Source organism: Monodelphis domestica, chromosome 4 (assembly GCF_027887165.1).
Source record: "Monodelphis domestica isolate mMonDom1 chromosome 4, mMonDom1.pri, whole genome shotgun sequence".
In the NCBI taxonomy this organism is placed as follows: Eukaryota; Metazoa; Chordata; class Mammalia; order Didelphimorphia; family Didelphidae; genus Monodelphis; species Monodelphis domestica.
Window position 1 is genome coordinate 58,531,384 of NC_077230.1, and position 287,903 is coordinate 58,819,286.

Consider the following 287,903-nt stretch of genomic DNA (forward strand, 5'->3'; position numbering starts at 1 on the left):
AGAATTAGTAACATGAAGTATATATCAGATGTCAAAATGAGAGAGAAAATGAGTTTTTGAACTTGGGTTTATTATTCAATATATTAATAGGAGATCAAAGTAATTACCCAGTGTGTGCGATTCATTTTATACTATTCTGTTTCTGGCCTCAGATAGGTTGATAGTACATAATAGCACTTAATGGCCACCAGCAAAGAGTAGAATTTCTCAGAACAAGTTCTTTTTCTTCAATGGGTCTGACACTTATGTAATAATGAAGCTTTGAATTAGAAAAACCAAAGCATGTCATCCCCATTTGTCCTACATTTATAACCGAACACACCTAATCTGCTCATCTTTCACCTGCCCTGAATTAATGATGGATACTAGAAAGACATCTTATTTTTATATATTAAAAAACAATAAAAAGATCTCTCAAAACTTTTTTTTTTTCTCTAGTAGGTTGAGTAAGGTCTCCTTTTCCAGGACTTCTACTTAGAACACCTAAAAACTATCAATATCAGAACTAAAATATCAGGGCTGAATTGTCATCACAAACAGAAAATAGAAGTTAAAATATGTGAATTCAGCATGAATGTGACTAAGGAATTATTAAAGAAAAGCAAGAAGAAATACCTTTGATAAGATTGAAGGCAGTTCAAACAGATCAAATACCAAAGATAATAGCTCTACTGTATATGCTTATCATTTGTTGCAATTTTTTTTCATTTATCAGTTACTTAGTTGAAAGAGTTATACTTTAAAAATGATCTCATAATTATAGAAAAATGGCATTACCTGTTTGATGGCCCCCTTCAATCAAGACAAATATCAAAATACTCAATAAAGACGTTTTCCAGGAAAAAGAGAACATTTTTTTTCAGCTAAAAAAAATAAAAAATAAAACAACAGCAACAAAAAAACGCAGAAGAACTTGGAGGTAAAGACCTTAAGTAAGAGCTAAAAGTCTTTAATCTATTGAAGAAAATTGTGCCTTTATAGGAAAAAAACTGACAGCAAAAACAAAATTTTTGTTCAAGATTGGATACCTACTGCAAAAGCAGTATAAATTAGCCTAAAGCAAAGTGTTTTCCATTCAACTTTCTTTTTCCTGAAAAAAGATATTCACTTCTTTCCTGTAATAAACTAGGTGTTGCTAACAAGATGGAAAACTCCTCTACTTAGCAGATGGGCAGAGACGATTTTCTTTGTTGTTTTAATCTGGCTGGATAAGCTCTTTACTGACACTCATCATACTAAACAAGGACAATATGCCTCCTGTGTAATTAACTTTTTGCCCTGCGTAGTGAGCAGGGAAGGTCTTTAAGATATTTTTTTTCCCTGCTTTTCAAGATCCATATTTTAAAATGTATAATCAACCTGCATCCTACTGGTTACAAATGACTAACAAAATTAAACCAGTTTGCTTCATGTTCTTCTCAGGACAATAAACAGATCTACCATTATGCAAGCTCCATTTGCCTGTTGAGAATTGAAAGCCTCTCAGTGTAACTTGCTCATTTGCTACCAAACTTGAGATCCAAGATGCTAATCAAGGTGTGACCCTCTCTTAAAACAGTTTAGCCTTCCTTTATCATTATGACATTACATTTGATGCACTTATTTAGGAACAATTATTTAGGAACAAAAAGTATCATTAGTCAGACCCTTGAGACTCAGGACTTATTTCCCAAATAATTAAGAACTTTCCATCAAATAATCATGATAGATTCTTGTTTTGTTTCATCCTGGGCAAGTTTCATAAAAACAGCAGGTAGTAACTATAATTCTGGAGGACTGATGACAAAACATGCTACCCACTTTCTGATGAAAGGTAACAGACTCAAGATACAGAATAAAACATACATTTACAGACCAAACCAGTTTGAGAATGTGCTTTACTTAACTACGCATATTCATTACAAGAACTCCATTTATTTTTTTTTTCCTTTTTCCAATGTAGGGATGCAAGTCCAAGGGAGAATTTGGATAGGGTAGCAAAAAAGAAAAGAAGAAAAGAGGGTCATTGAGGCATTTTTTCTAAAATGTAGGGAAAGGAAAGGGGCAGCAAAAAATTAGCACAAATAAGTAGGAGAAAAAGCTATAGGAAAGGTTTTTCAAAGGGTCATGTGAAAACTTTAATGAAGGCTGAAGGTTTAGCCCACTGAGCTGAAGACCATGGATTTCCAACAATTCTGTAAAGTACAATCTTAGCTTATGAAAAATAGATATCACATTTTATTGGGGGTTCAGAATATGGAAACTGGGAGATTCTAACACAATAGTCACATTTCAGGATTTCTGGGTTAAGATGGCCCCAGAGTAGAGGCAGGGCTCTTCCTCTCCTCTCCAACAATCAAGATAAGGTGCCTCATAAAGACAAAACCCAAGATTAGATGACCGAAGGGGCTCTACAATGAGGCACAGAATGGAAGGTGGGCAAAGTTTGGGCATTTCCCCTCTAAAGGGGGGGCAAAATTACTCTCACCAAGGAGCGAGCTCATCACCCCACCCCCATTCCACCTAAGGTGCCAAAGTTGGGAGCCAGCATGGGGAAACTTCTAGGTTGGGGGGGAATGGCTGGGGTCACCACAGACTTACCCCTAAGAGCAGCGAGACTAGGGACCCCAAGAGCCTGAAGAACCATATTGGTTCTGATTGGGGCACAGCGCATTGGGTAGAGAGAGGTGGTTCACAGCAGATGCCACAGAGACTCAAAAAATAGCCTCAGGGCAAAACCGTGCTAAAGCTCCAAACACAGAGAGCTGCCTATCCTCCTCACTCAGACTTCTGGCTGGGAAGAGAAGAAAAAAACTAACATTGCAATGGCCAACAACACCCAAGAAATACAATCTATAACTACCAAAAAAAAAAGAAAAAGAAAAAGCCTTTGTCTCTGAATAATTTCTACTTAGAGAAACATCAAACTACAGAGGAGACAGGAAAGAACGACAATCAAATACATCCAAACTTTCCCAAAAAAATGGAAATTGGTCACAAACTACCCAAGAAATCAGACTGGAATTTGAGAACCAAGTTAAAACGATGGGCGAAACTTGGCAAGAAAAGTGGGAAATAGTTCAAAAAGAAAATAACTGTTTAAAAAACAGAATCTCCCACTTGGACACAGAAGTCCAGAAATCAAATGAAATTATAAGTAAATTGAAGACCAGAAATGACTTGCTGGAAGCCATGAAAAGCAGCATAGAACCAACCAAAAAAAAAAAAAGACTAGAATTGGGCAAAAGTAGAAACTAATGATCTGACAAGACAGCAAGAATCAATAAAGTCAAAAGATTGACAAAATAGAAGGTAACGTGAAATATCTCATTGAGAAAACAAGATTTAGAAAACAGATCGAGAAGAGACAACTTGAGAATCATAGGTCTACCTAAAAACCCAGAAATGAACAGAAAACTTAACATCATATTATAAGAAATTATCTAAGAAAATTGCCCTGATGTTCTTGAACAAGAGGGCAAAATAAACATTGAAAGAGACCACAGATCACCCTCTACACTAAATCCTCAAAAGAAAACTCCCAGGAACATAATTACCAAATTCAAGAGCTTCCAAGCTAAGGAGAAAATATTGCAAGAAGCCAGAAAGAAACAATTCAGATACCAAGGAGCAACAATCAGGATTATACAGGATCTAGCAGCCTCCACATTAATGACCGCAAGGCTTGAAATATGATATTCAGAAAGGCAAGATAATTGGGCCTATACCCAAGGATCAACTACCCATCAAAATTGACTATATACTTCCAGGGAAAAGTATGGGCATTCAACAAAATAGAAGATTTCCAAATATTTGCAAAGACGCAAACTAAAAGGAAAATTTGATATCCAAATACAAAAACCAGGAGAAACATGAAAAGGTAAATAAGAAAAGGAGGGGAAATTTTTTTTCCTTAAGGGCTTTAACAAGGTCCAATCATTGATATTCCTATATGGAAAAATGCTAATTTTTTGTAACACTCAAAAATTGTATTCACTACTAGAGTAGTTAGAAGAATTATTCATAGGTAGTGATTGGGGTACTAAGTGGTTTAAGATGATATGCAAAAAAAAAAAGAAAAAAGAAAAGGTGGGGAATAGAAGATGGCACCAAGAGAAACTTGATTAAGAAAATTAGGATAATCTATACCAAACAAAGAGGCACATGGAAGAGGGAGGGGAAGAATACTATTATAAGAAGGAGAGGAAAAGATGCTAAAAGGTAATACTCAAGCCTTACTCTCAGTGGAATCAATTCTGAGAGGGAAGAGCATCTAGATCCATTGGGGTATCAAATACAATCTTATCCTATAGGAAATTTCAGAGGGAAATCTAAGGGGGAGAGTGGGTCAAGGAATACAAAAAGGGAGGAAAAGAGAACAGGGAGGAAATCTAATAGATCTTAAAAAAAATAAGAGGGGGAAAAAGAGGAGCGGGTGGAAAGGGAAGTAAATTAAGGTGGGGATTAAGGGGATTGGTTAAAAGCAAACCACTGATATAGAAAGAAATAGTAGAAGAAGAAAGGGCAGGACTAGGAGATGAAATCAAAATGTTGGGGAATACACAAGTGGTAGTCATAACTCTGAATGTGAATGGGATGAACTCACCCATAAAACAGAAAAAAATAGCAGAGTGGATTAGGAATCAAAATCCTAATATATGTTGTCTATAAGAAACACACATGAGGCAGATAGACACACACAAGGTAAAGGTAAAAGACTGGAGCAAAATCTATTGAGCCTCAACTGAGAAAAAGCAGAAAAAGCAACTGAGAAAAATCATGATATCTGACAAAGCCAAAGTAAAAATAGATCTGATTAAAACAGATAAGGAAGGTAATTCCATCCTGATAAAAGGCTACATAGACAATGAAGAACTAGCAGGACTCAAAATGTATATGCACCAAATGGTATAGCATTCTGATTTTTAAAGGAGAAACCAGTGAAGCATAAGTAGGAAATATATAGTAAACTAAACTAATGGGAGACCTGAACCTTCCTCTATCAGATCTAGATAAATCAAACCAAAAAATAAATAAGAAATAGGTAAGAGATGTGCATGAAATCTTATAGTTAATAGATATATGGAGAAAATAAATGGGGACAAAGAGGAATAAACCTTCTTTTCAGCAGCACATGGTACATTAACAAAGATTGACTGTTGTAAGGATTAAAATTTAGGGGAGACTGAGGCAGGTAGAAATTAGTTTCTCTCTGCAAGGAGTATTATATTTTTTAGAGGTTTATTTAAGGATTCAAGAAAAGACAGGATAAGAAACACATGCCTAGGCCAGAGTGGCCTAGACAAGATAATCTCACATCATGGAAGAGACGCCTCTGCTCCAAAACGGAAGTCCAAAAAGAGACCACAAAAGGCTTTGCAATCAGCTTAAATCCTTCCTTGATCTAGGCCCACCTCAGAATTGCGTGAGATTACAAAGCATTTTGGGGAAGTGGAGCAAGGGCTTGTGGGGATTGAAGTCCAGAGTTCTAGTCTATTTTTTACATTTTCCCTGTTTGATCGTTTGAAAAAAATTTTTCCCAAAGGACCATAAAAACAATTTAAAGATTATAATAATTTGAGGATAAGAGAAAAAAAAAGAATAAAACCAATAATTGCTGAACGCATTGACAAAAAGCCAGTTAGGGGGCAGTCCCCTTTGGCATGAAAGTATACATACAAATAAATGTTCAATCAACTACACCCAAAGTTCAATTTTGTGCAGCTGGCTGGTCTGGAGGCTTCTTCATGGTATCTTCTCCAACAGTTCAGTTCTGGATTCAGAGAGGTAGCATCTTCTTTACCTAAAATTCTTCTCAAAAGGAATTTAAACTTTGCAATTTAAATAATGATATTTTTACATTCCCCCCGTTAAGAGGGTGATTGAAAAGGATCACTTATGGATGCATGGCTGAGGTATGAGGTATATGAATCAATTGGTAAGAGAAATTAACAAAAACATTAGAAAAATCCAAAAGAAAAAAAAATTTCTGGATGAAAATATAGACTATCAAAGTCTTATGTGTAAAAATTCCAAGTAAAAGAAAAATAAATCTGTAACAGGTCCTTAAATCAGGGCCCAATCAAAATGATCTAAGCAATGATGCAGTTACCCAGTCAGTAGCCAGGACTACAGAAAGTTGCCACACTATGAGAGTCAGAAAAGGAGGGGACCAGATTATAGAAGCCAAGTAGGAGCCAAGTTTGGGGATACTCATCTGTGAGTATCTTCAGAGTGAGTGTGGACACAAGGAAGGCCTACATCTTAACATAAGTCAAGTGTCACAACCCCAAGTCTCACACTAGGTTCAAAACCTTTGTAGTATTAGCCTAGAAGTGCATCAGTCCATCCTAGATTGGATTTTCTTTGGCTCTGTGCAATGGCTCTTTTGTGTATATCTTGTCCTGGAATCAGACAGAATCATTAAGCAAAGTCCCATAATTTATTTAAATAATTAGTGGCATCATTTTTATAGTCACAAGATTTTTAGGGCATGCATTAGCAAATGTATCTTAAACTTGTAGTACTGAAAAATCAAAAGGTTAAAGAAAATCTTAATACTGGTGACATGTGCTTCAAATATAAAAAGGAGAGAAAAAATTAAATAAAAAACAAATAGTATATTGCACATGCAAGGAAAATATAATAAAAAAGAGCTTTAAAAAATTCAAAAGTATAGCTTATAATCATTGACACTCTGTGTCAGCTAAGAAAATATAGAATACAAGGCTTTCTTACCAAAAATGAGATCCATTTCCTCTTTGTATCTGGCCATGCTCACTGTGAGTAGAAGGCAAATGAATTGAACAAGGTAACAATTTTTTCATTTTTAAAAATACTGTAGTACAAATATGTAGATATCAATATCCCCAAAATTCTCATTAGCCCAATTAATTACAATAGCAAACAAACACACTATCATATTTCACACAAGTTGCTGCATGGCATTTTAAAAAACCTATGAATTGATGGACATTTGTCACAATTTTTACAAATGTAGCAATCTTTCAACCTTGGTATTTAAACATATTTTTAAACAAAGTAAAACTCATCTTGGGTTAAGAACATAATCAAGAAATCTATATATCATTTTGGTGCAAGTAAAGTAATGAGCTGAAGAGTATAAATAAAGGGTGCTCCTTTTTTTTGGAGGCTTTTTAGGGATACAAATGCCCTCAGATTAACTGCCCCAACTTCCATTCACATATTTAGAAATGCGGGAAGGTTGGGGGTTATAAATAAATTTCACTTCAGCTACTGTAATGGGCCTTACTTTGTGGTAGGGGCAGGCAAAATAACCAGAGATTTAAAAAAAAAAATCCAAAAATCATATGTAAAAAACCCTTAAAATCGTTTGAAATATTTAGCATATTAAATTTTCCAGGGTTGTAATAGCAATTGTAACCAGTTCTGAAATCCATCTATCCTCGGCAAAATAGAAAAAAGCTGTTTTTTTTTTCTTATATGGGCTTAATTATTACAATGATATTTTTTTTCAATAGATGGTTATAGGGGAAAAGCAACAGAATTTTAAAACTCAGTACATTCAAAATAAATTCAATCAACCTTCAGTGTAACAGAATATTGAATCCAGTAATATATGAACTTAAAATCACAAAGTTAAACCTTAAACAAAAAATGCAATAGAATACAGAGATTTTTATAAACCATTAGAGTCTGAAATGCCTTAAAATCACAACCTCCAGTCTTTAAAGTTCCTTAGGTGTGTGTGTTTTTTTTTTGTTTTTGTTTTCTTTTAATTAATTATCCATTTAAATGACTATTGTCCAAAGGCAGAGTGGTAAGGGCTAGGCAATGGGGGTTAAGGGACCTGTCCAGTGCCCCACAGCTGGGGAGTATCTGAGGCCAGATTTTAACCCATAGGGAATAAAAACATTGCAAACAAATGCAAAAAAGCAGAAATAATAAATGTAACCTTTTTGCATGATAATGCAATAAAAATAATTAGTAAGGATACATGGAGAGGCAAATAAAAAATTAATAGCAAATTAAATAATATGATTCTCAAAAATCAGTTAATCAAAGGTGAAATCATAGAAACAATTAATAATTTCATTGAAGAGAATGACATTAATGAGACATCTCATCAAAATCTATGGGATGCAGCCAAAGCAGTGTTCTGTGGGAAATTTCTATCCTTGAGTGCTTATATCAACAAATTAGGGAGAGGAAAGATCAATGACTTGGGCATGCAAATTAAAAAACTAGAAAGTGAACAAATTTAAAATCCCAGATAAAAAACTAAGTTAGAAATCCTAAAAATTAAAGGAGAAATTAATAAAATTGAAAGTGAAAGAACTATTGAATTAATAAATAAGACTAAAAGCTGGTTCTTTGAAAAAACAAATCAAATAGACAAAGCACTGGTTAATCTAACTAAAAAAAGGAAAGAAGAAAACCAAATTAACAGTATAAAAGATGAAAAGAGAGACCTCACCTCCAATGAAGAGGAAATTAAAGCAATCATTAAAAACAATTTTGCCCAATTACATGGCAATAAATGTCAATCTAAATGATATGGATGAATATGTACAAAAATATAAATTGCCTAGGTAAACAGAAGAAGAAATAGAATACTTAAATAATCCCATATCAGAAAAAGAAATTGAACAGGCCATCAAAGAACTCCATAAGAAAAAATCCCCAGGGTCTGATGGATTCACAAGTGAATTCTATCAAACATTTAAAGAACAACTAATCCCAATAATACACAAACTATTTGACAAAATAAGCAAAGAAGGAGTTCTACCAAATTCCTTTTATGACACAAATATGGTACTGATTCCAAAGCTAAGCAGATCAAAAACAGAGAAATAAAATTACAGACCAATCTCCCTAATGGACATACATGCATAAATCATAAATAGGATACTAGCAAAAAGACTCCAGCAATTGATCACAAGGATTATTCATTATAATAGGATTTATACCAGGAATGCAAGGATGGTTCAATATTAGAAAAACCATCTATATAATTGACCATATTAACCAGCAAACTAACAAAAATCACATGATTATCTCAATAGATGCAGAAATAGCCTTTGACAAAATATAACACCCATTCCTACTGGAAAACACTAGAAAATAAAGGAAAAGAAGAACCTTTCCTAAAAATAATAAACAGCATATATTTAAAACCATCAGCAAGCATCACCTGCAATGGGGATAAATTAGAAGCCTTCCCAAAAAGAGGAGTGAAACAAGGATGCCCATTATTACCTCTATTATTTAACATTGTACTAGAAACACTAGCAGTAGCAATTACAGAAGAAAAAGAAATTGAGGGTATTAAAATAGGCAGTGAGGAGGGAGGCGAAGCTATCACTCTTTGCAGATGATATGATGGTCTACTTAAAGAATCCTAGAGAATCAACTAAGAAGCTAGTGGAAATAATCAACAACTTTAACAAAGTTGCAGGTTACAAAATAAACCCACATAAATCATCAGAATTTCTATATATTTCCAACACATCTTGGCATCAAGAGTTAGAAAGAAAAATTCCATTTAAAAAATCACTCTAGCCATTATAAAATACTTAGGAATCTATCTGCCAAGACAAAGTTTGCTGAACACAACTAGAAAACACTTTCCACACAATTAAAACTAGATCCTAGGGGGGCAGCTGGGTAGCTCAGTGCATTGAGAGCCAGGCCTAGAGACAGGAGGTCCTAGGTTCAAATCTGGCCCCAGATACTTTCCAGCTGTGTGACCCTGGGCAAGTCACTTGACCCCCATTGCCTAGCCCTTACCATTCTTCTGCCTTGGATTCAATACACAGTATTGACTCCAAGACAGAAGGTAAGGGTTTAAAATTATTTTTAAAAAAACAAACAAAACAAAACTAGATCCTAACAATTGGAAAAACATTAATTGTTCCTAGATAATATAAGCTAATATAATGAAAATGACAATCCTACCCAAATAATCTACTTATTCAGTGCCATACCTATCAAACTACCAAGAAACTTTTTTACTGAGTTAGAAAAAAACTATAACAAAGTTCATTTGGAAGAGCAAAAGATCAAGAATATCAAGGGAAATAATGGGAAAAAAGTGAAGATCTCAAACTATACTATAAAGCAGTGGTCATCAAACAATATAGTACTGGCTAAGAGACAGAAGGGAGGATCAGTGGAATAGACTTGGGATAAATGACTTCAGCAAGACAGTGTATGATAAACCGGAAGATCCCAGCTTTTGGGACCAAAATTCACTATGTGATAAAAAACTGGAAAATTGGAAAACAGTGTTGGAGAGATTAGGTTTAGATCAATATCTCACACCCTACACCAAGATAAATTAAGAATGGGTGAATGAGTTCAATATAAAGAAGGAAACTATAAGCAAATTAATTGAACACAGAATAGCATACTTGTCAGGTCTTTGGGAAAGGAAAGATTTTAAGGCCAAGCAAGAGTTAGAAAAAAACTACAAAATGAAAAATAAATAATTTTGATTACATTAAATTAAAAAGGTTTCCTACAAACAAAATCAATATAACCAAAATTAGAAGGGAAGCAACAAATTGTGGGGGGGGGGGAGGGAGAGAATCTTTATAATAAAAACCTCTGACAAATATCTAATTACTCAACTATATAAGAGGCTAAATCAACTGTACAAAAAAATCAAGCCATTCCGCAATTGATAAATGAGCAAGGGACATGAATAGGCAATTTTCGGATCAAGAAATCAAAACTATCAATAAGCACATGAAAAAGTGTTCTAAATCTCTTATAATTAGAGAAATGCAAATCAAATCAGCACTGAGGTACCAACTTGCTAACATGACAGCAAAGGGAAGTAATAAATGTTGGAGGGGACATGGCAAAATTGGGAAATTAATGCACTGCTGGTGGAGTTGTGAATCGATCCAACCATTCTGGATGGCAATCTGGAACTATGCCCAAAGGGTGCTAAAAGACTGCCTGCACTTTGATTCAGCAATACCACTGCTGGGTTTATACCCCAAAGAGATCAAGAGGAAAAAAAGTTGTACAAATATATTCATAGCTGCACTCTTTGTGGTGGCAAAAAATTGGAAAATGAAAAGATGCCCTCCAATTGGGAAATGGCTGAACAAATTGTGGTATATGTTGGTGATGGAATTGTGCTATAAGAAATAATGAACTGGAGGAGTTCCATGTGAACTGAAATGGCCTCCAGGAATGGATGCAGAGTGAAAGGAGCAGAACCAGGAGAACAATGTACACAGAGACTGATACTCTGTGGCACAAATGTAATGGACTTCTCTACTAGCAGTGATCCAGGACAATTCTGAAGGACTTATGAGAAAGAACACTATCTACATTCAGAGGAAGAACTGTGGGAATAGAAACACAGAATAAAAAGAACTGTTTGATCACATGGGTTGATGGGGATATGATTGGGGATACAGATTCTAAATGATCACCCTAAAGCATATCAATAATATGAAAATAGGTACTGATCAACAACACATGTAAAACCCAGTGGAATTGCACATCAGCTATAGGATGGATTCGGGGTGGAAAGGGAAGGAAAAGAACATGAATCATGTAACCATGGAAAAATATTCTAAATTAATTAATTAAATTAAAAAATGTTAAATAATCACATTTCAAAGGTCTTAAAAAGCAATTCTATGTTTACAAAGTCCGAGGGGAAATGAACTGAAACAGATTACCTGAAAATGATTCTTATTTGTGTAGCCTAAGAAGTCAAAATAAAAGAGTCCAAGTTGATATTACTTGTTTGGGATTATAATTGCCCATAAAATCCTATAAAGTTTTAGCCTTTAAAGCTACTTTCTCTTTAAACTCCAACATAGAATATACCCTATCTAACCAAATTTTTTTACTTGACAAGAGGTTGTTTATGTAACAGTCTAAAAATACTACAAAGTTGAGGGCAGCTAGGTGGCTAAGCAGATTGAGAACCAGGCCTAGAAAAGGTAAGTTCTGGGTTCAAATCTGGCCCGAGACATTTCCTAGCTCTGTGACCCTGGATAAGTCACTTAACCCATATTGCCTACTGTGAATCTTAAAATTTCTCAGACTTGTGAATCTTAAAAAATTCTCAAACTCTACCTTAGAACATTTGGTTAAGGCTATTCCCCATTTTAAACAATGGAGGTACTTAGTCAGGAATGTATATGAGAACTTTACATTACTCCACCCATACTTGGGCATACTTTAGGGGAAAATAAAGTTGTGAACTCCTTACTGAACAATGGAAAGTTACCCAGCCCATACTTAAAGTAAAGCTAAAACCCTTAAGCTGGGTCTATTTTTAGATCTAATACAAAAAGGTGCTAAGTACCTATGAAGGTCAAATTAATCACTAAAAGTTCAAGCAAGCTTAGCAAGAGGTATGAGGTTTTAGTCTACCCAAAGAAGGTGATAACAAGGTGTGAATTAAGAATGGTCAGTCCTGTGAAAACATCTACTGTGATTGGTAGATGTGAAAACTTTCTCTCTCTCTCTCTCTCTCTCTCTCTCTCTCTCTCTCTCTCTCTCTCTCTCTCTCCCTTTCTTTAATTCCTTATTAAAATCTCCATCAAAACCCAGCTGTCTTGGGTATTTCATATTTGGTAATTTTCCCATGGCGACCCTATATTTTTGATTTGAAACCATATATCCGTGGTCACAATGTAAGGCAACCACTCTTTTAACTGTAACACTACCCTTTACTGATCTTCTGGCTTCGAACTGTATTGATTCCAAGACAGAAGGTAAGGGTTTGAATTAAAAACAAAAATACTATAAGTTGGTCCATAGTCATACAAAATATAATTTAGGAGGTTTTAGAAACCAAACTGTGAATTGTTATTGGTGGTAGTGGTAGTATCATATAGCTTTTATAACACTTTAATAATGGTTTGCAAAGTTTATATGCATAATCTCATTTGATCATTTGGACAATTAGACTTTAGTACTATATCACCTGATTCTGTATAGATTCATCATTGTACAAATTTATTTTTATTACACTTTGTGTGAAATTAGAGTTTTGTCAGTGTAACAAAATCTTGTTAGCTAGAATTAGTGGAAAGTAAGGGGGGGGGGTGCAGCTGGGTGGCTCAGTGGATTGAGAGCCAGGCCCAGAGATGGGAGGTCCTGGGTTCCAATCTGGCCTCAGACACTGCCCCTAATTGTGTGCCCCTAGACAAGTCCCCTAAGCCTCATTGCCTAGCCCTCATCACTCTTCTGCCTTAGAACCAAAACACAATATTTTGATTGTACAACAGAAGATAAGGGTTTAAAAAACAAAAAGTAACTAAAGACTACTTTTTCTTTCTGTGAAAGTAAACAGACTGCTATCATTGAGCTAATTCATGGCCTATTTTATCATAGCCAGTGTGTAAATCTTTGATGAAAACATATATCACCACAGCATAGTAATAAAACCATTAAACTTGGGAATAAGAACACCTAGGTTTGAATCCTGTTCCATCATTTATTTTCAGCATTATCATAGGCAAATCATTTAAATTCACTGAGCCTTAGTTTCTTCGGTTATAATAATGGTAGATAGAACATTGCTATCTACCTTATAGGGCTATGAAGGTCAAATAAACTAATGTATATGAAGATAATGTATACACTCACTGTTGAGCAACCTCATTATTATTATCAATAATGATGTTAAACATCTGAAAATAGTTAAGTCTTCTTTTAAAGAAATTCCTTTTCCAAAATGGCCTAAATATTTGTAAAACCTAGTGCATTTGCAGTGAGTTTTATACTCTGCTTTAACAAGATTCAACAGACATTAAATTCTTCTTTCTGCCTCTCAGTATCTAAGTAGGCTAAAAGACTTGGTTTTCTCATCTTACTTATCATTTATAAATAGTAGATCTAACTTGAATCTTATATTATAGACCCATAAAAACATTTTATTCAGAGTTATTAATTTTAAAAATCCTTTTAAAATATGCTATATGCTGGTTAATGCAGTCAATATTATTTTATTTATTAAGCATCAGCTATACAATTAAAAATTTACTCCATTCTGTGGTTCAACTTCCTTTAGAAAAAAACACACATTTATTTGATGAATTTAAAAATGTGTTTAATATCAAACACAATGTTAATCATTCTCAAAACACAATATTTCCATTATCAATTGGTAGGGAGAGGGTATTTTAACAAATCTTCAAAAATAATGACAATGGTATCTTTGAAAAATGTACAAATGAAAATGCTAAGAAAGCACAAGCAGATTTTCTGTACTTGCTATATCCAAAATAAGATATACAAAATAATTAAGTGACCTAGAAAAAGTGCCCCACAAATTGGGAATGACATATAATTATACCCATCTTCATATTAGATCTCCAAAAGACAAATATCTTTAACAATATAAAAATGGTGACAAAATTAAAAAAAGCCAAAGGTCACTGAGACATCACAACCTCAGCCATATTACTTGGAATAAGCTGTTTGGACTTTCAGCCTTACCTCTAATGGCCTTGGTTTTCCTTCCTTACATACAATCATGATAAAAATTCAAGAGAAATCTGAGTTGGGAGATTAAAATGATACTCTTACAAAAATTTTTATCTGAGAAAATGGAATATGATTATCTGTCTTCCTCAAGATATTTCTGATAACATCAGAGTGAATTATATTTAACAGATAGCCATGAAATCTAGTCAGATATAATCCCAACAGGATCACAAAAATTCAGTAAAATTTTGCCTGAATATGTACTGAATAATTAAGCTCTCCTAGGAAAGCCTCTGAAAAAAATTATGATAGTAAAAGGATGAAAGCAATTTTTGCTTTACTGGTAAAAAGTGGGTAGATAGATTTTTTTAAAAATGCAAATTGGTTTCTAATAAGCTAATGAATAAATCTGGTCAAATATGTATACTTGGCTTGTGAAAAGTTAAAAACACAGAAAGCAAATGTGACCAATTTTATCTTCATAACAATGAATTATCTGTTTCAATAGAGCAGTATGTATACTCATATAGTACGTTACTTTATAAGTATATCAATGAAGGTATTGTAAAAAAGTGTTCAGATTATTTTGAAATGTTGCTTTTTAAAGGCCAAACTACCTTTCCAATTTTAAAAAGTAAAATAAATTCACATTATTAAAAAGAAATTATAAATCTTAAGTTTCTTCCCAATTTCACCCTAAATAAATGCCTGTAATTCCCTAATCTCCTTAAATAATGTCAATGAAATTGGAGGAAAATATTGTTGTAACTAAAGGATGGTGGAGTTATCACCTAACTAGGAAGATTGACAAAGTATACATGATAGCTGAGTAGGTTTTTACCACCTCACATTAAGAGCCTTCTATTTTATATTATACAGAAACAATGCCATAAATGGCATCCAGCAATAATTATTTTAAAATACACAGTATTTGTACTGCATGCTTGAGTTGCAAAGAACAGTGACAATGAGAAGTGACTTGCCAAGCATTGGGTTTGGTACCAAAGGAGTAAGTGGTCCTATACCCAGAAACTTGTGCAGGTTAAAACCATATATTGTGTTTTTTAATCATCTATTAAAACATTCTCACATCACATATGTTGATTTGCATAGTCCAAGCATATTCACTGAAAAAAAAATATGAAATATTTATCAAACTTTAACTTCAATCTAAGTTTATCTACATTCTCCCCATTCCCACCCCTTTATATACCCACTTATCAGACCAAACAATATCAATAATTATCTTATACAATTTAAATAATTTTGAATAATTTACAAAATAACCACAAGGCGTTTTTCTCCTCTGCCAACAGGATAGCACAAACACTGGCAAACAACTGTCCAGAAATCCTTTAAAACACCAATGTTATGTCCATCGATGATGAATTAACTACTGCTGCCTTTCTGTTGCTGTAAATGAAGTTTCAAGATCAGCTCCCGGATATCATCTCTCTTGGCCCTTATCACCTGACGAGGAAACCATTTCTCCAAGTGCAGTGGTAATTCAAAATTAACAATGGGATCCTAAAGATAGGAAACATAAAACTAAATTACTTTGAGGAGACATTTCAACTTTTTAAGGAAAATTCACACTAACTCCACGCACTAAAATCATTATAAATGGTAAAAGACAGGGAATTCACTGAATTTAAATTATTATTATAAATAAGTATTGGTACTTCAGTATAGGATTACAGTCAAGGAATATAGATTTATAAGATGTTAGAGCCAGAGGAAGTTTTAAAGATTATCTAGTATGATAACTCACTCATTTTACAAATAAGTAAATTGATGCCTAGATTGTTCTGACTTGCTAAAGGCCATTCAGCTGATCAGTATCAGGGAATGAAGTAGATCGCAGGCCACCTGACTCCCAATTCATCATTCTTTCCAGAAAACAACACTGCCTCAGAATTGGGACTGTGTAGCAGCTTAATAAACTGGTATAACTTAGTACTTTTCATTTTCTAGTAACAAAATTACCTTGGATAGTCCAGGCAGATTCATATTGTACAAAATTATATGCTACCATGTATGATGTACAGTACGAGAAAGGAAAATCACAAAATTGCAAATATTTAATGAAATACACACACACACACACACACACACACACACACATATAGTCTTATACTATCAAATCCTCATCCTCAATGATTCAAAACATTGATTTTATTTTCAGAAAATTGTTTCATGCTTTTGAGGAACTTTTAAAGAGATGGTTCATGACCCAGTCACATAGTATAACATAAGAATTCTGAGCTGATTAAATTCATGATGGTTTTTGCTCAAGTTTCAGAGACCATAAATGGTGGCAGCAGTAGATGGCACTTAATTCAAAAAGTGGTTCTCAATCCCCACATAGGTAGCAGCAATAATTCCTTCCCCTTTTTGTTCCCTTTTCATTCTCCGATTACAATGCATGATTTGGGTTTCAGTAGGCAAGTCTGAAAGTGTAATTCTTCATACTGAAGACTTAAGACTAGTTTCCATGAAGATTTTAAATATGAACATTATATGTTACTTAATAAAGTATTTTATATATATATAAATATAAATATGTTATATATATAAGTATGTTATATATATAACAAAATTAAATATCCATTTTATTGCCAACTAACAAGTTAAATATCTATTTCAAATTCTAATATATCCATATTTGTATATATAGGAAAGATGTCCAGAAAAAATTCTTTTAAAACCACAACATATCAATTCTGAACAACCTCTACTTCTTAGAACCATAAAAATCCAAAAAGCTATTCATTCCATATACCTTGAAGAAGCTTTCCACATATTGTAGTAAATATACTCCACAATCACTGCTGTTGTCTTGCTTAGGAACTTTAGGGCACAGGTCTACCATATTTGTTTTGCTGAATTCACGATGCGTTTTTCGTCTAACTTCCCATTCTACTTCCAAGTACCTGGAACCAATGATGAGTAGAGTAATTAAAGTAGGAATTACCTTTGTCTTTATGCAACAGGTTCAAAGGATCAAGGAATGACATTTGTTGCTACATGTAATGTCTCAATTAAAATGTCTAAAGATAAACCTGACTGCACAAAATTACATTGTATCTCTCTTTTGTATGACTAATTTCAAAGAAAAACTGCTATACTTTAGACAAGGAGAATAAAACTCTGGGGAGGTGTGTTCCCTGATTAATACTGAGCACACACTTTTGTGTGATATATGTAAACATATTAATTTACATGTCAAAGTTTTAAAAAATAGTATGCAAGTAAATAAAATTTTAAAGCAGCATAACAATGTATTTCAATTCAAACCCAATGTTTGGTGCCTTTAGTGCTTCTTGTGGACCACTATGACAACTCATTTGCAAGTCCCTCAAATCCAGGGCAATATGGTCATAGGAATAAAGATGGAATCAGGAACTGTTCCTAAAAAACATATATCCAAAAGCCCTGGTATATTGCTAAATCAATCTATTATAAAGAAAATGTTACTCTTTCACACCAAATAGCTAACCTCAAAATTGAAGGTATAAACTTTTCTTCCTAATATTTGGGAAATATATACTTTAATTTCCCACCAGCAACTAGATATACATTTTTAAGATACTTTATTTCTTCGATCTCAGAATTGAAAGGGACTTCAGAAACCATCTAGTTCAACCCATACCTGAATATTCCCTACAAAATGATCTAAAGATCAGATAGCCTGAACAGTAGGTCTTTCTTAATGTAGCCCAAGACTAGAAGAACTCTTTTGGTATTAATAGCATACTGGTGACTCGTTTTAAGCTGGTACTTCACTAATAATCAAGATTTCTTTTTTCCAGATGAACTGATGTCTGGTTATGACTCCTTTGTATTCTATTCCTGACAATCGTTTTTGAAATCCAAGTATTAGCATTTATATTCATTATCTCATTAAATTTGTCCTTAGGAGATGCCACTCAACAATCTAGACAATCAAGATCTTTTATAATTCTAATTTTGCCTTCCAATGTATTAGCTGTCCTCGCCTTTATGAACTTCTTAAATTTAATAAGCAGGCCATCTATGTCTCTATCTAACTTACTGATATGGGACACTACTAGAAATCTTTAAAAATTAATGGTTAATTTAGAGGTCCAGCCATTTAGTCAGTTCCAAAGCTACTTAATTGTACTCTTATGTAGCTCATACGTCTCTGGCTTGATTGGAAGCTAGAATCTGTCAAATGCTCTAAAAAAAATATAGGCAAATTATATTTGCAGAATTTTCCTGGTCTATTATTCTCAGAACCCTGTCAAAAAAGGAAATGAATTAGTTTGACATGATCTATTCTTGATGAAGTTATGCTGGTTCTTTATGATCAGTTTCCTTTTTTATTCAATATTCAATAATCATTCCTTTAATAAACACTTATATAATTTTGCCAGACATACAAGCTCAGGGATTTCTAGTTTGAAGACTCCATTTGCTTCCATTTTTTTTAAAAAATCAAGACACCTGCCCTTGAAAAACTTGAAGTTCTCCCCTTATACATGTTATTTCAAAAGGACATAAGTTCACAAGTCTTATTACAAAATAAAGTGAAAATGCAATTTTTAAAAATTAAAAAAAAACTAAAAACAAGCTATTATGTTTACTGTGAAAAGTGCTAATTTGCAATGAGGAATTTTTTTTTTTACTTTGTGAAATTTAGCATCTTGAAAATATCTTTTTAAAAAGCTATTGTTTACCATAGGCCCGTAGTAGATAGATATTTGTTTTCAATTTTTTTTCATTTGTTAATACAAGTCAGTTTCTAATTCACTTTTGGCAAAAATCACTAGAGAAAATGCTTGACATTTAATACAATACTGAAATAGCAAACCTCACCTAAATGCATAATAAAATAAAAGACTGACATGTGATTAGTCTTCTTTTGGTTTGGAGTTACAAGTTTACCTGTTTAGAACTTGGAAGTTCTACCAAGTTTTAAAACATATATGTATAGAAATTATAATATTACTCACTCTCTCAAAATCTGAACTGTATTTTGTACAGAACCAGCTTTCAAAGAATCTAATATGAGAATGCATGGTCTGTGGAAAACAAAAGGAAAAAGATCCATTATAAGCATTTTGTCATGGCATCTTATCTCCCACCCAGAAGCCTTTGTAGAGACTTAAACGATCTCCATGACCACCTCCTTCTTTGCAGAATCCCTATCTTCCTTTGAAGCAAAACTTACGTATCGCTTTCTACAGATGGCCTTTACTGATTCCCTTGAGCTTTTTGTGCTCTCCCAATCAAAATTATTTTGTATTTACTTTATATTTTGTATATGCTCATTTATGTACATGTAAATTTGAGAGCAGGAACTGTTTCACTATTGCCTTAATGTCCCCAGTACCTAGCCAAGTGTCCAATACTCAAGAAAGGCTTGTTGAATAAATTAAGTGCATGAAATATATTGTGGATATTTTGAAACTGTATCTGTTTGTTGGTAAGAAAGGCCAGTTGGCCAATCTTTGTAACAAAGATGTTATAGGCTGGGAAGAACAGTGAGGGAAAGGGACTGAAAGAACTATGGAGGCAGTAGGTAAAAACGAAACCTCTACTTACTAAGTTTTATAAGGATTTAAAGGTTTAACAGAAAGGTAAAAGGAGGAAAGATCCCTAAATACTAATGGGGTACTACTTCCAACCACAACCAACTCAAGGCCCCTCATGGGATCCACTTCTGTCTGGTAAAAACCAGACCTGCTCTCACTCCTTATCAATACTTTAACCCAAATCCCAACTAAGCCTATTTCTAATAATTATAATTCTTATGTATTATAAAATTACTGCCTCCTTGTAGTTGTTCAGTTCAATAGTTCTAGTCAGTCAGGGGTTTAGGCCTTGTGGCTTCTGGCCTGGAATGGCCTGAAATGGCCAAGCCCAGTCTGGTCCACTCTGTAACCACAGAGGGACAAAAACCAGATTTTCTTCTTCTAACTGTTGGTCTTCCTTTCACAGCTCTTCCCCAAACTTTGAACTTTCTCTTCTTTCCACAACTGTCACTCTGGTTCAAAGAATTTCCAAGAGCCAAAGTTTTTGTCTCTTCTCTGGGCAGGGAACATCAGAAAGAGACAGTGACAATTGGGCTTAACAGAACTTCTCAACTCCTCGGGTCTCCCAGAATTCCTAAGTAAGATCTCAGCTCAAAGTTCCACCCAAGGCAGTCTGACAGTGACAGTTTTAACAAACTCTTAATTAAAACCCCAAATCTATTTTTCCCTTAATAATTCTATCTAAATGTCTGTAGGGTATACATACCGTTTACACATTTTCTTTGATTCTGATGTATTTTTCAGGGTACCCTGAAATAATATTACACATTTACTTTTTACCAATTTTCCTCCAAGTAAAGCTAGTTTAAACAAATGAATATTCACAGTAGAAGCATTAAATCTTTTTTAAAAAATAAGAGGTCTAAAATCTCTCTAGTTTGAAAAGTATTAAAGGCTTGATAATAAATTAATTTTTTTTTCAGATCAGTAGGATAATACTAGTAATTTTTACCAAAGCATAAGCATAGCATCTCAGGGTTAAAAAAGACTTCATAGATAACCTGGTTAAATACAGCTGACAAGCAATCATCTGGTTTCCAATCAAATATATCCAAAGAAGAAAAACCCATTATCTACTAACTTCATTATCTAAAGGGACAGCTCATTATACTTTTTGAAAACTCTAATCAGTAGGAAGTTTTCCCTTACATTGAATCTAAATCTTCAGTTTCATAAACTCATCCTACTTCTGACCTCCGAGACCAAGTAGAACAAGTTTAACTTCTCTTCCAAAAAGCCCTTCAAAAACCTTGAGATTGATAGAAAGACCCCCTGAAGTCATTTCTTCTTCGGGTACATAGTCAAGATGCTTTCTACCTCCACGATGTCCTAAAATGTGCTGCCCAGAACTGAAAACATTACTTCAGATGTGATCTGATTAGGTTAGGCAGCAAGACTATCATCTCCCTTGCTTTGTACATCATATTTTTCTATGATCACATTATATTTTTTTTGGTTGTCATGTCACAATGTCTTTTTTAAGTCATATACCACTGAAGTCCCCATATATCTTTTTCATATGAATTAGTCTACAAACATGCCTCCACATCCTTTATTTTTTTTAATCAGAGTGAAGGTCTTTACATATTTATCACAATTAAATTTTATTGCCCAAAGTGAGGAATGATTTGTTCCTGCTATCCACAGAATCAAAGAATTTGAAAGCTGAGAGTCAATTAATCCAACTTACACACCAAAGGAAATCCCACTATAACAGGGGTCCCCAAACTGCAGCCCCCTGAGGCCATTTATCCGGTCCCCACTGCACTTCCGGAAGGGGCACCTCTTTCATTGATGGTCAATGAGAGGAGCACCGTATGTGGCAGAGCTTCAAAGAGCGGCGTACAGTACTCACATACAATACTACTTCTGGTGACACAATCCTTTGCGTGGCACCTTGTTCTGAGATGAGAACGAGGCACCATGCAAAGGATTATGTGGCTGCAGAATGGAAGATGTCAGCATGGTGAGTGGCGATCTGGGGGAGGGGATTCTGCACTGTGTATAACTGTTGCCTGATATAATGGTGATGGTGATGCACCTGTGCAAGGTGTGACAGGCCCATCACAGCTAGCGCTGCAGCCTCCACTATCCCAGACAGTGGTATATGGATTTGTTCATAGTTTTTTTTTTTAATAGTCTGGCCCTCCAATGGTCTGAGGGACAGTGAACTGGCCCCCTGTGTAAAAAGTTTGGGGACCCCTGCACTATAACATAACAAAGGAGGTCTTCCAGCTGAAGAAGTCCCAGGGGGAGGGCGGGAAGACTCCATAACTCCTCAAGGCAGCACATTCTGTATTCAGACAGCTCTGCTTATTTCTAAGTTTTTCCAGACATCAAATCTATTTTACCTCTGCAACTTTCAAATACCACTTTCCAGATTTTGTCTTTGAGGGTCAAAAAGAACAAGTCCAAGCCCTCTTCAACATGACAATCCTTCAAATTTTTGCAGAGTTTTCATGTCTACCACCAACCCCTAATCTTCTCTTCTCTAAGCTAAATATGCCCCAATTCTTTCAACCAATTATCATATTATACACACTTTAGTTATAAAACCATCCTGGTTGCTGTCTTCTCTACAATCTTGAGCTTTTCAATATATTTCTTAGTGTTCAGAATTGAAAACAGTATTTCAGATGGGGACTGACAAGGGCACAGTACAATGGGACTACATATACCTCCTATTACTGGAAGTTATGCCTTTCCTAAAGTAGTCCAAGACATTTTTTTGGTTACCACATTGCACTGTTGAGGCATGTTATACTTGTATAAAATGCCCAGATCTTTTTCAAAGTGCTATCTAACCATGATTCCCCCTGCTACCTATGATTCCCCCATATTATGTTTGTGAAATGAATTATGTGAAAACAAATCTATTTTATATTTATGCCTTCTGAATTTCATCTTATTTTATTCTGCCCAGTGCTCTAAACTGTTAAGATCCTTTTAGATACTGACTCTGTCATATATGTTAGCTATTTCTCTCAACTTTGTGTCATCTGCAAAGGTCCCCAGGTATACTCTATTGAAGATCTCTGTTAATAATGATATTGAACCATTGATGCAACTATTCTTTGGGTCCAGTCATCCAACCTGTTTTGAATCCACATAATTGTGGATCATCCTACCCACATTTTTCTGTATTTTCCATGAGAAGTGTATGAAACACTCTACAAAAATTTTGCTAAGATCTAGGCAAATTATATCCTCTTGTCTACTAATTTAGTAGTCCTTTCCAAATGAGTTTAATCTGGACTGATTCATTCTTAATGAAAGGCATTCTGGCTATCTCTAACCACTACTTTCCTTTCTAGATGTCCTCTAGACACCAATAGTTGTGGTATCCTAATGCATGCCCCCCTCTAAATTATGCTGGTACTTCTTTAAAATATATTGAAATAGTCCAGTTGACTTGATTGCTTCAAGCTGTTGACATCACTTCCCATTTGCCTGAGTAGAAAATCACCATTAAGTCCTCCAGGCTCTCTCTTTGATACTCAAGAAAGGTAACTTCTTTCAGCTGAACAGATTCTAGCTGGGTGATCATCAGGGCAACACACTTGGCCTCTGTTTGCCTTGATCCACTGAAGAAGAAAATGTCAAATCGCTCCAGCATCTTTGCCAAGAAAATTCCATAAGGGTCATGAAGAATCAGACACAACTAATAACTGAACAACAATAACAATCTTTTTTTTTTAACTCCCAATTTTGTAAAAACCCTTTTTTTGGCCTTAGTTTCCCAAAGTTTCCTCCACAAGCTCTTGAAGAATTTAAATTGGAAATTATCAAAAAGATGGAAGCTTTCTGGCAGGAAAAATGGGAAATATTGCAAAAGGAACTCAGCAATCTGAGGGACCAAAATACGCAAATGCAGAAACAGCTCGAAGCCTCAAAAAACAGGTCAGAACAAACTGAAAAGGAAACCCAGTTTTTAAAGGTCAGAATCAGGCAACTGGAAGACAATGAACTTGAAAAAGAGCAAGAATTAATAAGGCAAAGTCAAAAGACTAAGGAATTAGAACATAAAATATCTCACTGACAAGATGACAGATCTGGAAAACAGAGGAAGGAGAGACAATCTAAGAATCATTGGCCTGCCAGAAAAGCCAGAAATAAACAGTAATCTTGACATTGTAATACAAGATATCACCAAAGAAAACTGCCTGGAGATTCTAGAACAAGGGGACAAAATATGCATTGAAAGAGTTCACAGACAGAACAACCTCTACACTAACTCCCCAAAAGACAACTCCCAGGAATGTAACTGCCAAATTCCAAAGCTTCCAAGCAAAAGAAAAAATCTTACAAGAAGCCAGAAAAAGACAATTTAGATATAGAGGAATACCAATCAGGGTCACACAGGACCTAGCAATTTCCACTCTGAATGACCTTAAGGCCTGGAACATGATATTGAGAAAGGCAAGAGAGCTGGGTCTTCAACCAAGAATCAGCTATCCATCAAAACTGACTATTGTAAAAAAAAGGGAGAGGAGAAGAAACAGATTTTTCAAGCAGGAACCTTAATAGCAATGGGCTGTTTAAAAGGATACCTTTTGACTCTTCTGGTAATTTCATTGATTTCACCTGCCTGTCAGGGAGCAGACTCAGCCCAAAGATTCAACTTTGGAGAGGCAGCTGGGTGGCTCAATGGACTGAGAGCCAGACTTGAGGACATGCGGTCCTGGGTTAAAATCTGGCCTCAGATACTTCCCAGCTGTGGGGCCCTGAGCAGACCCCTTAGACCCCATTGCCTAGCCCTTACCACTCTGCCTTCTGACAATAGACATTTAAATGGATAAACACACCTAAGGAACTTTAAAGACTAAAGGCTATGTTCTAAGGCATTTCAAACTCCAATGGTTTATAAAAATCTCTGTATTCTATTGCATTTTTTGTTATGGTTTAACTTTGTGATTTTAAGTTCATATATTACTGGATTCAATATTATTCTGCTTGAACTGAAGGTTGATTGAATTTATTTTGAATGTACTGAGTTTTGAAATTCTGTTGTTTTTCCCCTATAACTGTGCTGGACAAATATTATTGTGAATAAGCCCATATATGAAAAAACAGCTTTTTTCTATTTTGCCAAGGACAGATGGACTTCAGAACTGGTTACAATTGCTATAACAACCCTGGAAAATTTAATGTGCTAAATATCTCAATGATTTTAAGGGTTTTTAAAATATGATTTTTGGAATTTTTTTTTAACAATCTCTGGTTATTTTTACCTACCCCTACCGCGAGGTAAGGCCAATAGTAGCTGAAGTGAAATACATTTTATAACCCCCAACCTTCCCACAATTCTAAATATGTGAATGGAAGTTGGGCAATTAATCTCAGGGCATTTGTATCCCTAAAAGCCTCCAAAAGGAGCACCCCTTTACTTATACTCTTCAGCTCACTACTTTACTTGCACCAGAATTATATATAGATTTCTTGATTATGTTCTAAACCCAAGATGAGTTTTACTTTGTTTAAAAAATATGTTTTATTCACCAAGGTTGAAAGATTGTTATGTTTGTAAAAATTGTAACAAATGTCCATCAATTCATAGGTTTTAAAAATGCCATACAGCAACTTATGTGAAATGTGAAAGTGTGTTTGTTTGCTATTGTAATTGATTGGGCTATTGAGAATTTTGGGGATATTGATAACTACATATTTGTACTACTGTATTTTTAAAAATGAAAAATTGTTAACCTTGTTCAATTCATTTGCCTTCTACTCAAAGTGATCATGGCCAGATACAAAGAGGAAATGGATCTCATTTTTGGTAAGAAAGCCTTGCATTTTATATTTTCTTAGCTGACACAGAGTGTCAATGATTATAAGCTATATTTTTTAATTTTTTAAAGCTCTTTTTTATTATATTTTCCTTGCATGTGCAATATACTATTTGTTTTTTATTTAATTTTTCTCTCCTTTTTATATTTGAAGCACATGTCACCAGCATTAAGATTTTCTTTAACTTTTTGACTTTTCAGTGCTACAAGTTTGAAATACATTTGCTAATGCATGCCCTAAAAAGCTTGTGACTATAAAAATGATGCCACTAATTATTTAAATAAATTATGGGGCTTTCCTTAATGATTCTGTCTGATTCCAGGACAAGATATACACAAAAGAGCCATTGCACAGAGCCAAAGAAAGGCCAATCCAGGATGGATTGATGCACTTCTAGGCCAATACAAAGGTCTTGAACCTAGTGTGAAGACTCAAGGTTACTATGTTTATCATTGCTAGACATAGGCTTTCCTTGTGTCCACACTCTGAAGATACTCACAGACAAGTATCCCCAAACTTGGCTCCTACTTGGCTTCTATGATCTGGTCCCTTTCTTTTCTGCCTCTCATAGTGTGGTACCTTTCTGTAGTCCTGGCTACTGACTGGGTAACTGCATCATTGCTTAGATCATTTTAATTGGGCCCTGATTCAAGGACCTGTTATAGATTTATTTTTCTTTTACTTGGAATTTTTACACATAAGACTTTGATAGTCTATATTTTCATCCAGAAATTTTTCTTTTTTTATTTTGATTTTTCTGATGTCTTTTAATATCTCTTGCCAATTGATTCATATACCTCATACCTCAGCCATGCATTCCTAAGTGATCCTGTATTTGTCAATCACCCTCTTAACGGGGGGAATGTAAAAATATCATTATTTAAATTGCAAAGTTTAAATTCCTTTTGAGAAGAATTTTAGGTAAAGAAGATGCTACCTCTCTGAATCCAGAACTGAACTGTTGGAGAAGCCACCATGAAGAAGCCTCCAGACCACAAGCTGCACAAAAATGAACTTTGGCCGTAGTTGAATGAACATTTATTTGTATGTATACTTTCATGCCAAAGGGGACTGCCCCCTAACTGGCTTTTTGTCAATGCATTCAGCAATTATTGGTTTTATTCTTTTTTTTTCCTCTCTTATCCTCAAATTATTGTAATCTTTAAATTGATTATGTTTTCATGATCCTTTGGAAAAATTTTTTTTCAAACGATCAAACAGGGGTTTGTGAAAAATAGACTAGAATACAGGACTACAATCCCCACAAGCCTTTGCTCCACTTCCCCAGAATGCCTTGTAATCTCACCTGGGCCGAGATCGAGAAGGTATTTAAGCTGATTCAAAGGCTTTTGAGGGGTCTCTTGGACTTCCGTTTGGGGCAGATGTTCCTCTTTCCATAATGTAGGTGAGGTTGTGTCTAGGCCTCTCTGTGGCCTGGACACGTGTTTTCTTATCCTGTATTTTCTTTAATCCTTAACTTTTAATAAACCTCTAAAAAATATAATACTCCTTGCAGAGAGAAACTAATTTCTACCTGCCTCAGTCTCCCCATATTCCCTAATTTTAATCTTTACACTATATACTTCCAGGGGAACGTATGGGCATTGAACAAAATACAAGATTTCCAAGTATTTATAAAGAAAAGACCAGAGCTCTGTGGAAAGTTTGATATCCAAACACAATGCGCAAGAGAAACATGAAAAGGTAAATATGAAGGAAAGGGAAAAGGAGAAAAATGTTATCTGTTTCTTTTATTCAAACTCTCTTCTATAAGGACTACATTTATATCAAATTATATATATTAATATGTGGGGAAAATGTAATGTGTAACTCTCAAAAATTGTATGCATCATTAAAGTAGTAAGAAGAATCTCACATAGGGAAAGTTTGGGGCATCAAGACGATATGGAGAAAGTGGGGGGAAAGAAAGAAAAAGGGAGAGGGGGAATTGTCAATGGTACTAAGATATACTCCAAGAAATAGGAAAAAAAACTAAATAGAATAATCTTTCTCATGCAAAGATACACATGGAAAGGGGAGGGGAAGACTACTCCTATAAGAAGGAGAGGAAGAGAGTTTTTATTTAAACCTTACTCTCAGTGAAATCAACGCTGAGAGGAAAGAGCATCTAGATCCATTGGGATCTTGAATCCATCTTATCCAACAGGATAAGGGGGAAGGGAAAACCAAGGGGGGTAGAGCGGTAGGGAACACAAAAAGGGAGTGAAGGAGAGGGGGGAGGGGAAGGGAACAAAAAGGGAGAGGCTCAAAAGGGAAGCATATCAAGGGAGGGGACTAGGGGGACAGATTTAAAGTAAATCACTGGTTTAAAAGGTTATAGCTAAAGAAGAAAGGTCAGAATTAAGGGAGGATATCAAAATGCCAGGGAATCCACAAGTGACAATCATAACTTTGAACGTGAATGGGATGAACTCACCCATAAAACGTAGACGAATAGCAGAATGGATTAGAATCCAAAACCCTACCATATGCTGTCTTCAAGAAATACAAGAATGAGGCGGGTAGATACTCACAAGGTCAGAATTAAAGGATGGAGTAAGACCTTTTGGGCCTCAACTGATAGAAACAAGGCAGGAGTTGCAATCATGATATCTGACAAAGCCAAAGCACAAATAGACCTGATTAAAAGGGATAGGGAAGGTAAATATATGTTCTTAAAAGGGACTATAGACAATGAGGAAATATCACTAATCAACATGTATACACCAAATGGTATAGCACCCAAATTTCTAATGGAGAAACTAGGAGAATTGAAGGAGGAAATAGACAATAAAACCATATTAGTGGGAGATCTGAACCAACCACTATCAAATTTAGATAAATCAAATAAAAAAATAAATAAGAAAGAGGTAAAAGAAGTGAATGAAATCTTAGAAAAATTAGAGTTAATAGACATATGGAGAAAAATAAATAGGGACAAAAAGGAATATACCTTCTTCTCAGCACCACATGGCACATTCACAAAGATTGACCATACACTAGGTCACAGAAACATGGCATACAAATGCAGAAAAGCAGAAATAATAAATGCAGCCTTTTCAGATCATAAGGCAATAAAAATAATGATCAGTAAAGGTACATGGAGAGCCAAATCAAAAATTAATTGGAAATTAAATAATATGATACTCCAAAATCAGTTAGTTAGAGAAGAAATCATAGAAACAATTAATAATTCCATTGAGGAAAATGACAATGGTGAGACATCCTTTCAAACCTTATGGGATGCAGCCAAAGCAGTACTCAGAGGAAAATTCATATCCCTGAGTGCATATATTAACAAATTTGGGAGGGCAGAGATCAATGAATTGAAAATGCAAATAAAAAAACTTGAAAGCGAACTAATTAAAAACCCCCAGAAGAAAACCAAACTAGAGATCCTAAAAACTAAGGAAGAAATTAATAAAATCGAAAGTGATAGAACTATTGAACCAATAAACAAGACTAGAAGCTGGTACTTTGAGAAAACAAACAAAATAGACAAAGTAGTGGTCAATCTAATTAAAAAAAGGAAAGAAGAAAAGCCAATTAACACCATCAAAGATGAAAAGGGGGAATTCACCTCCAATGAAGAGGAAATTAAGGCAATCATTAAAAACTACTTTGACCAATTATATGGCAATAAACATACCAATCTAGGCGATATGGATGAATATTTAAAAAAATATAAATTGCCTAGACTAACAGAAGAAGAAATAGAATTCTTCAATAACCCCATATCAGAAAAAGAAATCCACAAGGCCATCAAAGAAGTCCCTAAGAAAAAATCCCCAGGGCCTGATGGATTCACAAGTGAATTCTATCAAACATTCAAAGAACAGCTAATCCCAATACTATACAAACTATTCGACATAATAAGTAAAAAGGGAGTTCTACCAAATTCCTTTTATGACACAAACATGGTACTGATTCCAAAGCCCGGCAGGTCAAAAATGGAGAAAGAAAACTATAGACCAATCTCCTTAATAAACATAGATGCAAAAATCTTAAATAGGATACTAGCAAAAAGACTCCAGAAAGTGATCAGGAGGGTCATTCACTATGATCAAGTAGGATTTATACCAGGAATGCAATGATGGTTCAATATTAAGAAAACCATCCACATAACTGACCATATCAATAAGCAAACCAACAAAAATCACATGATTATCTCAATAGACTGTGAATCTTAAAAATTCTCAGACCCTACTTCATAAGATTTGTTTAAGACCATTCCCCATTTTAAACAATGAAGGAACTTAGATAAGGAATGTGAGACCTCTACTCCACCCCTACTTAAGCATGCTTTAGGGGAAGAAACTCTTTGCTGAACAATGAAAATTACTTAAACCCATACTTATAGTAAGGCAAAAGTTCTTAAGCTGTGCCTATTTTTAGATCTAATACAAAAAGGTGCTAAGTACCTATAAAGGTCAGGCAACTTGTGAATTTACAAGGAGCAAAGAGGTGAGAACTTACTCATAGGTTTTTTCAGGTGTGAACTTAATCAAAAGTTTAGCCTACTTAAGTGTGAATTAAAATGGTCTATCCTTTGGAAACCGTCTACTGTGATTGGTAGATGTGAGAACTTAGGGGAGGTGACATAGGAGAAAATTACCTTTAAAAGGAGATGAAAAGCTGAGAGAAGGGACTGTCTCAGGGAACTCTCTCTGGAGATGGAGCTGGCCAAAGCTGAACTGGTTTCTCTCTGAACACTAGAATCTTGCTTGGGACAAATCTTTTGGTGAGTGGATAAAAGACTGACTGATCTCTCTCTTAGGGTTTTCAGCCTAGGCTGGCTCATGCTGGCCCTAGGCTGGTCTAGCCCTTTTCTCATTATTTCCTTTTTTCTCTCTCCCTCTCTCTCTTTCATTAATTCCTCATTTGTATTAATTAAAATCTCTATAAAACCCAAAGTGCCAAGCTGAACTGGTAAAGGGAGTTTGTTTATCTAGGAGTTCTATATAACAAAGAAATCACAAGTACAGTACCTCTTCCTATCCTGATTCTCTCAGAGATGTTATATAGCTGATAACTGTCAACCACTCTAATTTCTGAAGAAATCAAAATTGTAGGTGTATCAAAGGGTATTGGAAAGAGACACAGTAATTACTAGGAGGTAGCCACACATCACTATCAGTGAAGGGCAAATGAGAAGCAGAATAAAATAAATTTCCTGATATAGTATGAGCAAAAAAGGAAGTGCCCAGGCATGTGGAAGAAGTAACAGTCCCAGTATGGTACTAGTGAACATAAAACATAAAAGGTGTAACCTCCAAAGCTTTAGAAAGGTTGTGTCAAAGGATTTGTAGAAAGATATGATCAGAAATAATACACAAGAGATGAAGGAAAGTTCTAGCTAGAAGAGGAAACATTCATACCAACAAGCCTTTGGTCACAGTGGAATATCAAACATTACTGTTTCAAAAGAGATAGTTCATCTTTGTTTGGCCTGTGATCTCTTAATCCAATGCATTTGTTTCAATAAATATGTCTGTGTCTGAAGGTATGTTCATCCTATACAATTTCTGTACCATCTGTATGCTGCCCCAGGTTTCACAAGAAAATATCTTCTAGAGCCTCAATATAAATCAATTAATATTACAAATATTAAAAATGTTTCTAGTCTTATCCTAATAACTCTTCTCTACACAAATTCCCTAAATGCTCTCATTCTCTACATAGACCTTACAACCCAAATGGGACTATTGTCCTTTCTTCTGCATGCCTTTTGCTTTACCACCTCTCCAGGTCTGACAATGCAGCTCCTTCAGAGATCCCTCTACCTAGATTGTCCAGCTCCCCCTCTTACTTGTCATAGTTCTCCTTATCCTTCACAACCTAACTCAAATGCCATATCCTCCATAAAGTCTTCTTTTATTACCCCAACAGGAAATCCTCTCAGACTCCAAGCATTGATGCAATCTGTTTGTACTCCTCCCTTGCAACAGATGTTACACATCAACTGTTATTATAGTTATCTGTACACATCAATTCTGTACTAGACTGTAAGGTCCTTGAGGTCAGGAAATCTAGTTTACTCATTATCATGTACAACACAAAACCATGGACACAACAGCTGCTCAAGACAGATGTGCTGAATGCATGCAGGCATGTTCTGCTTTAGGTAAAGGCTTGTGTTCCTGAAAAGTTAAGTAAAAACCAATCTATATCTTATTTTAATGCACAAGAACTGCTATTTAAAAGAAGCCTATTATGAATCCTTTAATAAAACAAAAATTCACTCTACAACATTTTTTCTGTTAATGCAATTTTCATAAGCAGTGGAATTCTCAATATTTAAATGGATCTTATTTCAAAGGCTAATGTCAGTCAGTTCTTTAAAACTCTAACATATCTCCACCATAATGATATTATAAATGGTTTAGCTATTCACTTTAATCAACAAAAATCCCTATTTAACTATCAACATTGCAGAAAATTCTTCATTTACAAAAAACAATAGCAGGAAATGTGATAAATGTACAGTATTTTCATTATTATTTATAGTCTAAATGGGCTTTACAGACCACTAGTCAGAGAACACCAGAGTTGGAAGGGATATCAGAAGCCAATTGCCCAACTCATAAGTAAACAAGTAATCAATTTCCAGCCTTTGCTTGAAAATCTGGTAAAAGAGAAATAAATCACCACCACCTGAGGCAACGCATTTCACTTCTGGATAGCTCTAAGTGTTTCCACACATCCAGTTGAAATCCAGCTATATGCAAATATCATCCACTGCTCCAGCAGTCCTTTAGAACCAAACATAAACCTAATCCCTCCTTCCATATGACAGACCCTCAAAAACTATTCAATCTAAGTACTAAATCTTTTCTCCTGCAGGCTATGCATCTTTATACTTCCCTTCAGTCAATACTTTTATGGCATGTACTTGAGGCTATTCATTATCCTGATCATCTTCCTCTGGATTCTTTCTAAAATATGGGGACAGCTAAGTACCTCAGTGGATTGAGAAACAGGCCTAGAGACAGGAGGTCCTAGGTTCAAATCTGGCCTGAGATACTTCCCAACAGTGTGACCCTGGGCAAGTCACTTAACCACCATTGCCTTGCCCTTACCACTCTTCTGCCTTGGAATCAATACATATTGATTTCAAGATGGAAGGAAAGGGTTGTTTGTTTGTTCGTTTTAATAAATAAGTATAAAATAACAATATCCTTTTAAAGTATAGCGCTAAGAATTACAAAGAATATTTCCAATGTAATCTAACCACTTTTCTGTACAGTATCTTTCTTTCTTAAAGTTTAAGATTACATTACAACCATTAAAACCCTCAGATTATTTTTGGATAAACTTTTGTCTAGCCATGTCTCTCTCTACATTAAACTTGTAAATTTAGTTTTGATCCCAAGTTCAAACCCAAGTTGAAGACTTTATATGTATATATATATCCTCATTAAATTTCATCTTAGTAGATAGACCCCCGCATTAACTGGGAATAGTAAATCAACTTCTTTGTACCCAATAACAAAAGATGCCTCCAGGTTCCAGAATGTAGGCTTGCCCCAGCCATTGATAACAATGGAATCTGATCATCGGAGATAAGAAGTTATCAAAGAGCAAAGTTAATCCCACATGGAAAGACACAGATGAAAGACTACCATGACAAACTGCTATCCCCAACGGAACTGGTTAACTATAACTACAGTAACAAGCAACAATCTCCTAGTGCCAATGTTGATTGTCCCCACTGTAGAGACACATGTTTTTGATAGTGAGAAAGCCTATATGAATGTTCTATATGAACAGACTTGGAAAATTATTTTCATGGCACTCAAGTTCCTAACTCCACTGCTTTTCCAGTTTGAGTTGGCGAGTTTCCTACAAGCCTAAGCACTTCAGTATTGTTCCCAGAAAAAACGTCCCAGAATAACAAAATTCCTAGGAGGACGAGATTGCTTGCTACAAATATGGCAGGTCTGAGGGATTGGCCCAAAATGGTCAAACTTTTAGGAGTATTAGCTGCTTTTGAGAAATGGCCCCAGACAAAGCTTACCATAGCTTTTAAGTGCAACATTCTGAACTCCTTTCATGTCTTTACTATTAAGGAAGAACACTTAAGGAAGAGGTGATACCCTCACAGTTATGTTTCAAAAGGAAACAGTTCAAAGTTAAAATTTATAATTCAGAACAGCAAGAATATATCTTCCACACAAATTCTCAACAGTCACTGGGACTACTACTCCCATCCCTCTGAAACATCACAGAGAAGGGATTCCCTCCTTCTACCATGAGAGTAACTACCTCTTACCGTGTGTGTGTGTGTGTGTGTGTGTGTGTGTGTGCACATGCACATATGCAAACACAATTATAGGCAGATAGGTATACAAAGTGCACAATTTTTAGAAATGTAATATATGTTCTATTTACTAGGATTATGAAGAAATAAGAACAAGAAGAAAGCAAAAGCTATCCCTAAGACTTAAACTTTCAAACTTTTAAATATCAATTATCAATGAATTAGAATAATAAAACCTAACCATATCATGGCCACTTAGGGTTGATCATACTGTAGCTGACATTAATGATCTTTAATGAAATGTAGAACACAAGATATATATTAATAACTTCATGGATGACACCAAGTTGGGCAGTAATACCAATATATATTTTAAAGTTTTAAAATTTAGTAGTCAAGATGAATGAGGTTATCTATACATTTAGGGAGGAAGCTATGAAAATACAAAAGAAGAATTATTAGGTAAGAAGCATAAATCTTTATGCTTTCCCTTCCCCCCACAAAGTTTTAAAAAATTATAGTCTAAGGACCATAATATCTATCATAATGACAGTACTCTAACATGTCCAGATGCTCAAACTATAATATAGCACACTTCTAAATTTTCCTACCCTCACATCTAAAAAAGATTCACTTACCTGGGGATCTTCTGTTTCTAAGGAGAGGGAGGAAGTAATATGTAGATCATTATCTAGTTGGGAATAACAAAATAACAGTAAGTATGTGTAACCAATATTTATATATCTACCATTATTTCATCTCTATCCATTTAGTAAAAGAAAGACTATCTAGGACTTATTGGACTTTATGTGTTATTCAAAAACTTAAACAATAGAAAGAACTGATAATGGTTGGTTTTTAACAACAATGTCCAAATCTCAGTGGCCAAAAGCTGAAATATCAGATACCTGTGACAGTCTCCTAAAAGTTAGAAATACAACAAAAAGGCAATTAAATTAAGTCTAACAAATGTTTAATACATGAAAGATCATATGCTAAGCATTAGTGATACAAAGATTTAAAAAACAAGCAAAGTTCACAATTTTAGGAACTTACATTCTACCTTGTGTGTAGGGTATAGATATATGGCACATACACCTATAATAAAATGTATGTGTATATATGCATGTGCTTTATGCATGTGTGCCTGTGCACATATACATACATGATCTATCTGTATTATTTTTATGTGTGTGCATGTTTGCATACCTGTATGTGTATATACATAGATACTGAGCCTGAGCCTTTCAGGAATAGAAATATATGTTGTGTATGAACATATAAACAATAAATATAAAGAGACACCTGTGTACATGTATGTACTATATGTGCATATTTATATATGGATACACAATATATATATATATATATATATATAAAGTCTTTTAGGATGGAAATGTATGCACACATACATATTACACAATAAGTAGAATATAAAGAGGCAAGAAAAAGATCCAAATAAAGTACTTTAGGAAACTATATGGACAGAAAGAACACTTTTAGCTGAAATAATCAGGGAAAGTTTCACAGAGGAACAAGTGAAGATGAAAAAATGAGTAAATTCCAAGCCTTGAAGGCGGCTTGTGTAAATACACAGAGACAGGAGACTGAATGTAGCTTCGGGGACTATAAAATACGCCAGGGCTTTTAATGGAATATATAAAACTGGTATTGTGAAATAAGGCAGAAAAATGAGACTGGAGCCAGACTGTGGAGGGCTCTAAATCCAGGCTAGTAAGATTTTTCTGACTAGCAAAAGAGAACTACCATAATTTTTTTTTCCTTTTTGATGAGGGAACTGATATGTTCAGACTTGTGCCTTAGGACGATAATTTTAGCAAGTGTGTGAAAGATGGATTGAAGATGGGAGAGAATAGAGGCAGGATCACCAGTAAGGAAGCTACTGAAAAATCCAGGTGAGAAGACCTGATCTAAAGTGGTACCTGTATGGATAGAGAACAGGTAATGTTAAAATGCTATGCATGGAGATGAGTAGCACAAAATGGACGTCAGTTAAATTTACAAAATATTTCTATACAAAGACTTGTAATTTCAGAGCTGAATGTATCAAGATGACTAAAATTTTTACTATTGTAAAATATCAAACAATGCTTCCTTGCATGATAATTTCAGGTTTCTTGCTATTTACTTTTATATTATTTTTAGCTATTACTTTTAAACTTCAAATTGCTTTCTGTAACCATTTTTATTGTGTTGTACTTTTTTGCCATGATCATTAAAGGACTACCATCTATGTTGTGTATTACCCGGAGTTTGAAAGTCATCTTGGTGTTGTTGAGATTTGGATGGTTGAGGTAACTGATGTGGAAAATCTTCATACACAGGCCCTTCTAACCATGGAAAACAAATGACTGCAAGATACCAATGAGACCTGTTTTAAAAAAAAAAAGAAAAAGAACCATGTTAAGTATCAATCAAAAAAATCTCAAAGATATTTAATTACTTCCATAAAAATCCTCTGGTAAAATAGTCATGATACTTCTAATCTCAAACTAACAACAATCTATCCAATTATTTGTAATAAGGTACCAAAATTTAAAAGAAAGCTTTTATTTACACTGAGTTAAAATCTATTTCCCTTAAATTTTAATTCAACAAATTTAATATTGTCCTTTGTAGTAGTAGTGTCAAATTCAAATAGAAATAGGGGCCATTAATCTTTATATAAAAATACCTACACATCACACAATGACTTATTTTTAATAAATAAATTAATAATAATAAATAATATGTGCTTTTCTGCCTGTGACACTCCATTATCCCAAATCCAAACATTTCCACTTAATGCCTCCCGTACTTCAAACACTATATATTTACCTCCACCTCCTAGACTCTCTGGCTTTCTTTGAGTCTCAGCTCAAGTTTTACCTTCTGCAAGTAGTTTTCTCCAGTCCTCCTTAATCTTCATGCCTTCCTTCTCAAACTACCCCTCCCAATTTATCCTTATTTTATTTGTTCTTAGTTATTTGAATGTCATTTCCCTCATTAGGCTGTAAATTCTTTGAAAGCAGGTTTTGCCTTTCTTTGCATTTCTAGCACTTAGAACAGTGTCTGAAGCATATCAGGCACTTAATAAATGCTCAGTGACTATCTGAAAGCACTGTTCAGTTTCCCAAAAGCAATCCAGTCTATCCTTTAAATCCTATTCAATTATGGACCTAATTAACTATCTCTTTTCTGAGGACCAGTCCACTAAGTCTGGAGAGGCTCATCACCAACAGACTAGCTGCTAAGTATTGATATTATATATTACTTGGTTATGGTTGCCCTTGAAACAAAGAAAAATATAAAAACCCCATCGATCATATGTGGACATCTACTTTCTACTTCTCTAGAGACAGTAGGGGAAAAAAAATAAAGGTGCAAATAATTATCTAGTTTTAGCCCATTTCAAATACAGACTTATCTATGGGCACTCCCAAATGTGAGGTCATTATCCAATACCAATGTGTAGACATGCTATTAGAGCAGGTGTTGTCAATCTGGAGATCCATGAATTTAGTAGTCTGTTAACTATGTTTCAATGTAATTTATATCCTTTACAACCATATGAGCTTTATTTTGTGCATTATAACATTATTCTAATAAGGAGTCAGTCCACAGAGCTCACCATAATGCTAAAAGGTCCAAAAAATTATACAAGAAAAAGTTAAGACTCCTTTTAACTAGGGGCAGTTAGGTAGCTCAGTGGATTAAGAGCCAAGCTTGGAGATAGGTGATCATGAGTTTAAATATAATTTCAGAAACTTCCTCAGCTGTGTTACCCTGGGCATGTTACTTAACCCCAATTGCCTGTCCCTTAGAGCTCTTCTGTCTTGGAACTGATTCTTAATATTGATTCTATGGGAGATGGTAAAGGTTTAACAAAAAAATAAATTAAAATAATCCATTTAATAAAGAAACTAAAAAAAATACCAACATTGATATTTCTGTAAATTGAACCAAAAGCAAAAGGACATCTTGCTAACTAGGATGGTTTCACAGATCCCTCTTGAATAACTTGATTAACTTGAATAACTTAAATTAAAGGGGCTGGCAGAAATAGTTTTATCATGTCCGAAGACAAGATAGGTCATTTCATGGGGATACTTGGGCATCCTGTTTTTCAGTACTCATGATAAAAATTTGTTTAAAGAAAAGAACACCATGAAAATTAATCAACTCTGGTTGAGGGAATAAGGACACATTCTATTAAAAATTAAAAATGAGACCTCTGAAATTAATCTCATATATATGTTAATATTTAATGACTAAAACAGAGGTGGGCAAAAGAACGGCAAGCTCAAGAAATGTAACTTATGTAAGAAACAAGAGTTAAATGCTTCTAGATGACACAAAAGCTTTATGATTATATGTATATAAGCAAAATGAATCCTTTCTTTAAGAGATCAAGAGGCATTGGACATGGCAAGCACAAAAAGAATCATAAAAAAATGAAACTTCTTATCTTAAAAAATAGGAAATGACTATTTAGCCATGTAAAGGTCATTTCTAAATAAATTGTTTCCATAACATCAGGCCAGTGACTTGTTAAAGTGAAATTAAAAATCAAAACCAAATGAGAATAAAAATGAGAAGTTTGAGATAAATTAAAATAACTCCAACTTACCATACTTAAATAAGCTATTTATTACTCAAAATGCAAAACTCTTCATCTATAATTAAAAGAATCAACACAAACAATCACCATTTTCTTAGGAGGTTTAATCAGTGATAACCAACTACTATAAAAGTCTAAAAGTCTAGAAATCACCTTATTTAATAAAGAAATAAATCTCTTTGCTGAATTGAGAGGTATCTCAATCCAGGGCAACATCAGTTTAGAATATAAACTTATTTGTAGTATCTTAACAAGAATGATGGTGGAAGATTATGAATGGTGTCATTTCCTAATCTAAGAATACTAAACTATATCCCAAGAAGAGAGTGACTTGAGTGCCAAACTTCTAACAAATAAAAAGTTGCCATGCCTTGACAGGATGATATGAAAGGTTCAAGTGAAATTCAAAGGAGAGGTTGCTAAGCGAAGGTGTTATGGGAGATCCTGCAAGTAGCAGTGAACAGCAACACAATAATATTTGGCAAATATTATATATTTGGCAATATATATAGGCAAATATATATATACATATATATACTTATAACCCTCATGCCCTATAAAAATGGGAACAATATTATTATATTTTAAGATTTTTAAACATATTATTATGAGAAGTGCTTTGTAACCTTTGGACTCCCAATATGGGAACCATATTATTCTTTTTCTAAGATTTCTTTTTTTGCCTTTACCATCTTCCCTTCATGTTAACTCTATCTCCTGAAATGGCTATGCCTGTTGATAGGACCTTTGTTTTTCTTAGCTACCTAAGCTCAAAATCTCAGGCTTCTTCTCTTCTCGCCTTCCCCTTCACATATACTCTGTTGCTAAGTCCTAGAAATTTGAAACACATCACATCTAAGTCTGGACATTCATTACCTCCCACCTGAACTACAGCAAAAAACCACCTAATTGAGGCAGGGCTATTGATCTATCAGATTCCAGTCAAAGAATCATGTTATTTTCTTAAGAGCTGAAGAGAATCATGTTTGTAATCTAATCCAACCCCATCATTTTACAAATAAGGAACTTGAAACACAAAGAGGTTAAGTGAATGTTGAGTTGAGAATGGACCCTTGCTCTTCTGACTCCTAATGCCATTTTCTTTCCACTTTATTATCTTTCTATCCTAAACATCTGCCAGATTCATATTTCTAAAGCAAAAGTATTCAAATCACTCATATCCCTACTCAAAAATTTTCAAGGACTCCCTCTTCTGAATATGACCTAATTCTAAAGTGTTCAGTCTAACATTTCATATCCTTTCTAATATAGCCTCAATTCATAATCCAGAAGAAAGTAGTACATTCGGAATCAGAGGATCTAGATTCAAATCCTGACTTATAAATACAATATGTGGGAGCACTTAACTTCTCTGGGACTGTTATCTCACATGTAAAATGAAGAAGTTGGTCTGAACAGCTTCTGGGCTTCCCTACAGACCATTATAATTCTGACTCCTATCCCAAATTTCTTTATACTAAAGATAAACTATGAATTTTAATCTATGTACACAGACACCTCTGCACAAAATTTTTCCTCCACCACCAATGCCCTTTCCTCAATTCCACCAGTCAAAATTTATCCCACTATTTTAAGTCTATATTATTCACAACCTATTCCAACAACACTTCTCAGAAGTCCAGTTGAACAAGACAGAAATGTCTTCTAAAGCCCCCCTTCTTTTTATACCAACTGCTGTCACTTCTTTAGAAGCCCTGCCTTTGAGAGGGTTTACAAGATGACCTGTGATGACTTGACATGTGTATGTTAAAAAACTCTTAAGAGAGACCCTTCAGAAATCATATACTGTATATTCAGACTTAGATTGATATTTGCTTCTTCCTTTAAGCAAGAGGGTTTAGAGAAAAGTTCTTTTAAAATGTTCAATTCATTCCACATCACAGTGAGTTCTAGTACATTAACAAATTACATTGTAATGTTGTTTAGTCATTTCAGTCATGTCTGACTTTGTATAACCCAACTGGGTTTGTTTTTGCCAAAGACAATGAAGTATTTCCCATTTCCTTCATCAATTTATTTTACAGATGAGGAAACTGATCCTACAATATAGCATATGCAAAACAAAAATTAATGAACAGCTTTTATGAGGATATATTGAAAATAAAGGTTAAATTTTAAAAATTGATACCTTTCAGTGCTGATACAGTGATACATTTTTACATCTAAAAGAACAATATTGTCTAAATGATCCTTCCTATCATATTTTTTTTAATAGCCAAACTTACGCCTCATTTACAGGTACAAAGATGTAATCTTTATTAAAAATGTTTATATGTCGAGTCCATGTTCGTACTCTTTTATGTCTTCTTTGTGCCAATCTGCAAATGTAAAAAGACATTTATTTTGATATCCATAATCAATCAATCAATAAGCATTTGTTAAACTTACAATGTGGCAAGAATTTTCCCTTACAGTTCTAAAAGACCTCTAAGTTACTAGTTTTTAATCTGAAAATAATACTTGATACATCCCAGTATTAAAGCTAAAGAAGAAAAGAAGGAATGAGATGCATGTTCCCAATCTAATAAGGATAGACAACAGTGTCTCTAAGACATTTATGTTACATTTCACAAAAATCTACTTTATTAACATCTGGCTTAATTCTAATACCTTGTTTTCTATAAGGCAACTATTTTAGCAAAATCTCTTGGGTTAGTGATTTCTTTTTTAGTTTATTTCATTCAAATAAGCAAAATGCAGCAATTTTAGATTACCATAAAAAAATTCATAATTTATACCACACTAAAACAAATAAAACCTAACTGTCAAAGCAGGTATTATAATTTTATAATGGCAGTATATTAAATGGCATTGTGAATGAGAGATCTGGTCACATCATGATGCATATTCTCCACATATAAATTTGCTAAACTAAAAAATTACTCAATAGTTAAAGAAATCTCAAAGATGTGAGTTCATTGTGTATGTACAGAAAATCAAATGGCAATGGCAATTAACAGAGTATTTTTTTCAGGATATAACATTAAAACTATCAAAATACATTATTGCCTCAAGAAAATAAAAATAAAATTCTTTACAGGCTCAATTTTTATTTATACAAAGCAAATGTTTAGGGCACACTGTACTTATAAGCAATAACAAATTACATGGGCAAAGGATCCACAAGATATTTGTTGTACCAAAGATAGTACAACAAAGATAGTTAAGTTGTGAATGAATCCAATCATTCTGGCGAACAATTTGGAACAATATCCAAAAGCTATTAAACTGTACATACCCTTTAACCCAGAAATGCCACTAGTAGGTCTCTATCTCAAAGAGAGCAAAGAAATAAGAAAGAACCCCATATGCATAAAAATATTTATATCAACTCTTCTTGTGGTATCTAAATGGATGTCCATCAATCAGGCGATGACTAAACAAATTATGGTATATTAATGTGACAGAGTATTATTATGCTGTAAAAAATGATGAAGGGGATGATTTCAGAGAAATCTAGGAAGACTTGCATAAATGGATGCAAAGTGAAGTTAGCACAACCAACAGAACACTTTATACAGTAATAGTAACATTGCAAAGATATTCAACTCTGAAAGACTTAGTAACTCAGATCAATTCAATTGGTCAACCTCAATTCCAAAGGACTCATGATGAAATGTTATTCAACTCCAGATAGAAAATTGATGAACGCAAAGTAAAGACAATTACATTTCCTTCTATTTCTTTTTTTTACTTTTTTCTTGAAACATGGCTAATGTAATTTGTTTTGCATGTCAATATATATTTGTAATGAGTTTTTTTTTCTTGCCTTCTCAGCAGGTAGGGGAGGAAAAGGGAGGAGGGAGAGTATATGAGAACTGAAAATAAAACAAAACAGGGTTCATGAAAAAATAAACACTATGGTGCTTATATTTATCTATTTTGTTATAACTATTTAAAAAATAATATACTTTATTAGCAAAATATGTGAGAATTTCCAAAACACTGCATTGGTCATTTGGAATAGGGTGGCAATTTGGGGTAGAAACAGAAAAGAGGAAGAGTACTAATAGTAGAAATGGAAACTCTCTTCTCATAAACAATCACAGTAGGATTTGTTAAAGACTACTAAAGTAACAATGAAAATACATGGTCAGCGTTAGTAGAATGAAAGAAGTGAGGTGAAAAGAAATTGAATATGTCGTCTGTATAATGAGAGAGTTCTATGAGGTATATCAGAGAGGACAGAAAAAGGATGCATGCCCACTGGACCAGGGTAAAAACTGAAATTATGAAAGCAATAGAAACTTGATACTTATCAAAAGACTAATTAAGATCTAAACATATGTTCTTTGTCATAAGAAGTACTAGACCAGAGAACGTAGATAGATCAGTGCAAAATCATCATTCCTATTGGAAAACAATTTCAGAGTATCTGCCATATTGATGGTAGATCAATAGCACCATCTCTGTTAGTAAAAGATAATAGTACATACTTTGAGACTCAGAAATAGAAGCATAGTAACAATTATAGACAAAACAGTGACAGTTTCTTCCTGCAAAGACAAAGATCAACAAAGAAATTTTTGGTGATTATACTATGACTAATGTTAGAGATTAGCTAAATCACACTTAAGGTGACTAAAAAAGAACTGATAAAGAGTTCTAGTCAGGAAGATTAGTTTCAATTTTTGTTTTATTTTAACAAGAACCATAAAGTTCCTGTGCTTTTGTTTACTGGATCTTTAAGAAGCTTAAAGTATATCAGTTGTGAAATGCAAGCGCTTTCACAGGAATTTTTTTTTTTACTGCTTGCCAGTAACAGTAAAAAATAATAATACAGACATACAGCAAAAATAATAAGACAATGCTTTCTTTCTTTTTTTTTTAAACCCTTACCTTCCGTCTTGGAGCCAGTATTGGCTCCAAGGCAGAAGAGTGGTAAGGGCTTAGGCAGTGAGGGTCAAGTGACTTGCTCAGGGTCACACAGCTGGGAAGTGTCTGAGGCCAGATTTTAACCTAAGACCTCCCTTCTCTAGGCCTAGCTCTCAATCCACTGAGCTATCCAGCTGCCCCTGACAATGCTTTCTTATTTAGCTTAATGAAATTCAATACACAAAACCCAAAAGGATCTAACTCTAAAGGACTAATTTTGTAAAGCAGTATAAAAATTGAAATATTAACAAAGGAGAACAGTTATCTATACAAAGACTTTCATAGTAATATCATTAAATAATTTCGTGTCAAACAGCAGGGGAATGGATCAATAAATTATAATACTTTAATACAATGATACTATAAGGCATTCACATTTGTTTTTTTTTTTCAGCACTGATTAAAAGAAAAAGACTGTATAATTCATTACTTTTGAAGGAATATTTTATCACAGTGCTTTTTGGGTCCCAAGTTAGACTTTTTAAATAGCAAACTGATAATTACAAACATAATTACCAAAGGGAGAGGTTACTGATACTGCAAGAACCATCCTTTATATTGAAATTACTATTTTATAATAATAACAAATGTCAACTTTCAGATGCATAACAAACAAGAAGGTGCTCAGAAGATATTTCCCTGGCCACTGTTTTTTTGTTTCCTTTTCTAGAAGTATGATATTTCAGCTGTTCGCCAGCTGCTGGGACCAAAGGATTGTTGAGTAGCTTAACTGTGTTCTTCTCCCAACCAACAATACATAAATAAATTCACTGAATGCTTGTGTGTAAAAAAAAAAAAGACAAAGCAATATTAGTTCAGTATGTGAGGTTGTTTTTTGATGTCAAGTTTTGTGCTTTGGATAATCATCTTTTAAAAAAATTTTTTTAATTGTAAAATGTATGCAAGCATATAAAATTTGAAATTGTCAGGTTACAAAAATAACTTAGAAAAAATAACCTGAAAAAAAGATGTGATATACATATACAAATATGTAATATCTATAACTTTTAGGTTACAAAAATAACTTGAAAAAATCTATATGGAATAATGCAAAAACAAAAAATAGGACTAGAAAAATATAGTATACAGTATAATCACATAAAAAAGGTAAAAGTAAATGAGAATGAATATAAAAATAATTCTAATGATGGCTTACCTAAATAAATAAAATATGACACCTTAAGGATTTAAAATAATTTAAATTTAGTGACTTACTAAGCAAATTTTGTTGATATGTTTATGTTCAATATTAATCTTTTAACAAAATGTTTTAAAATACACACTCATATGTAGGCAGGCAATGTTAACTCAGGGTTCAAAATGAAATCACTAAGAAAAAGCAAAACAAAACATAATACTTTAAAAAGTCAACTTACGAAAGGTTTGGATTTTCTTCCATTGAGTTATTTTCTTTTCTAGTGAGGCATTTGTAAAAGAAGCTGCTAAAAATGTGGCTTCGCTCAACAAGATCGTCTGATGCTTTCTCCAATATAAGATATCTATGAAAAGTAGAGCAAAACCAAAAAAAAATCATTTGTGACTCAGAAATTTTGCCCTTAACTCAGTCACCCACAAAACATTTTATAACATATATTAAGAATCTAAGTTTTAGAGTTGATTAAATTAAATCCATCATTTCAAAAATATAATAGTTTGATTCTTATTTATTCAATATGAACATTAGAGGCATCAGCCTTCAATCATGATCAATTTAATAATAAATTGCTTAATATCATCCATTTCTTCCAAATAAGAGCCAAAACAGAATCACTCAAAGAAGCCTGGAATAAATTATAAAATTCTAATTAAACCTAATTAAACCAAAACATTTTCTTCAGTCAACAGAGTTATTTAATATGTTTGGTTTTTTTTGGGGGGGGGGTGTTGTGTTTGGTGTTTTTTTTCCATTTCAACCATCTGGTAACACATTTCTAAACCAGGGAATTTAGCACATTCGTTCATTGTTTTCAGCCATTTTACTAAAGAATAAAAATTAAATGCATATTCTAAAAAAAACCCTATAGCAATAAAAATATCAAGTTACACAAGTTCATTTAAGCAGTGAAATAAGTTAAATTCAGAATGAGTAACTCAGACAGAATAGTAAATTCAAAACCAAACTGAAAACTAACCAGTCTCCTTTTTAAATCTTCCCACAAAAGATCATATTTAAAAGAGAACTTTTTTTTACATTTTTTTTATATTTTATTTGATCCAAGCATTATTCATTAAAGACATAGATCATTTTCTTTCCTCCCCCCCACCCCCCCATAGCCGACGCATGAATCCACTGGGCATTCCATGTTTTCTTGATTTGAACCCATTGCTATGTTGATAATATTTGCATTAGAGTGTTCATTTAGAGTCTCTCCTCTGTCATGTCCCCTCAACCACTGTAGTCAGGCAGTTGCTTTTCCTCGGTGTTTGTACTCCCATAGTTTATCCTTTGCTTATGAATAGTGCTTTTTCCTCCTATATCTCTGCAGATTGTTCAGGGACATTGCATTGCCACTAATGGAGAAGTCCATTACGTTCGATTATACCACAGTGTATTAGTCTCTGTGTACAGTGTTCTCCTGGTTCTGCTCCTCTCGCTCTGCATCACTTCCTGGAGGTTGTTCCAGTCTCCATGGAATTCCTCCACTTTATTATTCCTTTTTGCACAATAATATTCCATCACCAACATATACCACAATTTGCTCAGCCATTCCCCAATTGATGGGCATCCCCTTGTTTTCCAGTTTCTGGCCACCATAAAGAGCGCAGCTATGATTATTTTTGTACAAGTCTTTGTGTCCATTATCTCTTTGGGGTACAGACCCAGCAGTGCTATGGCTGAATCAAAGGGTAGATATTCTTTTGTCGCCCTTTGGGCATAGTTCCAAATTGCCCTCCAGAATGGCTGGATCAATTCACAACTACACCAGCAATGAATTAATGTCCCTACTTTGCCACATCCCCTCCAGCATTCATTACTTTCCTTTGCTGTTATGTTAGCCAATCTGCTAGGTGTGAGGTGATACCTCAGAGTTGTTTTGATTTGCATCTCTCTGATTATAAGAGATGTAGAACACTTCTTCATGTGCTTATTAATAGTTTTGATTTCTTTATCTGAGAAATGCCTATCCATGTCCCTTGCCCATTTTTCAATTGGAGAATGGCTTGATTTTTTGTACAATTGATTTAGCTCTTTATAAATATGAGTAATTAAACCTTTGTCAGAGGTTTCTATGAAGATTTTTTCCCAATTTGTTGTTTCCCTTCTGATTTTAGTTACATTGGTTTTGTTTGTGCAAAAGTTTTTTAATTTGATGTAGACAAAATTATTTATTTTACATTTTGTGATTCTTTCTATGTCTTGCTTGGTTTTAAAGTCTTTCCCCTCCCAAAGGTCTGACATGTATACTATTCTGTGTTTACCCAATTTACTTATGGTTTCCTTCTTTATGTTTAAGTCAATCACCCATTTTGAATTTATCTTGGTGTAGGGTGTGAGGTGTTGATCTATTCCTAGTCTCTCCCACACTGTCTTCCAATTTTCCCAGCAGTTTTTATCGAATAGTGGATTTTTGTCCCAAAAGCTGGGATCTTTGGGTTTATTGTATACTGTCTTGCTGAGGTCGCTTTCCCCCAGTCTATTCCACTGATCTTCCTTTCTGTTTCTTAGCCAGTACCAAATTGTTTTGATGACTGCTGCTTTGTAATATAGTTTAAGGTCAGGGACTGCAAGGCCCCCATCATATGTGTTTTTTTTCATTATTTCCCTGGATATCCTTGATCTTTTGTTCTTCCAAATGAACTTTGTTATGGTTTCTTCTAAATCAGTGAAGAAGTATTTTGGTAGTTCAATGGGTATGGCACTAAATAGATAAATAAGTTTGGGTAGGATGGTCATTTTTATTATATTGGCTCGTCCTATCCATGAGCAGTTAATGTTTTTCCAATTGCTCAAGTCTAGTTTTATTTGTGTGGAGAGTGTTTTGTAGTTGTCTTCATATAGTTCCTGTGTTTGTCTCGGGAGGTAGATTCCTAGGTATTTTATTTTGTCTAAGGTGATTTTGAATGGGATTTCTCTTTCTAGTTCTTGCTGCTGAGCTGTATTGGAAATATATAGAAAAGCTGATGATTTATGTGGCTTTATTTTGTGTCCTGCAACTTTGCTAAAGTTGTTGATTATTTCAATTAGCTTTTTGGTTGAATCTCTAGGATTCTTTAAGTAGACCATCATGTCATCTGCAAAGAGTGTTAACTTGGTCTCCTCATTGCCAATTTTAATGCCTTCAATTTCTTTTTCTTCTCTAATTGCTACTGCTAACAATGTCAAATAGTAGAGGTGATAATGGGCATCCTTGTTTCACTCCTGATCTTATTGGGAATGCGTCTAGTTTATCCCCATTGCAGATGATATTAGCTGATGGTTTTAGATATATACTGTTTATTATTTTTAGGAATGGCCCTTCTATTCCTATGCTTTCTAGTGTTTTTAATAGGAATGGGTGTTGTATTTTATCAAATGCTTTTTCTGTGTCTATTGAGATAATCATGTGGTTCTTGCTGGTTTCCTTGTTGATGTGGTCAATTATGTGGATGGTTTAACTAATATTGAATCAGCCCTGCATCCCTGGTATAAATCCTACTTGATCATGGTGAATGATCCTTCTGATCACTTGCTGGAGTCTTTTTGCTAGTATCCTATTTAAGATTTTTGCATCTATATTCATTAGGGAGATTGGTCTATAGTTTTCTTTCTCTGTTTTTGACCTGCCTGGTTTTGGAATCAGTACCATGTTTGTGTCATAAAAGGAGTTTGGTAGAACTCCCTCTTTGCTTATTATGTCAAATAGTTTGTATAGTATTGGGATTAACTGTTCTTTGAATGTTTGATAGAATTCACTGGTGAATCCATCAGGCCCTGGGGATTTATTTTTAGGGAGTTCTTTGATGGCTTGTTGGATTTCATTTTCTGATATGGGATTATTTAATAATTTTATTTCCTCTTCTGTTAGTCTAGGCAGTTTGTATTTTTGTATATATTCATCCATATCCCCTAAATTGGTGTATTTATTGCCATATAATTGGGCAAAGTTATTTCTAATGATTGCCTTAATTTCCTCTTCATCGGAGGTGCTGTCCCCCTTTTCATCTTTGATGCTGTTAATTTGCTTTTCTTCCTTCCTTTTTTTAATTAGATTGACCAGTACTTTGTCTATTTTGTTTGTTTTTTCAAAGTACCAGCTTCTTGTCTTATTTATTAAATCAATAGTTCTATCACTTTCGATTTTATTAATTTCTCCCTTAATTTTTAGGATTTCTAGTTTGGTTTTCTGCTGGGGGGTTTTAATTTAATCGCTTTTGAGTTTTTTCATTTGCATTTCCAATTGATTGATCTCTGCTCTCCCTAGTTTGTTAATATAAGAATTCAGGGATATGAATTTACCTCTGATTACCGCTTTGGCTGCATCCCAAAAGGTTTGAGAGGATGTCTCGCCATTGTCATTTTCCTCGATGAAATTATTGTTTCTATGATTTCTTCTCTAATTAAACAATTTTGGAGTATCATATTGTTTAATTTCCAATTAGTTTTGGATTTGGTTTTCCATGTACCATTACTAATCACTATTTTTATTGCCTTGTGATCTGAGAAGGCTGCATTCATTATTTCTGCTTTTCTGCATTTGTGTGCTATGTTTCTGTGACCTAATGTATGGTCAATTTTTGTGAATGTGCCATGTGGTGCTGAGAAGAAGGTGTATTCCTTTTTGTAGCATCCCAAGCATATTCACATCTATGATATATAAATGACTGTATGGTTACTGCGTCTCCAAGCATAAGGTTATACCAATGAGGTTTGTGAATGTAACCTTGAACTGGCCATGCGGCCCTTGGCTAAGACAAACTCATTAACATGCTCAGACTCAATTCCCCGGGAAAGCGCGGTTTCCCATCTACATGCCCAAAGGTGTTCCCTCTACCTTGCCACCCAATCTTAATTGTCTATACTTTGTGATGTGGTTACTACGTCCTTGGGAGTACCGCCCAAGCAGGACAGGAATAAACTCAGAGGCAATCCCATGAACTTCCTCTTGGCCTTTCTCCCTTTCATGGAGCTCCACTGGGCTCCTCAATGACTATGTCTCTCTCTCCTCTTGACCTTCTCCTTCCCCGAGGCTGTAACCATCTCAGTCTGCATTCCCTACCTTAATCTCCTCCTCCACCTCGTGTTCCTTTGTACTCATACTCTCCTATCAAAGGGAGTATCATGGGGATTGCCTGCCCTATCCAACCACTGACTTGTCCGTGTCTTTCATTCTCCACCCTGGTTCTCGGTTCCTACCTCTCCTCGGGTCCCATCACAAAGGTGAGCCCCTTCCCTTGTGGGACCCTGCTGGTCAGGGAAGTCCATTAAGGAAAACCCCACACTTTTTAACCCTATTTATTTTTCTCCATATGTCTATTAATTCTAATTTTTCTAAGATGTCATTCACTTCTTTTACCTCTTTCTTATTTATTTTTTGATTTGATTTATCTAAATTTGATAATGGTTGGTTTAAGTCTCCCACTAATATGGTTTTACTATCTATTTCTTCCTTCAATTCTCCTATTTTCTCCATTAGAAATTTGGGTGCTATATTATTTGGTGCATACATGTTGATTAATGATATTTCCTCATTGTCTAGAGTCCCTTTTAACAAAATATAATTACCTTCCCTATCCCTTTTGATCAGGTCTATTTTTGCTTTGGCTTTATCAGATATCATGATTACCACTCCTGCCTTCTTTCTGTCAGTTGAGGCCCAGAAGGTCTTACTCCATCCTTTAATTCTGACCTTGTGGGTGTCAACCCACCTCATGTGTGTTTCTTGAAGACAACATATGGTAGGGTTTTGGATTCTAATCCATTCTGCTATTCGCCTACATTTTATGGGTGAGTTCATCCCATTCACGTTCAAAGTTATGATTGTCATTTGTGGACTCCTTGGCATTTTGATAGCCTTCCATAATTCTAACTTTTTCTTCTTCGGCTCTACCTTTTAGTCCAGTGATTTACTTTGAATCAGTCCCCCTTGTCCCCTCCCTTGATGTTTCCCTTTTTAGTCCCTCCCTTTTTGTTCCCTCCCCCTCCCCCCTCTCTTTCCCTCTCTTTTTGTTTTCCCTCTCTCCCTCCCCCCTTTGGTTTTCCCCTTCTCCCTACCCTTGTTGGGTAAGATAGAATTCAAGATCCCAATGGATCTGGATGTTTTTCCCTCTCAGAGTTGATTTCCCTGAGATTAAGGTTTAAGTAAAAAAACCCTTTCTTCCTCTCCTTCTTATAGGAGTTTTCTTCCCCTCCCCTTCCCATGTGAATCTTTGTGTGAGAAAGATTATTCTATTTGGTCTTTCTTTACCCCCTATTTATACATTACATTTTCCCCACATGTTACTATACATAGATTGATATAAATGTAGTCCTTATAGAAGAGAGTTTGAGTAAAAGAAGATAACATTTTTCTCCTTTCCCCTTTCTTTAATATTTACCTTTTCAGGTATTCCACGCTCTTTGTTTTTCGATATCGAACTTTCCACAGAGCTCTGGTCTTTTCTTTGCAAAAAGTTGGAAGTCCTCTATTTTGTTGAATGCCCATACTTTCCCTTGGAAGTATATAGTCAGTTTTGCTGGGTAGCTGATTCTTGCTTGAAGACCCAGCTCTCTTGCCTTTCTGAAGATCATGTTCCATGCCTTACGATCATTCAGATTAGAACTTGCAAGGTCTTGTGTGACCCTGATTGGCATTCCTTTATATCTAAATTGTCTTTTTCTGGCTTCCTGTAGGATTTTTTCTTTTGTTTGATAGCTTTGGAATTTGGCAATTACAGTCCTGGGAGTTGTCTTTTGGGGGTTTAGTGTAGAAGGTGTTCTGTGAGCTCTGTCAGTGGCTGTATTACCCCCTTGTTCTAGAATCTCTGGGCAATTTTCTTTGATTATATCTTGTATCATGATGTCGATTTTGGTGTTTATTTCTGACTTTTCTGGAAGTCCAATTATTCTTAAATTATCTCTTCTCCCTCTATTTTCCAGATCTGTCACCTTGTCGGTGAGATATTTTATGTTCTCTTCTAATTTCTTGGTATTTTGGCTTTGCTTTATTAATTCTTGCTCTTTTACTCGATCGTTGTCTTCCAGCTGCCTGATTCTGGCCTTTAAAGCCTGGTTTTCCTTTTAAGTTTGGTCACACCGGTTTTGTAGATGCGTGAATTTATTTTGCATTATTTCCCACTTTTCCTCCCAGAAGGCTTCCATCTTTTTGGTCATTTCTGATTCAAATTCTTCCTGGGTTTGTGGAGAGTTTCTATTTCCTTTGGAAGGTTTCGGAGCATTTTCTTGTATATCATCTTCTATCTCCTCTGTATTTTGTATTTTGGCTCCGTAGAATGTGTCCAAAGTCGCCCCTTTCTTCTTATTTTTCTTGGGATTTGGGGGCTTCTGTGCTTCTGTGGAGTTTGCCATCTCTGAATGGGGAGGATTAGCTTTTCTTATCTCTGTCTGGTGTTCAGAGGCTTTAGTCCTGGGCAGATTGTCGGTTCTATGAGCTTTCCCTGGGTTAAATTGAGTATGCCTTAAGGCAATTACTTTCACTGGAACTGGAATGGAAGGGTCAGACCAGGGGGCCACACTCTCCCCTGGATCTCTGGGTCGGGTTGCTTTCCGGAAGTTGCCTTCAGAATAGCTGGCCGTGAGGCTCTTTTGTCGGCCCTGAGGGTTGCTGTTGTTTCAGAGGACCCTGCTCTCTGCGGGGGAAGGGGCTGCAGAGCTCCGAGGGCAGTGACTTTCACTGAGACTTGGATAGCAGGATCCAGCCCATGAGGCTGTCTTGCCAACCCTGAGGGTTGCTGTTGTTTCAGACGACCCTGCTCTCTGAGTGGGGCGGGGCCGCGGCTTCCCGGAGCCTTGGACTCTGCGCTCCTACCCCTTAGGTCCGAGTGATCTCGGGTTCTGGCTTTTGAGGGGGGCCGTACCTTTTGATCCAGGTCCAGGTCCAGGAGGAGGATTCCCAGGGTCTGTGCTGTTGATCGTTTTGAATTTCGGCGCCTTAGGAGCTTATAGTTTGAGATCGGTCGGGAAGGGTTTTCCAGAGATCTGAACTTTAGCTTTCTCTAAGCCGCCATGTTGACCAGAAGTTCCTAAAAGAGAACTTTTAACCTTTTCCCCCCACTAAAATCTAAGAAGGACTACCACAAATCTGTGGCCACTGATTATGCCCAGAATAATAGTGTCATTGAATATAAGTGAAAACAGGGCTGTTTCTTCTAAAAGGAAAAGGCAGCAAAGCTAATACAAAATTATCTGAAAGAATAGTATTTACTGATCATTAAGCTATGACATTGTTTTGAAAAGACTATTTGAGGAGCTCCACTGAAGAGATAAAAGTTTTCTCCACAGCATCCTTTTACATTTCATCAAAGTATTTTTGGCATTTACTTCCCAAGCCAAGTATTAGTTTTGTTTTTTACTGTAGACTGGCCTGTCAGCTATAATTATCACATCTACATGTATTTCTCTCTACTTTCCTTCCAAAAAAAAAAAAGGAGGAAAATCGTTTCAACTGTCAACTATAATATTTTAATACTTCAAAGATCTGTGATTGTCGGGAAAGGTACTGCTTAACAAAGTTCATAATCTCTTTAAGAATTAATAAATGCTCTTAGAGAACTGCTATAACTAAAGAATTGATGATCTTAAGCTAACTTGATGATGAGCTTCTCTAGTCCTCAGATGACAGATAAGTCAGCCTAATAATCTCATAAGCACCAAAAGTCTCTCCATCTTGGGGGAACATGCCACAGCACGCAATCGACCAGCATAGACTTCAAGAACCTGGGGTTCCCAATCCACCAAAGAAAGCATAGATTGGGGTTGTATTATAAGTTTTTGTTATTATAGGAGGATATAATACTTGCAAAAAGGTTTATGATCATTACTTCATCTGACCTTTACAACTATATGAGACAAGTTACAAACAGCTTTCAGGCTGACAAATATCTTTATTGGCATGATCTCAAATTAGATCTTCACAAAAACCCTGTGAAATAAGTATTACTATCCACAAATGAGGAAACAAACTGAGAACAAAAGAAGTATATGTGACTTAACTAATCACAAAGCTAGTAAGTGAGGCACAGCTCAAATCTTGCTACTTCTAGTCTTTCCCTTACAATACTGCCTTCTCTTTATCAAATAGTTATAGTGCATTCACATTTACTGCTTAATGTATTTAATAAATTTGTGACCTTCACCTTCACTAAAGACCTGCTCTGCTGTTTTTTCATTGCACAGAGGAACTGGAGTTTGAAAAGCTATTTCAATAAAATGGAGTACAGAAAGCATGTCAGGTGCCAGTGGACCAGCCTAACTAAGTTCAAAGGAATTTTCAACAGATTAGACACTGGGGGTAGGGGGGTGCTATTTTGATCAAAGCAACTCTAAAGTGATTTCCTAAACTATCAGGGGCTACAACCTGTGTCAAAAGCATGATTTCTCTCTGTAAGAAATGATAATTGGGATAAAAACAGAAGAACATGTAAAAACTTACAAAACTGAAACAGAGTAGGGAAAAATATAAACAATGACTATAACAAGGTAAATAGAAACAACAACTAATATGAAACATTCAACAATGAATGTTGTAAAATTATGAAGTACAAACTTAGCCACAGAGAAGAGGTATCAGAATATGCCTCCACTAACTCCTTTGCAGAGGTAGAGGAGAGGGTGTCCAGATGCGTGGAACACTGCATATATCAGCTTTTTTTTTTCATTATACTGATGGGTTTTGGTGATGTTTTATCATCCTTCTTTTTCTTTTTTCTCTTTTTTTGCACCCTCCCCAGGGTGGGGGGGTCTGTTATAAAAGATGATGCTCTAGAAGGACCACAGAAGTAATCTAGGTAACATAAAAACAAACAAAAATCCTGCAAAATCTATTTTTTTGAAAGAAGAGCAACCAAACTAACAAAAAAACAGATCCTTGAAGTACTGAGGTATATTAATGTATGATCATCCCTTTAACATCAAAGAAAAGAGAACAAATGACAAGAAGCATAGTGGAAGAAATTAAACTAGAACTTAATAAGTAAACAAATATATTTTCTCAATTTCAAATGCACAGGCAAAGCTATGATGATGACACAATGAATTCAAAGGGTAACATCTAAGTTGCAGCCTTAGTAAAGGAAAAAAATCACAGATAAACCTCATTCTATTTAAAGTGAAAATTAGGGTTAGACCTACATTACCAAACAGGATACAGAGATATAATATATTAGATCAGTGATGGAGAACCTTTTAGAGACTCAGTGCCCAAACTACAACCCTCATAGGACATGTGAGCCCCCCCAGAGCCTTACCCCAGACAGGGGAGGAAGGAAGCACTACCATTGGGCTGCTGGGCAGAGGGGTGGGTCATGTGATAAATGTCCTCGGACACACATGGAGAGGGGGAAGAGAGCAGTCTTCTCTAGCATATGCTATAAGTTCACCAACATGATATTAGATCAATGATTAAAAAGATGAATATTTAAGAGATCATAAATTTACCAAAAAATGCAATGATGTATTTATTGCAATTGCGAAGACAAAACCAAAAGATAAATTATAGTAGAAAAAGTAAAATAATTACAGAAAAATTAAGAATTGTTAAGGGTTAATTTTGGTAGTTGGACAAAAGCGAAGAGAACAGTTTGATAAAAACACTAAGTTTAATTTGGAAGAAATACAGATAGAAAATGGAAAGGAAGAAAGTGAGATTATTACTCTAATACCATATGACTATACCTAAAATTCTAATACTATCTAAAATTTCTAAAAAACCCTACTCTGTCTTTGAGGACAAATTCTTCTGCCTGGCAGACCAGGCCTAACTTGTCTACACTACCTAGAAATATATGCACTACCTACCTAAACTAATGAATAAATATATAATCGCCTACAACCTCCTCAAATCTGTTTCTTTATCCAACTATCAGTAGTTGAAAAACTTCCAGTCTCTTGACTAAGAAAGAGACTGAGACAGACCTGCTCTCCACAGACCTACTCTCCTAGTGAATCCAGAGGCAAAAGTCCTCAACTCTCAATGTCTTTCTTATATATCTCATTTAATGGGTAATGGAATCTGCAGCTCGCTCGTGCTCTCTCTCTCTCTCTCTCTCTCTCTCTCTCTCTCTCTCTCTCTCTCTCTCTCTCTCAGAAGTCTGTCAGAACTTTTCTCAGCTTTGCTACTCTTACTTAGAAATCCTTCTGCTCTTAAAGAGACAGAGGGAGATTAAGAAAATCCCTTTAACAGAGTTTTATACAACAAAAGCAAATAAATGTATCTGAAATCTTTAAAAAAATAGGTTGGGAAAACTCTTTGCTATAAATATTTATGTAAATTTGAGGTCAAAAGGTAATTTTAACACAAAAGAAACTGGCATTCAAAGGAACTGCCATAAAGTTCATGAAAATTTATTTATGAAATAATTTTATGAAAAAAATTATTTTTTAAAAGTTATCTTAAATGCTAATAATCAGAGAAATGAAAATTAAAGCAACTTTAAATGCCATTTTTCACCCATTATGCTTTGTAAGAGAAAGAACATTTTGCAACAAACTGAGTGGTGCATAAGTCAGAGTGATTGACAGGAGCATGTGACTGAGAGTCACATGGGAACCTAAGGCTGGACATCTGGGGAAAGGTTCTAGTCCCAACTGTCTGGGCACTTGTCTCGTGGAAGGACCTTGATTGGAAAGGCTTGGAAAACAGGTTTCTGTTTCTCCTAATAACAACTGGGGAGAGAAAATATTTTAATCTGGCTGCTGATGGCTTAAGTAAAGAAGATTGAGGACATACTTCACCTCTGGACCTGTTTGGACATTTATCAACTGAAGATCCTGGCCCATTTGATTGGACTCCATTTGTGAGACTTGGTTATTGGGAAAATTACTGCTTAGCTTAATAAGATAGTTTTAGATAGATTTATAGAAATTAGAGTGTAAGATAAGTTGTAAAAATTCTCCTAACCCCTGTTCCTTCCTCCCCTTCCCAATCAATAAATCTGAATTTTTTATATGTTTCCCCCTTGTTCATTCCTCACCAAAATCCTATCATAACAGCTGGCACAGATACAAAGGAAAAAATCCATGTTTATGGATCACTGGGAAACAGGCACTGCTGATAAAACTTTGAACCAATTTAATCCTTTTTGAAAACAACATGGCAAAATGAAAAGTTATAAAACTAAGCCTACATTTGATCTACTAGTCCCAGTATCAGAAATATGACCAAAAGAGGTTTTTACAAGAAGAAGGATCTTTCAATACAAAGCTACATTTGTCACAATAACCAAAATAGTGGAAACAACTGACATATCCAGGGCCTATGGGATAATTTATAAATTGTTGCATATGAACAAAATGGAATATAATTACTACATAAAAATAAAAATATGAAAAACATAAGGTTTTTATATAAAATGAAGCAGGAAAGAAAGCACAACCAAAACAACAATATATCCAATGATATGAATATGTAATAATAAAAAAGTAATAGTAATAAATACCAAAAGGAATATATAGAAAGAAAAAGTATTCAGATGATGACATGAGAGCAAAGAGAATGTTTTTATTATTATCTTACTAATTTTTTTAAATTAGCAGACACTCAAAAGATAAATTTCAAGTAACAAAATTTGGGGGTTATGTTTAATTATTTTTATTTTCATTCATGACTTGCATATTTTCACTGAAAGTTACTAAGTTTAGATCAAAAAACTAATTCTGCTCAAAGATACAATAGACAAACTAAAAGAGATACTCAATTCCTATCATAACATTAAATTAACATTTAACTTTTTCAACATATTTACTCTGCATCTTCTTAGATTTGCATTTTTTCAAAATTTCTTTCATTTAAACTATAGTGGACAGAGAAAACAACTATACTGAACCATATTGTCTCCTGGAAATGAAGGCATAAAACTGAGCTATCAATTTAGAGAAACTATGGTAAACCAGAAAAAATGAATTTCACAGGATGATAATAGTAAATTGGAAGACTAAGGACTCAATGGAATAAATAGCATAGCAGTTGGGGGGGTGGCATTTATGAGGGTTGTCAATTTTGGCTATTAGCAGATATGTGCTTAGTATGATGAATGCTAATTGATTCATGTAAGGACTAGAAAAAAGTTGACAAAAGCTAAAATATGGCAAGTTTCTGCTAACATGTTCTGAAAGTGTGGTTGTACTTAACTTTTTCTTCCTAATTTTTGACAATAAAGGTAGGTGAGATATATTAATCATAGAAAGGCAGATTTGATATTCTACTTACTTAAGATAAAAATCAATGATTACATCATTAAGAAATTCTCCATCTTCTAAGCACTCTAGGTCTTCATTAGTAACTCCTAATCCTCCTTTTGTAGGTGGTGGAGGATATACAATCAACCTAAAAATAACAACAAAATTTAAGACAAATTGGGAGTAAAATTCTATTAACAAAATGGGATTCTCTCATAGAAAAAGAAATAAACTATATAATGAGAATCTATCTACAAGCAAAAAGTTAAGAATAAACAAAGTATTACGTTTTCCTTCTTTCTTCCTAATGGCATCAAATTTTACTCCTAGTTTCATTTCTCTCTATCCAGTCTTGCCCCATTTCCTTTCCACACTTGGTCATGAATAAGTTTACTTCCAGTTAAATAACATCTCTCTCTCTCTCTCTCTCTCTCGCTCTCTCTCTCTCTCTCGCTCTCTCTCTCACTCTCTCGCTCTCTCTCGCTCTCTCTCGCTCTCTCTCTCCATCTCTCTCTCTCTCTCTCCGTCCCTCTCTCTCTAACTTGCTCTCTCTCTCCATCTCTCTCTCTCTCTCTCTCCGTCCCTCTCTTTCTCTCTCTCTCCGTCTCTCTCTCTCTCACTTGCTCTCTCTCTCTCTTTTGCTCGCTCTCCTTCTCTCTCTTCCCCCATCTTTTCTCACTTTTTCCTCCTCTCCCTTCTCTATCTCTGTCTGTCTCAATCTGACTTCGTCTGGCTCTCCCTCCCTCTCCCCCTCTAACCATAACAAAGCAAAAGTTGTTACTAGAGGTTCTACATTTTTGTATATGTGTGCAGTTTGGGGAAGTCTATAAACTCTTCAGAGTATTAGCTTTCAATGTATAACACAGAAGATTACAAAACCAATTATCCTGAAATACAGTTATCAAAATAGTTTTATAAACAAGCTCAAAGATATCAGATTTAGAGCTCCTGGTATTAAAAAAAATTATTTCTTGTGCCTACTAGATAATAAGGCTAAAGTGAATGCTTAGTATCCATATATATTTATATAATGTTATATATTCTTTTAAACCCTCACCTTCTGTCTGAGAATTGATACTGTGTATTAGTTGCAAGGCAAAAGAGTGATAAGAGCTAAGTAAAGGGGGTTAAGTGACTTGCCCAGGGTCACACTGTTAGACATTATCTGAGGATAGATTTGAACCCAGGACCTCCTTCTCTAGGGCTGGTTCTCAATCCACTGAGTCACCTAGCTGTACCCCCTACACTCTTTCCTGATAAACTTCAGTGGTTCCCTATTACATTTAAGATGTAATATAAATTCAATAAGAATTTCAAGACCTTCACAACCTTTTCCTAACATGCCTTTTAGGAATTCTTATATATTTCTACTTTTAATAAACAATATAGTTGAACCAAAATGGTTTTCATACTGTTTTTCACTTATAATATTCTATTTCCTGTCCTATCTCCATACCTTTATACTGCCTGCCCCATGGCTCACATGTACTCCCTCCTCATCTTTGCCTCTAAGAATCCTTAGATTACCTCAAATTTAGCTTAAGTACCACTTCCTCCATTAAGTCTTTTTCAGTACCCTCAACTACTAGTGCCCTCTATCTCTAAGTACCTTCTATTTATTTAATATGTAATCATTCTCCATATACCTTCATGTGTACATATCATTTCTCTCAATAGAACTTAAGATCCCTGGGCGTATGGATTTTTTTTTGAAATTGTATATCCAGCATTAAGCACAATAGCTGGCATAAAATAGGTGCTTTATAATGCTCATCTGCTTTGCAACTAATTTAATTTTGACCCTAATGAGCACTGTCAAAAAAAAAATCTAAAACAGTATGTTTGATGCTATACTATGCTATACTTTCCTTTAACTTTAAGTAGTTCAATCCTTCATCTGTACACATAACAAAAAAAACTGAGAAAAGAAAAAAAGATCATTGAGGAGAGTAAGTGTTTAAATTGTCAATTCCTTGGGTATTCTCCCTATCATGCTGGCAAGAAAACCCACCTAAAGGCTTAAATGTAAATAAAACAGCAGTTCTAATACTATTTGGAAGGATTCAAAGTACCTTAAACTGGAGCACAATTAAGAGATAAATTATGTTTCTATCAGAGATTCAAATGTGGAACATTTAATCCAAAAAACTAAAAATCACAAAGCTACTTTCATTCAAAGTTAATTTGGTGCTTTTCCTAAAAGACTTTAACTTGCCAAATATGAAATTTATATTACCATTCCTTTTTGAGTTACCAAAAACTAAGCAGGGAAGCACCTTTTTTAAAAGTGTTTATTTCCACCTTCATAAATCAAGAGGACTGAAATTGCCAAAACATGATTTCACTTTAGAATGAGTATTTGTCTGAAAATTTTCAATTCAAAAGACAACATTTCCAAAATTGGCCAGCTGAAAAGCAGGCATGGGAATGGAAACTGCATTTCAACCTTAAGCACTGTGCCCACCTAATACAAACACTTAGTACATACTTTTTAATTGGTCCAGTGTTTTTTACTTCTTTCCACTCGTTATCATCAGGATTCGATGTAATAGAAAGTGAATAGCAACCACTACCCCTCTTCTGCAAGAGGGTATAGCTAGGTTTGGTTATATTGGAATTTGAGGCCTGACAAAAATAAAAGTCAAGAAAACAAATTATCTTAATGACAGGGCATGAGTAGAAATATGTTAAATCTCAAAAATACAAAATCAAAACAAAACCTAGAATAAAGAAAAGATGCCTACCAGAAATAGTACCACATTAACAACATAGTATTTATCTGCATCTACATATATTTGGCAAGTAAAGACAAACTATCACTTTCTAAGAAGATACAATTCAATGGCCAGAGCTTTTCTAAAGGGAGGCATTGTTTTGTTACATTTTGTTACAATGAAAGGAGTGCTAGAATTGAAGTCAAAAGACCTAAGTTCAAATGTCAACTATGCTACTTACCACTTGTTGACTAGGACCAGAGAGTGACTCATCCAGAGATAGCCCATATGCACAAGAGACTGAACTTGAATTCAAGACTTTTGGTCTCTAAGGCAGGCATTCTCTCTATACACTATAATACACTGTCTCTATTTTGTTGTTATATAGAAGAAAATAAATCACTCTGGCTGATTAGTTCAGCTAGAAAACACACAGCTTATCAGGGCAAGATCTGATTTTAAATCTTGAGTTATTTGACTTCAATCTGTCTAGCATCACAGACTAAGCCTCATACCTAAAAAACTAATGCCACAAAGATAAACCAGAATGTGAATGAATTAGCTCAGACTCCCTGCCTCTAAGGAATAAAAAACATAAAGGTATATGGGAGCAGCAAGGTAGCACAGTGGATAGAGAGCCAGGAATAGAATCAGAAGGTCCTGGGTTCAAATTTGCACTCAGATTATTTCCTAGCTATGTGACCCTGAGCAAGTCACCTAGCCCCAGTTGCCTAGCCCTTACTACTCAGAAATAATTCAAAGAAAGAAGGTAAGGATTTAAAAAAATTTTAAGAATATGGTAGGTGAATAGCATCTTTACTTGTAGGATAGGATTAAATTCTTCAGATGTATATAAATCAAACACTATTCTGAATGCACCAGTAGAGCTTACAATTTAAATTTTGTAGTAAAATATATTGCAAAGCAAACACACAGTTTTTAGCTTTTGCTGCTACTAAGCTGCCATCTTGGCTCCACCAAATACATTTTTAAATGGAAATTTCTTTCCCTTAATCTACCTGCTTTAAAGGTTCAAATTTAAACAGTAGGGATTTTTTGTATATAGGATTTTGATTTGATATAAGGAAGAATTTTCTACAACAGCACTGGGAAAATCTAGACTTAAGTTCTAGCAAAAGCTGTGAAATCTCATTCTACAGAGATTATTAGGTTTATTTTCATTTCTTCCTTAATTTCTTTATTTTTTTTCTTTCATTGGATGGAGAGGAAGGAGTGCAAGGGAGATGCTTATTAATTGAAAATAATAATAAAAATTAAGTTTTAGAAAGAAAACGACAAACTTCCCTCAAGTTCATTAAAATGAGGCTAAAATACTTTCTATGAAGATCCAAAGTGGCCTTAAAAAATAAGGGAAGAAATAGTCAGATAGCCAAGGAGCTTAAAGAATAAAAAGTAAAAGGACAACAAGGAATGGCATCTGAATGAACACGAAGTCACATTTTATCAGCTGCCAAATTTCTTTGTCTTCTGATTCTTGTACTTTAATTTTAGGCTACCATTTAGTTTCATAGGGTCATGCTATGCTAGAATTTGCGACAAAAAAAAAGTGGTCCTAAGCAACATAATGATCCAGAAAGTCCCCAAAAGGTTCAGATTTAGGGTCTTTGATATTCCAGATTATAAACTGAAGTCTTATTTCTCATCCTATTCAAGTAGACTCCCTACAGGTTTTCCAGACCAAACGAATCAGCCTACAGCTATAGCTGCCTACAATGTTAAGGATTTTCTTCTTGGGAGATAAATTGTATAAATAATTAACATTAACACATAATTGATATCTGCCAGGAGAAGCAGAAAAATGTTTATCTTCCAGGAGTATTTTTAAAAGTAGCCTAATTTTTCTTATCAAGTTCTCTTCATCCATAAAATTATCTTAGACATGCTCTGACCTGTGATGGAGATTCTGCCTTCATTTCAACAGCAGTCACAGGGAGATGGCAGTATTTTGATGAAGAACAATAGTAATCAATAAAAGAACTTTCTTTTGAAGATAAGCCCTGAAGCAAAGGGAGAGCCTGGTTCCAAGGCAGTGGATGACAAAGGTCTAATGATCTCGTTTTCCTGCTCACTTCTGCCATCACTTCATTCAGTTTATCCTCCTCCTCTTCTGAAGCTGGTTTGTTTAACTCAAGGAATATGAACTCATCAGATTTAGCTAGAAAAATAAAGAAGAACCCATTTTAATCCCCATTTTCATTTGTCTATCAATGAAATGCAACAAATATTAGAATACTAATAAAAATATTAAATGTGACTTCAGGTTTAGCTCAAGTTACAAGAAATCATTACTTAACTTACTAGAACTCATCTCACTTGGTCAAGTTCAGTGTTTTAACTGCACAATTTAAGAAATCACTAATGTAACTATAATATTGCCAAATTTCTCTTCCTTTCCCACTATCAATTAAGAAAGCATTCAAGCCAATGACCTCTTCTCTTTAGACAAAGTGTATCAACAGCAATCCTTCTTTTGACAGGAATTCTCCCTAAATTTTATCTTTCTCATTTGCTTTTTCAATTTTGAATCCTTTGAATGAATCTGTAGATGCTAAGGGCAATGGGGTAGGATTAATTTATTAAAAGATCATATTGGTCCCATGAAGAATAAAACTATGCCCAATACTAATAATTCAAAATTGAAGGAAGTGTTTCTAGTTCATTTTAACCAATTCTGACCAGGCCCGTAAGTGCTACAAACCAAACTCTAGGTAAAAACAAAACAATGTATTTTTGTCTCCATAAACCTATTTATCTGAACCTGCACTTTTTCACATTTTGGGAAGAAAAAAAATTTAAGAAAAAAGTTTCTACTTATAATCTATCCAAAGCATGTGAGTTTTTCAGATCTGAAATTGCAAAAATGGCCAGAAAAGGCTGTTCTAAATAGAATGTGCTTTGTAGTTGACAAAGCAAATATGAGTCAAATTAAAGAATCAGATAAGAACTGGCCACTAATGACAGTAAGGGAAAACAGAGTTGATAAGCAATCATTTCTCAAACTTCTTTACACTTCTCCCGGTAAACTCTGCTTTCATAGTATCATAGATTTACAGTGAGAATAGATCTTAAGATGATTTAAACCAAACACTTTATTTTACAAATAAGGAAACTAAAGCCTAAAGAAGTGAAGTATAAAAGCTGGTATCTGAATCCAAGTTTTCCAGATGACTAAACTGAATCAGAAAACCTGGGTTCAGATGAAAATCTCAATACTTGCTCACTACAAGACCACAGAAAAATCACTTAGTTTTCAGTTTCGAAATCTTTAAAATGGGTTAAAAAACATTATCTAGTATTTCCAGGTAAGCATGGCAGCAGTCTAGACACGGGACGCTTCCCCTCCTCATATCCACCAATATAGAAGACCTAAAAAGACCCCAAAAACCATTCTCATAAGAACAAAGGGACTCTACAGTAGGGCGCAGCATTGGAGGTACGTGGGTTTTGAGCATTTCCACACTATAAGGGAGTGAAAAAGCTCCCATCCAAACTTGAGCTGATCTACCCTCCCCCATCCCACCTATGGAGCCAGAGTTAAAGCCAGCACTTACCTGAATCAACAAGTGAGAGAGAGGCACCTCTAGAATGAGCAAGGGGCACCTCTAGGTCTTGGGAGCTGACTAAGACCACCAATGACCTACCCCTGAGAGCAGTTACACCCGAAAACCTGGCGGGCAGGGGAGCACAGAATTTGGGCGCCCCCTGGAAGGTAGCACAGCTATGGAGATTCAAGAGTTTGCCTCAGGCAAAAACCTTGCTCCTTAGCTCCATACAAAGAGAGCCTGCCCTCCTCACTCAGATTTCTGACTGTAAAAGGAAGGAAAAACAACCATAGAGATGGCAAACAGTGGCCAGAAATAACTCTCAACACCAAGAAAAACAAGAAGGGGTTGACCTTAGATAATTTTTAAGGAGGAAAAATACAGACTACAGAGGAAATAGCAGAAGAGGAAATCCAAATAAATGCTCCAAAACCTTCAAAAAGAAATGGAAATGTAGCATACCATGCATGTAAGCATCTTAGAAGTATGATTGATGTTGATATTGTATCTTAAGTATTCATATACCAAGACTCACGGTCAGTTCACTTAATGATCATTGTAGGGAAAGGGACAGTCCAAAGGACAAGCAAATTCCTGGGCTGGGCGTTGCCGGTCATAGTGCCCTGCCTAGGACTACATTCCTTTACAAAGTGCAGGTTGGATTAATCTCCTCCTCTTTGGTTCCGTCATTGTCAAATCATCCAATATCAAAATCTATATCATGTCATGTATCCATTAATCTCCTCCCACTTGACATTCCTAAAATCTCCAATAAAAGTTGGGGAACATGTGCGAGCCCTCTCTTACTTCTCTTGCTCTTACATCTCTTGCCTTGCCTCCCTTGCCCTTGCTCCCTCCCTTGCCTCTTACAATCTTGATCTTGCCTCATGTCTGACTGATTTACGCAGCTGCCCCACATATCTCCCATTAATCTCTTGGCCTATCTGGCCCATGGGGGATATCCCAGAGTTCTTGGCTCCACGCATATTCTCTTGCTTCTCATACTTATAATTTCTCCACTTCCTTTCTTTTTCTAGAGAGGTTTTTATGGAGTTCACTTCGCCCCAAGTATTTTAACTTGTTGTCTCTGAGTCTTTGTTCCTGCAGCTCTCTCTCTGACTGCATTACCTATTCATCCATATTCCTATAGCCTCCAATCTCCTTCTCAGGTCACCACCCACAGGTTCATTATATAGGAGCTGCTGGTGGTTCCTATAAGAAATTGTCTACAAGCTCTAGAAGAATTTAAATTGGAGCTTATCAAAAAGATGGAAGCATTTTGCCAAGATAAGTGGGAAATGGTTCAAAAAGAAAATCAAAAAATTATAGCTGAAAATCAAAAGGCTAAAGCAGAAAACCAGGCCTTAAGAACCAGAATTGAGCAACTGGAAACCAATGAACTTGCAAAATAGCAAGAATTAATAAAGCAAAGTAAAAAGACTGACAAAATAGAAGAAAACACAAAATGTCTCCCTGACAAGGTGACAGATCAGGAAAAGAGAGGAGAGACAATTTGAGAATCATTGATCTACACGAAAAACCAGAAATAAACAGAAATCTTGACATAATACTACAAGAAATCATCCAAGAAAACTGCCCTGATTTCTTGAACAAAGGGGAAAAATAGACATTGAAAGAGTTCATAGAACACCCCAAAAGACAACTCCCAGGAATGTAATTGCCAAATTCCAGAGCTTTCAAGCTAAGGAGAAAATTCTACAAGAAGCCAAAAGGAGAAAATTCATATATGAAGAAGCATCAATCAGGATCACGCAAGACCTGGTAGCTTCCACACTAAAGGACCACAATGCCTGAAACATGATATTCAGAAAGGCAAGAAGGTCCTAGGTTCAAATCTGGCCTCAGACACTTCCCAGCTGTGTGACCCTGGGCAAGTCACTTGACCCCCATTACCTAGCCCTTACCACTCTTTTGCCTTGGAGCCAATACACAGTATTGACTCCAAGACAGAAGGTAAGGGTTAAAAAAAAAAAGAAAGGCAAGAGAACTGGTTCTTCAACCAAGAATCACCTAACCATCAAAACTAACAATATACTTCCAGGGGAAAGTATGGGCTTTCAACAAAATAGAAGATTTCCAAGTATTTGTACATAAAAGACAAGAAATAAGTGGAAAGTTTAATATCCAAATACAAAGAGCAGGAGAAACATGAAAAGGTAAATAAAAAAAGAGAAAAAAGGAAAAAAATGTTTTTTCTTTATATTCAAACTATTCTTTAAGGGCTACAATTAGATCAAATTATATATATTAATATATGGGGAAAATGTTATTTGTAACTCTCAAAAACTGTATTCATTATAATAGTAATTAGAAGAATCACTCATAGAAAAAGATTGGGGCATTAAGGGACATAAAATGTTATGCAAAAAAAGAAAAAGGGTGGAGGGGAATCGAAGAGGGTACTAAGAGATACTTGAAGAAATAAAATAAATAGAATAATCTTTTTCACACAAAGATACACATGGGAAGGGGAGGGGAAGACTATTCCTATAAAAAGAAGAGGAAGAGAATGCTAATAGATAATATTTAAACCTTACTCTCAGTGAAATCAACTCTGAGAGGGAAGAGCATCTAAATCCATTGGGATATTGAATTCTAACTTATCCTACAGGGTAAGGGAGAAGGTAAAACAAAGAGAGGTAGGGGGGGAGTACAAAAAGGGAGGGAAAGATAGGGGGAGGGGATTTAAGAGACCCAAAAAAAAAGGGAACAAAAAGGGAGGGACCAGGAAGGGAAACATATCAATGGAGGAGATTAGGGGGATTGATTAGAAGTAAACCACTGGTTTAAAAGGATATAGTGAAAGAAAAATGGACAGAACTAGGAGAGGATATCAAAATGCTAGGGAATTCACAAGTGACAATCATAACTCTGAACATGAATGGGATGAACTTACCCATAAAACTTAGAAAAGGAGGGTAGATTAGAATCCAAACCCCTATCATATTTTCTCTACAAGAAACACACATGAGATGGGTAGATACTCACAAGGTCAGAATTAAAGGTTGGAGCAAGACCTATTGGGCCTCAACTGATATAAAGAAGGCAGGACTTCCAATCATGATATCTGACGAAGCCAAAGCAAAAATAGATCTGATTAAAAGGGATAGGGAAGGTAAATACATCCTGATAAAAGGGAGTATAGACAATGGGGAAATATCACTAATCAATATCTATGCACCAAATGGTATAGCACTCAAATTTCTAATGGAAAACCTAGTAGAATTGAAGGAGGATATAGACAGTAAAACTATACTAGTGGGAGACCTGAACATACCACTATCAAATTTAGATAAATCAAATCAAAAAATAAATAAGAATGAGGTAAAAGAGGTGAATGAAATCTTGGAAAAATTAGAGTTAATAGATATATGGAGAAAAATAAATAGGGACAAAAAAGGAATACACCTTCTTTTCAGCAGCGCATGGTACATTCTGACTGACCATACAAGACTGACCATATACTAGGTCATAAAAACATGGCATACAAATGCAAAAAAGCAGAAATAATAAATGCAACCTCTTCGGATCATAAGGCAATAAAAATAATGATCAGTAAGGGTACATGGAGAGCCAAATCAAAAATTAATTGGAAATTAAACAATATGATTCTCCAAAATCGGTTAGAGAACAAATCATAGAAACAATTCATAATTTCATTGAAGAAAATGACAATGTTGAGACATCTGTTCAAAATCTATGGGATGCAGCCAAAGCAGTACTCAGGGGAAAATTTTTATCTGTGAGTTCATATATTAACAAATTAGGGAGGGCAGAGGTCAATGATTTGGACATGCAAATCAAAAAACTTGAAAGCAAACAAATTAAAAATCCCCAGAAGAAAACTAAATTAGAGATCCTAAAAATTAAGGGAGAAAATAATAAAATCAAAAGTGACAGAACTATTAAACTAATAAATAAGACTAGAATCTGGTATTATAAAAAACCAACAAAATAGACAAAGTACTGGTCAATCTAATAAAAAAAGCAAAGAAGAAAAATCAAATTAACAGTATTATAGATAAAAGGGAGAACTCACCTCCAATGAAGAAGAAATTAAAGCAATCATTAAAAATATTTTGCCCAATTATATGGCAATAAAGATGCCAATCAATGTGATATGGATGAATATTTACAAAAATATAAATTGCCTAGATTAGCAGAAGAAGAAATAGAATTCTTAAATAATCCCATTATCAGAAAAAGAAATTGAACAGGCCATCAAAGAACTCCCTAAGAAAAAAATCCCCAGGGCCTGATGGACTCACAAGTGAATTCTATCCAACATTCAAAGAACAGCTAATCCCAATACTATACAAACTATTTGACATAATAAGCAAAGAGGGATATCTACCAAATTCCTTTTATGACACAAATATGGTACTGATTCCAAAGCCGAGCAGCTCAAAAAGGGAGAAAGAAAACTACAGATGAATCTCCTTAATGAATATAGATGCAAAAATCTTAAATAGGATACTAGCAAAAAGACTCCAGCAAGTGATCAGGAGGGTTATTCACTATGATTAGGTGAGATTTATACCAGGAATGCAATGATGGTTCAATATTAGGAAAACCATGCACATAATTTGACCATATCAACAAGCAAACCAACAAAAATCACACGATTACCTCAATAGACGCAGAAAAAGCCTTTGACAAAATGCAACACTCATTCCTATTAAAAACACTAGAAAGTATAGGAATAGAAGGGTCTTTTCTAAAAAATAATAAACAGTATCTATCTAAAACCATCAGCAAACATCATCTGCAATGGGGATAAACTAGAAGCCTTCCCAATAAGATCAGGAGTGAAACAAGGATGCCCATTATCACCTCTATTATTTAACATTGTACTAGAAACACTAGCAGTAGCAATTAGAGAAGAAAAAGAAATTGAAGGCATTAAAATTGGCAATGAGGAGACCAAACTATCACTCTTTGTGGATGATATGATGGTCTACATAAAGAATCCTAGAGAATCAACTCAAAAGCTAGTCGAAATAATCAACAACTTTAACAAAGTTGCAGGACACAAAATAAAGCCACATAAGTCATCAGCATTGCTATTTATCTCCAACACATCTCAGCAGCAGGAATTAGAAAGAGAAATTCTATTCAAAATCACCCTAAACAATATAAAATACTTAGAAATCTATCTGCCGAGACAAACACAGGAACTATATGAACACAACTACAAAACACTTTCCACACAACTAAAAGAGATCTGAGCAATTGGAAAAACATTAACTGCTCATGGGTAGGACAAGCTAACATAATAAAAATGACCATCTTATCCAAATTTATTTATTTATTTAGTGCCATATCAATCGAACTTCCAAAAAACTTTTTTACTGAATTAGAAAAAACTATAACAAAGTTCATTTGGAAGAACAAAAGATCAAAGATATCCAGGGAAATCATGAAAAAAAAATGCAAAGGAAGGTGGCCTTGCAGTCCCAGATCTCAAACTATACCATAAAGCAGTAGTCATCAAAACAATTTGGTACTGGCTAAGAGACAGAAAGGAGGATCAGTGGAATAGACTTGGGGTAAGTGACCTTAACAAGACAGCCTATGACAAGCCAAAAGATCCCAGAGCTTTTGGGACAAAAATCCACTATTTGATAAAAACTGCTGGGAAAATTGGAATACAGTGTGGGAGAGATTAGGCTTGGATCAACACCTCACATCCTACACCAAGATAAACTCAGAATGGGTGAATGACTTGAACATAAAGAAGGAAAATATAAGTAAATTATGTGAACACCGAATAGTATACACATCCAACCTTTGGGAAGGGAAAAATTTTAAAACCAAGCAAAATGTAAAATCAACCATTTTAATTACATCAAATTAAAAAGATTTTGTACAAACAAAACTAATGTAACCAAAATTAGAACGGAAATAAACTGGGAAACAATCTTCATAACAAAAACCTCTGACAAAGGTCTATTTACTCAAATTTACAAAGTGCTAAATCAACTGTACAAAAAATCAAGCCATTCTCCAATTGATAAATGGACAAGAGACATTAATAGGCAATTTTCAGTCAAAGAAATGAAAACCATTAATAAGCACATGAAAAAGTGCTCTAAATCTCCGATAATCAGAGAGATGCAAATCAAAACAACTCTGAGGTATCACCTCACACCTAGCAGATTGGCTAACATGACAGCTATGGAAAGTAATGAATGCTGGAGGGGACATGGCAAAGTTGGGACATTAATTCTTGCTGGTGGAGTTGTGAATTCATCCAACCATTCTGGAGGGCAATTTGGAACTATGCCCAAAGGGCGCTAAAAGTCAGTCTGCCCTTTGATCCAGCCATAGCATTGCTGGGTTTGTACACCAAAGAGACAATAAGGAAAAAGACATGTACAAGAATATTCATAGCTGTGCTCTTTGTGGTGGCAAAAAATTGGAAAATGAGAGGATGCCCTTCAATTGGGGAATGGCTGAACAAATTGTGGTATATATTGGTGATGGAATACTATTGTGCTAAAAGGAACAATAAATTGGAGGAATTCCAGAGTGAAAGGAGCACAGCAGGAGAACAATGTACACAGACAATGTGGTACAATGAAATGTAATGGACTTCTCCTTTAGTGGCAACGCAGTGATCCTGAACAACTCAGAGAGATGTATGAGAAAGAACACTATCCACATTCAGAGGAAAAACTGTGGGAGTAAAAACACCAAAGAAAAAACAACTGCTTGACTACAGGGGCTGAAGGGATATGATTGGGGATGTAGATTCTGAATGAACATTCTAATGCAAATACCAACAATATGGAAATGGATTCTGGTCAAGGACATATGTAATACCCAGTGGAATTGTGCATCAGCTGTGGGAGGGGAGGGGAGAGGAGAGGGGAGGGAAGAATAGAAAATGATTTTTGTAGCCAAGGAATAATGTTCGAAATTGACCAAATTGAAAAATAATAAATAAATAAACATTAAAAAAAAAAACATTATCTACTTCACAGAACAATGAAGAAAGAACTTCATGAGCTTTAACTCACAATAAAAATGCTAACTAAACCCTAAAAAGGAACTATGGAGCCTGCAGATCAAAGTAAACCATCTTTTACTTTATTCCTTTCATGAATTTTTTATTATATATGTGGTATGTATCTTTTGTCATGGCAAGAGGAATATGAAAATACATATTGCACAAAAACACTATTATAACCTGTATCAGACTATTTACCACCTTAGAGAGGGGAAGGGGGAAGGAGGGAAAGAATCTGAATCCAAAATGTATAACTGAAAGAAAGGGGGTAGGGGGAGCTTCAAAAAAAAAATAAGATAGTACCTGAAGTAGCTGATGGTCTTTCTTTTGCTGAAATTTTAAAGGTTCTTAAAGTCCAAATGTCAAAATAAAGTCATTCCAAATCAAGACCCTCTCTTAAATTCAGAGCTATAGACAAAATCTTGCTTTAATATTTGTTAGTGTTACCTTTCAGATACACCAAAAAAACAAAAAAAACCTGTTGAAAGAGTGGAGGAATGGAATTTAACGTTGATTAACTTCGTCATTATTTATTAGAAAATGGAAAGCATAATAAATAAAAATAATAAACAGTATATATCTAAAACCATCAGCAAACATCATCTGCAATGGGGATAAACTAGAAGCCTTCCCAATAAATCAGGAGTGAAACAAGGATGCCCATTATCACCTTTATTATTTAATATCGTACTAGAAACAGTAGCAGTAGCAATTAGAGAAGAAAAAAATTGAAGGGATTAAAGTAGGCAATGAGAAAACTAAACTATCACTCCTTGCAGATGATATGATGGTATACCTAAGGAACCACAGAAAATCAACTAAAAAGACTACTGGAAATAATTAACAACTTTAGCAAAGTTGCTGAGTACAAAATAAGCTCACATAAATCAGCAGCATTTCTATATATTTCAAACAAAACTCAGCAGCACTAATTAAAAAGAGAAACTCCATTTAAAATCATTGAGGATAATATAAGATATTTAGGAATCTATCTGCCAAGACAAACACAGGAATTTTATGAACACAACTACAAAACACTTTTCACACAATTAAAACTAGATCTAAACAATTGGAAAAACATTAATTGCTCCTGGGTAGGATGAGCTAATATAATGAAAATGACAATCCTAACCAAGTAATCTACTTATTCGGTGCCATACTTATCAAACTACCAAAAAGCTTATTTATATAGAATTAGAAAAAATTTTAACAAAGTTCATCTAGAAGAACAAAAGTTCAAGAATATCAAGGAAAATAATGAAAAAAATGTGAAGGTTGGGGGCCTAGCAGTACCAGATCTTAAACTGTACTATAAAGCAGTGGTCATCAAAATGATATGGTACTGGCTAAGAGATAGAAGGGTGGATCAATGAAATAGGCTAGGGGTAAATGACCTTAGCAAGCTAGTGTTCGATAAACCCAAAGACTCCAGCTTTTGGTACAAGAACTCACTATTCAACAAAAACTGCTGGGAAAATTGGAAAAAAGTATGGGAAAAATTAGGTTTACATCAACATCTTACACCAAGATAAATTCAAAATGAGTAAATGACTTAATATAGAGTGAAATCATAAATAAAATAGGTGGACATACAATATTATACCTGTCAGATCTGTGGGAAAGGAAGGAATTTAAGAACAAGCAAGAGATAGAGAGAATATTGCAAAATGAATGACTTTGATTATATCAAATTAAAAAAGTTTTGTACAAACAAAATCAATGCAACCAAAATTAGAAAGAAAGCAACAAACTGGGAGAATATTTTTATAACAAAACTCTCTGAAAAAGGTTTCATTTCCCAAATATATAAAGAACTAAGTCAAATTTACCAAAAAAATCAAGCCATTCCCCAATTGACTAATGGTCAAGGAACATGAATAAGCAGTTTTAACACAATGAAATCAAAACTATTAATAAGCACATGAAAAAGTGTTCTAAGTCCCTCCTGATTAGAGAAATGCAAATTAAAACAACTCTGAGGTAGCACCTCACACCTAGCAGACTGGCCAATATGGCAGCAAAGGAAAGTGATAAATGTTGGAGGAGATATGGCAAAATTGGGACACTAATATACTGCTGGTGGAGTTGTGAATTGGTCCAGCCATTCTGGAGAGTAATTTGGAAGTATGTGCAAAGGGCTTTAAAAGACTGTCTGCCCTTTGATCCAGCCATACCACTGCTGGGTTTTGTGATAGAGACATGAAGAGAGAGAGGTTTTGCAGGACTTGTGGACCAAGATGCAAGAACCAGGGTTCCAAGGGAATATTCCCAGTTGTTGGCAGTTTGAGCTGACGGGGGGGGGGGGGGGGGGGAAGGAAGTCACTCTCTCTCCCTGAAGGTTTGAACCTGGCTGAAAGACTTTTGTGAGGCAGACTTGGTTTTTGGGGTTTCTCTGGCTCTGAGCAGATGAAGTTGACACTGAGAAGAGAAACTTGGCTTTTGGACTTGGTCTCTGTCTCTCGGACTCTGAGTAGTTGAAGCTGACAAGAAGGAGAAACTTGGCTTTTGAGTTGCTGTTCTATTTGAGAGTTGAGCTGGCCAGGAGAAACTTAAAGACTTTGAACTTTGTTTTCTTTCTGAGGTTAAGCTGAGAGACCTTACTGATTTCTTGTGAAGAAGAAAGATTTGAACTGCCATTGTCCTCCATCTCCCTAACTGTCTAAGATTCACACTTGTGACTCCCCAAACCCTAAATTTAACTCATTTAGATTAGAGAAATCCTCATCCCTCTTACCTCAGTTTCCCATCTTGTTATCCCAATAAACCTCTTGACTTGAAAAAGGAAAAGAGAATCTTTATAGTTTATTCAAGTGGGGAGGGAAGGAGCCAAAGGCTTCAAGAAGAATTGGGTGGAGAGGGTTGGTTAAGGGAGGAAGTGAGGGAGGAAGGAGGTTTGGAAATAGATTGATCCATCAGCCATCAGTAGGGATCAATAGGCAGAACCCTAGAGCAAACCCCAGAGTATCCTCCAGAATCTATCTAGAGCAGTATCCACCGTGTACCAGCATCTCTGTGTGGCATCCCTCAGCATTTATCAGTTCTACCTCCATTACAAATAAGCAGGTTTAGGTTCCTATAGCTAGCTCTCTCTAATCAAAAGCCAGAGAACAGCAGTTCCCCTCAGTTTATCTTTTCTATTTCAATAAGTAATAGGTTTCCTTTCAGCTTACTTTCTCTATTTCAATAGGAAATAGTTTCCTGTCAGTTTACCTTCTCTATTTCAACAAGTAGTAGTTTCCTTCAGTTTACTCTTCTATTTCAGTCTGTATCCCAAAGAGATTATAAGGAAAAGACTTGTACAAAAATATTTATAACCACGCAATTTTTGGTGGCAAAAAATTGGAAAATGAGGGGATGCCCATCAATTGGGGAATGGTTGAACAAATTGTGGTATCTGATGGTGATGGAATACTATTGTGCTGAAAGGAATGATGAACTGGAGGAATTCCATGTGAACTGGAAAGACCTCCAGGAATTGATACAGAGTGAAAGGAACAGAACCAGGAGAACACTGTACCACAGAGACTAATACACTGTGGTACAATCTAATGTAATAGACTTTTCTACTAGCAGCAATGCAATGATTCAGGACAATACAGAGGAACTTAGGAGAAAGAACAGTATCCACATCCAGAGAAAGAACTGTGGAAACAGAAATGCATTAGAAAAATATATGATCAAACACGTAGTTTGATATGGATGTAATTATGGTTTTGATGTTAAAGGATCACTCTACTGTGAATATGAATAACATGGAAATAGGTTTTGAACAGTGATACTTGTATAACCCAGTTGGACTGCTTATCGGCCTTGGAAAAATATTCTAAATTTTAAAAAAGAAAGAAAATGGAAGTGTGATCTAAAGTTGCTTAGAATAGCAGTTAATCAACAGAATTCCAGATGTAGATACTCAGAAAATCCACCCACTGTAATGCGTGGAGAGATGGGGAAAAAGTCTGGAGCAAATGCTGGAAAAGCAAGGACTCCAGAACCTGTCAATCAAGATGGACATTCTATTTAGAATGAGGACAAGGAAGGACCATTGAAAAAGGGGGAGGCAAAATGAAAAAAATGGAGTCTCTTTGCCTCGGGACAGAAAGGAGGAAAGGACAAAAGTCCTGCTCTCTCAGTTTCTCTCTGCTGTACTACAGTGACTGAATCTTCAAGACCTGTTGACCATTTTCCCATATCTGAGCAATGTTCCACCATCCTCCAACTTAGGAATTGTTTAGTATTAGGGAAACCACAAACCCTCTTTCCCCTCAACTTCTTTTCCTTTCCCCTTCTCTTAAATAAACCTCTTACTTAATCTTAGAGAAGAGAAAGTGATTTATCTGATATACCAAAATACTCACTCTGAGGTCATTTCAATGAGACCAACAAAAGAATCAAATAGAGAGGGGAAGGGAGGAGGGACAAAGGGGGAGGGGAAGGGAGGAGGGAGGAGATTTGCAGATCTGATCTTAAAAATCATCATCTCTCACTTAAATAATCCCCTAATACACCACTTACCCCACATTCCAGTTTAAATCATAAATATCAGGAAGAATACTGTGATAAATACAGAAAGTTACATATAGCACTAAACCAAATAATTATGTGAATGCTTAAAAAAGAAATTAGAAAAGAAGACTGATCTCTTTATAAGATTTCTCTGGAACTGCAGAATTTAAAATCCACTTTACACTTACATAGTTGCCTTAAAACAGATTTCCCAAGTTGGTTTTCAATCATTTCTAGGTAATCTGAAGAGGTCCAGAGAAAAATGATGGAATTTCTCCTTTTGCAGTGATCATCATCTTTATGAGTCCAAAGACCAAACTTCTTTAAATGAATGGTATCCACTAACAATGAAATCTTATTGAGAGACACTAAAGAAAACAAACAAAGTTTTAAATTTTACATCAAAATTTTCAATTTAATAAATTAATCAATTTAAGAAGTTACATGTCTATTTCAAGATTCTCCCTAGACAGTTATTTATTCCTCAGTCTAGAATTTAAGACACTTCCCAATCTGGTTCTCAATGACCTTTTCAGCCCTATCCTAAATTACTATACTTCATGAATTTTATGTTAAAGATAAAATAGGATTATTATATAGCTATCCCCTGCATTCAGAATTCCACATCCCACTTCCATGAATTCATTTACAGAAGTCACTCTCCCATCCCTTTAATGGAATGTACTTCCCTATCATCCCCTTCATCCTTGCCTATCTGAACTTATCTTCCTAAAAGACTTCACAAAGGTACTATTAGTATTCTTTTCCTCCTCCAAAATTCCCTTATATTTACTTAAAAGTGAACAGATTATATCCTCTAGTAGAATGAAAGATGCTTAAGAAAAGGAACTATTTTAAAGTTTTTGTCTCTGTGTCCCCAGCACTTTGTATATAGTAGACATTTAATAAATATTAACTTAATTGAACTCCTGAGCTTTACCTCAAGGATGTGAAACTAATTACAAGAAGGAATGTCATATCAAAACCAAAAAGAAATATAGCAATTAAACTTTAATTGTACTTAAACATTAGAGGGTCTAGTTTCTTAAAGCTTATAATTTATTAAATTATTAAAAAGGGAGAAAAGTTTCCTTGTCTTAAAAACCTAGCCCATTTAAATCCCTCACTGTGAGCTGTGATTTGAAAAGTTTAAAAGAGTTGAATGTCATCATTAAGAACCCTGAAAACAGTATTTGTGATTGAGAAGCCAGAAGAAACTCAAATCAGACTTGGTGAATTACTGGTAAATATTAAAAGAGTGACATCTTTCTATAAAATCCCTATTTCTCCCCCAAAAACATTTGCATTCAACTGCACTATATATAACAAATTATGAGAAGCAATAAAAAGCAATAAATATCAGGTCAAATTTCCTGTCTAAATCTCCCAGGTAAAGAATATCCTATCAGTGTCTCTTCTTGAAATACTTTTAAAAATTCAACTGGTCTCCTCTTTCTAAACAATAATCTAAACAATAGTCAAAGAAACATGGAAATAAGAATTGAAAGATAACTTAAAATCATTCAAGAAACTTGATTAAGGGGGGGGGGGCAGCCGAGTATCTCAGTGGATTGAGAGTCAGGCCTAGAGATGGGAGGTCCTAGGTTCAAATCTGGCCTCAGACTTCCCAGATGTGTGACCCTGGGCAAGTCACTTGCCCATCCCTTACCACTCTTGTGGTAAGGAAAACAAAACAAAAGAAAGAAAAGAAAAGAGAGGAAGGAAGGAAGGAAGGAAGGAAGGAAGGAAGGAAGGAAGGAAGGAAGGAAGGAAGGAAGGAAGGAAGGAAGGAAGGAAGGAAGGAAGGAAGGAAGGAAGGAAGGAAGGAAGGAAGGAAGGAAGGAAGGAAGGAAGGAAGGAAGGAAGGAAGGAAGGAAGGAAGGAAGGAAGGAAGGAAGGAAGGAAGGAAGGAAGGAAGGAAGGAAGGAAGGAAGGAAGGAAGGAAGGAAGGAAGGAAGGAAGGAAGGAAGGAAGGAAGGAAGGAAGGAAGGAAGGAAGGAAGGAAGGAAGGAAGGAAGGAAGGAAGGAAGGAAGGAAGGAAGGAAGGAAGGAAGGAAGGAAGGAAGGAAGGAAGGAAGGAAGGAAGGAAGATGATTAAGGGATCAGAATCATGGAAACAAAGAGCTTGTGCTTTGCCTATTTCAGGAAAGCTTCCAAAGACCCTAAACATTTCCTTGCCTCCTATTCTAATTACTGATTAAACTATTCATCTCCAGTGGCAGCACTCCATAGAACCTTCTCTATAGGGCCCCAAAATGACAGCTCTTTGCTTAGATATGTCTCCCCCTTTAATGTGTCCCAAAGCACTCAGTACAATGCCAAGCACTTAATATTCTTGATTAGACTTGCCTCTACTTCTCAATTCTGATAAAGTACTGTTGGAGTCTCTCCCCTTTCCTGAAACTGAAAGTAAAAGTTAAGAGAAGCAACTGAACTAAATTAAGGAAAGATATGCTCTCAGATTTCAACTCCCCACCTCCCCTCCACCTCCAACATGAACCTGCCTTTTCTCACTTCTTTCCTTCTCTCCCAGGTGTGTCACAAAGGGTCCATTCTATGGAGCTCTCTCTGTCACACATTTATCCTACTAGCTCTTATAGCAATTCCAAAATGAAAAATCACTGACTGCTGTTGGATAAACACTCAAAATATTTATTTCATTCCTATATTCATTCACAGACATTAAGTAACTACTATAATTCAAATCACTGTGCTAAGTTCCATTAAAGAAATGAAAAGATGAATTAATGGAATAAATATCTTTATTTGTTGGTCTATGTCTTTACACTGCCACAAAATCAATTCTTTAAATTGTTCCTTAAAAATATGTCATATATACCCCGGGATATAACTTAACTATCAAATTTATACTGATATATAGTTTGTTCTGCTTATATGGCATTTTTTCCTATCATTAGCACTTCTAAATAATAGCATCATTATATTTCTTATTTTCACCCTACACTAATCTTTTTCAAGTGTGACTTCTTTGATAAAATAAATGCATTTTTGAAGTTAGCTAAAGAGAATTCTAGTAAATTGAATCATATTTCCCTATACACTTCTGACTTTTATTATGAAATTAAAGATAAAAACCTGGCTATAAAAGAACTTCATCCTCTCAATTAAAAGCAGAAATTATTTAAGAATATAGAAAATTCTAAAAAAATGAAATATGAAAAATACTTTACTCAAGAATTTAATACATCACCAATAATACCAATAATATACTGAAACTTTCTAATATTTGTTGATCAATTTTTATCTTCTAGACTACACTAAAATTGCAGTATCTCACAGTATTGTACTGCCCTAATTACAATTCTTAGTATGTTCACTTAACATCATACAATATTGTATGGGCTGACTTTCCAATCATCAACATCATTACCCTGATTAAATATTTCCAAATTTCTGTGAGTGAACCTCTACAGAAATATGTTTATACTTATAGCCTTTCCATACTCTTTTATAGCTCCTATTTAAAATAATCCTCACCTCATTTGCCTCCTAAGTTCCTTCAGCCTCAGGTGAAAGTATCACCTCTATCCTTTAATTTTTTTTTGTAATTTCAGTAGTTTTTTTTTTTAAGAAAAAAAATGCTCTAGAATTGCCTGAACATAAGGTTGAGATGAATTCCCCAGCTTATCTTTCCTTACTTAAATATCTCAAGGATCTCCAATTTTAACAGTCTACATACTCTCTAACAACAAAGATGCCAACCAATTTAGTAGTTGGTCAGCTCTGCCAAACTTAGCTTTCCCATCCTAGGAGCACAGACATGAATCACTGGAACTGGGCCCATTGCTTCAAAACCTTTTAAGATTGATAGAACTTGCAAAGACTTGTGTTCCACTGCTAAAACCCTGAAGAACCAAGATCTTCTAATAAAACTAGGAAGAATATAAAATTATACCTCATTTAATTTAGTCCACTATCGTCGATCTCCACAAATCCTACATGCCTTAAAATACTGTTTTTTAATGTTCATCCCTTTCTAATCTTTGATATACCTATTTTTGCATATTCCCAAATGATTCTAATACTGCACTATTTTGAGAATAGTTTTAGTAATTTAAAGACATTTTCAAAATCAATAATTTTCAAACTGCTGAAAACTACTAAACTGACTCTTGACTATTACTAAATTCTTTTGGTTTTATAAAGCGTCATAATGAAAAGCAATCAGGAACAAAAAGGTACTTAGAAGAAAGTAATTCAAAATATTTTCAAACTGGCAGAAACAACTTATTTTACATACAGAATTACAGTGAAAATAGATCATAAAGTAGTAATCACTTACCTTGAAATGGAATTTTTATGTACTTTGTTGTGAACTTAAAGAAAAATTAAAAAGTACAAGTTAGTTTTCAAACTTTTTCAAAGTATAACCTCATATCCTATAATCTATACTATTAAAAATTAGTATTCCTTTATCAGTCAACCAGTAAATGTTCCCATTTGATATTTTCACATCATGAATATATTTCTCAGGTGCTCAGTTCTGAAACTAATAATGATCATTAAATTACAATAATGTCTATAATGTCTACAATAACATCAATACTCAGACTAGAAAGAACATAATATTCCACATAATTTAAGTCACTATCACATCTAACACCCAAATTAAAAAGCATTGCTTTATCCTTCCCCCACACTTTGTCCTTACCTGTCCTTTTGAGATACTTGCTATTTTTAATCCACTTTCCTATGTCAAAACCATTTCTTTCCAAAAGTTCCCCACCAAAATTTTTCCATTATTCTCAAAATTGTAGAAATTTTGCTATGAATTTTGTGCAATTATAGATAATAAATTTAAGCATATCCATTAACATTATCTCATGATCAAATGTGTGAGATGGCTGGTTAAAATTCATGATGAATTCAGAATAGTACAAAGCAAAGTGGCTCCCACCTAAGGCTCAAATTCAGAACACTGGCTCCCCCAAATAAATGTCTTTTGACTAATCAAACTAATAAGAGATTTCAATAAAAATAGCAAAAAACTTCCAGTGAAGTACTGGGCTTCCTGCATTTATAAAATACACTACAAATCATTAATCATTATTGCATTTTAAATTGTATTTCTTTCAATATTCTATTATCTTTGTTTTCCTACTCTGGGTACCTCTAGTAAAGATGTATTTAATTAGATGATTCACAGCCCTTAATTAGAACATGTCAGATAGGATCTAGTATGGAGGTTCTTTTGCTCATTATTTAAATAGTAACACCTCCCTTCCCCTGCACAAAAGAAAAGGTGATATTTCTACATATTGACTATAGGTTTAGTCTAAAAAGATCCAGCTAAAGAAAGTCAAATAAGTTTTTTTTTTATTCTGATACTTTTAAACAACTGTTATTTACATTAAATCCAAAATGTGTTATTTCTTGCCAAAGTCTAAGAAGAAAGTGGATTTCTAAGATAAAATTCTTAAAATGACTGTACTTAGTGGTAAATAGAGCAGTCTAAAACTGTCACTAAAATGTTTTTAATGAGTCTATAGAATTAAAAATATTTTTTCATAACAAATATTTTCTTCATAAAAATATACTTTTTACTAAAGGTTTTATGTTGGAATTAATATAACACAAAAATATAAAGTTAATCCTAAACAAAATGTGTGAACTACAAACTTTTAAGCATTGTTATCCTTGATCTAGGACTACCATTATCAACCTCCTAAATATGCAAGATTTCCATTTTCATTCTAATTCATCCACAAAAAGTACTCTCATGTCCTTGATCCGACCATTACTTATAATTGTTCCACTTCCATGAACCAAAATTTTTAAATTCTTCTCTTTGACCAGAATCTCTTTAATTCTTTATTCTCTTCTATCGTTTTACCTCTACTGAATCTATTCTTCATTCGCATCATGACATTCTACCTCTAACTCTCCCCACCCATTATCTCCACTTCAATCTCCCCTCCCTCAAATTCAAAATTTTTACCTTAACCAGTTCATCATTAAAAAAAAAAAAAAGCTATTCCTGACTCCCTGCCTCTTTGTCCTCTCATGAGTCACACCTTGCCAAACCCCAATCAAAGGTTGCTATCACTTACTCCAATCCTATAAACATATAGATAAATGCTTCTTAGGAAAGTCAAATAATCATACTGCCTGGGTCAACTAAAAATTTTTTTATTTTCCAATCTCAACTTGACCCTCACTGCTACATGGTAATCCTTTTATTCTTCTCTAACTAACTCTATTACACAATAACTAATCCAAATTTCCAACCTCTTATAAAGCCTTCCCTCCTCTCCCCCAAACTATTAATCTACAGGTTCTATCATCATGCCTCAGTTTTGTTCTCTCTCCAACCCTGTGGTTCCCTTTCCCCATTTATGAGCTCCTCCCAGAACCTCCATTTTGAGAAGCCAATATCCTGCATTATTTAGACTAGCCCCCAAACGCCCACGAGGCTATCATCCCTTTACCCCTTCCCCATCTATTGTTTCCTTGGGTGTATCTTCTTTTAATAAGATGCTTAGAAACTCCTAAATAGCAGCAATTATCTTTCTTTCTGTTTGTATTTGTGCCCCCCTCCAAGTTTAACAGTGCATACATTAAGCATCTAATAAATGCCTGTTGACTTGATAAGTTTCTCCACTCCATACTTCAAAACTCATCATGCCCTATCCTCTTACTCTAGTTGTTAAAGAAGGGCGTGGGTCTTTTCTATACCAAGGCTAATCCCTCCACTTGGGTTCTGAATTCCAACCTCTCTATCATTCACTTCTTTTCTCTCAACTTCATCCCCCTTTATCCATTGGCTCCTTCACCACCACCTACAAAAATTCCCATCCTTAAAAAGACTGACTTTTTCTTGGATTTCCACATAAGGAGTTGATCTGATACATTTTCTAGATCAGTCTGGAACAGTTTGGGTGTGTTTCTTGCTTACTTCCTGCTATTCTACCATCCTGACTTCCCCATAATATTTCTTGAAGTCTAGTTGTTGTTCATTATGTGGCACCAACCTTTATGTATTTACTATTTTATATTACACTTAAACTACATGCCAAAAGAACCACCCTCATCCCACTCCACTAGATAATCACCCCCTTGAAAGACTGCATTCATATTCCTATTCATACTATAATAATAGGATTGTAAAATATATTATTAGGATGGAGACTGACTAGATATTCTGCCTTGTTTCCACAAAGTATCCCAATTCTCCTCCTTGAAGGAAAGTCCAAGAGTGAACCTTCCTTCACTAGGCTCAGTGCACAAACTGTCTTAGAGACTATAATATATATAAGAATATATATTTATTTGTATTATAAAGGTTAAATATAAGGATTATAAACTGAGGATTCCTTAATACTAAGGGAACTAAATACTACACCCACTATCCTTTCATCGCAAAACAAAATTCTTCTGGTCTTGGGAATTCACCCAAGCTACTCTATAAAATCTCCTTATCAATAAATAAAATCTCAAAATAATATCTGACTAAACTGACTAAATCCATATATATATATATATATATATATATATATATGTTCAAGTATCTCTATATTAAAATTGTCTCCAAGTAAGTAAAGACAGTGAGCCAAAATGGCAGAGGCTCACTCAGCTGAGTGTGTGGCTCTGAGGTGAGACTCAAGAGTCCAAACAAGCAGGACTTTCTGTGATTCTTCTTCAAAACAAAATGTTATCAAAACAGCAGATAGAAATTGGTTTCCTTCCTGGTCTTCCCAAAGTGGACAAAAGGAAAACTACGAAGATTGTTCAAGTTTTCTCTTCATTTCTCCTCAAAACCAAGGCTACCCTTAGAGAGAGGGGAAAAGCTGGCTAACCCCCCACAACAGTCCCTCTCACACCTCCCCCTTTCTCCGTTCATTCCAAGGCTTGCATGTGCCTCTTTGCATTCCTTACCTTATCAAACTATATCTTTTATAATCTCATTCTTATAATACTCATGCTTATTCATATCACTTCTCATTCTTTTCCTTCCTCCCTTTAACCTAGCACAGTATTTACATGAAGTGGGCATTCAACAAATACTAAGTATTGGTTGAATTAAGGAGATAAAATTGTACCTCTACACTTTTCCCCAATAATTTTCTCTATTATCTACTTCTTTTATATTGATTTGATAGTACAACTCCTTGGGTCTTTGCAAAAAGTTAATAATAGTCCATAAATTTATAGATATCTAATTTATGAATAATCCACATATACAAATGAACCACTACTAAAGATTTTGCCCGTCCAAAGTGCTTAAAGCCTTTAAAACAGAAGCCCAACTTGAATTCCTACAGAGAAGTTCTTAACCTGGGGTGCAAAAAACTTATCTTCTTTGTTTTGTTTTAGTATTTTAAGAACTGTTTTTCAGTATAATTGGTTTCTTTTGAAATCTTAATCTTTTTTGTGTTACAGAGCCCTCTGGGAGTCTGGTGAAGCCTATAGACCCCTTCTCTCAGAATAATTCTTGTTGAGTTGTTTCAGTCAGGTCTAATTGATATTTAGTACTGATTTTAAGAAAGAAGGTAAAGGTTTTTTAAAAAAGTAACTTCAACACAATATTTAGAAATGATCCCAAGAAGGCAATATGGTATGATAGAGGAAAAATAGCCTCTGAGTTGGAGGAAGAGGGCTGCAACTGCCAGTTATTAGCTCTGTGAATTTAAGTAAATCACCTATTTTTTCTGAATCTTTGTTTCTTACTCTGAAATCTAAAGCACTTTGTAAACCTTAAATTTCTGCATAAATATATGCAATTACAATTTGAGTAATTAGAAATTTTAAGAATTGGCAACAAGAAGACTGAAGATAGAGAATTTAATACAGAAATAATTACTTTAAAAATCCAAAACATTTGATAAAAATGAATCTCTAAATTCTTCATACTGGTATCTTACTCAAAAAAATTCACAAATGTTTTATCAGTGATCAGTTACAAAAGTATCTCAAGCTAAAAATACTTACAGTAACAAAACCACTAGAAATGCCTTTTATGCTGCCAATGTAAACAGAGGTAAATGTAATATCCAAGTGTAGATCCATCTCATTACTGGGTATAATACAAGAAAAATTATCCACAACAAGACTTTCTGGAAATACATTTGGTGAAACCTAGAAAGAAATAAAAAATAAGATGAACTGTGTAAGTATTGAGTGAATATAACTATTGAATTAGTGTACATTTTCATTTTTAAATGTCTTCTATTATATTCATATTTATTAATGAATTCTTATATAATCATCCTATATTCTCATCTAAAAAAATTAAGTTAAATTGAATCATTTCTAAGTTCTTTTCCAAATAGAACTATTCTGTGATTCACAATTCTGTGATATACCAATATCTGCAATTTACACTGAAAAACAGTAAGTGGCAAATCAAACAACCACTTTGGACACATCTTGCTCAGTAAAAACAATGAATTTACCTTGCAAAAAAAATTTTTGTTTAAATAACTATCTGTCCCAAAATTAATTCCATAAAGAAAAACAGTTCAAAAACCATATCTAGTCTGAATCCAAATCAATGTCATTGAAGTTAATGACTTAAGTTATTCAGAGAAAGATCTCCACTAAAAGGTTTAATTCATTTTTGGCATTCAGTTGTAATAGGGTAGTACCATAACAAACCAAGCTATAACTTCTAGTAAGCACACAAGTGGTGACTATGTGAATCTAAGACAGTATCCTTTGTCATGTCAATCCTATTTGCTTTACCATTATGAGATCTATATGCTTATTATTACCTATAGAGGCAAATGCTACTCATCACCACTTAAACTCACACAATACATTGCTCCTATTCAAAAACTGACTTTGTTCAAATTCTCTCTAGAGATATCATTTTTTAGACTCACCTTCTTTGTATTGCCATCTGTCCAGCCTGCACTCACATTCCCTTTCAGCATGTCAAATATATTAGGCAGAGCACAGCCATGTGTAGTACAGCTGCTGGCCCAATTCACATCATCAAAATAGAATATTTTTATTGTCATATCCTTTTACTACCTGTACTCACCAACTACGTGAAGAAAATAAAAGGTAGGAAACCCACCTCAGTCACAGATACTTACTATGATAGGTGCAATGTCCTAATCCCTCTTTCCCCATGCAAGTTAGGCTAATTTTTCCTTTAAAGGCATTGAATCTATCTTTGAGTCTTAATTGGTTCAAAGGACAAAAGGCTTCATTATGTACTGATCACCAAAGTACAAAACAGCTACAAAGAGCTCAAATAGTTCTCAGATGCTTGGTGGGTAAATCACAACATGCAATTCAAGTAGGGGAGATTCCCTGAGTTGAATCAATTCAAAGTATCCTCAATGCTTATCCTTGCTGAATATCCTCGTGCTATAGCTAAGTAAAGCTCTTTTTTGTTGTTGTTGTTAAATGCTGAATCATATGCAAGTATTTATTTCATTTTGTTCCAAAATATAATGTAAATTATCAATAGATTGGCCTAAATCAGGCCCAGTCAGAATATCTCCAATCAAATGGACAAAAAATTGAGTTTTTTAATAGAATAAGTAAAAGTTTCACTGGGCCTTCACAATTTGTAAGACACAATTAGAACCTTAAAATGACAAATTAAATTTTCTTATATCCACTGTTAATGAGGACCTCCAAGAGACTAACTTTGGAAGGAATATACTCTCAGGTTTCACTACTGGAGATTTTATTCTGCAAAATTTTGCTCAATGTAGTACATAAATGATGTTATTCAATCATTTTCAATCTTGTCCAACTCTTTATGACCTCATTTGGGGTACTCTTGGCAGAGTGATTTGCCATTTCCTTCTCTATCTCATTTTACAGATGAGGAAACTGAGGCAAATGGGGATAAATGACTTGACCAGAGTAACACAGCTATGAGTGTCTGAGGCTGGAATTGAACTCAGAAAGGCTCCAGGTCTGGAACTATCTATCCCCTGTGCCACCTAGGTGCTTCTAAATAGCATAAGTCAAATTTGTCTCATCACTATGAAGATCTTATTCCCTCTTAAAGATAACTGTGTTGCAAATTTTAGTATGTGTTTGGTGCTACCTGCTTCATTTTATTCATTCTCATATAGCAAGACTACTTAATTTCTTAACTTGATGTCATTTTATACATCAACTTGTATGCTACTAAGGTAGTAGTATTCATTTAAAGGTTTTTAACTCAGAATAGTCAACTGAATTTTTTAAATTTTAAATTGTTCCCATTTATTGAAATTTGTGTTAATTATTCAAAAACTGAATTCAAGAGATCTGAGATCTCACTGATTTGCATATTTATTCCAAAAATCCAGACTGCAACTCATCCACATCTGTCTCTCCTGTGGTTCTTATCTTGCCCGTATCCTCATATAAGCTCACTAGAGAGGATGCACCTAATGTGCTGGAAGCCTTTTCAGGTTCTCCTAATACTGCAACCATACTACTGAAGCACTAAATCTGTCTTCCCTCACTGGCTCACTACAGGACAAGTCCATATTCTTTTCTCATTACACATTTGCATGTCATTTTTTACTTTTGTTCCTTCAAGTTCCTCATTTAATCTATGTTGCAGCCTTCTCTCTCCTACAATACACCTTTTCATTGACCTGTGTGATACCCATTTTCAATTCTTCAAAGACTATTCTGGTCTGAGTCTCATAACCATATTACAATGGTAGAACACTGGTATTAAAATAATGGCCTCAGAAGCAGCTAGGTGGCTCACTAGACTGAGAACCAAGCCTAGGGATGAGAGGTCCTAAGTTCAAATTTGGCTTCAGGTACTTCCCAGCTGTATGAATCTGAGCAAGTCACTTAAACCCCAAAGCCTAGCCTTCACAACTCTTCTGCCTTGGAACCAATATGCAGTATTGATTCTAAGATAGAAAGTAAGGGGTTTTTTTTTTAAATAAAAAATGAAAACCTCCTATTTGGGATTGAAATTTGAGATCATTAAAGGAACTCTGAAATTTCCTAAAGGACCCACTTCTCCTCCTTAGATTTAATTATGAGTCTAAAATTGTCCTTTTTTTTTTTTTAACCCTTACCTTCTATCTTGGAATCAGTACCATGTATTGGTTTCAAGGCAGAAGAGTGGTAAGGGCTAGGCAATGGGGGGTAAGTGACTTGCCCAGGGTCACACAGCTGGGAAGTGTCTGAGGTCAAATTTGAACCTAGGACCTCCCATCTCTAGGCCTGGCTCTCAATACACTGAGCCACCTAGCTGTCCCCAATATTGTCCATTTTTAATGTTTCTCAAATATATAGATGAAAAAGCTCTCTAAGCTGTTCATCCAACTACATGTCAAATCTGAGTAATACACATTCTTCATTTGTTTGCTTTTTCTTGTGAGAGCACTCAGGTCAAATTCAATCTATCCAAAAAACTTAGTGAATCCAGATCCTAGTGAACAGGATAGTAATATCTAGAAGTAATAAATAGTAATCAATTTATTCCCAAATCATTCTTCCTCCTTTCTCAAGCAATTGAATATTGCTTTCCATCCCAAAACCTACCCTTATACTTGGGGATATACACACACATACTTGACAGCCAAAATACTTAAAGGAATATATACGAACATTTATAAATATATATATATATATATATGTATGTGTGTGTGTGTGTTGAAATATGTACAAGACAATGTCATATCTGTTTTTCATTTATCTACTTCTATATTGCACCTTCTGCCACCATAACAACAGAAAATAGAAGGGGTATTTTTTCATTGTTTCATAGTCAAGTCGCAATGATTTTGTTCTGAATTTTCAATAGTTGTGTTGTGCAAGAGGTTTTCAAATCAATGAAGTCAAAGTTACCTATCTTATCTTTTGCCCTGACTGAACAGTTTAACTCCACACTTTCCCTCTAAGCCAGCAATACCCACCACTATTAGGATTATTTTGCAGAGGAATCAAATAAAGATGTAAACAATTAATATGCACAAAATAGTAATATCAATTCTGTTTTTTTAGTAGCAAAGAACTGGACACTCAAGAGATACCCATCAACTGGAAAGTGACTAAAAAAATTATGATATATAAATGTAAAAATGGTATATAAATTAAAAAGTAATATTACTATGCCACTAAAAATAATGACTTTCAAAGAATCCTTGGAAGATTTATATGAAGTAACAGAGGCTGAAGTGAGCAGGACCAAGAGAAAACTTATACAATAAAAATATTGCATTATTCCTATCTTTTGTCATCTTTGCCAATTTTCTGGGAATGGATGCTATGTTTAGCATTTAAAGCCTTTTATAATCTAGCCTTCTCTTTCCCTTTTCTGATCTTCTTATACATTATCCTCTTTCCCAAATATTTTTCAATACAGTGACACTGACCTTCTCCTATTCCTTAAAGAAGAGTATCCTCCTACCTCTGGGTATTTTCATTGCCTGTCTCTCAGATACTAAATGCTCTCCCTCCTTCCCCTACTGGCTTTCCCTGGCTTCCTGCAAGTCCCAAGTAAAATCCCTCCTTCTACAAGAAGCCTCTCCCAGTCTTTCATAATTCTGGTGCCTTCCCTCTATTGATTATTTCCCATTTATTCTGTATATAGCTTGTTTGTACATGACTATTTTCATGTTGTCTCCCCAATTCAATTATGAGCTCCTTGAGGGCAAAGGCTATCTTTTACTTTGATTTATGTGCTCAGTGCTTAGGACAGTGCCTGGCATAAGGTAGGCACTCTAATAAATTTCACTGACTGACTGAGGTAAAATTCAAAGGGATATTTTGATTAGCATTTCTCTTCTTATTAGTAATTTGGAAATTCTGTCCAAAGTTTGGAATTCTTCTTTTGAGAACTACTTGTTCCTATCCTTTAACCATTTATCTATGGAGGGATGGCTTTTGGTTATATACAAAGATATATACATGGACACATAAAAATACATACCTATACTATATATACATATATGTATATAGAGAAAGAGACAGAGACAGAGAGATGGATAGATGGATGGATAGGTATATGGGGGGGGGGACAGACTCAGAGAAAGATGGATGTATATATCTAGGACTGTTTTTTGCCTTTCTTTGCATCTAGTACTTAGCACAGTACTTGACATAGAATAGGTGCTTAACAAATGCTTATTGGCTGACTTAATTTCTGTCTCAGTTTTCTCATCTGTAAATCAGAGATGATAATAGCATCTACATCTCAGTGTTGTGGTGAGGATAAAGATAATATATATAAAGTGTTTTGTAAACCATAAAACTCTATTTCAATGCTAGCTAGTCCTATTATAATTATACCAAACTCTTATCTAAGAAATATGATACAAAGGTATTTTTGTTTTATCTCTTGCAATTGCCTCTATCCCTTGTTTGGTTAAGAATACATCTCTCTATAGTTGTTTCTTTTCTAATGTTTTTGTAGTATGATCTTAAAATCATAAATCAATTTCAAGCATAAAATTACAATATCAAGCACAAAAGGTTTGATTATATCTTATTTCTACCAGACTAGTTTCCAGTTTTCTCAAAAGCTTTTATTTGTTTATTTGTTTTAATCAAAGAGGAATTTCTCCCTAAGTAATTTGTGTCTTCTAGTTTAGCAAAGACTGGGGTCTGGAGTTCCATTTTTTCTCTCTCTTTTTGTTTACTATGTATTGGTTCTAAGGCAGAAAAGCATTAAAGGCTAGGCAATGGGGATTAAATGACTTGCCCAAACAGCTAGGCAATGTCTGAGGCCAGATTTGAACCTAGAATCTCCCATCTCTAGGCCTGGCTCTCAATCCACTGAGTCACCCAGCTGCCCCCAATTCCACTGTTTCTTATCCTGCCAGTTTTTCATTTACCTACTTCTACCTGACACTTTATGCTACAGTCACTACAGAAGTAGAAGAGATCTGTTCAGACTGAAGGACATTTTTGTTTCATGGAATGTCATGTGAAAGAATTTATCACTAAGTGATCAGCTATTGGTGTCAAGCCTATACAGACGTCAGACTATTCCTCAAAAGTAAATTCAATCTTTTACTGGGATCATGATTAAAAAAGCTTTTTCTCTGTGACAAAATCTGCTATATTTTAAGCTTTCCTGGCATAGCCCTAAAGAACTCAGGATCAACTCCATGCCACAATAAGGTAAAAAAGGATTTTTTTTAAGATTATATTTTATATACTCTAATGTAATAGGTACTGTTATATCCTATCTGATTTCTACTTACTGTACTATTTACTAAATAGTGTTTGTGTTGAATCTTAGTGAAAATTCTGGTCTTATCTGGACATGGCTAGAACATCCACCACTCGAAGAGATACAAAAGAAACAAAAATGAAACCATTAAACTTTCTTCAATCATTTGACCAAAGTCTTTGGGATATTTTATAGCTTTAAGAACTTTTGTTAACTACTTTAAAAGGTACAATCAAGAGATGTCCATCTTCTCCCTAATGCATTGCTGGTGGAGTTGTAATTGATCTAACCATTCTGGAAGGCAATCTGAAACTATGTCCAAAGGCCTTTAAAAAACTGCCTGCCATTTGATCCAGCCATGCCACTGCTGGGTTTGTACCTCAAAGAAATAATAGGGGGAAATACCTGTACACAAATATTTATATCCATTCTCTCCATAGTGGCAAAAAACTGGAAAATGAAGGGGTGCCCATCGTTAGGTAATGGCTCAATAAATTGTGGTATCTGATGATGATGGAATATTATTGTGCTGAAAGGAATAAAGAACTTGAGGAATTCCATGTGAAGTGGAACAACCTCCAGGAATTGCTGCAGAGTGAGAGGAGCAGAACCAGAACATTGTACACAGAGACTGATACACTGTGGTACAATCGAATGTAATGGACTTCTCTACTAGCGGCAATGCAACTGATCACATAGTTCAATGAGTATATGATTGGGGATGTTGACTTTAAATGATCACTCAACTGCAAATATTAATAATATGGAGATAGGTTTTGAATAATGATACATGTAAAATCCAGTGGAATTGCTCATTGGCTCTGGGAGAGGAGAAAGAGGAGGTAAAGGAAAGAACATGAATCATATAACATGGAAAAATATTCTAAAGTAATTAATAAATAAAATTTTTTAAATAAAATTTTAAAAAGAGATGTCCATCTTCAATGTGAAATAGTTAGAGCTGTGTAGGATACAATTGGCTAATTGTATCTTGTTGACTTTTGTTATTTACCAAAAAAAAAAAACAATGAGAAGAGGGGCTATATATTTAGTCCTATGTGATTTAACCTTTATTAAATTGTTGTGATTAGTTAAGTAATAAAGTTTTCTGATATGAAGATTCACTTCTTTTTTTTTTAACTTTCCGTCTTGGAATCAATACTGTGTATTGGCTCCAAGACAGAAGAGTGGTAAGGGCTAGGTAAATGGGGCTTAAGTGACTTGCCCAAGGTCACACAGCTGGGAAGTGTCTGAGGCCAGATTTGAACCTAGGACCTCCCATCTCTAGGTCTGGCTCTCAATCCACTAAGCTACCCAGCTGCCCCCTGAAGATTCACTTCTTCACTGACAAGCTTTTGGAAAAAAATTCTGAGTTTTTGTATGTATGCTAAGAATTTTTATTTAGAAGTGGCATATATAATAATGGCATGACATTGGAAGACATACAAAGGATAACTTTCAAACTATAAGACTACAAGTTGGAAGTATATAACAGGTTATTTAACTCAATGTAAAAACTAATAAAAGAGTACTTCCAATGAATAGCCCTTACTTCAGTCAATGAAAAACAATATTTCATTACATATAATGCACCACTTACTATTTCCATACTCTTAATCAATAATTTTATAATTACAAAAATTTGAGTAGAGTACTATGGGCTTGTTGGTACTGCAGTTATTAGCCTTGGTATTATGTGAGTACTAAGTGAATGGTATTACTGGTTTTAGCAAATGCAAGGAAAACATACTTAAATGACCCATGGGAATCATGAGGAAAGGAGTAGTATATAAAAGCTTGCTTGCTTTCGGCTAAGAGTTAGAAATGATAAGGTGAAGCAGCAGCATCCTTTTACTTCAAAATGAGAAAGCGATTATATGTTTTTCTATAGATAACATAATTGTGTCACACATAGTTATAGATATACATATGTCTGTGTTCATATAGACATATGTATTTTATGTTATATATATATTAAAACTTTTAAAAAGTGTTTTTAATGGGAATTACTCCATCTGTTAATAAAAAACAAAGATTCTCAGCTAATCTTGATATTATCAGGGTTGTGTTACCTGTGCAGATTTCGATGCTGTTAGAAGTATATCCTCTGACAACTCCAACTCAGATACTCTTTCCTCATCTTTAATGATAAGCTCATAGCCTTGTTCAGGATGTAAATTAAGTGTGTCTGAATTGTTTTGTTCAATAGGCCCTTCTTCATCACTTGAAACAACAACTTAAAAAGGAAAAATTTATGCTTAAAGTGAATTGCAATTATTAATCATTACAAAAGCCTTGTAATTAATATTGAATATCATTGATTAAATTACCACTAGATGAAATCATAACAGGATAGAAAATTCAAAATTTGGCTTGTCACTCAAAACTTTATTTACCCTAGCTAGAACATATGATATTTACTAACAATCACAGGACTTTCTAAGTCTAGTAAAAAATCTTTTATTTTACAAATTAAGACACTGTACCTTCCACATTAACTTGGTTAAGGTCACATAAGTAGAAGAACTAAAATATAAACACAGATCTTCTGATCCCCAATCCAAATCATTGTTGTTCTGTAAATACAAACTATGTCCCAATTCTTGAGGGATTCAGACTAAGTATAAATGACTAAGACTAAGGACATTGCAGATTGGATTCTAACAATGAAATATTCTAATGTACCCAAGCTGTACCTTAACTTTCTGAATTTAAGGATACTGACTCTTACAGAGTTATTTTAAGGATTTTTTTATTTTAATAACAAATTTCCACATAAGTTTTCCAAAGTCATAGGATCCATATTGTCTCCCTCTCTTCTTCCCTCCCCACTCCTGGAGCTGACAAGCAATCCAATCTTACAGAGTTTTTTAATAAATGTACATCTAATAAAAAATGAAACTAAACACCTTCCCTATCACCAACTCATCCTATCACTCCACCAACCTGACAATTATAAGATCTGTGATATAAACCAAGAGGCCTTCAATCTCTAAGCAAGAGAACACATTCCACAATCATGACAAAGTTGTTTCCTTTGGTTAGGTGAAGGTGAAGAAAAGTAAGCAGGTAATGGGGGAAAAAGTACAAAAATGATTATAGTGCTCTTGTGGCTCAGCTACCAAATAACAGCTGATACTTACTTGGTTCAACAGAGACAAACAATTGTTTGTCATCATAATTTTTGCTTCGCAATTTTCTTAGAACAGGAACTTCTGCCTCTGTCACCAACATACTGACATTATCAACTATAGAAGTAATCTCCAGAGCATCACTGCAAACAGGATTCAGGTTCTGAAATGGGCTAGCAGCTGAAGAGTCAGAAAAGCTGTTCTGGGAGCAACTTACAACAACCTCCTGGCTCTCAAAGGAGGAAGGCTTCATAAAACCAATTTCCACAGACTCCAGAGTATTTCTTTGTAAGGCCTTAAGATCATGCAAATAATCAGTTTCACTTGGATCTCCACATTCAGAAGGCAATGAATCATGTTCTTGTTCTTTCTATACAACACAAATAATATACAGAATATACATTAGCATTATTCAAATTTATCTTACTAAACACCAATTTTCAACATATCAGCCTCAAAGAAAAAAGATGAGCTAAAAATTAAAAAAAAAACTTAGTATTGCTTGCTTAACTATAGTAAAAGGAAGATTTTTGAGGCTTTTAAAAACATTTTGATTTTTATAACAGGAGAAATGTTGCCAGTTGCTGAATAAAAGAATAGCTAATAGTACAAAATGCACCAAGCATTCTGAAAACCAAAACCTAATCAGAAGTTGTAGCTCTCTTTTACTTAAATGCTAATATTCATATCACTCCTAAATTGTCCCAATATTAATCTCAGACCTCTTTGTAAGGAAAACATATACATAGTGCTATAGTTATTTAGGGGTAGTTAGGTGACACAGTAGATAAAGTACTGGATCTAAAGTCAGAAAGACTCATCTTCAATGATGAGTTCAAATATGGCCTCAGACACTAACTAGCTGTGTGGCTCTGGGCAAGTCATCTCACCTAGTTTGCCTCAATTTCCTCTCCTATATAATGAGCTAGAGAAGAAATTTGAAATCCAGTATCTTTTCCAAGAAAATCCTAAATGAGTTTGAAAAGAATTAGACATGACTGAAAACATGACTGAACAAGGTCATTTATGGCTACACAGATAGAGTGCCAGACCAGTCAGGGAGACTTGAGTTCAAATATGAACTCAGTTACTTACTAGCTATGTGACCTTCAGCAAGTCATATAATCTATGCTTTTGCCTCACTTACCTCATTTGCAAAATGGGAACAACAACAGCACTTCCTTCTCAGGACTGTTGTAAAGATGACATCAAATAACTATCACAGTGTCTGGTATGTAGTAAGCACTATAATGTTAGCTATCATTATTATTATTACTAACCAATTATTAACCAACAATCAAAAACTTAGTTAACAGGCTGATTAATTGGGGGGGGGGCTCTAAAAACCAAGCCAAGGGGGCAGCTAGGGTTGCTCAGTGGATAGAGACACAGGCTTAGGGACATGAGGTCCTCTGTGACTTCAGGCAAGTTACTTAACCTCTGTTGTCCATCCCCTTCTGCTCTTCTGCCTTAGAACCAATAAATAGTATTGAGTCTAAAATGGAAGGCAAGGGTTTTTAATAAATACAAAAATAAAAGCAAGCCAAAAGATATAGAGATGGAAAGCACATAAGAGATCATCTAGTTCAACTCCCTCATTCTACATGTAAGAAAACGAAGGCCAGAAAAAGGTGAAGAAACTTTTCCAAATTCATATTAGTAGTAGACAGCATAGTCAGAATTTGAACCTAAGAATTTAGATTCTCAGTGCAGGATTCATTCCTATTTAGCTTATAACACACTGAATATAGGCATCCCCTAGAACAGAGAGTAGAGTAATAAAATTCTGATATTTCATTTTCTAAGAAATTGCTCTCTATGAATGTTAGACATTAATTTCATGTTTGTTCTAGTGCAGGAGGGAAAGGAGAAAACAACCAAAGGGGGGGGGGGGAGGATAAATTTGGGATGGAGGGCAAGGGGGGTGGGTGAGAAATAGGTCTTCCTAGATCTATTACAAATGCTATACACAATGCTTTAATAAATAAGCTAGCCATGTGTGTCTCTGAGTATGGGATGTTTCTTTTTTCCTTCTTTGACTCAATATCTAAGGAAAGAAGCAAGATATAAAATACTGTAAATAATAAATAAAATGATTTCTAGAATTGTATGACATAGGGATACTTGGCATTTTAACAAAACAACAAAAAAGAATTGTGATCAAGTCAACTAAAAGCAGCTCACTAAATTTTTTTTTAAATCTAGAGTAAAGTTCTGTTTTTCTGATACCAAACAATCAGAAAGGCCAAGTAGCTGGGGCAGGATTGGAAGAAGGTGTTGTATCAAATAAGAAACAAAAAAACGAGTAAACATGTTCATTCATAATGATCTCATAGGTACCACAAGACATCCAAGTAGCTTCTAAAATCATTAAAGAGGGTGCAGCTAGGTAGCTCAGTGGATTGAAAGCCGAGACAGGTGGTCCTAGGTTCAAATCTGGCCTCAGACACTTCCCAGCTGTGTGACCCTGGGCAAGTCACTTAACCCTCATTGCCTAGCCTTTACCACTCTTCTGCCTTGGAACCAATACATAATATTGATTCTAAGACAGAAGGTAAAGGTGTTTTTTTTTTTAAAATCATTAAAGAAAAATAAAATCTTTTCAGTATAGTTTGGGTGCTGTGTATTTTTATATGTGATTTCTTCATCTGTCACAAAAGTCAATTAAAAAATACATTCTACTATCTGAATATTATGGACATATGGAAATAAAAAATATAATTCCATATTGTTAAACACAGCACATGAATACCGAGCCAAGTGGAAAATAAGGCAAATAATAAAAGTACACAGAAAAATATGGCATGGAGGGCTGGATAGCAAGCTGGCCTCTAACCCACACACTAGTTAGCTATATGGCTATATGACTCTTGGGAAGTCTCTTAACTTCTCAGAGTCCCACAGAATTTCTAGGCCTATATAGTGTCAAGAAGATGCTGATCTGTAAGATCCCTAAACCAATGAAATCATAGGACCAATAAAGACAGATTGATACATCACAGAGTAGATAAACAACAGGATTTAAGGTCTTTCATTTTTTATAAATGTACCATCTATAATTTAACAATATCAATACTGCATATATTAGACCCACCTAAATTCTGTAAACTTACTGACTGCAATGTTGATTCCTCCAGAGAAGGAGCATTACTATATTCAAGGAAATGACTTCTTAATCTTTTCTTTGTTTTCTTAGTAGTTGGACAGTTGGACACTTTTGAATCAGAATATGTGTCATCCTGATTTCTGCTTCCCTCCTCTTGATGTTCACAATCACTGCTTCCAGTATTAAAGCCTTAAAAAACAAGAGGCATAAATGTGGCCAAAATAATTCAGGAAGAATCCTAATGCTATATAATATTCAAACTTCATTAAAACAGTAGCTTTTTACTTAGCAGTACAAAATGAGACAGTATGCTCTTTATTGCTTGTTATTTACAGAAATGAAATGTTTATTTTGCACTGTATTTTCAAAGAATAGCCATTTCTCAATTTAGTATATCCTATTTTCTCATGATCTCCCCACCACAGTGCTTCTGAACTTTGAACTGCCAATATATAAACATCATTCTCCACAATCCTGAATCCCCATTCTCATCTCCCTCAATCCTAACCCCAATTTAATATCCCACTCAGATCTACCCAGCCCTTACACTGTGCTTTCTGGAATACCATCTCCATAATTTTATCTCAAATATTTTCCTTTCTCACTTATTCCATCTTCTTACTTACTAAGGCATGGTTCCCTGCTCATGAAAATGAATCCCTAGATACCTTTTCCTTTCCCTTACTTGGTGTATTTTTGCTCATAACCCAATATTCACTGGTGAGAGTAGAAGTATCAAAATACTCCTTGCTCCCCACTTATACCGCTAAACTCTTCCCACTCCCACCATCTCTCAGCAACCTCTCTGTTTCTGAGGTCACTTTTTTCAAATTGATCATCCAATGCAAATCCATATGGACTCTGAAGACATTCCTTACCTTCCTCAATGAATTTAGTGGGGAGAACATCATATGAGGAACATATTTAAAAAAAAAAAAACTAATTCTAAACAAAATTAGTCAGGGCAAAGACTTTCTCTCAATCTCAACTCCTGCCTTCATACTAGGGAATATCAGTATAATGCTCTATCAAATACCCTATCTTCCTAATTCTTTAAATTATTAAATTCCCATGACCTACTGTCATACTCTATTTCAGTTACCCATAAGAAATGGTCATATTCTTGTTCTTGTCATCACCTATAAGTGTTGCACTTCATGTCCATGAACTCCATTTACCATTACCACATCATAATCTTTTATTATTCTATCTTTCCTCATATATTCCTGCAACCCCTAACCCTGTTTCTTTGTCCTGTGACTTTCTTCCATTCTTTCCCAGACCATGACCTCTGCACTAGTTAGACACTCCTCCTTTCCTTTCTAGATCCTTCAATGAATCAAATCAACCCTATCCTATCTTCTCTGCAATTCTTCTCCTACCACCAATCATATGCCTTGCTAAAATCCAACCTCGGTAACTCCAACCACCTTTAATCTAGTTTACATGTTGCTGAACAAAAAGGGAGGGGGGGGAGGTGTGATCACAAAACCATGCTGGCTGGACCCACTACAAATGTGTTACAAATTTTCAAGTTGGTCCTCCTTACAGCAAAGCAATCCTTTTACCCCTCCATCATCAGTATGCCTGCCCACATAGCACAGCAGCTACTCCAAACATATTCAGGTCTCCTCAAGAATCCAATGATACCCCACATTCAGATGTATTCCCCAACTATTTCCTTATTTACTCCTCCTTAACAAGAAAAATCATTTTTCAAAAATCTCTTGATCCCATCTCCTTCAATCTTCTCAAGCAAACTGCCCTCTCTACAATTCCCCCTTCTAATCTTCATATCTTCCTCAATAATGATTCCTTTCCTGAGGCCAAAACACATATTTATGTCTCCCGCATCCTTTAAAAATCGTCACTTGATCCTGCTATCTGCCAGCCATCAATCTCCTTCCATTCTCAGCTAACCTTCATGAGACAGACTCTGCTTCCTTCAGCAGCCTTCTTTTTTTCTACATCCTCTACCTCTCATTCAATTCTAAGCCCTCTGTGATCTGACTTCTGACCTCATTATCTAACTCTATCTGCTCTCTCCAGTTACCAATGTATTAAATGACAAATCTAATGACCTTTTCTTCAAACATTTGGACCTCTTTGCAACCTTTAACATTGCTGATCACTCTCTCCTCTCTATATTTTTGTATTTCTGCTCTCTCCTGGTACTCTCATTTCACTATTCCTTCTCTATCTCCTTTGCTGGATCTTTATTCAGATTGTACACTATTCCCAACCCCAACTTTACCCAGTTCCTCAAGGTTTAGTCCTAGGCTCTCTTTTCTTCTCCATCTATACAATTTTCCTCTTAGGGATCTCATTGGTTCCAATGGACTCAATTATCATTTCAATGTAGATATATTAAGCCTTAATCTATTTCTTAAATTCCAGTTCTGAATCATCTTTTCAAAAATCTCAAAGTAGATGTCATCTCAAACTTAAGTTCAAAACAGAACTCACTATCTTCCCAAAAAACCCTTCCTCTCTTCTAAAACTGTGAAAACTGTGATTACTATTATTTGTATCACAATCATCTAACCCATCCAGGTTTAAAATATCAGTTTTATCATCAACTTCTCACTCAAACTCACCTCATCTATGCAATCTGCAGTCAAATCTTGCTATTTCTACCTTCCTGTTTCCCCTAAACAGGGGAAACTCTCTCCTAAACAACCTCTTCCCTACACATATAACTTTCACACCATTTGAGGATCTTAACACCTCATGCCTAGACTAGTATAACTGACTTTTGGTTGGTCTACCCTATCTCAAATCTCTCCCCATTTAAAATCCTTCAATTTAGCAGCCTAAGTGATCTTCCTAATACATGGGTCTAATTATACTCTATTCCATAAACTCAAATGTCTCTCTATTACCTCCAGGATCAAATATAAAATGCTCTATTGAGCATTTTAAAGCCCTTAACAACCCAGATGCGACCTATCTTTCCAGTATTCTTACAAGTTATTCCTTAATAAGTATTTTACTCAGCTACACTTATCTCCTTGGAATATTTTCATATATATAATGCTCTTGTTTCCTGACTCAAGGTCATTTCACTGGCCATCCTCAATGCCAAGAATGTTCTCCCTCCTCACCTACAACTCCCAAATTCCCTGGATTCTTCTGAAAGGCCTTCCTCTGTTCCTGCCCTACTTCCCTTGAACCTAGTTGAGTGCTAGTGCCTCCTCTCTTAGATTAACCTTCATTTACATTCTCTCTCTATAATAGGCACAGAGTTGTTTACATGTTGTCTCCCCCTTAAAAGGTAAACTCTGTTTTAATGGTGACTTAAATACCATCAAAGAAAATAAATCATTTCCAACGTGGGAAATGAAAACTCTACTATACAGCAAGCATAAGACTTTTGAAGCTTTAATTCAGAATTATCATGTAGGTAGGTACCAAATTGCCACCTTAAAATAAAGATGTTTTAAGATCTGACTTCTTCGAAATCATTGTCTGAGAGACAAAGAGCAAAGACATTTTTAATACTCATTTCCCTGCTGTCTCTAAAATTTCACTATTCTTTTGATGTCACATAGTAGCACACAAATGAGCATAATCTGTATTTAAATAGCCCCTTCTTTCTCAGAAAGAAGCAGTATATAAGGGGTTTAAAAAACAAGTGGACAATTTTATAGGATTATACTTTTACTATATTTTTACATTCATTTTACTAATTATATTAAAATGTAACTATAAAAAAGTACACTGCATATACATCTTGTTTTCTAGGCATATGAAATCATGCAAAGTTTTGTCTCTAAAGCAGAGGTTCTTAACCTTAGATACATGAACTGTTAAAAAATATTTTAAGTACTTCCGGGTAAACATGGCTGCAATCTAGACGCCACACGCTTCCTCTCCCCGGCACCGAACGAAATAGACTAAATCAAAGGAGCATAAAAATCACCTTTGGAGGAATAGGACTCCCCAGTACTCCCCAGTACCCCACAGAGGCGAAGGTACGTGGGGTTTGAACATTTCCACACTATAATAAGGAGGAAAAGTTTGCACAGAAACGTGAACTGAGCCCCCCTTCCCACACACACACCTCCCCCACCAAACCAGAGTGAGCTACCTGAGCGCTCACTGGGGACAGCGAGTGAGTGGGGAAGGTCTCTGTCTGGGGGGGCACTCCAGGGTCCTTGGGATCTGGGGGCTGCCAGGAAACAACATCTCAAGGCGGTTTCACGGGAGAATCCTGCACTGAGCATAGGGGCCGCGGAGCTGTACTCTGAGTGGTTGCGCTGAGTATCTGGGCAGAGCTAAACACCAGGGGCGGACTACGTGCTGATTATCTGGGTGGAGCTGAACACCTGGGCAGTGTGGCTGTGATCAGGGCCTCAGCTCTCTAAGAAACCTCAGAGGCTGGGAAGAACTAGTCTGAAGCAACCTAAATTCACAGAAAACCCGCCCACATCACCCAGACCCCAGACCAAAAAGGAAAGGGGAATAAAACCACCAAAGGAATGGCTCACATGGCCCAAAATCAAGCCTCCAGGAAAAAAGGGAAAAAGGTGACTATTGAAAACTTTTATGGTGGAAGTACCCAAGGAAAAGAGGAGAATGAGGATGAAATCCAAAAAAAATCAGAACATGCCTCCCAAAATGGAAACTATCAACAAGCTCTGGAAGATCTCAAACTGCAGCTTACCCAAAAGATGGAAACCTTCTGGAAAGAAAAATGGGAGAAAGAGATCAGCAGTCTGATAGATAAGACTGCACAATTAGAGAAAGAGCGGGAAGCATCCAATAGAAGGGCAAACAAAGCTGAAAAGCAAAACCAGTCCCTAATGACCAGAATTAAGCAACTCGAAGAAAGTGAGATCATAAAACAGCAAGAATCAATAAAGTAAAGCCGAAAAATTAATGAATTAGAAGAAAACATAAAATATCTCACTGAAAAGGTCACAGACTTGGAAAACAGAGGAAGAAGAGACAACCTCCGAATTATCAGTCTCCCAGAAAAACCAGAGATAAACAATAACCTTTATATTATTCTACAGGAGATTATTGAAGAAAATTGCCCACACATTCTGGAGCAAGGGGGCAAAATAGAAATAGAAAGGGTTCATAGAACACCCTCTATACTAAATCCCCAAAAGATAACCCCCAGGAATTTAATTGCCAAATTAAAGAACTTCCAAGAAAAGAAGAAAATCCTACAAGAAGCCAAGAAGAGGAGCTTCAGATATAGGGGGGCTCCCATAAGGATCACACATGACTTAGCAGCTAACACACTAAGAGACCGCAAAGCATGGAACACGATATTTAGAGAGGCAAGAGAGCTGGGTTTCAAACCAAGAATCAACTACCCAGCAAAACTGACTATATACTTCCAGAGGAAAGTATGAGCATTCAACAAAATAGAAGATTTCCAAGCATTTGCTAAGAAAAGACCAGAACTTAGTGGAAAATTTGACATCCAATCACAGAAAGCAAGAGAAACATGAAAAGGTAAATATGAAAGAAAGGGAAAAAGAGATAAATCTTATCTTTTTCTTTAAGTCATACTCTCTTCTATAAAGACTACATTTATATCAAATTATATATGTTAATATGTGGGGAAAATGTATTGTGTAACTCTCAAAAATTGTATGCATCATAAGAGTAGTTAGAAGAATCATACATAGGGAAAGATTGAGGCATCAAGAAGATTTGGTGAAAGGGGGGGCAAAGAAAGAAAAAGTGAGGGGGGAATCGTTGATAATACTAAGATTTACTTCAAGAAATAGGGGGGACTTAATAGAATAATCTTTCCCATATAAAGATACACATGGGAAGGGGAGGGGAAGAACTCTCTGATGAGAAGGAGAGGAAGAGAGCATGAAGTAGAATTACTTAAACCTTACTCTCAGTGAAATCAAATCTGAGAGGGAAGAACATCTAGATCCAGTGGGATCCTGAATTCTATCTTATCCAACACGGCAAAAAAGAAAGGAAAATTAAGGAAGGGGTGGGGAGAGGGAGTATAAAAAGGGAGGGAAGGAGAGTGGGAGGGAAAGGGAGCATAAAAAGGGAGGGGCTAGAAAGGGAAGCATATCAAGGGAGGGGACTAGGGGGACTGACCTAAAGTAAATCACTGGTTCAAAAGGAAATAGCTAAAGAAGAAAGGTCAGAACTAGGGGAAGATATCAAAACTCCAGCGAATCCACAAGTGACAATCATAACTTTGAACGTGAATGGGATGAACTCACCCATAAAACGTAGACAAATAGCAGATTGGATTAGAACCCAAAATCCTACTATTTGTTGTCTTCAAGAAACACATATGAGGTGGGTCGATACTCACAAGGTTATAATTAAAGGTTGGAGTAAGACCTTTTGGGCCTCAACTGATAGAAAGAAGGCAGGAGTTGCAATCATGATATCTGACAAAGCCAAAGCAAAAATAGACCTGATCAAAAGGGATAGGGAAGGTAAATATATTCTGTTAAAAGGGAGTATAGACAATGAGGAAATATCACTAATCAACATGTATGCACCAAATGGTATAGCACCCAAATTTTTAATGGAGAAACTAGGAGAATTGAAGGAGGAAATAGACAGTAAAACCATATTAGTGGGAGACTTGAACCAACCACTATCAAATTTAGATAAATCAAACCAAAAAATAAACAAGAAAGAGGTAAAAGAGGTGAATGAAATCTTAGAAAAATTAGAGTTAATAGACATATGGAGAAAAATAAATAGGGACAAAAAGGAATACACCTTTTCAGCAGCACATGGCACATTCACAAAAATAGATCATACACTAGGTAACAGAAACATGGCACTCAAATGCAGAAAAGTAGAAATAATAAATGCAGCCTTTTCAGATCACAAGGCAATAAAAATATTGATAGGTAAGGGTACATGGAGAGCCAAATCAAAAATTAATTGGAAATTAAATAATATGATACTCCAAAATCGGTTAGCTAGAGAAGAAATCATAGAAACAATTAATAATTTTGTTGAAGAAAATGACAATGGCGAGACATCCTTTCAAACCTTATGGGATGCAGCCAAGGCAGTACTTAGAGGAAAATTCATATCCCTGAGTGCATATATTAACAAATTAGGGAGGACAGAGATCAAGGAATTGGAAATGCAAATCAAAAAACTTGAGAACAAACAAATTAAAAACCCCCAGAAGAAAACCAAACTAGAGATCCTAAAAATGAAGGGAGAAATTAATAAAATCGAAAGTGACAGAATTATTGAGCTAATAAACAAGACCAGAAGCTGGTACTTTGAAAAAACAGACAAAATAGACAAAGTATTGGTCAATCTAATAAAAAAAAGGAAAGAAGAAAATCAAATTAACAGCATCAAGGATGAAAAGGGGGACAGCACCTCCAATGAAGAGGAAATTAAGGCAATCATTAAAAACTACTTTGCCCAACTATATGGCAATAAATATACCAACCTAGGTGATACAGATGAATATTTACAAAAATATAAATTGCCTAGACTAACAGAAGAAGAAATAGATTTCTTAAATAATCCCATATCAGAAAAAGAAATCCAACAGGCCATCAAAGAACTTCCTAAGAAAAAATCCCAAAGGCCTGATGGATTCACCAGTGAATTCTATCAAACATTCAAAGAACAGCTAATTCCAATACTATAAAAACTATTTGACATAATAAGCAAAGAGGGAGTTCTACCAAATTCCTTTTATGACACAAACATGGTACTAATTCCAAAGTCAGGCAGGCCATAAACAGAGAAAGAAAATTATAGACCAATCTCCCTAATGAATATAGATGCAAAAATCTTAAATAGGATACTAGTAAAAAGACTCCAGCAAGTGATCAGAAGAATCATTCACCATGATCAAGTAGGATTCATACCAGGGATGCAGGGCTGGTTCAATATTAGGAAAACCATCCACATAATTGATCACATCAACAAGCAAGCCAACAAAAATCAGATGATTATTTCAATAGATGCAGAAAAAGCCTTTGATAAAATACAATACCCATTCCTATTAAAAACACTGGAAAGCATAGGAATAGAAGGGCCGTTCCTAAAAATAATAAACAGTATATATATCTAAAACCATCATCTACAATGGGGATAAACTAAATCCATTCCCATTAAGATCAGGAGTGAAACAAGGATGCCCATTATCACCTTTATTATTTGACATTGTATTAGAAACACTAGCAGTAGCAATTAGAGAAGAAAAGGAAATTGAAGGCATTAAAATAGGCAAGGAGGAGACCAAATTATCGCTCTTTGCAGATGACATGATGGTCTACTTAAAGAATCCTAGAGATTCAACCAAAAAGCTAATCGAAATAATCAACAACTTTAGCAAAGTTGCAGGATACAAAATAAACCCGTATAAGTCATCAGCATTTCTATATAATTCCAACACAGCTCAGCAGCAAGAACTAGAAAAAGAAATCTCATTCAAAATTACCTTAGACAAAAATAAAATATTTAGGAATCTATCTCCTGAGACAAACACAGGAACTATATGAACACAACTACAAAACATTCTCCACAAAACTAAGACTAGACTTGAACAATTGGAAAAACATTAGCTGCTCATGGGTAGGACAAGCCAATATAATAAAAATGACCATCCTACCGAAACTCATCTATCTATTTAGTGCCATACCCATGGAACTTCCAAAAAAATTTTTTACTGATTTAGAAAAAACCATAACAAAATTCATTTGGAAGAACAAAAGATCAAGGATATCCAGGGAAATAATGAAAAAAAAATACAAAAGAAGGGGGCCTTGCAGTCCCAGATCTCAGACTATATTATAAAGCAGTGGTCACCAAAACAATCTGGTACTGGCTAAGAGACAGAAAGGAGGATCAGTGGAATAGACTCGGGATAAGTGACCTCAGCAAGACAGTATACGACAAACCCATTTGCCTTTGGGACAAAAATCCACTATTTCATAAAAACTGCTGGGAAGGGACAGCCTCTCCATCCATGCTGTCCCCATGGGAGAACAGTCTTTCCTTTCATGCTGTCCTCCCAAGGAACTGCTACCCAACTTGCTGTTCCACCTTGCTATCCTCCTGGCCACTCTCAACATTACTTTCTAAATTAATAAATCTCTTTTTTGTTTTAAAGCTAAGTTTTGGAGTCTTGCATGCTTGCAAAAGGTATCCTTCCAGAACCCCAAGGGTATCCTTCCTACCCATAACAGAAACCCCAGGTTTTGACCTTGTCACAGGGGAGTTTTCCCCCTGGGGGAGGTCCCGCTTCACCAGATAGTGGACATCCACTTCAGCTTTGGGGAAGTAGGTAGGGAGTCAGTCTCACAAGCTGAAGGTCCCAAGTTCAATCCTCAGTAAGGAGGGTGTGATGTACAGGGAAAGGCTTCTGGAGACAAAAGAGCTACTTGACTTCAGATGGGGTCTGCCCCCCCACCTGAAGTGGGTGTTTATTGTCTGGTGAGGTGGGACCTTCCCTCAGGGGAAAACTCTCCTGTGACAGGGTCAAAACCTGGGGTTTATACCTTATACTGACATGGGCACTGTACCCCAGAAACCCAGGCCAACTATTATCAGGGAAACTCCTTTGTCCTTGCATCCTTGTGACTCTTAACCTAGAAACACCCAATGACTCCACCCAGGGTCCTGGGATGTTTACCCTCTTTTGACCTCTAGATTTAAGGTGGACAAAGAAATGAATCTTTATGCCTCCAGGCAGACCCCAGTCAGATGACCACCCCACTCCACCAAATGCCTGAGGGACTAACATTCTGGTCATGTCCACACCAGGACCTAGCATATAAAGTGTATATAATCCCCAGAACTGATGTCATCTGGGGGACAGCCTCTCCATCCATGCTGTCCCCATGGAGGAACAGCCTTTCCTTTCATGCTGTCCTCCCAGGGAACTGCTCCCCACCTTGCTGTTCCACCTTGCTAGCCTCCTGGCCACTCTCAACATTACTTTCTAAATTAATAAATTTCTTTTTGTTTTAAAAAAAACTGCTGGGAAAATTGGAGGACAATGTGGGAAACCTTTGGTTTAGATCAACACCTCACACCCTACACCAAGATAAACTCAGAATGGGTGAATGACTTGAACATAAAGAAGGAAACTATAAGAAAATTAGGCGAACACAGAATAGTACACGTCAGACCTTTGGGGAGGGAAAGACTTCAAAACCAAGCAAGACTTAGAAAGAGTTACAAAATGCAAAATAAATAATCTGGAATACATCAAATTAAAAAGGTTTTTTACAAACAAAACCAATGTAACTAAAATCAGAAGGGAAGCAACAAATTGGGAAACAATCTTCATAAAAACCTCTGACAAAGGTTTAATTACTCAAATATACAAAGAACTAAATCAATTGTACAAAAAATCAAGCCATTCTCCAATTGATAAATGGGCAAGGGACATGAACAGGCAGTTCTCAGTCAAAGAAATCAAAACTATTAATAAGCACATGAAGAAGTGTTCTACATCTCTTATAATCAGAGAGATGCAAATCAAAACAACTCTGAGGTATCACCTCACACCTAGCAGATTGGCTAACATGACAGCTATGGAAAGTAATGAATGCTGGAGGGGATGTGGCAAAGTAGGGACACTAATTCATTGCTGGTGGAGTTGTGAATTCATCCAACCATTCTGGAGGGCAATTTGGAACTATGCCCAAAGGGTGATAAAAGACTGTCTGCCCTTTGATCCAGCTATAGCACTGCTGGGTTTGTACCCCAAAGAGATAATAAGGAAAAAGACTTGTACAAGAATATTCATAGCTGCACTCTTTGTGGTGGCCAAAAATTGGAAAACGAGGGGATGCCCATCAATTGGGGAATGGCTGAACAAATTGTGGTATATGTTGGTAATGGAATACTAATGTGCTAAAAGGAATAATAAAGTAGAGGAATTCCATGGAGACTGGAACAACCTCCAGGAAGTGATGCAGAGTGAAAGGAGCAGAACCAGGAAATCATTATACACAGAAACTGATACACTGTGGTACAATCGAAGATAATGGACTTCTCCATTAGTGTCAATGCAATGTCCCTGAACAATCTGCAGGGATCTAAAAAATACTATCCACAAGCAGAGGATAAACTATGGGAGTACAAACACCAAGGAAAAGCAACTGCCTGACTACATGGGTGGAGGTGATAGGACTGAGGAGAGACTCTAAATGAACACTCTAATGCAAATACCAACAACATGGAAATGGGTTAGAAACAGGAACACATGTGATAACCAGTGGAATCGTGCATCGGCTATGGGAGAGGGAGGGGGGGGGGGTGGAAGAAAATGATCTTTGTTTCCAGTGAATAATGTTTGGAAATGACCAAATAAATAATGTTAAAAAATATTTTATTAATGGCATTGATTTCTTTTGTATAAGAAAAATAAAATGTTTGCTTTTAAAATAAAGTTGAAAAGCAGAGTTTTTGAGAAGAGATCCACAGACTTCCCAGGCTGCCAACAGGGTTAATGACCATAAAACTTTTTATACTGCTTTCCTTTTTAGCTTTTTTGACTAATTTCACTTATGGAAAAGTAGTTTCTATAGTTACTTTTGGTATTAAGAGGAAATATTTCTTTTTTTTTTTAAATTTAGTATCATATAACAGATGTGGTGTCTTTTATATATGGTAACTTGCAAAAAAATAGTCAGAAAATCATTTCCCATGGGTTTTGTCAGGTTATTGAAATTCTTAGGGCCAATTAAACATAGATTAACTTTTTACAAAAAAGTCTTAGACAAACTTTAATAGCCTAATTTAGTGAGAATTTTGTGGCAAATAAAGACGAAAAGAAAGGAAAACAGTTCATGATTTCTACCATTTACTACCTAAGAAAGAATTCCCTCTGGTTTGGACTGATTTTCACCTTTAAAATTGTTTTAAAACAGCCTTATATTAGTATTCTTAGTATTCATTGAGATGTAATAGTAGTTTCCATGAAAAGTATTTCACAGCTAGAAGTAAACTATGAGAATATTAAACTAGTTAACTGCCATTTACCTGAAAGAAACTGTTGCAGGTGCACAGTATAACCACGAGCTGACTGTCATAATTGAAATCATTCTTTAAACATTCCACAAACATTTATTAAGTGACTACTATGTGGCAGGCACTTTTTTGCTGGTTGCTAGGGATACCGACTATCCTATCAGTATAACTCCATAGGTATAATCCCTTAAAACCCCTAAAACATAAAATTCAAGTTTAACTTTGATAAGAAGTTCCTAAAAAAGATGCCTTTATTTTAAATAAATTCTATGATTCTAGCTAATATTTTTCATACTACAAGATAACATAATAACTCTTAAGATTAAGATTTTAATGTGCACTTTTAAGTATAAGAAAAAATAAAATGTTTCCTTTTAAAATAAAAATCAAGTTTCTGGAAATGCAATAAGCAAAAATTCAAATTCTAAAGTGCTTTGAATGGTTTACAAACCTTTAGGTTCAGTATCAGACCATCTTATAGGAGAATTGTCATCACTTCTTTCTTTTTCTTTAGTCAGTTCACCTTGCTTTGAGAAACTATCACCTGGATTCTTCTCCAACTGTGGACACCTGAAAAACAAAATTATGCTGATTCTAAATTCTCTTCAAGCCTGGATGAATGTGGAAGCAGTGTATTGTATAAGTGGAAATAATGCTAGATTTGGAGTCAGAAAATCTGGGTTCAGATCCTATTTCTGCACTCAGTGGGCAAGTTCTGTTAATCCCTTTTGGCATCAGTTTCTTCATTTGTAAATGACAGGGCTGAACCAAGTGATACATGAAGTACTTCCCAGTTCTAACTCTATAATCTTATGACAAAGTCATATTATGTAATTATTTGATTTATTATTATATATAATTATATATATATATAACATAATATATAATTAATTATTAATTCAATGGTCTTTGGTGGCACCTCCTTTAACCTCTCACAGAGGTTAAGGGTAAGCTAATAGGTATAATAGGTTAAGCGAAAGTAGGCAGGGAATTATCCAAAAAGGCAATGATACATATTCAGTCTTGAAAAATCTGCAGTCTCAGACAAAATCTTCAAATGGAAGTGAAAAATGCAAATAAAGTAGACAGTAAATAAATTTTTACCACAAACCTTAGTTGGTTTGATTGCTTTTGAAGTCAAGATCAATTGTATGCTATTAGAATTACTGGATAGAAGGACAGCTAGGTGGCTCATTGAATAGAGTCAGACATGGAAATGGTAGATTCTGGTTTCAAATTTGACTCACATTCTAACTGTGTGATCCTAGACAACTCACTTAACCCCAACAACCTAACTCTTGCTGTTCTTCTGCCTTAGAACTGGTGCTCAGTATTGATTCTAAGATAGAAGGCAAGCATTTTTTTAAATTTACTAAAGAGGCAACCAACAAAGATGAAGACATGACAGCTAAATCTCTGGTTTGAAGAAAATAATTGGAAAAAAGTGGACATACTCATCAACAAAATTTTAATGTGGATAAAACAGGCTTAGTTTGGAAAAGAATGCCTCCCAGAACTAACTTTTCTAAGAAAAAAAAAAAAACCTCAATGTAAATTTAAAGTGGCTAAGGTTGCCTAATACATTTATTAGAAAGTAATGCAGAAATACCAACAACATGGAAATAGGTTCTGATCAAGGACACAAGTAATACCCAATGAAATTGTATGTCAGCTATGGGAAAGGTGGGTGGAGGGGAGGGAGGGAAATAATGTGATTATTGTAACCAAGGAATAATGTTCTAAATTGACTAAATAAATTACTTAAATAAAAAAAAAGAAAGTAATGCAGGAGTAAGATTTTAAATTAAAATCCAAGCTTATTTGCCATTTCAGAATCTTCACATTCAGAGAGCATAACTAGTAGTTTCCAGAATTCTGGTGGTCAAATAAGAAAGCTTTGATGACTAAAGCTGGTTCTAAAGAACAGTTTTCAAGTTTAGCTAGCTCAGCTATTAAAAAATATTGTGACAACAAACTAACATTTAAAGCATTACTGATTTTAGATAATGCTCAAGGTCATCCAATTACACTGGTTCAATGTGTGAGAATGTGAGCATGAAAATTCGTTAAGATGTGTGCCTACCGGTATATGTTAGAGATTTACAGAAAGAGAAGAAAGTTCAGTCTACACTGCTAAAATATGTTAAATGACAATATCAGCATTTTCATCACATCATCAATACAGGTTTAGATTCTGGTTACAATCCATATACTTTATTAGCTTTTAACACTGTACTTTCTCTAACCACTCTTATTGCTTTGTAAAATATTTGAATCAGAAATTCATTTTATCTAAAGAACAACCACCACACCATAACAAGGCAGCATTTTGGCAGCTTATAAATATAATTTAATTAGTGTTGATTTTGCAATTTATTTGATTTTTAAATTTTGTCTATGTAATGTTGATGATCAAATTAAAAATTACTTTTAAAAACCAGTACACAACCACTTTAGCACAACAGAACAATAAGAACAGTACTCTAGAAATTGCCATAATGATGTGTCTTAAGCATATTTTACTTATCTTAATCTATTCTAGGACTCATATACATTTTTAACCTGAAAACTGTTATCTCCAAAAAAAATATATAAGTTCTATGAGGGGAGGGGTTGTTTCCTTTTTATCTCTGTATGCCAAATACCTAGCATAGTATCTGACACAGAAAGAAAATTCTCGTTGGGTGAGAATTAATAATGACTATAACTTACATAGCACTTTAAAGTTTAGAAAGTGTTTCACATTTATTATCTCTTTTGAGCTTCATAGTAATTCTATGAGATAGATGTTGCTGTTAATCTCATTATACAGACGAGGAAACTGTGGCTGAGAGAGCTAGAGACTTGCTCAGGGTCACATAGCTACTAAGTATCTGAGTCAGCATTTGAACCCAGCTCTTCCTGACTCCAAATTTAGTGCCATCTATATTTACAGTCACTCACAATAAAATAGTAGTCAGAATAACATTTCCTCAGATGGAAAAGTAAACAGTTATTTCAGGAGAAATTGAGATTGTTATTACTAAATCATAAATAGAATAGAAACACCAAAAAGTTGCAATTACATTTCATTTCATTTGGAACAAAAAGTTTTAAAATATGTAAATTCACAAACTAAACTGATAGTGGGCTAATGTCTAACAATACTGAATATTACTGCCCATATGTCTTTCCAAATGTTTCAACTGATTAGCTAGTTATTGCTAGCCTCATTAGAAAGTGACTACAAATAAATCAGAAGATCTAAAATTATAGTCTGCATTTGAAAATGTCAAACATTCTTGAAAATGAATGTGAATGAAATTTTATTTGGCAAAGTGTAAGTGTGTTATTTCAATGGCTGCTGACTGTACTAAAAACTGGTTGTCAGATTTTATGAAAATTACAAGTCTCCCTTAAGATACACCATCCTTAAAATAAATTCAACACATTTTTGGCAGCAGCCTGAAAACTCCTGAAAACCTAAAGAACTAAACTGTAACTACTTTATAATATGAATAAAATGGTAAACAAACCAACATTCCTCTACATCATTTCAAAAGACTTGTCAATCTGGTCCTACTCAAACCAATCTATAGCCTTAGTTGGAATTGACCAAAGATTATGCTAACAGAGCACAAGTTTTAACAGGCATGTAATGCTGGAAAGACTGAGTACTGACTCAGAAAAGGAGTATGTATATATTGCTTAATTTTTTAAGAGGTTTATCATGAGAAGTCTGGTCACCAGACTTTTTTTTTTTTGAAGAGGTAACAATGAAAACCATCTACAAACAAATACAGGAGTATCAAATGGCATAATTAGAGGCATTATCCACACTGATAAAATCATGGCTCTTCTGAAATATTAAGTAACCTTATTTTTTTTAATATTAAGAGCTTTATAAGATTAGTGTTTGTTTTATATGACCAGAAAAGCTCACAGATAAATATAACTGAGTCCAAAAGGAGAGGCAGCTGTCCAATACCATTTGATCTGCCTTCCAACTGGAGACTCATATCCTTTGATAATAAGAGCTATGCCTTGATCTTATAAAAAAAAAAATCAGGTGACTAGAGCTCTAAGAATGGTTACATCAGCATGTCCAAGAAAGATTTCATGCCAACTGACAGCTTCAATAAACATGATTTCTTGCTGTAGTTGGTCTTGGATGAAGCCAAACACAAAAAGAGAATTTGTGGAAAAACTGGATGGATCTGACTAATAATACATTCTGCTCAGTGCTACATAATACTATCTGGTTGGCACTGAGATGGGCTGGTTTGCATGACATGGCCATTAACATTATACAAAAAAATCTACCGGGGCAGCAAGAATCATATCTGCTAAAGAGGACTTTTCATTGAGTACTGACATCTATACAAAGTTAAGGTAGGACTGCATTCACAACACCACAATTTTTCATCTAACCCTGGAACTGGTCATCTGAGCCTTGATGAAGGCAGACCAGTGAAGGCAGGAAAACCAACAGCTATCACACCTCAGACTCTCTTTGATAAAATATTAAACAACATAAGCAGGATCACATTTTAATAGGGAATAAAGCCAAAGCTTACTAACAAAAATTGTAGGGAAAACTAGAAAGCAACGTCAAAGAAAACTAGGCAAAGTCCAACATCTTAAACCATAAGCCAAGAAAATGTCAAGATGGGTACACATATTAGACTTTTAAAATGATATCACAAATAAATTAGGGAAACCTGGAAAAAATTCTTCTCATATCTATGACAAGGGAAGAATTCATAACTAAACAAGAGACCAAAGAGGTATAAAAGATAATTTTTATTACATCAATATAAAAAGATTTTGCACAAATGAAACCAATGCAGCTAAGATTAGAAGGAAAGCAAGAAACTGGATGGATATTTACAGCAAGTTTCTTGATGAAGGCCTTATTCTCAAATATACAGGGAACTGAGCCAAATTTGTAAAATAAGGGCCATTCCCTAGTTGTACCAGATCTGAAACTATACTATAAAGTAGTAATCATCAAAACAATCTGGTATTGGTTAAAAGAGTTGTGGATCAGAGAAACAGGTTAGAAAATCAATACACAGTACTTAATAATCATAGTAACCCAAGTTCCACGCCATTAGGGGAAGAACTCACTATTTGACAAAATTCCTGGGAAAACTTGAAAACAATATGGCAGAAATTAGATATAGATCAAATATCTCACACCACACACCAAGAGTAAGTCAAAATGGATACCTGGATCTAGAAATAATAGGGAATATCATAAACAAATTAGAGGAATACACAGAAAAGTTTACCTTGTCAGGCTTATGGATATGGGAAGGATTTATCACCAAACAAGACATAGAGAAAATTACAAAAAATAAAATGGATACTTTTTATTCCATTAAATTTAAAAGTTTTGGGGGGAAGCTGGGTGGCTCAGTGGATTGAGAACCAGGCCTAGAGATGGGAGGTCCTAGGTTCAAATCTGGCCTCAGACACTTCCTTGCTGTGTGACCCTGGGCTTAACTTAACTTAACCCCCATTGCCTAGTCCTTACCACCTTCTGCCTTGGAACCAATACACAGTATTGACTCTAAGACAGAAGGTAAGGGTTTAAAATAATAACAACAACAACAATAATAATAAATTTAAAAGTTTCTGTACAAACAAAATCAATGCAACCAAGACTAGAATGGAAACAACAAATTGGGAGGGAAAATGTATACCAAGTGTCTCCTGATAAAGGCCTCATTTCTCAAATATATAGAGAACTGAGTCAAATTTATAAGAATACACAGTATTCCTCAATTGACAATTAGTCAAATGATATGAACAAGCAGTTCTCAGATGAAGAAATTAAAACTATCTTTAGTCATATGAAGGAATGCTCTAAAACAGTTCTGATTAGAGAAATACAAATTAAAACAACTCTGAGATACCACTTCACACCTAACTGTAAGAGAGTAAATGAAGTAACTGCCTGGATCTTCTTGCTCTTCTGTTCCCTTTCTGGAATCCTCTGTCCTTCTTGCCCTTCCCTCGCCTGAGTTGCACTTCTAGCATGTTGAATCTGATTTTTCCTCTTTTACCTAACATAGTAGCTAGTGTGGCAAAAAAAAAATGATAAATGTTGAAGGGGATGTGGAAAATTGGGACACTGATGCACTGTTGGTGGAACTGTAAACAAACAATTCTGCTTTGTTTTGTTTTTGGAAAACTGTAATTTAATTAGTTAATTTAGAATATTTTTCCACAGTTACAAAATTCATGTTCTTTCCCTCCCTCTCCCATACCCCCTCCTGTAGTGGACATGCAATTACACTGGGTTTTACATGTGTCATTGATCAAGACCTATTTCCGTATTATTGATATTTACACTAGGGTCATCATTTAGAGTCTTATAGAACCATGTGATCAAGAAGTTGAAACAACTCTGGAGAGCAATATGGAACCAGACTCAAAGGGTCATAAAACTATGCATATCCTTTGGCCCAGCAATACCACCACTGGGTCTATATTCCAAAAAGATCAGAAATAGGGGAAAAGGATCTACTTGTACAAAAATATTTTTAGCAGCTTTTTTCATAGTAACAAAGAAGTAGAAACCAAGGGAATGTCCATCAATTGGGGAATGGCTGAACAAGCTGTGTTGTATGATTATAGTGGAAAATTTGCACCTTAAGAAATGATGAATAGGATGAGTTCAGAAAAACCTAGAAAGACTTATATTAAGTGATTCAAAGTGAAGTGAGCAGAATTAGGAGAACACTGTATACAATAACCTAAATATTGTAGGGTAATCAACTGTGAAGGACTAAACTATTATTTTAAAAAAAGGGGGGTGGGGTGCAACTGTGGATTGAGAGCCAGGCCTAGAGACAGGAAGTCCTAGGTTTAAATATGACCTCAGACACTTCCAAGCTGTGTGATCCTGGGCAAGTCACTTAACCCCCATTTCTTAGCCCTTACCACTCTTTTGCCTTGGAACCAATACACAGAATTGATTCTAGATGGAAGGTAAGGGTTTAAAAAAAAAATAACGTTCCAAGACAACCCCAGAAGACTCATAATGAGGGAGAGAAAAAAATGCTATCCACAATCAAAGAAGGAACTGTTGGAATCTGATTGCAGATCAAAACACATCATCCTTCAGTTTATTTCCTTCATGAATTTTTTATTGTATATTTATGTGTCTTCAATCACAATATGGAAAATATGATTTCATGAAACCACTAATATAACTTATATAAGACTACCTCCTTAAAGAGGGAAGGGAGAGAGGAAGGGAAAAAATCTGAATCACAAACTGTCAGAAAACAATTGTCAAAAATTGTTTCTACATGTAATATAAAAAAATAAAATTTAATAAAGTAAAAAAAGTCATTTCCCCAACTGATAAATAGTCTGAAGAACTTTTCAGAAGAAGAAATCAAAGCGATCCAATACTCATACTTGAAAAATGTTCAAAATCACTAATAATTAGGGAAATGAACTTTAAAATAACTCTGAGATACCATATCACACATATCAGAGCATCTAACATGACAGAAAAGGAAAATAATAAATGTTGGAGAGGATATGGAAAAATGTACATTACTCACTGATGGTGGAGTAGTGTAACTGACCCAACCAATCTGGAGAACAATTTGGAACTATATCCAAAAGGCTATAAAATTGTGTATACCCTTGGACCCAGCAATACCACTACTAGGTCTATATTTTAATTCAAAGATATAGAATGAAAAGGGCTCATATGAACAAAATATTTCTAGCATCTCTTTTTGTGATTGCAAAGCAGGAGAAATTAAGTGAATGTCTATGTACTGGAGAATGGTTGAACAAGTTGAGGCATGTAATTGTGATGGAATGTTGTTATGCTATAAGAAATGATGAAGAAGATGTTTCAGAAAAACCTAGAAAGCCTTATATGAACAAGGCAAAGTAAAGAGAGAAAGATGATGACAATCAACTGTGAAGACTTAGCTACTCTGATAATATAATAATCTAAAACATTCAAAAGGACTCATAATGTAAAATGCTATCCACTTTCAGAGTGAATCCATTGAATGTAGATTAAAACATTTTTTCTTCATTTTTTTTCTCAACCTGGCTAATGCGGAAATGTTTTACAAAATTTCCTATGTATAACAAGTATTATATATCTTACCTTCTCAATGAGTGCAGGAAGGGGTAAAAAGAGGGAAAGAATTTGAAACTGAAAATAAGAATAAATCTTTTAAAACATTTTAATATGCACTCTTGTTGATTTGTGGCCCCAAAATGGGGTACTCACCATTCAATTTCAGATTCAAGGTCACAAAAAGAGATGCTAGAAATATTTTGTACATATGAGCTCTTTTCCTTTTTCTTTGCTCTCTTTGAATTGAAGTATAGATCTAGTAGTGATATTGCTGGGGATTTATGCTGGAAATTCTTCTAGGGATGGAAGAATCAATTTCAATATCAATCAATATGATCACTTATCTGGACCTTATATATAAATCAAAATTAACACACTGGCAGAAATCAGATGCAGTAAATACTTTTATTTTACACTATGTATTTTTTTTTTATTTTAAGAATTGTGTGGTATCCAAAAGTACCCTCAGTCTCTTGGACAGAACAATCAACAAGAATGGTAAGAGATGGCTGTACCTTTCTTCAAAATACCAGTATTGAACCCCTATATCTCCCTTATAAAATGAGAGGAGTGAATATACTGACCCTGCCCCTAATTGGGGAAGCAAATATTAGGCAGGTATATCAGGGAAAGCTATTGGCCTCAACTGATCTGAGTAGGCTTTTCTATCAATTCTTCAGTGTAAGAGTGAGAAACAGAATGACTAGAATGCTACCTCTACCCTACTCTACTACCTACTCCTAGTAGAAGACCTTATTATATACTTAAATGACTCTATGGAGGGAGAGTTTGGAAATAAGGGTACAATTCCATCAAACATTTGGTTCCCAACATGAGTAGACTCCCACTGGTTGTCTACAAAATTTCTTCCAAGTAAAAGTAACCAATGTCCTCTTATCCCTAGCAATAATTGCTCTTTGGCCTCCAGAAGAGGTGGAGAAGACTTTAAACCATGAACTTTGACATTTTTACAAAGATTAGTTTGCAATTTGTAATATATATTCCATTAACTTTATTGCACCAGCCTGCACCTTTTTTTATGAGAAAGATTCTTTGCTCGGTTCAGTGTTGCATTTTCACAGAGTCAAGTTAGAATGAGGTCTTGTTAAATGGGGCCAAGAAAATTGACTCTAGAAACAAGTGTTGTTATCATTGAGAGCATCAAAAGAAGCACTAGCACAAGTCCTCTGCCACTGTAGTACTCAATTGAGAGGGGCTATTATCCAACAGCCTGATCTCAATTTAAATAGTGAAGAATATCAGATTGCCAGGAAAAAAAAAGTTGGGTAAATTTGACTGTTCCAAGGTTGAAAAGGACATTTCAACTAAAGTTAGTAATTCTTGATCATAAAGTGCCATACTGTTGTTGTCATTGACCTTACTATGCCTTTTTAAAATAGGTATTATGCCTTTCAATTGACCAGAGCAGGCAAAGTTGAAAAATATCAAATAGTATGTCAGCATCTGGCTCAGCAATGCTACCAAATGTATGATAAGTATGATAAGCCAGAGCTCTGGGAGGTTGGTATCCAAATAACAACTCAGTATTATTCAAATTGAAAATCATCTATAGGTACACAAGTCTCATGAGGAAATCTGATAATTTGTGTAGGAATCCATTAGACAGAGTATGTTATGGAGATATATCCGTAACACCACCAAAGTGAGGTAATATACAAAATAAACATAAAGTATTTCTTCTTTTTAATCATTTTAGCAAAGGCAAAAACAATTTTATCTTTACTTAAATCAAGAAGCAATTATTAGTTTTACTTTAGAGAGAACTCTTTTACTTTTGTTTTGTTCTTTGTTCTTAAATAATAGTTGTTGTTTAGTTGTTTAGGTCACATCTGACTCTTCATGACCCCATTTGGGTCTCTTTTGGGGGGGGGGGGCAAAGATACTGGAGTGATTTGCTATTTCTTTCTACTGCTCATTTTACAGAAAAGGAAACTAAGATAAAGTGTCTGAAGCCATATCTGAACTCAGGTTTTCCCAACTCTGGTCCTGGGGCTTTATCCACTGTGTCGCCTAGCTGCACTAAATGATGTATAGACTTGTTTATATTTTAATGTATTTTAAACATGTTATTATTTTTATTATTAATGGAATTATGAACACATTTGTATATATGTATATATCAGAAAATTCTAAAATGAATCATTAAATAGTACCTGAAAAAGTGTATATTTCAGACATTATTTGAATAAAAGTAAAATTCATATTGCATAACCAGAAAGGATGGCTATTCTAATATTCGTTCCAATGCTTCATCCACATTTTAACTAGAGCTGGCATTTTTCTGATATTAGTAAAAATAACCAAAGCATGGAGGATATTAATGACTTTACACCTAAATCATTGATATGCTCTCCTGGGACACCTGTATGGCAAGTTAGTTTAGCTGTATTTGTATAGTTTCTAATAAATTTACATCCTAACTATTTAAGAAACAAAGCCCTGACAAATTTAATATTACTATTACACAATCTTCTTTCTGCTTATACTTCTTTCTTCTCTTCTGGGGCCAAAGGATAATAAATAATAAAGGAGATCCTTTCTCATGGCCACAAGGCTCTCAGGTTCCTCAAATCATATTTCCTCTGGCCCATGCCCATAATCAAGGGAGCTCCTAGATGCTCACATAGTACCTTGAAGGTTCATCCATCGATACTATGCCTGGACACATTTCCCTACAGTTAAGCATATTCCCAACTCCTTTTACTATCTCCATTATGGTAATACTAAAGCTTTAACAGAAGAACAGAACTTCCTATACAATCTCAGTTGTTTGCCTCCTCATCACTCAGTGCCATCCAGCAATGCCTCACTCCAGATATGCCTGCAACCCTTCCAGTATGTTCTCTGATGAAAAATCCTCTTATCTTAAACCTCTTCCTTTCTTCTTCCTTCCATCTTCTGGTTCCTAGCTCTCTTGATGATAATACAATTCTGGTCACTCTCTGGCTGCACTTTCTCTCATAACCCCTCCCTCTCCTGAATGATCTGGGGGAGGAGGAGGGAGAATACCCCTTGCTTGCTATTTTTATTTGTGAACTCCTTCTACCACCTTTCAACAATTTTCTCTCTTTTGAGATTCACTCACTGACTATATTGTTTTTTCCTGCTCAATAAATTCCAGGGGCTATAAGCATAAAGAATAAAACAATCTCTACTCTCAGGGATGATACATAATAACTGAGAAGATAAATATATTTATAGGTAAATATAGAAAAACATAAAAATTGATACACAAATATAAAAATAGTTAAATACAAGGTAGTTTGGAAATGAAGGTGAATCCTAGCAATCTAGGGAATCGGAAAAGGAATGAAGATGATCCATAAATTCATTTTCAAGGAAGCAAAGGATTCCATTAGGCAGATCAAGAAGGAAATGTAGGCCAGGCCATGTGAAATTGTGACAAGGAGAGGTAAGGAGACAGGAGAAACAGTGTTGTGAGAGATTTTTTTGGTCGAATTCAAAAATGCAAAGGGGAAAACAATGTCCAAACATGATAGAAAAACAAGTTTCCTGATGGTTCTGTGGCCTAGATATGATGATCTAATGACGAATATAACTTTGATACAAATAGTCCTCATTTTGTTTTTTGCCATGTATGAAAGGAATCCTCTTTTAGGATCATACATGAGATGTTGTCCTGCCAGTAACCCTGCATTCCTGGAGCTATGTCACTTATGTCACCTACATGACTGAACCTGATCCGAACATGGCTCTGAATTTGACCCAGAAGGGAAAGAGAGAATAAAAGGGGCAATCCAGGAGTGTTTGCACTCTCTATCTTTGGTGACCAGGCTAGGGGAACTACTACTGGGGTAAGGCTGAGACCACCCATGTGGTAGTTTATATTAGACTATTTTACTTTTATCCTTCTACCTATTTCTGATCTTTTACCTATCCAAGTGATTCTAATAAACTTTATAAAATTCTAAGGATAGTCTGAAATTTAATTCTTACAACCATAATTCCTATCATAAAGAGCTTAGTTTTTACCTACATACCTTGTAAAGTAGATCATCTTAAAGTAGATCACATTTTCTACCAAAATGGGGGTAAGTTCTTTACCAATGGCTCATTTTCAAAAAAATTACAATCAACAATGTCATTAAAGTGAACATACAATGACAAGTTTCTATCATATTTTTAAGTAATACTCCAAGTCATAGAATCATAGATGTTAGGACTAGAAGGATATTAGAAGTTATTTTCCTCTTTGGTTGAGTATAAATGGAGGTCAAAAGATAAAATAAGAAAGGTCATACTGCTAGAAACAGAATGAAAAGTAGAATACAAGTTTCTTCTAATTCCAATGGAAGCAATACTCTCTCCAACACACTATATCCCTCCCAAATTTTGTTCTACAAAATACGCTTAAGCATACATCATACAATGATTACGAAGATATCAGTGTTGCACAATGTTTTGTTGTTGCTGTTACTGTTTTTAACTGGATCTGTGATTTCACTGGTGGGAGGAATTCCAGGTAAAGAAATCCCCCTGGATCAATTCAGATCTACAACTCAGAATAGCAGAGCATTTTATCTCTCACACTTAAGAGGTTAAGTAATTTACTAGGGTTACACAGCCAGTATCAGAGGCAGGATCTTAAATCAGGGCATGTTGACTCCAGCTGGATCTCTATTCCCTAGCCTGCTCTGCTTTTCTAACAAAGTATATGACATATAGGGAAAAAAAATCTACCTAAAACTAATATATTAGCCATAAAAGGTAATGGGCGGAGGTATGATATCCAAAAAATCAAAATCGGCAAACACTGATTAAACGACAACTGTTATAGTATTATTATGCTATATACAATAGTTGCAAAGGCAAAAATGAAAGTCCCTCTTTTGTCTTCAAATGGTTTATATTCTAATAGAAATAGCATGCACTCATATAAGAATATATATACATATATGAAGTAAATACAAAGTAATAGGAAGAGGATAATTGCAAGGATGGAACTATCAGTTGAGTAGGGAAATTAGGAAAGTCTCTTTTGTATTTTGAAACTTGAACTGAGTTTTTAAGGTAGCTAAGGATTCTAAGGGGTAGAAGTACAGTACATTCCAGAAATAAGGAACAACCTATACAAAGACAAGTTGATAGAAGATGAGATGGTGTATGTAAAGAGCTGGCAATAAAATCAATTTGGCTGGACACAAAGTATATGAAGGGGTGTAATATATAAGCTTTAAAAGGTGGGTAAGCATTAAATTGTAAAGGGCATCAAATGCCAACATAGAGAAGTTTGTATTTTGTCCCAGGGTCAGTTGGGAGCCACCAGAGCTTTTTGGGCAAGGGAATGAATATAGTCAGACCTCTATTTTATGAACATCAGTCTGACAGCTGTGTGGTATGTGATAATAACAATAATAACTGTAATTAACATAGTGTTTTAACCTTCCCTGTGTTATCTCATCTAGTCCTAACAACAACCTAGCAAGCTAGGTGCTATTATTATCCTCAATTCATAGATGGGAAAATAGAGGCTGAGACAGGTTAAGTGATTCAACCAGAGCCACAATTTCTGATAAATGTCTGAGGCAGCATTTTGAATTCAGGTCTTGACTCTAAATATAGTGCTCTATCTACCATAACAGCACAGGAGAAAGTCTATAATAAAGGAAATTTATTATAATCTAGATCAGAGATGTTAAGGAATAGAATTGGAATAGGAATGGAAAGAATAGGATCTGATGCAACAGATGTTGTCAAAGTAAAATTAGTAAGACTTGGCAATTGATTGGATTAGGGTAGAACACATATGTGTCTATGACTACTGGAGACCAGATTTATGACCTTTTGGTTGAAACTGGAGCCAGTAAATCAGCTTTTCAAAGTTTTCCTAAGAATTGTAGAACTGTTGGTACAATGGAAGTAATAGGTGCTACTGGAAAACCACAGAGAGTAGCAAAATTACAACCAAAAATGATTACTTCACATCCATTATCCATTACCTATTTCAGGGAAGAGCAAAAGAGGGTGAAGAATCAAAGACTACAACTCTCAGGTAGCAAATGTGGTCTCTAGAAAGAAGGTGGTAGCCTCAAAAGATAAGGAACTTAGCAAGAAGCATGAGTTTGGGTGGAAAGATAATGAATTGTTTTAGATAAATTTGTTTTGAGATACCTATAAGATATAGTAATGGCCATGGCAGTTGGTGATATGCAACTGAAGTTTAAGAAAGAGACTAAGGTTCAATAAATAAATTTGCAAGGCATCTGCATAAAGATGATAATTGAACCCAAGGGAGCTGATAAAATCATTGTGAGATAGGGTACAGATAGAAAATAGAAGAAAGTCCAGGCTAGTTCCTTAGGGTACATTTGCACATAGAAGGCAGGAAATAGATGATGATCCAGCAAAGAAGCAGCCTTTGAAGAGCAGAGGCAAGAAGAGAACACAGGGAAAAGGGTGTCATGAAGAGGTTCAAGTATCTAGAAGGGAAGAGGAGTCAGAGGTGACAAGTAGTCCTGAAAAGTAAAGAAGGATGAGAATTGAGGAAAAGTTTTTCATGACTTTGAAAAAAGAAATTTTGTTTAAGTGATGAGTTCATATGCCAGACATTAGGGAATTTATGAAGAGGAAAGAATGTAACGTCAACAAGTGTAGACGACTTTTCCCCCTAAGTTTTTGGCTGTTAATGAGAGGAGAGCTATAGTGTGATGTTGAGAACAATGTTGTGACAGGGTCATGTGAAGGTTTTTAAATAATAGTTGACTGGTCAAGTTTGTAGGCAACACAGAATTAACCATTATATAGAGAGAAATTTAAAGGTAGGAGGAACAACTTGCAAGTAAACAATAAGAGAAGAAAAAAGGAATCAGCAACAAGGAAAAAGAGGGATTAATGTTGGCACAAAAAATGGTCACCTCATTGTCAGAAGAAGGAAAAAATGGTGAATGATTTCAATGGGTTTTGAGATGAAGAAGTGGGAAGAAAGAACTCAGAATGAACTGCCTCTTATTTTTTTCATTAAGGCATGAAACAAAAATTTTTGATGGGAGGGAGAGGGAAAAGAATGAGAAAAAGAGTCCCAGAGAAAGAGAAGGAAGGGTGGTGTAGAAGGTTTGGGGAGAAAAGGTTTAGAAAAGCTGCTAAAAAGGAATACAATAGATAATCAACTAAGGAAGAGTAAAAGGACTGCCTTGCAACAGTAAGAAATCACATAGGTTTGGAGTGGATCTCGTTATCAAGTCTCTATGGATTCTTCTAATGGTTCATGACTTCCAGCACCATTCAGTAGCAAGGAGCAGGAATGGAACAAGTAGATAATAAGGGTAACATGGAGTTGGAGTTTGGCAACATTTGAGTGGTAACAGAACAAAAGGGGAAAAGGGAATAAGAACAAAGACCAGAACAAAATTAAGCTGATTAACTATAAAATCAGACTAGAGAGGAAGGAAAGTTAATTTGCTGCAAGGCTTGGGAGAGGACTAAGAGATAAAAAGAATGGAAGCAATAATTAGGGCAAAGAATATATTTAGGAATGTAATATAGGGAGATAGGGGTTGATTGAAGATTGTCACACAACAGAATTTCTGAGTTTTTTAATGATGGAAGCAGAGCAAAAGAAATTGAAGAACTGAGAGTCCATAGTGTTTGACAGAATGTCAACACACATAAAGACTTCCTCTAGTAAGAGAGTGCTCCTTTCCTATTAGTCAGATGCTAAATGCCTTAAGGAAGGACCCAGGAGTGAAAAGAGAACTGCCACCAAGATCTAGATGGGATTATAAATCTGAATAGGGAGGGAACCTCAAAAGAGAACAAGTTGCTCAGTGATGATGGTCTGGAAGCATAAGAGGGAAGCAAAGAATGTGCCTACTCTTCTTCACCCAGCATGTCAGGCAGGGGTCATGAGGAAAGGTAAATTCAGAACTGAGGAGAATGGTCAAAGAAAGGAAATACCTTCAAGGGCAAGTCAGGTCTTCATGAGTGCTAGAAAATGGAAAGAATACAAGATGTCAAAGATGAAGGGAAGTTTATTAACAATAGAATGGATGTTGCCAAGTGTACAATGGAATGAATGGGCCAGAGCTGGACTGGGGTAGGGCTGAGATGTACAGGGGTGAGGAAAAAGGAAGTGGTAGAAGGGGGAGAAGCTAATTCTTGCTCAGTCAAAAGTTCTGCATTATCAGGATTGGGAAAGAAAGACATGGGAGTTTGCTAGTCACAGAATGGCACCTTTTAATAGGAGCTAGCATCTCAAGAATCTTCTGAATGACAAAGAACAACTTTGTTCTCTTCCAAGCACTAGGGAAGAAGAAAAATGGGGCCTGTTGTCAGTGGCCCTTCCTATAAATGCTGATTCTAATATCTAAGCATGTGGTCCTCATAAGAGGACCCAGATGCTTGAGGTATGTGAATATAGTAACTAAGGCTCTGTTAGCAAAAATACAGGGAATGATGTCTAAGGTTTACATCTAAAGGTTGGATCTAAGAAATAAGAGGTAAGGAATGTAAGAATCTGATCTCATACAAAAATTTGGTCTCAAAATTCTAGGAAAAATGGCTTTCTTATGACCGTAGTATGGTAAAAACAGAATACAGAAATGTAGGCTTAGGCTGTGAGATATGGCACAGTTACAGAATACATAAGGGGACCAGCACAATAGTTTAAGGGGCAGAAACCTGAGATGCCATTATGTATAAGAAGACATCAAGAGACATCAACCATGGTTCCCACAATGGCTGATTCCAGCCAATTGCTCTCTAGTCTTATCCTGGTTTTTAATGGGTTGACTGACCTTTCAACATTAAACACATGATCCTATGCAATTATCTGTCCATCTAAGAAGTATTTTTAATAGCAACTGACAGAACTAATACTTTAGAATCATTCCCCCAACTTCCATTAACAAATCATTGCCCACATGAAGTTCTCCTGGAGAACCAAGTAAAGGCATTGAGAAGTAAGGTACAAATATTAATTAAACCTCACTGAGTAAATAAAATAATATAATATAAAGCATAAAAATGTCTGCCTAATTATTAATTTTTATTGACTGCACAAATTTCCACTGCAAGAATTTTATTTTCAGAGTACAAATCCATTTCTTATATTTGTAACTTAAATGCTATGGAATTCTATGGAATTCCAGACTAACAGACCAAAAAACAAACCTAAACAATATCCTCAAGGGCTAGAATGTTCTCTTTTATGATATTTTAATAACATATTACCATTTTTTTGGTCTTTGAGAGTTAAGTATTACTTTTTCAAAATGAAATACTATAATTAATCCATTTGACTAAAAGTTACAATTAAAAACATACCAGTTAGAAATTATTTTAAATAAAAGTTAATAAATATTCTATTAAAAGTCAGAAACATTTTCCATGCTTCTACTAATGATCTATTTCAAAAGAATAAAAGGAAAATTAACCCACACAAAAATGGAAAACAATTACAAAGCTCACAGAGAAAATGAAATCTGGAAACCCTTCATTCTCTATTTTAAAGCTTTGGGCTCCCTCTGCTGAAAATCTCTAAAATTATATTAATGAAATTTAAAATAGCAATGTGAACTCCTTTCACCAAATAATACACTGCTTTCTTAGTTACTAAAAAATAATTCAAAAAGCTATCTTAAAGTAATATTTAAATCTTTATTGCTTTTACTATACACAAACATTTTTTAAAACAACTCTCTCATCCATATCTATATAGCTTAGGATGCAGTGAGAACTTGCTTTCTTGGGGAAAAGCTATTTTAAATGAATACATTATTTTTTTAACGAACTTGAGAAATATTAGAGACCATTGGTCAATCTAATGCTACATAAATGCTTCAAACAATAATTTACACCAATCTAAAAAGAAGTATCTGCATTTGCTATGTGTTCTCTACAACAAGCATTTCTCAGGGGGGTAGGGTCCAATGTGGTTATGAAATGAACAATACTCCATATAGGCATATAATGTAGACTGGGCCAGGAAGATTGGACTAACTTTTCCTTAAATGGAATTAAAACTGTCCTGGATATTTTATCAAGACCCAGGTCAAAGGCTAGATTCCTGGTACTGAGTAGAAAAGCCATTCATGGAAAGAGTCCCAGCAATTATTCTCCAAGGCTTCATACTGTCAGACCAGCTAAAGACCATAATGGGAGAAAAGAAAAAACTGGAAATTCGATTAAAATTTTTTTTAATTCTGAACTTAACAAACATTAACTAAAATGAATACTTCCAAACAGAAAACAAATGAGAGGGCTGTACATAATACTGCAGATATCTATCATAGATAGCTTGCTTTTCTTCTTAAATATATATATGTGTATATATATATACATACATATATATATATCCTAAATATGTGCTTATATCTTTTTATATAATATTTTACTTTACAAGCTGTCCTGAGTCAGTTATTCATTCTAGCCTTCCTTCTAAGAAACAAACACTAATGTAAGGGACAAGGTCTTCAAATGTAAAATTAACAGTGAACTTTCTATAGAATTTCAGGCTCAATTTAATTAGAAGACAACAAAAATGAAGAATTCACTTGTAGTGTCAAGCTTAAATAGAAATGTTCCCTGTGAGGGGCATATTGATTAAGAAAACCACAAATTAACATTAACTATGTCTTACTGATTGTTAAAGATTCTCCAATTACATTGTCATCTGGTTCAGCCACAAAGTCCATAGCACAAATCTGACACCTAAATTTTCTAGTATATCTTACATTCTATCTCATCTGTATAAAACCCCAAAAGATGTCTGTGAAAAATAAAAGGCTGACTTTGAAAACTTCTTGTTTATGTCCTTTGACCATTTATCAGAAAACAGTTCTCAGTCTTATAAATTTGAATCTCTCCTTTATGTATCTTGAAAATGGTTCCTTTAACAGAGAAAATTGTTGCAAAGATTTTTCCCAGTCACCTATTTTCATTCTAATTTTTACTACATTAGATTTGTCTGTGCAAAGCCTTTTTTAATTTTACATAATTAAAAATGCCAGTTTTATCTTGTGATCATATCACTTGTTTTGGCTATGAACTCTTCCCTTACCCATATGTCCAAAAGATAATTTCTTCCTTATTCCTCTGATTTATGATTTGACTTTTTATAACTGTTAGGCAATTTCAAAGGGAGAAATTCAGGATAATAATCATAAGAAAAAAGAAAGGTCTACATCACTAATAATTATAAAGAAGTAAATTAAAATGCATTTGAGGTTCCACTTCACACCTGAGACTGACAGTGATAACAGAAGTTCACTATTGATGGAGCTGTCAATTGTTTCTGCTATTCCAGGAAGTAATTTGGAACTATGCCTCTAAAAAAATCACTAAATTAATGCAAACTATTAAAACCAGCTATACCACAACCAAATCTTATAATTCAGGATGGGAAAGAAAAGGTTTGATATGTATAACGATATTTATAGCAGGTTTTTTTTCCTGGTAGACAAAAACTGGAAACTAAAGGGGATATCTTCCTATGGGCAATGGTTAAACTAACTATATGAATGTAATGGAACATTATTGTACACCCAGATCAGCTACCTCCACCCAAGCTACACTCAGGACTTTCTTTACCAATCCCCTTTTGAGCTCTCTTATGTATTGTATTCCAACAGAATATAAGTTTCTTGAAAGTCAGGCTTGTTTCTTTCTACTTGTTTTCATATTCCTGGGAACTAATATAGTGCTGGTCATACAGTGTTTACTAAATATTAGTTGAATGACTAACTGATTAATACTAAAACTATAGTGAGAGAACTAATAGTTATATAAAACCAGAACCATTTCCAAGTAGACAAGTAGGCAAATGATATAAACACATAATTTTCAAAAAGAACTGCAAATTATTATTTACCACATGAAAGATTATTCCAGATCACAAATAAGAGAAAAACAAACGAACGAAAATAACTGAGACTGCATCTCATAGTTATCAAATAGGTAAAAATTATAAAACATGGGAAAAGAACAATATTGGAGGGACTTTGGAAAGATAAGATACATTAACACCTTTGTTAGTGGTGGTGTCAATTAGTCCAACCACACTGGAAAGCAATTTGAAACACTAAAATGTTCTTATACTCTAACCACAAGATGTCATTGCTAGACTTATACCACAGGTAAGTAAAACATAAAGAAAAAGCATTTTTATTAATATTTGAAATGTAGTAAATGTCAGTTGATTGGAAAAAGACTAAACATTCTTATACATTATTCTAGGTTGGGCTAATTCAAGTCAACTCTCTAATAGCTAAAGTCTGATCCTGGAATGAAATGAGACATTTAAGTCATATAAAGCTTAATAGAAATTTCTGTGCTATAATAAATAATAATGAATACAAAAAATTCAGAGAAGCATGGAAAGACATGATAAAGAGAGAAGTAAGCAGAACCAATAAAAAAAACTACATTATGTCTACAACAATATAAATGGGGGAAAAATTTTTTAAAAATTAAGACTAAACAGATTGATTATAAATGCTTTCCTCAAAAGCCTTAATTAGCAATGTCCCCTAAGAAGGGATGAAAAAATAAACCTTCCTCTCCTTTCACTGGAGTGGTAGGTAACCAAGCATTCTTAGGTCCTGTCAACTTCAATTGATATATTGGTTAATTTTGCTATTACAACTCTGCATTTTTAAGAACCTAATTTAAACAATAAGAAGTCATCTTTCTTTGAACTCTTTCTGACATTGGCAAAGAATTTTCTCCCTCTTTTTGTAAGAAATTAAAATAAAATCTAAAAGTATTCATTGTACCTATACAAAGGGAAGGGAGGAAGGAAATAGTTAAAAGCCTGAATAACTTGACAAAGTAATTCAACATAAAACTTTTACAGGAAAAAGTGTTAATTAGCACTTGATAAACATTTCTGATATCCTCCAATACAAATATTCAACTTGGTAACTATGGTGGTACCACTGAAACCCAATATACTGTTCTTTTTTGCCCCAATACAATGTTCAACATACTTTGAAAGGGACTCAATTCTTTTTTTAAATTCAAATTTTCTATGAAAATTCAGCTAAAAACAAAAACAAAGTGAAAAAAAGTTTCCCCCAAACTTCAGATGGAAAGCAAAGAACGCCAAAAGTGAATTAGATGTAACAAAAAGGTTTTTTAGAAGTGTCAAAAGCCAAAAGTAAATCTGAAAAATAAGGAGGGAGTAAAATATTCACTAATGTAATTAGATTTAAAGAGGCACTAAGAGAAATGCAAATCAGAATTTTCTTCTGAAATCACTTAGCTAGCAATATAAATTTTTAAGATGAAAACTGCAGCCTCTGTAGTCTGAAAGCACAAAGGTATAATGAGAAGGCTTCAGAAATTCTTAAGAAAGGGCAGATAAATGGGTAAAAGTTCTAGCATTTGCTAACCAGTCCTTTCCCTCTGCTCCTCCCTTTCCCCATATTGGTTGTACTTAGTTATTACATTCCAAGGACCCTGTTTGAATTCAACTGTTTCCTTTCCTAGTTAATGATCTAGAGGAAGCTTCAGATTTATATTTCAAACACTACTTCTAAGCCTGATCATTCTATCAGGTCCTTTCTATTTATTACCCAATAGCAAATCGCCTTCTGAAATTTTAAATTGTCAGGGAATTTTTGCATTTGAAAGCCGTGAAAGCAAATGGGAAGAAAATTGTGCTCCCACCTGGGTAACATAACTAACTCATTTCCCCACTCTAAGTTCTCAACTGCCATTCAGAGGAGTTAAATATCTGTGGGAGAAAAAGGAGTTTTACGATTAAATACAATAACTGCGTTGAGTAAAATTAACCACTAAACATACCTTTCAGATAAAAAAGGGCTCTCCTGAGGCTCTAGCTTTTGACAAGATTCTAGGCTGTCAACAGGTGATGAAGGAAGTTGATTTGATTGCATGTTGTCAGTTTCACACAAATTAGCCTCAGTGAGAGGAAGGGTCTTTATGTACTTTCTTCCTAACTCCGTTCCCAGGACATTCATCAATATAACTTTGGGTTGCCTGTCACACAAAATAACACACACTGTACTGTACTGAAAGCTAGATGAACTTTTAATTGCATTTATGTACTTTTAAGAGATTGGATTCAGACACATTTTTTTCTCAGCTCAAATAAATAACAATTAATGGAAGTGACATGTCTTAGAAACCTCAATTGATAGAAAAAATTGTCTATATGTACATTAACTTCTAAGAAGCCTTTTGTCCCCGGATAAACAGTGTAACATGTTTACCCTGCAGATATAATTGGCCTCTTAAGGCAGCTACATAAATTATCCATTGGCCTGTGGTAGCATTTAGTAGAAAGCATCTTATAAAGAAAGTAAACCAAATTTCAATGTTTTCTTTTTTAGAAAATCCATCCTTTCTTCATTAGTAGTGCTTCATATTTTAAAAATCAATATTTAGAAATTGACTAGTACTGCTATCACTAGCATTTCAATCCTAATAGTTAATATAATTAAGCTTGAATATGTGGTGACTACAATTTTTGGAAGGGAAACAATAACCAAATTGTTGGTTTAACTACCACAAGTTTCTCCTCATTCCATTTCCATCCTCTACTCAGTTATGTAAGTAAACTTCCTAAAGTGCAAGACTATGCCCCTCCAACCTCCACTCAAAAAACTCCAGTGGCTCCCTATTACTTTCAAGATCAAATATAAAATCCTCTTCTGTTTTTCATTCAAACTTCTTCATAGCTAGTCCCATCCCTTCCCCTATCTTTCTAGGGTACCTTACACATGCCCCCCTTGAACTCTGCAACCTACTCTTGATGCACATCATTCTTGACCTCTCTGTAGCTTCTGACACAGTCAATCACCCTTTTCCTTCATACTCTCATTTCTCTAGGTTTTCATGACCTAACTCCCTCCTGGTTCTCCTCCTATCTATCTGACAATTCCTTCTCAGTCTTCTTTGCTGGATCTTATCCAAATCCTGCCCACAAACCATGGGGATTGCACAGGTCTCTGTCCTGAGCCCTCTTCTCTTCTTCCTCTATAGTATTTCACTTAGTGGACTCATCAGCTCTCCTGAATTAAGTTGTCTATGCAGATAATTCTCATATCAACCTATCCTGCCCCAACCTCCTTGCTGATGTCCAATTTCATATCTCCAACTTCCTTTAAGAATCTGGAACTGGATATTCTGTGGACTTTTTATTAAAAAGACATGCCCATAATGGAATTCATTATCCTTTCCTCTAAATCCTCCCCATTTCCTACCTTCCCTATTATTATAGAAAGCAACATAATCTTCCCAGATCCTCTGACTTAAAACCTAGAAGCTATCCTCAGTTGCTCATATCTTACCCCTAAGATCCAAAGCCTATAGATTTCAGCTTTGCAACATCTCTCAAGTGTGCCCCCTTCTCTCCTTCCACATTGCCATTACTCTGGTGCAGATCCTTATCATCTCCCCCTAGAAAATAGACTACTAATGAGTCTACCTACCCTAAGTCTCTCCCTACTCTAATTCATTCTCTATTCAGTCACCAAAAGGATCTTCCTACAGCACAGATCTGACCATGTCACCCCCAGCTCAATAAACCCCAATGACACCTTATTGTCCCCAGGACCAAATATAAAATTATATTTGGCACTCAAAGCCCTTCATGATCTTTCCTTTCCAGTCTTCTTACATCATATTCTCTGACTGATATTCTTTCACCCAATAGCAATGGGGGTTTAGTGACTTGCCTAGGGTCACAAAGCTAGAAAGTATCTGAGGTCACATTTGAATCCAGGACTTCCCGTCTTTAGGCCTGGCTCTCAAACCACTGAGTTTACCAAGCTTTTCCCTCCCGAATTAAGATTTTGAGCTTCTCAAGAAGGGACTATCTTTTGCCTCTTGTATACCCAGCTTTTATAGTAAGCACTTAATAAAATGTTTATTGATTGAATGATTGACCCAAAGGTTCACATTGCCTAAGGATATCTCAAACTATAATTCAAACTATAGCCCACAGACATCTTAAACTCAACATATCCAAAAGAGAACTCATTATACTTCCCTAAAATATCTCCCCACTTCCAAACTTCCCAATAATTATCAAGGATATCACTATCATCCCAATCACAGTTTCCCAACTTAGGTATCATTCTCCATTCTTCTGTCTCTCTCACCACCCATATCTAATCTGTTGCCAAGATCTATCATTCAGGGACAAAAAAGCAGCCCTCATTGGGGTGAAACTCCAGGCCTAGGCCTATTCACAGTGTAAGGTGGAAGAGGGGGTAGGAGTAGATCAGTCCTTCACCAACCACAGTTCCAACTGAACCAGAAGATAAATAATAAGTATGGCACTTTACAATGAAAATCCTCAAGTTTGCTAGAGGAGGTGGGTGTAGGGAGAATTGAAGCTTGTTAGTTTATTGTAAAGTTGAATTATACAACCTAGCAGAATAACACATGAGATGAACTGAGGTAGATGTCTGAGGGGGTGTGCCTTTTGTGCCCAGTTCAGCTGATAAAAGCATGCATAATTAAATGCAAAAGCTGTTGTCCTCAAATTGTTCCCTAATATATCAATTATATTGGAACAAATCTGAGTTTCAAAACAATCATTATAGCAAAACTGACTATAACAATAATAAATATAAATAAGGCCTTTAAATTTTTTCAAAATACCTTATATATATTTTTGAGCCTTATAATATAGGTACTACAGATATTATTCCCATGTTACAAATAAAGAAATTTTCCTAGGACCACACATCAAGTACATGTTAGGTGGGATTTAAATTAAACCTAAATATTTCTAAGACCAGCACTCTTTCTGCTATACCATCAGAAAGATAGGATTAGGGGGCAGCTAGGTGGCTCACTGGACTGAGAGGTAGGCTTAAAAAGAGGAGGTGTTGGACTCAAATATGGCCTCAGACATATCTTAGTAGTGTGATCTTGAGTAAGTCACTTTATTTCCATTGCCTAGTCCTTACTGTTCTTTTGCCTTGGGCCATACATAGTACTGATTATAAGATGGAAGGTAAGAATTTTTTTTAAAAGATAGGATTGATAGGACCTGCCAATTGATTGGATGTATAGAATTAGATGGAAGTATCAAAGATTCCTACAAGCTTGTGAACAGGTGTAACTAGGGGGAAAGTGGGAAATTAGACAAATTAGACAAAGGAAAATTAGAAAGAAGAGCAATTTAGGGAGAAGGATAACAAGATCGCTTTTAGACTTGTTGAGCTTGAGATTCAAAAACATCCAAGTGGAGATTTCCAGTGGGTAGTTAATAAAAGGCTTCTCAAGTCTAAGTCTGATAATGTCACTCTTCCACTCAAGAAACTTCAATGGCCCTTTATTGCTTCAGGGATAAAATGCAGCATCCTATTAAATACAAAATCCTATATTTAGCATTTTTTTTAAAAAGCCTTCACATTCTAGCTCCAACCTATCATTCTAGACCTTTTTCACACTGTACTCCCTCATACACTAAGTTCTGGCCAATATGACCCAATTGCTAGCTCATCATATATGATTACCATCTCCTGCTTCCATAACTTCATATGGGCTCTCTCACATGGCTGTAATATCTACTTCCTCACTTCTGCCTCTTAGAATCTCAACTTTCCTTTCTAGCTCACCTAAAGTTCCAACTTTAACAAGGAGACCTTCCTACTTTCCCTCCAGCTATTTGTATAGTATGTGTCAGAGAGGGGAATATATATATAGTTGGGAGAAAGAAAAAAAAGAGGTGGGATAATTAGCAAGAAAAGCAATTGGGAAGGCACCAGTAACTACTACTACTGATCATATGCCTACTTTCTCATCTCTATAAAAATCTTAATAAGAATTATACATGTATAAATTTATTAAGGCTACTCTTGATGGAAATACAAGAAAGGAAAAGGGAAGCTTTCACACACAAATTTCCTGCACTATCACAGCAACCTAACCTGTTAAAAGGTACAAAGAATATAAAACCCCACTGTTCCTATAGTTGATTACAGAATAGCATTTAACTGCAGGATAAAACACATACTTAAAGACTGCTCCAATATGATGTCTTCTCTGAATGTGTTAAGTTCAGATAACAGTAATGACAACTGCCACTACAGACATAACTTTGTTCTGTTAATCAAAAAGTAATACCTCACTTCTCAACCTCTTTGCAGCCATTTGCTCTGAAAACTGTAATGAAATCAACACTACAGTTGTCTGTTTAAAGAGCATGTCAATGAACTATTCTGTTATTCCATTCACTATTTTTTTTTCTTTCTAGACCAGAACTCCCCCCAACACCAGTCTGTCTCCACCATCAGAATTCAACTCCTTCAGTCAGGGACTATCTCACTCCTATATTTTTCAAAGCCCCCCCCCCCAATCCAGTTGTTAGTAATCTCTCCTTCTTCAAACTGCTATATACATATTTATCCATGTACATAGTGTACTCTGTCACTCCCAATAAATTCTATGTTTCATGAAGGAATGGACTACTTTTAAAAATAAATGCTTACTAAATTAAACTGAAACTCCAGAGTTCTGCGCAGAGCTGTCAAATTTTGCAGTCCACGGACCCCTTGGCCCACATCCCCTGCCCAAAACAGATTAAATATAATTGGAATATTTTAACATAATAAATAAAAGTAGGATATAGCATAATGTTGATCTGTGGTTTTCCAAGTCAATATGCACCTGCAGGGATCAGTTTCTATTTGAGTTTGATACCAATATTTTACAAGATCTCCTCAGTAATATCACATTGCTACTCAAAAGAGATCAACATAACAGCACACATGAAAAATCAAATGGAGTGAAAAGTATACTGAGTCCATAAATATACTGAAGTAATGATAGCTTAGTTCAAAATTTCAACAAAAGGAAAAATAGGCTAGATCAAAGATGAGAAAACTGAACAAGGTCTTCAATGATCTCAAGCTGATACTTGAAACAAAATTCTATCATCTTCTTAATATAGATTTTATCCCAATAACACTATATTGTCAATCACAAAATAATATAAAATCCAAGGAATCAAAATGGCAGGAAACATAAAGGGCAATGAAGAGATGCATGATGGTCATAGGCAATGGAGACTCAGGAAATGGTCTAAGCACACTGATGTGGTTGTAAATTGGTCCAGTCATTCTAAAAAGTAATTTGGAACTCTGCCTCAAAAGTCACAAAACTGTTCATATCTTTAGGCCTGGTTTCAGCTGGTAGGGTAGAGATAACCTCCAGCACACTGAGTAGATCTTAAAGAAGAGAGAGGTAAAACTCAAATAGAAATAGATCCCAGTGGGCTACATATTGATTTAGAAAATCACAAATGAATATTATCCATGTTGTACTGTATTTTTATATATTTTGTTAAACATATTCCTAATTAATTCCATTTTAATCTGGTTTGGACCTCAGGAGTTTTTTAGTTTTTATATTTGTTTGCTTGGGGGTGGAAGGAAGTAGGGCAGGGGTTGGCAACAGGCTGCATATTGACTTAGTTTTAAAATGTTATATATTTTATTATATTTTTATCTATTTCATTAAATATCTCTTAATTCCATCTTAATCAGGTTCCTATCACATTTGGGATTGTTGTAATAGTATGTTAATACTGTATTTGACACTTCTGCTATGGATTGACAGGATGACAAATGCAAGAATTGTCCAGAACGATAAGGAGTAGATATCTGATTTTTATCAACTAAGAGAGTACCCATATCAACAAATCAAAGGTCTTCTGACTTAATTATTTAAAGATGTTATGAAATGGAGTTTTGAAGAAGGTATTTCTTCAACATCTGAAATATGAGAACTTTCTTCCTGAGCAAGACAATAAGACAAAAATTCTGTAGACTTTAAGAATGTTTGACTCAGTTTCTGGCTTGGACTAAAAAAGAGATCCAATTCAGAAATAAGGTTCCCAATTCCCTAAAAATGACCCATTGTGACAAATTAATGGTCTATGGAACTTGGCTCAAAAAGAGCTCAATGCTGAACATTTCCAACATTCTTAAATTCTTCTACCTAATTCTACCTAACACATTTCCTACTCTTGTCTAGATGAATCTACTAAAAACAAGGGGAATCAATATAAGCCAAAAGTCAATATGATGAGGTCACAGAGTCATGGAATTTCAGTGTTAGAAAGGTCCTCAGAGGCAATCTAGTTCAACTCATACCTAAACAAGAATGGGACATAGATGTCAAGTTTATTGAAGGATGGTAAGTCAATTTAACTGTATTTCAAAATGCATTAAAGAGACTGATGAAATAAATTCAGAAAAGTAGATGGAAACATGATTGTAGATGTCTTTAAATGCCATGTTAAAAAAAATTTGAATTTTACCCTAGAATAGGTAGTGAGTCATTGAAGTTTTTTTAAGTATAAGATTGACATGGTCATACTTATGTCCCAGGAACATTAACTTGGAAGCCATACGAAGAATATATTATAAAGCAGAATAGGCTAGAAATAAGACGACTTGGGAGTGTCTTAAAATATTCTAAGGAAAAAAGTGATAAAGGCCTGAACTAAGGAATTGAGATATCACTGAGTCAATAAGAATTTATTAGGAGCAGTTACAAGAATAATTTTTCTTATGAAAGGATCTAATCATGTCACTCTGTTCAAAATTATCCATGGCTTTTGTTTACTTTCTGAACAAGGATCAAACTTCCTCCATTGCCACGCACAGACTTCTATAGCATCATGTTAACCTACATTTCTCTTCATAGTCCTTCACATGACTCCTCTCCCTCCCACATTTCTAGTCTTCTGACATCTTATTCCTTGTCAAACACCCTACAATTCAAAGACCCTGGCCAATTTGCTGTTCCTCAATCAAGATACTCCATGTTTCAGTTGCGATATTTCCAATGGTTGTTCCCCCATGCATCTATCTCCTTCTTCATCTCTACCTCCTGGCTTCCCTAGTTTCCTTCAAATCCAAAAATTCCACCTTCCCCCCAAAACCTTCTCAAATTTCCCTCTGTTAATTATTTCCCATTTCCTACTTTTTTTTCCTTCCAGTACCTAGCACTGCATAATGTAGGTATATAATAAATGGTGAATGAATTGTGCTTGCATGTGTGCCAGAAGTGGAAAAAGAACTTCTATCAAGATATATTTTTAAAATATTTCATCCCAAATGCAAAGATAAGTCCTTCTATTATATTTATGTGTCATCTAACAACTAAGCAGCCAGTGATTCCTTAAGGAGAATTTCTCTTTTTTTAAAGATAATAGAAATTTACTCCCAAATGGGAAAGAAAAAGTAAGATCATAAGGATATGTGCTATTATAGTGCTATTATATATATATATATAGTGCTATTATATACACTATAAGTGTAATATCTGCTCTTTGAAGGAGAAAAAACAAAAAAAAGCAGAGAGGCCAGAGAAAATTACAAGGCTCCTTCTTTAATCCATCCAAATGTGTCAGACTAATCAAGTTGTGCTAGCAGACAGAAAAGTAGTAAGAACCCAGGAGATTAAAAACAAACTAATAGAGAATATTTTGATCCACACTTGCTAAAAATCAATTTCTAGAGAAGCTTGATTCCAAATTCAAATGCAAATTAATTTAGAGAAAAATGCTCTACTCAAATTTAATGAGAAAAAGTAGGATTAGCTTGGATAATAATTGGTAACAGTTGAGGCACAGCAAGAAAGTTGCCTTACGAAAACTGTTTCTTTAAATGTTGCTCAAAACAAATATCTTCTTAAAATACATTATTTAATAATACTATTTATGTCCTGCTATTTTAAAAAAATGTTCAGTTTTTACAAAAATTGATAACTAAATGGAAAATTCAGTTCTAATCTGAATCTAGGTTAAAGAACAATGTTCTATACAGGATCCCATATCTAAAGCACCAGCACTTACCTGGTGGGAGAATATTCTAATTCCAAGAAAAATCACACAAGAGTAAATAATTAGCCTTAAGAATGTTGGATTTGTAAACCTAAATATATAAAATGAGGATCATAGCATCACAGATTGAAAATTCCCCATCTAAATTTCTAGTTTTCAGACCCAGAGCCCCCAGAAAATTTCTAACAAACCAACCATTCTGTTTTAATCATGTAGTGTTTTTTTTAAGTTAAAATAAATGTAACAGTTTTTTAAAATCTTCTTTTAACAAAGATTACAAACCCAAGAAAATAGAGAAAAGTCATCGATGATAATCAGATTAGGTATCATGCAGACTGTGAAGAGATGATGATAAGGTTATTGATTAGGCAGCATTTAAAACGTGGTTAAGTATTAGATGTTAAATAGCTTATTTTCTACATCACATAAAGCCTAGAAGCAGCTACAGATGTACCTTTCTTTATATACAAATGCACAAAAAATAAAGTATTTCTAAAGAGTTATAATAAACTGAATTTTGGTATACTGAATCATTTAAAATTCACTTGGGAAATGTGAGCTCTAAAGAATTCTGTGGTGAATCCTTTTTATAAGGTTAAAAATCACCCTCTAAGTCTTGTATTTAATAAATTCATTTCCATTTATCAGATTTGCTTAAAGAAAGTACATCTGTATAAGCAGACTATAAGAAGCAATTTTACTTAGGAGTAAAAAGCTAAGTTATTTCAAGCATGGGCAAGTTGAACAAAATTATTACTGGAAAACATACCTTTCAGATAAATAAAGGCTTTGGTGAAGAGGATTTAATTTTTTATGTATCTCTAGACCGTCAACAGATGTTGAAGGCAGTGAGTCTGATTGCAACTTCTTGGTATCACATAAATTAGCATCAGTTCTAGGTAGATTCTTAATGTATTTTCGTCCTGAATCCGTCAATAGGACATTCGTCAACATAACTTTGAGTTGCCTGTTGTACATATAAATACATAATAAATATAGCACTTATAATTGTATAATACATTAAATTCAACACAAAATGTGAGGAATTAGGAACTCCAAGATAGAAATCTCAGTTCATTTATTACTTGACTACTGCATCCAACTATTGCCAAGTTAAACACTTCCTCAATAACTCTTAGACTACCCCAAAACTGACATATACTGCACTTTAACTGAGGTTATTTTCAGATTTATGTCTGGTATTACACACTTAGTCAACCTAAGTATAGATCCATAGCTCATTTCAGTTCCTATTCAAACAGTTATTTAGAAAGGGAATTTTTTTACACAGAGTAATACTAAAAATGCGATTCAGAGAATATCATTAACAGGCACAATTTTTATTCTCCCTCAAGTTCCTTAAAATAAAATTTGGGGGGGCAGCTGGATAGCTCAGTGGATTGAGAACCAAGCCTGGAGACAGGAAGTCCTAGGTTCAAATTTGGCCTCAGACACTTCCTAGCTGTGTGACCCTGGGCAAGTCACTTGACCCCCATTGCCTAGCCCTTACCACTCTTCTGCCTTGGAGCCAATACTAAACTAAACTAAACAGTATTGACTCCAAGACGGAAGGTAAGGGTTAAAAAAAAAATTGGGGGGGCTTTATCATTTTTTTGTTTCAAAAGATTGTTAAAACAATGAGCATAGTGGCATATCATTTTAGTGTCTCTCAATATATGTAATCATAACAAACATTTATTTATAAATATTTCACATACTATGTACTGTACTGGGCACAAAGGAGATTCAAAATAAAGAGAAGAAATGGTCCTAGATTTCAAGGAGCTTATAATAAAAGAGAACACAGAGCCAACATAGATAATAGTTATGGTACACAATATTATACACAATACACAAAACTGTTCTAGGTAATTACTAAGGTGCTATTTGAGGTCTGAGGGAAGAGTATGTTACAAAAACAGAGATCAGGAAAGATTTCCAAGTGAAAGTCACATTTGATCTGAGCTTTCAAGCATGGATAGGAATTCAAAGAATTCATCATAAAAAGAAACTAAAGGAGGATATTCCATGCATTAAAAATGCATAAGCAAGGATATAAGAGCATGAAAGATTGGAATATATTCAGAAGATAGAAAGGTGTCCAATTGGATTAGAGAGTACAGTGCATAAAGGGTATCAATATGAAGAAATGGAAGATGATACAATGCTGCAGACAGCCTTGGATGCCAGCAAAAGGGTTTGGTCTTTACTCAGAAAGTAAACAGAAACCAGGGAAGATTTACAAACAAAAGAGTAACATGACCAGATTCTTGTATAAGAAAATTAATTTTTTTATTTTTGCAGTAGGGTCAGTGATTGGAAGGAGAGAGCATAGTCACAGGAAATATGAAAGGCTATCAGAATAATCTAAATGTTTCTTAACTAAGTCTAGTACTACATTGATTAAGGGTTTGCGGAGGGAAAAGAAAAAAGATAAAGATAGTCCAAAGGTTAAGAATAAATGGTAGTCAATGGAATTGCACGTCAGATGCGGGAGGGGGGTTAGGGAGGGGAGAGGGGAAAAAAGAATAAATGGTAGTGACACATTCAGAAACAATGTATGAAGCTAGAAGCAGCAAACTGAAGAACAATGATAATGAGCTCAATTTGAGGCATGTCTAGTTTGAGGTGGGGCATCCAAATGATCAAAATATGTAGCGAAACTAAACTTGAACTCAAGTCTTTCTGACTGCTCTTTCAGCATCCTTTCTAAAGTTTGCTCTTAAAAAATAGGTGAAATATTTACAGTTGTTTATATCCAAAGAATGGAAATGGTCACAGATGATATCACCACAAAAAAAAAAGTAACTGAGGTTAATCACCTACTATCAGCCTATACACCTACGTTCTTAGTATTTCATTTTGTCAACAAATTTATCTGTGTGGCTTTTCCCTCCATCAGTATAGACAGCAACCTATCCTAGTTTAATTCAACACAATTTCTTGCCCATGTTCTCCCACAGATTTTTCAAAGCAAAATGCAATAGAAATCCTAGTGAATCAAAGTCATACATCTATTGCCCATCATTCTTATCACCAGCCTATCTCCCTTTCCAATCATATATGCTCTTGGTGATATCCCTTATATCACTTCTTCTACAGGAGTCTAAACTAAAATACTTAAATGATCTGTGGTATCAATGGTGTATTTTCTCCAACAATATAAATTGTAACCTATCCATGCCTGTCCATCCAATTTGACTCTATATATGTTCATATGAACATTAGTTCACTACAGGCTACCCAACACAATGAAGGCCTTTTTCAGTTTCTCCTTATGTACCCAGGATGTCAACAGAGGTAGAAGCTGCCCACCTGTCATGCTTCACCTTCACTATATAACCAATCCATCTTCTTTGGGTACCACACATTTCCCTGATGGCATCCTTTACTCCTGAGGACCAGGGAAGTTCCTCACTTTTCCTACCTTGTAGAGTACTTACATATATAGACAACATGCCTCTCCACTGCCCTCTTCATGATACTCAATTTCAGTTCATTAGAGGTACTGTGTCTCATGTTTCACAACCACCTAAAATATTGGCTTTACTTCTTTGAGAATTTTGGGGTCATTAAAACAAACTATAATTTCCCAATAAAGCCTACTATCCTCTTCCATATTAATCATGGACCCAATCTATTATCTACTGATACTGTTCATCTCAGATACACCTGCTGAGGGACAAGCTCTCTGCATTGTCTATTCAACTACATGTCATCAGGTAGGACACTCTTCATCCACTTATTTTCCTGAATGAACAGAAACAAAAGCTTCTGCTATGTTGTGTAGTACAACTTCATCCTAACTAAGAACTTCTAGAGAACTTTACCTTCCACAGGATCATCTAATCAGTCATCATTCAAGAAGAATTTCATGTATGCTTACTTCCCTAAGTATCAGGAATATAAAAGAAAAAACACAGACCACGTTCTCAAGAACACATTTTAATGGAGAGAGCAAAACACGAGTAATTATATACATAAAGGGATATACATATATGGCATAAATGGAAGGTAGTCTTAGAGGGAAAAGGGGGGTATCAGAAAGCCTCAGGATGAGGAGTTTGGAGGAGTTTGGAAGAGCAGAAAAGTAATAACTGGTATGTGGACTCACACTGCTCAGACCAAGACAATATGAGCCCAAAGGTTCTGAGATCCCTAACACTGTCCTAAGATACCAAAGAACACTCTGATGATCCAGCCCTGAGACTCAAAAATCCAGGGAAGATTTAGCTAGGAAATGGAGATTAGCATAGGAACTCAGTCCCAGGGCAAGACCAAGCAGGGCTGACTGTTCTCCACTCAAAAGTACAGCAGAAGGCAGAACCAGCCTTCGTACCAAGTCATATCAGAATCTAAAGTTGGAAAGATCAATAAATCAAAGAAGAGTCAATATAAAAATTATCAAAAATCTAAAGATGTCCTCATGGAAGAAGTAGGTAACTCCACAAAAACTGCAAGAGGATGATCAAAGTAAAAAACAAAACAAAACAAAACAAAAACTGATTTTCTATAAAGACTATATGAGTATGTAGAATAAATAAAACCAATGGTAAAAAATGAAATAAAAGCTCTTAACAAAATAAATGGAAGGAGAATGACACTTTAAAAATAAAGTTATAAAGCTTACTCAAGAAATGGAATTTCTGAAAATGAAAACAGACCAAATATAAGTCAGCGACTCCAAGAAACAGCCAAAAATGTTAAAACAAAAATACAAGTTGGCAAGATAAATGTATTTTATATTCTGAGGTAATAAGAATGATTTTCTTTTGCACTACAGCTGTCTATATGTTAGTGGAACAAAAAGATACTCTTTGATGGGCTTTCTAGGTTTTTCCTGAATTAACTCTCGGGCTCTGGTACAAAGGCAGAATTGGAAAAAGAAGAAAGGAAAAAAAACAAGAAAACTCCAACCAAGTTCTAAATACTACTAAGACCTCAGAGTGCCAATAATCTATGCTTTTACATAAAAGTGTGGTACAGTAGTCAGAGGTGAAAAAAAGAGTATGCAGTAAAGGAGTTTTGGTTGCTTAGCAACTACAACCAATAGATTATAATGCTGAAACTTGACAAATTCCACATGAAACATCAATTCCATTTTCTGTTACAAGCTAAACAAATTATGACAAAACCACAAAATACACTGATTCATTCAACAAGGATTTATTGAGTGCCTATTCTATGTAAGGTACTATGCTAAATATTTACTACAGTGGATAAGCACTGATGCTAACAGACCTTCCACACCTCAGTATGAGTGTTAGATGCCCAAATGAAAAAGCTATCTCAAATACCAGAATAGAAAACCAGTCTCTCATCAGCATCAAAACACTAGTTAGTTTCATTTTCCTTTATCTCTAATATTGACAACAATGTTGTCAACATAATTTTCAAAAGATAAAGAACAAGAGAAAAAAGATCACATCATCAGAAAATCTTGGATCAGGAAGACACCAGAGGCCACTTACTGAAACCCTTATCTGAGTAAGAATCCCTTTTATAAGTTCTACAACTGATGGTCAAACCACTTTCACTTGAAAATCATTAATATGTAGGAAATAACTACCTCAATAATTAGCTGGTTCCATTTTTGGACAACTCTAAAAGTTCTATGGAAGCATGGCAAAATGAACAAAGAGTTGCCCTCAAAACCAGGAAGACTTGGGTTCAAGTCTCATATCTGATATATAATGGATGAGTGACCCAGACAAATCACAATCTCTTAGTTCTCTAGGCAATTCCCTAAAACTGTATATCTGGAAAGTGTCAATCTACAAACAAAATTGATAGGGGAATTTCCTCCCCTAGGAGTTCCCTATACCAATGAAATCACAAATCCAAGTCCTATTCCTATGTAGCAATTCTACTGCAGAGGATTGTTATTAGGATCAAAGAAGATAATATAAAATGCTTTGGAAATATTAAGGCAATTAAATATATGTCAGCTCTTTTGAATACTGGGAATACAATACTGGGAAGTTTTTCCTAAATACAAAAGCAAATTTGCTTCTCTGCAACTTCCACCTATCATGCCTTATTCTTCCCTATAGATCAAGCAGAACAGACAATCTCTCTTTCATATATATCAAAGAATATCAAAAGCCTTTAAAATATCTCATAAGATCAAGGGTTAGAAAGGACTTTAGAAAAAAACCTAAACCCATTCTTTTTTATAGATGAGAAGATGACAGTTTGGAGAAATTTCAGAGGTTTGCCCAGTGCCACACAAGATTCAAACCTGGATCCTCTGACTTCATTCAATGTACTTTCCACTATTAAAAACAATGTTAAAGCGACTTGAAGGCAATGACCATCTGCATTAACACTATCCTTTCACACATCTTTAAATAGAAATCATCCCATTCTCCTAAACATTCTGTTCAATTTTTTTCTGGATGAACTATAGCTTATCAATGTTCTTTCTCACAAAAATATGGTTTCCAGGGGTCAATCATTTAGCAAGCATTTATTAAGAGCCAGACATACACTGTGCTAAGCAAAAGAAAGGCTCCATTAAGCAGCTCTCAGGCTAATGGGGGAAACCTCTAGAAAACAGCTAAAGCTATATTCCAGGAGATATAAATACACACACACCCCACATAAGATGTATAAAGGATAAATTAAAAACAATTAACAGAAAAAAAAAAGGCATCAGATTTAAGAGGGAAAGGGGTTTGGAAGAGATTTCCTGTAGAATTTTAGCTGAGACTTGAAGGAAATCAAGGAAGCCAAGAGGCAAAGATGAGAAAAGAATGGTATAGCCAGGTATGGTAGAACGTCTTGTTCCAGAAACAAGGCCAGTATCACAAGAGGTAGAATGAAAGATGGAAAATAAGGTGTGAGAAAACTAGAAAGTTTGGAAGAGGCTGCATTATGAAGGATGGATTTTAAATATCGAAAAGGTTTTTTGTTTGATCCTGGAGCTGAAAGGAAGTCATTGGAGTTCATTGGTAAGATCGTAACAAGGTCAGACCTGCACTTTCGGAAAATCACTTTGGCAGTCTGAATGGAGGATGGACTGTAATGAAAAGAGACTTGTGGCAGGGAGTTGAACCACCAGTCTACTAAAATAATCCAGGCATGAGGGGACTGCACCACTGTGGTGGCAGTATCAGAGCAAAGAAGGGGGTGTATTTGAGAGATATTGCAACGGTGAAATTGGCAGGCCTTGGCAACACATTGGATTCTGAGTGAGGAGGGGATAAGAGATAATGAGGAATTATGAGATTGTGAGCCTAAGACTAGGAGGATGGCAGTGGCTTTCAATAGTAATTGGCAAATCTGGAATAAAAGAGGGTTTGGGGAGAAGGAAGATTATAAATTCCTATTTGGATATGTTGAGTTTAAGATGTCTACTGGACATCCTGTTTAAGATATCCAATAGACAGCTGTGGAGGAAAGACTGGAGATCAGCAAAGAGAATGGGTTAGAATAAGTAGAGTTGAAAATGAATAATTAGCATAGAGATAGTTATTAAATCCATAAGTGCTAATGAGATCACTAAATGAAGTAATATAGAGGGAAAAGAAAAAGGGGTCCTGGAAAGAAACCTACAGGACATCCATAGTTAAGTGTGGCCTGGATGAAATTGAATAAAGGACACTGCTAATGAGCAGTCAGTCTGATAGGCAGGAGGAGAACCAGGAAAGAGCACTAACTTTAAAACCTAAAGAAGGAAGTATTAGATGAAAATGATTCATCCAGAGAAAAAACTGTGGAAGTAGAAACACAGGAGAAAAACATATGATTGATCACATGGTTCGATGGGGATATGATTAGGGATCTTGACTTTAAATGATCACCCTAATACAAACAGTAATAATATGGAAACAGGTTTTTAACAATGATACATGTAAAACCCAGTGGAATTGCTCATTGGCTCCGGGAGGGGAGAGTGAAAAGGGGAGGAAAAGAACATGAATCATGTAACCATGGGAAAATATTCTAAATTAAATAATTGAATGATTTTTTTGATAACAGAAGAGTGACTTTCAAATTTGGCCTCAGACACTTCCTAGCTGTGTGACCCTGAGCAAGTCACTTAACCCCCATTGCCTAGCCCTTACCACTCAGTACTGATTCCAAGATGGAAGGTAAGAGTTTAAAAAAAAAAAAAGAAGAGAGTGACCATACCAAAATCTAGAGAGAGACCAAGAACAATGAGGACTGAGAAAAAAACCACTGGACTAAACATAAGACTTTTTCGCAAAGATGATTGTCCAGCTACATCCTGCCCCTTCTTCACATAAAAAAATAATTTTGAAACTAGACTTGGATTTTATTTTTATCCCTAGTAAATGCCATTCTATTAGGTTTTAGTCCATTATTTTAGTTTGCACAAGATCTTAAACACAAACTCTCATTTGGGTTAGCTATCCCTCTCAGGTTAGGATCACCTCCTATGTCATCCAAAGCCCTTCATAACCTAGCCATATCTTATCTTTCTAGTCTTCTTACATCTTACTCATCTTGTGATGAAAGGAGGGAGGGAGGAAGGAAGGGAAAGGAATGAAAAGAAGGAAGGGAAAGGAATGAAAAGAAGGAAGGAAGGAAGGAAGGAAGGAAGGAAGGAAGGAAGGAAGGAAGGAAGGAAGGAAGGAAGGAAGGAAGGAAGGAAGGAAGGAAGGAAGGAAGGAAGGAAGGAAGGAAGGAAGGAAGGAAGGAATTGTTAATAGCCTACAATGTGCAAGACACTATAAGTACTTTACAAATATAGATTTTCAAAAGAAAATGAGGTGGTATTATTCCCATTTTACAGTTGAAGAAAATGAAGTAGAGAGAAGTTAGGTGATGTATCCGGGGTCACACAGTGAGTTAGTGCTATTCCCCACAAAAGACACTATGTCTTCTGACTCTACATTTTCTCTGTCTTCCATGCTTGGAATGCTGTGCCTCTTCATCTCTACCTTTTGTCTTCTCTAGTTTTCTTCAAGACCTAGTTAGGATCTTGCCCTCTATAAAAAAAAAAGCCTTTCCTTATCCCCCTAGGAAAGCTAGCGCATTCCCTCTATTAATCATTTCCCATTTATCCTCTCTGTGGAGTAACTGAACCTAGCTGTTCATATGTTGCCTCTCCCATTAGACTGTGAGCTCCTTGAAAATAAGCACTCTCCTATCTTTCTTTGTATCATCTGCACCAGAAACTTTCATTCAATCATATCTTTGTGCCATAAGAAATTACTAAAGGGATCATGTCAGAGAAAACTGGGAAGACTTGTCTGAAATGATGCAGAATGAAGTTAGTGGAATTAGAATATAATAATAATAATAGTAGCAGCTAGAATTTATATAACAGTTCAAGAACTATAAAGCACTTTACAAATATGATCTCATTTGATCCTACAACCTTAGAAGACAGATGCTGATATTACCCTCTTTTTAAAGATGAGGAAACTAAGACAAACAGAGGTTTAGAGGCTTGGCCAAGGTCATACAGCTATTAATTATATGGGGCAGGATTTTAATTCAAGTCCAGTATTATACTTTGTTACCTCGCGTTTTATTTATATACAACAATGCCTTTAAACCAAATTTTGAATGACTTTAGAATTACAATCAATGCAATGGCCAACCACAAATGCAGAGTTCCAATGATGAAAATACTACTTACCTCTTGAAAGAGAAGTTATAGACTTGGGATTCAAAATAAAATTTAAAAAATTTGGGGAATGGCCATTACAGGAATTTTTTTTTGGTTATTTATGCACCATTATTACAAAGAATTGATTTTTTTTTTCAGTAAAAATTGGAGAGTCGTAGTAGAGGGGAGAGAAAAAGGTGCTATCAAAAATTTATTTTAAAAAATTTCATTACCAATTAATACACAGCTAGTATGCCTTTAAAAAAAAAAACATAGAAACAAATACTTGTCACTATTAGTCAAATAACTCTAGCAGATGAAATATGCTGCTCTAGCAGCAAAAGACTTAGAGAGAGATTTCTCAAGCAGGATTTATTCCTTTCTCTCTCTGCCTCTTAGAATCCCTAGTTTCCTTCAAGACTCAGCTTGATTGTCACATTCTATATGATGCCTTGCTGCCCCTACCAGGATAATTTCTATTTATTTTGTATATATTTACACAAATATATAAATAACCTTCTTCAACAAAATTTTCTCCACGGGCAAAGGGCTGTTTCAAGTTGCTGGGTGGCAGGGGTTTGGTCTATGTATTCCCAGAACCTAGTATGATTTCTAGTCCAAAAAAAAGATACTTAATAAAAGACTTATTGGTTGAATGAATGGTGGTCAATAGGCATGGTTTCTTATTTAAGCTCTATTACTAACTATCCATATGAGCATGAGCTTCAGCTATTTGGATAATCTTTAGTAAGGCCATCTTCACCTTACTGTATCTCATTTTTTTCACCTATAAAATGACTAGATTAAACTATCTGGTCTCAAAGATCCCAATATGTTTCATGATTCCATGTAAGAAACATTGGTCACAAAAACCTAGATCAAGGAGAAAAGAATGACAGTGTCAAAGGCTGCATAGATACCAAAGATGAGCACTGAGAAAAAGTCATTAGATTTGGTAATTAAGAGATCGTTAGTAACTTTGGAGAAAACAGTTTCAATTGAATGAAGAGGCTGAAAGCCAGGAAATGAAAAAGAAAGAGAGTAAAAGGAAGTAGGAGGAAAGGAAGTGAACGTAATGATTGTAGGTGGCCTTTTCAAAGAGTTTAGCCACATAATGGAGGAGAGACATGGGAGTGGTGATGGTTAGAGCAAACAGGGCAGAGGAGCCACAGAAATGCTTGTAGGCAGCCAGCAGACTGCCAGTAGAAAGTAATATTAGTGAGAAAGTAGGAATGATGTGAGAGATAAATCTGCTAGAGATGATAGGATGGAATAGGATCACTCATGCATGCAGAGAGCCTTGCCTGAGCAAAGAGAAAAGCCATTTCTTTATGTGAGATGGGGGTGAAGTAGGGTGAAGTAGTGGCAGAAGCTACATGGGCGATGTGAGATGAGAAATCCAGACTGATGGAGCACTCAATGAATGACCTCAATCATATTGGTAAAGGATAATATCTGGTACTCAGCTGAGAAAATGAGGGAAGTGAGAGCCATGGAGAGGTTTAAGGAAGTCACAGTGGAAAGTAGGATAGTGAATCAATTAAGGAGATGTAAAAGGACTGCCTTGCAGCAATTGAAGACACAGCTATAGTCATGCAGTGATCACTCAGCACCGTTTTGTGATTTTCTTAGGCTTTGTTCAGTAACACACAGGTAGAAGCAAAGGCAAGTGGGGAGAGTCATTAATGTGGATGTGGAATTCTTCTGGGTGATTTAAAAATCAAGGTTATGATCATCTTTGGATAGCTAAGTTGTAGTTGTGAGGTTGAGAAAGAGGATCTAAGAAATAAGTTTCAAAAGTGGGAGAGTAGGGTTTTTTGAGGAAGTACTAATATGTATGCTGAAGTCCCTTAGTATAAGGGTAGAAGTTAGGGAGGAGAGGAAGATTGCGAATTAAGCACTTGTATTCACTGTAGAAGGAAGGAGAATATCCAAGAGGTTGGTAGATAACAGCTATCAGAACCCTGAGTGTGTGATAAGTACTGAATGAACATCAAAGGAGAAGAGGAGATGATTATACATGAAGAGCACAGAAATGGCAACAGGAAACAAGGCATAATCCAACTCCATTACCATGATCAGTGAGTAGAAGGAAGGTGTGGAGGGAAGAGGAAGGCACAAGAGGAACAAGTGAGTAAAATGTGGCCAATGAGAGAAAGGGTAGCCAGGGAAGCTGTGTCATTGGGAGAGATCCACGTCTCAGTGAGTGCAAAATAAGATAGAGAAAGTGACAAAGGAAAAGATCTAAGATGAAATTCATTCTGTGATCTATGAATGAGACACTCCAGAGAGCACAGTGGAAGGTCTAGGTACCTTTATAGCGTGAGGTTGAAGTGACTACATTGAGGGAGATAGGAAGAAAGGAGTGGTCGGCAGACAATTGAAAATGAGGTTTGAGCAATGGTAAATGGGCATTGAGAATCATTGTTTGAGATGAGTAAGACAGTGTAGAAGCATGTTAATCACTAAGGAATGAGTTGGACAACTGTATGTGGCTGTAAGTGGGGATGCTGAGGAGGAAGGTTGCACAGAGATGACCAACTTCATGTTTTAGTCTAAAAATAATCATATTTCATCCATTTCTCACCTAGTTATCACTGATTTTGTTGAAAGGGTCCTGAAATGTTCTGCTTCTTGATGCTATCAATGAAATATCATCTACAAATAGGAACACCTGGAGACACTCACTATCTATAGGGAATGAATCCCTTTCCCACTTGAGCTCATGCAAGGACATCCTATATGACCATCGAGAATACTGAACAGTTATCTTTAATTTTGACATATGCATGAGAGCTTCTTGAAAGAGAGGATTTAAGGCTTTTTCTCCACTGAATCGATTTTTTAAAAAATAATCAACAAATTTTAAAAAGATATGTTCTGCTATAGAAAATCACTTACAAAAAGTCTGCCTATTCTCTTCTCAGATTTTCACCAATATAAATATAAATTATTCTCATAAAAACTTTATCAAGATAATAAAATGAACACATAGGTGAGGAGGCATTGCTCTTATGATCAACTTTTTATCATCTGAGATTTTGTTCTATTTTTCTGGTACATTCTCATACCTAAAACTTGCCAACAACCTCTCAATGCTTTTGTGATGTTAAATTCTGCATATTCCTTCAGTCTGTTCTTAGTCAAGCTAACCCACTTTTCCTTCCCTATCTTCTCAAGAGCCATTTCCAATTCCTAATATAGAAAATCAGATCTTGAGCTACCAGAATTCAAATGTGGCAGTTCCATTGTCACTGATGACAGAAATAGATTCCAGAAATACTGAAAAATCAATTCAACTTTCCTTCTATTCATTCTCCAACTTCCAGTTTCATCTATGAATACTCTTGGGACGATATAGTTTAACTGAGTTTCAAGGCAGTTAGGTAGCATAGTGAGTAGAGAGCCAGGCCTTGGATTGGGAATACCTGGTTCAAATCTGGCCTCAGATACTTCCTAGCTATGTGACCCTGAGTATGTCATTTAACCACAATTGCCTAGCTCTTACTGCTCTTCTGCCTTAGAATCAATACTTGCTATCAATTCTAAGACAGAATGTAAGGGTTAAAAAAATATGGTCCACACAAAGTTTTATTCAACCTCATTTTCCCTTCCACTGAAAATCTCTGGAAATGGTCCTCATAATTTTCTGTCACCTTCTTTTATACATTTTTACAAAAGTTTTATAAATATTTGTATTTTAAACTCATATTCTAATTCTAATTCCTAATAAATTTCAGAAAGTCATTAATACTAATAATTTTTGCTTACTGACAGTGTGGCAAAAATCCGCCTTTGATCCTTACTACCTGTGTGACCTTAAATTTTCCTCAACTGTAAAATGATGGAATTATCCCAGACAGTTTGAGGTCCCTTCCAATTTTATACTTGTGGTCCTGTAAATTTCTGGCTATTTCCACTATAAATTATTCTCTACCACACCTACTCTGCCCTAACAAATGCAGGGACTGTATGTAGTTGGTACCAGAGCTATTTCCTTCACAAAACCACCAAGAGCTAGCCATCCTTTAACTTAAGCTATATTAACTACCACTCAACTGACTGCGCTTTCCTCCTTATAAAAGTTTTCCTACACATAAAAGCTTCTAGATCATTCTGAAATGGTAAGGGAAAGTATGCTATCTGGGGTTATCAACTCTTTTATCTATGGCATTATTCTTTTACTAACAAGTAACAGATTTCAAAAGTACTACAGTTATGCCTCGTTTATGAAATGGATGAATTTCTTTTTAAAAAGTTTTGGAAAAAAGTAAATTCTATAAAAATAAAGATATCTATTTATCACCTCTTATAATACTGGAAAACCATTCCAAAAGAAAAAAATTGATACAAAGGCAATGTAAAAATCATTATTTTGCCATGGACTAAAGTGTACAAGTTTATGCACCAGTGAACAAAAAGGAAATTCGACCACTTTATTTTTTTTTAATTTGGTCAATTTCAAACATTATTCCTTGGTTACAAAAATCATATTCTATCCCTCCCTCCCCTTCCCCCACCCTTCCTGTAGACGACACACAATTCCGCTGGGAATTCAACCACTTTAACAGGTAAAGAAAGTAAGGTTTGGAGTCAGAGGGCCTTGAGTTCTAATGCTGGCATTTCTCTATATCACTAGTATGACCCTGAGACAGTCACTTTGTCTCTGAGTCTCAGTTTCCTAATACATACAATGAAGAGTTGGATGAAATGATCTTTTCCAACTTAAAATACATTTTTCTACTTAAAAACTATCACCCAAACAATAAGAAAAGCAAAAAAATTATATATATATATATATAAAACTAACAAAAAGAAAAGAATTATAGGATCTTTAAAGCTAAAAGGTACTATTAGAAAAATTTTATCCAATTTGTTGTAGGAAGATTCAGATTATGCAAGGTCTCTATGAGGCAGTAATTTGCCTATTTTCCCAATCATGTACAGTAGCAATCTTTTATTTTTAAAAAGATATCAGGAGCTAAAATATTAAAAAGTAAAAATATCTTATGTAAATATGTACACTTCATTATTTATTTCCCCTCATTTTAGATATGAGGGCCAGAAACTAATTAGAACAGTTTAAGGTTTATCAGGAACAGGTCATGCAAATATTATCCTATTTTGTAGATAAGGAAACTGAGAATCAGAGTTTAAATTCCCACAGTCACAAAACCAATAAACATTAAGGCCACAGTTTTCCCCTAGAGCTCCTCATTCCATGTCCAACATATTTTCCTTTTTTGCCAGATCATGGTGCACCTAACTTTCCAACTATATCCTAGCCAATGAATGAAAAAAAATTATAATCCAGGTCTCAACTCCCAAACCATTGCTCCACTATGCCTTTTGCTTAAAACAAACTAATAAAATTCCCCAGTAAAGCATTTCCTTAATTTTAAAATGTAGCTATCCTTGGCTTATTTGCAAAGTAATTACTCAAATCTATATCTCCAGATTAAAAACATGTTACAAAAAATAGAGGTCATCCTTAGAGTAAGGAAGTCCTAGATTCAAGTCTAACTTTTAACACATACTAGGTAAATTATACCACAGACTAAAATAAGCAATATTTGTATTACCCTATCCTCCATATTCATTATTTCATCATCATTGATGTTCCCTCAACTAAAAGACATTCACAATCCCTCCATGACTTGACAGTCTTCAAGAAATGATATGATGAAAGAAAAGTCAACATTCTATAACCAAATAGATGATGAACCTTTCTAAATTTAACTAGGCTGATCATGAGACAGATATTTATAATCTCTATACTTGAAGCCTTCCATCTTAGTAGGACTTGAAGTTTGTATTTCATTACTATAACCTTAAGTTCCAGTCACCTCCACAATGAGGCAACTGAGCTGTATTTTTAGTAAAAGAGCATTTTAATTAATCATCATAATTTAGCCTACTATAACAAAGATGTAATTTAATCCCTTGCATCAAGACTGGGATAATTTTATGAAATGCAAAGAAAGTCATTGCTCAGTTATTATAAATATGAGATGACGGCTATAAGCAGAGTATTGCTATAAGAATTAGGTAGTGGTGGCTGAACAAGTAATTCAGGAAGCCAACTACTAAAGCAAAAGAAAGTAATTAATGTTTAAGAAAATTCAAATGGTTCAAGTATAGCACTTAAGTAGGGTACCTTACATAAAGTAGATGATCAGTAAATATCTGATCTTCCAGTTAATCCACATAATCACAAAATACATCCGTTTAAGCAATATTGCCCCATGGAAAAATTAAGTAGTGTTTCCCTACCCCTTCCACATATACTCTTCCAACTACCTTTGAACATTTTAACCTTTAAGGACAAACTACAAATGTTAGTGTGATTTGCTCACTATTCTCTCCATAAATGAATAAAAACCACTGGATCAAAATCAAGGTCAACTGAAACACAAAATTCAACAGCAAGGCATGCTTTCATATCAGAATTGCAGGGATAGATTGAAGAGAAAAGATAATAAAATTATGTTTCTGTATCAATAAGCACATGGTATCAACCCTACATTAAGGCTAACAACAATCCAGAATTCAAGGTATGAGCTTCTGAAATTTATGTCTATCTAGAAATTCCAGTTCCATTTTTGACAAACTCAGGAAACAATAGGTAAATCCACATGACAAGTCAATGAATCTCAGGTTTAGACAGACTTTCAATTTTCCAGGTGGGGTTGACTATAGATCAATTTGCATAAGACAGAAATGTCAGATTTTCCCCATTATGCCCTCTTCCTCCCTCAAGATAAGAAATTTCGGTATGCAACTCACTGAAAAAAGGAATTTTCCTATGGATTCCACCTTTACTGCTGCTCTTAAAGAAACTGACATGCTTTCTTGTTACAGGGAACAGTTCCGAGAGTTCTGTTCTAACCTCGGCAAAAGTGGTTCTTAGTCTTACTGATGGCAGTGGAGGATCTGATAAAGTTTCCACTGAAACCTCACATCATCTCCCAAAACAATGGAAAGGTTCTATACACCAGTCTGAAGAATCTTTCCTTCTTCGCTTGGCACCTGAAGAGAGAGAAATATCTGGTCATGGTGTATCTGAGCAGTTATCTGGTTATCTGGGTGGGTCTATAAAGTTGACTACTAGATATTGGTCATTTAACAGAAAATTTTTCTATATAGTGTAGGCTAAATCAGGTCTAATGAATTTCTTTGTTCTATTTCTGATCTTCTCAATTACCAATCAGCTTACTATTGATTCAAATGGCCCCAATTTCAATTTTTTTAAAAAAACCTAAATAAAAATGGACACAGCCTCGATTTCGACATTTTTCTATGAGGCATGACTTGGTTGGCCTTTCCTCTCATTATCTCATGTTATGAAGGAATCTTTTAAAGTCAAAACCTACTTAAAGATTCACCTATGTTGAGAGCAAAAATGTGATGAAATAGCACATTCAAACCTAATGAATCATTGATGTTAGTTCAAATTGCTTTCTTGAAAAGTATTTTTCTAATTGTTGTCATACCCTCCTACTAAGTAGATTAAGTTACTCCCCAAGCAACCTTTCTACGTGACTATACCAATGTATTCATTCCTAAAATCCTTGTCTTTATACCCTATATCAGAAAATTATCCTGCCAATGTTCTTCCAAGTGCTTTCCTCAAAGAAGAAATGGTTACTTCACATGATCTGGACTTGACAATAAATATAGCCATGCAATATGGAAATATCAACAGACCTTAAATTGACAATATACTTGTGCCAAATGATTTGGTCTGTTATCTTGTTCAAGAATGTTCAAAAAGGCAGCCAAGATGCAAAGTGGATAGAACACTTTTCATAGGGTTCGAGAGACCTGAGTTCAAATCAAACTTCAGTAACTACTAACTAAGTGACCCTGGACAAGTCATTTAACCTTCCTATCTTAACCTGCCTTGTTTGACTATAAAATGGATATAATAACTATGCTTACCCCCACCATGATTGTTGTGAGAATAAAATGAAATATTTATAAAGTACTTAGCAGTCTTTAAGTGCTATATAAATGCAAGCTATTATTAAAAAAAGAAACTTTTCTAAATGGGTTTTCCAAATGCATGTATTATATTACCTAGACCTAACCCTCCTCACAGTGTATTCAGTAAGTGAATTGATCTACCAGTCATAGCTTCCCCTGGAAATATGGGATTTTAGAGTTTGGTTGAATATGTGCTAACACTTATATAAAGTAATATTGTAAAGTATTCAGTCTTTCTGCAGGAATTACGGTTTGGCTTCTCTATTCATTTTATTTGTTAGTCTCTATCTACCCAGAATGAATTTGAAGCAACAAGATGAAGATTTAAAGCAGCCTTAAGCACCACTGGAAAAAACCAACAATAGTTATTTATATACTCGGCTTTCTGGAGATACACTGGTTATGGCATCACCCCACTTTCCTTTCCACACCCTTTCTGAAAGTCAAAGTAAATGCCCAGTGAGTATAGAATTTATTTGTGCTATATATTAAGCTGTGTTTTATGTTTTGTATGTCAATGAAAAGGAAGTAAGAACTAAATGCCTAGGAACAGATCAGCGTTTTCTTTAGAATTTTAGCTTCTGGACCTGAGGAAGGATCCACTTAAGTGGGTGGTATTCCTTTTATAATGGAAAATACTTTCTGTGTTTCACAAAACAGCTGAAGTTATCAACTCTGTCAGGATGCCTGAAATATTTTAGGAGTCCACGCCATATAAGAAGGTAAACTGTGTCATGAAAATAAACTACATTCTAGAAAGATCTGTGATTCTGTTAGTATCAGTACTTCTTCCACCAATGAAGATCACAACTCCTCTCTGACTTAGCAGATGATCTTCAAGGACTGCTGTGGACTAAAATTTCATTATCTTACTGTTAACACAGTAATGAGTCTCTCCAATTTATCTAAGCTAGTCCTTAGATAAAAGATATGCAATCCAATACTGTACTCACACCAAAATCCTTTCCAGCCTGGTAGATCTTGTTTATATAATCCTGTCTGCAAATTATGTATATATATATACACATACATGCACACACATATATATAAATATTGTGTCTATATGTGTATATGCATACATGTATATATGTACATATATAGACACCTCTGTGTGTGTGTGTGTGTGTGTGTGTGTGTGTGTGTGTGTGTGTGTGTGTGTAAATGAAAGTATACCAGTGCTCTTAAACCAGTGCTCTTAAAAGGGCTAACCTAAGATTCTGGCCATTAAGTCACTGATATTCCATTAGTTTTCAACTCCTCAAAAAACTTAAGGCTCCATTTGAGTGAACTTTGTATCCAGGTATTTATTTTAGTGACACCAGGCCCAAAATGGAAAACAAAATTGTCCATTCAATCCTTTTTTAAAAAATCCTTGTATGCCCATGCTTGTGTTTGTGGTAATTATAAATTTAAAAAAAGGAGCTGATAAAGAAAGATCCTGAAACTGAAAGCATGTCCCAACTGCCTAAAGTCATAAACATTTGCTCTATTCTGGATTTATGAGCATATGTAGGTATACTCTACAGAGCATACAATTTTCAATATTTAGCAGTAAAAAAAAAAATCTCAATGAGATCACTTTCAATTTCTCTTTGATGTTGAAAAGCCTGAGTTTCTATAAATTCAGAATAGGACTTGATTCCTCAGGGATTTTTTGGAACTAAGAAAAAAACACAAATAAAAACCATGATGCAAATTGTCTAAGGAGCCCAATTTAATGACCTGTTTATAAAGAGTATGAGCTTCTAGGACAGGAATCCTTAAATAAGGGTCCATTAACTTATTTTTTTAATATGTTATTAACTGTATTTCAATAGAACTGGTTTTCTTTGTAATTCTATGTATTTTCTTTTATGCATTTAAAAACACTATTCTGAGGAGTCCACAGGCTTCACGAGCCTGCCCAGTAGATCCAGGACACAAAAAAGATTAAGAATCCATGTTCTAGAGAATGGGCTGAAGGATTTCTGCAGGTTTTAGTCCTTTCTAGCCACAGAAGATGAAACAACAAGAAATTAGCAAATTTAGTAGCCACAGATGATGTGAAAGAGCAATAAGTTTCTGGATATGAAACATCATCATACTTAACTGTTCTTTTTTATAAAGAAAAAAATATAGCATATTAAGAAAACTTCAGACATCTCTTCCTTAGAACCTTGCAAAGAAGAAAAACTTATCTAAGAATCCTATTAAGCCTTCCTTCCAGTTTCATCTCAAACTATCAGAATCCAAAGAAATAGTCTGATGGCAAGATCTTAGAAAGATAAACAAAATCAGGTATGTCAGATTAAAAAAAAAATTTTTTTTTTATGCCATTCAAAGCACTTTAGTTACAAAAAGGTCTTTACATCTGGTTTGATGAGAAACTGAGAAAGATATTAAGGCCAGAAGTACAGTTTTAGCAAATGTCCTGTGTAATTATAACAATCCAAGCCTAAGACCCAGACATTATAATATGAAAACATATATACATATAAGACTTACTCATTTATTATTTAGTTCAATTTATCATTAATTCATTATTTATTAAATTCTAGATAGCAATATGGAGGAGATGGGTAAGAGATGTAGCAGTAGAGATGGGGAAGCCTCAAGGACAAGTAATTGATGTAGCAAAGAACAAGAACCTCTAGGTAGGAGAAAAGGAAAACATTTAGGTTAAAGAGAATTTGGGTTCCAGCAGAAAACATTACAGAGGAAAAAAATCTGAAAAAAAATTCCTGGGAGATAAAGTAGGGAAAGAGATGAAGAATACTCCTCAGGCACTTCAAGGAAGCTGTCCCCAAGATTCTATAGGTTACAAGTCAGAACATTCCCACTCCTAGCAGAGAAAATAAAACCAGAGATTAGTAGAGTCCATGAAATGCCTAGAACACAGTGTCACTTTCCTTCTTCCTCTTCTCCAAAAATGTTATGAACTGTGTATTATAATCACATCTTGTGGTAAAATGTCAAATATCTGAGTGGTTCACAGGAAAAAAAAAAGAAGAATGGAAGAACAAAAGAGAACAAGAATTCTTTTCCTCTCATGGAAAAGAATTCACCAATCCCCAGGCCTTGGAGTTTTCAGATATCTTATTCTCATTCTCATATAGATTGTCCTCAATGGGATCTTATACTCTTGGATTTCCAGAGGATAAAGATCCCTTCCCTGAGGAGTTTCAAAATATAGTCTGTTACTTTTTCATACTTAAATGTTTTTCTTCTTTTGTTTTTGTTGTTGGAATGAGTTTTTCCTTTAGACTTAAATGCTTAAGTCACATAAATCAAAAGCCAATTTCTGACTTCTACAACAGAAAATCAGTTGTTCTGGATCCTTTTAAGGACTACTCTGACCTGGGAGAAGAACCAAAGGCTAACTCTGTACCATCTGTTAGTAAAAGGCCTCAGGAAGCCAAAGACTCATAGTACTTTAACAACTTTGTGTGGAATTATCCTCTGTTTTAAAAATGCTTACTGTTTTGAACCCTTGGATTCCACCTTGAACCTTGCCAATTCCAGGATTCTCAGACTGCTTCCCACCTAATCCCTCAACACAGCCTCCACCCAGGCATTTCCATTCACACTGACTAGCCAAACACACGTTCTGTGAATCATTCTAGTTTACCCCATCTTAATTCCCAGGTATTCTGGCTAACCCACAGCATTTCCCTCAAAAACCTATCTGAATCCCACAAAATGAAGGCTCTGCGGGAAGTTGGGTTATAATCTTAATCCTATTATTGCCTTACTGGGTAAATTTAGAAAAGTTCATTGTGCAAAGTGCCTTGAAATAATTGGTCACCTTTAATCCCAAGGTCTAATAAAAAAACATTTACTGTGTAACTGCTATCTGGGGGAGGGGGAGAGGCAGAGAGAGAAAGTGAATACAAGGCCAGTTATACTATTATATATGTGAACTACAAGCCCCCTAAAGAAACAGTCACTGTGGCTGGAGCAATTGGGGAAGGTTTGGTGGAGAAGGTGGGGGTTGGAGTTGAAATGATTGGATTGACCTAAGTATAGGAGGGCATTCTAGGGAAGGTGAAAAATGAAGTATTAAAGGTGGAAAAATAAGAAGATATTGCAAAGACATTAAGTAGTTTAGAATGGCTGGGACAGAGGATTTGTCTATGGAAACCACGGATACACAGTTTAAATGGTTGCTTAGAAAGGCAGTCTAGAGTTGAGAAGAGTACTAGACTTAAGAGCCATAAGACCCACTTACTACTATGATGACACCTTGGATACCCTCTCTGGATTTCAGTTTTCTAAGGTCTCTGAAAACTCTAAATTCTATTTTCCTATGATGCCAAATTGAGAACAGTCTCAAATTTTAAACTAAAAAGAAAATTCCCTGGAAAATTTGAAATTTTCAATGACTTACTTTTCTTACCTCCCAGTCTTTTCTCAGACACAGTGTATCTTCTCATTAATTATACTAATACAATATTCTAAAAGGTAAAAAATATATAGGATTACAACCACAAATAACTTACTAAAGAGGGAAAATTATCCTTTAATGGAATTGAAGACTTTCAAGACCAGAAGATAAGTAGAAAGTTTGAAATGGAAACACAAGATTCAAGAGAGATCTTGAAAAGGTCATCCAGAAGGGGCTGTACTATGATGAAGTGCTAATATTCTAATGGGGAAAAGAAACAAGTGTCTCTTCAGAATCTTAATGACTTTGAAAAGGCTACTGAGGAAGTGAAATAAGTGGGGAAAGGGGACTGTTCTATTCTGAAGGTTATAAGAAGGGAAATATGAGTGTAAAAGGAATCTACTAATACAGACAAGAGAAAAAAGGCAGTGTAACTTGCTATTTCTAATCATTAGGATACATAAAAACAATATACACATATAAAGAAAGGGGTAAGACAAGTTGGCATCTGATGAATTCCTTCTCAGAAACAAAGGAGGCTGAACAAATATTTGGGGGTAAAAATGCATTAAACTCAACAGGGAAATGCATTTAGTGGTGGGGAGAACAAAACAAACTTCCTGATCTTTAAGAGGGTATTAAAAAGAAAACTGAAATCTAAGGAGGTGATCATCAAATGGCTAAACAAACTGTGGCATATTAACGTAATGGAATATTAATGAGCCTTTAAAAAATAATGCAAGATTTCAGAAAATTGTAGGACAGATACGGGTGAGGTAAGCTTAACCAGGAGAGTTTATTCATAGATAACAATATTGTCAAGAAAAACAACTTTGAAAGACTTAAGATCTCTGATCAAAGAAATAACCAACCCTGTTTCCAGAAGATCTATGACAAAAAATGTTACCCAACTCCTGACAGAGAAGTATTAGACTCAAGATAGAGAAAAAGACAAATTTCGGGGCAGGGCCATTGTATAAACTCATATTAAAAGTTTGTTTTTTCCTTTGTCCTCTCATTTTTTTTAACAGAAGAGGAGTCTAGAGGATGGGAATCTTTATTTATACTGATGTCAAATTAAAGAGGGCCATTGTAACTTTTTTTTAACGCATAGAAAAGAACAAAGGAAATTTATAAAGTACAGTCAGTACAATTATGAAAGCAATATGTTGAATTTGCTAAAGTATTTTTAAGTAGTATGAAATATAAATTCATATTAAATCTTTCTTTGTATTCTATTGTATACATGGAAATGTTTTCTGGTATTTTAAGTTCAAATTTTTAAGAAAAAAAATTTTTAATCAGAAAAGTGGGGGAAGGGGAAGGAGGGGAGTTGGGATTTGGGCCTCAGCTAAAAGACTCACAATATTTGGATCTTGGCATTTTCTCTCTTTAGGGCTCAGTCTCCTCCTCTGTAAAAACTAGAAGGTTGGACTTTGATCTTTAAAGTCTCTTCCACCTCTAGATCCTATTACATAAATGGGAAACAGCACAGGTAAGAGAATAGTAGAGGCTGCCATCATCTCAAGAGTAGGGGAAGGAACCTCCTAGTGGTATCAAGACATGACCACAGTTTTTTTAAGATCCCAGGAAGTCTGATACCTGTGTAATGGACCCTACCCTAGACTGCAGACAGGAAGATACAATGTTAAGCATAAAAAACACTAATCTATCCCCAGGCCTAATGCCAGCAAAGTACTAATCTGGACTTTTCATGAGCCAAGGTAGTAAGGAAGGAGACTAGAGACTGGCTTTGAAAATGGGGGTTACATGGAAGTGGAACATTGCATATGTCAGGGTTTTTTCTAAATATGATTATGGTTTGCTTAAAAAAAATTCTTACCTTTTTTTTGGGGGTGGGGGGGAATATTCTTTGTTAAAAGGAATAGCTTTACTAAAAAGAAAGGCTTGGAGATGGGAAGTCCTAGGTTCAAATATGTCTTAGACACTTCCTAAGCTATGTGACCCTGGGCAAATCACTTAACCCTTATTGCCTAGCCCTTGCTATTGATTCTGTGACAGAAGGGTAATGTTTGGTTTCATTTGTTAATTATGAAAGAAATAATTTCAGAGGAACCTTGGAAGATTTCCACAAATTGCTGAAGAGTAAAGTGAGCATAACCAGAACAACTTATATAATAGCCAGTAATACCATAAAGGACAAACATCTCTGAAAGACTTGGGAACTCTGATCTATACTTGGAATCACAATTCCAAGGATATGCCATCCATCTCCTAACAGTGAGGTAAAGGACTCAGTGAAGATTAAGATATATTTTCTGGGTCGAGGCCAATCAATGCAGGAGTTTGTTTCACTTTCTCAGTAGAGATAGAGAGGTGGAGAGATAAGGTAGATCTTTATAAAAATCAAATTTAATTAAAAAAAAAGAATATGAGTGAGGGAAAATTGTCTAATAAAAAGGAAGGGCAATAAGGTATAATGAGGATAGCATTACATAAGGAATCAAAAGACATGAACTCTAGTTCTGGCTGTACCTGTCACTAGTTGATGCTAAACAAGTCAGTTTCCTCATTAAAATCAAAGTTTTTTTAAAAATTTAGAATCTCCTTCACAGAATTGTGAGGGGGAAAATAAACTTACTAATAGAAATTATATTATTACTTAATGATCTTATACTCTCCTACCTTTATTAAGATAGTGAGGTATAAGGTAAAAAGCAGTGGGTGAACTGGAGTCAGAGGAGCTGGGCAAGCAATAAACCTAATTTTTAGGCCCAATTTTCTCATCTATAAAGTAGGAAAGGGAGGAGAGAAGGGAAACATTTGACTAAATGTCCCTTCTATCTCTAAATCTTATGAAATGTTCATTTGTAATAGAAGGATAGGACTAATTAGCTTTCAAAGTATTCTTATACTAATTTAAAATAGCCATCTTCAACATGCTTGATCTAAAATAACTGAATCGGTAATGGAAACAAACAAATTATTGATAATGGAAAATTTTAATCATTTTTAGACTCATATTTCCATTTGTTAAAAGCTATTTGACTTACTAACAAAAGTCTCCCAAAAAAACAGAATTCTGAATAATCTTATGCATGCTTATTAGCAAATATGAAATCATTAAAGAGTTCATAAATAACTGATATAAATTTAACATCATTTAAAATTTTTAAATAATCTTTAAATCAGGGAAGCATGAGTTGTAAAATGTCAGAAAACAATTATTAAAAATTGTACCAACCTAATCTGGAAAAAAATTTTAATTAAAAACAATTTTAATAATCTTTAAATCATTGTGTTGAAAAGTCACAACTCAACTGTTCCAACTAAAAGATCAAGGGGACAAGGCTAGGGAAAAGTTCATAGAAAAAAATGCAGTTGTTGTGGTGACATGCAAGCTCGCTGAATCAATATCCAAAAGAACTGAAAATGGCTAACAGAATCATACTGTTTAAAATAAGGACAGGCTGATTAGACTATATCTAGAGCACTAATTTCTGTTCTGGGCACTACATTTTAGGAAGATTGTTGACAAATTTCAGTCCACCCAGAGAAATGAACAAGGATGGTGAGAGACTCAAAACAACATAATAAGATGGTCAGATAAAATAATGGAGTATTTTTAGTCAAGATAAGACTGAGGAAAGAGCATAACAACAGTTAACTATTTGAAGGATTGGTATATGAAGGTAAGAGAGAGAGGAGACAGGGATGAGGGGGAGACTCCTTGTAAAAAAGAGATTGATTTTTATTTTGTACTTGAATTTCTAGCATGGGGTCTCATACACAGCAGGGGTTTAATAAATACTTGTTGATTCACTGATTGATTGGCTTCAAAGGGCAGCATTATGACCAGTAGATGGAAGTCATAGAGAGGCTAATTATAGCTTAATATAAGGCAATACTTTCTTAAAATTAGAGTTGGTCAAAAGTGAAATGGTTTGCTTTGGGAGAAGTTTCCTGTCATTAGAGGTTTTCAAGCAGATGCTGGATAAGCATGTGTGTTATAAAGGAGGTTCCTGCTCAGATATGGACTAGAAAACTTTCAAAGTCCCTTCCAACTATGAGATTCAATGATTCTGAGAATACAGTTTGAACAATATATTGTAAATAATTATTAAATAACTATTATATTATATGCTAGGCAAAAAGAAGAATTCAATACAAGATATGACCATTTGTGAAAAACATACAGGTTCTTCCAAATATGAGAATAGACAAATGGCTAAGAATTTATGCCTAACATAAAATGTTTTAAACAACTGAATCTCTCTGAAAAATGTGTTTTTTCAGTGTTCTTTCAATTATTCTGATTATGTGTGAGTCAGTTAAGTGTTTATGGCAGTGGCCTCCTTCCTCTTCCTCTAAAAAATGCAACATCTGATAGCATTTTCTCTGGCAGACCCCTATGCCTGGAATACTCTTCCTCCTCATTTCTGGCTCCTGGCTTCCTTCAAATTCCAGCTAAAATCCCTTCTTAATTCTAGTGTCTTCCTTTTGTAGCTTATGTCCAATTTATCCAGAATAATAACTTCTTTTTACATATTTGTTTATGTGTTGTCTTCCCCATTAAACTGTGACCCTTTTTCTTTATAGGACCAGCACTGAGCATAAAGCCTGACACATTGCAGGTACTAAATAAATGTTTACTGACTAATATCTCTAATACATGCTAATCTCCCTTTCAGCAAAGAAAATATGTCTGACAAGCAGCAACCATATATATCAAGGGAAAAAAGATGAAATTCCTATTTGATTGATGATTAGATTCCTTTTTCTATTACTATTTAGGTATACTATACCCAAAGACAAAAATCTACCTGGCTCTCTAGTCTCAATTTTTAAATAAATATTTAGTGTTGTAACCACCAAATCTTCAAGAAATTTACAAGTCCCAAGAGTAATAGCAACTTGACTTATTCATGTTATTTTGTAATCATTAACCAGGATCAATGGTTTAATTAATAACATCATTCAAACCATGTGCTAGATAGGATAGCTTTTTTCTTTTTTTTCTATAGCCAAATAACACTTGAAAAACTAATATTCTAAGTATCCTCCAAATAACAGAAATAGCAGGCACATTTCACAAGGTTTCAAGATCTCAAAATTAAAAAATATACAAAATCAAAATACTAACTTGGCTACTTGTATCTGGTTAAAAAAAAACTTAATTGTTCACACACACATGCAACTTACCTGTTTGGAGATGGCCTAGAAGTGACAGTACACCCATGGAAATCCTTTTTATTCTTATGCAAAAAAGAGCTGCTGCCTTTATTTCCTACCCCCTTTATCCACTGGAAAACAAAACAGACAATATATGACAGAATTGAGAAGAAAAGAATAGAGTAATATGTTATTATGACACTCGAGATACTAAAAAAATATTCAATATACCTGGATAATAAAGATAGAAAAATGCAGAAAAAATTCATTTAGAACTTGGAAGTTCTTAAGAATGAAAAACAAGGTAGACAAATAAAATTTCTGGAATAACTAACTACATATCATTAATGAGAAAGAGAGTGTGGAACACTAGAAGCCAGAAACATCTGGTCCTGTTTCTAACACATATCAGCTGTGTGACAAAAGGAAAGCTGTGTAATCTGTGAGTCTGAGACAACTCTCCAAAAATGTAGGCAACTGACCATGTGAGTTGGTTGAAGAAATTTCCACACTAGCATTCCCTACATAAATGAAATTATGGGCCTGGATCTAAAAAAATTATTTCAGAAACAGATACTGAGGTTTCACTAAGATTACAAAGTGATGCATCATTTGTCAGCATCATACTGTTTTTTTTTTTTAAGTATATCTGTAATAACAGATACCACTCTAGAAAATGACAAAGAAATCTTCACATTCTCCTCATCTTATATTGGGGACTATACACTTTAGGACTCCAAAAGAAGTTGAGGACGAGGAAGAAAGAAATGGAGAGAAAGAAAATAAATACTCATTAAGTTTTTTAATAAAAGTTTAATTTTTTTAAATGTAGAGATCTTGGAAAATCCAAAAAGAGTAATAAAAATCTTTATACTTAAACACCCTCTGATCTCCTCAACTTGATTAATAACCCATCCTTATCTGTGCTATATTGTCTTCTGTGATCTTTTCCTTATGTCTTCTCATAGCTTTTTCATATTTACATAAACAACCAGCTCTGCTATAACATGACAAATGCATTTCTAAAAAACATACCACTAAGCAAAATTGTGCAACAAAAACCATAAGGCTTATGAAAATGGTGTTAGAGAAAATAACACTCAAAAACTTCATCAGTGGCATCAAAAGATAAGAACCTAGTAAAAACAGAACCGTTTTATATATATTAAATCATTAAGAAACACAAATTATTCTAATAAACATTATAATACAAAAATAAGTATGTCTTAAAGACAAGCACTGCAGATAGACAATGATTTGGGCCCAGAACTGGAAAAATATTATAGACTGCATTGCATTTGGAAAATTCCTCAGTGGTTTTAATGATCCCAAGCTTCTCTCCATAACAAAGGCTCAATAAATATTGGAAGCTGCTGCTTGGCCTGCACCATTGTTCCCACTAGTTGTCCTGGCAATCATCAGACAAGGCCTTCCTGCCCTGCCTTACCCATGGAAGAAGAAAGTGTGGGTTAGAAGGGAGCAGCACATGGCTAAGTGTGAGAACAGCCTCTCCCAATAGTTGCTAGTAAACCAGAATATATACTATACTGGATGTGTTTGGGATGCTGAATGAATGTTTTGGTTTTTTTTTAATATATAGTTGAGTTCACAGATGTGAAAGAATTGCAAACTACAGCCTTGTAGGATAAGACACAGTGAACTGCCACGGCTGGTACATGTTAAAGGTACATGCACATATATTTTATATGTTCTAATGCTGCTCCATTTCTGAATTCTCATAGGTGAAATCATGCATGAGCAAACTCAAAAGTTGACTTATGTTCTAACTGTCCCTAGTATATAAATCACATTGGAACACTGTATTTTCAAAACAAGTGTTATAAGAAAACCGACTGTATTTGCATGTGCACAAGACCTTCCTCTAGTATCTTTTGATTCTTCCTCTTCCTCTTGGTCCCTTTCAAAGATATTTGTGAGACACTCAGGTTACTTGTTATCTCTTTCTCTACCACTTGACCAGCATGGCTCCCTTTCCTCAATAATATCCCTGGCTTCATGACTCATAAATAAGTCATCAATGAAATATGCTACAATCTATGTATGCCCAGTAGGCACTTTTTTGTTGTCTTTGAGTTCCCTCATAAATCTGATTCTTCAGAGACTATCCTGGTCCAAAACTCATAGTCATATTGAATTTCCAGGAGAAAATTTATTTTTAAAATATAGGTCTTTGTGATGGAAAGAAGTTTGGCATCACTAAACTCATTAAGAAGTTTCCCAAATGCAATCCAGCCCATACACTTCTTTCAGTTCTGGGCCCAAACCATTGTCCATTTGCAGTGCTAGTCATAAATATACTTATTTTTGTATGACTCAATAGACAGGCCATCCTACTTCATGTTATAGTATAGAAAACAGGCACTTTAAATCTAATTAGTTTTCCCTGTAAGGACTGTTAAGCCTATCTCTCTTTTTTTTTAAATCCTTACCTTCCATTTTAGAATTAATACTATGTATTGGTTCTAAGGCAGAAGAGTAAGAGTTAGGCAATGGGGGTTAAGTGACGTGTGACAGAGACATGGAGAGAGACGGTCACATAGCTAGGAGGTGTCTGAGGCCAAATTTGAACTCAGGACCTCCCATCTCTAGGCTTGTCTCTCAATTCACTGAGTCATCCAGTTGCCCCCTAGACCTATCTCTTTTGAGTATTCCTAAATTTCAATAAGTGGGCCTTATAATGTTTGAGACCTTGATATGGTCTATATGTATCATCCACAAACAAAAAAATCTTGGGAGAACTCATCCTCTATGAGGAGTTTCTCTTTCATTTGGAACTTATTTAGGACATAGTCTAAGACAGAGGGGAAACACTTCTGAAGATTTGATGGATATGATTAATCACAGGATTGGTGAAAAAAAGTTAGCTCTGTGATTTTTAAAGGAATCTCATATCATCTTACATATACAGAGACACTACCTACTAGGATACTTAAGACTACATCCTGGTCTAATGAAATCAAAAGCATTTTTGTAAGTAACAACATAGCAGGACATATAAATGTCTATATATACATATATACACACAGATGAAGAACATTTTAAAAATTTTATAAAGTGATCATCTTTCAAAGCTTTCAAGATTTTCTTGCTTCCAATAGGTATTTTTACTGTGTGTGTTTAGTCTGGTCCATACTTCCCAACTGAATCTTCAATGCTCTACTACTTCTTTGTACAGCACAGCAGAGAATGTGAATTTAGGGTATAAATGCGGTAGTTCCTGTCTCAGGTAACAAAAAAAGATCATTACTGAAACAGTTCGCTATTTGCTCTTTTCTTGACAGTCTCATCTATAAATTATCTTGAGATGATAAAACTCAGCTGAATCTCATGTCAATCTTGTTTTCACTTCTGCTTTTTGCTATTTTATAAATCTTTTCATAATCTTCTATCATTTCCTCTGTAATGTTTTACAAATGAGGCTGCATGATAAACCAAAAGTTATTATTTTTCTCTATTAGATAAAGAGAAAGAATTTGTTGGTAGATGAGGTTTCTAGGGATTTGAGGAGGGATTTTTTGTTTTGTTTTGGTGACTCTTTCCCAGTTGGTTAATAAAAGTTTAACCAAAGTCAATATTTTCACCTTTTCCCATTTCCCATCACCTTGTTTTAACAGGTCAGTTAAAAGTTGTTACTAAATAAGAGAACACAACACTGCAAACAATTTTCTTCCAGTTTGATGCTGATTTTGACCTCCACTCTAAATAGCGGAGTCTAATATGTCAAAATAAATTTGACAACATACAGAGAGATGATTCCAATATTATTCCCACATTGAAATTGTTTCCTGATGAGATGTCATCAGGTTTATTCCTTGCGATGTTGTTCGCTGCTTTTCATGTCTGGCATCTTTACTCGTTTCTCAAAGAAACTATCCATGACAAAGAAATGAAAGGCTTATGAGTTGTTTCACAAGTCTTTGATCTTTTTTATTTGTCAAACCTGAAGCATATTTTCCAACATATTACTTACTCCTTTATGCCAGCATTCATAATACCATATATGTTGACTTGGTTTGAAAATTCTTGTCAAGTTCATCATAGGAAGACTCTCCCTATTTCCCATACTTTATGATAAATATAGATAAGAATCAACTATTTTTCTGGTCATTTTGCTTAATCTTGTCATAATATTACCAAAAAAAAAATTTCCTGTTGCCTTCTGATGCAGAATGAAACCAACTCTACCAACTCCTTTGTTTGCTTTTCCAAGGAGAAGCTGTAAGAAACTTTCCATCTAGCTGCACATTACTTTTCTTTTCTTATTTAGCTTATTGTCAGTAACAGCAATAGTGATACTCCTCCTGTCCTCTGCAAAATTCTTTTGTATCCATCCTGCTTATATAACTAAAACCTATACAACAATGCTAGAATATCTGCTTGGGGCCCACTGGTATTTGAATGCATGGGTCTTTGCTGATTATTAAATAATCTGGTTATTTTTTTAAAGGCTTACAATATCAATTCTTATAATAGCATGTCAATTCATTGCTCTTTGAACAAAAATATCATGCTTTCTGTAACCATTAATGTTTAGCAATCATCTAACAACATGATTCTTAACATCAGCTATCCTTTTTTTATCACTATCATTCACTGGAGAAGTCAAAGGGATTTACCAAGTATTAAGGCTTATTTTGCATTTTTCTTCTTTTCATGGATTATCAAGAGCAAAGAACCAACCTACTGGTATTATGTTCTCCAAACTTAACTGTGCTAGTCATTCGCAGACTTGGTCCAGGCCTTTCCAGAATGATTTGAACTTCCAGAGCTTATACTTAATCAGATACCCTTTGAGTCTAAGGCTACCTTAATACTTCAATGAAGCATAAAAGTAGAACTATGTATTAGGAATTATTAAGAAGTCTAGAAAAATTAATGTAGGAACTTAAAGGGACTGGTTTTATGAGTTGTAAGAGATTATAATTGCTCTACAGAAGTTTGTAGACCTGTCACAGAGCTAAATTATAATTTTTGGAGTTATATGATAGTTTTTCTTTGAAGGCAATGAGTTACTGTGAGAACTGTCTACTATATATTTTCTATAATGCCAATAGTATACTTTATTCAAGGTGATTTGCTAAGAACTATAATTTACAACAATGTATTTTATTAAAGCTCAAACAGGGGAAATAAGAAAATACAAAATACAAAAAGAAAGATATTAGCTACATCCAGCCTCCTCTGTTTGGAGCCCTATTCCTTCTTAGTTATATTTCCATAATTAAACAGCACAGATTAGTATAGAATCAGCATTCACTAATCGGGTAGGTAGGACAGGGAGAAAACTAGAGAAGGATGAGTAAATTGTAAAGTATCTCAGACCATAAGAGACTCTGGTGGCAGACAGGTGTTTGAATATGTGCGAATCACAGAAACTTTAGTTGAATTTATTTCAGAAGGCCTAAGTTCAAATCTGGCCCATGACTACATCTAGAATGGGGAGTCACTGCACTTTCTCTAAGGTGATAGAGCTAAGAGGTGACACCAGCCTGAGTATGGGACTTAATTTGACCAAAGCAAGCAAGGCTTCTGGTTCTAGTACTTGACCTTCCCTCCTGTCACACTCATGTCTAAGCATGAATTAATTATCATCCCGTAGCTCTCCTGCTTCCTGTGGCTAAAATTCCTTGAGGAAGCCATCACTAAAAGATGCCTCTACTTCTTTTCTTCCTTCTCTACAGAATAGTTTTCAACCTCATCATTCAACTGACACTGCCCTCTCCAAAGTTATTAATGATCTTTCAACTGTTAAATCTTTTGGCCTTTTCTCAATCCTTTGACACTGTTGATCATCCTCTTCTCAATACTCCCTAGGTTTTCAGGAGTCTCTCCTGATTTTCCTCCTTCCTCTCTGATGGTTCCTTAGTCTCCTTTAATGATTTGCAGATCACATTTTTCCTCCCTCTATACTTTTTCACCTGGTGATCTTATTATCTGTTTAATGATAGTTCTCAAATCTACTTCTACAGCCTCAGGGTCTCTAATGACCTCCAATCTTGCATCTTCAACCACCTTTTAGACATCTCAAATTGGGCATCTCATAGATATCTTAAACTCACTATGTCCAAAACCAAATTTGTCCCCCCAAATCTTCTCCTCTTCCTAACATCTCTATTACTATCAATGGCACCACTATCTTCCCAATCACCCAGCCTTGCAACCTACATATCCTCCTTGACTACTTATTCTCTCTTTCACCCTCTCTTACATCCAACCTGTTGCCATGACCTATTTCATTTTTGCAGTTATCTCTAAAACATGCCCCTCTGATGCTGCACTCTGGTGTAGGTCTCCATCACTCCAAGCCTGAGCAATTGAAATAGCCCACTAGTCAGTCTCTCTGTCACAAGTCTCTCCCCACTCCAACCCATCCTCAACTCAACCACCAAAGTAATTTTTCTAAAGCTAAGTAAAACCATGTTATACCCTCCTCCTTCACGCAATAAACTCCAATGACTTCCTATCACCTCCAGTATCATATACTAAATCCTCTTTTTGGAATTCAAAGCTTTAATACCCTACCTAACTTTCCAGTCTTCTAAAACTTTATAACTGTTCCGAAATTCCTTTTAGATCCTGTGACACTGGCTACCTTGCTGTTCCTCACATAAGATACTCTATATCCTAACTTCAGGAATTTTCACCTGCTTTCCCCCATCCCTGAAATGTTCTTCCTCTTCCTCTCTACATCTCAACTTCCCTGGTTTCCTTCAAGTTCCAGCTTAAATCTCAGCTTTCACAGGAAGTATTTTCAAATCTCCCTTAATTCCAGACCCTTACTTCTATTAATTTTCGCCTCCTCATCCTGTTTTTAGTTTGTTTGTACATGGTCGTCTGTATGGTTCCTCCTCCATTCGACTGTAAGCTCCTTAATATCAGGGATTGTCTTTTTTGCCTTTCTTTGAATTTCCAGAGCTTAGCACAGTCCCTGGCACATAGTAGATGTTTAGGAATGTTTACTGTCTGACTGAGTGTCAGGAAGGAAATAGGGGCTTCTTGATTCTGTTCCTACTTTTTTCTTGTCTCGCAGCTAAGAAAGCAGTAGGAGTTGAGTCTGATAGTTCTGTTCCTTATTTTGCTCATCTTTCTTGCTCATGTGAAGGGAGCTGAAGGCTAGAGGATTAACTCCTTCTCTTCAGTCTTCCCAATGGACCACTGAGGGGGGGAACAGACTAGCCACCCTACTCCTACCTCTGATCAATGTTGAGGAAGCAAGAACCTTCTGTCCCACTCCAGAACTCCTAACCTCTTTCCTGGCTTTGCCTGCTAACTTGTATCTGCTCCTAAAAGACACCTTGCAAATGAACTTTTGAAACATGATCCAATTACAAGTTGGAAACTTTCTATAAATATAACAATGATTAATACTGGAACTACGGATATACTAACCACCTTATATAGTCAAATCTTAGTGGCCCAGTATCTTCCCTCCCAGTTAAAATGATTTCCTACATGCAATAATTACACCACATGCATAATTACTTTCTTCCAGAAGCAATTATTATAGCATGGAAGATGGTTTTTTGTTTGTTTTTATTGAAAGATTAAGACATGAGAACAAAAATAAAACTCTAGAAATATGGTTATTAAATCCAAAGACAAGCAGCTAAATAATTTCATAATGGGTTTCAAGTGAAGATTCTATCTAAGTAATAAATTAAAACAAATAATGCTGATGATAAATTTTTTGTTTGAAGAAGTCAGATGAGTAATTGATCAAAAATTATATGATGGCAAAAGAAGAAGGTCTTTTTGACTAGGAAATTTCTGATACTGGCTAAAAGAATCAGAGAATCTCAGACTTGAAAGGCAAATCATCTCAAAAGTCATCTATCTAGTCAATTCCATTTCTGAATTAGGATCTTCTCTACAAAATAGCCAAGCAGTCACTGCATTTCTGATTGAAGATTTCCAAAAGAGGGAAACTCATTACCTCTTAAAATAGACTTTTCCACTTTTGGATAACTATAGTCATTATCTAGTTTTTCCTTATATCAGTCTAAATTTTTCTTTTTCTGACATCCACCCAATGTTTCTAATTCTGCCCTCAAGAACCAAGCAGTAATCTAATCCCTCTTCCACATCACTGACAAATACTTGAAAATAGCAATCATATTCCCCTCCTTTTGTCTTCTGTCTTTACCCCAGTTTCTTCAATCAATCTTTAAGTGGAAAGATCTCAAGGCCTACAGAAGTGAAGACAATATAAAAAAAAAACAAAAGAAAACTAAAAAAAAAGATAATTGCTCAGGATGAAGTGAAATCAAAAAAGCGCTCCAGGTCATTCTCTATTCTGGCTGACCTCCTCTGGATGCTTATCAATTTGTCAATGTCCTTCCTAGGATGTGTCACCTGGTTGGAACTGAACATCATATTTCAATGTGGTCTGACTAGGACATACTGCAACAGAACTATTGCTTCCCTAGTTCTGAATACCATGTTACTTTCAATATAGTCTAAAGCTGCAAGGGGGCAGCTGGGTAGTTCAGTGGATTGAGAGCCAGGCCTAGAGACAGGAGGTCCTGGGTTCAAATCTGGTCTCTGACATTTCCCAGCTATGTGACCCTGAGCAACTTGCTTAACCCCCATTGCCTAGCCCTTACCACTCTTCTGCCTTGGAACCAATATAGAGTATTAATTCTAAGATGGGAGGTAAAGTTTAAAAAAAAAATGCACTAGTTTTTTTGCTCGCTACACACTGTTGATTCATAAAACCCCAAGAGAGTTTTCAGATAAACTGCTACCTAGCTATACCATTCCCCATCTTGTACTTCTGAAGTTGATTATTTTTGAACTCACGTGCAAGACTTTATTTTTATCCCTATTCAATTTCATATTATTATTATTAGACTCAACATTCTAGCCTGTTGAAATCTTCCTGGATCTTGGTTCTGTAATTCACTGTTTTAACTATCTCTCCCTCAATGAAAAAAGGAACACAGTGTTTGAAGTGTCTTACTTTCCTAAACCGAAAAATCTTTTAGAAATATCTATGTCATTCTTTAAAAAAAACAATACAGAAAAATCTTAACACAAAACAAAAAGTGAAACTGACTCTAATTTACTTTAAATTGTACACGTGGCCTATTTAAAACTGATTTATAAAGTATTTTATATTATGCAATTATGTCCAAATTATGCAAAATAAGATACACGTGAAGATAGAACAAGAATAAGTCAGCATCTTAGAACATAGCAAGAATCACTAAGTTTAAAACTGCAAATGAATAACTAGAAAAAAACAAGGGGCAAAACAGAAAAATTAAAATGGTTTTAATAAAGTTTTTATACACTTTTTAAAATGTACACATAAAAGAAAGTAGTTTTCATTTACCCCCTGCAAAGGGTGGTCCCATCTGTCTGAGCTTCTGAATCTTGACTGAGGTGCCTGAACTTGAATATCTTCTGGCTTTGACTTTGATTTCTTTGGTATGCGAAACTAGAAAGAAAAAGTCATCTTTTTAATATTAATCCAAGTACTTAGATTCAATGACAGGCATTCCATTTTCTCTGAATGATAAACAAAAGGAGCAACTATGGAGGAGGCATGCATGCAAGATAGTTTTTGAGGGGCTGCACACCTCATTTAAAGAACTTCTGTAAGCACTATTTCCCTAAGTATGACACAGTCTCATAGAATTATGTGAAACAGCCAGTTATCTCCATGAGAATCACACAGATCAACACAAACAAATGCAAGACTTGAAAGATAAACTAGAAGTAACAGAGAAAACTCTAAAAGATAAGGAGATAGAGGAAATCAAGAAACTCAACTCGGTTAGGACTTACACAAAATCTAGTTACACAAAACCAAAACCAGTGCAGAGAGAAACTAGAGACTTCCCAGCTGTGTGACCCTGGGCAAGTCACTTGACCCCCATTGCCTAGCCCTTACCACTCTTCTGCCTTGGAGCCAATATTGGCTCCAAGACGGAAGGTAAGGGTTAAAAAAAAAGAGAGAGAGAGAGAAACTAGAGAGACTAGGCAATGCTTCTTCTGCCACAAGAGAGGTCACTTGATAAAAAAATTGTTTTTTGAAGAAGAAATATAAAGTCAATGACAAGACTACACAACATATACAAAAAAACAGAATTCCTCTTGCTGTTCTCATTGCAAACTAAAATCCACTAAGCAAGCAAATGATTTGCAAGAGATGCAAAAAGCCATTAACTCTGGAGCTAAACCTAAGTACTCAGACATGGTTAGGAAAGAATTATGAGGCCAGGCCTATAAGGTATATAGTGTGGTACATGAAGATGGAAGAGATAGTGAAAAAGAGGTTGCAGTTAAAAATAATAGAAAAAAGTTGGGAAATGGTGAAAATTCAGTGCAAGAAAGTGAATCTGTGAGTGATAGTACATGTAATAAATCAAGAGAAAGGCAGAGACAAAGAAAAGAAATTGATGAAGAAATTAAGGAAATAACATCTCAAATAGCAAATGAGATGAGAGATTTAGGAAAAAAAAAGCTGTACAGTATCCACACAAGAAAAAGAGTACAAATGAAATCAAATTATTATTAGAGAACTTTCTTCTAAGACAGTTTTTCTAAGTGGCAGAGGGGAATCTAGCCAAATAATTTATGTGGGATAAACAACAGCTATGATTTAGATTCATGTTCCAATGTAGTAGAGGATATTGTACATTCAACCTCATGTGAAGACATAGGAAATGACTCAAATCAAAAAAAATTAACTGAGCCACATATGCAGCTGGCTGAGGGTAGCAAAGGAATGAACAATGATTTAGTTACTGTACACATCTTAGCTACAAATTCAGAAACATATGTATGCACTAATGTGGGACAGAATGAAGGCACACATCTTACTGATGATGCAGGGAAAAATGCTGTAATAAACTTATTCCCAGAAAATAATAACATAGAGGAAAAGATTCTTATCTCTACACAGTCAAAAGAGAGTGAAAATGAGCATAAACCTCAGACTGGTGATGGAGTAGGATCTATGATTATTAACAGCATTGAAAATCTACGAGAAGAAACTAACCCCATGCCATCAAGTTTACCAATTCAAAATGAAAATCTAAAGCTTAGTAGTGAGAAACAATCAGAAACTGATTTGGGAAAGATAAAAGATAGTGACATGGGCTTAGATCAACACACAAAGCCAGAGTTAACAACAAAATCTGACACACGTTTTCATGACACTGAGAAAAATCCAAAGAACATAGTGATTGGATTCAGTGAGTCTGATTCAGATACAGAATCAAAAAGAATACCAGAGGGTGTAATAATAATGGATCAAGATGATTTAGAACAAATGCCTTATCAATTTTATAAGCTTTATGAAAAGATAGACAAAGAAGGGGATGTGTGGGACACAAGTGAGAAAATTGAATACCTGAAACCAGTACAATCAAAATTTCACCAAGATTATGATGATGAGATATTCTTTGGGCACAGAACAAGTTGTATACCATTAGAAGAACTTTATGCAAGATTAGGGGTCAGTGATGCAGATGACTTTATAGAGAAGTTGAATTACATGGCTTGTACAGATACAGATTTTGAATGGGAAGGATGATATCAAGGAACATATTAGGGAACTGAAGGAGATACAGAGATAAAACTTCGCTTCTATTCTCTAACTCCAAAAACATGACAAATACCTTCCATGCTATAAGATTAGTTGTAGTTCCATAGGGTAACATACTACAAAAAACCTTATGAGAATGAAGACTAGTAGCATACAACTCTAACTTCATAACTAGGGCAGACACAAACACCTAGAATGCTATGGAAGCATAGATTCACGTTGGATGAATTTGCTATTAAGTTGTAGTTGAGAACTGAAAAAGGTTATCCATTTCTCTCAACATTAACCCTAAATTAATCACTACTGGGGAAAGGGAGAGAGGGAGGGTATACCATGAAGATATTACTTCATAGTTTCAAATACCTCACAAGACACAACAATGTGATCATGTCATCAATTAAGATACATACAGATGACATCTGATTTAAAAAAAAACCTCACAATCATGAGCAGCAACATGATTAGCACTGGAAGAAATCTATAACAGTTCCTAAGAATAAAAGCCTATGGAAAACGAAGGAAAGCACTGCAAAAGCCAATACAACAGAAAAAAAAAATGCATTTAAAAGACTAGTAGCCAGTCTCTACACATTTTATACAAAGTCTCTGCCAACCATAGTTACAGAAAAGCAAGAAACAATGTTATTTCAAATGAAAATGTAACACCATGACCTTATTAAATACATTAAATTCAAATTCTATCTCCAAGACAGAACTAAAGTAACACATACAATAAACCTCCTTGAGAAAAAAAAAAGTCAAATATCGAAACGATTACCAAACTTCAAATCAATATTCTTAACAAATTCCTAAGAACTTATGCCCAATACTATTATGCTTATACCCACCCATGAAGATGTACATATGCTAAGCTTACTTACATGCATGAAGATAAACACATGTAATGCTTACTTCCACACATGAAGAATAATGATGAATTCTGACAAGCAAGCATTCATGAAGAACTCAGCTTACTTCCATGCACATGAAAATTTCAATCTTATATACATATACATGTAAAAACCATACACGCATGCATGTTCATGATTGTTCCAAGTTCTTCCTAAATTGAGGAACACAGGTCTTCAATCAAGAGTAAAAGAATACAGGAGAGTGGTATGCTGACCAGAAGATGAAGACAGACTTTATACAAGCAACATCAAAAGACATGGAAGGACTGTGAAAGTTTAGACTTTTGATCATGAGGATATATAATAATGCATCATACATGTTAACATCACATATATGCATGCACATCCTACATGGAAAAGGAAGATATCTCATGGAATGGGTAAGTATACACCGTACAGCATAGCTGCATAACACAAAGTCACACTGAGATAAACTTTCTGTGGAAAATTCAAACAGACAAGATATTTCTTATCTGCATGAGTTTTCACAGAAATAATGAACAAGAAATATGGATGTACATATGTAAACTTGTAACAAGTACAATTTATGTACACATGTAGATACTAATGTGCTAATAAGATAACTATGTTAGGATAGTTTATTAATATTCTGACAATAGTGACAGTTTAGTGAATTTGTTCAAGTCTTAGGAAAGCAGAAACAGACATAGAACTACTTAAGTATAGAAGTTAGATTGCATCATGATTTTAGGTTAGCAATTGTTAGTGATAGAAAATTTTTCTTAGTTGAATTTATAGACATTAGGAGATGAGACAGTTGCATATTCAAAATGTTATGGAAATTGCTGAAATGGTTTGAAAATTGTTACATGATTTATTATGTAAAAACCATGTTCATGTAAATCCCTATTACCTAAACCGTTTTCCTATACCCAATCTAAGCATAGATCTAGGTAGACAAGAATAACTAAGATAAGTTAGGATTTGTTATTTTGGGAGGGCAAAGGAATGTTGAAGATAGTATATGGTAAGAATAGTTAGTTAGAAATATATGAAAGGAAAGTATCATTAAAATTTGCTGGGTGCAAAATTTTTTAAGACAAAAAAGGGAGGAATGTAGAGGAGGCATGCATGCAAGACAGAAAGCTAAGGACAGAAGAGGTGTCAATCAAAAGGAACATTCCATTTGGAATGTTCCCGAGAAAGACAGTTGGAGCTAAGCCAGGTGGAACTGGACTGAGAGGCTTCTGAACTGGACCCTTTTTGGCTTCTGGAGCTGGGGGAGAGGCTTGTGAACTAAAAGTTATGACTGCTTGTGGCTGATGGTAAAGATCCTGAAGCTTTTGCTGACTGACTGAGGTTACCTGGCTGGATAGAAGAAAAGAAGACATACAGTTGTCCTCATACCTCCCTGACAGACTTTGTGTCACAGTTGTGACAGAACTGCCATTTCCCCAATATCCTCCAAACCAAGGCTCCTGGTAGAGAATAGGAAACCCTATCCCTCTTACCTTATCCTCTACCCTTGTCTTGTCTTCCCCAAATAAACCCCTTACTTGAGAAATCAAGAGAAAAGAGTATTTCCTCTGAAATCTCATAGTTTACCCTGAGTGACTTGAAGGGAAAGGGGGAGGGGAAGCTGAAAGCTTCTGAAGTGGAAGGTAAAGGAAGGAGGGTAGGCAAAACCTTGATCCATTAGTCATCTAGAGAAGCATCAATAGACACCCTCAAGTATCTATCTATTACACAACTGAAGAATGGTAGCACACTTAACAAATTCAGAAATTCAGTGCATGTCTTATAAAAATAATTACACTTTTGTGCAGAATGTCTTCTATACATATATATATGTAAATTTTGGTCCACATCAATGATTTCATTCAAAACACATGCATACATGCAAATAACTAGTTCAAATAAGCTATATACAAGGCATATTGAAAACAATCAACAGAGAGGAGGCACAAGGACTAAGGAGGATCTGAAAAAGAAGGAAACAAGTAGTATAGATTGCCCTTGACAGTAACAGGAAAGTAAGGAAGAGGGGAAGATTTGGGGGAGTAAGGGAAGACAAATAAAGCGTTCTGTTTCAGACATGCTGAATTTAAGATATCTATGGAATAGAGATCCAAAAAAGGGGGTGGGAGGAAGAAAGAGAATATGATGTCAGAAAACTAACACCAAAAATTGTATTTGTACAAAAACATTTATAGCAGCAGCTTTTGGCAAAGAATTAGAAAATTAAGAGATCCCCATGAACCAGGGAATGGCTTGAACAAATTAGGGTATATGATTGTAATGAAATACATATTATGCTATAAGAAAAGATGAGCAGGAAGATTTCAGAAGTTCTAGAAAAATCTATATGGACTGATACAAGGTGAAGTGAGCAGAACCAAAAGAACATCATACACAGCAATAGCAGTAATATATGATGAAAAAGTGAATAACTTAGCAATTCTCAGTAGCACAATAATCCAAAACAGCCACAAAGGCCTTATGATGAAAAATGCTATCTTCCAGAGAAAGAATTGATACAGTCTACAAACTGATTGAAGCCAACTATTCTTCACTATTCGTCTTTATTTTTGTTTTGTTTTGTTTTTGCAGGAAGTCGCCAAACCCACACTGTCTGACAGAGTTGCAGCTGGAGAATGAAAGCTGCAAAGCAGCCTTCAGAAAAGATGAGGTATCCATTCAACCCCCTCTATGTGACTTCTCCCACTAACTTCCTTTACTACTGGCTAGGATTTGATCTCTCCCCAGTTACAGGAGAAGTAATATGAGAGCAAATACTCACAGGATTTATACATATGTCCCCCTGAAGTCCCTCTAGAATAATACCCTAAAGATTATATTCACAGAAATAAAACCTAAAGATCATTACCCACCATCCCCTCCTTTCTCTCTCAGCAAAATCACATTCAGATTCTCCACACCCATTGCAAGCCAAACACACAGGTACATCAATCACTCCTGTAAGCACAAGCTGCTGTGACATACTTCACTGATACTGTTTGTGTACAATAACCAGGTAACATTGTTATGGTGCTTTAATGAAACACAAGAAAAATCTAACACTAAAATTGAGGAAATTCCTGATTCTGGTCTGTCTTAAATTACTCTTTAACCCCATACCTAGCTGTGAAATGTTTTGTTACCTATCGCCTAAGTAACTATGATTGATTACGAAAGCTGATTAAAAGCGACAATGATTCTCTTAGCTGGTCATCCCACAGTTTGGGGGAACTGACCCCCTGGTTACCCTGCCCCTATCACATATTTCTCTGTTGTGGCAACATGATATGCAAGGTGATCATAGAATGTTAATTAAACAATCTGTTAGAAATTAATGTGTGACATATCCAATTACCTACAAGAAATTATATATGTTGAAAAATGACTGTGTGCCAGAAAAGCATGTAACCACTGAGCTATAGTATATAATAAACATGAACCCTGTGCCTGGCGGAATAGCTTTGTGATGCCTGAGCACCAGGTTCTGAGAACCCAGCTGTCTCCCACTCATCATTCGCCTGAGTTGTCTGACCTAGCCACAAGCAATCCTCGGTTTCAAGAAACCACAGGTCGACTCTCGAAAATTTTTAAATTTGTCTTCTTCCAAAAAATGACAAATATGGAAATATGTTTTGTAGGATAGCACAGGTATAACTAATAACAAATTGCTTTCAGAAGGTGGGAGGAAGAAAGAGAATATGATGTCAGAAAACTAACACCAAAAATTGTTTTTACATGTAAATGGGAAAAATAAAGCAAGCAAGCATTTGTTGAGTAAAAAAATAAGATAACTATGGAACATCCATTTTGATTTTTTTAATTTTATTTAATTAGATGATTTAGAATAATTTTCCATGGTTACAAGACTCATATTCCTTCCCTTCCCTCTCTCCATCACCCTCCTACAATTCCACTGGGTTTAACATGTGCCATCGATCAAGATCCATTTCCTTATTATTAGTATTTGCACTAGGGGTGATCTTTTAGAGTTCACTTTCCCAGTCATATCCCCACTGACCCATGTGATCAAGTGGTCATTTTTCTTCTGTGTTTCTTTTCCCACAGTTCTTCCTCCGGATGCGGATAGCTTTCTTTCTCATATGTCCCTCCAAATAGTTCTGGATCATTGTATTGCTACTAGTAGAAAAGTCCATTACATTTGAATTTACTTCATTGCATCAGTCTCTGTGTACCATGTTCTCCTGGTTCTGCTCCTTTCACTCTGCATCAATTCCTGGAGGTCCTTCCAGTTCACATGGAATTCCTCCAGTTTATTATTCCTTTGAGGACAATAGTATTCCATCACCAACATATACCACAATTTGTTCACTCATTCCCCAATTGAAGGGCATCCCCTCATTTTCCAATTTTTTGCCACCACAAACTGCGTGACTATGAATATTCTTGTACAAGTCTTTTTCCTTATTATCTCTTTGGGGTACAAGCCCAACAGTGCTATGGCTGGCTCAAAGGACAGACAGTCTTTTAGGGCCCTTTGAGCATAGTGGAACATCCATTTTGAGATGTGAGGTTGGGGATTGGCAGAAAGATAAAGCTAGATAAGGAGATTTGAGAATCACTGGTATATAAGCAATAACTGAATACATGGGAGCCAAATCAAGTGAAATAGTATAGAAGGAAAAAAGAAGGCCAGGCAAGAGCTTTATGGGTCATACACAGTTGAAAAGTGTGATCCAAGAATCAGCAAAAGAGATGGAAAGAACTCTTGGATAGGCAGCAGAGGAGAGTCCTTAAAACCTAGAATGTGGAGGCAGCTGGGTAGCTCAGTGGATTGAGAGCCAGCCCTAGAGACAGGAGGTCCTAGGTTCAAATCTGGCCTCAGACACTTCCCAGCTGTGTGACCCTGGGCAAGTCACTTGACCCCCATTGCCTAGCCCTTACCACTCTTCTGCCTTGGAGCCAGTACACAGTATTGACTCCAAGACGGAAGGTAAGGGTTTAAAAAACAAAACAAAACCTAGAATGTATGGAGAAGAGGATGCTCAACAGTGGCAAAGGCTACAGAAAGGTATTTTCACTGAGGGATGAGAAAAGACCAAAAAATTTGGCAACTAAGAGACTATTAGAATAACTTTGGAAAGAGTAGCTTCAGTTGAATGATAAGGTCAAACACTGGACGTAGAGAATTAAGGAAAAAAGTAAAAAGAAAAGAAGTTGAGGAACCTTTTAGAGATAGCCTCTTCAATAATTTTAGCCACAAGAAGCAGGAGAGATATGGAATGACAATTAGTTTATTCTTAGGTATGAGTGTGACAGGAGAAAAAGCTAAGGACTAGAATTCCAGAAGCTTTATTTACTTTGGTCAAATTAGATCGTACTCAGTCTGGTGTCACCTCTCAGCTCCATCAACTTATAGAAAATGCAGTGACTCCCCATGCTTGATGTGATACCTACATGCCTATGTTGAAATCTCTGCCAGCAGAAGTCAGTTTGGAAGGAACTCTAACCTTCATTAACATGAACAGGATTTCATCTTTCTCCTCAAGATCTAGAGCATTGTGTCAAGGGAGGTCTGCCCTCTGTCTGAGAAGTCTCCCATCTATAACTCTTTGGGGGACATTTCTGTACTGGTCAAATATTGGTGTGGGGAAGGTCAGGCTCTTCTATAACCCTCATCTCCATCCAAGCAACCAGAAGGAGTTAGTTATATTATGACACTGGAAAGGATAATGGAGCTGGGGACACATTTTAACAGAGTAGCTCCTCCACCAACTTTTCTGGTTCAAATGACCTGTTCCTTAGTGCCATCTTCATCTTTGCTTTCTCCAAGGAATAGTACTTACAGTCAGTTTCCTATACCCTGAAGGCACTACCCTGATCTCTTGAAATTTGGGAATCTGAACTGGTAGAATTTGGAAAACAATGTCCTATGCCTGATAAAGGATACTCCCTGCCCCTACTGTCAGCAAAGGGCCAACCTCCTAAATAAAACAGAGATACCTTTCTTTTTTTTCTCTATGCATGTGACAATGATAATAATGATGATGATAAGTTATATATATATATATAGCACTTTAAGGTTTACAATGTGCTTTACAAATATTTTCCCATTTGATCCTCACAAAATTCCTGGGAGGTATAGACAAGGCCATTAAATTTGGCAATTAAGAAACCATTAGTATCTTTGGGCAGATAGCTTCAGTTGAATGATGAGATCAAAAGAAAGACTAGAGAATTAAGAAGAGAATGAAAGGAGACGTGAAGGGACTTATGACACGGACATACTTTGTAGGAAACAAGAGTAGCAGACAATAAGAAAGGAAGAAATTTAAGATAAATAAGAAAATAGGTATAATAGAAGGGGTAATCTATTTAGGAAGACTGGATAGAAAGGAAAAACTTGTGCATATCTGTATGTTTACCTTGCCAAAAAGAAGGCCTACCTCTTCATATGAGATAGGGTGAAGGAGACAAAAAGCAAAAGGAATGGATGAACTTTGATGAGAAAGAAAAGAGAAAAGAGATAATACCCCATGCTCGAAAATTGTCATGTTCTCCTTCCCCTAATCAATTACCCTCACGTTAGCTAAATATTTTTAAATGAATTCAGTATAATAAACCAATTCAAACTAATTCACTAATAGCTGATAGTTTAATATATTAACCTTCCCATGGGGAAAACATTTCAAAATAGATCATTAAAAAAAGAGTAGAGGGTAATAATTTTAAAAATAGATTTAAAAAATTAAAAATAATTTTAAAATTAAACTAATAGTACTATTTCAAAGTCTGACATAGCATGTATTTGGGGGCAGAAGTTAGGTCCTTTCAAATTATCCAGATTTTTTAAAAAGTATGCCCGTCAACTAAGGGAAGGTTGAACTGGTATACAAATATAATGACATATTATTTCACTGCAAAAAACAATGAATATGAAGAATTCAAGAACTTGTATGAACTGATGAAAATTGAAGTAAGCTAAGCAAAGTCAAGAGAAAAATATATACAATGTATAAAATAATGTAAATGAAAAGGACACTAAAATAAAGTTGAATGCATAATGATCAATCTTGAACCCTGAGAAGAGATAAGAAAGCACCTTCCTATTTTAAGTAAAAAGGTGAAGGACAGGAGAAGAGATTCAGAAATAACTATGCCATATAAACAAAAAAAAGTATTTTTTTCTTTAATAACACCATATAAATTTAGGAGGGAGCTCAAAGACAGTGAACTCCATAAGGAACTTTGACTTAAAATTAAAAAGACTATAAATAACAGAAAAACCACTATATTTTACTTCTCTAAGTATACTTTTCTATGTGTGTAGGGGTTGGAGGAAGAAAGGGATGTCAAAAGAAAGAATTTATAGTTATCCCCCTGACTCATATGGTATTGACTTGAATTTAGATTTAAGAATGATAAAAGACAAAAAATTTGGGTAAATCAATAAAGTGACTTAAAACCATTTTGTTGCTCCATAAAAAGTCTAAACTTAATTTCTTATTTTTCTCCTCCCCCCCTTTCTGTTCCTAATCCTGGGCCATATTTCAACTTAATAATATCAAATGTAGCAAACTACAGAACTCAAAACACAACCTTGGACTCTGAAGAAAGGAACTATATCAAATAAATGTAGGAATCAGATATTACTGGATTTAAAGTATAAAATTCTAGGAAAATGCCTTTATACATAAGCATACACTATTAAAAACACTTTCAAAATAGAAATGTGCAATTAGGTTAATCAGTTAAGCAAAACCTTTAAAACAGAATATTTTTAAATAAATGATTATTTTTATAATGTAAAAATCTTTTTTTTTTTAAAGCAACTTCCACCCACTATTTGACAAAAACTGCTGGGAAAACTGGAAGACAGTGTGGGAGAGATTAAGTTTGTATCAACACCTCACACCCTACACTAAAATAAACTCAGAATGGGTGAATAACGTGAACATAAAGAAGGAAACTATGAGTAAATTAGGTGAACACAGAACAGTATACATATCAGACCTGTGGGAAGGGAAAGACTTTAAAACCAAGAAAGACATAGAAAGAGTCACAAAATGTAAAATAAACAATTTTGATTACATCAAATTAAAAAGGTTTTGTACAAACAAAACCAATGCAATCAAAATGAGAAGGGAAGCAACAAATTGGGAAACAATCTTCATATCAAAAACCTCTGACAAAGATCTAATTACTCAAATTTATGAAGAGCTAAATCAATTGTACAAAAAATCAAGTCATTCTCCAATTGATAAATGGGCAATGGACATGAACAGGCATAAGCACATGAAAAAGTACTCCAAATCTCTGATAATCAGAGAGATGCAAATCAAAACAACTCTGAGGTATCACCTCACACTTAGCAGATTGGCTAACATGACAGCAAAGGAAAGTAATGAATGCTGGAGGGGATGTGGCAAAGTAGGGACATTAATTCATTGCTGGTGGAGTTCTGAATTCATCCAACCATTCTGGAGGGCAATTTGGAACTATGCCCAAAGGGCGATAAAAGACTGTCTGCCCTTTGATCCAGCCTTAGCACTACTGGGTTTGTACCCCAAAGAGATAATAAGGAAAAAGACTTGTATAAGAATATTCATAGCTGCGCTCTTTGTGGTGGCCAAAAATTGGAAAATGAGGGGATGCCCTTCAATTGGAGAATGGCTGAACAAATTGTGGCATATGTTGGTGATGGAATACTGTTGTGCTAAAAGGAATAATAAAGTGGAGGAATTCCATGGAGACTGGAACAACCTCCAGGAAGTGATGCAGAGCGAAAGGAGCAGAACCAGGAAAACATTGTACACAGAGACTGACACATTGTGGTACTATCGAATGTAATGGACTTCTCCATTAGTGTCAATACAATGTCCCTGAACATTCCACAGGGATCTAGGAGAAAAAACACCATCCACAAGCAGAAGACAAATTGTGGGAGTAAAAACACCGAGGGAAAGCAACTACAGGGGTTGAGGGAACATGACTGAGGAGAGAGTCTAAATGAACACTCTAATGCAAATACCAACAACATGGAAATGGGTTCTAATCAAGGACACATGTGATACCCAGTGGAATCGTGCATCGGCTATGGGAGGGGTGGTGGGAGGGGGGAGAGGAAAAGAAAATGATCTATATTTCTAATGAATAATGTTTGAAAATGACCAAATAAAACAATGTTTAAAAGGGAAAAAAATAAATAAAAATAAAAAGCAACTTCCATGGCACTATGTAATAAGCCTCATGTCCATATCTACTACACCTATATGCTATATCATATCTATATCTTGTAAACCTTAAAATTTCTTAGACTTATAAATGTTGGAAATTTCACCATTGGGAAATTTCATACTTGGAAAATTTCTTACTGATAGTGTATTGGAATGTGAACCCCATTGGCATGGGAGGTTCCTTCTCCTCCCTTCTTAAGATTACTTTAGGACAGAAACCTTTTGCTGAACAATGGAAAGGGCTTTGACCTATGCTTAAGCACAGAACAGGAATTTCTTTGAGTCATGATTGATTTTAGAATTGATACAATAGAGATACTTGGAATGACAGAATCAGGTCTTGGAAAATACAATTTCCACCCCACTCAGTCCTAACAGGATTTAGGAAGGGCTGCAGCATAGATCAAAATTTAATTATTTGAGAATATGACCTCCAACAGACATGTGCAAAGCCACAGACCTCTGGGCGGTCCTGGGTTAAGCTAGAGCCACCATTGGCACAGGGAAAATGATGGACAGTGATTGGTAGATGTGAGAACTGAGGGGAGGGAACTTGGATGGTTTCCTTAAAGAGAGAGGGGTCTGAGGACTGGGGGGTGGTTGGAGAGTTTTGGCTCTGAGTGGTTGGAGAGGTGCTCTGAGAAGCTTGCTCTGAAGGAAGCTGAAGGTGGGGGCCTCTGAGACTGTTTCTCCATTTTGGTCACGTGAGTAATAGGGACTGATCTCTTTTCTTTGCCCCAGCTATCTAAGGGTTTGGGCCCTTTGGCCCAGCCTAAACAGAGGGGGTATTTAAGCCCTATTCCCTTCTCTCCCCTTTCTCTCTCCCTCTCTCTCTCTATCTCTAATTCCTTTCTTCCTCCTGTCTGTAATTAAACTCTATAAAAGGTTGACGGCTGACTTGAGTTTTCATTTAGGAATTACATAGCTGAATTCCTTGGCGATCTTAAATTAATATATATCAGTCTTTTAAAAGTGATTTCCTTGTCACAATCTATACTAGTATAAGACACCAAGTAGTCAACTCAATTCAACACACATGAAGTAAGCAATTACGAGGAATGAAGAGCAGCAAAGTTTAGTAGACAAAGGTCCAGTTTTAAAATATGGCAGGCTAAAAATAAGCCAATAAGGCAGCAAAGATGGAGGGGATGTGGCAAAGTTGGGACATTAATGCACTGCTGGTAGAGTTGTGAATTTATCCAACCATTCTGGAGGGCAATTGGGAATTATGAGACTGTCTGTCCTTTGATCCAGCCATAGCATTGCTGGGCTTGTGTACCCCAAAGAGATCATAAGGAAAAAGTCACAGAAACTGATACACTGTGGTACAATTGAATTTAATAGACTTCTCCATTAGTGGCAATGCAGTGATCTTGAACAACTAGGAAGGGATTTACAAGAAAGAACACTATCCACATTCAGAGGAAAAACTGTAGGAGTAGAAACACCAAAGACAAACAACTGTAATCACATGGGTCAAAGGGGATATGATTGGGGATATAGACTCTAAATGATCATCCTAGTATAAACATCAACAACATGGAAATAGGTTCTGATCAAGGACACATGTAAATCCCAATGGAATTGCGCATTGGCTTATGGGAAGGAGTGGAGGGTAGGAAGGGGAGAAAGAATATGATTCTTGTAACCAAGGAATAATGTTCTAAATTGACTAAATAAAATTTTCAAAAATAAAAAATAAAGGTAATCCTAAAAAAAAGGCAACAAAGTGATAAATGTTGGAGGGTGTGTGGCAAAATTAGGACAACTGGTAGAGTTGTGAATTGGTCCAACCATTCTGGAGGGCAATTTGGAATTATGAGCAAAGGGCTTTAAAAGAATGCATGCCCTTTGATCCAGCCATACCACTGCTGAGATAATAAAGAAAAAGACTTGCACAAAAATATTTATAGCCACACACTTTGTGGTAGCAAAAAATTGAAAAATGAGGGGATGCCCTTCAATTGGGAAATGGCTGAACAAATTGTGGTATCTGATGATGATGGAATACTATTGTGCTGAAAGGAATGATGAACTGGAGGAATTCCATGTGAACTGGTACAACCTCCAGGAATTGATGCAGAGTGAAAGGAGCAGAACCAGGAGAACATTGTACACAGAGACTGATACACTGTGGTACAATCGAATGTAATAGATTTTTCTGTTAGCAACAATGCAATGACCCAGGACAATCCAGAGGAACTTATGAGAAAGAAGGCTAACCACATCCAAAGAAAGAACTGTGGGAACAGAAATGCAGAAGAAAAACATATGATTGATCATGTAATTTGATGGGGATAGGATTAGGATTTCGATATTAAAAGATCACTCTACTGCAAATATGAAAAACATGGAAATAGGTTTTGAACAAGGATACATGTATAACCCAGTGGAACTACTTGTCTGCTTCGGGAGGGGGGAGGAAAAAGTGGATGGGGGTGGGGATAATGAATCATGTAATCATGGAAAAATATTCTAAATTTAAAAATTAAAATAAAATAAAATAAGGCAAGCTAGAGTTCAAAAGTCCTGCCTCTGTCAATGACTCAGCAATGTGACCATGGGCAGATCATTAAACTCTCAATGCCACCAGGCAATAGGAAGGCCAAATGACAAAAATTGCCACTGAATTTTCTGCATCTTTGGAGGGAGCTCTCACAAAGGAAATTCCCTGAACTAATGAAATCAAAAGTCTAGAACAAAAAATAAAGGGATACAAAGGAAAGAAGAAAAATAGTCTCTGCCCTCAGTCAATTCAAGATATTCATCAAAAAAATTAATTAAGCTATATCCAGTAATTCAACAACTATAATACACGATATTTTCATATACTTTTAAATGATATTAAACACGTTTCAGAGGGAAAAAGGAATTCCTGTTTGATAACTGATGTCTCGTCCAAAACCAATGATACAAGAAGAATTGTAAAGGTAATGAACAAGTTAAAAGGCAAAACAATACATACCTCACGGGAATTTGAAGATGAAGCCTTTTTTGTTTTCCCTTCAATTACAGTTTCTATGGAAAAAAAAGACAACAAAAAAATTATCATTTACAAAGTTTAAATATGAGAAATAAACTAATAAAATGTTATCTTAAGTATTTTCATATAAACTTTTTATTTCATTCAAAATTTATGTAATTGCTAAAAAAAACTAACACACTTTATTGAATCTTAAGTTTGAAAACTCAAGGAATTTTCAATCTATGATGTAATGTGTTAGTACAACAAAATAGCTATCAAAAGAAAAATTAATCCAAGTTCAAATAACGAAAGAGATTTCTGAATAAAAGTAAAATTCTAATGATTCAAGAAAGAATAAAGAAGTCCAGGAGTTGGCACTCACATTTCTAGAACCTAGCATACATAGCATGATCTTGTCCATAAGCTTAACCCTTTCTTTCTTGAGCAACAGTTTTCAACTATAATTAAGATTATTCCTTTTGACAACACCATGACAATGAAATAGGAAGATCTGTTCTATAAAAATAACTCCTAGCCAACTACTGAAATATATTTCATAAAGTGAGAAATGTCAATATTCAAAACTTTCAGTTTACAGATAGTACCTATGGTTAAAAACTAAAACACTAAAGTTGAAAGTGCCTTAATATTATTATTGTTTTAATTATAGGTAGTTAGCTTGTGAAAATATAGCTGAATTACCAGTAATTTCTTCAAGAAATGTAATCACAAATATCTATATAAGAACTTAGGCCCTTTTCTTACTAATAGTTTCTCTCAAATCTTATTCTTCCTTCTGATTTTCCTATTTTGGCTAATGATGCCATCATTCTAACAATCAGCCAGGCTTAAAACATTTGAAGTCAAGTAGTTTCTTTAAAGTATTATTATTACTAAAATAATAAAAACATTTACAACAAATGACCAATGTGTAAACAAATGGATCAAATATAAGTTTCCAACTAAAAAACAAAAAATTTAGAGAAAGGAAAAAATGTTTTAATGAAATACAAATCAAACCAAAGAAGTAATTCTTCTAATCACTCTGTATATTTATAAAGCTATTATCTCTGACATCATTTTTTATCATTCTCAATTAGATGTCACTTATATGTATTCTATTTTTCTGATTCTGCTGATTTTGCTATGTGCATTACTCACATAGGTCTTTCTATATTTCCTCCTAGGATTCATATTTATCATTTTTACAGTGCCATAAATTTGGAGTGAAGAGTAAGACTATTTCACAGACACACACACACACACACATATATACACACAAGGTCTATAGGTTATCCATCCAAATGACTGGTGAAAAGGTCCTAAAACAGAGCTGACCCCCTAGAGGTGGGCATAGATACAGCTGCTTATCATATATATCTGGGCTGAAATCTTCATAAATGGAAGAAAATCTCTTATCTATGGAATTATAGAGCAATTCTGAATATTTGTGCATAATATTTTCTGCATACCCCTCAATAATTTTCTGGTATGAACTTCATTTTATCTTATATCATTCATGTTATTCCCCATCATTTGTGAGTTAGCAATAGGCACAGTAAATATTAGGTTCACCTGCAAATTGGATCTAGGAAATCATTATGGATAAAATATAATTCCTGTAAACAAACATGTTGTTGATTTTGCTTTTTAGTTCCTTCTATAATCCTTTTTCTTTAAATTTGAAAAATTCAATCTAGTTATTTTTGACATTATTATTTTGATCAAGACCTACAATTTTATAGGTGTAGGGAATCTCTCATGAGGTTAATTACCTCAACCAATAAAGATTAGTATTATTTCACAGCCTTGTAGAACAGACTAAAACACAAAAGGTTAAGTGACCAGCCCAAGGTCAGAAAATTTTTAAAATTAAAATTGATTAAGTTTATCCCTAATTCTTATAATTCTGTTCAATTAAAATTTATTCTGTTTCAATGGAATACAATATTTCTTTTTCTTATTATACTATTATTATCCAAAATATAACAAATAGACTTGAAACATAATTCATATATCTTATGCTAAAAAAAGTATGTTTTTTTGACTTGGGACTTCCTCTTTATCAAAGACAACAGTTTTGATTTGGAATCATGAAGTGCCTTTAACCCTCTGTTTTCCTTTTCCCATTATTTATCTGAAATACTTAACTATTTAATAATAAAAAATATCCTGCCAGTGTTTGGAGGATTTAAGAAGTATGACTTTAAGCACTTATCTTTTTTACCTGAAGAGTAAATTTCTTAGAAATTCTTGTTTCTGCAAACTTAAGTCTAAATATTTTGCAAATATCTATATCTTCAAATAGCAAAAAAGTTGTCAATTCTTATTTTGCCTTAATGACAGTTCCATCCTTTAAAAAGGCACAGGAAACAAGGAGAAATGCTATTCTGGGCTTAATTATAAGGAGAAAGTAGAGAAAGTGGTAAATTAAACAAAAATCATGAGATCCTTAAAAAGCATTGTGACTATTCCATCTTAGAATTCATGACAAAGAATGTTAACATAAGGATAATACTAAAATTCAGAAATCATCCCAGTGTAGCCAGTGAAAGATCAAATGATTGAGGAAACAAGGATTTCAGTTTCCAAACATTAGCAATGAATACCCAATTGCCCAACAAATTGAAAACAGTAGCCTTCCTCAGCTCTAGCACTAGACTCCAAATGCAGGGGAGACATATTTTTATACATTAAAAAAATTAATCAAATAGGGCAATTAATTAAGAGGAAACAATTATAACCAAATCTTATTTGAAGGAAAGATTAGGAGCTTTCAAAGTTGGAAAACAGAATGAACAGGTCCTATTCCCCGAAATCAGAAAAAGAGGTATCCCACTCCCCTCAAGTATCTATGAATAATCAAAGGAAATAATTGATCAGATACTGACAACTTACTGATCAGAAAGGAATGGATTTTCAAATAAAACATATGAGTTGTTTGATATAACTATGAGAAAAACCCTTAATCAATCTTTGAATCAGATTGGGTTTCTGATCAGCATGACGTAGGTTCCTAATTAAGGATTTCTAAGCAAAGAGAAATGATCTAGCTTCCCAGCCATGCAGAGTTACATTCAAATCATGTAACAAAAATTTCTCCCAATTTCCCCAAATAAATAAAGTTTTCTCATAGGCCAGAAACTGGACTAGACCCACAACTGAATGGAAAGAGAACCAAGCTAGTTCCAGAATTGAGTAACAAGATGGAGTCAGTATGGTTCACCCAATTCACCACTTGCTATTCAGTCTCTTTGCTAGGAAGGACAAAGAAAGCTCATGAATGAAACTGTGAAGATACAATGAAAATATTCTATTTAGAAAAAGAAGGGAGAGTTTCTAAAGGGTCTACTAAGGATGAACCAAATATTCATAAGCCAAATTAGATATGTGAAAGACATATAAAAAAGATAAAAACAAAAGCAAGTAACAGAGGAGGAACAGAAATGCATAGCACAATTCTATAGGAATAGTATCAAAAGCACTAAAGTTCAAAATTTGCTAATGCTTTCAAAGAATGCATTAAAAGGTGTGATACAAACCCAGAGACTTTTGGGAATGGACAAACCTGGAGAAACTGCAAAGATTCCATCAGCAGCAAGGGGGGATAGGTGGAGAAAGATTTGGAACTTTGGGAAAGGAACAACCCAGGGGTTGTCAGTTGGTCGGCTCTCTCTTGACTGGAGACCTCCTAAGGAGGTCAATATCCGACTGGATCCCAATCTCAGAAATCTTTCTTTTCCCTGAATCTGATCACCATCCTCCCAAACCAGCAAGTGGACAGAGAACTGGAGAGAAAAGAAGTCCACCATAAGATTTACCCCAATATCCCTTTACCCTGAACTTGGGGATACCTGCTGTGCAGGGTCAAAAGCGAGGGTTCAACACTCTGAACCTCTCAGGAGCTCAGGCCACCAAATCTGGGTTACTTAACTTTGGAGGGAAGAGTTAAGATGGCTAGGGATCCCTTTTTCCCTCTTCCTTTCTGACCCCAATTTACCAGACATTCAATCTTATCCTTTATCCCTACTGTTTAGAATAAACTTACTAACAAACTTAACTGACTCAAGACTGAGGGAAGGACAGTTACAACTGAGGGGGGAGAGAGAATTGATCTCTCTCCCCAGATAAAAGAAGCCTGCTATTTAGAAGGGGCCAAACAGTGGGGCGTGAACAGGCAGGCTTAGTGAGGAGCAATAACTAAAGAGGATTGGAAAGGGGAAACAACAGACTCGCTCTCCTTCTACCTCTAGGTTCAAACCCAACATCAACTACCCCTCCCTTGGTTCTGACCTTGAGGGAAGATTCCATTCTCTCCTTCTCTTCTCTCCTCACATAAAAACCCCTCTATTACAAAGGGTACCTATATTTTAGTTATATTAAAGCAAAGAAGATCAAAAGAGATAGAACTGCTGCTCAGGGAAAATTAATGATAACAGGCAGAAAGAAGATAGAACTAATCAAGCTTTATTATGCTTCCTTTTTCTCTGCAAAAAAAAGAAAAATATCTTTAGGTTGGAAAAGACAGGACAAAAAGAGTCGTAAGGCTTAACTGTTAAATCCTGGCAAAATATAAGAACATCTTGGTAAAGGTAGAATTAGGAAATCGTTTTCACAGAAAGCATGGCTTCATTAAGAAAAGATCTTGCCAGGCTAGTCTCTTTTAAGTAAAGAGTTACTAAATGAATAGATAAAAGCATATTGTAGAATTTACCTAGATTTTTAACAGTACAATATGTCAGGCTATTCTTATAGAAAAAAGGAAGTTATGAGCTAGACAGATTCAGAATTAGTAAAATAACCAGACCCAAAGGGTAATTATTAATTGTTCAATGGCAGTTTGGAAAGTCTCCAGTAGAGTGCACATGAGATCTGTTCTCAGCCAAATGATTTGGAAAAAGAAATTATACCTATCAAATTTACCTAAAATTTACCTATCAAATTTGCTTAAGATGAATAACTAGAAAGTATGGCTAACATATCAATTGATGGAATCAAGATCCAAAAAAGCAGTTTAAAACCTGGGATCAAATTTTTAAAACTGAAAGTAGAGAAAGTTCTGAAGGAAAGACAAGCAAGATAATTTTGAAAATAACAAGTAGAAATGAATATTTATTGTGCATTAGTATTTCTCACACATTTCTCTTTTTAAAGAAATAGTACAAAATATCAGTAGTCTAAAAGCTTCATATAGAATCTTCTATGTTCTGCTATGGAAGGGAATGCTCATTTTAGTATTTAAGTTTAAAATTAAAACATTTAATTTTTAAAATGAACTAAGGCTGTCTACAGTAATTAAATTCAAGAAACCTACTTCAAAAGTATAAAATGGGGGAAGCACAACTAAATAGTATCTGAAGAACAATGTAAGTCTATCTTTTGATACGATAGCCAAAAACTTCAAATACGATTATTAAACTCCATTTAAAAAAAGCATAAAATCCAGGACCAGAGTAGTCTCACAGGACTGATCATGTCATCCTCCTATTCAATGAATTCCAATGGCTCCCTATCACATTTAGGATTAAATATAAAGTCCTCTGGCAATTAAGGTCTTTCGTTATCTTGTCAGTTTTGACCTTTCCAAGTCTTCTTACACCATAGTAACTTCAATGCTGAACTCACACAGTACAATGAATTTCCTGACTTTAGGCATTTTCACTGGCTGTCTCCATGTTCCTAGAACTCCCTCCTCATCTCCTCCTTGTGCTTCCCTGGCATCCTTAAAATCCCAGATATTGTACTTTATACAAGAAGCCTTTCCTGATTTCCTTTAATGTTAGTGCCTTCCCTCTGACAATCATCTCCAATTTGTCTTGTATATATCTTGTTTATACATTGTTGTTTATATGCTGTTTCCCTCATTAGACTATGAGCTCTTTAAGAACAGGAATGGGTTTATTTTCTTCTTTCTCCCTCTACCCTACACCTCACCTACCCCATCACTTAGCCCAGTGGCTGCCACAGAGGAAGTGCTTAGTAAATACTTGTTGACTAACTAGTCTGCTGTGTGCCTTCATCAAACCACATACAGAGCAAAAGCATCTTTAGTTCTAGCCAATACATTTGAAGAAGAGTACTGACAAAGGAAGAATTTTGATAAACAAAAGATGATCCTTAAGAGAGAAGCCAGGGGTCAGCTAAGTGGCTCAGTGGATTGAGTCAGGTCCCAGATTCCAACCTGGTCTCAGACACTTTCTAGCTATGTGACCCTGCACAAGTCACTTAACCTCAATAGCCTTGCTTTTACTGCTCTTCTGCCTTGGAACTAATATTTAGTATAGCTTCTAAGACTGAAGATAGGAATTTTTTTAAATGATGGAGAAGGTGGTGAGGAGCTTCAAGATCTTGCCACATGATTCAACCAATCAGTAGTATTAAGCTCTTAACAGGTGCCAGGAACTATGTTAAGCACTAGAGACACAAAGAAAAGAAAAAGAAAAAGAAAAAGTCTCTTCAAGGATTTAGGAATTGAGAATATTTAGCATGGCAAAAAGAAGATCTACTGGGAAACATGAGTGCCACCTTCAAGTTATTTGAAAGAATTTCTGCACTTCAATTTTTTAAGTAAAAGCTGCATCATCACTTACTGAGAATATTGTAGATTAGATTACTGGTCAGGCATGGGTAGTACTAACTGGCCTCTGAGGCCTCTTCCAACATTGAGATTCTGTGATTTGTGGTCTAGAAGCAATGAATCCCAGGGGGGCTCACCATATGGGGTGCCTGACTTAGTTTGGATATTTGATCAGTTTTAGTCATCTTGCATGTCAAAACTACTGAGCTCAGGCCATTTTTCAACCTCAGTCCCACTAGTAGCAGGGATTATAGGCATGCAATTCTATGTATAGTTTGTATAGTGTTTCTTTATGTGTGAAGTAAATCATTTAGCGGACACTGATTCCAAGTGTTCAAAAGGTGAGTGTGGGAAGGAGAGTAGCCTTTTGACTTCTGCTCTTGAATGGAAGATATATGGGAACTTTAATGTAACAAACAAATTTAATTTTTTTAAGTCAGTTAACAACAGAGACAGGATTAGAACCCAGGGTCTGGTGATTTCTGATCCAGTCTTCTTTGAAGTGTAAACTCTGAGACAGAACATTCTTCTGAAGGGAATGTCAGTCATTGATCCCAACTGTGCCACCTCAGGAAGGCATTCAGCTTCCCTGGGCCTCATCTCCTCATCTCTGGAATGAAGGGGACAGCCTGAATGATATCTAAGAATTCTATTTGTTAGGTGCAGCTAGGTAACTCAATAGTTTAAGAGAGACATAGAGAGAAGAGGTCCTAGGTTCAAATTTGACCTGAGATACTTCCAAGACAAGTCACTTAATCCCCACTGCCTAGCCCCTTACCACTCATCTGCCTTGGAACCAATACAAATACTGATTCTAATATAGAGAGAAAGGGGGAAAGGAAATAAGGAAGAAAGGCAGGCAGACAGGAAGGCAGGCAGGCAGGCAGGCAGGCAAGCAGGAAGGATAGCATTTTGTTACAATATCTGCTATTCTCCCTTCTAAGGGTCATTCTGGTATACTGAAGAGGGGTCAACCTAACAATGAATATTAATTACAACAATCTATGGAAAAAGAAAAACTTCTCTCCCCAACTTTTCCCCTAAATCCAAATCCCAAATTCATATTAACCAATATACAAGTTCATAACACTTTGATTTTGACCATGTAGTGTACTGTCCTTATAGTTTAACAAAAGAAAATGGAATTTGCTGACAGAGAATATTTTTTCCACTAATTGGGGTCCCCTCTCCCACAAGGCAACTAATTTTATTAAGAATAAATCTGTAGGGGGCAGCTGGGTAGCACAGTGGATTGAGAACCAGTCCTAGAGACGGGAGGTCCTAGGTTCAAATCTAGCTTCAGCCACTTCCCAGCTGTGTGACCCTGGGCAAGTCACTTGACCCCCATTGCCTAGCCCTTACCACTCTTCTGCCTTGGAGCCAATACACAGTATTGACTCCAAGACGGAAGGTAAGGGTTTTAAAAAAAAAAAAAAGAATAAACCTGTAGGGGGGGGGCGGAGTCAAGATGGCGGCTTAGCAAGCAGCAAAAGTTCAGACCTCAGAAAACCCTTCCTTACTGATTACAAACTGAATGCTCCTAGGGCACCAAAATTCAAACTGAACAAAAGAACAGAGGCAGGGAACCCTCCTTCAGGACTCAAATCAAAAGGTATGCCCCCCAAAAGCTGGAATCCGAGAACACTCAGGTCTAACAGGAAGGCAGAGGGAAGGTCCCAGGACCCCTTCCCCCCAACCCAGAGGGCTGAGCCCCCAGCGGCAGTGGGAACCTCTGAGCGGGCAAAGGTGCTGGTTTGGAGGGTCTACCTTGAGAGCAGCGGGGTGCCGGGCTTGGGGCGTCCAGCATGGACAGCGGGGAGGAAGCCAGGGAGAGACAGGGGCGTGGCTGGGTCCCTCCATCTGGCTCCAGTCTCACCGTTGCCTCGGGGCACATCCAGACCAATCCAGTTGAACCTAATCCCATCAGGACTCCTCAGAGCTCAGGGAGGCAGGCAAAGGCACTGAGGAACCTTGCAGACAGCGAAGAAGCAGCTGGAGAGAACTGGAGAGAGCCTGGGCGGCCCAGCCTTCCAGGAGTCTTCAGCATCAAAGCACATACAGCCCAACCCAGTTGAACTTAATCTGATCAAAAGCCTCCAGAGGACAGGGAGGCTAACATTCCTCCCCCTAGAGACTGTACCAAGAGATCTGACAAAGCTCCAAGAGGGGTGAATGACAGCCCCAAAACCAAAAAAAAATGAGAGGAGCAAGAGCAGAGACAAATACAGGGAGCAAAGAAGGGGTAAACTTGAGCAAACAACAGAAAAAGAAGAAAGAAATTACAATAGACAGCTTCTGCACAGGTAATGAGCAAAGAGCGAACGAAACAGAGGGGGAGGGATCAGCAAAGAAAAAATCAGAAATCCCAGCAAATTGGATACAGGCTTTGGAAGAAATCAAAATGCAATTCAAAACACAATTAAGAGAGGCTGAAGACAATTGGGAAAAGAACTTAAAAACTAAGATAAGTCATCTGGAAACAGAGGCACTTGAACTAAAACAAAAAAATAGTGTCTTGAAAGCCAAAATCAACCAGCTGGAAAATGAGGCAAAGGAGATGAAAGATGAGGCAAAGCAGATGAAAGATGAGGTGAAAAAGATGAAAGATGACCTCCAAAGAAAATCAAACCAAAAGGAAAAGGACGACCAAAAAACTAAGGATGAAATCCAGTCTTTAAGAACTAGAATACAACAACTAGAACAAGTGACCTCACAAGGCAGCAGGACACTATAAAACAAAACCAAAAGAATGAAAAAATCAAGGATAATATGAAGCATCTCATTCACAAAACAGAGAATTTAGAAAATCGTTCAAAGAGAGAAAATTTAAGAATCATTGGCCTACCAGAAGACCATGACAAAAGAAAAAGCCTGGACATTATATTACAGGAAATTATTAAAGAAAACTGCCCCGATATCCTAGAACAAGAGGGAAAAGTGGAGATTGATAGAATCCACAGATCACCTCCTGTACTTATTTCCCAACTGACAACACCCAGGAATGTTATAGCCAAATTCAAGAACTATCAGACCAAAGAAAAGATATTACAAGCTGCCAAGAAGAAGTCATTCAGATACCATGGAACCACAGTGAGGATAATGCAGGATCTGGCTGCATCCACATTGAAAAAAAGAAAGGCATGGAATATGATATTCCGGAAAGCAAGAGAACTAGGTCTACAACCAAGAATCAACTACCCAGCAAAACTGACTATATTCTTACAGGGGAAAGTATGGTCATTCAACAAAATAGAAGAATTTCAAGAATTCGTAAAGAAAAGACCAGACCTGAACAGAAAATTTTATGTCCAAGCACAGAACTCAAGAGAATCATCAAAAGGTAATTTAAAAAGAGGGGAAAAAAGAAAAACAAAACAAAAAAAATTTTAGGAGACTCAACAAGTTAAAATGATATGTATTCCTATAAGAAAAGAGGTCATTGGTAACTATTAAAAACTGTTATTACCTGAGCAGCAAAAAGAAGTACACTTAGAGGGAACAGTGACAAACTATATAGGATGAAAGAACAAGACATAAATAAGTATATAGATATATGCATGCAAAAATACATGCACATGAGCATGCATATATATATACATATATATAACTAGAACTTAAAAATAGGTTAATATTAAAAGAAATGGGAAAAAAAACAAATGGGGGTAAATTTATATGTCATAAAGAAGCTCAGGGTGGGAGGAGGGAGAACATCAATACACTGGAAGGGTAAAGAGGTCTGAGACAAGAAATACTCAACTTTTACGTGCTTTGAAATTGACTCAAAGAGGGAAAAACAATCCAATCCATTGGGGGCAGATAATAGATTTGCGCCCTATAGGGGAGTAGAAGGGTAACAAACAGTCTGGTGGGGAGGAAAGCAGTACAAGAAAGGGAGGGCGAGGGGGTTAATTTAGAAAGACTGAAGGGAAGATAAGGGGAGAGGATAAGAAGGGAGGGGGTAGAAAGGGAAGTAAAATAAGGGTGGGAACAAGGGGGACTGTTTAAAAGCAAACATTGGTGTAGAAGGAAATAGTGAAAGAAGAAAGGGCAGGAACTGGAGTTGTGAATTGATCCATCCATTCTGGAGGGCAATTTGGAACTATGCCCAAAGGGCGATAAAAGACTGTCTGCCCTTTGGTCCAGCCATAGCACTGCTGGGTTTGTACCCCAAAGAGATAATAAGGAAAAAGACTTGTACAAGAATATTCATAGCTGCGCTCTTTGTGGTGGCCAAAAATTGGAAAATGTGGGGATGGCCTTCAATTGGGGAATGGCTGAACAAATTGTGGTATATGTTGGTGATGGAATACTATTGTGCTAAAAGGAATAATAAAGTGGAGGAATTCCATGGGGACTGGAACAACCTCCAGGAAGTGATGCAGAGAGAGAGGAGCAGAACCAGAAAAACATTGTACACAGAGACTGACACACTGTTGTACAATCGAATGTAATGGACTTCTCCATTAGTGGCAATGCAATGTCCCTGAACAATCTGCAGGGATCTAAAAAACACTATCCACAAGCAGAGGATAAACTGTGGGAGTAAAAACACCGAGGAAAAGCAATTGCTTGACTACAGGGGTTGAGGGGATATGACTGAGGAGAGACTCTAAATGAACACTCTAATGCAAAAACCAACAACATGGAAATGGGTTCGAATCAAGAACATATGTGATACCCAGTGGAATCACGCATCAGCTATGGGAGAGGTGGAGGGGGGAGGGAGGAAAAGATCTTTGTCTCTAATGAATAATGTTTGGAAATGATCAAATAAAATATTGTTAAAAAAAAAAAAAAGAATAAACCTGTACCAAAGAAAGGAATTTAGTAAACACCCAAAACTAAGTTATTTACATCTTGCAATTCCTCTTCAATTTTCTGCATGTACTTTTTCTAAGTATGTATTAAGGCGGAAGAGTTCTAAAAATTATCTAATCCAGAGGTTCTTAAATTGCACCCTACCTGCTATTTTATCTATTAATAGATTTCAAGGTGTCAGAGAGACTAACCAGGAAATTTTTTTTTATTTTTTTTCCTTTATTTTCACCAATCTCCTACTAAAATTTAATGTTCTTCAACTACTTAAAACATTATTCTGATACAAAGGTTTCATCAGACTGTTAAAGGCATCCATAACACAAAAAAAGGTTAAGAATTCCTGACCTAATTCTATTTCATTTTACAGAGTAGAACACTGAGGCCCAGAGATGTGAAGTGACTTTTCTAAGGTCACACAGATAGTTAATGACATTGTCAGGGCTCAACCTTAAATCTGACTTTTCCATTACACCTCTCCAATTGTAATGTGTATAGCTGTAATGGCAAATCAAAACATAATAATTTAAAATACAACTTTATATATATTGACAAAGATTTCTATCTATGAACTATTCTGTTCGTGTGCCATATATTTTATAAATGCTTTATCCTTATCTATCTGGAGGAAGAAGGAAAGTTGAGAGTAATAGTGGTACCAAAAAAAAAAAGGATGAACAAATTCAAAAATGCCTACAAGAGAACAGAAGGAAGTTCAGAAAGGAAACATAGAGAAGGAACTGCTGGTACTAACATGTTAAATTTAATAAATCCTTTAAAAGAAGCTGGAATAAAAGTTCCCAGCTGCATATATAAGCATCTTTTTTCTGTTCTTAATACATAGAAAATTTCATGCTGTCAAACTCATAATAAAAAATAAAAAAATTAAATTACTTCACCTAACATTAATAAGACTATAGATACTTTAAAGTAATAGTAGTATTCTCCCCTTCAGTCCTACTGTTAATAACTTACCTTGTCAAAGCAGGGAGATGACCCTGTGTTTTTGAAGGTCATGAAAAATCTCAAGTTCTAGGAGATCCAATCAAGCTTGAAGGGTTTTGAATTCTGACTTGGCTCCCTGCAGACTGTCCTTACTAAGTTTAGCCACAAAGTAATAAATTTTTCTGGTCACAACTCATGAAAGTCATCTACTAAGATGGTTATCACTAAGACCTGCATCTCAACCAGCAGAAAGTAGTGCCCACACCAAAAAGATCAATTCTTTGAAAGCAAAAGTTCTCAAATATTTGTTTACTAAGGGCCCCAAAAAGCCATAGTTTATGTGGATTATTATAGTTATCTATACTTTCTGAATTAGAAATTAAAACACGATGAAAATAGTTTTGACCTCAAGACCCATTGTGAGGGTCCTTAAACTACATTTGAAAGCCACTGTTTTACTTGAGATAACCTAGACTAAAGAAAAAAAGATCTGACCTTAGAACCAAGCTAGACCTGGGTTCAACCCACCTCAGACACTTAATAGCAAGTCACTAAACCTAACAATGCTCTAGACAGCTGAGACAATAAATAGCAAAGGATCTATCTGCATTGTACCCAACCCTAGTTTCACATACAGATGAAATTACAGGCATAGTCCCTGTCATTCAAGTGCTATTACTAAAGTATTCAATTAAAGAACTTTCAAGGTTGCTTATAATTTTTCATCATTAAAATACCACAGAATTTAAGGGGTTATGGGTTAGTTACTAAATTCTACTAAATATTCTGAAACAAATAGAAAATATAAAGTTTCTGCCAAAAATTAAAGACAGACCACAAAAAAAGCAGTGTGAATACACTTCCTCTCAATCTTTTGTACAGGTCTATGACTATATAATATTGCATATATTTTCAGAAATGTTTTTTGATGTATTGATTGGTTTTGTTTTCTTTTTCTCTGTTTCCTCTTCTAAATATTTTTTCCTTTAAAAATTATTCTTTTACATAGGATGGTGTTCTGGAACAGGGAAAGGAAGGAAAGTAAAAGAAATCTGGGTGATATAAAAACAAAAGATAACAATAAAAACTATTTTTAAAATTAAAAGTCAGATTTTTAAAATAGGATGCTTCACAAGTGTTAATTTTGTTTCCACAAGCAGACTGGAAGCCCCTTGAGGAAAAAATATCCTAGACTTGTTTTGTATAACACAGATAACTGCACAATGGCTGGGTAAGAACATACTCAGTAATGTTTTTTAGCTGGCAAGAATGCTAAGGATATTAGCTGTTAACTTTATTTTTCAAATTTTTGATGTTTAATATTTATATAATAGAGGGGATGTCCATCAATTGGGAAATGGCTAAATAAGCTGTGGTATATGATTACGATAGAATACTACTGTGCCACAGGAAATGATGAGCAGGTTAATTTCAACCAAAAAAATGCAAAGACCTACATGAAATTATGGAAAGTGAAATGAGTAGAAACACACGAACATTATAAGCTATAAACAGCTAAGAGATAAAGACAGAAACACAAAAGACATAGTTTATATGTAAATATACATATACACAAGCACATTTTGTTGTAAAATGATGTCTTCTCTAGTGTAGGGAGGGAATAGAAGGAAGATAACAGGGAATTTTAACGTAACAAAAAAATAGATAATAAAAGTAAAAAATGTATAGAGCACATCAATATTTCAAAACATTTTACATACATCTTTTCATTTGATGAAGTATACAGAGAAAGAGCCAAGATGATAGAATAGAAGAAGTAGAGTAGCTCCTCAACCCTAAACTCCTATAAAAAGAACTATAAAATGTACCAAACCAAATTCTAATCAGGAAATCTAAGAAAAAGTCACAGTGAGCCATTTTTCCCAGCCCAGATTGGTTGTTGTTGATACTGAGGATGGGGTCTGACCAGGAGTCCAAGCAGGGCATTCTAGTGCCCTGAGAATGAAAAAAGATCCAATCTGTACATCAAGCCAAGATAAGGTAACAGTCCCCAAATGAAGGACTGAGACCTTGTGTAGCCTGCAGGAAAAAGGACCAACTGGCAACTTTGTCCTTTACTATCCAGTTCTGGGTCGCTGATCCAGAGTGGACTAAGGAAGAGGCCTTTGATCACAGGGTGCCCTAGGTGTGAGGAATGGTCATGGGCCTTAGCTTGGTATTATAAGCAAGCAGTAGCAATATGGCTCAAACCTCAGGAACAGAATAGAATTCTCATTTCTAACTTCTAACACAATCTGAGTGCTATAGAGAAAAAAACCAGGGCAGGAATCCCTGACTAAAGGTATGCCTGCAATTCTGGCATCCTAAAGCAGAAAAGTGTTTCAGCTGACTAATAGTGGATGAGTCCAACAACAGTTCACTCTTGTTAAGACCCAAATCAAGGTCAAGGACTTGCAAAGCTCAAACAAGGAAGACAATGATCACACTTTTTACCCTGGATCAAACATTCTGAGGTGCTGAAAGCTTTCAGGTCCCCAATCTGAGCTATCCCTGAAAGCCAGTAATAATATAACACTTAATACCCCCACAAAAAGAGAAACAGAACCAGTCCAGATCTTCCATCCAAATATAGAGCTCCACCCTAACATAAAGTCCAAAGACAAGAAAGCTGATTAAATGAGCAAACAACAATCCCACCATAAAAAGCTACTATGAGTAAAAGGACACAAACCCAAAGGAAAAAAAAAAGACTCCAAAACATCCACAAGCATAAATTCAAACACAAACTCAGCTTTTGGGCACAAATAAACTAGAATTCCTAGATGGGATGAAACAAGCATTGGGTTTTTTTTTTTAATAATTTTAAATAAATGCAAGACTAAAGAGAGGGAAATGGAAAAGAAATGAGAGCTATGGAAGCTAGAACTGGAAAGGGAAAAGGGAATTAACAATTTGGCATAATTACAAAATTTTGCCCAAGCAACAAATGCCCTAAAATTACAATAGATCAAACAGAAAACAAAAAAAATATTAAAACAAAGTCAAAAGCCTGAAAAAGAAGATGTAAAATATCTTGCCTCAAAAACCAACTAAACTTGAAAACAGATCAAGGAGAAAAAAATATACAAGACTCATTGGACTACCTGAAAGCCATGACCAAAACAAGATCTAAAATATGATATTTCAAGGTATTTCAATATTTCTTAAAAGGGCCCAGATCTCTTAGAACCAGAAGGGAAAAAAATCTATGGGTTAATTGCTGAAAATCCAAAATTAAAACTCCCAGGAATATTAAAGACAAAATCCAGAGCTTTCCATACCTAAGCAAAATATTGCAAGCAGAAGCAGAAAGAACTCAAGTAGTGAGGAATCTGACCTTCTTTGAACAGTTCAGATGAGAATGAGGTTCAAAATTCAGCCATTCCTCCCACTACTTCCTAATTGCTATACCCATTATGTGGGATAATTTTCATTAACCTTCCTCCTGCTTCCTTTCCCCCAGTATATTCCTCTTCCCTTCTCTTCTCATTCTTTTAAGATCAAGACCTATCAAGATTAGAAGCAAATGAGAGTTAGAAGCCACTCCTATAAAGGAGGAAAGGCTTGAGAAAATTATATTCCAGAGGGCAAAGAATGATATAAGTTTAAACTAAGAATCATTTACCAAACAAAATTAAAAATAATCATGAGGAGAAGGCGGGAGAATGGATCTTTAATTAAACAAAGGGCTTTCAAATATTTCTAATGAAAAGACCACAGTTGTATAAATCAGGAATTAAGAGAAACATAAAAAGGTAGATATGAAGGAAAAATTACAAGCACCTAAACAAAGAAACTACTTACATTCTAATATGGGGAGATAATACATGTGTCCCTTTTGAAACCTACCATCATCACTAGTTATAGAGGGAGTCTAATTAGACAGAAAGCTTGGGAAATGGTTCTGTTAGGTCTTGATCTTAAAAGAATGGAAAGAGAAGAGAATGATATATACTGGAGGGAGAGGAAGCAGGAGGAAATTTAAGAAAAATTGTCTCATAATGGGGTACAGCAAGTAGACTTCTTTACAAAGAGGAATAGGATGAGGGGAACCTCACTCTCATCTGAAATGGTCAAAAGGAAAAATAAACATAGTTGGGTACAGAAATACTTTTACTCAACATGGAAATAGGAGGGAAAGGGGAGAAAGAGTGACAGATCATGGGACAGAAACTCCATCCCCCTTTTCCCAATACCAGTCTAAATCAACAGCTCCTCCCCCCCAACACCCCAACAGGACTTGCTGAAACCATGGGACAGAAAAAAACCATAGCAACACCTGTTCTGCATGACAGAACACTGAACCGGTTCCTTAACTTGACAAGTCTAAGATGAGTGAATAGCCTGACTGTATCCTGTAAAGAATATTCCACTCGTGAGAACCACCTGAACAAGAAACAACCCCACAAGAAACAACCAATGAAATTAATCCAAATTGCCTTGTCCCCTGTACCCCCTTATTCCCCCAACCCTATAAAATACTATATACCCTTGAATGAGATTCGGTAGCCATCTTTTCTGGTGTCAGTCTCCCCCTTGCCGGTTCAAATAAACCTTGCATATTGCCTTACTCTTGTCTCATTGTCTCTTGGGTCGAACCCAGTCCTCTACGATTGGACTGACAAAGAGAAATTAAAGAAAGGGTAAAAGAGAATTGGGGAGTGGGGAATTAAAGGAGGGATTAGTCTTAAGCAAAACAAATTCTAAATTAGGGGTGCACATAAAAAAAACACTTTTTTTTAGGAAGATAAAGAATTGAAAGCTGGAAATCAACTGAGGAATGATGAAATAAGTTACGCTATAAAAATGTGATAAAATACTGTGGTGCTATAAGAAATAATGAGGTGAATGGTTTCAGAGAAAAGTGATAATAAGACTTTTATGAACTGATGCTGAATGAACACAACCAGGAGAATATACAATGTCAATATTGTAAAGACAAACAATTATGAATGACTTGGGAACCTTAATCACTGTAATGACTAACCAGGATTCTAGAAATTTAATGATGAAATATGCTACCCATCTCCTCATAGGTGAAAGACTCGAGGATACAGAATGAGGAGTATGTATTTTCTTTTGGACAAGATCAATGGGAAATTTGTTTTGCTTGGTTACACATTTTGTAACAAGGGTTTTACTTCTTTCATTCTCATGGGGGGGAGGGGGAGAGGTGAGAGGGACCAACAGTTTTGGCTGACTGAAGAAAACGAAGTTTAATTTTTTTTAAGTACATCGTAAACAAACCGAAAGTGCCTGCATTTCAAACTCCATTAAATCTTCAAAATTAAATAAAAAACCCCAACTGCTCATAGAAGAGATTATAGAAAAGTAACACTATTACCCTAAATCTTCAAGACAGCCGAAGTAAATAATTTCAGATGTAAGGAACAAAGGGGGGGAGGGGAAGAAAATGAACCCTTTGGGAGGGGGAGGGCTTTTCCATAAAATACAGCTTATTTTTATATAGACTTTGACCAAAAAAAAAAAAAGTGTCACTTCTTACTCCCCGCCAGCCAGGCAAACAAAAGGGGAAGCAACGGGACAGAGGTAAAACCCGGAGTGCCCCGCTCCGCTCCGAAGCTGCAACAGAGGAGTCGGAGAGCCAGCCCAGACTCGAGGGAGATCCCGGCGGGAGGCGTGGCGGTGGCGGGGCCGGGGATGGCTTGACAGGCCGCTGAATGACAGTATCTCCCGCCAGCCCGCGGCGGCGCCGCCGAGCCAAGTACCCGTGCTCCACGGCCTCCGGGCGGCGGCAGCGGCAGTGCTTGCACCTCGTAGGGTGACAACTCGCAAAGCCCGGGCTTGGGGGGCACAAATGGCCCAGGATTCCTTTCTGAGAAGACCCGCTAGGTCGGCTCCTGCCCCGAGCCGTCCCAGCCATTCTCTCTCTCCCTCTCCTACTCTCTCTCTCTCTCACACACACACACACACACACACACACACACACACACACTCGGCTCCACTGCCAGGTGAGCCATCGCTGCTGCAGTCGCCTCGAGAACCCCCCTTCTCGTTAGAACCACCGTCCCACCCCCTTTTGAATGTTTCTTACCCGGTAAGGACCGCCGACCCCCGGATCGCGCGGACCTCGCCGTCCTCTCCATCTCCTCCGGTGTGGCAGGGGCAGGAACGGAGGCAGCACCACGGGAAACACAGAAGGGGTCTGGGCCAAAGCCGGGAAGGGGGCTAGCAGAGCGGAGAGAGAGGAAGGAAGGACGGGAAGAGCGAGCCCGCGAGTCTGCGCAGCAACCCGAAGCCGCTCCCCGACCGGAAATAGAACACTTCCCTCCCTACCCCCTCTTCTCCCTCCCCAGCCCCAAACATTCCCCACGCAGGCCCACCCTGATGGGGCGTTTCCGTGTCTTTCTCTGACGTCACTCCGCGGAGTCCACCTCTTGAGCTGGAAACCCCTCTTGATTTCCTCTCCAGTAAGGGTTTGTTAAATGTGGATGCTACTCAGAAAAATGGAAAAGAATTTCACAAGCCAGGGTGAAAGGCTTGGGACTCGGGAGGGAGGCAGAGAAAGGAAACAGTCGCTGGGGAGGGTGGAGACAGGAGGGGGGGGAAACTTCGCGATCTCCTAGCAACCCCCGAGACAGCTTCTCCCGAAACTACGGGAGCCGAGAGGCTAGGAGGGGCCGGGTAGGAGATGTAGTTCAATAAACACCCCACACACGCCCATTCGGATTGTTATCTGTACGCAACACGATAAATTTGTGAAAGAATATTTTGTGTAGAACAGTCGAAGCTCCCTAGCTAATTTAAGTACGTTAACTTGAACCCACTCACCCATACTCGTCTTCTGAAATTCATTATGCTTCCAGTATTTCTGTTCAGGAAAGGAAAGGCCTGAGAATTGATTTTGGAGATTCCTCCATTTGATTACCAGGTGTATTGCAACTACCTAGCATAGGACCTGACACAGCTTAAAAAAAAATACTTGATTGATTGATTATGTCCAGGTTTAATAGAATGACAAACAAGTGACCATGCACTGAATCTCTTCTTTGTGTTCCAATTTCTGCTAACTTCTGACTTCATAGAGCCTTGCCTGATGACCAGGAATGCATAGGTTCTCTCAGCTTCCATTCCAAAATGGGGTGGAGGGCCAGTTTGGGTTTGAGGATTTCATAATCCGAGGCACTTTCTCCCCACCGGGTCCCCCAGCAGTACAATTCCCACCTTCATCGGCATATTCTGTAGTTCTTAGGAGCTCAGCAGAATACCACCACCTGATTCTCCTCTCCATGGTCCCTTAAAGTAACCCTCTGCAGCCACTTAAGAATCGTCATTCAGATTACCTGGACTTGTTTCCCATAATCACTACTTTTAATACTAATAATAATTATTCTGGTCACTCACACTAATAGAACACTTTGAAATTTACAAGCTATTATATTTATCTATTTAGAGGGACCTGGTAGATCAATACCCCCACACCTGCCCATTCCGATTGTAATCTGTACACAGCCCGTCAAAATTTGTCAGAGGATCTGAGTTTGAATCTCACTCTAATGCTTGCTAGCAATGTAACCACGAATAAGCCAAACAATGTCTCTGAGCCTCAGTTTCCTTATCTGTAAGGGTATATTATCTATTAACACCACCCCTTCCCTCCAGCCTTACAAGGTGATGAAGTACCTCACAGTTCTTAAAGCATTAGATCATTTTGCTAGTTGTTTTTACTTAACTATTGTTTTTCTTTGTTACAAAGGAAGCAAGGTAAGTGTGGTAGATGAGAAGTAATATATTCAGATATGTCAGATGTAATAACAAGGTATCAATAAAACTTTAAAATCTTTAAGCATTGCATATTATATATAAGGTGTATATTGTATATCAGCAATCACTACTAGCATTATTATTACTTTGTGATCTTGAAAAAATCATTTCACTTCTCTGGCCCTCAGTTTTCTAATCTATAAAAAGATGGGGTTGTACTAGAGGATCTCTGAGGCCCCTTCTGAAGGATATTCTTTGAACTTAAATCTTTTAGGTATAATAAACTGAATCATACATTTCTTTCAATTTTAATGAGAAAATATACAGAAAGACATAGGACTGATCAACTGTAAAAAGTGCCACATGAGGAAAAATTCTGTGAAAATAGAGCTTCCAATTTCCAAGATGCATATTTGTGATTTTAATAAGACCCAGAAAATTCAGAAAAATAAATTGTAAATGGGATCTGTATAATAATCTTAAAATGTGATGTTTTGCATTTAGTGCTAAAATATTAATGTTGAATGAGATTTCCAAATATAAGTATTTCATAATAGAAAAACATTCATGTTCTAAATTTCTTACAAATCTACTGTTAAGAGTTTCATTGGATAGTATGGTAGGATTCTGATAGCTTGTGTGACTAAAGCATTATCACAGGGAGCTAAATTAATTGTTAATAAAGAGGTGAAAATTAAATGGAGGAAACAAGTAGTATTGATTGAGTTCTGAAAGTTACCATATTAAGGATAAGAAATGTATTTGCAAGAAACTTGAATTTAATAAGTTAGCTAAATATAAGATATTATGTTAATTAAGATGCTTATGAGATAGACAAAACAAATCAAAGCCCCATGAATAAATTCAGGTGGTCTTGTTAGTCTTTTACTGAAAACTGTAGCTTTTAAATTTTTGGATTTCTTTACCTCAATATGCTTTTTATGGCTTTATATATTGATCATTGTTTTTTTATTTCCTATAGTTATGTAATTTAAAAGGAAAACTGAAAGATTTTGAAGTTAGCATTTTTTTCATCTCTTGCACAAACAAGAGAAAAAAAAAGGTCAGTTTCCCTAGTTATAAAATCTGTATAAAATTACAGAATGCTCTCCAGAAAGAGTTGTTGAGATGCTCTAGCAAAAGCAAATGTATGAAAAAGGAAAAATGAATAATTGCATTAATAATATAATCATGTAAGTAAAATTCACTGTCTTTTATACATTACACGTCTCTCATTTTATAGCACCATTCCCAAAGAAATAATTTAAAGATGGAAACTAATAAACCCAGTTTTTATGGGGAAATAAACTACTTACCACTATAATAGAAAATGGAAAAACTGTCTTTGTTTTGTACTGGTAATATTAAAATCCTTAGGTTTCTTTAAGTTTTATATGTAGGCAACAGATATATTGGTTGGCTAAAATTGATAATTCACTTCATGTTGTCAATTAACAGATTCCTTCAAGTAGTACTAAATGAAATCTTCAGTGTCATTTCTGAAGAGAAGTGAATTTAATTGAAGCATAAAATGAATGTAAGTATGTTTACATATGATTTGGGGGATATTTTTCAACTTCCTAACCAAATTGACAGTAAAAATGAATATATACAATAAAATTCTTTTTGTACATTAAGCAATTTACACAATACAGATGGCTGCTGACATTTTGTTCCTTATATAATTATTCACCTTTATCATTAAAATCTTAACTACAAATCTGAGAGATACTCAGAAAAATTTTTCTAACATCTAAATGAAATCACTCCTTGTTTCATCATGAGTAATAATGGGAGAAAAAAAAGTTGTTCACTGTCATCCAAAGAAAATTCATTTCCCTTTGCTAAGAAATACAAGGCACTTTCTTATTCCTCTCTTCTACAGTTCATTCTGTACATCTATTTTTATATAACATTATCAGATATTTTTTCATATTGATCAGTGGAATAATAGACAGGATCACTGCTGATGCCCAGTACCTAATTGCATTCCTTATTGGAATTATAAAAATAGTTTGTTTTAGTATCAAATTATTAGTTCTGTTTTTGTCTTTGTTTTGTTGTTATTGTTGTTTGTATTAAGAACTGTACTTAAAAAAATATTATTCCAAATGTTTTACAAATTCAAAGGAAGCAAACATTTCCATATGTAAAGAAAAAGAAGATACTACACAAATGAAATCATAGATTTCCTATAGATTTTACTTACTTTTCTTCATATTTACATAAAAATTCCATCCACTAGTGTACCAACTCCTCCCCACCTTCCCTGTTCCAACATTAGTCATAGACTTCATTGGTTACTGTGACCAAGTTACTTGGGGGATGGGAGGCATTATAATAATGGCATAAAATTATTGAAAGCAATTGATAAAAATAAGAAAATTACATATAACTTTTTCACATCTCACCACAAAAAGGTACTAATTCTTGTTCAAATATTCTGAATAAACTTTTGTTTTGCTTTTGCTTCATTGAAATGAATTACAACCAACTATATCTAGAATAGAATACCATAGTTCTTTTGCCAACCATAGCAATCTTTCCCAGGACAGAAAATTAAAGAGTCAATTCAACAAACATTTACTAAGCACACTGTAATATTCTAGGCACAGAGGAACAAAATAAGGATTGGATCTATGCAGGTCAGCAAGCATTAATTAAGCACCTACTATGTGCCAGGTATGGGCAACTAGATTGCACAATGTATCATAGAGTGCCGGGCCTGGGATCAAAATCCAGACACTTCCTATCTAATGTGACCCTGGGCAAATAAGTCACAACCCTGTTTGCCTCAATTTCCTCGAAAACCCCAAATGAGGTCATAAAGACTTAGAAACGACTAAAAAACAAAACGTCCCAAGAACTAGGGTTATAAAGAAAGGCAAAAAAACAATCCTCATTTTCAAGGACTTCATAATTGATCCCTTCTTCTAGTGGAGTTCAGCTCTTGCACTGCAGCTTATATTCTTACCTAGTTGCCTAAAACTCTAAAAGGATAATTAACTTATCCAGGGTCAGATAGATATGTATATGTATGTGTATGTATGTGAATATATACATATATATACTTAAATAACAGACATATAGATATTAACAATCATGTCTGTGGTAAAGGCAAGACTTGAACCCAGGTCTTACTGTTTCAAGGCCAGCTCTATATCTATTAGGCCAGGCTTCCTCTCAGGCACTGAAAATACAAAGACAAAAATGAGAATCTCAGCCCTCAATGAACCTATATTCTATAGGTTATAAAGAACCTGATTTAAATTTTTTCTGCTAAAAATATGCTCCCATACTTTTAAATTTTTTTGCTTATTCTGCTTAAAATTGTTGCATTAGGTAAATATCTTGAAAGAGGTGGAGAGAAAGATTAAATGCTAGCTAGTATTAAAAACAATGGACAAATGATTCTTTGAACCTTGGGAGACCATCATAAACAGTCCTTTAAGAAATTAAGCTTAATAGAACTGTTTGTATCTCATCTTATATTGTTTAATTATGTTTCTCTAAATTCATTTCCATATCTTAATGTGCTTAAGAGAAGTGGGAATGGTAAAAGATGAAATCCTAGTAAAGAAATTCTATTAGGAAGCCTTTTTCCAAGGCTGGTGATGTTGATTTTTCTGGATCCCACCAATGTAACATATTCACTAAGAGATTTTGTGCATTTCAAAAATGGATGGATTCAATTCACCACATATTTATTAAATTTTCACTATATGCCCAACTCTGTGCTGTACAATAAGGATACAAAGAAAAAGATATAGTCTCTCTTCATGAGGAACTTACATTCTGTGGGAAATCTTTCATAGCACTAAGATACTTGCTGCCCAATAGTAATAGTTCTCAGTATTTGTTATTTTATTTTATGAGCTCCTATTTGGTCCCTCCCCCAAATATAGAGTATTTTTTAAATTGACCTTTAGTTTCTTCATTGCTTGCCCAGATTAAACAGACAAATATGTAACAACCAAATCCAAAGGAGCAGCTAGATTTTTTAACTGTAAAAAAGTTTTCTATTAAAATTGATGTGTTAAATAACAAAGCGATCAAGTATTCTGATTACTCATTTCTTCACCTACAGCCAAATTTTTCATATCCCTACATCCACAATGATTTTGGAGGTAGGGAATTTGGTCTCAGAGTATAATATTAATAGCTTCCTAAAGTATTGATTGACTTGATTACAGGAAAAGACTTTTTTTTTTAAACCCTTACCAGCATTGGCTACAAGGCAGAAGAGTAGGACGGGCTAGGCAATGGGGGTCAAGTGACTTGCCCAGGGTCACACAGCTGAGAAGCGTCTGAGGTCAGATTTGAACCTAGGACCTCCCATCTCTAGGCCTGGCTCTCAATCCACTGAGCTACCCAGCTGCCCCCAGGAAAAGACTTTTTTTAAGGGAAAAAGAATTTTCAGGTTAACAAAACATTTTCTGAATGCTGATATATAGTCATTTTTTGTTTGTTTGTTTCTAGTGGTTCCTGATAACACAGGAATTGAGCTTCCAAAAATTCATGAAGCAGTCAGCATATATGGAAGAACTTAAGTATGATTTCAATGAAAAGGCTGAATTGAGACACATAGAAACACATGAGCCCTTCATTTTTAACTATTACAAAAATACCCTTGAGAGAAATAGCAAGCGCTACCAGGCCCTTGGGCATTTGCTTGAATGCTACATTTATGAGCTCTTGGAGAAGGTGTGCAAACTACACAAAGTGTATATCCCAAGCCAGGCTATTATGGAACCAAGGAGCTTCTTTTTCATGAGTGAGAATGCTTTAACTAATACTTCCCTTCTTCTTGTCCTTCTGCAAGATCATGGAGTTTTTCGAGCTGGGCAGTGGAGCCAACAGACCATAGTCCGTCATGGCCTACAACATGGAAGTCAAATACCTTATATTCAGCTAGCACTACAATCAGATTATGGTATCATCGTATTAAATCCCAATGATAATTTCATGGATTTAAAAATGGAAAAAGAGTGTCAAAGTCCTCAAGGATATACTATTGAATCATCTTCCATAGAAATGTTTCAGACTGGGAACCCATTTTCATTGCCAAAGGGTGCCCAATGCATTCCTAAAAAATACAGTAGTACACCTGAAGAACATACTGCCTACATATGGAATCATTTCATTTTGAAAAGTACAGCTAGGAATGTAGCTTTCGTTGTCCATGGTTATGGAGGTTTGGTTTTTATGGACCTACTTGTACAGAAAAAGTGGGAGGTAATGAACAAAGTATATGCTGTAGCCCTTATTGATTCTGCGCACCATGTAGAGCACCAGCTGGGAAATGACACACAGCTATTAGCATGGATAAAGCACCACTGTCGTGAATGGATAACAAGCCATAAGCCATTGGATAAGCCTGTAGCCACTGTTTTGAAAATGGATTGTCCAAAGGTTTCAGCTGGTACAGAAAATCATAGCTTAGCACCTTCTACCAGCCTACAATCAATTTTCAAATACCTCAAAAATGCTTTAAAAGCCAAAACATCTGTTCATTTTTCTCGAATGCCAATTGTAACTAGAAGCTGCACAAAAAGAAAGCAAAGCACCTAGGTAAAGAGAGATGCCACTCAAAGCTGCAATAAGAATGTTGGAATGAAAGGGCAGCTTCCACTTCTTCCCAACCTCAGGATGCTGAATAACTATCTGATTTTGATTTTTGTTTTTCTTAAATGTGAATGTATTTATGTTTTTGCAGACTTTAGTTGGGATAAAAAAAAAGTAAACTGCCAGTCTGCCATTTTTTTTATTTTACAGTATTAATTTAAAATCAAATTTTAGATTTGTTATTTTTGATAAGTCACTTTCTTGAGAATTTAAAGATAGCCACTATAATTACTGTAGCCTAATTCAAATTTAGGGCAAATTATATTCTTTGATTTATAAATGGTTTTGGTGACTCTGTAAAACTGACTAAAATTAAACATAATGAGCAGCACCTGTGTTTTCTCATATTTATAAATTCCTTTATTTAATAAAGCAAGATTGGCTTTGTTTTCATGGCACATAGTAAAATGACATATAAGTAAATTTTCTCTGTGCCAAGAAACCTGATGAGTGAAAGATACAGCTTAATCCTCTGTAGGAAGGGGAAGGACTAACAAATGGGGAGTCTCTTATAGCTCTGTATTTGCATAATAATAACAATCACTTTACATTACTAGACCTTATTTGATCCTCAGAAAAACCATAAGGTATCAGATATTATCCCTATTTTACAAATGATGAAACTGAGGCTTAGAGAAGTTAAATTACTTGCCCATTGTCATACAGGTAGGTGGTACTATAAGGGAGGTAGATTAGAAAGAAACTTCTGAGCAGAAAAATGAATCCAAAGATCTTACTTACTCTCCCCTTTGCTACTAATGCTCCTTTTTCACCCTAATCTCCGTGAGAAAGGGCTAGCAGAGTGTCCTCTTGAGAAGTCACTCTACTGAGTTCCACTAATACTGAAATAAAAAACTACTGGGGCCACTTATCACAGGATTACACATTGTTCAAGTCTTAACCTTAACACCAAATAAAATGGGCATTTCCATACATATAGTGGAATAGAAAAGGAATTTTAAATGAAATCCAGATCTCATTTATGTGCAGCTTGCATTTCCTTTTGAGTCCATGAGGCCAATCTGTAGCATTCAGAATTATCTTGCTTATGCTTCTTTATGACCTATTTTTGCACTTTTAAAAAAAGATGCTTTTTTGATTTTTTTTTTACCCTATCTCCTTTGTCATCCTGCCTCCCCCAGTGGAAAAAAGAAAAGCCCATTTAACAAATATGCATAGACATATAAAATAAATTCCCAAATTAGCTGTGGCCAAAAATGTGTGTCTTATTTTGCATCTTGAATCCATCTCCCCTCTTTACCAAGAGGTGAAGTGGATGCTTCATCATTAGTCCTCTGAAATATTGCATTAATCAGAGTGGAGAACAGTGAGAAAGGGATTAGACATGCTTTAAAAGCCAACACATCTGTTCATTTTTCTCAAATGCCAATTGTAAGTAGAAGCTGCACAAAACAAAAACAAAAAAAGCAAAGCAAAGCACTAAGGAAAAATGAGAGATGCCTCCTTAGAAAACTTCAGTAAAAGGGTCTAAGCTTGTACATCCTAACCAACAACTCCTCTCCCAGGTCTCAGAGACCCAATATCACCAACATGGCAATGCTCTGAGCTACTGATACTGGACCAGAGAACTAAGAAATGGGAGTGGAATGTGTGGAGGGGCTATATGGCACTACACTAAGCCTAAGGGACAGCATCCATCCCTCCAATAATCACTTGGGACAGAGATCTAGGCTGATAAGCCTTGATTATGTTTAATATAGAATCAGACATGATTATAACAATATGTTATCATGTCAAAATTTTAAATGTGGAAAATTTCCCAAGACTAAATATTTCAACAGATTATGATCTTATTTTAGGATATTCCTTCCATTTTTACATATTGTGACCCATTCATGTCAGGAGGCTAAGACACTGAGATCCAGCTCCCAGGAAAACCACCATCAGAGAGAACACAGTCAAAAAGTAAGCAATAAGAGAAAATAAAAGGGGAAAAACTGAAATTACCAAGTATCTAAGGAAAAAGAACACTCAAAGACCTTGAATATAGTTAGATAAATGAACAGGTAAAACATTCATAGAAAGAAATATGGTCTCCAGATCAAGTAACTTAGTTCAAACATTTATAAATAAATACTTGGGGGGGGGAAGGAAAATGATTCAACACTTGAGAATACAGAGGAACCCGTGGAATTTGAAGACAATGAGGATAGGATATATGGCCTACACAACAAAAATAATTACCAGAATAGAAAAACTTCAATCTGTGATGGCAGGTCTCACCAAAGAATAAAAGAAAAAAACAATTGTTTTGGAATACAAATCACAGAGGAAAGGACTATGTAGAAGAGCAGCAAAAAACAACATTAAAAGAAAATATGGGAAAGTAATGAATGCTGGAGGGGATGTGGCAAAGTTGGGACATTAATGCATTACTGGTGGAGTTGTGAATTGATCCAACCATTCTGAAGGGCAATTTGTAACTATGCACAAAGGATGCTAAAAGACTGTCTGCCCTTTGATCCAGCCATAGCACTGCTGGGTTTATACCCTAAAGAGATAATAAGGAAAAAGACCTGTACAAGAATATTCATAACTGTGCTCTTTGTGGTGGCAAAAAATTGGAAAAATGAGGGGATGCCCTTCAATTGGGGAGTGGCTGAACAAACTGTGGCATCTATTGATTATGGAATACTATTGTTCTCAAAGGAATAATAAACTGGAGGAATTCCATGTGAACTGGAACAACCTCCAGGAATTGATGAGCTGTGAGAGGAGCAGAACCAGGAGAATCTTATACACAGAGACTGATACACTGTGGTACAATTGAATGTAATGGACTTCTCCATCAGTGGCAATGCAGTGATCCAGAACAACTCAGAGGGATTTATGAGAAAGAACACTATCCACACTCAGAGGGAAAACTGTGGGAGTAGAAACACTGAAGAAAAACAACTGCTTGAGGAGGATATGACTGGGGATGTAGACTCTAAATGATCACCCTAATGCAAATATCAACAACATGGAAATAAGTTTTGATCAAGGACACATGTAAAAGCCAGTGAAATTGCATGTCGGTTACAGGAAGGGGTGGGAGGAGGGGAGGGAAAGAATATGATTCTTGTAATCAAGGAAAATGTTCTAAATTGACTAAATAAAATTTCCAAAAAATTATGCTCTTTAAGCAAAACATACTGACCTCAAAAGTAGGATGTGTAGAGACAACCTAAGAATCACTCTCCTAGAAGAGTATGACAAGATGAAAAACCTGAATACCATAATAAAGAAATATGATAAGAGAACCGCCCAGAATTCAAGAAGACAGAAAATGAAATACCAAATGAAGGACTTCATATATCGCCTCCAGAAAAAGAAAGAGGAAAAAAAACAACAAGGGTGTAAACTATAAGACACATCATGGTCAAATTTCATAATCCAATTGAAAAATAAAGTTTTTCAATTGATCTGAAGAAAAATCTCACATAATGGAAAGGAAATTTGAAAAAACAATACTATTCTGTGCCCAGAAGAAAACACAGGAGGGAATAGAAGAATGTGTTCTAAAAAACAATGAAGTTCAGGATGTAGCCCAGAGGGCCTACCTACAAATCTGAGTATGATGATGAATGAAAAAAGATGGGTATTCAATAATAGACATCTGAAACATTCTTAGAAAATGAGACCTAAAGAGATTATTTGCCTATGAAATATCACTCAACAGAAATGCAGGAGGAATGAATGACTAGAGCAACCAAGGACATAAAGAGCAACAGAGTGACAGTCATAAGATTTCTTATTCTACACAGAGATATGGATGAAGCAAGAAGTCAGATGGAGTTAAAAATGAAGAAGTGGTTCTGGGGTATTATGGAGAGAACTAGGCAATTCCCTACCAACAGATGAAATGGTGGTAGTGTTGTTGTTTGTTGGATTACTTTACAACATGAGAAAGTACATGAAAAAGGGGAAGGGAACAAGATAATAAAAGGGAGTTTATGGCATGCTAAGGTCAAATCAAGGACTAGCAATAAGGGGAAGGTGGCTTCTGTGGTCTCTTAGGAAGAGAAGAAACTACAGGAAGATGGAGAAGGATTGAAGAGGGAGGCTTTTGCTTTTTTTTTTTTTGGTAATGTAAAGGGGTTCAACTAATCTGTGTTCCTATGAGTGAAGAGAGATGCTCTACTAAAGGTAATTAGGATTTTGTATTGGATATTGTATAAGTAATTTGGTGCTTGAAAGAACCATGCATCCTACTTGGGGAAGGGGACAAGATATGAAATCCCTAGGGGCAAGTGACACTTGGCATCTGGGGGATTAAGAGGACATAGACCCAGGGAAGAAAGTTTGAGGCAAATGGGAAAGAAGATATCATGATAAGAGTATAAATCATTGGTGGGCTTCATAATCAGGGACATAGGGGAAAGGGACCTATCATGGATCAATGTCCTCTAAGGCCCCACAAGAATTGGCATTGTCCAGGAAATGAAACACATAGGGTTTCTGGGTTAAATACTACAAGTCAGTATATGAAATTGCCAGAAGAGGAAAGTCCAGAATGGATATTTTGTAAGTTGTGATTCCATGAGGAATACAAAGAATAAAGAAAAACTGGATAAGTATAGAAGTTCTAAATCAGAATGAGGGTCTAGAGCAGAAGTCAAACACATGGCTTACAGGCTATATGCAGCCCTTAACACTCAGAGTGCAGCCTGAACCAGATTAAAATATAGTTAGGAAATATCTAACAAATTAAATAAAAATATAATAGGAAATAGATAATGTTGATATGTGGTTTTCTAAGTCAATAATATGTTGCCCACAAGGGTACTTTTGTATAACAAGCTGCCACCTCCCTCCCCCCATCTATTTGAGTTTGGTGCCACTAGTATAGATTGACAAGGAGAGAAGATAATTAAAACAATGAAACAAAACCTTTCTGGAAAAAGAATCAAAAAGGGAAATTTAAAAATCTAATTAACAGGACTAGTCGAAGTGGAGATGAAGGGAGAATTTATTGGAGATGGGTAGGGGGTGTGAAGTAAATTAGATAGCCAGAAAAATATGGGGAAGAGGAATTATAAATTAAAACTCCAAAGAGAAAGGGGTAACAAATGGGAAGAAGGAATCCAGGGTTGAGCAAAAGAAAGCTATTGAGAATAGAACCACTTTAAAAAATTAAGATAAAATAACTGAAGAAACATAGTATTGTACTTACAAAGGAAAAAATATAACTTTTAAAAATGGAGGAAAATATAAGCCAGGCCTAGAGATGGGGGGTCTTGGATTCTGTGAATGAAAAATTACCTACCGCCTTATGATTTTAACATTTGATTTAATAATGAAGTAAGGCAATGAAGGGAATCCTGGATATCACCTATGAAAGGATTCTAACACCCCATGAAAAGTGACTATGCTTATGTCAGCATTATATGAATTCTATAGCTGTATTTAATGTTCTTTTGGTTCTACTCATTTCACTCTTCATTATTTCATGTACAATGATCCCTCACCTATTACAGGAATTATATTCCAGAGACCCACCTGATAGGTGAAAATCCACGAAGTAATGGTATTACATTATTATTCTTTGATGGGCCTAGGGCTTGGGTTCACTGCCAGAAGTCTTAGAAGGCACTGAATGTTTTGGTGGCATAGGGTTTGAAATGAATTCAAACTTTTACAAAAATTTTACAAAAACACAACACTGCAGAGCAGCACTATGCACAGTGAGCAGAAGTGGATGTGAAGTGGACAAGGAGGGATGCTGAACTTGTGAGCATAGTGGAGGAGAAAACAAACAGACGCTACAATCACTGAGCCCAGGATACAGAATATAGAACTGTGGTTGGTTGTCTTTTATTCCATCTGCCAATAGTGTGCCATGTACAAACTCATGTTGGCCAAATTGCAAGGAAGTGGCATAATGCATTTCCATTGTGTACAATACTGTATTCATCCCCCAAATCCTGCAATATAGCGAAAACTCCACAATACAGAATTAGACATATTTTTTTAAACCCGCAATACAGTGAAGCTGTGATAAGTGAACTGCACATGATACAGCCAGAAATGACTGTATGCCTTTCCATGTTTTAAAAAAATCAACCTGTTTGTCTTATAGGGCAGTAGTATTCTTTCACAATCTTATTGTTCAGCCATTCCACAATTCATAGGGGAAATTTTTTTTTTTGCAACATTGTACTTTATCTCATTCATGATAATATGTAAAATAATGAGACCAAAAAGAATAACATATTCTTTGGAAAACTTTCATTGTTGACATAAATAACTGTATTGTTTGAGTACAAAATAACTTTATATATATAAAGACAAAATAAAACATGGGATTTAGGTACTCAATGCCTAGTACACAATTGTGTACTCATTGTATACAATAAGTAAAATTATTGCAAATAATTTGTGGATAACTCATTATTAAAACAGCTTTAGGTAAAACAATAAAGTCAAAAGCATAAATTAGCATAATTAATTGAAATAAAGGTGCTAAAATCACTAATTTTATTTAAGAAAGGTTGTTATCAAACCTGTAAGTATTTCACAGCATTTGAATCCTAATTTCCAGTTCTTTGTCACCATAAAGAGAGATGCTATAAATATTTTGGAACATATAGGTTCTTTTCCTTTTTCCCTGCTGGATCAAAGAGTATATACAGTTTTATAATTCTCTGGAAATAATTCCAATTGCTCTCAAAAATGGCTGGTCAGATCATACTTTCACCAACAGTATATTTCCACATATTTCCACATCCCCTCCAACATTTTTAATTTTGCCCTTTGATCATTTTAGCCAACCAGATAGATATGAGATAGCTTAGAATTGTTTGGATTTGCATTAATCAGTAGTGAGAAAATTTTTTTTTCATATATCTATATATGGCTTTGATTTCCTTATACACTGTTCATATCTTTTGCCCATTTATCAATTGGGGAATGGCTCTTATTCTTACAAATTTGACAAAGTTCTCTAGATATTTCAGAAGAGATCTCCATCCAAGAAATTGTCTATAAAATTTTCTTCCTAGTTTTCTACTTTCCTTCTATTCTTGGCTACTCTATTCTATTTGTACAAACCCTTTTAAATTTAAAGTAATCAGAATTATCCATTTTACATCTCACAATGCTCTCCAGCTCTTTTTTACTCACAAATTCCTCTCCTAATCATAAATCTGATAGGTAATATGTTCCCTGTTCTTCTAATTTGCATGTATCTCCTTTTATGTCCACATCATATATCCATTTTGAGCTTATCTTAGTGAATGGTGTAAGATATTGGTTTCTAACTAGTTTCTGTCAAACTACTTTCCAATTATCCCAGCAATTTTTACCAAATAGTGAGTTCTTATCCCCCAAACTTGGATCTATACTTTGGTCAAATACAAAGTTACTATAATCTTTTACTACTGTTTGTTGTATTCCTGTTCTTTTCCACTGATTTACCTTTCTACTTCTTAGCAAGTACCAGATAGTTTTGACAATTACCGCTTTAATACAGTTCAAAATCTGGTACTGTTAGACTTTATATTTTCTTTTCAATAATTCTTTTGATATTGATCTTTTGTTCTTCCAAATGAATTTTGATTGGGATGACATTGAATAACTAATTAGTTTAGGAAGGATTATCATTTAAATTATATTGGTTCAGGCCTAGAGACGGGAGGTCCTAGGTTCAAATCTGGCCTTAGACACTTCCCAGCTGTGTGACCCTGGGCAAGTCACTTGACCCCCATTGCCTAGCCCTTACCACTCTTCTGCCTTGGTGCCAATACACAGTATTGACTCCAAGACGGAAGGTAAGGGTTTAAATAAATAAATAAATTTTATTGGTTCTGCCCACCCATGGACAACTAGTATTTCTCCAAATATTTAAATCTGAATTTTTTTGTATAAAAAATGTTTTATAATTATGTTCCTATAGTTCCTGGATTTGTTTTGGCAGGTATACTTTCAGGTTATTTTATTCTGTCTCTAGTTATTTTAAATGGACTATCTCTTTCTATCTATAATTACAAGACTTTGTTATTGATATATAAAAATGCTGATGATTTATGTGGGTTTATTTTATATCCTGCTACTTTGCTAAAATTATTGATAGTTTCGACTAATTTTTTAGTTGAATCTTTAGGATTTTCCACATATGCCACCATGTTGTCTACAAAAAGAAATAGTTTTATTATCTCTTTGCCCATTCTGATTCCTTCAATTTCTTTTTCTTCTCTTATTTCTAATACTATATTAAATAATATTGGTTCTAAAGGACATCCTTGTTTCACTTCTAATCTTGTTGGGAAGGCTTCTAACTTTTTCTTGTTACAAATAATACTTGTTGATGATCTTAAGTAGATGCTTCACATCATTTTGAGAAAAAAATTCATTTATACTTATGCTTTCTAGTGTTTTTAACAGGAATGAATATTCTGTTTTGTCAAAGACTTTTTCTGAATCTATTGACATAATAATTTGATTTTGGTATTAACATAATCATATTAATATTCACTAATCATTATTAATTAACCATAATTCATTAATCATATAATATTAAAATAATTTTTGATGTTAAGCTATCCCCAAATTCCTGGTATAAATCCTGTTTGATCACAATGTATAATCTTTGTAACATATTATTGTAGTATCCTAGTATTTTATTTAGAATTTTTGCATCTATATTTGTTAATGAAATTGGTATATAATTTTGTAATTGCTCTTCTTGGTTTAAGTATCAGGACCATATTTGTTTCATAAAAGGAGTTTGGTCAGAGACTTTCTTAACCTATTATTTAAAATGATTTATTTAATATTGGAATTAATTGATCTTTTAATGTTTGTTAGAATTTACTTGTAAATGCCTCTGGTTCTGAAGCATTTATTTTTTAGGAAGTTCACTTATAGCATGTACTTTTTTACTTTCTTTTTAAAAAAATAAAACCTTTAACATCCAGGTATTGATGCAGAGAGAAAGGAGCAGAAACAGAACATTGTACACAGAGATTGATACATTGTGGCACAATCCAACGTAATAGACTTTTCTACTAGCAGCAGTGCAATGAACCAGGACAATCCAGAGGAACTCATGAGAAAGAAGACTATCCACATCCAGAGAAAGAACTATGGGCAAAGAAACACAGAAGAAAAACATATGATTGATAACTTAGTTAAATGGGGATATGATTAGGATTTTGATGTTAAAAGATCACTCTATTGCAAATATGAATAACATGAAAATGGGATTTGAACAATGATACATTTTTACCCAGTGGAATTGCTTGTCAGTGCTGGTAGGGGGAAGGGAAGATGTGGTGGGAAAAATCATGAATCATTTAACCATGGAAAAATATTCTATTTTAAAAAATTGTTTTAATAAAAATAAAACCTTTACCTTTTATCTTAAAATTGATATTAAGTACCAATTATAAAGCAGAAGACAAGAAAAGGCTAGGCAACTAGGGTTAACTGACCTACCCAGGGTCACATAGTGAGGAACTGTCTGTCACATTTGAACTTAGGATTTCCTTTCCTAAGGCAGGGCCCCCTATCCACTGAACCAACTAGGTGACCCCAATTTCTTTTTTCTACAATGGATTTATTTAAGATATTCTATTTCCAGCTCTGATAGTGAGAATTTCAAAACTATTCCACCCTAATCAGTGCATACTTTAGAAAACGTGATTTAGGTATTTCCTGATCAGTAACAATGGAGATACATGGAATAACAGAATCAGGTCTTGGAAAATCCACATTCTCCACCCTACTCAGTTTAACAAGATTTTGAAAGGTCTGCATCAAACTCAAGATTTAATTATCTGAGGAGATGGCCTTCAACAGACATGTACAAGAAAAGGACAGACCTCTGGGCTGTCCTAAGTCAACCTAAGTCCTCATTAGTACAGATGACATGCAGAAAAGTGATGTAAAAACATCCATATAAGGCACGTCAGTTTCTGCCTCTTGCTTTTTCCCTGGAGAAATGACTCTGGCTGGCAGTGTGCTAAGCATTCTGACATCTTGGAGTTTTGGGTGGTGAGTTTTGCACTGGAGCTGATTTCAGGTTCAGACATCTTAGCTAAGCCTCTTTGGAGGTCAGGCTGATTCTTTCCTCCTTCACACTCAAAACCTTACTTTCTAGATCTCCTCTCTTCCTGCCCGGTACTAGCCCCTTCTTTCCTCCTTCTTCTTAAAATCTTCTCTACTATATCAATTAAATCACCATAAAATTTGGCAGCTGACTTGGGTACTTTATTATTTGGGATTTCCCTTGGCGACCACTTAAATTTAGATTTTTTTTTTAGTCTTAACCATAATTTCATCCCTTTGCAATAGTCTAGGCAGTTAATATTTTTGTATTTATACTTTCATTTCACTTACTTTTGTAAATTTGCTGATATATAATTGAACAAAATAACTATGACTAATTGCTTTAATTTCATCTTTATTGGCCATATATTCACCCTTTTCATCTTTGATTTTACTGGTTTTCTTCTATTTTAAAAATCATATTAACCAATAGTTTATCTATTTTGTTGATTTTTTTCATAAAAACAACTTAGTTTTACTTATTAATTCAATGGCATTCTTACATTCAACTTTATTGATCTCACCTTTGATTTTTAGGATTTCCAATTTGGCATTTAGTTGGGGATTTTTAATTTATCAGTTTTCTAGTTTTTTCTTTAATACATAATCTTCTAATAGAAAAGTGTACCTTTAGACTATTACTATCTCAAAGATCACAGAAAAAATACTAACACTGTGTAAACCTTGAAATTTCTCAGACTTGTGAATGTTAAAAATTTCCCCATTGGACTGGGAACATTCCCCATTTTGATGAGAAAACTCCTTGCTATGGGAGGACCTCTACTCCACCCGTACTTAAGACTGCTTTAGGGGAGAAAAATCCTTGCTATGGAAGGACCTCTACTCTACCCATACTTAAGACTGCTTTAGGGGAGAAAACTCCTTGCTAAACAATGAAAGTACTTGGACCCATGCTTATAATAAGGCAAGGAGTTCTTTGAACTATGCCTGTTTTTTAGAATTGATACAATGAGATTCTAGGTACCTAAAAGGGTTGGGCAAGTTTTCTCTTAATGAGATTAGTTGACTCAGCTGTGTTTTCACTGGTTCAGACTTACTGAGGAGATTAGTCGACACAGCAGCATTTTTTCTGGTTCAGACTTAATGAGGAGATTTGTCAACCTAGCAGGAATTCAGATGGGCAGTCCTTTGGAAAACATCTACAGTGATTGGTAGATGTAAGGACTTAGGGGAGGTGACATAGGAGAAAAACCCCTATATAAGAAAAAGCAGAATCTCTTGAGAGACAATCCTTTTGGAGACAATCCTTTTGGAGGATCTCTGATGAGGATCGCTTGGGAAGAATCTCTTGAAAGAGGCTCTAGAGAAGGGAAGCTCTTGGAGGACAATCTAAGGAGGTCTCGCTGGAGCTCCTCTGAGGGGACTCTGTCCCTCTGGAGGCTCTGGAGAGAGGCCCTTTGGAACAGTCTCTGGCTGGAAGGCTCTTTAAGGAGGACTCTGGCTGGAACTCTCTCTGGTGAAGTCAGCTGAGATGGAGCTGGCCTGGTGTCACCAGAATCCTTGCTTAGACAGACCTTGTGGTGAGTGTTAAAGGACTGACTGACTGATCTCTCTCTCTTAAGACTCAGGTCTAGGCCATGTTGGCTTAAGGCCCTTCATACTTATTTCCTTTTTTTCTCTCTTTTCTTTAATTCCACATTTGTATTAATTAAAATCTCTATAAAACCCAGTTGACTTGGGTATTTGAATAATTGGGAATATTTCCCTGGCGACCACCTTATATTTGATTTAAAACCAAGACACTGTAGTGAAACATATTTTCTGCGGTCAAATTTACTCACCCTCTCTTATATCTATCACAATTTATATCTTCCACCATTTTAACTCACTACAGTTTATGGGCTTCACTATTTTAAATCTCACAACTGAGACTAGGTGTGATTTTAACTATGTAATAAAAAGAATATGCAAGAAGACACCTAGGTGGCTTAGTATATTGACTATCAGGCCTAGAAACAGGAAGTCCTGGGTTCTAATATAACCTTAGATACTTCCTATTTGTGTGACCCCCTGGCATGGCACTTAACTCCCATTGCTTAGCTGTTAACACTCTTCTTTCTTGGAACCAATACATAGTATTGACTCTAAGACTGAAAGTAAGAGTTTTTTGTTTTTTTTTTAAAGGAGTTACAAACATAAAAGAAGGGGTGAGCAGGTAAGATAGGGAAATTGATGATCTTCAGAGACAGAGAGAGAGATTGTTGTATAGAAATACTTTAAACTCAACAAGGAAATGGAAACAAGATAACTGTCAGGAAAAAGGAGAGTTAGGATTAGAATGGGTGTGGATCTGGAGAAGTAATAGTCATAAACACAACTTTGAAGGCTGAGTTACAAAACAGGGATTAAGAAGAAAATTTAAGAATCAGAGCTCAAGGATTTGGCTTGTACAGGAGAAAAGGAAAAGAGGAATAACACATGATAACTACAATTATAAATTACTTGTGTTGATTGGATTCCTTCTCTTTCTTAATTCCCTTCTTTGCAAATAGAAGGTAGGGGGGAAAAAGAGAAGAAAAGCCAATATTAAGGTCCACTGAGTCTTTTCCCTTAGTGACAGACAAGGGGAAGGTTGTTTCATTATCCCCATGGACCCAAGGCCTGAGTAAGAATGCTGGTAGCCCAGGGCTAAGCCTCTACCCATCAGATGAGCCCAGAGAGCAGTTAGGATTTCAAGTCTGCAATGTAGACAGTTTTCTGGTGAAATTTCTGTAGTTAGGATTACAAGTCACTGGAAGTTGGGAGATACTAATGAATACTAGACCCTTTGTACTGGTGACATGGTCAGACAGACCCTACAAGTAACCCTTGCTGACTCAGCTTCCTGTCTTCTCAAACCTCTACTCCATGGATTCATACTCCTGGTTGGTATTGTTTTTTTTTCTTTAAACCATTACATTTATTGATACCAAGTATTGGTTTCAAGACAGAAGAGTGGTAAGGGCTAGGCTATTGGGATTAAGTGACTTGCCCTTGGTCACATATCTAGGAAGTGTCTGGGGCTACATTTGAACCCAGGATCTCCTGCTTCTAGACCTGACTATCCATTGTGCCACTAAGCTCCCCTGATGTTGGTATTTCCCACCCTCATGGACTCCATCTCCTCCCCGATCAGCTATTTGAGTTTTATTTACTTGAAAATAATAATTTTTCTTTTTATATCCCTTTTTTGTGGAATAACGCAGACATACTAGCATTTCAACATTTCAAATTTTTACAGGATTACTAAAAAGTCAGTTTTTGGAAGGAAGAGCATCCAGGCATACTAAACAACACGAGCAAAGGCAACAAAGCAAGGAGACACCAACAGAGTTGAGGTAAAGGGTTTGTCCAGTTTGGTTGAAAGTACAGTCCCTAGAACTGGAGTTATTAAATGAAGCTGTAGATTGTTTGGGCATTGAAAATTTTACTCTGGAAGAAATAGGGAACCACTTGGGATGAAAACTGTGGCTTAACCATATCTATTAAAGAGAAAAACTGGCCTGTTTGCATATGCTGCGCCACATCTTGACAACTCCTCTGGGGAGAGGCGCAAGTCTTAACATCAAAGTCCAACCCCAGGTTTGGGCATGGACACAGACCATGCCGTATCTTGTCAGGGCGAGGAGTGCTTGTTGGAGAAATACACTTGAGTCAGAGATTTACGGAAGAGAGACAGGAATAGGAGCCCCCGGTTCCGTACCTCCTCCTCTGCCCAGCCTCAATGAACAATCAAGTCCGCAGAGAGAGACGCGAACACGCTCAAAGTCTGGGAAAAAACATGCGACCGCTGCCATATTTCTCTGTCCTACATCATCAAAGAGCGTCCTGGGTAAACTTGCTCTTCCTCGCGGTGTACGATGTTGCGTAACGTTAGTTGGGAGGTGGGACTTCCCGTCCCGCGCTAATGTGACGTCAGGCAGATTTCTGGGACTGGATCCTGGACGGTAGACCACGCTGTGTTTCAGGGTGAGTTGAGACTTTGTCACCTTATCCTCCGGTCCCTTGTTCTAGTAATCTTAACGCTCTCGGGCCTGAATGAACCAGGAGGTCAGTAGAAGGGGATGGAAGGGGAAGGGCGAAAGGAAAACTGGGAATCGGTTTTGTTTTGTTTTTTTAATCAAAACTCCACGGGTATAAGCATTTGAATGGTATAGCCACTTTTTACCGCTTCCCTCGCACTATTCCCGTGATAGGAGCAAGTCTGCGTTGTACAAGTGAAGTCACTGAGGGTCAGAGGATTTAAAAATAGATTTTTTTCCAAGTCAAAGCTGCATCCCTACAACCCTGAAGAGCGTTTAATGGAGGAGCCAAGAACTTTCTGCACCCCCATGTTCGTTCTGTATCTCTGGTACCCTGTGGATGTTTTTCATATTAGAAATTGAGTCATGCAAAATGTTAGTTTTCTTTTGTTTTTCTAGTGTGGATTGCCACCAAGAACACTACATATGTGGTTGGAGTTTATGACCTGATAATGCTGTTAAAATAAAATGTACTATGCTTTTCTGGCCTACATCCTTTAATGGAAAGGACTTAAAAATCAATAAAGAGGACTGCACCTAAAGTCAAAACCCATTACTAGGTAAGAGAATACTTTATAATTGAATAGTGGCTTTTGAAATTTCATTTATACACTGATACCTTATAAGAAATTTAAATGAGTAAAGTTATAGTACCATACATTAAATCAGAATACTCTATTTTTCTCAAAAAATTATATTTTGTTAATATCTGAAGTAGTTGGGCTTTTTATTGTTTTCGTATAACAGGTTTGGAAATTTTTTCTTGCAGAATTATGCCATTTAATTATTGAAGTAATATATCTAATTTAAAAAGAAGTATTGTAATTTTAGTATGTAATTCTGTATATCTAGACTGCTTCCTTTTGGGAATGGTGGGCATGGAACAGTAGTTTCCCCAGTTGTTCCTTACCACAGCTCCTTTATTTTATTTTATTTTTCTTAATGCTGCTAGTTGAGTTTGTAGGCTTTTCTGTTATTGAAGATTCTGACATTCTAGACCTGTCTTGACATAGTATGGAAGAAGGGATCACTTATTATGGGTCCAAATATAGCTTTAGTGCATTTTTTTCTTCTCTAATTTATTATTTTTCTAATTTTTATTTCCGAATTTTCTTCCTCCTACCTCTCCATCACTTACTGAGCAGGCATGCAATGTGATATCAGTTATACATGTGAAATTATGCAAAACATATTTCCATATTAGCCATATTGGGGAAAAAAAACAAGAAAAATAAAGTGAGAAAATTGTACTCAAATTTGTCCTCAGAGTTCCTCACTTTCTCTCTGGAGATGGATAGCGTTTTTTTATCAGGAGTCTTGGATCATTTGTATTGTTTAGAGTAGCTAAGTCTTTCACAGTTGGTCATCATTACAACATTGTTACTTGGCAGAGTGGTCTCCTAGTTCTTTTCAGACTTCTTTGCCTGGGTTCATAGTAAGTCTTGGCATGGTTTTTCTGAAACCATCCTCCCCTTATTTCTTACAGCACAGCAGTACTCCAACACAGTCATTTGCCAGACTTGTTCAGCCATTCCCCAACTGATGAGCATTCCCTCAATTTTCAGTTCTTTGCCACTTCAAAAAGCAGCTGCCATAAATATTTTTGCATATATAGGTCTTTTTCCTTTGGTCTCCTTTGGAGTACAAATGTAAAAGTAGTATTGAATATGATATAGTTGTATCTGTCAAAGGTTACACACAGTTTGAAAGCCCTTCAGGCATAGTTCCAAATTGTTATCCAGAATGATTGGACCTATTTACAACTAGATTTAAGCATTTTCCTGAACTATTTTTTCATATGACCAAATTGCCCACCAAAATGGTTGAATCAGTTTACAACTCCATCAGTAATGCATTAGTGACCCAATTTTGCCATATCCCCTCCACCATTTATCATTTTTTCTTTACTGTCATATTGTCCAGTCTGATAGGTATAAGGTTAGGTAGCTCAGAGTAATTGGGTTTTTTTAAACCCTTACCTTCTGTCTTTGGATCAATACTATGTATTGGTTCCAAGGGAGAAGAGCAGTAAGGACTAGGCAATGAGGGTTAAGTAACTTGCCCAGGGTCACATAGCTAGTAAGTGTCTGAGGCTAGATTTGAACCTAGGACCTCCTGTCTCAAGGCCTGGCTCTTAATCCACTGAGTCACCCTCAGAGTTGTTTTAATTTGCATTTCTTTAATCAGAGTGATTGAGAACATTTTTTCATATGATTATTGATAGCTTTGATTTCTTCACCTGAAAATTGCTTATTCTTATCCTTGACCATTTGTCAAGGGGAATGACTTATAGTATTATAAATTTGATTCAGTTCTTTATATATTTGAGCCCAGTTCCCTGCTATTAAGGAGAAATGGTCTTCTTGGATAATTTTTACAGTAACAGTTGAATGTACTCCCTGCATGCTTTCAGATTGGAAATTGGCCACAAGTTTCTTCAACCCAAGTTCTAACTGAAACATAGATGTACCTAAAAGTTATGACTATTTGTCACAAACTTCTATTTTAATATGTATTTCTTTAAAATAACCTGTATAATTTAGACCAGCATCATTAGCAATTCGTTAGGAGATTGAGACAGCATTGCTTATTATATCATTTTTTAATAAATTAAATTTTATTTAAAATTCATTTACTTAAGTAAATTTATATAACTACTTGTTTTCTAGGTTTCTCCTGCAAAATGACTGCCTGTTTCACAGTTTTAAGACACTTTGCTAGTCGATCTCTTGTGCCATTTGTCCGTCACAAGAAAGGAGCAAATTTATGTTTTACCATTCTACAGAGACACCTGTCTTCTAGGACACAAGTTTTGTTTTATCCTAATAAGGAGAATGCACCACCTATTGAGAATATAGATTTGAATGATTGGAAAAATACAATGAAATCTAGTTTGCCAGATGAAAGAAATAGTTTTACAAGCTCAGATGATCCTCTAACAGCAACTAGAGAGTGGATTGAGATGTGTAGACTACTTAACAGAGAAGTGCCGGAACATATTAGTGAGCAGGATCTCAAAATAATTGCAGACTGTCCCAGCAAAAACTCCAAGAAGAAAAGACTCAAATTTCTATACATGAAAGAAATATATAAAAAAGCTAAGAAAGAAAAACAGGAAAGGAAAAGAGCAGAAATGGCTGAAATTAAAAAGCAAAAACAACTTGGAAATGTTGATGAATCTGAGAATACAGAGCTAAAGAACACTTTTCTCTTGCCACTTCAGGACAGAGCTATCAAAACTGAATGGGAATGGAGAAACGCCCAGGCAATGAAGTTTGGCCAGCCTTTAATTTTTGACATGGCTTATGAAAATTTCATGCCTTTGAGAGATTTGAAGAACACTGTGTGCCAACTCTTAGAAAGTGAAGGAGCCAATCGAAAAAATATAGATCCTTTCCATCTATTTTTTTGCAATCTCAAAGTTGATAGTGGTTATCACAAAGAATTACTTAATCGTTATGGAGAGAAATGGGATCAATTGCTTTTGACAGCAACAGAAAAGTCACATGTAGATTTATTCCCAAGAGAGAGTCTTATCTATTTGACAGCTGATTCTCCCAATGTTATGACTACTTTCAGACATGACAAAATTTATATAATTGGCTCTTTTGTTGATAAATGTTTACAACCCAGAGTATCCTTTGCAAATGCAAAACGACTAAATTTAGCAAGTGAACGTCTCCCATTGGACCAATATCTTCAGTGGGAAATAGGAAGTAAAAATCTTACCTTAGACCAAATGATGCGTATATTATTAACTATTAAAAATACTAATGATTGGGAAAAAGCACTGAAGTTTGTTCCAAAGAGAAAGCATAGTGGTTTTCATGATCTTTCTACTTATCCCAAAAATTTACAGAAAAATAAGTCAGAGATTAAGAAATCGTTTAAAAAACAGTCTTTAAATGCCCAGAGAAGTAAAGCATGGTGGAATGAAGAGTAATAGAACCTTACAATCAGTGCTAGAATGTTTAAATGGTGATCATTAACTCAATCAATTGTATTTTCATTTGATTGCTGATTGGGAATTGGGTATTCATCTCTTTAAAAAAAATCTCTTCCATACTACAGGTATATCAGGTATTTGGCAAGTTGGCTAAATAGTACTTGTCTCCTGATAGAGTGCTTTAGGGAGCATGAGGCCCTGGTAAAGCTAAACTACTGTCAATTGTACAAAACAATAAATTATGGCTTTATTAAATGTGATCTCCCTGTCAGATGATTTCATTCCCACAGATTTTTTTTTAATTAAGTGTATTTATTTAATTAATTTAGAATATTTTTCCAGTTACATGATTCATATTCTTTCCCTCCCCCTCCTATAGCCAATAAGCAATTACACTGGGTTTTACATGTGTCATTATTGAAGACCTATTTCCATATTACTAATATTTGCAATAGAGTGATCCTTTAGGGTCTACATCCCCAATCATATCTCCATTGAACTGTGTGATCAAGCAGTTGTTTTTCTTGTGTTTCTACTTCCACAGTTCTTTCGCTGGATGTGGATAGCATTCTTTCTCAGAATTGTCCTAGATCATTACATTGCTGCTAGTAGAAAAGTCCATTATGTCTGATTGTGCCACAGTATATCCACCTCTGTGTACAATGTTCTCTTGTTTCCGCTCCTTTCACTCTGTCACTTCCTGGAGGTCATTCCAGTTCACATGGAATTCCTCCAGTTCATTATTCCTTTGAGCACAATAGTGTTGTATCACCAACAGATACCACAATTTGTTCAACCATTCCCCAATTGAAGGGCATCCTCACATTTTCCAATTTTTTTCCACCTCAAAGAGTGTGGCTATAAATATTTCTGTACAAGTCTTTTTCCTTATCTCTTAGGAGTATAAGGAATTAAAATTAAGGGTTTGACTAAAATATATGAAAATTATATAAATAATGTGGTAGTTGCTGATTTAAAATATAGCTCAAGTCAAAATGACTTTCAATAGTTTTTAATTTACAAAATAGGTGGAGAGAATGAAAGTTAAAAAATACAAAAAAAAATTTAGCCTATAACACTAAATATTGCTCTGGTGCTTGACTTAGCCTGGCACAAAAATAGACAAAGAGAATAAAGAATTCCCTTTCACAGGGGTATAAACCCAGGATCAAGGGGCAGGCAGTCTTTTAAAGCCCTTTGGGCATAGTTCTACATTGCCTTCCATAATGGTTGGGTCAATTCACAACTCCACCAGCAATGCATTAGTGTCCCAACTTTGCTACATCCTGTCCAACATTTATTACTTTCCTTTGCTGTCATAATAGCCAATCTTCTAGGTATGAGGTGGTACCTCAGAGTTGTTTTGATTTGCATTTCTATAATTAGAGATTTAGAACACTTTTATGTGCTTATTGATAGTTTTTATTTCTTTATCTGAAAATTGCCTATTTATGTCCTTTGCCCATTTAGCAATTTGGGAATGACTTGATTTTTTGTACAACTGATTTAGCTCCTTATGAATCTGAGTAATTAGATCGTTGTCAGAGGTTTTTGTTATAAAGATTTTTTTCCCTAATTTGTTGCTTCCCTTCTAATTTTGGTTGCATTGGTTTTGTTCATACAAAACCTTTTTAATTTAATGTAATCAAAATTATTCATTTTACATTTTGTGATATTCTCTCTTGCTTGGTCTTAAAATCTTTCCTTTCCCATAGATCTGACAGGTATACTGTCATATATTCCATGTTTGCTTAATTTACTTATAGTTTCCTTCTTTATATTTATGTTGCCATGAGCCCAGGTCCAGCCTAGCTCACAGCTTCAGGGGTCCTCAACAGGTGGAGTGGCAAGGTGGAAATGAAAGATGGAAGACAACTGTATGTGTAACTGCCTGGGGCAAGATTCTGCATGGAATGACTGCTTCTATTTGTGTAATCAATTCTAGCTGTGAGGAGAAAAAAGAAAGAGGGGGGCAAGGACTCAGAATGAATCATCAAGTTTGTATCCTAGTAATTCTAAACAATTTCCTTTGAGGAGTTAATATATTTAACTTTTCAAAATGTAATCCTAAGCTTATATCATGAATGTATTATGGTTCACACAGAAGCAATTTATAGGAAAGACTGACATGTTGATGTGTAAAAAAGGCAATCTAGATATTTTCTCAAAAATTAATCCTAACCACTTGAACCATAAATCCTTCATTTCTGATATATTCACATTAGCATCTTAAACAGTTAATCCAATTATTCATAAATCATTGCATTACTAATTTAGTTTGACTAGCTCTAACATATCAACTGTTATGACTTAAGAAGGAAGCATGCTTTTTAATTTGAACCTTTTTTAGAATTCTGAATTTATAATTTTGACTCTGCAATTTAAATATTGGTACACATAGCCAAATTGTGCAGTTTCAATAAAAAAAAACTTTTTTCCTGTCTGTTTCTAGAAAAGCTCATATTTTTACTTAATGTAACCTCCTATAGTTACATATTAAAATTCTCGTGGGTGGACACCTGAGAAGGAGATTGAAAACTGAGGGAAAATGGATAAAGAAGAGAAAGAGACAAAGGAATAAAGACTCAGAGACAAGGAGTTAAAAAATATGGGCCACATCTTGCCATGCCCCTCTGATGGTATTGAGAGAAGGCACACTACATGTGCCTTCAAACTTTAATTGAAGAGTTTAGGAATGTGGAATGGGAGGTAGCTTCATGTGCTTATTGATAGTTTTGATTTCTTTGTGTGACATGGCATACATAGGCTTTAACACTAGCTTAATTGACAATTACCTAATCAAAGAGGAGGAGGTTAAACAAACATGTGACTTGGCAAGGAATGTGGTCCAAGAAGGTGTAAGCTAGGACCCTCCAAAATATTGTCCTGCCCAGGAATTCCTCTGTCCTTTGTATTGAAGATTTGGAAATACAATAATCAATAAGCAACATCACCATGAGTCTGGTATATGAACACATAAGATACAATATCAATACACCAATCATACTTTCAAGATGCTAATATACCTGGTATGCTACATGTGATAACTATATATGAATTACAGTATTTGGGTATACTCAAATAAAATCTTTAAAAGTTCCTGTTACTCTTAAATCTTAGGTGTAATATGTCTTATTACCAGATCAGAATTTATTCCAGATGTCAACTAACATCTCAGGTCTTTCAAATTGTATCTCTAAAGTTTAGATAAGGTAACTGAGAACTTTTACCTGTTTAAAATGTTTTTTTGCTGTATTAGTCCCTTAATATGTGTTAGGTAATTGCAAACACTTTTGATCTCTTTCCTGTCCCTGAGGAAGGGGTTAAATTACTTTTGGAAAAGGTCCAAGATTGGAGTGACTTATTTCTCCTTGCTTGGCTTTCCATTCTTTCCAATCCTTTTAATGCTTTAGTTACAACACTGAAAAAATGTGTATGTATTGAAAAACCTAAATAATAAATCACTACCAATGGATATTAATTAAAAATTTAACTTCCAAATTGACTTTGATTAAAGTGCCTTAACAATGTTTTCTTAAGATTCCAATTTTCCTTTCAAAACCTTCAGTTTTGCCTTTTTATGGCTAAGACATTTTTACATAACTGATTAAATATTTCTTTCATATTCTGCCACTCACTATTTCTCTCATCTCATCTGGCTTTTCTTCTTTGCTCCCACTATAAATAGGGGAGAGGTGACCACTCTTCACCTATATTTAATAATGTAATAATGAATCTTATGTGATTTCTGGACTGTTCAAATTTCCATTGCCAATTGTATTATACACAATTAGCATAAAAATTATTTTTCTTCACAATGCAAATTCATACATATTTTGTATGCATCCATTATGATATCATAACAAATTACATTTGAATGGAAATAAATTCTTATTCATAGCACATTTATTCCCAATCAAGTATAACATTGTTTAAAAGTTCCAATTTTAGCCATATAACAAATTCTTAATACCTATGTAAATTCACATATACTGATTACCAAATATAAACTTCCAAAGTCCCAGTGCTATCATGTAATCACTTGTTGATATTTTTAAAGGACATGTCATTTTAAAATCCAAAATTTAAATCTTGGAAAAAGTTCTCCACAATACAATATACCTGTTTTCTAACTGAATTTTACACATAAATATCTTATTTCTACTAAGCATCCACTATGGTTTTTGCCTTTGAAAAGGAAAAAATTTCCTCTTGTGTCAAGCTGGCCATCAATTACATTCAAACAGTTCTGAAACTTACTGCAATCACTATATCTTATCAGTTCTGGTGATAAACAATTCCCTAGCTACAGGCATTGTGCAAAACTAAATTTAGCTAACATATCACTTTTAACTGATAACAAAATTATCACCATAATATTACACTGTCATAGAACATTTTCAGACTAATTAGTGATTTTACAAGATTACATATTTGTAGATCTTTAATATTAAATCTGAGGGGGCAGCAGGATAGCTCAGTGGATTGAGAATTCAAATCTGGCCTCAGACTCTTCCCAGCTGTGTGATCCTGGGCAAGTCACTTGACCCCCATTGCCTAGCCCTTACCACTCTTCTGCCTTGGAGCCAATACACAGTATTGACTCCAAGACAGAAGGTAAGGGTTTAAAAAAAATATATTAAATCTGAGGGAATAGCAAATTATGGGATAAAACTTCCCTTTGTGTGTCCCAAATCAATCTTTTCCCTTTTCCTGGATGGGTCCTTTCAAAAAAAAAAAGAGATTTATGGAACAGTCTATCAAGATTAGAGGCCAAAACTAATTATCTCTTTTCTGGAGGACTCTGATCATAATTTGTGAATGCCCAATTAGAAAAACACAAAAACAAGACCTGTAACTTGGACACACATGAAGACACAAAACAAACATTAAACACAGACTAAGGGAAGCATGCTTTTAAAAATTACGGTGTTTACTCAAGATCTTGAGGAAGAGAAAAAAAGGAAGGAACGAAAAAAATCCATCTTTTTCCAAGGTACTGTCTCTTTAAAAGCTATGAGAGGTGAAGAAAAGTTTTTGGCTCCACAATCCTTAAGTGTTCGGGTGACAAGGAATTGAAAGATGGGCTCCTTTCTGCTAGAACCAAGGGTCTGGGGGGTCATGAAAGTGGAAGAGGAGGGCCCTTCATTTTTGTCCATTTACTCCTCCCCCCTCTAAGTGGAGGAAAATTCTTTGGAGGAGGAGGGGTTGTCAATGGCTGCCTGACCCTAAGGAGAAAGCCCCAATCAGGATTGTTTATTAAGATTGTTAATCAAGATTTTAGATCAAGGTCAATTTTTTCTCCTTTGTCTAAACCTACCATCCCTTCATCAGGGAACCACGAACTATAGATTTAAATAAGATCCAAGAATTTATCCAGCTGTGACTTTCTTGCTTTTCTTACTTTTGCTCCCCTTTTCTAAAAAGTGTGCTTAATTATTCCAGTGAATAGCTTTCTTTCTTTTGATCCACTATGCCCCATCCTTTTCAACTTGCTAGTTCTGAATTACCTATTCTTCTGACTGGGGAGGTCTCGACCCTCTTATGGGTGGGGTCCTAGTTTGGAGAGAGCCTTTAGGTTTCAGGGTGGGGTTGGGGGAAGCTCTTACCTAGCCAGGAGAATCCCTGTGTTGGGCACCAGACAAATGCTGAGAGTCCAGTCCAGCTCACAGCTCCAGGGGTCCTCAGCAAGTGGAGTGTCAAGGCAGAAATGAAAAACAGAAGTGTAACAGCTTAGGGCAAGGTTCTGCATGGAATGGCTGTTTCACCATGCCCAGGGCTAGTTTTTATTTTTATACCCATTTTCTTGGCACATAGCTACATACATCAACATACGTTTTTGAATAAAGATAATTGGATAAGTGATACATTAACTTTTAACAAATCAATTGATTAACATTCTGAGATCATTTCATACATTTATATTGTAACTATTGATTCTGACAGGATACACAAAGGTTTTGCACAAGATAAATGATTTTGTCACAAGTGGCTTAATTTTCTCATTAACCTGTGAGGAGCTTTGAGCTTACAATCAAGGAAAATCACATTACTTTTAATAAAATTAGATAGTCAATCAGAAATTCTAGAGACAATCAAGTGGAGAGATCAAAGAGGTATTAGAAACACAATTCAGATTTAATATTAAACTAATCATTTTTCAGAGTTTGTTGGGGAGTTTTCCAAGAAGGGTTTTGCCTGGTAAATCAAGTCACTGAGGCACGTTGTACTAAAGCATATTGTATAGGCATCTCCTTATGAATGATATATGTACTGGCTTAGGAGAATAAGTTTCAGAGCATGGTAGTAAGGTATTTCTGGGCATGGCTTTGTAGCAAAAGTTAAACCATGATGGTCTTTTGGGTTTGGTTTTGTGAGTCTGACCTTTTGTTGATATTTTAGGGAAATAGTGTGCAAGCATTTTGCTCTCATATTACTTTTTCTGAGACTAGGGAAAGGACAATAACCATATCAACTCATTAGTAAGGGATGAGAGAAATCATACAGAGGGGGCTGAGTGGATGATTCCATCCTGCCAAGGAGCCATTTTGTGATTATCTCTTGGCTTCCATGAGTGACCTTGTCAAGAGATTGTGGCCTGATGACTCCCAACATTAAGTCATTCACCCATTTTGAATTTATCTTGGTGTAGGGTGTGAGATGTTGATCCAACCTTAATCTCTCCCATACTGTTTTCCAATTTTCCCATCAGTTTTTTGTCAAATAGTGGGTTTTGGTCCCCAAAGCCAGGATCTTTTGGTTTATCCAAAACTAGCTTGCTGAGATCATTTACCCCAAGTTATTCCATTGATCCTCCCTTCTGTCTCTTAGCCAATACCATATTGTTTGCATGACCACTGCTTTTTAGTACATTTTACAATCTGGTACAACTAGGCCCCCATCCTTCACATTTTTTTTCATTATTTCCCTTGATATTCTTGATCTTTTTTTCTTCCAAAATGAACTTTGTTATAATTTTTTCTAATTCAGTAAAAAAGTTTCTTGGTAGTTTGATAGGCATGATACTGAATAAGTAAATTAATTTAGGTAGGATTGGCATTTTTATTACATTAGCTCTTCCTACCCATGAGCAATTAATTTGTCTTGGCAAATAAATTCCTAAATATTTTATATTGTCTAGGGTGATCTTAAATGGAATTTCTCTTCCTAACTCTTGCTGCTGAGTTGTGTTGGAAATATATAGAAATGCTTATGATTTATGTGTGTTTACTTTGTATCCTTCAGCTTTCCTAAATTCTTTATTTCCACTAGCTTTTTATTTGATTCACTAGGATTCTTTAAGTAGATCATCATATCATCTGCAAAGAGTGATAGTTTAGTCTCCTTATTGCCTATTTTAACTCCTTCAATTTCATCTCTAATTGCAACTGCTAGTGTTTCTAGTACAATGTTAAATAATAGAGGTGATAATGGGCATCCTTGTTTCAGTCCTGATCTTTGTGACAAGGAAATCACTTTAAAAGACTGATATATATTAATTTAAGGTCGCCAAGGAATTCAGCTATGTAATTCCTAAATGAAAACTCAAGTCAGCCGTCAACCTTTTATAGAGTTTAATTACAAACAGGAGGAAGAAAGGAATTAGAGATAGAGAGAGAGAGGGAAAGAGAAAGGGGAGAGAAGAGAATAGGGCTTAAATACCCCTTCTGTTTAAGCTGGGCCAAAAGGCCCAAGCCCTTAGATAGCTGGGGCAAAGAAAGGAGATCAGTCCCTATTACTCACGTGACCAAAATGGAGAAACAGTCTCAGGGGCCTCCACCTCCAGCTTCCTTCAGAGCAAGCTTCTCAGAGCACCTCTCCAACCACTCAGAGCCAAAACTCTCCAACCACCCCTCGGTCCTCAGACCCCTCTATCTTTAAGGAAACCATCCAAGTTCCCTCCCCTCAGTTCTCACATCTACCAATCACTGTCCATGTCTCCCTGTGCCAATGGTGGCTCTAGCTTAACCCAGGACCGCCCAGAAGTCTGTGGCTTTGCACATGTCTGTTGAAGGTCATATTCTCAAATAATTAAATCTTGATCTTTTGCTACAGCCCTTCCTAAATCCTGTTACCCTGAGTAGGGTAGAGATTGGAATAATTAAATTTTGATCTATGCTGCAGCCCTTCCTAAATCCTGTTAGGACTGAGTAGGGTGGAGATTGCAATTTCCAAGACCTGGTTCTGTCATTCCAAGTATCTCCATTGTATCAATTCTAAAATCAATCATGTCTCAAAGAAATTCCTGTTCTATGCTTAAGCATAGGTCAAAGCCCTTTCCATTGTTCAGCAAAAGGTTTCTGTCCTAAAGTAATCTTAAGAAGGGAGGAGGAGGAACCTCCCATGCCAATGGGGTTCACATTCCAATAGAGTTCCCACTCTCAATAGGAAATTTTTCAAGTATGAAATTTCCCAATGGTGAAATTTCCAACATTTATAAGTCTAAGAAATTTTAGGTTTACATCTTATTGGGAAGGCTTCTAATTTATCCTCATTGCAGATGATGCTTCTGATAGTTTTAAATATATACTCTTTATTATTTTTAGGAAAGGCCTTTCTATTCCTATACTTTCTAGTGTTTTCAATAGAAATGAGTGTTGTATTTTGTCAAAGGCTTTTTCTGCATCTATTGAGATAATCATGTGATTTCTGTAGGTATGGTTGTTGATATGGTCAATTATGTGGATGGTTTTCCTAATATTAAACCATCCTTGCATTCCTGGTATAAATCCCACCTGATCATAGTAAATAATCCTCATGATCACTTACTGGAGTCTTTTTGCTACTATTCTATCTAAGATTTTTGCATTTATGTTCATTAAGGAGATTGGCCAGTAGTTTTCTTTTTCTGTTTTTGGACTGCTTGGCTTTGGAATCAGTACCATATTTGTGTCATAAAAGGAATCTGGTAGAACTCCTTCTTTGCTTATTCTGTCCAATACTTTGTATAGTATTGGGATTAGTTCTTTAAATGTTTGATAGAATTCACTTGTGAATCCATCTGGCCCTGGGGATTTTTTCTTAGGCAGTTCTTTGATAGCTTGTTCAATTTCTCTTTCTCATATGGGATTATTTAGGTATTTTATTTCCTCTCATCATTATCATTCTCTTCAATGAAATTATTGTTTCTATGATTTGTTTTTAACCAACCAGTTTTGGAGAATCATATTCTTTATTTTATTTATTTATTTATTTATTTATTTATTTATTTATTTATTTATTTATTTATTTGATACTCTGAACTTTCAATAGAGAAGGGGTTGGCAAACTATGGGCTCCAGGTCAAATCTGGCTTGCTGTGTTTCTTTTTCTTTTTCTTTTTTAATTTTTAAACATTATTTTATTTGGTCGTTTTCATACATTATTCACTGGAAACAAAGATCATTTTCTTTTCCTCCTCCCCCACCCCCACCCCGCCTTTCCCTCTCCCATAGCCGACGCATGATTCCACTGGTTATCACATGTGTTCTTGACTCAAACCCATTTCCCTGTTGTTGGAATTTGCATTGTAGTGTTCATTTAGAGTCTCTCCTCAGTCTTATCTCCTCCAACCCTGTAGTCAAGCAGTTGCTTTTCATCAATGTTTTTACTCCCACAGTTTATCCTCTGCTTGTGGGTAGTATTTTTTAGATCACTGCAGATTGTTCAGGGACATTGCATTGATACTAATGGAGAAGTCCATCACCTTCGATTGTACCACAATGTATCAGTCTCTGTGTACAATGTTTTCCTGGTTCTGCTCCTTTCACTCTGCATCACTTCCTGGAGGTTGTTCCAGTCTCCATGGAATTCCTCCACTTTATTATTCCTTTTGGCACAATAGTATTCCATCACCAACATATACCACAATTTGTTCAGCCATTCTCCAATTGAAGGGCATCCCCTCATTTTCCAATTTTTGGCCACCACAAAGAGCGCAGCTATGAATATTTTTGTACAAGTCTTTTTGTCCATTATCTCTTTGGGGTACAGACCCAGCAGTGCTATGGCTGGATCAAAGGGCAGACATTCTTTTATCGCCCTTTGGGCATAGTTCCAAATTGCCCTCCAGAATGGTTGGATCAATTCACAACTCCACCAGCAATGAATTAATATCCCCACTTTGCCACATCCCCTCCAGCATTCATTACTTTCCATAGCTGTCATGTTAGCCAATCTGCTAGGTGTGAGGTGATACCTCAGAGTTGTTTTGATTTGCATCTCTCTGATTATAAGAGATTTAGAACACTTTTTCATGTGCTTATTAATAGTTTTGATTTCTTTGGCTGAGAACTGCCTGTTCATGTCCCTTGCCCATTTGTCAATTGGAGAATGGCTTGATTTTTTGTACAATTGATTTAGCTTTTTGTAAATTTGAGTAATTAAACCTTTGTCAGAGGTTTTTATGAAGATTGTTTCCCAATTTGTTGCTACCCTTCTGATTTTGGTTACATTGGTTTTGTTTGTACAAAAACTTTTTAATTTGATCTAATCCAGATTATTTATTTTGCATTTTGTAACTCTTTCTAATTCTTGCTTGGTTTTGAAGTATTTCCCTTCCCAAAGGTCTGACATGTATACTATTCTGTGTTCGCCTAATTTTCTTATAGTTTCCTTCTTTATGTTCAAGTCATTCACCCATTTTGAATTTATCTTGGTGTAGGTGTGAGGTGTTGATCTAAGCCTAATCTTTCCCACACTGTCCTCCAATTTTCCCAGCAGTTTTTATGAAATAGTGGATTTTTGTCCCAAAAGCTGGGATCTTTGGGTTTGTCATATACTGTCTTGCTGAGGTTGCTTGCCCCCAGTCTATTCCACTGATCCTCCTTTCTGTCTCTTAGCCAGTACCAAATTGTTTTGATGACCGCTGCTTTGTAATATATTCTGAGATCTGGGACTGCAAGACCCCCTTCCTTTGTATTTTTTTTTTCATTATTTCCCTGGATATCCTTGATCTTTTGTTCTTCCAAATGAACTTTGTTATGGTTTTTTCTAAATCAGTAAAAAAAAATTTTTGGAAGTTCCATGGGTATGGCACTAAATAGATAGATGAGAATCATATTCTTTAATTTCCAATTATTTTTTTATTTGCCTCTCCATGTACTCTCACTAATTATTCTTTTTATTGCATTATGATCTGAAAAAGTTGCATCTTATTATTTCTGCTTTTTTGCATTTGTTTGCAATGTTTTTATGCCCTAGTACAAGGTCAATCTTTGTGAATGTACCAGGTGCTGCTGAGGTGTATTCCTTTTTGTCCCTATTTATTTTTCTTCATATATCTATTAACTATTTTTTCTAAGGTTTCATTCACGTCTCTTAACTCTTTCTTATTTTTTTATTTGATTTATCTAGATCTGATATGGGGAGTTTCAGGGTCCCCACTAATATAGTTTTACTATCTATTTCATCCTTAAGCTCCAATAATTTCTCCTTTAATAATCTGGATGCTATAACATTTGGTGCATACATGTTGCTTTGATTTATCTAGATCTGAGAGAGTAAGGTTCAGGTCTCCCACTAGTATAGTTTTTCTATCTATTTCATCCTTGAGCTCCACTAGTTCTCCTTTAGATACGGATACTATGCCATTTGATACATACATGTTGAGTACTGATATTTCCTCATTGTCTATACTGATTTTTATCACAATGTTATTACCTTCCCTATCTCTTTTAATCAGATCTATTTTTACTTTGGCTTTGTCAGATATCATGATTGCAACTCCTGTCTTCTTTTTCTCAGTTGATGCCCAATAAATTTTGCTCCAGCCTCTTACCTTTACCCTAAGTGTGTCTACCTGCCTCATGTGTGCTTCTTGTAGATAACATATGGTAGGATTTTGGTTTCTAATCCACTCTGCTATCTGCTTCTGTTTTATGGGTAAGTTTATCCCATTCACATTAAGAGTTACAATTGTCACCTGTGTATTCTCCATCGTTTTGATTTCCTCCCCCTAGTCTTGCCCTTTCTTCTTTCGCTATTTCCTTCTACATCAGTGTTATGCTTTTAATCAGTCCCCCTATTCCCCACCCTTATTTTACTTTCCTACCCACCCCCTCCCTTCTTATTCCCCTCTAATTTTTCTTTAAGATCTATTAAATCCCCTCCCCCCTCTTTCCCTCCCTTTTGATACTCCCAACCCCTTTCCCCCCCCCCACTTGGTTTTCCCCTATCAACTTCCCAGTAGGGTAAAGTAGAATTCTATACCCTAGTAGATCTAGCTGCTCTTCCCTCAGAATTGATTCCACTGAGAGTAAGGTGTAGTAAGTATTACCTATTAGCATTCTCTTCTCCTTCTTATAATAATATTCTTCCCCTCGCCCTTCCATGTGCCTCTTTATGTGGTATAAATTATCCTATTTTTCTTCTTCCTTCAAGTTTCTCTTGGTGTCATCTTTTATTCCCACCCACCCCTTTTTTATATATCATCTTAAACCACTTAGTACCCCAACTTCTGCCTTTGAATAATTATTCTATCTACTATGATAGTGAAAACAGTTTTGGGGAGTTACAAATATCCTTTTTCCATATAGGAATACAAACAATTTCACCTTACTTAAGCCTAAGCCCTTAAAAAAGAATTCCCCCATCCCCCTTTCTTGTTTACCTTTTCATGTTCCTCTTAAATTTTGGATTTGGACATCTAATTTTCCACTTATTTCTGGTCTTTTTTTTTTTTAGGAATACTTGGAAATCCTCTATTTTGTTAAATGCCCATAATTTCCCCTTGTGTCAAGGAAGCTCATCCCCTCCCCTTTCCTGAGTAACTTTACCTGTCCATTAAACATTCCTGATATACCACAGTTGCGCTAGGTTTGCATTGGCATACGTTCTGTATCTCAATAAAAGTTAAGGTTTGGGGCAGGAAGGGGGAGACCAATGAGAAGAGGAGGGGGAGACCAACTAGAGAAAGGGGGAGACTGATGAAAAGACCATGAGGGAAACATGAGAAGGGACAGTGTAGGAGGTGAGGGGGGGGAATGAGAAAGGAACTAGCAGGCTAAGCTATCATGCAGCCAGGTTACTTGGGAATGATTATCTACCCTTCATAATAAACTTTATAAAATATATACCTCTGGGTAGCAAGAAATATTATTTCATTTTAATTATTACACCGTAGAAGTATATAGTCAGTTTTGATGGGTAGGTGATCCTTGGCTGTAGACCCAATTCTCTTGCCCTTCTGAATATTATTTTCCAAGCCCTGAGATCCTTTAGTGTGAAGGCTGCCAGATCCTGTGTAATCCCAATTGGTGCTCTTTGATATATAAATTGTCATTTTCTGGCTTTTTGTAATATTTTCTTCTTAGCTTGGAAGCTCTTGAATTTGGCGAATACATTCCTGGAGGTTGTATTTTGAGGATTAAATGTAGAGGGTGATCTATGGACTCTTTCAGTGTCTATTTTGCCCTCTTGTTGAAGAATATTAGGGCAGTTTTCTTGTATAATTTCTTGTAGTACGATGTCAAGGCCTTTTCTATGTCTTCCAGTACACCAATGATTCAAATTGTCTCTCCTGGATCTGTTCTCCATGTCTGTCATTTGCACAATGAGATATTTCATGTTTTTTTCCATTTTGTTATTTGAGATTGTTAACTTCTACTCTCCCAATTCTAGATTTTTAAAGACTGGTTTTCAGCTATGATCTTTTGATTTTCCTTTTCAGTTTGCTCTATCCTTTTCATTGCTTCCAGCAAGTCAATTCTGGGCTCCAATTTATTTATTACTTCATGTGATTTCTGTTTCTTTTTTGAAGTGGGGTGGAAGATTCAGTCTTTTAAACTGTTATTTTCTTTTTGAACTATTTTCTACTTTTCTTGCCAAGTTTCTTCTATTTTTCTTTCTTGGTTCTTGAATTCCTTTTTGAGTTCCTTGAGAGTTGGTGACCAATTTCCATTTTTTTTTGAAAGTTTGGATATGTTTGCTTGTTTGTCACTTTCTGCTGTCCCCTCTTTAATCTGCTGTTTTTCACCATAGAAGTTATCCAGTGTCAGAGGCTTATTTATTTTTTTTTAGATTGGAGATTGTAGTTCTTGGGTGTTGGCACCCATTGCTGTGTTAGTTTTTGCTTCCCTTCACAGGCAGAAGTCTGAGTTAGCAGGGCAGACATTTTGTATAGGGAGCTACTGAACAGTTTTTGCCCTGAGGCTATTTTTCCAGTCTCCACTTCTGCTGTAGACAGCCCCTTTCTGTCCTATCTCTGCACCCAAGCTCCACATTCCTCATCCTCAGGTTCAAAGTCTCGCTGCCCTCAGAGTTAAGTCTGTGGTGCCTTCAGCCAGCCCTCAAGAACCTAGAGATTACCCCAGCACTCACTCTGACTCTGGTGGGTGCCTTAGGTGGAGTGGGGGAGGGGTGATCAGCTGGTGCTTTGGTAGGTATAATTTTACCCTCTTATGGTATTGAAATCCCCAAACCCTACCTACCTTCAAAGCTGTGCTTTACAGTAGTGCCCCTTCGCTCTTCTGACTTTGATTTTTGTCCTTTTCAGGCACTTTATGTCACTTGGTTTTAAGAAGACCCTTGCTTCTACTCTGCAAGGCCATCTTAGCCCAGAAGTTTCCACACAGATTATTTTTACAAATATTTTGTAGATTCAATTAGTAAATGTCAGTTCCACAAAAATTATTTTGTAATTGATTTCCAAACTTGAGGATGTGGGGTTATTGGATTTTTTTTTTATGTGTTAAAGCAAATAGGTGATAAGTGCTCAATAAGCAGTACTTACTAGATTTTTTCTGAATAACCAATAGAGAAAAGTTTGAGTACCACCAAAAAAAGTTGGACAGATTCATTGTGGTACAGTGTGATAGGATTTTCTTTATACTGATTTTCACAGAAACCATAATTCTCTATTTAAAAAACACAAGTATTGAATTATCTAGTAAATTAGGGAAAGCCAGCAATATTCTGTAAGCCTGCAATTTTAAACTGATAATTTTCCATATTATGAAAAATTCTAGCTAAAATATATCTTAAAATAAATACATTTGGGGAAAATTAACTGGTTTAGTTAATTTTTTTTCATTTAAAAGTTCCAATAACTTCCTTTTGTATTTATATCAGTTATTTCTAGATCACACATACATACACAGAAAACCAGTTAAATCACCAACACTGGGAAGGATAAATTGGCAGTGTTTAAAACATTCTGCATGCATAATAATATTCTACTTTTCCAAGAAAAAGAGGAAGGGGGAAGGTGCATTTCTTTATCTCTTCAAGTCTAGAACAGCCATTGCAATTACATGGCATTTGACTATATTTTAGTTTTCCCACATTTCACATTATTATAGTTATGTATAGTTTTTTCTGCTTTCTGTATTTTAAGCATATAATAATCTCCCCATGTTTCTCTAAGTTCCTCATTAATTTCTTTTAATACAGTAATACTTCTTTACATGCATGTACTGTCATTTCTTCAGTCATTCCTCATTTCCTAATCACCCACTTGGATTCCTAACTGGTATGTTTTAAAGTTTCATATTATAAACTGGATATGGATTAAATTGGCTCATTCTAAACTAAAGAAAAGAATTTGTCAAAGAGAAGAGGTTTTCTGCTTACCCAACACTGAAGTTAATACTTCACATAGATATTTAGTTTATATTTTCTAGGAAAATAGGTATTATTGCTACACAGCAAAGGAATTTACCCATTGAAAATGTATGCCATTATAAATGTACACTTTAGAAGTGTCAAGTTAACCTGAATAGGTGATGAGTCATCCCTGCCAGAGAAATGCAAAAATCCTCCATCAGTCATTGCTACCATCCTGCCCCAAAGCTGGAGTTGAGTTCTGGATTGAATACACATTTATAACCAGTGCCATTGAAAGAAGCCTCTACCTAAGCAGCTGCCAGACTATGAATACCACAACTTCCACAGATTTCTCACACATGTAAATATTTCACTTTTATCACAATTTCAACCCAGATTGCCTACCAACCCTTGCATGATTCCATAACTGTAGGAACTAGGGAGTTCTATCTGGCCTAATGTTGGAATAATGGAAATGTGTTCCTAGAACAGTCCCCCAAAAAATGGATTTCCCTAAATGGTTAATAAAGGCAGTTACACGTGGGTGTCATAATACCTGAGTTGGATTCCTACTGCTTTCACTCGGAAGTTCTGGGTTTCAGTAGGGTTAAAGATGGTTGGGTGCCTATACTAAGCTAGAGAGCAGCAGGCCACTAGACTGCATAAGCAGATGCTAACCAAACCAGATAGAGTTTGCAATTAGCAATGAGATTGCCCTAAGAAGTTGCTACATGTCAGCTTGGGTGAGAAGATTCAGTATTAATAATTGTTTTAATCAAAGTAGTTCCTTTTCCCAATTTTACAAACAGCATCATAACTGCAAAATTGACCTAGAAGCACCATCAAGCAAATCATTGTTTATGTACTATAGATATAGCATCTGATGGTTTAAATGTGTGAAGTGCAAGTCATGATACTAAATGCTGTGGAGTATATATTCTAAGTGTAAGGTAGAGTTCCTATAACAGTCCACTTAGGGAGAGAAAACATGCAGATTAAAAGATAACTAAATTAGTTCACAGACAAGTGACATAAATTTAGAGAAGAGAGTTATGGTTGTGGCCGAAAATGCTTGAGAGGTGGAAATTGAGTTGGTTTGGAAGGCAATGGAGAATGTGAGTCCTGAGGAAGCAAATCTCTAACATGGTAATGAGCAAGACATTCTAAGGACTTAATAGAACAGCTTGGCTGGAGTACAGAGTACCTTTAGGGAAGCAATGGGAAATATGGCTGGAAGGTTCAGTTGAATCAGGATGTAAATAAAGCCTCCTATTATCAAGAGTAAGACATCAACTTCCCTCCTTCCAGTAGGATTACAGGATCATCATTAGTCGCTCCTGCAAAAGGGAAAGCCTACTAAAATGATTCCTTTGTGGACCCCTTTGAACTTCTTGCTCTCTCACCTAAATTTTCTGGTTCAGTTCAATTCAACAAGCATATTATTAAAGTGTCTACCACGTGCCCCGTGCTGTCTACATACTGTAGACGTGAATTTTAAAAAATGAAACGGTCTCTACCCTCAAATAAACTTATATTCTACTTGGAAGAAATAATTTTTACACATATAAATACAAGACTTATCAAAGTAATTGGGAGTGGGGGTGGATATCAGTTAGCTGATGGGGAAATTCATCTGAAAAGCCTCCTCCTGGAGATGTGGGTGCAGATCCCTGAGAAATAAGAATTGCAAGGGCTTGAGGTGAGAAAGAATGGCATTCCAGGCATCAAGCAATAAACCTAATATATACCAGGCACTATCTAAGCACTGAGTATACAAAAAGAGAAAACACTGTTCTCAAGGAGCTTACAGTCTAAAGGAGAAGTCAACAAAAGCCCTGAAGACTGTACAATCCTGTTGCATGAATTGGTGAATATATGTAATCTTACATCAGTCTAGAAAGGTAGATTAGAACCAATCCGTGAACGGCTTTAAATGTCTAACAAAGGTGTTAATATTTTATTGTAAAAGCACTAGGGAACCCCTAAAGCTTCTTGAGTGTGTGTGTGTGGGGGTGTGTATGTGTGTGATATGATCGGATTTTAAGGAAAATCGACTGGGCAATTTATGTGAAGGATAACCTTCGAAGGAGAAAGCAGGATGCAGCTTCACAAAGCGTAAAGTTAACAAACATGCTCGTCTTCCTTTGGTCCCTTCTTCATAAACTATCCCATTTGGTGTGTGAACACAGATCAATAGGATCGCATTAACTATATTAAAAAAAAAAAAATACAATCCTCCCTGTGATTGGCTACGCGTTTACCCAATCCTTGGAGGCGGCAAGGCCCGCTCCTTCCTTCCGCGATGTTAGAGGAGATGGCGTCACACTACAGCTTCCGGCGGGGACGGGACTAGCCGTTTCCCTCCTCCTGGAGACCACAGCCGGCCGCCATTCGGTTCACTCTATGGTGGCCGGGGCGGGGCCGTGGTCGTGACGTCCTTGGCGCGGTGGCGGGGGAGGAAGCGGCGGGGAAAATGGCGGACGGGAAAGCGGGAGAGGAGAAGCCGGAGAAGCCGCAGCGAGCAGGAAGCGCCGGAGGTGAAAACAAACCCAGCGTCGCGGGCCGCGGGGGCCGCTCTGGGCCTTCCTCCGAGCCCCCGGGGTGGGAGGAGCGGGGGGATGCAGGAGGCGGAGGCGGAGGTAGAGGGGGGGCGGGGAACGAGGATGGCTCGGGCGCCCTCGGCGGGGTTGGACTCTGGCGCACCCTGCGCTTCTCTCCTCGTGGGCCCCGAGCCCCAGATCCGCAAGATGCAGCCCCCGGAGCGCCAGATCCCACCCCGGGGGCCAAGAGCCCTCTCGCTTCCCCTCCCGACCTGGCCCAGGATCCTCCCTCGAGGAGGCGACTAGACGCATGGGGGAGGTCTAAGGTGGGGTGGGGGTGGGGGTAGAAGAACCAAACTCTGAATCACCCTAAGGCCCGGGAGGGAAGAAGCCTCAGACTGGTCAGCCTCTCTCTCCCCCTCCCTCTTACGTCTCCCCTCCCCCGGGGCCGCAGTGCGGGAGCCGTCCCTTCCCCTTTCCTCTCCGCCCTGCCCTCCCTTTCCTTTCCTTTCCTTTCCTTCCCATTCCTCCACTCTCTCCGACTTTTGAGATCCCTCCCACGCGTAAATAGCTCTGTCTGTGAGTCCCGGAGCAGCCGCTTTCCCACAGTGGCCTTGCCTTAATCCGGCGCATTCATAAATTTTGGTCGAGGCTTGTTTGCCCCAGAAGTGAGTCAGGTCACTATCTCTGCCATTACCCTTTCCCCTCCTCCCTTTTCTCTTTCTTTCTCTCTCCTCCCCATCTAATTTCTTTGTGGTCTCTGGGAAAGATCGGGTCGGGGTGGGAGGTGTCTCTTCACCCTTAGAATGAATTTGTTCAGTAACTGCATGGTCACAGGGTCAGGATCTTGTTGCATTCCCTCTTTCTTTCCTCTCCCTTTTGGCTGTCGCTAGGAGGCAGAATGCCAGATTTTAGGCGCACAAATGATCTGGTGTGACCTGTCCTGTGTTCTGTTATGTTGTGGAATAAATAAAACTCAGATTAATGTTAGCTTTGTTGCCTTTCTTCCTGTAATTCTGATGGGTATTTATGCTTTGTAGAGGGAAAATGATACATTACATAATAATACTATCACTCCCTTTTCCCCTCCCAAACTCCAGGACCTTCTAGATAAAAAAAACCTGTCTAAACTGATATAAGGGTCTAGTTTACAGTATTTTAGGTGTCCTCCACTAGCACCTGCGAAAAATCTTTTTTAAAACCCACCAATGAGTGGCAAGAGGAGTGAAGTGCCCACTTTTCATTTGTCAGTGTGAATTGTCTAGTCAAAGTTATTTCCTATTAAAAGAGAAATAAGTGAATTTTGACATATTCAATTATTTTTGTGCCCAAAATCCTTTTTTTTGAAGGTCACAGTTGTAGGGGAAGAAATACTGTATTTTATTTGACCCTTCTATGTGTTATATTATGACTTTGTCAAGTGATTTTCTGTTCAAATTAAGATGTAGGAAACAAACTTTGCAAAACTGCCTCATTGAGGCCATTCTTAAGATGTAGTGCCACCCTAATAACCCCACCATATTATACTTAAAAACTTACAATAAACTAGTACCCCCAAATAAGAAATGAGGATAATTAGGTCATTTTTGATGGGAAGCACAAATGCAAATATAAAATCTAAGGTTGCTCATGTGCCTGTGATTGCTAGAATTTCCATTTAAGTGTTATCAAGATTGCAAAGGATCAGAGTAGGGAGCAGTTAATATGCTACCCTAAGATAACTCAGAAATGGCAGGAAATATGCAGTCTTGCCATTATGACTCCAAAAAGTTATATGCCAACTAATAGTATGCTGAATTGATATTTTAGCATCACTTTTTATATCAAAATGTTGGAACAAACAGTAAGAAAATTACTGATGTCAGAATTGTAGAGTAATAAGTGAAATAATTTGTATCAATTGTAGCAGCAATATTATTAGCCATAGCAGGAGTGCCTCATTGTTTATAAACCAAATTTATGTTGTCAGGTCATAATTTAAAATGTAGTTAATTTAAGGAGCAGCTGGGTAGCTCAGTGAATTGAGAGCCAGGCCTAGAGACAGGAGGTCCTAGGTTCAAATGTGGCCTCAGACTTCCCAGCTGTGTGACCCTGAGCAAGTCTCTTAGCCCCCATTGCCTAGTCCTTACCACTCTTCTGCCTTGGAACCAATACACAGTATTGATTCCAAGATGGAAGGTATGGGTTTACTTTTTTTTTAATGTAGTTAATGTAGTTAATTTAATATAGTTAAATTAATACCTTATTGGTGTTGAACTTGGAATAGTCAAGACAGCAGAATTAAAATCTCAGATTGGATATGTATCTTACCTTTGGGATCTTATTATTTTTGGTTGTGATCTTATCTGTATCTCTTACATTCCCAAAGCCTTCCTGTGCTGACCTATAAAATTTGGATAATATTTTACCTACTTCACAAGGTGGTTGTGAGGAGAGCAACTTTTCCGAATTTTCAAGTACTTTATAAATGAGTAATTAATCCCCTAATTTGTCCAATTTATCTATTGCTTCCCCATTTAGCACATTGTTCAAATGTTTTTTGAACTTTTTCCTCCATTTAATCAGGGAAAATTTTTTTCAATGAATTCACTCATCCAACCTAGATTTCACATTTTATAAATGCTTCAGATTTTTTTTTAGCAGAAAAATAGAAAAGTAGCAACTGATACACTAAAATGCTTCTTTAATGTTGTCCATGACACAAGTTGTAACAGCTTTTCAGTAGTAGTAATATTATGAAAGCAGTAAACTTTGTAAGCACAGTTGATTTGCAAGAGTTTGTTTTAGAAACTCCCTATATAGGGTTAGAGTTTCTCTGGCTAGTCATGATAATGATTCCCCCCCCACCCCCACCCTCCAGACAGTGAAAAGACAGAGGAGAAAAAAATAGGTGAGTGCAAGAATTTGGTAAGAATTTTGTTAAAACTCTGGACTTTAAAACTAGTGAGGAAACAGATTTTACCAGGAGAAATGCGTTTGTATCTTAAAGTCCTAGCCAGTTGTTATTCTGCTAAACTAGCTTGGGAACTGAACTGGCAACGAATATTAAAGACCTTCTGTTACCATTTGAAAACAGGTCACAAAAAGGTACTTTTGAGCACCCTCTTCCAAATAAGACCTCTATGTACTTCAAAGGACTTATGTATTTTTTTTGGGCCAGTTATTAGGGAAAGAAAAATTTCATTTATGTAGATTCATCTAGCTTGTTTTCAAATTGATTATATTAATCTGAATATTTTATATATTACTTTTAAAGGATACAAATAATTCCTTTTCTTTAAGAAAACTTCTATCTAAAACTAATCTTAATTTGTTCATACATCTGTAGAAATGTATGCTATTTTAAATTAAATACTTTTAAATCAGAAAATTAAGAATAATCATTAGTTGTCTTGTTTCATTATGTTACAAGTAGATTAAATATATGCAATCCCTATTTTTATAGATAACAGTACGGTTACCACAAAGCTTTTACTTTTTCTTGGGGAGCTAGAGAGGAGCACATAAGTCATATTAAAACTCATGTAGACTTAATAGCCCTTTGTAAAAGACCCAGAGCACTGAGGAGGCAGCTTAATAGAATGGAAAGATTTGGAGTCAGACCCAGGATTTGAATTCTGGCTCTGTCACTTAACCTTCTTGGCCTTGGATTTCTTATATAAAATGAACAGGTTGGACTAAATGACATCCAAGTTCTTTTACAACTTTGGATCTATGGGTCTTTTTTAGGTTACTTGCTTTAGGGTATGTAGTAATAGACTTGGAGGAAGGTACTCTTTTAAATATATTTGCTGATAAGTTTGAGTTCATTTTCTTCCATGAGCTTTATGATACAAACAGTAGAATCTTACCTAACAACAAAGGCAATAATAAATAGGTTTGATTGTCAAACTGTCTGGCCTCAATTTCTCATTTGGTTTGTTTTCCATATTTTATTAGATGTATTTTTGGAAGCCTATTCCAAAGTAGAGTCATCAGTCAGGGAAAATATTCAAGTGATTTAAAGTGATGAAATCAGCTTGTACTCATTAGTCTTCTGTGGACCTTATCCTCCATGGAAAAGGTTCCACCTTTTGGTCATCTATTTTCTTCCTTTTCTTTCAAAACTCCTTTCCATATCTCTTCTCTTTTCCCTTTCTCAAAAAGAATCCACAATTATGAATCTGATTCAGTAGCTTAACAGTTTACATACTAGGTAGTAAAAAGTACCTCATGGTTTTGAAATTATCAACATGACTAAATTTCAAAAGTCCAAGTGAAAATTATTGCTCTTGGTATAAAATATACATATATAACATTATTCTCAGAGTAGACCTGAGAAATGGGTGATGTTTTAGCTTGCATTTTTTATATAGTAGAAATGCAAGTAAGGGTAAAGTTGGGTTGTACATAATTTGCTGTTTGAGAGGAACTCTTCTGACTCCCATTTGAATTCTATAGAAGTCTATTTTATCAAGATTTTAACTGAGTCCATATATATAACTCAGTATACCTATAGGTCAGGAAGCCTTCAGGGTTTTGGTATAGTTATTTTTCATATATCATGCTGATATTGGTATCCCCAATGCCTGCTTTAGAGTAGAATAGACTTTAATTTGGAATCAAGAAGATCTGGATTCAAATTCTGCCTTTGACATCTAAGTTGTACTATAGAGATGTACCTCTTAACAGTTACTTTGGGCACTCTCTTAACCTTTATGAGCTTGAGATTACCTAAATTTGTTAAATTATAGTTGATATAAGCTTTGGGTGATGGTTGACATTTTCACACCAAGCAAATCTCAGATTATGGATGTTTTGTTGATCCCTTAGTTTGTTTTTTTCCTCCTAATTCATTTCTGATGTAATTTACTACAACTCCCCAGAATTTTATTCCTGAAAGATGGGGTTTGGGTACAGAGAGAGAAGCAAGGGACTATGAAGAGAAAAGCAATAGATCTTATTGTCTTTAGACCTTAGATCAGGGGTTCTTGAACTTTTTTTGTATCTTGGACAGTCTAGTTAAATCTCAAAGACTCCTCAGAATTATGTTTTTAAAAGTAGAAAATATATAGGATTACAAACCAAATATATTGACATATAGTTATCAAAATGTTTGAAAAACAGATTTTGAACCTCAGATGAAAAACCCTAGCCTTTCTTGCCTTAGACTACAGCTTGCCTATTTTTATGCTATTCATTCTAATATTTTACATTTGATTATATAAACTGAAATAAGTGTCAATTGGGTGAATGACCATGTTCCTATATAATTTGCCTACACAACATACAATGCATTAAAATCGTTTCTTCTGTTTTATTAAGGTTGAGCTTAAGTCAGATAGTTGGTTTAGCTATAAGTTAAAATTTATGTGGACAATTGTATCTGTAAGAGAAGTGGTCAAAATACTTGGAAGTCCCAAATTTAATACTTAGAAAAGTGATAGCATTTTCATAAATACTTTTAAAAATTTCTTTTGTCTGAAAATTCTAAATTGAGATGCTAGCCTAGACTACATTATTTTTTAAACATGTATTTTGGGCAACCTTTCACTCTTTAGTGATTATTATAATATTTTAATGAGTAACTGGGACCTTCTGCCATCCACTGCAGGTATGATATAATGCTTTCTTCCACCAAATTCCCTAACTTCCAATCCAAAACCAAATCTCAATTAATTCCACTCTTTTTTTTTTTTAAACCCTTACCTTCCATCTTGGAGTCTATAATACTGTGTATTGGTTCCAAGGCAGAAGAGTGGTAAGGACTAGGCAATGGGGGCTAAGAGACTTGCCCAGGGTCACACAGCTGGGAAGTGTCTGAGGCCAAATTTGAGCCCATGACCTCCCATCTCTAGGCCTGGCTCTCAATCTACTACGCTACCCAGCTGCCTCCTAATTCCACTCTTGGTAGCATTATAACTTTGTTCTCATTGCTTCCCTTGACCAGAGGGAATCTAGCAGTAACTTGAAGATGTTCCTTCCCTTTTTTTTCCCCCCAAACAAGTTTGAACATTCTGTTCAAGTATTTATTAATCCAAAGAATAAAAAATATATAACAAGCCTGTTTCAAAAGTTGAACCCTAAAGTGTAGCTAACAACTACATGTGTCCTTTTTTCCTTTCCTTTTTTTTCATGCCAGTTTTTCCTATTATCTGTGCCTGATCCACACATCCATAACAACAGTGTGCATGCTTGTAATCTTTAGCTTCCTAATTCCCTAATACTCTGTATATTCCTGAACCATCTCCCTCTCTGCTACTCATCTGGCATATACTTAAGGAATATCAACTGATTTAAAAATTTTACATTTTAATTTTTTTCAGGCTCTTAAATTTAATATTACATTTTTAGGAAGGCAAAATTACTGAAATAAATTCAGTGTATTGCAAAACTAAATGTCAATTACTTGTACATTATTGGCTATTTTATCTCATCACTGTTGTGCTTCCTTCATTAAAATAGATAATTGAGAGTTTAATATGATTGCAGTGTGAGAATGGAAAATATTTGCATTCATACACATGAATAATCGATTCATCTCTGCTTAACAGCTTTCTGTGTAGTTTCAAACAGGTGAAATATAACCGATATTCTAGGGCATATTTTATTTCCTAAAGAGCTTAAACATACCTATTTCTTAGTAATATCAGTTCCACAACAATACTGAATAACCCCTTTTAAGAAGATATTTATGTAATCGTGGGAATAGATAACATTACTAGAAATTGCTAGGCATACCTATTCTCCATATCAAGATTGTCCTTAAATATAAGCAGTTAATTGCTAACAAATTAGATGGTTGTGCAGAGGAGTTTTTACCCCTTGGATATTTTGTTTTAAGCAGCCTATTCCCCTTCCCCTCACCCCAAGAACTTTTTTGTTTTATGTAATAGAATAATGTTTAATTGAAGGGTATTCATTTTTTAAAAGTTTGTAATTTTAAATTGCCCTGTATTTTATGCCAGTTAATTCAAAGGAGCCTCTTCTACTGCCACACAATCTCTGTTCCCTCTGTATGCTCAAAAAAAAAAAACAGTGGAAGAGACTGTTGGGTCAGTAGGTTTGCAGCTGCAGAGGTACCTTCCTTATAACAATGCTTTATGAGGTTGCTGCTCCCATCACTCTGCTCAGTAAAATTAGCTCATCTTGGTAAGTTGTTTCGACTTCACCAGGACCTGAAGAAGAGGCAGAAAAACCTGTGAAAACTAAGACTGTTTCTTCCAGTAATGGAGGGGAAAATTCGAGTCGCAGCGCAGAGAAGCGATCAGCTGAAGAAGAAGCCGAAGACTTCTCATCCAAGCCTGTGCCTGCAAAGATAGCCAAGTTTGGATTTGCCATAGGCAGTCAGACCGCAAAGAAAGCACCAGTCATATCCATCAAACTTGGAGCAAGTGTGAGTTATGGTTTTGAACTGGGTTTTCACAAGGGATGGGTGGAATCTGGGAGGGAATCAGAATATTGATGAAGAATCTTAATTCAAAAATGAGGTTTAAAATAACTGAGGTGTGTGTAACCTATGGTTTATTTTTACTTGCATGTGAGTATGGAAGTTTAGATTCATATTTTTAGGAAAGGTTAGTGAAAAACCTAGAACAGATAATGTACAGATTCATAGAGTGAGAACTTTATTGGCGTCACTTTAGATTGAACTGAGCTTTAGAAAATATCTTCAGAGGTAGAAAAAATGAGCCTTCACCTAATTCTTTCTGGCTTGTAGAATCAGGACCCTTGGTCTATCTTTTGCTGTGCTTCTAGAGATATTGAAGACACTGCAAAGGCCTACGTAATGAATAGATATTGCAGACTGTGGGGAAATGTTCCTATGGGAAAGATTGCTCTGGACAGGACAGTGAGAAGCACTTTCAGCTTGTATCACTTGTTCCCAGAATGTTTCAGTGTGTCCCATTAATCAATCTCTTTATACTTAATTCTCCGAACATCAGACTACCTGTTATTCATCTTTCAGTTCTTTACCTCTCTTCATTGGTCCTTTAACTTAACCCAGTTGTAAGACTTAACTCACTTGTAAGGTTAGCCATATTCCAGTTGGTAGGAGAATGTTGGCTCCAAGACCTGGTTTTGTGTCTGTGGTCAGAATCTTTTGTGTTCACAAGAAATAAAAATGCCATCTAGGCCAAGAAAGGCTGAGTACTGAATTAATTTTTAAACAGTTCTGGTGCATTTCTGAGTCCAATAAGCCTTGCAGGGGAGTTTTCCCATCACTAATATCTTTGGGTCCCAACTGTGGGGAAAACTTTCTGATAATTTTGTCTTATTAAATTTAAATTACTATTCTAGCCTTTCAACACCTTTTTAGATTCCAATTTTTTCATCATATATTGTAGATATCTAGCCCAGTTTCCTTTTGTTTTCCAATACTGTGTCAACTATCTTCAATTCTGCATTCATTTAATTGTATTATATTTATTCTGATTCTTTTTATTTTCCGTAATTTAACAAAATTTTATCATATATTTTGGTAAAGTTCCAGATATTTTATGTCTCTAACTTTCCCACTGATAACCCAGTTTGGTAACCCTGGCAAGAAAAGAAATATAGTTGGCTAGAATTACTTGTTTTTAATGAGCCCTGGCCAGTTCATATTAACCATCAATTTCTTTCTACTTGCTCACAAACTATCCATTTAATACTCCAACTCTAGAATTTTTCCAGGTATTGAGGACACAATTAGTGCTTTATATTTTCTTTGGAAATGAGAAAAACATTCTCCACCTACATTCACATGTATGGGCTCTTTCCTTGTACTTATTTCAGGAAGTAAAGTGTTCTTATGTCTTTCACTTAATTGAATTTCAGTTCCCTTATAACTAATATTCCCTCTCATTTTTATGAAGACTCTTCTCCTTGATGAAAACAGAAATGAAATGGGAACTGAATGCTCTTTTTTCTCTTGGCTATCTGTTATTATTCGTTTCACCCCCAAATAGAAGGCCTAAACAGTCCTTGTTCTCCTCAATGTAACATTTCTTTTAAAAACAAAAAACTCTTTCATTTATCACAAGCCTCAGCTAATTCATGATTTTTGGCCTTCCTAATATGGTTATAGGACTAAACTATTCTTGCATTTTTTATTGTTTTTCTCCTTTTTAAAATTAATTTTAAAAAATTTTGGAGCATATTCTTGCATCAAATGATTCCTTCTCTGGGTTTTCTGCCTCCCTGATTTGGGTTTTTTCTCCTCTCTCCTCAAAGGTGAGGAGTTCTTGAATTTGTAGTGTTCCCCTGGATTCAAATCTTGCCTTTACTACTTGAAGTTGGGCAAGTTACTTTATTTGGGCTTCAATTTCCTCATTTGGAGAATGAATGGTTTGTTTTTTTATAATCTCTAAAATTTCTTGTAGCTACAAATCTGAAATGTTTGATCTTCACAATATGTCACAATTTCTTTGGATTGATTTTTTTTGTTTATACTTTCCTATCTTATCTTTTCTCTGAATTTATGAAATCTGTTCTCAAAATCTGGTGCATAATAGGGAATAATAGTACCAATATCAAATTATGTCTAGATTTGTCACTTGTCTTAAATAGCACATGATAAAACTAGGTTCTTCATCATCTTTATTTGTAAGTATAATAAGAGATATTGACTTCTAAAAAACAATTTAAGATGTACTTTAAGAAAAGACATTTTAAAGTCTTAAAATTTAACCTTGGTAAAACTAGGTAATTGAAGTATTTTGCCAGTCAAGAATAACTAGTAAGTTAATGTTAGGTTTTTGAGTAATATAGAAAATGCCTAAAATTGCTATACAGTTGATGCTCTTTAGTTACAGCTGTCATATCTGGCAATAACTATTTTATGAAGTTAATTTGAAGGGAAAAAAATCAGTGTTTGACTGCCAGATACAGGGATTCTAGATTGTTATTCAGGAATGATTATTTAAAATGTTATCTGGGCTGCTTTCCAGCTGTTTTCAATACTCTTGATAGATGGCCCTTTTAGAGAAAAAATTACATACTAACAGGCATAACCATTACCTTCCCCAAAGTGTTTTTTTGGTTATGTGAACTAAAATAAGGGTAGGATTTTGGTAAATTATGTTGTGTTTTAAACTTTAAAAGATGTGGAAAGGAAATTCAGGTCATTTTTTACTATTCCTCCCTTAATTTAACATTTTTGCATAATAAAATTTTTTGCAACCTAATAAATATATAACAACTAATGCCAGCCAGTAAAGAGTCAGTTATGGGCTTTGTAGCATATTTTACTGTGTTGTGTGGTTTGATTATTTGTGTAAATCAAGGATCCAAACAATTAACATTTATGGCTGTTGTATAAAAGAACATGTCATAAAATCAGTCAGCAAATGTATATTGAATGCTTGGTATGCATTGGTAGCATTGGGCTGTCCTTGGGAAACCATCCTCTACAAGATCATGTATATGAGATTTTGATGAGAAAAAGGTCTTAGCAGTTAACATATAAATTTTCAAGGTGACTTTAAAACTATTACTAATCAGTTCCATACACCAAAGAGAGCATGGGGGACCTACAAGATTTTCCAAAGTGTTAACTTACTTACTGCCACAAAATACCTCTTTTTTCCTTTTTCTTTTTTTAATGCAAAAAGGCACTGTTTTCCTGTTTGTGATTGCATGTATATAATATATAAACTTTGTGTAGGGTTCAACTTTTTTGATGTGTTTCTCTTTTGTAGAAGCCTAAAGAAACTGTTCCAACTCTTGCCCCTAAAACCCTTTCAGTAGCAGCAGTTTTCAATGAAGATGATGATGTAAGTCAATAAGAAATTTTGTTTCTTATTCTTAGATTCTTTAAGTACATTAATTATGTTAAATAATTTTAACTTCTTCAAAGAGAATAAAACTCTAGCTTAACAAAAAAAAATTGAGTGATTGGGTAGAAAAATAGCAAGACTATTGTATTCAATCATTTATTAGGTGCTGATTATGTATGGTAGGGGTACACTTAGGAAAATAAAACCATCCCTCCCCTTAGCTTACATTCTGGGACTAAGGTGGGAATGGCATATTCATAGATAAATGCATTTTGGTTGTTTTTTAAAAATCACTCCACACTGATGTCAGTAGAAAGATGCAACAGAGAGAATCAGGAGAGCTGTCTTGGAGGAGATGGCACTTGAGCTAAGCTTTGAAGGAATCTAGAGGAGTCGAAAAGAGGAAATAAATGGGAAAACATTGCAGGTGTAGGGTACAGCCTCTATGCAAGGGTACAGAGAGGCCTTTTATGTTAATGGCATGAATGAATATCCCAAATTCTGAACCTTTCTGGTAGCAGCTACCAGACTTTGAGAAAAGAGGTGGGTGGATGGTCTTTTCAGTATTTGAAGAGGGGAATGCTGTCACCCTCAAGCTTAGAGGTGGTCAAGCGAAGGATGGATGACTTGTGAAGGTGTTTAAACAAAGATTGAATGCATATCAAGATTGCAGAGGAAGCCCATTGTCATCATGTCTCATATTTCAAGATTTTTAAGAGTTTGGAGACAAGGTCTCAGGGCCCTATTTTCTGTTATCCATGTTATTAGCTGGAGAGGAAAAGAAGTTAGCTCTTGAAAAAAGAAAACAGCATTTTTATTTGTAACTAAGGTCTAGTTTCATTATGTAATACTAGCTTGTGTCTAAATAGTGTTACAATATTTTCCCAGCATCTTGTACACATTATTTCATTTGATTTTCACAGCAACCCTGTGTGGTAGGCACTATTATTTGCCCCATATTATAGATAAATATAACATGCTCAGAGGTGAAGCAGTCTGTCAGTGTGCCATGCCTGTCAGTAGGGGGGAGATAGAGACTGATATATAAACACATCCGTAGTTATTATTTTGATAGCTAAAATAACTAATTTCTGATCTTGGAACCATTTAACAGTTCCAAGAATTTTGAAGAAAAGAACTTCCTTTTGTTGGGTCTTCAATGGGGGGGGAGATAGTTTTGTGTTACTGGTCAAAGCACTGGTTTCTTCATTAAAGTGGTTTGTCTGGAGGGTTACAACTGGTGCCCGTTTAAAACAGAGCCACTGTGGGTAGGGGGGGGGATGTTGCTGCTACTCAAAGGACCCTTAGTCAAGGAATCTTGGTGGTTGTCCCAACTTTCTCATTTAGCCTCCTCTCTCCTTCACACCACCTTCTTCCAAGTTCAGGCACTCCTGACAATGACAATACATTCTGTGCTATATTTCTCTCTGAAAATTTGTTTGTACTTTGATATAAGCATGTGTGATCGTAAATTTTCCTGGATAGTATAGGAAAGCTTTTTTAAAAGAATTTTATTCACCAGTGAGTGCTCTGACCAAATAAAGAAATACATCTGTTGTAAAAGTTTTAAAGGCTTAAAGCTAGTCTGTCACATTTTTTAAAATTGAAAATTTTTATTTAATTAATTTAGAATATTTTTCCATGGTTCTGTGATTCATGTTCTTTTCCTCCCCTCATCCCCCCAACCTATCACATTTTTAAAGGAGCTATGTAAGGCTGGAAAATGGGTAGAAATTGGGCATTCCAGGTGTTTTAGCAGCAAAGGAGATTGCCTTCTTAGTGTTAAAGGTCTATTTGTCTCATAAAATGAATATATGGGAAAACACTGTGTTTTTTTTGTTGTTGTTGTCTTGATAACCTCGGCTTTTGGTTTGAGACAGTTACTGCTAAAATTGTTACAATAGCTATTTTTTCTTCTGTGTCGTGAGTTGTTATGATTCAGAACAATGAAAAAAAAATATTATTTTTACAAAGCATTTATAATTTTGTATAAACTTAAGGTTTTAAAAAGCTATTGATTGCTAAACAGATTTTTAAAATTTCTATATTTAAAAAAATTACTGGTACTTACCTAGCAGTCACACCCATAGCCTTACTTTTTGTCTTAGAATCAGTACTAAGTATGGGTTCCAAGGCCTAAAGAATAGCAAGACTAGACAGTTGAAGTTTGACAATTTGCCCAGAATCTTCTAACTAGAAAGTGTCTGATCCAGATTTGAACCCAGGACTTCTCCAGGCTTGGCTTCTATCCACTGAGTCACCTAGCTGCCCCATCCATAGCTTTTAAAAAAGAAAATATTTGTTATGTTGCTCCTACATTCATTTCATTTATGGTATTTTTTTCCCCAGAGTGAACCAGAGGAAATGCCTCCAGAAGCAAAGATGAGGATGAAGAATATTGGAAGGTATTTCAATTCTTTGCATATGTTAAACTATTAGCTAATCAAAGTGAATGAACTTTTTTTTAAGACCCTTAGAGTCAATACTGTGTATTGGCTCTAAGGCAGAAGAGCTGTAAGGGCTAGGCAATGGGGTTAGGTGTGAAAGCTAGGAACTGTCTGAGGCCAGATTTGAACTAGGACCTCCTGTCTCTAGGCCTGGCTCTCAATCCACTGAGCCACTCAGCTGCCCCCCAAAGTAAATAAATTTCTAAAAGAACTGAAGTCATTGAAGGATATTGTTAGGTGCCAATATATCTGGGGACAATCACATAGGAAAGTTTTACTACTGCTTTACCTCATTCTAGGATTTGAGATAGGTTACTAGAATTTATTTTTGGATGAAGGGAAATCATATTTTATGAGCAGTCAGAAGCCTGATGAAGGGAAAAGTATCTGTGAGGGAAAAAGTTATATGCATATAATTTAAAATATTTTTTTCCCTTAGGATTCCTTTCAAATGACTCCAGATGCTTTTCAGTTCAATAGGCCACAAAAAATGTCATATATTTTAATTTTTTAAGTTTATCAGCCAGTAGGTTATTAATATGAATTTCCCATATCATCTCTCCATTCTTGGAAAATTAATACCTTAATACTTTATGAGTAACCCCTGAAAACAAACCAAATTTTGAAGAGACTTATTCTCATAGAGGAAAATACCCATTCTGCAAAGGGCAAAGAAGCTAGAGTCTAAAAGTGAAGGTCCCTTAATTGTAAATTGGATAATGCAAATAAGAACAATCTAGGACTTCAAAAAAATGAGATGGATAAATAAGTTTTAAAGTGATAATATTAATTTAAGCTAATTTTGTACCATGTTGGTTTCAATATATGCTGTGTTTATTTTCCTTATTTGACATTTATGCAGGCCAAAAGCAGAAAATAAGAATTAGTGTTGATATTTCACTTCATGCCTTTGTGGTATTTTTCTTTCCAGAGAGGATTCCATTGAGGGGGTGGGGGCAGTCCATCATTTATTTCATTTTATTTAGGCCAATATGATTGAAAAATGCCATATTTTAGATGGCACTAAAATATGAAAAGATAGGATTATAGGGATTGGGGGAAAAACTCATTGGGCAAAAATATTGGCTTAAAACCTGGAGAGAACTGGACTCAAATCCACAATTTCATACTAGTTGTTTGACCATAGACAAATACCTCAACTTCTTAGTTTTTTTTTTCTCATTTGTTAAATGGGAATACTGGTACTTTCGATCTTAACAAGATTGTGAATACCTGAAATCTCTATGTAAATATGAACTGTCATTGCAAGTTAATTAGACTGGTTTTTTTTATCTCCTCTCTAACCCATAGCTTTCATAGAATAAAAATTATCCAGTTCTCAATGTACACACACATTTATGTAGGTATTCAGAGCCTGATACTTTTGTTATTATTTTAGAATCCTCTGTGCAACATATAGTTAGGGAGGATGGTTTCAGGGGGAATTGAAGGATGAAATTTTCATACTTGTTCTATTACAGTGCTATCTGAAGGTCTTTAAACTTATTTACAAACTCTTTTTCATTCTTAAAAACAGGGATACACCAACATCAGCCGGACCAAATTCCTTCAATAAAGGAAAACATGGATTCTCGGATAACCAGAAGCTGTGGGAACGAAATATAAAATCTCACCTTGGAAATGTCCATGACCAAGATGATGACTAAATGATGTGTTTTGAGATTGGGGTTATGGGGTGGGTATAATGTTAAAAGGAACAGTTTCTTTTCTTTTTCTTTTTTTTTCCTTTTTTTTAAAGAATGGTATAAGACTATCTTTGGAGCCACTTTTAAAAAAATTGAGTGGTATACTAATAAATGAAAGTTTGAAATTAGAGGTAATTTATGTTTTATATACAGATTTCGAGACATTTGCTAATTTTGTAGTTTCATGTGATTAGTTTCAAAAGGTTACAGGTAATAAAGAAGTCAGAAATGGTACCTTTTTAAGAATTGCTTATTTTTTTAGTCACAACTATTAGCACATTAAGGAGGAAGCAAAAGTTTACTGTCTCTTCAGTTGTTCAAATTGAAAACAACTGTTTAACTCCAACTTTACCTAAACTGTCTGGCTCCCAAGAACAGCCTTATAGAGGAGTGTTGTAGTGGGAGGGAAGTGTTACTGGAACATTGATTTGAAGATAATTTAAACAAAAGAGAAATATGACAGCTTTTTTTTTCCCTATGGACATTTTTTTGGTTGTTTTAAGTCATGAACTAGGCATTGCTAACAGCAGCTACAGAAGCTTAGCTCTTAAGAAAAACTCATAATTACTCTTTTGAAATTTTATGTAAAGTTTTTAATATATGATGTGGCCTGATTCACCTTAACAGGGCTTGTCTTAACTTCATTGGTTTTCAAAGGTACAAGCATTCACTGTGGAAGTAAATCAGTATTTTAGATGTGCTTCTCTGAGTTATCGGTATTAACAAGCTCTCCTATAAGCATTTCCACCAGAACTTGAGGTAAATATTAAGGAAGCTGTTTCTTTTAAAAAAAAAAGTCAGCCACCACCAAAAATGTGATTAAAAATATGTACATTGTTTAAATGCATTTGGCTTTTTTACTTTTAAAAGAAATGACACACCAAAAATTCATTAACATTGTTGTATAAAGTTGGTATAAAGATGCACTTTCTGTATTTTTCAGAACATTTAAATTACTGATTTGGTGAAAACCAATTTGAGTTTAAGCAACATTAATATTCTCATTGTTAGGCTAGTATATAATATACTCATTTATGAGCCTATTTCTTTATAGACCACTAGCCCATTTCAGGAACTGAAAATACAAGAGAAGTTCATCTTCAAAATTATTTTATGAAAGATCTGACCACTTATACTTTGGGTCTGTAAGTTCTGAGAGGTTTCTTTTGTATTTTTGTATCGTATATGTAATCTTAAATTTCTTTGAAATATAATGCCGTTGGAACACCTGTTCTAGTATCTTTAAAAGCTTTGTCATAAACAAATGTATAATGTTTTCTTGAAAATTCCTTCAATGTTGAATTTGAAGGCAGCTTTAGACTATTCTATTGGTGGTAACTGCCAGTTAAGCTCTTAGAATAGGTAATCGTTTCACAGGAGCTGCCTTTTACTGTATATTCCTAATACTTTTGTCCAGTTGCATTTATATTTAGAATAAGCCCCACCTAAAACAATGAAAATGTACATAGAACTATTAGTTCTTCCTTATTTGACTTAACCATATCAAATTCATAAATTTACCTTTAGACACTTTAATGTAGGCAAGCTTTCCATTTTTATCCATTTTATTGTTATGTTTAAAGTAAGAATTCTTCCTCTTCTGAATGTTTTCTTGACCCAAATGAAATGATAGCCGAAGGTCAAGACAGGAGAGAGAAATGACTGAGATGAATGTCTTTACTAAAATACCAATAAATTTGTGAAACTCAGTGAAACAGTATGTTCTATTCTCCTTAACTGTTGCCATCTTTCATAAAGAGCCAAAATAAAATAACTGATCCCCACTCACTGATGGACAAGGGATAAAAGAACAGATGAGATTTCAAATCACTCAGCTACGCTGGTTAAATGCTAATTATTCAGCATGTAATATATTCACTGAAAATTGTATGTACGTTTAGTTGTTATCTCTCCCATCAGAATGTTAGATCTTTGAAGGTAGAGACTTTTTTCCATTTTTTCCATTTCCATTTTTTCCATTTCCATTTTTCCATTTCCAGTGCTGTGCCATGCAGAAAGGGACAGCACGTGGCTGGCATATAACATTTAATTAAGATTGACTGTTGGACTTGATGGGGATAAAATCAAGTTGGCCTAAAATTTAAATGATCAAACTAAAGCTTGACTTCACATGGATTATGGAAAGTGCAAAGCACAATATAAATGTCAGTCGCTATTACTTGCAAAGAAGACATCAGTGCTTAAACTTTGTATTATTTTTAGGTGCTGGGGATACAAAGAAACACATGACGTGGACCATTCTTAAGGACCTTAAAATATGACATGGACCATTCTTAGGACCTTGAAATATATATTAGGACAGATACATATATGGGAGTGAGAAGTAGAAAGGAAAGGATCCAGGGAAAGTGGTTTGAAATTTTTGAAGAGGGAAAGATTGCTTTCCCTTGTGGAAGAAAATTAAGGCAAGCAGAAGCCAGAATGGAAGAGGATTTGGTCCTTGAAAAAAGAGGTGGGAAGGGATTCCAGGATGGGTCCACTTTATATAGCTTGCTTTTCATATTGGCTCAGTAAAGAGATCAAATCTGGTCTAAAAATATTAGTTGTGAACCTGAGCAAATCACTCTGCCCGATTCAATTTCTTCACCTATAAAAGAAGGATAATAATAGCATCTGCCTCTCAAAGTTGTGAGGATCAAGTGATGAGATTTGTAAAGCACTTTGAAAACTTGTGCTATGTAAATGCTAGCACATTACAGTGGTCCCTTGCTATATTGAGGTTCACTTATGGCTTCACTGTATCACAGTGGAGTTTTCACTATATCATAGGATTTTGCAGATGAATACCATACCATACATCATGGAAATGCAGTACACTGCTACTGCTTGCGCAAGTTTACCAACATGATCCACTACTTCGCAGATTTTCACCTATCACAGGGGTCTCTGGAACGTAACTCCTGTGATAGGTGAGGGATCACTATTTGTAAACACATGGGAAGAGAATAAGTATTTCCATAATCAACTCAGGCAAAGTGTTGGGTACCATTCTATGAGAAAGGGCTATTACAGTCTATACCACGTCTATCAAGTTTCTCTTTCTCAACTCAAAATCCCTGTTATTGAGTCTTAAGACTGTGTAGGTGGAAGTTCCTTTTCCTCATCTCCCCACTCCTTCATACTCCACTCATTAATCCCAGCCCATTCTTGTTGCTCCCTCTCTTCCATTGTGCCCTATGAAACTATTATTAACAAACTGCCTTTCCGGTTAGACTTCTTTCTCTCACTTCTGTCTTGTCATAGCTGAAACTTTGCTGATCTCAGAAGATACTAATACACAGTAGATCCAGGAAAAGAATAAAATAGTTTCTTACCAATTTCAGTTAAGGCCTTCCTCTACCACCTTCATTCAACAACCTCATAATTAAGGTTTACTTCATCCAAGTACCCTATCTAGTTGCAAATGGCAATTCTGCACCATGTTGGACATATTCCTCCTTTATCAAGTAGTTTTAGGACCTGGATCACTTAACTACCCCCGTTCCTATTTTTTTAGTTGATCTTACTGTTCTGAAATTAAACATCAAATGAGTATCTCCACATGCAAAGAGCAGATAATGAAAATTGTACACATAATTGCAAATATTAAATATATCTTTTCCTTTTAAGATATATAATAAATTCAGTATGCTACTTTGAAAACTCATCCGTGTTTCCTTTGAACTCTTCTGTTTGCTTCTATGCAGTTTAGAAAATGTTTCAGTAAACCCTCCTTTCTTTTTTTATGATACTGTTGTTGGCTCCTCTCCCTTCAACTCTCCCTGGAACCCCATGATAAAGAAAAAGGAGAATTAGCAAATATATATATACATATATAAAGTCCAATTCACATATTAGCCATCCATGTCCAAAAAATGTACCTAATTCTGTACCTTGAGGCCATCTTACCAGTGGGGATGGGGTATGTGTGTGTGTGTGTGATAATCAACATTTATTTGGTACCTACTATGTCAGCTACTGTGCTAAGCGCTTTTTAAAAGCGCTTAATCTTAATCTTCTCTTTTCATATCAATACTAAGTATTCCAAGGTAGAAGAGTTAAGGGGCTAGGCAATTGGGATTAAGGAACTTGCCCAGGGTCACACAGCTAGGAAGTGTCTGAGGTAAAATTTGAACCCAGGATCATCCCTAAGCCTGTCTCTAAGCCACCTAGCTGCTTCACTAAGTGATTTTTACAAATAACTCTTCAGACATGAATCATATAACCATGCATGGAAAAATATTCTAAATTAACTAAATAAAAAATGAAAAAATAAAAGTAGAAAAAATAACTATCAGAAGGTAAATGTGAATAACATACCAACATCCATTCTCTGAAGTCTTGACAGTTTTTTTCATCAGATTCTTAAATCTTCAAAGTTGTCTTCCTTTATAGTGTTATAATTGTATAAACTGTTCTCCTGGTTCTCAATTCACTTCGTCTCAATTTATACAAATGTCCTTTCTCTGAATCCTTATTTAAAAATATAATATCTCAAAAGTCACATTTGTTCACCTTCCCAGATTGATGTGCACCCTCTACTTCTACCTTCTACTTTGCTACCTACCACAAATTAAGCCTCTAAAAATAGTTTTGTACATAGAGGCCTTTTCCTTCTTTTTTGTTCTCCGAAGTTTCTTAAGGCTTAGAAGGGCAATTACTGACTAAAAGAAGAAAGTTTGAGGACAGAATGGAAGATGGATTTGAGTGGCAACTAGGTAGTTTAGTAGATAAAGAGCCAGACCTGGAACTGGGAGGTCCTGGATTCAAATTTGACCTCAGACACCTCCTAGCTACGTGACTCTGGGCATGTCACTTCACTCCAGTTGCCTAGCCCATACTATTCTTATGCCTTGGAATCCATACTTGGTATCCATTCTAAAACAGAAGATATGGGTTAAAAAAAAAAAAAGACTTGTGCACTTGCTACAGCAGCACGTATACTAAAATTGGAACAATTAAAAAAAGACTGATTTGGCTGACTCACAAATGTTTTATTTTCCTCATTGGTGTGGTTTTTCTTGATGAAATTATTTCCGTGATTTGTTTTTTGACTCTGGTTCTTTAGGATTAAATTATTTCATATCTACTTAATTTTTAATCCTTTTCAGAGATCCTTTATTGCATTTTGGTCAATAACAGATGTGTTTAATTTCTCCTTTTCCACATTTTTTTGGTAATATGTTTAGGCCCTAATATATGATTTTTTGTACAGGTGCTATGGGGGTGCTAAGAGATATATACTCTTTTCTGTTCACACCCAGTATTCACCAAAGATCTGTTACAGCTACTTAGATCCTAATCTTCTTTCTTCTTTATCTTTTTGTTAGATTTGTTTAAATGAAAGAGGTGCACTGGGGTCTCTAACTATTATAATTTAACTATCAAAAGTTTTATTCTTTTTTCTGTAAACTGATTAACTTTTCAGTGCCTATATATTATTCATTGTCTATATATGTCTATATGCCTAAGAATAATGCAGTTTCTTTATTGATCTCTTTCAGTCATGTCTGTTTTTCCTGTTGCTTTGTCTGAGAACATTTCTTTCCCAGCTTTTTTAAGTTCAATTGAAAAATAATAAATTATGATTTAGCTCCTTATTTACTTATTTATGAATCTTCGAGTTTCAAATGTATATTTCTTATAAACAACAGATTGTTGGATTCTGCATTCTAATCTATTGTATCTTCATTGTATGGGTGTTAATCCCATTCACATTCGTGGTTATGACTACTAATTGTATTTCCTTCTATCCTGTCCTCAAACTTTCTTCTTTCTTCGCATATGACCTCTTTTCAAGGAGTATATTCAACGCTAGGCAGCCTGGTTCTATTCCACTACACCTTTTCTCCTCACTGATTTTGTTTTTGATTACTCTGTCTTTTTCTATCCTACCTCTTCTCCCTCCTCTCCTCTCCCTATTCCTCCCTATTTTATTTTGAGTTTAATATTTTTTTCTGCCAATCTATTGAGTGTGTTCAACTCCATTTTGTTTAGAAGAAAATGAACCACTACCTCTAAATTTATATAGTCTTTTACTCACACACTGATTACATGAACACTAAATTCTAACCTCTTCCTTCATCTTTATTTCTTAGTGTATTCCTTTTACTCTCCCTTTTCTTTGTTTGCTTTAGGTCATGAAAAAAATAATTTAGAAAAATTCCCAGGTCTTTTATTGTCTTATTTCTGACCTTTGACATTAGGACTGAGTGAACATTTATTTCTTCTCCCCAGTAGTAGGTTGTATATGGATTCCTTGTGTTTCAGGAGGTTGCCAGTAGATTTCTATTTTCACTTTCTTTGCCAGTTTTAATAAGGGTGGTTATATGGTTTATCTCTTTATTTCCTCTCTCCCTCAAACCTTATGTATGTGCAAGGTATACCTTTAACTGAGGCTCTGCCTTTGGCGGCTATGGAGTTACTATCTAAGACACCTCTGGATCCATAAAATATCATTAGTATTTCTGTTTAAGCATAATATAAATATAACGTGTATGTGTATAATACAAATATTGCTATATGCATAGGAATACATAAATACAATAGCTGATAAATGTATTTCCAGCTTTACTTCTTGAACTGGGACTTTGGGGCAGGGCTAGGCCCCAGCAGACTCAGAGGAGACAGTGCTCCTTTGTTTGGCCCTCATGTGCACTGTTTGTTCTATTGGCTCCTCCACTAAAGGGTGTGCATAGTGCTGGCAAGTTTGTGTCCTCTGGGTATATAGTGCCCTTGAATGGCTTGTGTCAGCTTGCTGAGCTGCATAGACTGGGATAACTACCCTCCCTGGGGTAGGAAATTGATGTTTTACTAGTTCCCAGCACCCTTCCAGGCTCAGAAGTCTTTGTGGGTGTTTTCCCATTCTTGGGCCTCTTCGCCTGGCCGGATCACGCTTCGGTGCTCTGGGGCTTCCTCAGGCCTTCTGGCCTTAGAGTTCACTGCAGAGCGCCTTTCTGACCAGAGCAGTATTCTCCATGGTGGCCAGGCATGCTTGACCATCCTGGGGCATCCTGCCTAGGATACTTACGTGCTTTACGTTTGTGGGGGGGTTCTCAATTATGTATAAACAAAACTTGAATTCCAAATTCTTTCTCTTCCCCCTACTTGAGAAATCAAATCATTAGATATAGATTATACTTTTACAGCCATACAAAGAAATTTTCATGTTAGCCATGTGGCCAAAAAAACCAGACCCAAAACACAGCAATAACAAAGTTGAAGAAAGTATGCTTCCATCTGCATTCTGACTCCATTAGTTCTTTCTCCAGATGTGGACATCATTTTTCATCCTGGCTGGGGCACCCTTTATTTTATTTTATAATAACCCTTACCATTTATCTTCTTCTCAGTTCTAAGAAGAGTGAAAAGAGGTAGGAAATTGGAAGTAAGTGACTTGCCCAGGGTCACACAGCTAGGAAGTATCTAAGACCAGTTTTGAACCCCGATTATCCTGATTCTAGGTCTAGTGCTCTATCTATTGTACTCTGGCTGACCCTGGCTAGGCCACTCCGAAGTTATTGGATCTGGAAGGCCACCAAGAGCCTTACTTGCTCCGCCCAGCTCTTCTGGCTAAACTCTGCCTCTTGTTTGCAAGTTCCTGGGTGTCTCTTTTTGCCAATCTAGGCTGAATACTGTAGTTTCCTATTCAATCTGGTACTCTTTTGCTTCATATTTTTGGAAGGACATACGTGGGAATTGGACTCTGTGCTTGTTCTTATCATCGCAGGGCCTCGACTTGATGTTGCCTTGTTTCTCAGTTCAACTTCATAAACTCCTGTGATGCACATCTCATTACCGGTCACACCGGATGGCCGGACCTAGAACCGACCCCGCATTTTATAGCCCTGAGATGCCTTCATGTAGCCACAACCTTTCTTTATAGACCTCATTCCTCCTAAACCAGACTTCTCCCGTAGCTTTCCCAAGTGGCCTCCTTGGCCCGACCTCATTTTCCTCTCTTCAAGATCTCATCGCGATAGTTCACCGTTTCAGCTTTACATCATCTTTTACGTAATATTCCTCTTCCACACTGTCCGGTCTTCTCATTTCTTTTAAGCCCCCAACCCTGGAATATTTTCAGCACCTGCCCCTCCTCCACTTTCTCCTCCTCAGTCACCCAACTTCCCTGGCTTAGCCGGGTACAGATTTGTTATCTGATCTTAAGTATGCCTGCACAAGGATGCTTTCTCTCTTCCCTGATTCTTTACTGCAAAGCTTCAGGGAACTGATGAAGTTGAGTGCTGAGGCTGAATTGATTTCGTAAGATCATGAGGTTTCAGTGGGTATGAAATGAATTCATTTTGAAACAAACAAGCTTTTCAGAACACTGTAGAATTCAAATACAATTGAAGCTCTAAAAAAAGATTTGTTTTTGTCATTCTTTGTGCAGAAAAATTTCCATTGTTTGAAATTGATAAATGAATAGGCTTTAACTAAGACTGATTACAGATCTGCATGAAGGAAAAAGCACAAGTTGAAACTATAATCTGAGGAAAAGAGGAGTGTGGCCTAAAAAAAGACCCCAGGTGCAAAGGAAAATTCCTTTGATTCAATCTCCAGAGTAACTTGAACTCTGTTCTTTAGACTGCAACAACAAAAATTAGTAAATTGATTTAAAAGTATTATTATGATGCTAAGTGTGATTAAAACATACCTAGAAGAGAAAAAAGTAACTGAAAAACATACAAAATCAAATTTAAAAATAGGCTGCATCCAAAAACAACTAGAATTCTTCAAAAGAATGATGCAAAAATTTTAAGTAAGTGAACTATGGAAGAAAACTGGATAAAGGTTCAATAATGTAACAAAAGTTTAAAATTTTTTTTGTGTCAGCAAATAGAAGTTAGTGACTCAAGGAACATCTAGAATTCTTTTAAAATCAAAAGAAAATAGGAAAATATAAGACATCTCAAAGTGACATGAAAACAGATCAAGGAAAAATATAAAGGATTAAATGAAATACATGGTCTTTAATATTATGTTTCAAGAAATCATGACAAAATCAAACATATAGAAGAGGGCAACATGTAGATGCAAACAAAGAAGAGAAATGAACAGATTAATAAATGGTACAAATCCTAAGATTGGAGAGGGAATAATTAAAAGGTTAAAAAAAATTAAAAGTAGTAACCAATGAGAGAAAAGCAGACGAGTAGAACAGAGGGAAATAAACAACAATCATATTATAAATGTGAATAGAAATTAACTTACTCATGAAATGGAACTGATAAGCAAAATGCATTGGTATGATCCAATCATAGGTTGTTTAGGAGAAACACATTGGAAACAAAAGACTAACAGTTAAAATAAGAAGTTAGATCAAAATCCATTATGCTTCAACTGAACCAAAAATTGAATAGGAATTATGACTTGAGAAGGGAAAAGATTAAGAGAGGGAAACTTGTTGAAAGGTAACAAACAGTTGATTTCAATATTTTATATGTACCAACATAGATTAAAAAACACTTAAGAGAAAATAGTAAACATGTAAGAGTGGGCCTTAATGGTTTCCCCCATCATCTTTATAAAATGTTGATGAAAAAAATAAACAACTTAAGAATCTAAATAGAATGTTGGTAAAAATTAAGTATGATAAAGCTATGGCAATTATTGAATGGAAATAGAAAGCATACATATTTTTCAGTAATTCTAGTACTTTTACAGAAATTAATGATGTCTTAGAACATAAAAACATTACAAAAATGAAGAAAAGCAGAAATATATGCACAAATTAATGACCGCAATGCAATAAAATAGATCTGAAAAAATGTTAAAATAAAAAACAAAATAAATTAAACAGTAGATAGGTTACAGAAAAAATAATAATTTCATCAAATATAAGGACTATCATGAATCAGTATAATAGAATTTGGGGGATATAACCAAAGCAGGCCTAAGGGGAAAATTCCTCTGTCTAAACACTTTTCTTAACAAAAAGAGGACAGACCAATTAATTGGGAATACAACTAAGAATACTAGAAAACAGCAAATTAAAGACCTCAAATCTAGAAAAATCAAAGATTAGCAAAATTGAAAATTGAAAAATAATTCACTAAATATATATAAAAGTAGGAACTGTTTTTTACAAAAGAATAAATCTTTAGCTAATTTGATTAAGAAAACAAGCAAATTATATGAAAGTGCAGATTTCATAACAAATGAATATAACAAAGGAAAAAAGAAATAAAGGATATTGGAAACATTTTGCCCAATTATATGCCAATAAAAATGTTATCATAAAATAAATACATACTTATAAAAATACCCAAATTAACACATCAGAAAATAGGAAGTTTTTCATAGAAAATTAACAAGTCATAAGAAAAATACTCCAGTTCCAGATTGATTCACAAGTGAATTCTATCAAACATTCAAAATTTCACTATACAAAATGACAAAAATAACCTTAGAATATCATATTACATTCCTTTTATGACACAGATACAGTCTTGTTAAACCAGGGAAAGTCAAAATATGAAAAGACTACTATTCCTATGAACACTGCTGCAAAAAAATAAAAATGAAACAGAAGAAAGGCTAAAACAACAAATTAAGTGACTTGCCCAGGGTCATATAGCTAGTAAGTATCTGAATCCAGAATTGAGCTCAGGGTCTTTCTGACTCCAAGTGGAGTGCTCTACCCACTCTGCCACCAGCTGCCTCTAAAGGAATTTCTCCTGGGAAGCCTTCCCTAGATCACTGTCTCTCCCACCCTTTCTTTCCCCTCCTGACCACCCTAGTCCATGAACGTCTTTTCCTTTTCTGATTTCCTATAACCCTTTATAGTATCAGTCACACAATCTATTCTCCCTAAATAAGAGTGTAAGTTTCTCCCACACCTAGAACAACCCTGGGTATACAAGATGTGCAATAAATGTTTGGTAACTGACAATGTCAAGTAGTTAAGGAAGCGGTTCCTGATGGGGAATAGGAAGTCTCAGGGATAGGAAAAAATAGTCCTCATCGTCTCATTAAACCCGCTATTCCTTCTAACTTACCTAACATCTATTGATCACCCATGTTTATACCCTCAGTCATTCTCAACCAAAGGCCTTCACTTATACTGGGTGTATTAATGTCTCAAAGGGACCTGCTTTAATTTAATCACACAAAAAAACACTTAGTTTAGCTTTATGGATTAAGTTACGCCAATAAGCACTAAATTGTGTAACAAAGATATGGAAATACATAGGAAGCTCAAATGGGCTCATAGAATGCATTTGTCTTGTGTGGCACTGCGTGAAGGTTCCTTCTGACTATTATTCTACAAAAGTTGCCTACATCAAGCGCTCCTAGCACAGTATAGATCATATTTATAAACTTTGTGGTTGCATATGCTCAACTAAAAGCCCATGTCTTGATGTTGTACTTTCCATGGATGGCATCCCTTTTAATTTGGAAATATGGAGAGGTTAAAACAGGAAAAGGAGCAAAATTAATTATAATAAAAGTGTAAATACCTTAGACTCCTTGGCTAAAAATTTACATACACAAAACTACTACTAGTTCTATTGTGTGCAACAAAGTCAGTAATAATCCAGTGAAAGTAACTGTCTTAAATTCATGTTCATGTAGTTTCTATTCAAAACTATTAGTCTATGATATTAAAATAAAAGCACATTAGAACCCCCAAACTTCATTAGCTAGAAATCTTTTTTCCTTCAAAGTTAAATACATTTTCTAAAAATTGAATAGAGAGTAAATGAAGTTTTCCATACAATGAATATGAAGAGTTTAGAAGTTAGAATATAGCCCATCCAAGGTCAAGATAGTTGCTTTTCCTTCCATTTCTTCTCAGATGATGCAGCAAAGATCACTAGGATCCAGTATTGTTTTTCCCTTTTTTAAAATCCTTTCTATCCTAAGTAACAACTCTAAGACAGTAGGGCAAGGGCTAGGCAGATGTGTTAAATGACTTGCCCAGTCACACAATTAGGAAATGTCTGAGGATTTGACCAGGACCCAGGTCTTCCTGGCCTAGCACTCCAGCCCACTGTGACATCTAGCACACCACACTCCACTCCACCTCACGTTTTTAAAATACAGGATTTGTTCTGAATGAGGCACACATCTTTTAAAAATCCCAACAGCTCTCAAAAGCAATCAAGTTTTAAAATGAAGGGAAGCCTTCATTGCTATATTGTTTTTATTTTATTTTAAATTAAGTATAATTAATTAATTTAGAATATTTTCCCATGGTTACATGATTCCTGTTCTTTCCCTCCCCTCCTCCCACCCCCTCCTGTAGCCAATGAGCAATTCCACTAGGTTTTACATGTGACATTGATGAAGACCTATTTCCATATTATTGATATTTGCACTAGGGTGATCATTTAGAGTCTACATCCTCAATCATATCCCCTCGACCCATATAGTCAAGCAGTTGTTTTTCTTCTGTGTTTCTTCTCCCACAGTTTTTCCTCTGAATGTGGTTAGTGTTCTTTCTCATAGATTCCTCCAAGTTGTTCAGCATCATTGCATTGCCTAACCCTTACCACTCTTCTGCCTTTGAACCAATGGGAGTCAAGTGACTTGCCCAAGTTCACACAGCTGGGAAGTGTCTGAGGCCATATTTGAACCCAGGACCTCCTGTCTCTAGGCCTGACTCTATCCACTGAGCCACCCAGCTGCCCCCCATAATATCAGTTCTAAGAAGAAAGTGTTAAAAAAATAACAACATAGTATCCACTAGCAAACATTGATCTCCAATTATCTGTTGCACATAAAACCATGAACATAGGCTCAGCTTGAGGGTTTTTTTCAAATGTTTAATTTAACATGATAATGTTAATTCACTGTTTCTTGTACTCTTTGCAGTTACCTTCTCTCTCTTCGATGTTTTTTTTAAAAAAAAAAACCCTTACCTTCTATCTTAGAATCAATACTACATATATATATAAAATTTAAAAGATTTTGTACAAACAAAAATCAACATAACAGAGATTAGAAGGGAATCCATAAACTGAAATTAAAAAAAATTCATAACAAATTGCTCTGGTAAAGGTCCAATTTCTCAGATGTATAGAGAACTAAGTCAAATTTATAAGAATTTAAGTCATTCCCCAATTGACAAATGGCCAAAGGGTATGAACAAGCAGTTTACAGAAGAAGAAATCAAATGTATGTTTTATTAATAATCATGTGAAAATGTTCCAAATCACTTTTGATTAGCAAAATGCAAATTAAAACAACTCTGAGGTATCACCTCACACCTATCAGACTGGCCAATATGACAGTAAAGGAAAATGATAAATGTTGGAGGGGATGCGGGCAAAATTGGAACAATAAGTATTGTTGGCAGAGTTGTGAACTGATCCAACCCATTTTGGAAGGCAATTTCAAATTATGCCCAAAGGGCTATAAAACAATGTATACCCTTTGATACTACTTCAGAGTTATTTTAATTTGTATTTCTCTAGCCAAGAGTGATTTAGAAGATTTTTTCATATGATTATTGATAGTTTTGATTTCTTCTTCTGAAAACTGCTTGTTCATATGCTTTGACCATTTGCCAACTGGGGAATGGCTTGTATTTTTATAAATTTGACTTAGTTCTCTCCCTAAATGTAAGAAATTAGACCTTTATCAAAGAAATTTGTTATAAATTCCTCCCCCCCCCCCAGTTTATTGCTTTCTTTCTAATCTTGGTTATATTGTTTTTTTTTTACAAAAACTTAATATAGTCAAAATTATTTCTTTTACATCTTGCAATGTTCTCTATCTTATTTGGTCATAAATTCTTCCCTTCTCCATAGATCTAATAGGTAATCTATTTTATGTTCCCCTTATTTATTTACTTATAGTATCACCCTTTATGTCTAAATTATCAACCCATCTTGACCTTATCTTGGTATAGGACAGTGGTGGCAAACCTTTTAGAGACTGCATGCCTGCTCCCTGCCTCCCAGAGACTGTGGACATGCCCTGCCTCTCCCAGACCAAGTGCTGCATGCTCTTCCCCCCCCCCTTATCCCACAGAGGGGAGTGAGAAATAGCTCCCATTGGGCTGCTGGGCAAAGGGATGGTTGAAGTGAGGAATGTCCTCAGCACATGCAGAGAGGGGAGTGGCTGTAGTGCTCTGCTTCCCTCCAGCTCTGCCACCTGGGAGGAACCCACAGAAGGGCAGGTGATATGAAAAAATGTCCTCAGGTGTGATGGAGAGGGGAAAGGGAACTGCTCTGCCCAAGTCCCTCTACCTTTCTAGTAACTGGCTGGCAACAGTGTGTGTGCTCACAGAGAGTGTTCTATGTGCCCTCTCTGGCATGCGTGCCATAGGTTCACCATCACAGGTGTAGGGGTGGGGGTCAGATATTGATCTACAGTTAGTTTCTGTCCTACTGTTTTTCAGTTTTCCCAGCAGTTTTTGTCAAATAGTGAGCTTTTACTCCAAAATCAGGGATCTCTGGGTTTATCAAGTAGTAGATTGCCTTTATACCCCTAATCGATTCCATTGATCCACCACTATATTTCTTAGCTAGCACCAGACTGTTCTGATGATTATTGTTTTATAGTGCAATCTGAAATCTGGTATTTCTAGGCACTGTCCTAGAATTGTCATTTTCATTATGTTAGGTTGGCTTACCCATGGGCAACTAGTTTTTTCCTGATCATTTAGATCTGACTATATTTATATGAAAAAAAGTGTGAAAAACACATCTGTAACTGTGTGTTCATTTAATTCCTGTGTTTGTCTTGGCAAGTTGATTCCCAAGTATTTTATATTGTCTAGTTATTTTAAATAGAATTTCTATTTCTGTCTCATGCTGCTGGTCTTTATTGGAAATATATAGAAATGATGATGATTTATGTGGGGTTATTTTGCATTCTACAACCAACCAAAGTATTATTATAGTAGTACAGATATGAGAAGATGAGGATCTGCACTAGGGTGGTAGAAATATCAAAAGAGGCATCTGAGAGATGTTGCAAAGGTAAAAACAGACTTTGGCAATAGATTGGCTATTAGGTGATAAATAGTAAGGCTAATATTAATGTTATGAACCAAGAGGGCTATTGATACCTTTGACAGTAGAGAAGTTGGGAAGGGGGTAAGTTTGGGGAAAAGATAATGAATTTAGTTTTGGATATGTTGAATTTAAGATGTCTCTATAGGTTGTTCATCCTTCATTTCAAAGCAGACTTAATGACATCTTGCTGTGATGTCTTGGCATACCACTGAACTGGATTTAAATGAGCCAGTGTTAATGGTATCAAAATCATCAGCCTCACTCTCTCTTCCAGAATCACTGAAATACAGTGGCAAGACAAAAGTCAGGATGAATTGCTTTGGTTTCTTTGATGTCTGGCAAAGCTATAAGCACTCCATAGCACAGGCTTCCTTCATGGCCGTTGGAACAAATTGTTCTCATCCACCCATTCTGTTGGAAGGATAGTCTTCACTTAACTAGGCTTAGGGTAGACATCTCTCTAACGCATCAGTGGCTTGCCAGTCACTCTTAATGTGGATTACCCCATCTGCCCAGAAGGGTTTACCAGTGTTTGTCTTTGGTCATGCTACAGCTTCTTGGAGCCACAAGTGAGTTTGGTGAAATGCTGCAAAGAGTCATGTGGAATGAGGACTGAGAAAAAATGTCATTGTGTTTGGTAATTAAGAAATCATTGTTCAATTGGGGAATGACTAAACAAATTGTGGTATATGTTGGTGATGGAACACTATTGTGCTAAAAGGAATAATAAAGTGGAGGAATTCCATGGAGACTGGAACAACCTCCAGGAAGTGATGCAGAGCGAAAGGAGCAGAACCAGGAGAACATTGTACACAGAGACTGAAACACTGTGGTACAATCGAAGGTGATGGACTTCTCCATTAGTTGCAATGCAGTGTTCCTGAACTACTCAGAGGGATTTATGAGAAAGAACACAATCCACATTCAGAGGAAACACTGTGGGAGTAGAAAAGCAGAAGTAAAACAACTGCTTGATTACATGGGTGGAGGGGACATGATTGGGGATATAGACTCTAAATGAACATCCTAATGCAAACACCAACAACATAGAAATGGGTTCTGATCAAGGACACATGTAATACCCAGTGGAATAGAGCATCAGCTATGGGAAGGATGGGTGGAGGGGAGGGAAAGAATATGATTCTTGTAACCAAAGAATAATGTTCTAAATTGGTGAAATAAAATTAAAATTGAAAAAAAAAAAGAAATCATTGATAACCAGAAAGAAATTTCAGTGATATTGAGATCAGAAGCTGGATTTCAATGGGTTAATTAGAGAGAAAAAGGATAGAACGTGGAGAGACCTATTTTAGATGGTCTTAAAATATATAGTCACTAGATTCAAAAGAGGTATGTGCTGACAGAAGTGTGACTCAGATGAGAATTTTTTGAGGATAGGGGAAACAAGGATATTTTTTAGGTAGTAGGAATGGAGCCAGTAGATGGGGGAAGATCAAAGATAAATGATAGGGTGAGGAAGACAAAGAAGGCAGTCTGTTGGAGGAGATGGGATAGAGATGAATCAGTTATGCCCATAAAGAGTAGGGACACCTCTTCTTGTGAGACAGGGGTGAGGGAAAAAGAGTGGCAGAAGGCATCTGTTGGACTGTAGACATCTTGCTACCATGATACTAAGTGAAAGATGTGAATTGTATGTACCTAGAAGGAGAGGTTGTTGAGTGAAGGAGGTAGAGAGAATATGGAAGCAGTTAAGGGGAGCAAGGAGCATTGTAATTCATTCACCTCAATCAGTGAATCAAAGGGAATGAATGAAAATGAAGCCAGTATTATCAGAGGGAAGTAGACCTTTGTGACTGATAGAAGATGGAAGAGTAGGTGGAAGATAAAATTAAATTAGAAGGAATTATACCTGAGGTATAAGCAGTCTAGAGAATATGGTGGAAAGGTTGGTAGCCTCTGGCTGGTTCTTTGGAGTAGGAAAGTTGAAGGAATGTGGCTACGGTGGGGAATGGGAAATGGAGTTTTGTGAATCTCATACTGTACTTTAGAAGATTTGATTTTAGCTATTTCCTTATTGTAACAATGGAGATACTTAGTCTAACAAGAATCAGGAATGTATTGGGAACTTGAAATTACTCAGTCCTAATTAGACATATTTTAGGGGAAGATAAAGTTATAAACTCCTGAAGGTTCTTAACTCATAACTTATAGTGAAGCTAGAACCTTAAGCTAGGTCTATTTTTAGATATAATACAAAAAGGTGTTAAGTACCTGTAAAGGTTAAATTAATCACAAAAAAGGTCAAGTAACTCACAAAAGGCAAGCTTAACAAAGAATTATGAAGTACCTCAGAAGATATAATCTAACCAGAGAAGGTGAGAACTAAAGAGTGGTGAGAACTAAGAATGGGCAGTCCTAGAAAAAGGTGTCTACTGTGATTGGTAGACATAAAAATTTAGGGGAGGTGACATAAGAGAAAATTCTCTTTAAAAGAAGGCCAAAAGTCAGTTCAAGAGATTATTCTGAACTCAGTTCAGGAGATTGAGTTCAGTGGAGGACTGGAATCTGTGGTGAGTGATAACACTGACTCCCTTACCCTTGGGCTCAGGGAGGCCACTTTGGCCAAGACTTTTAAATACTGCCTGGCTTAGCCTGAGCCAGAGCAGTTTAAATTAATTCTCTCTCTCTCTCTCTCTCTCTCTCTCTCTCTCTCTCTCTCTCTCTCTCTCTCTCTCTCTCTCTCTCTCTCTCTCTCTCTCTTCCTTTATTCCTTCTCTCCATATTAATTAAAATCTCCATAATTACCATCTGACTTGGGTATTTTATTATTTGGGAATTATCCCTGGCGACCAATTATTTAGATTTAAGTCAAAACACTAAAATTATCCTTAAAGTTTGGATAATGACCTACAAAGGTTCAGAATCACTGGGATGTGTAGGGTATGATCAGATATGTTAATCATTAATATCACTAACTACTGTTCCCCAAGTGTGCTAGAGATCAGGAGGGAATATAATATGAGATGGAAGACAAGTAGAGTGAAGCCATTGCTTCTCCTCTCCCTTCTGAAGGCTGGTGATCAGGTAGGAATCAAAACAGTTTAAGACTGAAATTCTACTCCTAGCTGACTTTCCTTTTTCTGCCCCAACCCCCATCAGATCTACCTGTCAAAATTTCATTACCTCTTTTGTTGGCAATATCACGCTACTTCTGTTAAATAGTTTATAATTCACAAAAACCTATATTTTTTAAGTCAATAAACATTTATTAAGCCCCTATTAATCTAAAGGAAAAATAAAGGCCAAAAATAGTTGTTGCTTTTAAGGTGCTCACAATTTCATGTGGGGAAATAAGATGAAAACAGCTATATACAAACAAGATATGAAGATAAATTGGAGGTATTTTCACAGGGAAGACATGGAGGTTAAAGAGGACTGAAAAAATTTTCTTGCAGAAGATAGGATTTTACCTGAGATTTGAAGGAAGTCAAAGAAACCAGGAGGCAGAGATGAGGAGAAAGTGTTCCGGGAATAGGGGTCAGCTAGTGAAAAAGGGCTGGAGCCTTTGTGAATTTTAAAACTACTCCACCCTACTTAGAATGTACTTTAGAAGATTTGATTTATCTGATTGTAACAATGGAGATATTTGATCAGGAATGTCTTGGGAACTTTATGTTGCTCCACCCTACTTAGTCTAACAAGGTCACAAATGTCTGCACCCATACTTAAGGATTAAGTATCTAGGAGGATGGCCTTCAACAGACATGTGCAGAAACAGCTGACAGACCCCTGGGCTGTCCTAAGTCAAGCTAAACTACCATTGGTACAGATGAGATTCAGGAAAATGATGTAAAACCATCTATATAGGGTAAATCACTTCCTCCCTTCACTCTCTTTCCCTGGAGAGGTGGATCTGGCTGATCACTTCCTGTGAGCAGCCTGGGTGCCAGTTAGATACTGGAACTCAGCCTGGAGGAGCTCATTCAGACAGCTTCCTTGAGACGGTCTCATGGTGAGTGATAAGACTGACTTCCTTTTCCCTTGGGCTCAGGGAGGCCCCTTTGGCCAAGGCCTTTAACTCCTGCGTGGCTCAGCCTGAACCAGAGCAGTTTAAATTAACTCTTTCCTCTCCCTCTCTCTTCTCCTTAATTCTTTCTATATTAATTAAAATCACAATTTCTAGCTATTTTGGGTATTTTATTATTTGGGATTTTCCCTGGCAACCAATTAATTTAGATTTTTTAAGTCACAATGCTAAAATTATCCTTTACACCTTGGACATATAAGGTTTATGATGTCTTTGAGTCATACATAAAGAAGAAATCTGAGTCTGGAGGTCAACAGAGGTTAGAGTTGGAAAAAGCTGAGAATCACTTGCATAGGTAAATGAATTTATAATTTCATCACATGAATCTGTGGGAGTTGAGATTACCAAGCAAAATAATATGAGGGAGAAGAATCAGCCAACAAATATAAAAAGCTGAAAAACAGTGGGGAGGGGAGACAAAGCATGGTGAAGTCCAGGTGAGCAGTCAAGTAGGAAATGATGAGGTATCCACCTGGCCCTGCTCCTTAAAGAGAGGATCTGGTAAGAGCTCACTACCCTCTCAAATCAGATGGAGGAAGGAGCTCCATGAAGCATTAGGGATACTAAAGACATCTACCAAAGACAGAGCTTGAAGGACACCCAGTCATCCAATGAAATTCAGATGAAAATTTTATCACACAGCTCAGCCCCTAAAGTTCACAAAAGACAAATAAATCCCTTTCCTTGGGTAGACACAAGAATAGAGAGAATGGGATGAATAGTTCTAGGTGGGACCCATTAGCTTGGCCAGTGTGATGGTTGCACAGCTCCTGGTTCAGATGTTCAGCTACCCCTAGATCTACCTATGTGAGAGTAAGGTGAGGGTCATCTCTACACAGGCAAAATTATACCCTACCAACATGTGAGAGATTAGTATATTAGAGAAACCTTTTAAGGTTCAGAAAGGCTGCATTTGTGTGTGTGTGTGTGTGTGTGTGTGTGTGTGTGAAGATGAAGATTTATTTTAAGAAATTTATTCCTGGGAATGTCCTCTTATCCTAATTATACATACTTTTAATAAATCTCAGCTCCTTCTTCCCCTCCCTGCACCAAAGAAGGTATCACTCAACAGATTTGTATTTTGTGTCTTTTTTGTGTTTATATTTTTTCAGTTCATTTTCTGGGGAGGTAAAACATTCACAAGTTATTTTTAAAATATTAATTCTATAGTTATATATCTTCACTTTGACTAGCTATTCCGCAGTTGATGGACATCCCCATACTTTCTAATTCATTGACACCATAAAGAGAGCTGCTAAAAATAATTTTGAACATACAGGTTCTTTTCCTTTTTCCCCAGAACTCCTTGAGAAATGGACCCAGCTGGGCCTAAGGGTATACACTGTTTTATAACTCTGGGCTTAATTCCAAATTGCTCTCCAAAATGGTTGGATCAGTTCACAGTTCCACTAAATATATATGTCACCATTTTTCTATAACCCTCCAATATGTCATTTTGCCCTTTTATCATTTTGGCCAATCTAATAGATGGTGAGCTATCTCAGAATTGTTTTAGTTTGCATTTCCCTAATCAGTAGTGACTTAGAGAATTTTTTCATATACCTATATATGGCTTTGATTTCTTCATCCAAAAATTGTTTGTTCATCCTTTGCCCATTCATCAACTGGGGGATGGC

General features: G+C 35.6%; 4 protein-coding genes and 1 long non-coding RNA gene across 15 annotated transcripts; 4 read left to right on the plus strand and 1 right to left on the minus strand.

Moving 5' to 3' along the window:
- Positions 1-14,024: 14,024 nt before the first annotated feature.
- On the minus strand, positions 14,025-209,110 carry SENP7 (SUMO specific peptidase 7). 8 transcript variants are annotated; one of them, XM_016433431.2, is made up of 24 exons: positions 208,983-209,110; positions 190,591-190,643; positions 175,322-175,426; positions 165,997-166,097; positions 139,671-139,868; positions 130,876-131,070; positions 109,441-109,559; positions 97,033-97,214; positions 93,932-94,289; positions 92,861-93,024; positions 84,623-84,769; positions 79,977-80,010; positions 75,862-76,041; positions 62,485-62,750; positions 60,349-60,485; positions 57,892-58,008; positions 44,926-45,048; positions 40,900-40,992; positions 36,300-36,424; positions 34,671-34,723; positions 20,692-20,735; positions 19,404-19,472; positions 17,210-17,360; positions 14,025-15,954 (listed from the first exon to the last, which is right to left on the minus strand). In XM_016433431.2, the coding sequence occupies exons 1-24, from the start codon at positions 209,032-209,034 to the stop codon at positions 15,817-15,819; spliced, it is 3,204 nt and encodes a 1,067-aa protein (XP_016288917.1). In that variant the 5' UTR covers positions 209,035-209,110; the 3' UTR covers positions 14,025-15,816. The 8 variants fall into 8 exon arrangements, with proteins under 8 accessions (XP_016288917.1, XP_007493603.1, XP_056649389.1 ...); XM_007493541.3 differs by lacking the exon at positions 208,983-209,110 and adding an exon at positions 194,159-195,514; XM_056793411.1 differs by lacking the exon at positions 130,876-131,070.
- Positions 137,001-184,410, plus strand: LOC103098964 (uncharacterized). Of its 3 annotated transcripts, XR_008911094.1 has the most exons (5): positions 137,001-137,247; positions 156,752-156,929; positions 165,394-165,428; positions 181,024-181,102; positions 182,497-184,410. It is a non-coding gene; the product is annotated as an uncharacterized LOC103098964 (long non-coding RNA). The 3 variants fall into 3 exon arrangements; XR_467095.3 differs by having other exon boundaries at positions 137,005-137,247; positions 181,024-184,410; XR_008911093.1 differs by lacking the exons at positions 165,394-165,428; positions 181,024-181,102; positions 182,497-184,410 and adding an exon at positions 157,131-157,249 and having other exon boundaries at positions 137,009-137,247.
- Positions 209,111-209,225: 115 nt separating the features above from the next.
- On the plus strand, positions 209,226-216,608 carry LOC100016550 (putative protein FAM172B). Of its 2 annotated transcripts, XM_007493549.3 has the most exons (3): positions 209,226-209,358; positions 212,111-212,189; positions 215,132-216,608. In XM_007493549.3, exons 2-3 carry the CDS (start codon positions 212,184-212,186, stop codon positions 216,221-216,223), a joined length of 1,098 nt encoding a protein of 365 aa, XP_007493611.1. In that variant the 5' UTR covers positions 209,226-209,358; positions 212,111-212,183; the 3' UTR covers positions 216,224-216,608. The 2 variants fall into 2 exon arrangements, with proteins under 2 accessions (XP_007493611.1, XP_056649393.1); XM_056793415.1 differs by lacking the exon at positions 212,111-212,189 and having other exon boundaries at positions 209,272-209,358.
- A 13,668-nt stretch (positions 216,609-230,276) lies between these two features.
- TRMT10C (tRNA methyltransferase 10C, mitochondrial RNase P subunit) lies at positions 230,277-234,555 on the plus strand. The gene is made up of 3 exons (XM_001370268.4): positions 230,277-230,377; positions 230,749-230,909; positions 233,019-234,555. The coding sequence occupies exon 3, from the start codon at positions 233,033-233,035 to the stop codon at positions 234,290-234,292; it is 1,260 nt and encodes a 419-aa protein (XP_001370305.1). The 5' UTR covers positions 230,277-230,377; positions 230,749-230,909; positions 233,019-233,032; the 3' UTR covers positions 234,293-234,555.
- Positions 234,556-250,438: 15,883 nt separating this feature from the next.
- Positions 250,439-268,964, plus strand: PCNP (PEST proteolytic signal containing nuclear protein). The gene is made up of 5 exons (XM_001363666.5): positions 250,439-252,354; positions 259,512-259,732; positions 263,019-263,093; positions 265,446-265,501; positions 267,081-268,964. The coding sequence occupies exons 1-5, from the start codon at positions 252,291-252,293 to the stop codon at positions 267,208-267,210; spliced, it is 546 nt and encodes a 181-aa protein (XP_001363703.1). The 5' UTR covers positions 250,439-252,290; the 3' UTR covers positions 267,211-268,964.
- Positions 268,965-287,903: the final 18,939 nt, after the last annotated feature.

Excerpts from the sequence above, each read along its gene's own strand:
- PCNP (XM_001363666.5), top strand. The coding sequence starts at position 252,291 with ATGGCGGACGGGAAAGCGGGAGAGGAGAAGCCGGAGAAGCCGCAGCGA. Across the intron at positions 259,733-263,018 it reads CCATCAAACTTGGAGCAAGT|AAGCCTAAAGAAACTGTTCC; the intron begins GTGAGTTATGGT and ends TCTCTTTTGTAG. Across the intron at positions 263,094-265,445 it reads TTTTCAATGAAGATGATGAT|AGTGAACCAGAGGAAATGCC; the intron begins GTAAGTCAATAA and ends TTTTTTCCCCAG.
- TRMT10C (XM_001370268.4), top strand. The coding sequence starts at position 233,033 with ATGACTGCCTGTTTCACAGTTTTAAGACACTTTGCTAGTCGATCTCTT.
- SENP7 (XM_007493541.3), bottom strand. The coding sequence starts at position 194,402 with ATGGTGGACTTCTTTTCTCTCCAGTTCTCTGTCCACTTGCTGGTTTGG. Across the intron at positions 62,751-75,861 it reads ATCTGTTTTAAGGCAACTAT|CTAAATCTGATGAGTTCATA; the intron begins GTAAGTGTAAAG and ends TTATTTTTCTAG. Across the intron at positions 19,473-20,691 it reads TCAAAGAAAATGTGTAAACG|ACCATGCATTCTCATATTAG; the intron begins GTATGTATACCC and ends TGTTTTCCACAG.